The sequence below is a fragment of the Oryza glaberrima genome, chromosome 1 (assembly GCF_000147395.1).
Source record: "Oryza glaberrima chromosome 1, OglaRS2, whole genome shotgun sequence".
NCBI lineage: Eukaryota > Viridiplantae > Streptophyta > Magnoliopsida > Poales > Poaceae > Oryza > Oryza glaberrima.
In genome coordinates, this window is record NC_068326.1 from 1547936 (window position 1) to 1822189 (window position 274254).

General features: G+C 45.7%; 35 protein-coding genes, 2 long non-coding RNA genes, 1 other non-coding gene and 2 pseudogenes across 54 annotated transcripts; 21 read left to right on the top strand and 19 right to left on the bottom strand.

Moving 5' to 3' along the window:
- The first annotated feature begins 4943 nt into the window (after positions 1-4943).
- Positions 4944-9140, top strand: LOC127783146 (uncharacterized). Its single transcript, XM_052310392.1, has 3 exons — positions 4944-7442; positions 7809-7938; positions 8106-9140. The coding sequence occupies exons 1-3, from the start codon at positions 5601-5603 to the stop codon at positions 8789-8791; spliced, it is 2658 nt and encodes an 885-aa protein (XP_052166352.1). The 5' UTR covers positions 4944-5600; the 3' UTR covers positions 8792-9140.
- A 437-nt stretch (positions 9141-9577) lies between these two features.
- On the bottom strand, positions 9578-10567 carry LOC127783157 (uncharacterized). Its single transcript, XM_052310398.1, has one exon. The coding sequence runs from the start codon at positions 10487-10489 to the stop codon at positions 9902-9904; it is 588 nt and encodes a 195-aa protein (XP_052166358.1). The 5' UTR covers positions 10490-10567; the 3' UTR covers positions 9578-9901.
- A 4463-nt stretch (positions 10568-15030) lies between these two features.
- On the top strand, positions 15031-20328 carry LOC127760113 (plastidic glucose transporter 4). 3 transcript variants are annotated; one of them, XM_052284325.1, is made up of 14 exons: positions 15031-15234; positions 15377-15688; positions 16732-16843; positions 16990-17057; positions 17314-17446; positions 17553-17652; positions 17759-17871; positions 18244-18337; positions 18422-18575; positions 18746-18892; positions 18968-19041; positions 19134-19222; positions 19308-19422; positions 19716-20328. In XM_052284325.1, the coding sequence occupies exons 2-14, from the start codon at positions 15403-15405 to the stop codon at positions 19896-19898; spliced, it is 1668 nt and encodes a 555-aa protein (XP_052140285.1). In that variant the 5' UTR covers positions 15031-15234; positions 15377-15402; the 3' UTR covers positions 19899-20328. The 3 variants fall into 3 exon arrangements, with proteins under 3 accessions (XP_052140285.1, XP_052140286.1, XP_052140287.1); XM_052284326.1 differs by having other exon boundaries at positions 15399-15688; XM_052284327.1 differs by having other exon boundaries at positions 15032-15234; positions 15410-15688.
- A 688-nt stretch (positions 20329-21016) lies between these two features.
- On the top strand, positions 21017-27410 carry LOC127759883 (uncharacterized). Of its 2 annotated transcripts, XM_052284097.1 has the most exons (13): positions 21017-21392; positions 21560-21707; positions 21779-21930; positions 22287-22469; positions 22831-22906; positions 23097-23174; positions 23724-23809; positions 24821-24894; positions 25061-25106; positions 25352-25461; positions 25741-25915; positions 26720-26905; positions 27175-27410. In XM_052284097.1, exons 1-12 carry the CDS (start codon positions 21111-21113, stop codon positions 26888-26890), a joined length of 1581 nt encoding a protein of 526 aa, XP_052140057.1. In that variant the 5' UTR covers positions 21017-21110; the 3' UTR covers positions 26891-26905; positions 27175-27410. The 2 variants fall into 2 exon arrangements, with proteins under 2 accessions (XP_052140057.1, XP_052140059.1); XM_052284099.1 differs by lacking the exons at positions 26720-26905; positions 27175-27410 and adding an exon at positions 26299-26539 and having other exon boundaries at positions 21019-21392.
- A 424-nt stretch (positions 27411-27834) lies between these two features.
- Positions 27835-29757, top strand: LOC127759884 (glycosyltransferase BC10-like). The gene is made up of 2 exons (XM_052284100.1): positions 27835-28846; positions 28960-29757. The coding sequence occupies exons 1-2, from the start codon at positions 28229-28231 to the stop codon at positions 29596-29598; spliced, it is 1257 nt and encodes a 418-aa protein (XP_052140060.1). The 5' UTR covers positions 27835-28228; the 3' UTR covers positions 29599-29757.
- Positions 29758-34354: 4597 nt separating this feature from the next.
- LOC127760403 (glycosyltransferase BC10-like) lies at positions 34355-36275 on the top strand. The gene is made up of 2 exons (XM_052284657.1): positions 34355-34963; positions 35380-36275. Exons 1-2 carry the CDS (start codon positions 34355-34357, stop codon positions 36028-36030), a joined length of 1260 nt encoding a protein of 419 aa, XP_052140617.1. The 3' UTR covers positions 36031-36275.
- TRNAF-GAA (transfer RNA phenylalanine (anticodon GAA)) lies at positions 35156-35228 on the bottom strand. The gene has a single exon. It is a non-coding gene; the product is annotated as a tRNA-Phe (tRNA).
- A 1399-nt stretch (positions 36276-37674) lies between the features above and the next one.
- LOC127763555 (probable leucine-rich repeat receptor-like protein kinase At1g68400) lies at positions 37675-40331 on the top strand. The gene is made up of 2 exons (XM_052288333.1): positions 37675-39310; positions 39382-40331. Exons 1-2 carry the CDS (start codon positions 37906-37908, stop codon positions 40068-40070), a joined length of 2094 nt encoding a protein of 697 aa, XP_052144293.1. The 5' UTR covers positions 37675-37905; the 3' UTR covers positions 40071-40331.
- A 17794-nt stretch (positions 40332-58125) lies between these two features.
- Positions 58126-61898, top strand: LOC127760280 (delta(7)-sterol-C5(6)-desaturase-like). The gene is made up of 3 exons (XM_052284512.1): positions 58126-58493; positions 60613-60918; positions 61291-61898. The coding sequence occupies exons 1-3, from the start codon at positions 58265-58267 to the stop codon at positions 61578-61580; spliced, it is 825 nt and encodes a 274-aa protein (XP_052140472.1). The 5' UTR covers positions 58126-58264; the 3' UTR covers positions 61581-61898.
- A 10015-nt stretch (positions 61899-71913) lies between these two features.
- LOC127766882 (protein SAR DEFICIENT 1-like) lies at positions 71914-74497 on the top strand. Its single transcript, XM_052292050.1, has 7 exons — positions 71914-72243; positions 72339-72414; positions 72516-72568; positions 72660-73147; positions 73243-73403; positions 73494-73791; positions 73880-74497. The coding sequence occupies exons 1-7, from the start codon at positions 72158-72160 to the stop codon at positions 74032-74034; spliced, it is 1317 nt and encodes a 438-aa protein (XP_052148010.1). The 5' UTR covers positions 71914-72157; the 3' UTR covers positions 74035-74497.
- Positions 74498-77954: 3457 nt separating this feature from the next.
- On the bottom strand, positions 77955-81012 carry LOC127767074 (endo-1,4-beta-xylanase 3-like). The gene is made up of 3 exons (XM_052292293.1): positions 80884-81012; positions 79720-80301; positions 77955-79315 (listed from the first exon to the last, which is right to left on the bottom strand). Exons 1-3 carry the CDS (start codon positions 80896-80898, stop codon positions 78209-78211), a joined length of 1704 nt encoding a protein of 567 aa, XP_052148253.1. The 5' UTR covers positions 80899-81012; the 3' UTR covers positions 77955-78208.
- A 2838-nt stretch (positions 81013-83850) lies between these two features.
- Positions 83851-86470, bottom strand: LOC127764631 (endo-1,4-beta-xylanase 1-like). The gene is made up of 3 exons (XM_052289536.1): positions 86236-86470; positions 85571-86119; positions 83851-85155 (listed from the first exon to the last, which is right to left on the bottom strand). Exons 1-3 carry the CDS (start codon positions 86248-86250, stop codon positions 84046-84048), a joined length of 1674 nt encoding a protein of 557 aa, XP_052145496.1. The 5' UTR covers positions 86251-86470; the 3' UTR covers positions 83851-84045.
- A 7313-nt stretch (positions 86471-93783) lies between these two features.
- LOC127760568 (probable calcium-binding protein CML16) lies at positions 93784-94669 on the bottom strand. The gene has a single exon (XM_052284849.1). The coding sequence runs from the start codon at positions 94494-94496 to the stop codon at positions 93951-93953; it is 546 nt and encodes a 181-aa protein (XP_052140809.1). The 5' UTR covers positions 94497-94669; the 3' UTR covers positions 93784-93950.
- A 2866-nt stretch (positions 94670-97535) lies between these two features.
- On the top strand, positions 97536-98561 carry LOC127786379 (16.6 kDa heat shock protein). The gene has a single exon (XM_052313779.1). It carries the CDS (start codon positions 97830-97832, stop codon positions 98280-98282), a length of 453 nt encoding a protein of 150 aa, XP_052169739.1. The 5' UTR covers positions 97536-97829; the 3' UTR covers positions 98283-98561.
- Positions 98562-104555: 5994 nt separating this feature from the next.
- LOC127763069 (17.9 kDa heat shock protein 2) lies at positions 104556-105443 on the top strand. Its single transcript, XM_052287656.1, has one exon. It carries the CDS (start codon positions 104707-104709, stop codon positions 105205-105207), a length of 501 nt encoding a protein of 166 aa, XP_052143616.1. The 5' UTR covers positions 104556-104706; the 3' UTR covers positions 105208-105443.
- Positions 105444-107884: 2441 nt separating this feature from the next.
- Positions 107885-108695, bottom strand: LOC127764258 (16.9 kDa class I heat shock protein 3). The gene has a single exon (XM_052289115.1). The coding sequence runs from the start codon at positions 108459-108461 to the stop codon at positions 108012-108014; it is 450 nt and encodes a 149-aa protein (XP_052145075.1). The 5' UTR covers positions 108462-108695; the 3' UTR covers positions 107885-108011.
- A 6237-nt stretch (positions 108696-114932) lies between these two features.
- On the bottom strand, positions 114933-115768 carry LOC127764686 (16.9 kDa class I heat shock protein 1). The gene has a single exon (XM_052289603.1). It carries the CDS (start codon positions 115638-115640, stop codon positions 115188-115190), a length of 453 nt encoding a protein of 150 aa, XP_052145563.1. The 5' UTR covers positions 115641-115768; the 3' UTR covers positions 114933-115187.
- Positions 115769-118150: 2382 nt separating this feature from the next.
- LOC127765912 (16.9 kDa class I heat shock protein 2-like) lies at positions 118151-118873 on the top strand. Its single transcript, XM_052290886.1, has one exon. It carries the CDS (start codon positions 118253-118255, stop codon positions 118703-118705), a length of 453 nt encoding a protein of 150 aa, XP_052146846.1. The 5' UTR covers positions 118151-118252; the 3' UTR covers positions 118706-118873.
- A 2432-nt stretch (positions 118874-121305) lies between these two features.
- Positions 121306-122362, bottom strand: LOC127756422 (uncharacterized). Its single transcript, XM_052281757.1, has one exon. The coding sequence runs from the start codon at positions 122050-122052 to the stop codon at positions 121582-121584; it is 471 nt and encodes a 156-aa protein (XP_052137717.1). The 5' UTR covers positions 122053-122362; the 3' UTR covers positions 121306-121581.
- A 1804-nt stretch (positions 122363-124166) lies between these two features.
- Positions 124167-134815, bottom strand: LOC127770830 (LEAF RUST 10 DISEASE-RESISTANCE LOCUS RECEPTOR-LIKE PROTEIN KINASE-like 1.2). 5 transcript variants are annotated; one of them, XM_052296623.1, is made up of 4 exons: positions 133861-134815; positions 125742-125774; positions 125368-125622; positions 124167-125196 (listed from the first exon to the last, which is right to left on the bottom strand). In XM_052296623.1, the coding sequence occupies exons 1-4, from the start codon at positions 134633-134635 to the stop codon at positions 124259-124261; spliced, it is 2001 nt and encodes a 666-aa protein (XP_052152583.1). In that variant the 5' UTR covers positions 134636-134815; the 3' UTR covers positions 124167-124258. The 5 variants fall into 5 exon arrangements, with proteins under 5 accessions (XP_052152583.1, XP_052152578.1, XP_052152598.1 ...); XM_052296618.1 differs by lacking the exon at positions 133861-134815 and adding an exon at positions 130158-131297; XM_052296638.1 differs by lacking the exon at positions 133861-134815 and adding an exon at positions 128832-130103.
- A 916-nt stretch (positions 134816-135731) lies between these two features.
- Positions 135732-138512, bottom strand: LOC127783512 (LEAF RUST 10 DISEASE-RESISTANCE LOCUS RECEPTOR-LIKE PROTEIN KINASE-like 1.2). The gene is made up of 2 exons (XM_052310700.1): positions 138489-138512; positions 135732-136481 (listed from the first exon to the last, which is right to left on the bottom strand). Exons 1-2 carry the CDS (start codon positions 138510-138512, stop codon positions 135732-135734), a joined length of 774 nt encoding a protein of 257 aa, XP_052166660.1.
- Positions 138513-139598: 1086 nt separating this feature from the next.
- Positions 139599-145987, bottom strand: LOC127770867 (LEAF RUST 10 DISEASE-RESISTANCE LOCUS RECEPTOR-LIKE PROTEIN KINASE-like 1.2; annotated as a pseudogene).
- Positions 145988-146690: 703 nt separating this feature from the next.
- Positions 146691-147575, bottom strand: LOC127770877 (LEAF RUST 10 DISEASE-RESISTANCE LOCUS RECEPTOR-LIKE PROTEIN KINASE-like 2.1; annotated as a pseudogene).
- Positions 147576-147651: 76 nt separating this feature from the next.
- Positions 147652-155583, bottom strand: LOC127755297 (LEAF RUST 10 DISEASE-RESISTANCE LOCUS RECEPTOR-LIKE PROTEIN KINASE-like 1.2). Of its 4 annotated transcripts, XM_052280974.1 has the most exons (8): positions 155462-155583; positions 153522-153631; positions 153330-153451; positions 153192-153260; positions 151806-152998; positions 149387-149419; positions 149027-149287; positions 147652-148939 (listed from the first exon to the last, which is right to left on the bottom strand). In XM_052280974.1, exons 5-8 carry the CDS (start codon positions 152563-152565, stop codon positions 148023-148025), a joined length of 1971 nt encoding a protein of 656 aa, XP_052136934.1. In that variant the 5' UTR covers positions 152566-152998; positions 153192-153260; positions 153330-153451; positions 153522-153631; positions 155462-155583; the 3' UTR covers positions 147652-148022. The 4 variants fall into 4 exon arrangements, with proteins under 4 accessions (XP_052136934.1, XP_052136913.1, XP_052136919.1 ...); XM_052280953.1 differs by having other exon boundaries at positions 151806-153260; XM_052280959.1 differs by having other exon boundaries at positions 151806-153260; positions 155468-155582.
- On the top strand, positions 154420-156943 carry LOC127755334 (LEAF RUST 10 DISEASE-RESISTANCE LOCUS RECEPTOR-LIKE PROTEIN KINASE-like 2.5). The gene is made up of 2 exons (XM_052280993.1): positions 154420-155220; positions 155485-156943. The coding sequence occupies exons 1-2, from the start codon at positions 154479-154481 to the stop codon at positions 156597-156599; spliced, it is 1857 nt and encodes a 618-aa protein (XP_052136953.1). The 5' UTR covers positions 154420-154478; the 3' UTR covers positions 156600-156943.
- Positions 156944-158408: 1465 nt separating this feature from the next.
- LOC127783571 (LEAF RUST 10 DISEASE-RESISTANCE LOCUS RECEPTOR-LIKE PROTEIN KINASE-like 2.1) lies at positions 158409-168901 on the top strand. The gene is made up of 6 exons (XM_052310761.1): positions 158409-158442; positions 158538-159200; positions 163818-163822; positions 164522-165206; positions 167619-167657; positions 167800-168901. Exons 1-6 carry the CDS (start codon positions 158409-158411, stop codon positions 168846-168848), a joined length of 2475 nt encoding a protein of 824 aa, XP_052166721.1. The 3' UTR covers positions 168849-168901.
- Positions 168902-170263: 1362 nt separating this feature from the next.
- LOC127755325 (LEAF RUST 10 DISEASE-RESISTANCE LOCUS RECEPTOR-LIKE PROTEIN KINASE-like 2.1) lies at positions 170264-173890 on the top strand. Its single transcript, XM_052280984.1, has 4 exons — positions 170264-171345; positions 172024-172059; positions 172567-173632; positions 173721-173890. Exons 1-4 carry the CDS (start codon positions 170628-170630, stop codon positions 173857-173859), a joined length of 1959 nt encoding a protein of 652 aa, XP_052136944.1. The 5' UTR covers positions 170264-170627; the 3' UTR covers positions 173860-173890.
- Positions 173891-174012: 122 nt separating this feature from the next.
- LOC127755344 (uncharacterized) lies at positions 174013-174699 on the bottom strand. Its single transcript, XR_008013001.1, has 2 exons — positions 174366-174699; positions 174013-174210 (listed from the first exon to the last, which is right to left on the bottom strand). It is a non-coding gene; the product is annotated as an uncharacterized LOC127755344 (long non-coding RNA).
- A 1091-nt stretch (positions 174700-175790) lies between these two features.
- Positions 175791-178866, top strand: LOC127761725 (LEAF RUST 10 DISEASE-RESISTANCE LOCUS RECEPTOR-LIKE PROTEIN KINASE-like 2.4). Of its 2 annotated transcripts, XM_052286059.1 has the most exons (3): positions 175791-176628; positions 177379-177420; positions 177692-178866. In XM_052286059.1, exons 1-3 carry the CDS (start codon positions 175851-175853, stop codon positions 178771-178773), a joined length of 1902 nt encoding a protein of 633 aa, XP_052142019.1. In that variant the 5' UTR covers positions 175791-175850; the 3' UTR covers positions 178774-178866. The 2 variants fall into 2 exon arrangements, with proteins under 2 accessions (XP_052142019.1, XP_052142025.1); XM_052286065.1 differs by lacking the exon at positions 177379-177420.
- Positions 178636-179532, bottom strand: LOC127761742 (uncharacterized). Its single transcript, XR_008015283.1, has 3 exons — positions 179354-179532; positions 178880-179204; positions 178636-178738 (listed from the first exon to the last, which is right to left on the bottom strand). It is a non-coding gene; the product is annotated as an uncharacterized LOC127761742 (long non-coding RNA).
- A 2690-nt stretch (positions 179533-182222) lies between these two features.
- Positions 182223-187073, top strand: LOC127761704 (LEAF RUST 10 DISEASE-RESISTANCE LOCUS RECEPTOR-LIKE PROTEIN KINASE-like 2.4). Of its 3 annotated transcripts, none has more exons than XM_052286039.1 (4): positions 182223-184966; positions 185447-185482; positions 185664-186720; positions 186802-187073. In XM_052286039.1, exons 1-4 carry the CDS (start codon positions 184189-184191, stop codon positions 186953-186955), a joined length of 2025 nt encoding a protein of 674 aa, XP_052141999.1. In that variant the 5' UTR covers positions 182223-184188; the 3' UTR covers positions 186956-187073. The 3 variants fall into 3 exon arrangements, with proteins under 3 accessions (XP_052141999.1, XP_052142008.1, XP_052141990.1); XM_052286048.1 differs by having other exon boundaries at positions 185667-186720; XM_052286030.1 differs by having other exon boundaries at positions 182224-184966; positions 185655-186720.
- A 9894-nt stretch (positions 187074-196967) lies between these two features.
- LOC127783779 (uncharacterized) lies at positions 196968-206409 on the top strand. Its single transcript, XM_052310947.1, has 8 exons — positions 196968-197871; positions 199169-199204; positions 199376-200441; positions 200523-200675; positions 202008-202867; positions 204157-204192; positions 204391-205612; positions 205723-206409. Exons 1-8 carry the CDS (start codon positions 197103-197105, stop codon positions 205754-205756), a joined length of 4176 nt encoding a protein of 1391 aa, XP_052166907.1. The 5' UTR covers positions 196968-197102; the 3' UTR covers positions 205757-206409.
- A 1617-nt stretch (positions 206410-208026) lies between these two features.
- LOC127767824 (uncharacterized) lies at positions 208027-210877 on the top strand. 2 transcript variants are annotated; one of them, XM_052293287.1, is made up of 6 exons: positions 208027-208264; positions 208558-208775; positions 209660-209906; positions 210000-210085; positions 210196-210287; positions 210394-210877. In XM_052293287.1, exons 1-6 carry the CDS (start codon positions 208142-208144, stop codon positions 210633-210635), a joined length of 1008 nt encoding a protein of 335 aa, XP_052149247.1. In that variant the 5' UTR covers positions 208027-208141; the 3' UTR covers positions 210636-210877. The 2 variants fall into 2 exon arrangements, with proteins under 2 accessions (XP_052149247.1, XP_052149239.1); XM_052293279.1 differs by having other exon boundaries at positions 209660-210085.
- Positions 210878-212039: 1162 nt separating this feature from the next.
- Positions 212040-214760, bottom strand: LOC127768126 (uncharacterized). Its single transcript, XM_052293660.1, has 8 exons — positions 214596-214760; positions 214424-214490; positions 214215-214272; positions 214021-214082; positions 213559-213791; positions 213417-213450; positions 213224-213352; positions 212040-212763 (listed from the first exon to the last, which is right to left on the bottom strand). The coding sequence occupies exons 1-8, from the start codon at positions 214641-214643 to the stop codon at positions 212582-212584; spliced, it is 813 nt and encodes a 270-aa protein (XP_052149620.1). The 5' UTR covers positions 214644-214760; the 3' UTR covers positions 212040-212581.
- Positions 214761-220469: 5709 nt separating this feature from the next.
- Positions 220470-222369, top strand: LOC127752446 (putative glutamine amidotransferase GAT1_2.1). 3 transcript variants are annotated; one of them, XM_052277834.1, is made up of 3 exons: positions 220477-220822; positions 220927-221873; positions 221976-222369. In XM_052277834.1, the coding sequence occupies exons 1-3, from the start codon at positions 220729-220731 to the stop codon at positions 222222-222224; spliced, it is 1290 nt and encodes a 429-aa protein (XP_052133794.1). In that variant the 5' UTR covers positions 220477-220728; the 3' UTR covers positions 222225-222369. The 3 variants fall into 3 exon arrangements, with proteins under 3 accessions (XP_052133776.1, XP_052133794.1, XP_052133783.1); XM_052277823.1 differs by having other exon boundaries at positions 220482-220822; positions 221973-222369; XM_052277816.1 differs by having other exon boundaries at positions 220470-220822; positions 220927-222369.
- Positions 222370-223517: 1148 nt separating this feature from the next.
- On the bottom strand, positions 223518-226745 carry LOC127752441 (L-Ala-D/L-amino acid epimerase). Its single transcript, XM_052277802.1, has 7 exons — positions 226065-226745; positions 225335-225445; positions 225031-225247; positions 224546-224879; positions 224326-224387; positions 224143-224216; positions 223518-223854 (listed from the first exon to the last, which is right to left on the bottom strand). Exons 1-7 carry the CDS (start codon positions 226722-226724, stop codon positions 223849-223851), a joined length of 1464 nt encoding a protein of 487 aa, XP_052133762.1. The 5' UTR covers positions 226725-226745; the 3' UTR covers positions 223518-223848.
- Positions 226746-228862: 2117 nt separating this feature from the next.
- On the top strand, positions 228863-230290 carry LOC127756951 (reticulon-like protein B9). Its single transcript, XM_052282343.1, has 5 exons — positions 228863-228977; positions 229115-229295; positions 229488-229629; positions 229710-229779; positions 229904-230290. Exons 1-5 carry the CDS (start codon positions 228893-228895, stop codon positions 230065-230067), a joined length of 642 nt encoding a protein of 213 aa, XP_052138303.1. The 5' UTR covers positions 228863-228892; the 3' UTR covers positions 230068-230290.
- Positions 230291-233278: 2988 nt separating this feature from the next.
- On the bottom strand, positions 233279-235962 carry LOC127781883 (leucine-rich repeat extensin-like protein 2). The gene is made up of 2 exons (XM_052308948.1): positions 234711-235962; positions 233279-234605 (listed from the first exon to the last, which is right to left on the bottom strand). The coding sequence occupies exons 1-2, from the start codon at positions 235880-235882 to the stop codon at positions 233762-233764; spliced, it is 2016 nt and encodes a 671-aa protein (XP_052164908.1). The 5' UTR covers positions 235883-235962; the 3' UTR covers positions 233279-233761.
- A 10951-nt stretch (positions 235963-246913) lies between these two features.
- On the top strand, positions 246914-250763 carry LOC127754396 (putative lipid phosphate phosphatase 3, chloroplastic). The gene is made up of 9 exons (XM_052279915.1): positions 246914-247022; positions 247175-247343; positions 248226-248447; positions 248539-248626; positions 248730-248839; positions 248949-249042; positions 249436-249624; positions 249711-249770; positions 249881-250763. Exons 2-9 carry the CDS (start codon positions 247326-247328, stop codon positions 250039-250041), a joined length of 942 nt encoding a protein of 313 aa, XP_052135875.1. The 5' UTR covers positions 246914-247022; positions 247175-247325; the 3' UTR covers positions 250042-250763.
- An 836-nt stretch (positions 250764-251599) lies between these two features.
- LOC127760030 (uncharacterized) lies at positions 251600-252478 on the bottom strand. Its single transcript, XM_052284238.1, has one exon. It carries the CDS (start codon positions 252265-252267, stop codon positions 251968-251970), a length of 300 nt encoding a protein of 99 aa, XP_052140198.1. The 5' UTR covers positions 252268-252478; the 3' UTR covers positions 251600-251967.
- Between the last annotated feature and the right edge of the window lie 21776 nt (positions 252479-274254).

The window sequence follows — 274254 nt, forward strand, 5'->3', positions numbered from 1 at the left end:
CCTTTCCAAAGTCTTTAAATTTTCTGTCGATGTTTCGCCACTGCGAACCATCGGCGGGGTGTCTCAGCATCCCGTCCTGTTGACGCTCTTCAGCGTGCCATCGCATCATTCTAGCATTCCCCTTGTTCCTGAACAAACGCCTTAGCCGTGGTATTATAGGGAAATACCACATCACCTTAGCAGGAATTCTCTTCTTCGTTAGCTACCCGTCAACTTCTCCTGGATCATCTCGTCTAATCTTGTATCGTAGTGCTTTGCAAACAGGGCATGCTTCTAGGTTCTCGTACTCCTCACCGCGATATAGGATACAATCATTCGGACATGCGTGAATCTTCTGAACTTCCAGTCCTAGAGGGCAGACTATCTTCTTAGCCTCGTACGTTGTCTCGGGCAACTTGTTTCCCTCTGGAAGAATGTTCTTGACGAGTTTCAATAAATCGCCAAATGTCTTGTCACTAACACCATTTTTTGCCTTCCATTGCAAGAACTCCAAAGTGGTATCCAACTTTTTGTGCCCCTGCTCGCAACCTGGGTACAATGACGTTCTGTGGTCCTCTAACATCTTGTCCAATTTATGGGCCCCCTTTTCACTTTCGCAATCCTCCTTAGCGTCCTGCAACATCTGACCAAGATCATCCGCAACGTTGTTACCATCAGCATCCCTTTCCTCCTCGCCCATTTGATTTCCTTCAAATCCAGCGTACTGAGCAAAGTCCGGAATATTGTCGTCTTCCACTTCATCTTCTTCCATTTCAACACCTTGCTCTCCGTGGGATGTCCAACAATTATAGCTTGGCATGAACCCTGACTCAAACAAGTGGAAATGAATAGTCCTAGATGCAGAATACTCCTTCTGATTCTTACACTTATTGCATGGACAACAAATAAAACCCTTTTACCTGTTAGCTTCGGCCACTCTCAAAAAATAATGCACGCCGTCAATAAACTCTTTGGACCGCCGGTCAGCGTACATCCATTGCTATCCATCTATATGACATGAAAAAAATCGTACACACATAATTATTCGTACAATAATAACAGTCATACAATAATTATAAAATAATTACAAACTCTTTCAACAGTCACACAATAATGACATATCATTATTCATACAAATATTATGACATATTACACTGAATAATTATATATTTACTATTTATAAAGTTTTAAACTAATATTAATGTGTTGTACTTATTTTAATTTTTCATTTTACTTTGTTTTCTATTATTCAAGATTAACTTTCACTATATTTTCCTTCTCAACTATTTTATAAAACCTTCTTTAGCAAATAAACTAAATTTCTATATATTCTTTCTTCTCCACACAAATTTTCTCTCTCATCAACTAACAACAAAATTTTGGAGACAAAAAAGTATGCAAAACATAGCTCCAAATGTAATATAAAAAAAACATTGGAGGATGAAGTTGCTAACCTTTTAGGCACCTCCGATTTGTATATAATCACCAAAATAAATTCACTAGAAATTTCATGACCTCCCCTCTTTTTTGAAGAAATTTTGAAGCTTGCTCGGGCTGGAGGAGGAAGAAGACATATATATAGGGGTGGAACTTTAGTCCCGGTTGGTGTTATGAACCGGGGCTAAAGATCGCCGGGACCAAAGATCGCCGGGATCTTTAGTCCCGGTTAATAATATCAACCGAGACTAAAGATACGATCTTTAGTCCCGGTTGGTGTTATTAACTGGGACTAAACATCCCGGGGGAGCCTGACAGGCCCTGGCAGCATTTGAACCGAGACTATAGATGATCTTACCAACCGGGACTAAAGATCAAATATACCCGTTACCCTTTTTAACCGGGACTAAAGATCATCTTTAGTCCCGGTTTTTGTTGCAACCGGGACTATTGTGGAATTAGCCCGACCGATGAAAGATGGTTTCTCCACCAGTGTTTTCACTTTTAACAAGCCTAAACTTCATGCGATTATCAATGAAACCGGGATTAAATGACACATCTAGAAATTGCAGGCTGTGGTGCCAAACACATACTTATATTAGCCCCTAATCTTTTTACTCACCAGATCGCTATCGTCGTGTGACCGTGATCAAAGTGATGACTCGTAGATTAACTAAAGATAGGCAGACTTGTCAATCACGATGACTCACATAACGTTATTTACATATGGTTCCGTCGAGTCACCTTCAAGTATTGTCATGTTGCGCCATTCTGCTTTTAGTTCGAGCTTATATTCTACTTGTGCCGTTAATTTAGTATATACTTATTATCAACAAATTTTACTTATACAGCTAATTAAATGGGCTAGTCTAATTTAATCCTAGTAAATTCTATGAGCCCACATTTAATGTTAAGATAATAACATCATCTTGGAAACCAACGTTGAGGGACCTCCATTTAAATAGGTTGCTAATTAAGAGCATTTGTTGATCAGTTGAGGTGGTGGTGGAACTGCCGTGAAAGGCAATAAGAGAGGGTGGCAATATTTATTGAGACTTCTAATTAATTAGATAATTAGCAAGGGTAATAATTCCTCCATCCCAAACTTATCATCATGTAAGCAAAGAACACTGAGATAAAGATTACACAACTTTTATGGTTCTGAAATTAATTGTTATCGATCAAGATGCTCTATGCTTCGTGTCCCATGGATAGTATCACTCTTTAAAGTGATGTCCATTTACTCTTTACGTAAATAAATGAAGAAACACTTAGCATATGATGATTGTGTTTGAAAGAACTATGAAAAAATCTTTTATTTTTGAAAGAACTATAATTTTTTTGTGATACTCAAATTGAAATGGAGGAGTAAGGTTTTAACTAACTAGAAAAATGCTCGTGTGTTATAACGGGTGAAGACTATTTTAATAATATTATTATTATATGGTTTAGTTAATGTAAAATTCATTGTGTTAAATTCGCTTTGATATATATTTTGTTAGAAAAACATGTGTTGTAATTAGGAGTCAAATCATCTCAAGCTAGGATGCGAGTTTTTTTAAAAAAAATTCTTATACGATTTCTTCTATACTTTCAAAAGTGAACGGGTTTAAAAGCCGATCTGTGTTTACAAAAGCGAACGAACTTAAAAACAGACTCATACACGAATGACGTACCAAAGTACCGGTAAAAACATATTTAATTTTTGTAATAGTAGAGAAATGTGAAGTCATTTTGCCAGACCTGAAATGCGATGTCATGGAACTCATTTTTTTAGAGAAGAAGTCATGGAACTCATGAGTCGTGAAGGACGGATGGAAGAATTTGGGATTGTTTTTTGACTGTGTAACAAACATTAAAATTAATTGAGGATCAACTATTACCAATTTAAAAATTAATATGTTTGATTTTGTAGGAAAATTCGGTATAAAATATTTTTTTATATGAAACGCACCACTTTAACCGTTGGAGAAATATGCTCGAAAGTAGCCGAATTCCTGTTTAGAAATCATCCGAACAAAAATAAACTACTACTACAACAACTGACCCAAACTTCGATCCTTTTCCATCACATTAAGCTGTCATACACACACAACTTTTCAGTCACATCATTTTCAATTTCAACCAAAATCCAAACTTTGCGCTGAACTAAACACAGCCTACAAGTTGTCTCAATTTACCGAACAAACGTCACATCAAATTTTAAACACATGTATGTAGACATTAAATATAAATAAAAACAAAAACTAATTGCACAGTTTGCGAGGAAATCACGAGACGAATCTTTTGAGCCTAATCAGTCAATAATCAGCCATAACTGCTACAATAATCCACATGTGCTAATAACGGCTTAATTAGACTCAAAAATTCGTCTCGCGGTTTTCAGATAAGCTATGAAATTAGTTTTTTCATTCATGTCAAAAACCTCTTCCATCCGGTCAAATATTCGATGTGACACCTAGATATATTTTTTTCGCGAACTAAACAGAACCTGAGATTCCCAGCTGCTGCGACTTTCACTTCCCGATCTGAAAACACAGAATGCAGAGGAGTACTGCTCCGCTGCAAAAACACTGCAAAAACATTGCTTTGCTTGCCGAGGCAGCAAACGACGGCAATGGGCCAATAGCCAGGCCAGGGGCTCGGGTAAACCACGGCAATGGGCCAATACTAGTACTAGCGGCAGCGGGGCGGTCGTCGGTGCAAAGCAAAACCCATCGATCTGAACCGACAACGAGTCGTACTGTTCGCCCGTGTCAAGACCCTGTGCGCGGCTGTCCGCCCGGCAGGCGTGCAGCGATATGATACGGCTCGACTTTGACCAATATCCCATCCACGCGGCACAGGGAGCCCGCTAGATCCCACACCTGCACGGACGTGACAGGGCGACTAGTGAAAACGCCAGCGGGGACACCGACTCCCCCACGTACGTACTCCAGTACGATCCGCCGCCCCGGTGGGAGCCTCGGCCCGTGCACACGCGGAAGCCGGAGCCCGTCTCGTAGCGCAGTCGCCGTACTCTCTCTCGTGTCGTGTCGTCTCGCGGCCGCGCGCCTAGAGTAGATCTCGTCTCACCTACCACCAACCGGACACCTCTCGCCTCTCTCGTCTCTACTCTGTGGACGCTACGGCTTGTCGCGTTTCCCCAGCGACTAACCGTTGCTTAAGGAGTACAGTACGTAGAGTCCCCGGATCGATAACATCTATGCAGGCATATGCATGCAGCCATCTGCTGCCGATGATTAGCGATGGATTATTATATCGTGACAGTAGCAATGTGCACAGAGAGCGGACGAGTTTGCTCGTGTCGGTGATCCGACAGGTAGCTTTTTATCACTTGGTCAGTGGTTTTTTCTTTTCCATCTTTTTGTTGCTTTCCGAAAGAGAGAAATAATTTGACCGGTCACCGCACGAAGAAAAGAGAAACAGAAAATGGGGAGAGAAAAAAAAAACCGCATATTTCGCACGTACTAGGCCACACACTAACCGTGCAGCGAGCTTAAATTAGCAGCTCCAAGCGTTCCACATCTTTGATCACTTCTTCCATCCATTTTGCTTCCCCCTTGGCTCCCTCCACACCGTCCGGCGAACTCCACGGCCACCTCCGGTCAAACCGCAGTGCTCACCGGAGCTACGACCACCAGCTGCCTCACCGTCGAGTGGGCCCCAGCACCAGCCACACACCGTAGCAGCCCCTCTTGCTCAGGTCCGGTCGCCTCGCTTCCCGCGCGGAGCTTTGCGAGCGGAGGAAGGCTGGCTTCCGCGCGACGCGTTCTTCCTTTCCGCGTTCGTGTGCAGCCCCACAGTCACTGACAACCGGGGCCTGCTGCCGTCGGCCCCACCTGTCATCACCTACCCCTGGTCGACAACTTTTTAACGCTCATTGACAGGCGGGACCACCGCTCGATCCTGCTGCTCCTGCCTCCTCCTGGACTGGACCTTCCTCCTCGCCGCGCGTGCCGAGGTGGAGGAGGACGACGAAGCTCTCTATAGCTAGCTGCCGTTGCGTGCCAGCTACTACAACACCCCTCCACGCCCTCGCTTTTTACTCCCAAATCGAAGCGCAGGTCGGTAAAAACAACAAGTGGATCGATCGATCGAGTAAAAGAAGCAACGATCACTAGTGTCTCTCCACGGAGGAGGAGGAGGTTTGACAAGGTGGCAGAGACGGAGGGAGGAGGAGGATGAGTAGCCTGGCCATTGTGGAGAAGAGGCCGGCGCCGTTCGTCGGCGGCGGCGGCGGGTGCGCGGGCGGCGTGCTGCTCCACCTCCTGGACTGGCACCGCCGCCTCGCCCGCAAGCGCCGCCTCTTCTCGCCGCGCAGGCTCCTCCCCACCTCGCTCCGCTCTTCCCCGCGCAGGCTCCCGTCCCCGCCTCAGGCCTCGCATCCTCCTCCCGCGCCTCGCTTGTCCTCCGCCGCAACCGCCGCCGGTGTCGCCGCTCCGGGCGTGGGCGTCGTCGCGCGCCTCATGGGTCTCGAGTCGTGGCCCGCCACTGGCCCCGTCGGCGCGCCCCCGGCGGCGCGGAGGCCGCAGAAGCAGAGGAAGGTGGAGGTGGCATCACCGACGCCGCGGGCCGACGAGCCAGACGTGGTCCTGGTGTTGCCTCCGAGCCAGCGTCCGCCGCCGCTATCGCCTGCGGCAAGGAACCATCACGGCGCCGACCTGCCGGCGAGGAGCCCGAGGCGGAGCCGACTCGTGCATGCCGCGGCGACCAAGCTGTTGGAGCCTAGCGCTCGCGCGAGCTCGAGGGCGAGTGCCAGGTTGGCCCTCGCGTACGCCTGCTCCTCCCCGCAGCATCGCATGGATGGCCATTCCAATGCGTTGCAAAGCTCAAGTATGCCTGATGACTTCCTGTCTCGCTCTGATAGCCTGCCATTAGAGCGTTCGTCCAGATTGCAGCCGGTCGTTGCCCAGCCTCCTGTTCTTCCGGCGGAGACAGAATGGGACAATGTCATTACTTCCAGTAGGCATGAGATGCATTCCATTGACACAATAAGCAGCTCTGATGCTGCAGATGTAGTAAGTGGTGATGCAATAGTGGTGCTAAGATCGGGTTTTGATGATGCAAATGTGAGTAGAAGCAGCTCTGGTGCGGACGCCATGCCCAAGGATCACAAGGCAAGAACTGACAGACTGAGCAACTGTTCAAGAATGAGATCGAGTGGTGCTGGCGTTCGAGCTGGAGAAGAGAGGTCATTGCGCAAGCGAGGAACTCACTCTCTGCAAGATGTTGAGGGGAATATTGGATCTCGGAGCTTGGTTAGTTCCACTCATCCTGCTGCTGGTAGTGCTCGCGAACTGATGTCTGGCAGTAGGAGAGCTGCACACCATGGTTCTGGTCAAAGAAGGGAGTTGATGGGTACAATCACTCCACAAAGAAGCAGTCGCAGGGAGGTAATGGGTTCAAGCAATCCACAAAGAAACACTCGCCGAAGCTCGATTGACCGGAGTGGATTGACATCCACAACCACAAGTAGGATTGCAGTCAGTACTGTATCTGGGCAAAAAAGGGGATCACGGAAGAATGTAGGCCGTGACAATGCAGCCTGTAACAGAGAAGTTAATAATCCAGTTGCATTTGCATCTAGTTCATCTGTGAACCCAGTGACAAGGAATTCATCGCAAAGCAAAGTTTCAGAGAAGAGAGGGTGCAGAAGGACACAAGTTATTAGTACCAGTTGTAGTACAAGATTGCCGGTAGTTGAATCTTCACCTTCTGTTGTGGGTAGTTCTGAGAAAGAGGAGTTTAGCAGGCTACTGAAAGCAAAAATTAATGAGCTTGGTTTGTCTGATAGGATTGAATCAAGTGATGCTCTTTCAGGAAAATTAACTGCATCAGTGCTTCAAGAGCTCATTTCTGCCCTCACTAATGATACAAACACTTCAGATTCTCAACATAGTAACTATTCCAATGCATACAATTCTCAGCATAGCAACTACTCTGATGCAGTAGACTGTCTAAACAACAATATGAGTGCATGCAATTCCAATGATCAGTCGCATGACTTTCAGAACTGTTACCAGGTCAGTTTAAAATATCAGCATGCTGCTGCAATGTCAACTGTTAAATTTATGGTTTTTGCCATTTGCCTTTACATCATAAATGTAATCTTGTTAAATTGTAGCAACACCTCTTTCAACAATAAACATGTGATGGTTATACATAGTACCATTTTTTCAAACAGTGAACTCTGCTGCTGAATCTGTTCTATAAACCTATACCTGGTTTGCCATGAAAATCTAATGGTGAACCAAGTTGGTATCTGTCAGAAGCCATTTTTATTTTTACCACTACTTTAATGACTTGACATTCGTTGTAAGGTCGGAGTAGCTTAGTACATGCTGTTTTGTTAACCCCTGAAATTTGGACTTCTTTTGTTCTGTTTCAAGAGGGACAGAGAGGTTGAATCTTCTGCTACTTGCATGAACAATGAGCCCAACCAACCAAGTCCAACTTCAGTCCTCGAAGCATGCTTCTCGAATGATACTTCATCGTTAGGAAGTCCAACCGAAAAAAATGGTAAATTATTTGTATCATCTTGAATTCTAAACTAGAAAGTAGTTACTTATTCATACACTCAGGGATGCTTGCTGAACTTTGAAATGCATTGATCAATGGGTACTACTTTTACTTCGATAGAATGAACCATAATCGGTTCTTTATTATTGTTTTTTCTGTCCCTGCAGAGGGTAAAGAATACTTTGTGTCAATTGAAAACAAAATGGAAGATCTCTTTAATTTGGAGTCTGACATTGTGGATTTGGCAATATCTATTGACAAAACGAAGACCGATGCTGAAGAAATATTTCATGGAATTGATAAAATGTCTTCTGTACATAATTTGATGGCGCGTGATTTCAAGCTGTTAGAAGCTAGGCTCCACAGCATCGGAGAAGCCATTTCAAATGCTGAATTGCTGTTAGGCAATAGCCCCTTGTCTACCAAAACATCAAATCTATCACTCCATTGTTTTATCATTGAAATGCTTGAAGTTATTATGGATTTATTTGGTGGGTCAAAGAGCTTAGGTCTCACAGAAGAAAAGAAGTATCAACAAACCAACTTCATATTCGACTGCATTATTGAATCAGTGAATTCAAAATTCTGCGATTTCGGCAAATGCGGATACAAGGCATGGTTGAGACTGCCTCTCAGTTTGACTGAAGATCTGTTGAAGAGGGAGATATCGAAGGAGATCTGCAATTGGAGGGAAACTAGAGAAACTACACCCAATCGAGTTGCTGAGAAAGAGTTGGACCAAATGACTCCCAGGTGGGATGCATGTCAAGTGGAAGCATTTGATATCAGCATTGCAATTGAGCATGACATACTTGAGGCTCTTGTTGATGAGTTTGCATTTGACCAATGGTGAAAGGCCTGTACATGGTTCCAGTTGATCTAAAGGTCTGGACAACTTCAGAGTTCAGACTTCTGGTTCACATGATGATCACCTATAAATAATACTCTGCTGATATGTTTGTATTCCTCTCAAGGAAATTTTGTACAGACTCATGTAAGATCGTAGCGCCCCCAGACTTTCTTTTGTTGCCTAATTGAAACATGTTAAAAGTACCATCCCTATTTTCAACCCTTTGTAACCCTGCTGGACCTTGATGATGACTGAATAAAGGTGTTAGAACCTGAAGGAATTGTACGGCACAGACTTGCAACATGCAGAAAGTCACTTTTGCTGGATCTATCAAATACACATATTATACGTAGTACTTGGTACTCTAGATCGTTATGTCGTTGACATACCGAGGATTGTACTCATCCTTTGTTGTCAATGCGCGTCTTGTAGCATGTAGGTGGGTTTTCTGAATAAATTTCCTTGCGAACAACATGCAATTGTTATTTCTACATTAGCACATGTTCAACTTGTTTAAATAGTTGTACTAACTACAGCTCTGCAGGAAACATGCAAGAATTAGAGAACAAAATAGTGCCAGTTCTCGGAGCAACATTTTCCCCAAAATCCTTCCTCGATGAACTTATTTTACACTGCACGGGAGATCAGGCTCTGCACCATGGAGTGTCTCTGAACTTTTCCATGATTTGCTCCCACCTATTGTAGCTATTCCTTGTTTATCTTTTACCAAGATTCCTTGCAATTTTGAGACAAACAAATGTAGGAACAATTCTGACAGAAACCATGGTATTACTGAATGTGCCATCAGAGTAAAAAGAAAGATAGCACAGGACAAATATTCAAGCTCAACAAGGGTAGTACACAAAACACATGGAAATGTAAAGACTGAATTGAAGCAGGGAAAAGAAAGTTCTCCCCACAGACTGATAAACAGATACAGCAGCAACGGTAAAACGATGCAATGAAGTAACAAGAACATGAAGAAGCTGCAGCTAAGATAGCGACAATTTAATCCTACCAAGAAGCTACGGCAGCAGAAGAGGCAGGGAAGCGATCCAACGCAGCGAAGGCAGAGCAGAGGCCATTGAGCAGAGCAGAGCTGGATGGCTCGATTCAGAGGAGACGCTGGACCAGAGAGCGCTGCCTCTGCAGCCTCATCTCCTCGTAGAACCTCTCGATGAACCGCTCCGCCCGGCCGTCGACCCCCTCGTCGTCGTCCTCCTCCTCTTCCTCCTCCTCGTACTGATCACCCTCGCCGTACGCGCCGCCGCCGTCGCGGCGGCACTCTTCCCACTCCACGGCGGCGCGCGGCTCGTCGGCTCGAGGCAAGCCGTCGAGCACGGCGACGTCGAGGTCGCCGTCGCCGCCGCAGAGGAGGGAGGCGAGGATCATCCTGGCCTTGCTCCTCCGCTTCTTGGTGGCCCTCCGCCACGACGAGACGCCCGGAGGGTACGCGATGAGCGGGGAGCTGGAGGGGGAGAACTGGTACTCCCCGACGTAGTCGTAGTTGTAGTGGCGGTGCGGCTTGTACCCGTACGACGACAGCATCCGGCGAGCCTTCCCGGCGGCGCCGCGCTTCTTGAAGAGCAGCAGGTTCCTGGCGATGGGGCCCTTGGCCTTGGATATCGGGGTCAGCGGGAGCGCCAGGATCGCCATGGCCCTCCCGAGAATCGGCTTGGAGGAGGACGACGACCTCGGCATTGCCCTCTCCTGGTTGGGTTTCCCTCTCTTTCTCACATTCAAAAATGGCGTGTGCAGCAGCAGCAGCAGCGGCCGAGTCGGTTTGTGCTGGGGTGTGGAGGCGATGGGGTTTTATGGTGGTGGGGTTTGGGGCGCAGCGGCACGGGTTCGGTGCAGCCGCTGCCTGGCCTGCCTGACCGGCCGCTTGGATCGTGCAGGAAAGTAGCCGTAGATGGATGGAAAAAGGCGCGTGTACCTTTTCGATTTATTAACACGTTAAATCGCATGTAAATGCTGCTTGCTGGTGTTGTCTTTGGATCTGGAGTGGCTGGTCACTGTGATTTTATATGGGGTGTAATTAATTTTTGTGATTTTGTGCGTGTAGGAGCTCTAGTAGATGGGAGACCGTGTGACTCTGAAACGTTCTCAGTTTCTGGCTTGTGCGGCTTGTGCGTCGATCGAGTTGATCACCATGCTCGTATCCCGCGTAGGCTCCCTTTTTGCCGTTACTATTCAACTGCCACTTGATCGTGCCCGTAGTAACGATCGAGTCAGTATACGATTTATAGTCCATGTGATGCGGTTGATCGATCTGATGATACACAGAGAGTACTGGAGTATCAATGTATCATCATGCAAATGTAGGAGACGCGCGCGCTCTTCCCCGTCTTCCGCTCCTCCGTGGACGAGACGCTGCCGCTGGTGGGCTGGTGGTGGTGGTGGGGTAGCAGCTGGAAAGCGGTCGCCGAGGTCGGTGGTTTTGTCGCTCCGTCTGAGCTGGAAAACGCCCTTTTCCCAGCTTCAAACCCAACCTAGCCGTTGGCGACTTCGCGCCCACGCATCCGCCCGCGCCTCACATCTCAACTTCTCAACCAACCCCCACGACGCGGCCACGCTAGACTGCAGCTGTGCGCAACGCGAGCACATCACCTTGTCACCCCCTCTCCTGATCCACTGTTGGGGGGCCAGCCTGTTGACTGCAGTGAAGGCACGGCTGACGCAGCCACCTGACGCCATTAACTATTCCAGACCTCACTCTCACAGTGAGTACGAGTGATTTTACTGCTCGTGTGGTTATTTATTTCCTCGTCAGCGGCCTGGCTATCTGCTCGATCTGCATTCATTTCTTTATCCGATCCGTCGAGTACTGCAGTGCAATACGTAGGTCTTGTTTAGTTCACGAAATCAAAATTTTTAGATATCGCATCAAACGTTTGATCAGATATCGGAAGGGGTTTTTAGACACGAATTAAAATAATAATTTTATAACTCACCTAGAAACCGCGAGACAAATTTATTAAGCCTAATTAATCCATCATTAGCACATGTGTGTTACTGTAATACTTATGGCTAATCATAGATTAATTAGGCTCAAAAATTCGTCTCGCGATTTCTATGCAAACTGTGTAATTATTTTTTCTTTTTATCTATATTTAGTACTCCATGCATATATCCAAAGATTCGATGTAACGTCTTTGAGGAAAAAAAATTAGGAACTATCTGTACTTTGCATTTTTAGGCCGGGTAGCGACCTAGGCTGTGTTTAGTTCACATCAAAATTGGAAGTTTAGTTGAAATTGGAATGATGTGACGAAAAAGTTGGAAATTTATGTGTCTAGAAAAGTTTTGATGTGATGTAAAAGTTGGTAATTTAAAGAAAATTTTTGTAACTAAACACGGCCCTATACTAATGGAAACAATTGAGGCCATTCACTGCTACTAGCAGATGATGGATCCGATCAAATTTCCGGCCAGTGCTGTTCATGCACGCTCGCGTATTGCTACGAAGATACACCCCAGATTTGGCATCGACGGCTCAAGATTTGCTGCAGCTGGATACACTCACGATACGGCGTACAGTTTACATGCCTATACCAGCTTCCAGCTGCTAGTAGCTTGCATGTGCATACGACGTCTACTTGCGCCGAAATGATGTGAAGTGCCAGTCGGAACGATTCCTCTGTCGAAACTTCCTACTGGAATTTGCTGCCATTGAAACTTCGGTTGTATTTAGTTCAGCACAAAGTTTAGCGTGTGTTTGGTTTCGGGACTAGGTGGGATAGGATGAAACCATTCCTAATTTTGGGGTTGGGATGATTCCATTTACATGTTTGGTTTGTAGGATGGGACAATCCCAATTTTTTGTTTGGTTGAAGGGATGAGCTATAGATGGGATGAGCGCCGTTTGCTATCACCGTCAGCGAGAAAGAGGAGAGCGAGCAGAGGTGCGACGATGGCTGGCGGCGAGGAGGAGGAGCGGCGCAATATTGCGAGCAGGCGGACGAACAGAGGAGGAGCACGGACAGGCGAGCAGGGGTGCGGTTGGAGGAGCAGGCCGGCGGCGAGCAGGCAGAGGACGCGGAGCCCCCCACGGCCGCGGTCGCCGTCATCGAGCCTCCACGGTCGCTGTCGCCGAGCCCCCCGCGATCGCCGAGCCGAGCCCCCGCGGCCGCAGTCGCCGTCGCCGAGCCTGCCGCGGCCGCGGCCGCCATCGCTGAGCCCGCTGCGGTCGCCGTCGACGTCGCTGAGCCCGCTGCGGCCACGGTCGCTGTCGTCGAGCCCGCCGGTGTCTACCGCTGCTCCTGAGGGCGAGTAGGGCGAGCGCGCAGGCTGGCCTCGAGCTCGAGCGGGTCACGCTGTTCGCTCGTCCTAACTAGGACGAGTTCGTCCGCCAGAATTTGCCGGATCAGTTGGTCTCGGATCTGAGAGGAATATTCCTCTCCAGGGAACAACCCATCCCACTCACCTCTCAACCAAATAACCTCAAAAGTGGGTTCGTCCCATCCCATCCCATTCCATCCTTGCAACCAAACACACCTTAGATTTTGGTTGAAATTGAAGATGATGTGACTGAAAAGTTTTGTGTATGACAGGTTGATGTGATGGAAAAGGAATGAAGTTTGGATCCAAACTTTAGATCTAAAATACAGCCTTCGTGCTACTGAACTGAACTAGCTCTCGGATTTCCATCCCAATGTCTTCTTTTCTCCTGGAGTGTTTGGCTACATGCAAATAAAAAGATATACTCCAATACGGAGTGGTAGTAGTATATTGTTTTCTTTATTTTTCCTCTAAGATTTGGACCTGTGCGTGTCTCCTGGTGGTCTGTTTGACTATTGTCCATCGATGCCGCACTCTGACCACCGCCCAACGACCGTATCAGCAAACAGCATTCCGAGGCAAATGCGTCGTGCAGGGACAAGCAGAGAAGAACAGGAATTTCTAGGAGAAATACGAGGGATCACGACGTCAGGCATTCAGATTTTAAATTAGGTTGTATTTAGTTCCACGTTAAAATTATTTTTTTTAAAAAAATTAAAACGATGCGATATAAAAGTTAGAAGTTTACGTGTATAGGAAAGTTCGATGTGATAAAAAGTTAAAAGTTTAAAGAAAAAAGTTAGAATCTAAACCGGGCTTTAATAGAATCACTTATGTAATACTAGTAGGGCTCCCGTCTTCTTTCCGGCAGACGTATCTGAAGAATCATGCAAGACAATAGCGCTGCTTCAAATTAGATTGCAGCTGTCCTGCTTAAATTAGATTGTTACTGTCCCTTATTATGAACTCAGGCAGTACGTACCTCACTCTGACAGCCCCATTGAGCTGGGTAAATTTAATTTGCATGTTACTATCAACTTGAGACGGATACTATAAGCCATTTACTCTGAGTATCCGGAGAATAAGGATCCCAGAGCACTGCAGCAACACGCTGGCATTCATCTCAAAACACACACACACACACACACAGGAATACATTTTCTTTTTTCAGAGAGAATTGAAGCGAAGAGCTTCATCAGTTTCTGGCATCAAAGACATGAACAGGCCTGAGCAAAAGATCCATGGGCCGACCGTTCTAAAAGTTCCGGAATGGCCCAACAGACGTGGACAATGTTGGGCCTGGCCCATTGTTTAGTCGAAAATACCTCTCACAACTATGGGCCAGATTTCGCAGACAGAGATGGGCCAGTCATTGGGCTTGTTTGGGGAGCTTTATATTCTAAGAAGCAGCTGTTTGGTAGCCAGTTTCTAAGAATCTGAAAAAGCTCTGAAATCCAGCTTCTCCAGCTTCTGGCTTCTTAGTTCATTTTTTAGAATCTGTAACTACATATTCTCATAAGTTGTGAACTGTTTGGGGCAGCTTCTAGCAGAAACAGCTTTTGGAAAAAGCTACAGCTAAGATAAGCTCCCCAAACAGGACCATTATCTGTTTGATAACAGTGTACTCTATCAACCCGTCACCCTATCACACGTCACCGACAAAGGTGGTTCTCGCTTTTCGCCGCTTCCTATCCGAAGTGCTTTTAACTATTTGTGTTTAACAATTTGCTAATAGGCCCACATGTCATAGACACATGAGGACCCACATGTCATAGACATGGTGTGGCAAATCGTTAATTGCCATGACAAGAGCGTGGCAAATAGTTAAATTTCCCCCTATCCGATGACACGTGGTTGCCAGCACGGCAACTTCTCCCCTCGCTTGGACGCATCCGCATCCCAAACCCAAAGTGCCCAAAAGGAAAAAAAAAAGTGAAAAAAAGCGAAGAATTCCAACTAGAAATCCGATCTCATCCCGTCCCGTCATCTGCTTCCTCTTTCGGAACTATCGGATCTCGTGAAAGGCATCTTCCTCCGTACTCTTCCTCTCCTTTCCTCTTCATCTTCTTCCTCCTCCTCTCCCCCACCTGCAATAGACTAGAAGCAAAGGAGATCAAATCGAAACCTCATCCCGGAAATTTTTCAATCGAAGCTTCCACTCGAAGGTATGATGGCGAGCTCCCGGTCTCAGATTTATTATTAAACTCGTTTTCCCAATCTCCAACTGCGAGTTTATCAGTCACATAGTCAACGCCGAATTATGACGACTTTTTTCTCTCCGGGTATTTTTTTTTGGGTCTAAAAAAGCAAGTGGTTTTGTGTGGTGGAGTGCGATGGCAGGGACGGGAGCCTCCGTTAAGATGATTCGTTGCGTTGTAAAGTGCGGCGGGCAGCAGCAGCACGTCGTCGTCGCTGCGCGCGGTGATCGGAAGTCGCCGGCGATCGCGGCGCCACCACCAGCGACCGTGCGGATGCCGGGCCGCGTGCTCTGCTGCGGCATGAGGTCGCGCGGGGCGGATCTCGCCGGCGTCGAGATGGCGGCGGGGCCGCAGCCGCAGGGCGGCGTCTCGGGGCTCTTCCGCGGCCCGCGCTACTCCCGCGTGCGCGCCACCGCCACAGGTGCGTCCTCCCTCGTCACCGATTGATTGGGGGTGGCAGTGAGCTTTTGGTTGTTGGGATGGCGTGGTAGGGTGATTCGGTTTTAGGAGAGAGGATCAGTGGGGCACTGTAACTACCGGTAGATTCTGTGCAAGAGGGCGTGTTTTTGCAGGGATTATTGTGGATTTGGTCAAGGATGTTGTGTTCCATACACTGTTTTGTGAATTACATCAGGTGTTGATGGAAATTAGATAGCATTTTGTATGATCGTGCTTGGTGGTTATTGCTGGCTGCAGACTTGTCATACTTATTGTTACATTTAGCTTGCCAAAACATCTTAATATATATGAGTGTGATGTGGTTCTTGTTACATTATTTGAGCCAAAATGTAAGTAGTGGTGAGGAACTGGCTCATTTTTACCCTCGCATTATGTACTTCAACTGGCTTCTTTTTACCCTCGCAGTATGTATTTCAGAGGTGATTAGCTGTACCAGATGACCATGATGATAGTGTTCAGCTTCTCTTTTTGGGGTTATCAATTGGGTTTGTTGCTAACTAGCTTGGCCTTTGAATAATTTATTCAGTGTAAAGTTGTGTTATATTTGGTGCTTGACTGTTCAAAGTGCAGGAATTGCGAACATATGTTGTCATATAACCCCAACATATAACTGTGCATCAAGATATTTGTAGGAGTGTCTCAAACTAGCATTTTTCCTATAATACTTAACACAGACAGTGACATCAGAGTTGTTTGTTTTGTCCTTTCGTGACATTTTCATGTTAGTACTATGTTTGAGCTTCAATCGCAAGGGAGTATAGAGAAAATGCCAAAAAAGAGGGGGGAAGTGGTTAAAGAAAAAGTGAGCAGGAGTTTTGCTAGATGCAATTTTTTTTAATGCTCTACATTTTTTTTGAAACCTCTATATTAGCATTATCTATGATGCATGTTGTATAATTGTGGGCTTATAGTGCTCATGCGCTCATTCTTAGTTTTGCAAGTCAAAACTGGAATGTAGTTTAACTATATCTGCTGATCTTGATTTCTAATACTATTTATTTCCAGTTGATCCTGAGGATATTCCATTGGAGAAGGTTCAAGCTAAATCTTCTGGAAGTGTTCTGCCATATGTGGGCGTTGCTTGTTTGGGGGCTATTTTATTTGGTTATCATCTTGGGTATGTATTGTGTTGCTGTTTCCAATTTGTCATAATTGCATAGATTTTCTGTCACCACCCACACATTCCTTGTAACCTGAATTTAAATTGATGAATAACAATACCTGGTAAATCTGAATATCTCATTTTGAATTTGTGTTCTGCAGAGTGGTCAACGGCGCTCTTGAATATCTTGCAAAGGACCTTGGAATTGATGAGAATGCTGTGTTACAAGGTGGGACATCCATTTACTTGGTCTATAAAATCCATGCTTTATTTTTAGTATATATTCCTTCTTTGGTCTCTGTAAAAGGCACATCTCAAATTTTAGATCAATTACTCACAAACCGTTGCCAAGGATTATCTAAATATTATTTTTGAAGGAGTAAAGGTCTAAGAAAAACAGCTAAATCAAACATAGAAAGTTGATAGTATGATTCTATGAGATATTCGTTTGCAATATTTCACAATGCATTTTGTTTGTCTCTTAGGATGGGTGGTTAGCACAACCCTGGCTGGTGCGACAGCAGGTTCTTTTACTGGAGGTGCTTTAGCTGACAAATTTGGACGAACACGGACGTTCATCCTGGATGCAATCCCTCTCGCTGTAGGTGCATTCCTGAGGTGTGTCTATAGATTCGATTAATTGTGTTTTAACTAGGAATGTACACTTGCTTAAGAAAACCGCTATTGTCATCCAACGGAAACCTAACACATGAAAGATTTGCAGTGCAACAGCTCATGATGTTCGCACAATGATTATTGGCCGATTACTTGCTGGGATTGGTATTGGCATATCTTCTGCTCTTGTGCCCCTTTACATATCTGAGGTTGTGATAACTGATAAATTCAAATTGTTGAAATGATTGTTCAGCTACTACTGGCTAGGTTCTTGAACATGCCCAACAACTGAGCTATTTACGCTTGCGCCTGCAGATTTCACCCACTGAAATACGTGGAGCACTTGGTTCTGTTAATCAGCTTTTTATCTGCATTGGAATTCTTGCTGCTCTGGTAGCTGGATTACCTCTGGCAGGAAACCCTGCTTGGTGAGTTTTTGTCCTAGTTCTTTCCTCCTGCTTCTGCTTCATTTAGTGCCTTTTACATTCTTATCTGGTTGCACAAACAATCATTTTGGTTTATCGTCTTTGCAAACCACGATTGTACTTTGGAGCAATGGCATGCTAGATTAGAAAGGGGTAATCTGTCTCTTTGGTTATTCATGAACAAAGTTAAATTACATGAGAGGAGGATGGAGGCAACAAACATGTTTTTCCAACACGTACCGTATAGATAAGTAAAAATTCAGACATGCATACCAGAACAGCATTGTGCTGAAAAAAGATGGCAACAGACTTTGTATGACATGCAGGTTGTTATATTCACATTGTTTTCATATGTATGTGTCTGTATGTAATAAGGTGGAGGACAATGTTCGGAATTTCAATTGTTCCATCCATTTTGCTTGCTCTTGGGATGGCTGTTTCACCTGAAAGCCCTCGTTGGCTATTCCAGGTTTGTACATGGCAAATCCCTTATCTATGTTTCTACCTCAAACTTAAGCCCAACACTTACTGATTCTTCTGTGATTAACTGCAGCAAGGAAAACTTTCTCAGGCAGAAACAGCTATTAAAAAACTATATGGAAGAGAAAAGGTTGCTGAAGTTATGTATGACCTAAAAGCTGCCAGCCAAGGTTCTTCTGAGCCAGATGCTGGCTGGTTGGATCTTTTCAGCAAACGCTATTGGAAAGGTAGTTTTGTTTTCTCTGTTTCAGATCTGACTATTTTGATTCCTCAAATTGCATCATGAAATCTTCCCTGATTGTTATTTCCTACTCTTGTGTTGCTAAAATAAAAACCCAACATTTAACCAAAACATCAGTTTGGTGATTTGTTGCTGACATATTTTTTCATACCGCAGTTGTTAGTGTGGGCGCAGCTATGTTCTTGTTCCAACAGCTTGCCGGTATAAATGCTGTTGTATATTACTCTACATCGGTGTTCCGCAGTGCAGGCATTGCATCTGATGTTGCAGCGAGTGCCCTTGTTGGAGCAGCCAATGTTTTTGGTTAGTCCATGCTTAGAAAGTATTCTAGAATCAATTTTGAAATGGCCTTTCTGATGGTATATATATTTCTGATAGGTACAATGATTGCATCTTCTCTGATGGACAAGCAAGGAAGGAAGAGCCTTCTGATAACAAGCTTTTCTGGCATGGTATACCATTATCTAGGATAAACCATGTTTTTGTCTTTCACAATACTGAAACGAAAGTTTGCTTAAAAGTTCACTGCTTCTCCCTTTTGAAGGCTGCCTCAATGTTACTTCTATCATTGTCCTTCACGTGGAAGGCTTTGGCACCTTATTCAGGCCCTCTTGCTGTTGCTGGCACTGTTTTGTAAGTGGTTTGTCATACGCTTTAGTCAGGCCTTTTGCTGATTGTCATTGTTAACTGTTAATATAACTTGAATATAATTATTTAGGTATGTGCTGTCTTTTGCTCTTGGAGCTGGCCCAGTTCCAGCATTGCTCCTTCCTGAAATATTTGCCTCCAGAATAAGGGCTAAAGCTGTTGCATTATCTCTGGGCATGCACTGGGTAAGTTATGCTTGGTGTGTTGGATGAAGTCTGACAGATTTGTGATGTGGTTAGCTATAATATTAGTTTAACTGCTTTTCTATATAATTGAAAATATTTTAATTTGTGTGAAAGTGAATATAAACAATAATGGTTTAAAGATCATAGATTTGCAATTACCAAACAAATTTCTGATGTATATAAACTCCTTTCATCTAGCCAAGGCGATCATCGTTGTAGGATAAGTGCAGTGTTGTTTTATTGCCTTACCTACTGTCACCAGTGAATCATCGTCTGCTTTTTTTTTTGGGCAGGTTTCGAACTTCTTTATTGGCCTCTACTTCTTGAGCGTCGTCAACAAATTCGGAATCAGCACTGTGTATTTGGGATTTGCATCTGTTTGCGCTCTTGCTGTTGTCTACATAGCTGGAAATGTGGTTGAGACCAAGGGGCGTTCTCTGGAAGAGATTGAGCGGGCTCTAAGTTCAGCAAGCTGATCTGCAACTCCAGCAGGTGACTGGATGGGCATTCAAGAAAACATCCTCTGGCTTTCCGTCCAGTAGATGTTCATTCTAGTCTTGAAATAAACGAGTGGCTACTTGGCAAGTGAACTTCTTCTTCTTCTTCTTCTTGTTTTTTTTTTTTTTTTTGAACTGGAGTGGCAAGTAAAGTTGGTATCTGTGAATTGGTTGGAGCTTCGAGGGTTGTGAATTCTGACATTTGTCAGAATAAAAGAAGTTCATACTGTAGCAATTAGATGCCAGTATGCCACCGCTTCTAGTGTATAGAGGAACTTTTCTTCCATCTGTTGGAAATAATAAAAGCAGCTCGTCGAATTTACAGCAATCCGTTGCTGTGTTGATACTGGTATACTACCAGTGTGTTATCTGCTCTGAATCTCTGAAATCTTATTACCGCTGTTATTCCCTTTGTTGTTTTTTCCCAAGTAAATTTCATAAAACTACATATACTTTGCACGATCTATCACAAAACTATAGATTTAAGAACTTATTTCACAAAACTACAGTTCAATATCATCGTTTATCACAAAACTATAGTTATTTTGTACAATATATCGTAAAACTACAGATTTAAGAACTTGCTTCACAAAATTACAGATTTAATATCTTCATTTATCACAAAACTATAGATTTAGTGTCTCCATTATCACAAAACTATAGGTTTTAGCATTGTTAAAATCTGTAGTTTTGTGATAATGGAGACACTAAACCTGTAGTTTTGTGATAAATGAAAACACTAAATGTGTAGTTCTGTGATAAACAAATACACTAAGTCTATAGTTTTGTGAAACAAGTTCTTAAATCTATAGTTTTTTTGATAGATTGTACAAAGTACTTATAGTTTTGTGATAAACGGACATACTAAATATGTAGTTTTATAAAACAAGCTTTTAAATCTGTAGTTTTATGATAAATTGTATAAAATAACTATAGTTTTGTGAAATTTACTCTTTTTTCTCTCTTGGTCCACGTGCTGATGTTTGTTCTCCATAATCACTGCACGAATTGCCGGCCGCACAAGTAGAAATCCATTGCCCTCACAGATGGCCTGTTTCGTACTGGAAGCTACTAGAGCATAAATAGGCTGGCGGCTGGCCCCTTCTGCAGCTACCCGCCTGGCGCCTAGTGCCCTGGCCAGTATACAGCGAGGACATCGTCACCTCGCAGCGCCACAACGCCGGGGCGGAGATGGGCTCCCCCTCCTACCGTCTCGCGGCGGCGATCACGATCCCTTCCACCGACGAGTTCCTCCTCGTCCGCCAGCCGCCGCCGCCGTCCCCAGCGCCCGCACCGGAGGAGGAGGAATACCTATACCGGGGCTACGTCGACAGCGAGCTCTACGACCTCCCGTCGGCACCCCTGCGGCCCCTGGCGGGTGAGCTCCGGTCGGATGTGGCCATCCGCGGCGCGGACTCCGTCGCCGGCCGGCTCGACATCTCGCGCCTCGACGTGTCCGCCTCCCTCGACCAGGTGAAGCTTCTCCGCTGCTGCAGTTCTGCATACACTTAGGTGTTGCTTACGAGAATTGCCCTCAATTCGACTGGTAGTTTTGGGGAAATTGCTGCTTACTTGTGCTAGGCTGCTAGCATCAGTTTGGCGAACCTAATAACTCTTCTAGACGATGGATTTCTCACTAGATTTGCGATCAATTCGGTTTGCCGAGTGGAATTTGCGGGGAGTGGAGGCTCCTGAAGTATGTGGAGGAAGCGGAGTTTGGCCCAGATGCTGGGCTCAACACGGTGCTCATCATCGGTTCATTGGAGTCAAAACTGGAGGCGTTGCAAGGTCAAATTCCTAGGTTCTCAGACTTCGTGCATATAGCATTTCGCTTAACCATCCTATATTGCTCGATGCAGACTCCTGGAGGTGGATGTCCAAGGAATGTGCTTCGGGATTGCTCTCTGGAGCAAAGTCCGGTGGTACTCGCATAGGGCCCTATGCGTATATTGGACTTCTGAAGCCAGAGCTGCCATCAAACTGGACAGTTGCCCCTGCATTGCCTTGCCAGGTCTCTACATTTTTCACTTGCATAAAAATAAAGCTAGTATATACTTCCTCCGTTTCATATTATAAGATGTTTAACTTTTTTTCAAGTTGAACTTGTGTAAGTTTGACCAAGTTTATAGAAAAAACATTGCAATATTTTCGACACTAAACAAAAATACTATCAAAAATATATTCAATGCTAGATTTGATGAAACAAATTTGGTATTGTAAGAGTTGCTACATTTTCCTGTGAACTTAGTCAAACTTAGAAAAATGTCAAAGCGTTTTATAATATGAAACGGAGGGAGTACTAGATTACTATCATGCCACTATGCCAGATTGTCTCCTTTTCCTTTGCTGAAATGCATAATTTGTTAGGAGTACCCTCCTGGAATAACACTTGTGCCGATGAAGAGTAACACATTACAGCCCTTCCGTACAACTAATCTTGTGGTAGTAGTAGCAACCGATACTCCTGGTGGATCAACATGTTCTGATTGTGTTGTTTATGGGGATGCTCTACTAATAGATCCTGGATGCTGCTCACAAGTTCATGGAAAGGTATTAACTTATTCTCCAAATCGTATCATAATGTAGTGCTATAGAGTTCCATGGAAATCCTATTATCTTATTCATACATTTTTTATCTTCATCATATGTGGCTTTTTCTGGAAGGCCTCTGAACTTACCTACAAAACAGCTACATGAATAGTATTTATCTACTACTATTACAATAGAACTAGCAGGGTCTACCATAAACTGACTCTAGGGGACAAAACCATCTCAAGACTTCTTTTTAGAATTTTACTTATGCAAAAGTGTGCTTATTTTATATGCTAGTTCATACAGTAGCTATGTGTTTACATGGATTTGTTCCTCTATTCGTATGAATGACTACATCTTTAATTCTTACCATGTTCAGCTTGCAGAACTTGTCAATTCCCTTCCAAAGAAGTTAGTGGTCCTTGTTACACATCATCATCATGATCATGTTGATGGTATGGTTACAAATGTTCTTTCCAGCACTTCTTCAATTGCTATATGCTCTTACCTAGTGATTGAGATTTCATCTTGGAAGATTGAAACATGTGTTGCACTATAGTAGTTGTTTTTGGGTTAATTACTACCATTCCGATTTGTTCATCAAGGACCAGCACAAGCGCTGACTGCATTTCCTTAAATATGCAGGTCTCTCTGTTGTTCAGAGATGCAACCCTGACGCTGTTCTTTTGACACACAAAAATACAATGAGTCGCATTGGGAAAGGTAATGTTCTTTTCTTGGCAATGTAAAGCTTATCATCCACTTGGGCAAAACATATCTATCTTCCCTTTTTTAAGAAGCATTTGAATCAGTTGGGCAAATGTATACTTAGCAAGTCAAGTTTCAAATCAAGTAAAAGAAAACTGTGACCTCAGCTAAAGTTGACCTTCGGGATCACCTCTGCTAGATCTCCTTATATCCTGTTTGAATAGTGGGAAAATTTCGAGAAACTCCTAATTGCAACTTGCATCAAATCCTTCAAAAGATATGGTCCCAAAGTTTCCAAGAAAAAAAGGACCAATGCATTTAACATAGAATCTTACGCTCAGATATCTTTGACCAGAATCTCTAGATTAGTAGTTCATTTTAGTTCTGGTTGTTTTACACTATTAATTTAATTTGGACTATAACTGTCGTTTATTACCTTCAACTGCTTTACACCAAGCACATTAAATTCCTAAATTTCCTTGTATTTTAAAATATATCATTATTTGTATGTATCATTTCAGAATTGCCCACACCCACCTTACTATTTTATCCGCAACTGTTCAGGAAATTGGTCAATTGGCTATACTGCAGTAGCTGGGGGAGAAAATATATGCATAGGTGACCAACAACTGCAAGTTGTTTTTGCTCCTGTAAGACTGTCTTTCCCTAGGAAGATTCGGTAGAAAGTTTCTGAAAATTTTATTTTATTTGCTGTATCAAGCTCTATTTAATGAAAGGACAACTCTAGGAAAGGTTCTTAGTAGCAGTCCAGAATAATACATCTATAATGCTTGTTGCTTGGTGGCTACAAAACATTGTTTCTTCTAGTTCAAATGTAGATACATGATAAATAGTCCATGCTGATGTTTGTGGTAGTTCAAATTTATGTCCACCGATATTTGTGATGATTGCTTGAATAAACAGCAGTGGTGATACCTGGAGCTAAAAACAGCACTTTTAAATGGAAATACATAATGTAGCCTTCCCGACTTTATTCAGAGGCAAACCAGCAGCAACACTGTGGCATGACCACGACCTGTATACTGTCTAGAAAATACTTTCTAGGAAATCTTTAATCTCATGCTGCAATTGTAGGTCTTTCTTTGAAACAGGCTACTTCCTCCATTTCATATTATAAGACTTTCTAGCATTGCCCGTATTCATATATATGTTAATGAATCTAGACATATATGTGTATCTAGATTCATTAACATCTATATGAATATAGACAATGCTAGAAAGTCTTATAACCTGAAACGGAGGTAGTATATTTCTGCTAGTTGTGTCAAATCTTCCATGTAAAGTCATGATAGCCAAAACATGTCACTGGTATATTTCAATTTTTTTTTCTGTGTCCACTCATTTCCTGTTATGATCTTAAGGGCAGTGCTTTCTGATGTTCTATGCCATATACTGAGCGAAAACTATTTAGTTCTGTCAAATAAAAGTGCAGCAACTACATCTGTGAATTCTGTTTACCTTTTTTTTTAAAAAAAAAAAGTAGGGAGACATGTTGGTCAAATTTAGAAAAACTCTATTTGGAGAAATATAGAAAATATTTATCCCATCATAAATAGGACAAAGGTGCATCCTGTGTAATTTTAGTTTCGTTATATTCTTTCTTTAGTCCCATTTAATTTTTCTTCCTTTCTGTATCTTAGGGTCATACAGATGGTCACATGGGGGTTTTACATGTTAATACCAATGCATTAATTGTTGGAGATCACTGTGTAGGGTAAGTATTCTTCAACATATTACTGGTAGCTTATCACTTGTCAGGTACTTCATGACCTTATGTTATATAAGTTATCTGCAATTATGGGATCACACTAGTGTTAAACTGTTAGCATAATGGTACTATGTTGGCATATCTGCAATTAAGTTAGTTTTACTCTTATCAGGCAAGGAAGTGCAACATTGGACAATAGAGCTGGTGGCAACATGAAGGTAATTGTCATTCCTTTTGTTTAAAAGGCCACATAGTATTGCTCATCAAGACTCTGAAGCTCACATGGAGATTTCTCGTTTTTGGGGCTATACCTTTTTATGCGTATTTCCTCCTTTCCTCTTGTATTTCAGTCTTTAACAAGTTCTATTCTTGTTCATATGTCCAGAACAATGTTGTCTCACCTGAGTTCCATTAGCACAAGTTTGTTCTGAGTTCTGTGACTTCTGAGTTCTGACATATGCAGGACTACTTTCAAACTACATACAATTTCTTGGACATGTCACCGCACGTGCTGATTCCAATGCATGGAAGAATCAACCTATGGCCCAAACATATGCTTTGTGGATACCTCAGGTATGATACTAATTACCTCTGTAGACTTCATCTATAGATTACAATTATTAATCTGAGAAGGTGGAATCTGTACCTCAGGATTTTGTTTCTTGTCACAATTTCCTGTTCCGAAAAAAACATCTTACTACCATTTGTTTGCATTTATGCGGTCCCATCTCAAGACCATAGATGCCAACATGTGACTAAACTATACTTGTTTTTGTTCCTATATATGATTTGCCCCTTGTTTGGGGCACTGAAGACATTGATGATGCTGATTTAGTGTGTTTTACTTTTCAGGCACCGAAGGGCAAGGGAAGTGTCCATTCTACAGTCTATAGAGAATGGGGCTCGGACTCTGTTTGACATAGTTTCAAAAACTTATGCTGATGTAGATAGGAAATTATGGATTCCTGCTTCTTTCAATGTTCGCCTTCATGTTGATCATCTGAACTCCCAAAATAAACTACCTAAGGTGAGAGTTTTTTTGAATCATTTTGAGAGTATACTCCATTTGAACTTAATAGAACCTAAAGGACATATTATATGTCTGAGTGATATGTTCTCTTTAGTATTGTAGACATTTACATAAACTATCTCGGTGTATTGAAGTACTGTGGGATGAATATCAACCAAATAGCAAATCAGTATATATATAATAGATGATTTGGTTTGAATGATTGGGCTGTGGGAAGCTAGTTTGATGTCTTGGGCATATGATAAATGACATAATGACAGGACGATACTTCTTGTTATGACATTCTTGTGTAGGTTGGGGAACTACAATCATATTAGAACCAATTATTCATTATAGTGAAGATTTAGTTTAATATAAGTTTCTTGGGGATCATCTTGCAGGATTTCTCCTTACAAATGTTCAACCGAAGTTGTGATGAATTCGTTCCTAGCCTATCATGAGTTATGTCCATGAGTGGGAAAAGGCCCATCAAATGCTGCTTTGAGTTTGGATTCAGTTTAGGTGTGATTGTGATGTTTTAGCATGAAGTTAAGCAGCAGTCATGGGGTACTCATAATTGATTCGACCAAACTCCAAACATTGTAATTTATCAGATATGTGTATTAAAAGCCCTTGCCAATCTGCAATGCTTGGAATTTTTCCATCTGATGCTCAAACTGAACGCAAGTGAAATCCTTCTCGCCAGATGATTTATCATTACGTCTGGCCTTTATATATTTGTAGATTTGTTATACCAAGGGAACACTTTCTATTGCTTCATATGATATTTCTCAGATTATCGGCCTCATTTACTGTATGCAGAGCTTTTCGATGGACAAGTTTGAAGTGAGCTGTGGAACAAACTTCATGCTGTGGTGGGCGGTGGCGTATGTGCAAGCCAGGAGCTCACCAGCTATCCTTGCGGCAACTGCCCTTGCCGGTGGTTTGGCAATTGCTTACGCTCTCAAAAGGAACAGCGGCAACGAACCGTAAGGATTCTCCGATACGGTAATGTCCATCTGCGTTAACCTTTTTTTTTCCCCTAAGCTTATGTCTCCGGTATGCGGGGCCAACTTGCAACTTCCATAATTGTTACTATAGGGATTCCATTCGTGAACTTTTCCTCGTCTATACACAAGAGCGGGGGTCCAAAATAAGTAGCTTGAGTCAACGCATGATACTGGTGCAAAATTAGGACGTAATAAGTTCTTTGTTCTTGCAACTCACGCTTTCGCATAGAGTGATGATGTCTAACCTTTGCGCAATTGCTCTTGCAGACTTCAAAGCACGAAGTATCTATTTTAATGCAGAAAGGAAGCTTTTCTCAAAATAAAATAAAATAAAATTTGATCTTGTAATTAATTTTAGAGTTTCTTTGCCACTTTCAATAGGGATGAGAAGTTGTCTTTTTCCTTTTTCATGGAGGGAGTACTCCATACTGTACACTACAGTGCTACCCATTTCATTGAATATATTGACCCGGATTCTGATCCTGATGTATAAAACCAGAGGCGAGAAGTCCCCGCAAGCTATTGGTCATTGTTACTTTGTTTCTACTGTTCTCCAGTTGACTAGGACACCAGGCTTTAGCTACGTACTCCTACTGAAGTCGAATGCAGATACTTCTGCTAAACTGAAAAACCACGTTGTAACCTCGGTTTTGGCACTGCGCACTTGTATCCATATATTGGCACAGATATCAACCGCCCTAGAATGTACACACGAAATTTGTAAAATTGCTTAGTATATACTACTAGGTATTATTTGCTTCTATACCCAGAATGTATTTGCATTTCTAGGTGCGTGTTAGGTAGGACGCATCGATTTATGTTACTGCCATTACGAATTGTCGTGTTTTGTTACTTTGATGATGATATCTTCCTTTCATAAGTATGAGTAAATCATTAAGGACCTTAATGTTTAGAACACCACCTTCGTCTCTCCTCGGGAGAGCATTGATCCTTGGTCTCTTGGATCATGCTCTAATATTTTTGTAAGATCCATACGTACATGTGGGCATTAGATTCGTATTTTTTTTACCGAGAATTTTCCACGGTACACGCCCACTTGGGTAATCTTAAACGGAACAATAGAAGAACCTACGACTAATAGATTGCTTCCTAATTACAGTTCCTAGTTCTCAGTGGTGATGAAGAAATTAATCAATAGGTACAAACTTTTGCACGAACAAGCCACATCAATTTTAAGTAGAAACCAACGCGCAGAGTTGCATGCGTGGCCTTGTAGCTTGTAGCGCATGGGCTCATGTTCGAGGTAGAGGTGTAACGAACAGCTGCATATCTCCCTCTCCAGCTTGAGGCAAGCTAGGCCATGAACAGTACGAACAAGCCCATGGCTGCCTCATCTCATTCAGGTAGTAGGCTCCTCAAAGCTGTGCTTTTCCTGCTCATCTTCTCGTTAGGATTTATCATGGGCATGATCTCCATGGCCAACTTCCCTAATTTCTACGGGTCGCCTTTACTGTCACCAATGCTGCTATCAGTATCCTCCCTTGCGCCATCATCAACGCCAATGCCAACGCCAACGGCGCCATCACCATCGCCGGAGACACCGTGCGTGTGGCCACCATCGCCGCCTAGTCCTACTGATCCGTCGGCGTCACTGCCATCACCAACGGAAAGACCGGCGGCGCCGATGGGTTTGACGGCGTTTCTTGCGCCGACCAGCGTCGTGCACACCATGACCGACGAGGAGCTCCTGTGGAGGGCGTCCATGGCGCCGAAGGTGTCTCGCACGCCGTACAGCCGCGTGCCCAAGGTGGCCTTCCTGTTCCTTGTGAGGAACCAGCTGCCACTGCGGCCACTCTGGGAGAAATTCTTCGCCGGGCACAACCAGTCTCTCTACTCCATCTACGTCCACTCGTATCCCCCTTTTGCTGCCTCGCTGCCCACTGACTCCGTCTTCTACGGCCGCATGATTCCAAGCCAGGTATACCACACCACTGTATAGATAGATTGTTTGATGTTTCTGTCACCGTGTCACGTCACGATCTGACGATGGAATTGTGCGTGCGTTGCGATGTATGTCGTCCATGCATGCAGAAGACGACCTGGGGCGACTCGAACCTGGTAGAGGCGGAGCGGCGGCTGCTGGCGAACGCGCTGCTGGACATGTCGAACGAGCGGTTCGCGCTGCTGTCCGAGTCGTGCATCCCAATCTTCGACTTCCCCACCGTGTACGCGCACCTGACGGGCTCCAACGACAGCTTCGTCGACTGCTTCGACAACAACGGCGCCATGGCGCGGTACAGGCAGGACGTGTTCGCGCCCCACAACATCACGCAGGCGCAGTGGCGCAAGGGCTCCCAGTGGTTCGAGATGGACCGCGCCCTCGCCGTCGAGGTCGTCTCCGACGAGGCCTACTTCCCGGCGTTCCGGGGATGCAGGCACTGCGTCATCGACGAGCACTACATCCCGACGCTGGTGAGTCTTCTCCGGTGGCGCCGCAACGCCAACCGGACGCTCACGTACATGGAGTGGCGGCCGAGGTCGCCGCACCCGAGGAGCCACGGCGCACGGGACGTCACCGAGGAGCTTTTGAGGAAGATGAGGAGCGGCGCCGCCAACTGCACCTACAACGGCGCGCCCAGTGACATCTGCTTCGTGTTCGCGCGCAAGTTCACGCCGGACACGCTTGGCCCGCTGCTCGACCTGGCTCCCAAGGTTATGGGCTTCGGCTGAGATACAAATTTAGATCGATCGGTCGTCTGTGGATGCATATCATGCATGATGCACGCTTCATCAGGTACATGTTACCAGTCGGAATGTCGCATGGCACATTCTAAGGTCATGTTACATTAGGATGTAGGTGAAAATCCTACGGAGCAAATGAGAAATTTTACGGCCTAAAATTTTCATTGAAGATTTTGAAATCTAAAGATAACAGGTTTTACAGTAGAAAATATAGTATCTCCTGATATCTTTTCAAGTACGGTGAAATTACCCCGGAGTATACATCTCCTACCTCACCTGTACACGCTACTGTGCATGCTTGTAGCTGTGTAGTGTTCATAAGAATTTGGTACCGAATAGTTATCGATATATTTACTTTGTTCGAAAATGCTCTCCATCGAGCATCTGACTGGAAGTAAAACATTGGATGCTTCCTCGATATGATTCACCTTTTTTTTTCCAAAGGACATGCTAATTTCTCCTCCTCTCTATGTTATGCTAAGTACTCGGGCGCTATTGTGAGATACACGGTACCCAGGTATCCAAGGAGAGACCTTTAGGCCGTGCGGCATGGGGTGGGCCAAGAGCCCTAGGCCCATGCGATGCACTTGTAAATTAAGTAAGAAATATTCTCAGGATAAGATATAAATCCCGAGAATCACGTATATCTTTTATAGATATAATAATGAGATCTAGTTGCAATCAACTAGATATTTTTCTTGTAATTCTCTGTTGATGTAAAAGCACGAGGCCTGGGAGATCTGCTTAACTCCAGTGCAGGTCCAAAACTTGCCTTTGGGTGTGTGAGCGTGCTAGTTGATTTGATCCTGCAATCAACAAGAAACAAAGACAAAGAAACCACGGTTAAATCCATAAATGATAGCCGATCGGCTAGATGCCGATGACATATCATTTATCTCTGAGCCGATGTCATAAGTAGATCGATCGACGATCATGAATAAGTGATTAAAGAACTAAATCTACTCAATCGGCTGTAGATATTAACAATATGTAATCTTTATATCGATATATACTTAAATCAAGTAATTGGGATAGACAGTATAAATCACTTAGATCGAAATATATATTAACAATGAGACTATATATGTTCATAGCATAGCCAATCAGATAGATCTAGCGTGTATCGGCTAATACCCCGATACTACTCTATATTAAGATATCAAAATAAGTAGAATATACCAAACAAAAGCCTAATATACTTAAATGTGACGAGATCTTAACATAAATGGCAGATTTAACATGTCAATCAAGCATATAAGAAAAATGTAGTTAAATCAGGTAAGATCGGCTGAAACCCCGATACTACCCTAATCGGCAACCAAAGACAGGCTAGAGATTGAGATTCTAATCACGACTCATAAGATTAAACTCAACTGATGCAGTTATAAGTATGAAAAGAAGGACAATATCTAGACAATCAAGCCGTTGGATGTTTCATAGAGTGGTAGATATCCTATATAATTTAAGTCAACGTCGATATTTAACCTAATCGGCTGCTTTCTAGTAACAGACGTTAGCCGATTAGAAGTTAGATAGTGATATTGCCAGAAATTATATAAGATATATGATAACTCGACGAATTACATAAACGAGATTAGAGTATCATAAAGATGGAAGCACTAATCCTGAGAACGCAAGCCGCCATAACAAGTTTTACCTCTAGTTGAAGATCGGAACCGATGCAGCTCAACCCGAAAGCAAGAACTCGTCGAAACAAAACAAAAGTAAAAAGGTGGCGATGCGCCGAGATTGTATTGAACGTGTGTCAGTTTGATTACATGGGGTTCGGGGTCTATTTATACCCGAGATTACAAAATATGTCCATATCAGACACGACTCTTATCTCTAACAAACTCTAAGATACCATAAGTCTTTGCGGATGCCCAAACATATCTCTAAGGAAATTACATAAAATATCCTAATTAATAGATACAATTGCCTTCTCAGGACTCTATCCATGTGTGGCAATCACCATGAAGCTTATTAACTCAACCCGACAACGTATTCCTTGTCATATTGTCGGATTTGGCTCAATCGGCTAACCCTGTCCAACTCAGACTCTGCCAATCCTGATCACAGCCGATTCGGATTTCAGCCGATTCTTGTTCTGTCTCCGAAACGATCTTGGATTTAGATTCCGCTTCGATCTGATCTCTATCTTTGATACTCAGATTACCAAATTTGGTCGTTAACATTCTCCCCTTCATCTTATATAAGAGAGGGTTAGCGGTCCCGAGATTAGGGCATCTCCACAACTCGGTTAGACATTCCATTATTCATACGCGCTGTCGGCTATCTCATTGCTGACATGCGCACACCGGCATAGATCCAATCTACACCAACTGTAGTAGGCTATTACCTTATCCTAAGGGCATGAACCAGTATAAATCTATATCACCATCTCTCCTCGATCTAGTGCACCCCGTAAATAATATTGCTGATACTAGAAATCGACACTAGGAATTGACAAAAAAGTAACTAATAGAATCCAAATCATTTATAAATTGTCTCAAATTGCCATGTATTTTTAGAGAAAAACAACAATCCATTAGCTGGGCTCTAGGTTTGTTAGTGTTTAACAATTTCTGGCCGAGCTACTATCGGTTTCCTTACTATAGCTAGTAGTGTATTTACACAGATGGAGCTACTCTTAGGCCCTGTTTAGTTCATGGGTGAAAAGTTTTTGCGTGTCACATCAGATATACTGACACATATTTGAAGTATTAAACGTAGTCTAAGAACAAAACAAATTACAAATTCCGCCAGTACAAACTACGAGACAAATTTATTTAGCCTAATTAATCCATCATTAGTAAATGTTTACTGTAGCACCACATTGTCAAATCATGGTGCAATTAGGCTTAAAAGATTTGTCTTGCAATTTACACGTAATCTGTGTAATTAGTTTTTTTCTATATTTAATACTCTATGCATATATTTAAACATTAGATGTGATAGGGTGAAAAGTTTTTGTGTGGGAAGGTCTTACATAAGATTCTGATAGGTGACGCCTGCCTTCCTAGGCCCGCATGTCAGTCACGTACATCCGATGAACCTCTTCCGTATCACACCCTTTTCTTGAGTGTTTTGACCCGGATTCTTCTGATCCTGGTGTATTAAACCGGAGGCGAACAATCCTGGCAAGCTAAAACTATCTGTCATCGTCACTGTGCTTGTACTGTTCTCCAGTTCTACTCCTACGTTGTATTCTTAAGCTTCCAAAGTTGACCGGGACAGCACACGGCTTGAGCTACGTAAGCCGAATGCAGAAAGTTCTGCTAGACTGACGAAACCACACGCTAAGTCCCTAACCTGTCGGTGTTAAACATTCGATCAATTGTAGTTTGGAACAAAAATAGTTTTATCTGATACAAAATCCTAACTAAAATAGTGAGTATATTTCACAGGAAATGAAGAATCCTTCTAATAATGTTACGCAATAGGAAGAAAAAAATAAAACATCGTGGTGTGTCATCAGATCCAATGACAACAATGATCAAGATGATTATCTACAAGACTTCACTCATGTTGGAAATATTAAGAATCTCAAAAGCTCAATAACGAAGAAGCATTAACGAACAAGAGACGGGATTTTTTCTTAGAGAAGAATCACTAATAAATAGGAGGTGTAAATTTTCTAATTAAAAAGTTGGCTATAAATTACCCAGCATGAACAAGGATGGTGTGTCATCTAAAACATCACTAGAGATGTTAGTATAGATGTCAAAGCAGTAAACTGATCAAACTATAAGAAAGTGCAACAAAAATAATACAGATTTAGAAATCAACAAAAGAATAAAATGTGGATACCACATAACAAGTAATATCTACGCGAACAGAAATTATTAGACATAATAAAACAACCTACAACAAAGATTTCAAACAGAGAAAGAAGGTAATGAGGAGATGATGTTGAAATAGGAGATTGAAAAATTAATCAGAGTAAGGCAGCATTTTAGCCGATATCAACATTAAGGCCCTATCTAGTATGGCTCCAACTCCTGAATTCTTTTAGAAATTAATTTCATATAGTAAACTAAAGTAGCTTTATTAATCCCCTTATTTTGGTCCAAAATATGAACACAAATGTTTCAACCTAATAACCTTAATCTACCAGCATCTGTAACTCTAATAATTACTGAAGCTAGAAAGAAAAACCAGGCAAGAGAACATTCAAGTTTGATTTGTGCTAAACAAGACCAATGTGCTAGATCTTTTGCATTGCCCACATGTTCTCTCTTATCATATTGGTACAATTTGGTTCCAAACCAAATTTTTCCTTACCACAAGTACCCTATTAAAATTTTTGCAGTGATAAAGCTTGTAGTACATCACACCAGACTAGCCCTAATAGCACTTGGTTGTGTGTATGATCTCGTAATATTATTAAGGTATTGTTGTTATAATTAAAGACACTAAAGATAAATATTTAATCGAGTTACATAGGAAGGAATACCAATCAAGAGAAACTAAAAAAAATTAAATGTCATATTGGAGGGGGAAGAAGAAAAGTGTAGTAGACACATATCACTTGTAGTACTAGTTATTAAACAGAGCAAGAGAATTCCCTCAAAAAATAAACAGAGGAAGAGAAGAATCTACAGCTAATATATATTGCTTCCTTGGTACAGTTCCTAGTTCCCACAAATGAGGAAATTAATTAATCAATCGATGCGAACTTTTGCATCTACAAGCTACGTTAATTTTAAGTAGAGATAGATCAAAGCGGTGAGTTGCATGACTCATGTTCGACACAGATCAAATCGCCACGAACAACATGAACAAGCCTATGGCTGCCACTCACTCAGGCAGCAGCCTCCTCAAAGCAGTGCCAATGCTGCTCCTCTTCTCTTCAGGATTTATCCTGGGCATGATCTCCATCGCCAACTTCCCTAAATTCTACGAATCGCCTTTTCTATCGCCGATGTTACACTCCCTTGTACCATCATCATCACGGCCAATAATGCAGCCATCGCCATCGCCGGAGACACCGTGCGTGTGGCCACCACCATTGCCGTCGTCTACTCCAACTCCGGCGCCGTCACCGCCATCGACACCGACAGGGTTGATGGGGTTCCTTGCGCCGAGCGGCGTGACGCACAACATGACCGACGAGGAGCTCCTGTGGAGGGCGTCCATGGCGCCGAGGGTGTCTCGCGCGCCGTACAGCCGCGTGCCCAAGGTGGCGTTCCTGTTCCTGGTGAGAGCGAAGCTGCCGTTGCGGCTACTGTGGGAGAAGTTCTTCGCGGGGCACGGGAAGGAGCTCTACTCCATCTACGTCCACTCCGATCCTCCTTTTGCTGCCTCGCTGCCGACCGACTCTGTCTTCTATGGCCGCATGATTCCAAGCCAGGTTCGTAACACTGTAACAGAGCATGCAAATTGACCTCGATTATTTTGTTCTTCCAAGTTGATTTCGTTCTTTGCATGGAAACAATTCGTAATAGAGAGCAAAACTAATCCAGGTTCGTAATAACACTGTGACAGATCAAATTTTGTTTTATTTAGTTGTTTGCATGAATTTTTTTTTCAAAAAATAGAATAATGCGGTGAGCGTGGATCGAACACGCGACCTTCAGATCTTCAGTCTGACGCTCTCCCAACTGAGCTATCCCCGCTTACGTTGTTTAACGTTGATTACACCTGAATCATTAGTTAATTACTTTCACTAGCCGGTTAGTTGTGGTAGGTAAATATCGTTCTGACGATCTCAAGCTAGTAACTGTGCGTGCGTTGCGATTAAAATTTTGTGCACGCGTGCATTTGCAGAGGACGACCTGGGGCGACGCGAACCTGGTGGAAGCGGAGCGTCGGCTGCTAGCGAACGCGCTGCTGGACCTATCAAACGAGCGCTTCGCGCTGCTGTCCGAGTCGTGCATCCCCATCTTCGACTTCCCCACCGTGTACGCTCACCTCACCGGATCCAACGACAGCTTCGTCGACTGCTTCGACAACGCCGGCGCCCGCGCGCGCTACAGGCCGGCGCTGTTCGCGCCGCACAACATCACGGCGGCGCAGTGGCGCAAGGGGTCCCAGTTCTTCGAGATGGACCGCGCCCTCGCCGTCGAGGTCGTCTCCGACGAGCGCTACTTCCCGGCGTTCCGCGACTCTTGCGCCGGGCGCAGGGGCTGCCTCATCGACGAGCACTACATCCCGACGCTGGTCAGCCTGCTCCGGTGGCGCCGCAACGCCAACCGGACGCTCACGTACACGGAGTGGCGGCCGAGGAGGCCTCACCCGAGGAGCCACGGCGCACGGGACGTCACCGAGGAGCTCTTCGGGAAGATGAGGGGCGGCGCTGGCAACTGCTCGTACAACGGCAAGGCTAGCGACGTTTGCTTCGTGTTCGCGCGCAAGTTCTCGCCCGACGCGCTGGCGCCGCTGCTCGAGCTGGCTCCCAAGGTTATTGGCTTCGGCTGAGATGCAGAGATCGATCGGTTTTTTTCGTTCGTTTCTAGTACGTATTTTGTGGTGGATGCGTGCATATGTCTGCATGCTCCATCAGGCATCCGGTACATATACTTGTCAATTTCTACTGTCTTTCCAATTTTCAATTGTATCATTCTATTACAAAAAAAAAAAAAACTTTGCGACCGATACTGGCGATTCTGACCATCTCGGCAATACTTGTACTGCCCAAGAAAAGAAAAGAGAAGAAACAAGCAACGCGTCATCTTTTGTTGTCCTTTGAAGTAATAGTCTTTCCACTTGTGCATCTTCGAATACGGAATTGACCCCCGAGGTTTACTGTCACATGGTGATCACACACGTAGCTTTGGTTCGCAGTTTTGCACCGACATCATATCGAATCGTGCACGTTCGGTGATCCATGCAGCACACCCCAGCGAGCCGCGCGGCGCGGCGCCGCGCCACGGCACGGAAACCTTGCGAGGTACTCCCTCCGTACCCAAAAAAAAAAGCAAACATTGGGTTTTCGTGTCCAATTTTAACTGTCCGTCTTATATAAATTTTTTTTATAATTTGTATTTTCATTGTTGTTAGATGGTAAAACATAATTAATATTTCATGCGTGACTTGTCTTTTTACTTTTTTTTTTTTAATTTTTTTAAATAAGACGGACGGTCAAACGTTGAGCACGAAAATCAGGTTTGTAACGTACTCCGGCGCGTGTACGTGTTTGCCCGCGCCGCGCGACGCGAGGCGACGCACACGGTACGACGCGTACACCGAGGCCGGATCGTGCTTTTGGCACGTGTTAATGCTCGAGAGTCGTGTGGGCTTGGTGTCGAAACTGGACCGAAATTGGGGAGTCGATGATTAGGCCCATGGACGAACATATATAATCTCCCTTTTTCTTCCTCTCTCCTCAGAGAAACACTTTAAAAAAGGCCCAATTAGCAATCTGCTCCGTACGATCTCCTAAAAGAACTGCCACCCCGTACGATGGATTTGGCGCACTCACCTCTGCAGCTCTGCAAGGCTGCATATAGTATTCCCACTGACAACCTCTCATACTTGTCTCTCTCGCGCACTTCCACCCAAAGCTAAAAAACATCCATCCCCATATACTGTAGGAGTACTCCATAGGAGGAGTATGTACATAATGGAATCAAGACTCCAAAAGGTACTCCTAAATTGATAATCGTCGTGAACAAATAGCCACCGGTAATCCGAATGGAGGACTACATATATAGCCGCCGGTAATGCTAGAAATTTCATCCTCTCGGCAAATAAAATACACCCAGTCCCAAAGGTAAAACCCCAACACTCCGTTGTCACGTGCGCGTGCGCAGCTAGTATAGCTGCGGTGCGCGCCTATTCTTGGCGCCATAATGAAGCCCAGATTGCACATAATCGCCGCTAATCGTAAAAAAAGCTCACCTTCATCGCTCACATCCCGAGAGTCTCGCCAATCTATGCAGCAATAATTACAACGAGCAAAAGCCCACCCGAGTAAAAAGGGGCCCACTGAATTCCGACCGGACATGATGCCCCAACATTTCCGCATTTCCGCTCCTCTCTTTTTTACCCTTGACATGTCCCCATCAACCAGCATGGCCCCACCCGTCATCCACACCTTCACCTGCTCCCCAAATCCATCCATGGCGCCACACGTCACCACCTTCTCACACCCTCGTCTTCGCGAGAGCTCGTCACTGTCACTGAGTTGTGGGCCCCTTCTGTGTGTGAGTCACTGTGCGTGCGGTGGTGAAGCTGTGGAGGAGGGGGAGCGTCAGACAAGAACCCCCTTCGTCTCGCCGCTGTCACGACCGTCGCCGCACACAAGCCAAACGCGAGGTCAAGCTCGAACAAAAGAAACGCATAGGGAGCAGCATGCCTCGCAACAGCGGCGGCGGCGCCAGCGCCATTCTGCTGCCGCTCTTCTTGTCGGCACTGCTGCTTCGATGCTTCGTGTGTTATGCCGACGGCGGCGGCGGCGGCTCGCTGGACGCCGACGTCGCGGCGCTGTCGGACTTCCGGCTGGCCGCCGACCGGTCAGGCGCGCTGGCGAGCTGGGACCTGGCAGCCAACCCAGCGCCGTGCGGGACGTGGCGGGGTGTCAGCTGCGCGGGTGGGCGGGTGACGAGGCTGGTGCTCGAGGGTTTCGGCCTGTCCGGCGACGCCGCGCTCCCGGCGCTCGCGAGGCTTGACGGCCTCCGCGTGCTTAGTCTCAAGGGGAACGGCCTCACCGGCGCCATTCCCGACCTCTCGCCGCTCGCGGGGCTCAAGCTGCTGTTCCTCGCCGGCAACTCGCTGTCCGGCCCGATACCGCCGTCGATTGGGGCGCTGTACCGGCTGTATCGCCTCGACCTGTCGTTCAACAACTTGTCCGGCGTCGTGCCACCGGAGCTCAACCGGCTCGACAGGTTGCTCACGCTGCGGCTGGACTCCAACCGGCTCAGCGGCGGGATTGACGGCATTGCGCTCCCCGTGCTGCAAGACTTCAATGTCTCCAACAATCTTTTGACGGGGAGGATTCCGGTGGCGATGGCCAAGTTTCCGGTTGGGGCGTTCGGCGGGAATGCTGGTCTCTGCAGCGCGCCGCTGCCGCCGTGCAAGGACGAGGCGCAGCAGCCGAACGCGTCGGCGGCTGTCAACGCGTCCGCGACGCCGCCGTGCCCACCGGCTGCGGCCATGGTGGCGTCGTCGCCGTCAGCGAAGCCAGCGGGCGCGGCAACCAGCGGCAAGGGAAAGATGAGCTGCGCGGCCGTGGTGGCAATTGTGGCCGGGGACTTCGCCGTGGTCGGGCTCGTGGCCGGGCTGCTGTTCTGCTACTTCTGGCCACGCCTCTCCGGCCGGCGAAGCGCCAGGCGTCTCCGGGAAGGGGAGAAGATCGTGTACTCCTCCAGCCCCTATGGCGCCACCGGAGTGGTCACTGCAGCTGGCGGCACGTTTGAGCGGGGGAAAATGGTGTTTCTGGAGGACCTCAGCAGCGGCGGCGGGAAGCGGTTTGAGCTCGACGACCTGCTGCGCGCATCAGCAGAGATGCTCGGCAAGGGCGGGTGCGGCACGGCGTACAAGGCCGTGCTTGGCGACGGCAGCGTCGTGGCCGTCAAGCGGCTGCGCGACGCCACGGCGGCGGCGGCGTCCAAGAAGGATTTCGAGCACCACATGGCCGTGCTTGGCCGTCTCCGTCACCCGAACATCGTGCCACTCAACGCCTACTACTACGCCCGCGACGAGAAGCTGCTTGTCTACGAGTTCATGCCCAACGGCAGCCTCTTCTCCCTCCTGCACGGTGAGTTCTCTAATTGTTGCATCTCGACATTGATTTCGTCGAACACCTGTTGCTGAAACATGTTATTACAGGTAACCGTGGCCCTGGGCGCACGCCGCTGGACTGGGCGGCGCGGATGCGCATCGCCTCCGCCGCCGCGCGCGGCCTAGCATACATCCACCACGCGAGCCGCCGGGGCAGCGGGACGCCGAGGCTGGCGCACGGCAACATCAAGAGCACGAACATACTGCTCGACAAAGCCGGCGTGGGGCGGCTCGCGGACTGCGGCCTGGCGCAGCTGGGCTCGTCCCCGGCGGCCGCCGCGGCGCGCTCGGCGGGGTACCGCGCCCCCGAGGCGCCCCCGCCGCCGCGGCCGTGGGCGTCGCAGAAGGGCGACGTGTACGCGTTCGGCGTGGTGCTACTCGAGCTGCTGACGGGGCGGTGCCCGGGCAGCGAGCTTCCCAACGGCGGCGTGGTGGTGGAGCTGCCGCGGTGGGTGCAGTCGGTGGTGAGGGAGGAGTGGACGTCGGAGGTGTTCGACCTGGAGCTGATGAAGGACAAGGGCATCGAGGAGGAGATGGTGGCGATGCTGCAGCTCGCCCTGAGCTGCGCGTCGGCGGCGCCCGACCAGCGGCCGAAGATCGGGTACGTGGTGAAGATGATCGAGGAGATCCGCGCGTGCGGGGAGGCGTCGCCGTCGCACGAGTCGATGGACGAGTCCTCCGGCGTGTCCGTGTCCGACTCGCCCGCCGTGTCAGAAGGTGGCGCCATTAGCCAGTGATTAATTTGTCTGTGCCTTTGTGATTTGCGGTTTGGTTTACTTTGGGATTGCTTTTGGTGTGCAGCTGATCTGATTAGCGTCTGCTGTTGGATGGTGTTAAGAGTTCTTTCTGTACATGCATGATTGCTCTGGTTCTGATTCGTTTTGCTGTTTTTTTTAGTAGCACCCGTTTTAGAATGATGAAACTTAGAATTTCTGCAGAGCCGTTCCCTGTGAAAGAAAAAGTCATTCTTCGAATGAATCTTTGTCTCCATTTGGACTTTCGGTGCTAGTATATTTCTTTCTTTTTTTTTTCTGGCAGCAGCAGCATTGCTCTGATGCATGACTGATGCTCTGATGCATTGGAGTACTGTATGACTGTTGATTAGTACTGCATGACTGTTGATTAGTGGTACTTACACGTAGGAGAAGAAATGGGAGAGGTAGAGACCGTTGGGTCAGCGAGAGAGACCGGTACGAATGGGTGATGATGGCATGTACAGCACGGGAGTGGGAAGAGAGCCGACCGTTTGCGACGCGATATGGTCCTCGGCTCGTCAGTCGTCCTGTCGCGCCCGTGCCATGGCATCATGGCAACGGGATGCATGATCCCAGCTCGATCCGGCGCCCGCGCCACATGCCGATGGTTTTCAGGGCTGCATCTGCTCCGACGTTGGCTAGGGCAAGTGACTGCAGGAAGAGAGGAAGGCAAGTGAGAGAGCCTGTGCCTGTCTCGACACCGGTGTCTCGTGCTGTGTCTGTGTGGTTGTGCCAGTCCAGAGATGGAAATGCAGCGAGGCAGGCAGGCTGTGGCTCTGCACTGATCTGCATCGCCTGGGAAAAAGTTCTCCCGCCTTCATGCTGCACGACGTGGGCCTAGCGCCATTGGATTACTCGATGCTATAGCTATACTACTACTCCCCGCTGACCAACGAGTACTACCACTAGTAGTACCTTTTCTGGCTTGTCACCGTGCACGAAGCAGTTTGTCCCTTTCAGCTAGCCTCACTCGCTCTTGCGTGTAAAATTCAGATGTTTCAACTTGCTCTTTGCAGCTTTTGGAGTATCGAGATTACTGGTAAGAGTTATATACAACCGCTCTTTGCCTTTGCACCGTGTTTAGGCTGTGACCCTGTTTAGTTCACACCAAACTTCCCTCAACTCTCAATTTTCCATCACATCTAAAATTTTTCTACACACATAGTTCTTGAAAAAAGTTAGAAGTTTACAGAAAGTTAGAAGTTTGAAAAAAAAGTTAGAAGTTTATGTGTGTAGGAAAGTTTTGGATGTGATGCAATGAGATGGAAAGTTGGAAGTTTGAGGTAGTTGGGGTGAACTAAACATGACCTTTAAGATTGTGTTTAGTTCACACTGAAGATTGGAAGTTTGGTTGAAATTGGTACGATGTGATAGAAAAGTTGTGTGTATATGAAAGGTTTGATGTGATGGAAAGTTGGAAGTTTGGAAAAAAAAACTTTGGAACTAAACAAGTCTCGTTCCAAAAAAATTCTTCAAACTTCCAACTTTTCTATCACATCAAAAATTTCCCACACACATGGTTGTGTTTAGTTCACACTGAAGTTTAGAAGTTTGGTTAAAATTGGAACGATGTGATAGAAAAATTATGTGTGTATGAAAGGTTTGATGTGATGGAAAGTTGAAAATTTAGAAAAAAAAACTTTGGAACTAAACAGGGCCAAACTTCCTACTTTTCCATCTTATCGTTCCAATTTCAATCAAACACCCCGTGAACTAAACACAGCCTTGGACGAAGGAAAAAGTAATGAACCTATATAAATTACTAGGAACTTTAATATTCGTGCAAACCCCCTCCTAAAATCTATATTTTATTCTTTCCCTCATCAGCTAACACAATCCTCTTTCTCCTGCTGATCCTGGGACATGTGAAAACGGTATACTAGAGTCCATCCTTTCGAAGAGATCGGCTGTGTTCGTTAGCGGGTGTTGCTTTTTTGGATTTGTTGGGAGTGTAGCGTGGTTCTGCCCCCTCCCATTGTTTAGAGTAGTGTTACCCGTCGTATGAGTTTTTATTTTTCTTCCTTGTTTTTGGCTTTATTTTCTTCCTTGCCCTGGCATAGGCCGGTCTACCCGAGTGCGATGTGTAACGAAAACTCTATTCTCTAATATATTGATGTGCAATATTTTCGTGTTAGTATACAATTTTTTTTTTGGCCGTATCGATATCGTTCCCCTAAAACTAATATAATAATATTATCTTTACTACTTTTAAATTTTAACCTTTTTTATTTTCTGTCAATATTGTATTGAAGTTGACACTAAAAAATTAAATTTATAAATATATTTTTTTCTGACCTTTTTATAAAAGTAATAAAAAATAATATCGTTTCCGACCATTCCCAACCGTTTCCATCCCCCTTCCCAATTCACTGCCTCGCTAGCATCGGAAGACACTAGCAGCACTGATAATCCATGCAAGTGCTATACCAGTCTCCGCCGCTCCGAACGACAACAAGATTCGATCTCCCGCCCGACTGTCTTCCCTGTGTTCCAGCAGCTGGTGGCCGTAGACACCGCCGTAGATCAGATGCCCTTGCCATCGATCCTGCCCACCATTCTCCTCCAACCGACGAGGCCATGGACTTGGACGGACGACGAACGAAGGGATCATCAAGGAGCTCGTCACTGGTCCGTGATGCCGCTGTTGCCAAAGAGGAGGTGCTCAGCAGATAGTAGTAGGAATTTGACTGAAACATGTTTAAATTTTAGGTGACTGAAATCTCAATTCCCATTGGTAAAATTGAGTTTGCACTCGTGCAAACGTATCACGTGGTGATCGCTGTCCCACCGTAAAACTGGGAATAAATTGAGAAGTAGTGCCCCCCTGAAAGCCTGAACTGAACAAGCTGCGAGCCTGCACTTTACTCTGATCCAATAATAAGGTGTGTTGCCCATTAACGCATTGATGAGTTTGATGTCCCGGACTGGATTTGGCCAAATCCAATTCACCTCAGCACAATAAATGGTTCCGGTGCCCGGGCATATGTTTTGATTGAATTAGTTAAGTACTAGTCTTAATCATTACTCCATGTTTTCGATTGCATTAGTACTGCTCTTAATGATCACATTATGTTTTCGATTGCCTTAGTACTAGTCGTAATCAACTAATCATCACAATGTATCACGATGTAATCGTATAGGACTCTAATTGCTCATAATATCTCTGTAATCATCATTAGGGTAGCATATGCAACGAAAATCGCATCACAAATAGTATATAGGTATATCGCAGTTTTATCGTCATGAATCTTGATGTTGTGTACCAGAGGGTCATTCAAAAAAAAAATGTTTTGTACTCCGTACATGAATGAGGTAAGTAGATAAGACCGCCATAGACACACACAGAGTAGGAGTACAGTACGACCTACCGGCCGGTAGCCGGTAGATGGAGGGATCAGTTGTGTGGACCAAACAGTAACTGCACACTGTGGCCCGGTAGATGTAGATCAGTGTCGTACGTAATAATGTACATTGGCAACTTGGCATCGCCAGTTCGCCGGCCCCCAAGTGGTCCATCGGTAGCATGCAGCAGCGCATGCAACGGCTCCATCGCTTTCGATCAATCGATCAATGAGTTGCTGCACAATGAGTTTGCTGCAGGCCATGCTGCTGGTCTTGGTGGTGGTACACATGAACGGAAAGGCGTTACAAGATGAGGTTGTATACAGTGAAGTGGTTAGGAGGAGACGACCTGATGGCAGCTATGGCCAGGCCAACACAATGGGTTGGGTACTTGGGTTGCTCCTCGCATCTGCCAAAAGGAAAAAGACTGGCTCTCCTCTGTTCATGCTGGGCGGCATCTCCTGCGCCAGTGCATCCCTGCACTTCGTTATTGCAAGTTCAGTTCCAGATGATGCATCAGTTCAAGGTAAGTATTACTACCAGCTAGGCTATGCAGTTGCATACGCACTTTACTCCTCCCGTGTGCTACACATGTCTCTGGCTGTAGTAATGGCCAGTCTAGCTACAGCAGCAGTGAATGTTCGCAAGTACTCCGTATGCGTGTACTCCCCAACACTCGATTCGATTTCGACGCAAGTTGAGGCAAAACACCCGAGATCGATGGCTACCCTTATTCACGATAGACGAAGCATATGCACATACTATGTATGCAATCATTGAAGGCTGTGTTTAGTTTCTGAAATTGGGAAGAAGTTTAAAAAAAGTTGTTAGTTTAGAAAAAAAATTAGGAGTTTATGTGAGTAGAAAAGTTTTATATGTGACATGACGTGATGAAAAGTTGGGAGTTTAAGAAAAATTTGGTGTGAACTAAACATGGCTGAAGTATACATACGAGATTACCGATAGTAACAGTTGAGTAGGTGACGAGTATTGATGTGCGCTTCTGTTCCTCCACATGAGGCTAAGCAGATCCCTGGCGTAGGGGGCGTAGTAGCCGGTCGGTGACATTGTGTGGAGGAGTTGCGGTGATCGGTCCCCGTCCGGGAGTGTAGCAGCTGTAGGGTGTATAGAGAGTGCACGTTGTTGCTGGCAGGTGTACAGGCGCGAAAGATAGGGGTAATCTCGCTGGCCAGGAAACGTACAGTGGCCCAAAACCCAAAAGGCGTGCGCGCTGCAGAGAAAGAGAGGTTGTGCGCTTGTGCGGAGCGGAGAGACGAGAGGCGCGCGAATTCCGATTTGGCTACGTGAGGTCCGCGCAAATCTACAGCGATGACGATTGTTCAGAGTTCGGCCGCGGAGGCGCGGAGCGCCCAACTGTGTATTTCCTAAGCGAAACAGGTCAGGGCCGGAACGGAGTGATTGGAGTACAGCTGCAGGCAATCGCCGTGTTTTTGCTAAGTTGAAATGAAGATACTGTTTTGGCTATTCACAGAGATGAGCTGCAGGCAATCGCTGTTTTTCGCTAAGTTGAAATGAAGTTATTGTTTTGGCTATTCACGGAGTTTTTGTCACAACCTTGTGACCGAAATCTGTGATAGGAGGAGAATTGGTTTGTTTTTTAGGAGCGAGGGATGCACACGACTCAGACACTTGGCCCTAAACACACGTACTAAACTTTGTGAGAGAACTCTTCTGGGTGCCAAATTGTGGTCTTCTATCTCAGCCCAATAGGCCAGAGTATGACGGATTGATGGTCTGGATAGCATTTCGAGATAAAATATCAGCCCATACATGGCGATGGGCCGGAGGCTTGACAGTACTACAAGCCTAAAAAAGATGCCGATTAATTTGATGAGGAATAAGTTCACTTTGGGTCCCTCTATTTGTCGTCCAGTCTAGTTTTCGTCCCTTGATCGCAAAACCGGAAACGACAGGTCCCCCAACTTACGAAACCGTTTAAATAAGGTCCCTCAGTAGTATTTGACCTAGTTTTAGTTGAGGTGGCACCTACGTGGCTAATTTGACTCGGTATTCATCTGACGTGGCATTGACGTGGCGCTTACGTGGTAATTTGATCCAAAAATAATAAAACCTATGGGACCCAAATTTCACACACAAAATAATAAAAAATGGTGAGGCCCACGTGGACCCTACCTGTCATCCTCACTACCCTTCTCTCTATCCCCCTCCCTCTATCCTCTCTCTCCCTCTTCTCTCTCCCGCCGGACCGGCGGGCCAAGCGGTGCCGGCGGCGAAGCGGCGGGGAAGGAGAGGCGGCGGCCGGAGTGGTGCGGGACAGAGCGGGCCGGGCACCCCGACGATGAGGCCAAAGAACAGGAGGTGCGCGGCCACAGCGACAGAGGTGGCCGCCGCGGCGTCGCACGCCACGACGAGGCACGCCCGGGAGACCTTCCTGATGGCCCTCGCCACCTTCCCGTGGCTCGACTTGATGGCGTGGAGAATGGACGAGTACCTGTCGTGGATCCGCCGGAGGCTGCTCCGCGTCGCCACGTCACTGAACGGGTTGCTCCGCACGGCGGCGAGCGGCGCCGCCGCCGTCATCGCCGCGGCACCACCGGTAGCGGCGACGCTGTCGGAGTTGGTGGCGAGGAAGTTGTCCATGGACAGGTAGTTGCTCTGCGCGTTCTTGATGTTCGTCAGCAGTTGCTTGCAAATCTCCGACGCCTCGTCGCTGGCATTGAAGTAGCCCGCCATCGCCAGCTCGATCTCCGACGACGTCCTCCGGTGCATCATTCGCTGCAATTCCGTGGGGACGATGTCTTCGGTGCAGCGTGCTGATGTACTCCTCAATGCTCATGGATTCCATGGCTGTGTTCCAATACAAACCAGAATTTCTCAGCATTTGATGGCAAAATGAACTGACACACAAGAACATACAAACAGATGACGAAAAGCTCAATGTTTGTTAGGAATTGGGCCGGCTGCACTACGACCCAACACAGTGAGTAGCCCAATCCTTGGCCCAAGCAAGCCCAACAGAGAGCTAGAAAGGAAGGGATGCTACACTCTCAGGAAAAGGAACAGAACAGAGATCAAACAGGCATCGGCGGATTCGGCGGCGGCGGCGACTTGGTTCAGGCTGAACCTTGTCGATCTTCATCTCTTCCTCTACTACCTCTCTTGCTACTATCTCTACTGCAGCTACTAGGGCAATCTAGTCTCTCTATTAGCTTGTATCCCTATTCTTATTCTACCTTGTTCTAGTCAAACACTTCCAAGTTGTATTGAGAACTACCGTTGTTTGATTCTAGTGAAGAAGGTTGCTAACAATCTGGTATCAGAGCTACTCAGTTCGTGGCATTTCTCATCATGGAGGTCTTAGGAAGGCAGCGGTGCAAGGTGGAGGAAGAATTGGGCAAGGGGGGTGTTCAAGAATCTAGCGCACACAACCTGTTCGACAGAATGCCAAGCCAACAGAAGGTGTTCAAGGATGATGAAAGGATAGCAGAGCCCGTTCCCATCAAGTCCACCATGAACAAGGAGGGAATATCCATGGACGAAGCTTTAGATCGGATTCTTGAGAGGTTTGAGTTGATGGAGGCCAACCGTAGACAAGAGGAGAAGTTCAATCAAATACTACAGAAGTTGGAGGAGGTAGAGGCTCGTAGGAGCAAGGCTGCCGAGGAGACAATTGCAGCCATCAGGGCAACCACCGCTGTCCTCAAGGCTACATCACCTACAGCACCCATGGCACCACCTACTCCAGCGCTTACCAAGTGTTTGACTGAATGCCCCAACAACAACCTCACTTGGGCGACGGTGAGTTCATGTCACATTACTGAGGATACTGCTCCAACAGCTTCCTAGGAGCTAGGAAACAACAAGGACAAGGGCCACGCCTCATGCGTCGTCACCAAGGACTCACCCGAGGTCACGCCCACCATGTGTTCGACGAAATTGCTCCGGTCCTACCGTCGAGCCTGATCTCACTGTGGCTGCAGTGGTTACGTCCGCCACCACTGCCGCGGCCTCTATGGAGTTCGTAGCTGCTGGAAACGCAATCGGTGCCACTTACATCAATAATCTTGACCACCCCAAGGTGACGCATGCTAAGTGTTCGATGTTTGGCTCCGGTGTCAAACGGGGCACTGAACAAGTTGTGCTTGCATTCCCACTCATGGCTAGCCCTGTGGAGTTCACGACATCATTGGTGGAACCATCTCCACCCACGGGGCTGAAGCTTGGTGCTACCATCTGCGTGGGAGATCAGGTGCCTATGAAGTGTTCGATGAAATGTACTGAGCGTGACAACAAGCCATTGATGGAACACCCCAAGAGAAACCCATGGCCACCTGCTTGGTTAGGATGGAAGAAGTGGTATGTGTCCTGGACTGCAGTCAATTATTCTGAGATGAGATTTTATTTCATTCCACCGTGGCCACCGCCACTTAAAGTAGGTTGGCTTGCATTGGTATTTTCTAAATTTGGAGCAGCTCATACTGACATGATGGATATAATGTTGCATTGGACTGATATGAAACCATGGCCTCCACCAAATCAAAATTTGAGAAGTATCATGGTGCATCTATTTGCTTGGAAGCATTGGAAAGTTAGTGTAGAAATGAGTCTCTTTGCTTGGAACACTAAACAATACATGAATAGTGTGCTACTTATTACAGTTGGCACCAAATGGTTGATTCACTCTGCAGTCAAGGACTGTTTTCTCCAAGGCAAGCCATTCAAACTTGTGGACCCATTGGAACTCATGCAAGTAATTTTGGTGCTATTAGTGCGGGATCTAGATGTTGAGATGTTTCAGATTGGCAGCTACTCTCTACAACCAGAAAATTATCAATTAACTAACTACTTGGTGGCAAGACTATTGAAGCAAGGTAATCTGAAAAGGTACTCGATGGTGTGGATCAGAGCAAAAACATTAAGAAGAGTGATGTTGATGTTGGTGAGGACAATCCTGGTAATATTAGTACTGCAGCAAAAATGTTCATTGATGGTCTTGGTATCAAGGAAGATTCAGAGATGCTATGTCCATCAGCCCAGTACATTGATAATTGGTCTACTAAGCTGCTGGATGAGATAAGAAACGGGTGCAATATATATCTGTTAGTAGCACTAATAGATGATGAGCTTAATCCATGGTGTTTCCTCATAGATAAGAGATGGTATGATATTTTGGTGCTTCTATTTTTTACTGGGGCTACATGGAAGGTTGAAAGCTATGCACTTCCAATTAAAGATGTTATCCATATGGTTGTTTATTTTGTGCAACCTTTGCAAGGTATTCTGCTCCAAACAAGGCAAGGAAAAATAGAGAATCCTGTCATTTTGGACATAACTTCAGCAACTCAAAATGTCAAGTTTTTGCTCTGTTACAAGTCAACTATTAAGATCCACCCAAGTTGTTCTTCCATGGTACAAATTTCTGCCAGTAAATTCAGAGCTTGTGGGAAGGAGAACATATGCTACATGCTTCTATTGCTTGTATTGAATATTGGTGACTGCACTTCTCTGAGGTCCACTTCCTATATGCTACATGCTTCTATTGCTTGTGCTGAATATTGGTGCCTGCACTTCTCTGAGGTTGTCCAACATGCAATTTGTATTGGATGGATTATCAATTGGGCTATTCTTTTTTGGATGGAGCAAGCTGTATGTTCACCAAGGATTATTTTGCAAATGCCATGGGATCCAGGTGGTGGTAAGCTTTTCATAGCTTCAGGCTGCCGGCTTGGGGACAAGCCGGATTCAAAGGAAGGGGTATTGTTAGGAATTGGGCCGGCTGCACTACGACCCAACACAGTGAGTAGCCAAATCCTTGGCCCAAGCAAGCCCAACAGAGAGCTAGAAAGGAAGGGATGCTGCACTCTCAGGAAAAGGAATAGAACAGAGATCAAACAGGCATCGGCGGCTTCGGCCACAGCGGCGGCGGCGGCGACTTGGTTCAGGCTGAACCTTGTCGATCTTCCTCTCTTCCTCTACTACCTCTCTTGCTACTATCTCTACTGCAGCTACTAGGGCAATCCAGTCTCTCTATTAGCTTGTATCCCTATTCTTATTCTACCTTGTTCTAGTCAAACACTTCCAAGTTGTATTGAGAACTACCGTTGTTTGATTCTAGTGAAGAAGGTTGCTAACAATGTTCTATCTCTTTTTTTCTTCTCTCGACTGATCTCACCTTGGTGTGATGGGCACATGAATTGCCCCGATTCCAAAACTCAATTTCTTCGAGTTTCTTGATCTTTTGGGACAAGCACTGTTTCCTTTCTTGGAGTTCCTTGATCTTTTTGGGACAAGCATTGTTGAATTGCCTCTCTTATCCAGATGTGGCTTTGGGAGGCAGTCGGCGCAGATGGGTGGCTCTGGCTGCGTTGGCAGGAGCAGCGACGACGCTGGCGGCGGCAGCTAGGCATCGGCTCCGAGGTGGTCACGCGGTGCCTCGTTGGGCTTCTTGGGTCGCTACCCCATCCTGCTCGCCAGTGAGAGGCTGTCCTGGGAGAGGCTCAAGAAGGCGATATGCGACGGCGAGGCGCTGTCGTTGCCGGCGAGCGCGGAGGCATCGGCAGAGCTGTGCGGGTTCGTGAAGGTGACGATGGCGGCGGCGGCAGTCGCAAGGCCGGCGAGGCGGTGACGGTCCATGATGAGGTCGTTGCTGCGGCTGCAGGAGCAGCTCGACACGGCGGCCAAGGGGACGTATGTGCTGGAGCGTGACCTCGACACGGTGAGCCACCCGCCACCCCTCTGTTCCACTCGCCGCTTGCCGCTGCCCCTCTGCGCCACCCGCCGCCGCTCGCCATTCTCAGGGTAGAGAGAGAGGGGGGATAGAGAGAGAGAAGAGGGAGAGAGAGGATAGAGAGAGAGAGGGGATAGAGAGAAGGGTAGTGAGATGATAGGTGGGGTCCACGTGGGCCCCACCATTTTCTATTATTGTGTGGGTGAAACTGACATGTGGGCCTCATAGGTTTTATTATTTTTGGAATCAAATTGACACGTAAGCGTCACGTCAATGCCACGTCAGATGAAGACCGAGTCAACTTAGCCACATAGGCGCCACCTCAGCCAAAACCAGGGTCAAATACTGCCGAGGGATCCTATTTAAATGGTTTCGTAAGTTGGGGGACCTATCTTATCCGATTTTGCGATCGAGGGACGAAAATCAGATTGGACGACAAATTGAGGGAGCCAAAGTGAACTTATTCCATTTGATGATGGACTTAAATCCCAGTTACAGTGCTGAGCAGTGTGAGCTGCGCCGAAGCGGGCCAAGCTGCTACTGCATCAGTTTGTGTTCGGTTCGTCTCTCATCAGTCGTGACTCTCCGCCTTCAACCGGGTAGTTCTAATGGGCGATCGATCGCCCTACCTACCTGGTAGCGATCGGGTAGCCCCCCTCCTCTCCCTCCCTCCCTCCACCTAGTTTCCTTTTTTGACACCGCATTACTTTCCTATTTTAGTAAATTTATGCATCTAAAGTTTATACACCTCAAGTTTACATATCTAAAGTTTAGAGACCAAAAGTTTATAAGTCAAAAGTTTATATATCCGATTCAAATTTGAATTTGAATTCAAATATTTTTTTATATATATATAGCATTTCTATACATCTAAAGTTTATACACCTAAAGTTTATAAGTCAAAAGTTTATATATCCGATTCAAATTTAAATTTGAATTATATCCGATTTAAATTTGAATTTGAATTCAAATATCCGATTCAAATTTGAATTTGAATTCAAATATTTTTCATATATAGTATTTCTATACATCTAAAGTTTATAGACCTAAAGTTTATATACCCAATTCAAATTTGAATTTGAATTCAAATATTTTCTATATATAGTATTTCTATACATCTAAAGTTTATACACCTAAAGTTTATAGATCCAAAATTTATAAGTCAAAAGTTTACATGCCCAATTCAAATTTGAATTTGAATTCAAATTTTTTATATATAATATTTCTATACATAAATTTTTCTAACTTTTATTTTTTAAAATATTTTGTGTGGTGTACTATAGTAGAAAGAGAAGAAGGGGAGGAGGAAGGGGGAGAGGAGAGAGAGGAGTATATAGTATAGGAGAGAGGCATGGGGTGATCGCTGGGTGGATGGAGCAGCGATCACCCGCCCAATAGGAATTCCGCCTTCAACCATGCCGTTTAGAATCTTTCCTACACCTTCGCCAATTGCCAAACGAATATTAGCTGTACTCCATGTAGTCTGTAGAGATCAAGAAGAACGTGAGGGGTGGATCCGACGAACGCATCAATCATAGGATATTTACAAGTCCTTGGCCAATACTCGTTTGAAATAATATTGTAGGCGCATTTGGATTTGGGACGGACCCAAATGGTTGAGGCCTTCTTGTTTGGGGAGTACCGGAGTAGCATATCAGTTTGGTGTTCTCTGGTTCCGTTGCCGCCCTACAACGAGCTAATCCTAATGCTAGCATCAACCCAACAAGTGGATTATCGCGTACGAAGTTCTGTACTGTAAGACTAGATAAAAATAGAAGGGGCCAATTTGTCTACTAACATCACAAAAATCACGGAGTTGGAAGAACTAGATTTGGTCTTTTCATTCTATAAATATAATTTTAATTTATAAACAACATGTTTCTAAAGTTACATTGAATTTAATTTACACCTCTTAACACATATTTCCATGGTACAGTCAGGGACGAATACGGTCCGACGGATGTTCATTTATGATGTTGTACCAACCGAACCATTTGACAATGATACTCCGTACCCGTAACATAAATATGGAAATGGAAACAATTAAAAAAACAGAAACAAGAACAGAATTTTTTTTAGGAACTACTTACCGTTTCCTTATTTTATCCTAGTTTGTGATAATTATCATTTCTATATCACCCCTTTTCTAAATATTCTAGTATTTGTGGCCTGGTCGATATCTCTATTTAGTTAATAGTTTAGAGAGCCATCATCAACCAAAACCGTGCATGGCTAAAGAGAGATAAATTGTAACTTACATAGTACAACCTGAATTTATGTGGTCATATTATATTATATTATATATGGTCAAGTTAATTTACATATGTGATTTTATACTTCAATTTTTCCTTCACAAACTACCAGTTTTTTACCGATATCAGCATGTTTCCATTTGTATAGTCATGGTTTTTATATTATTTGTCCATAAATACTATCTTATTTTTTTTCATATATCTATGTCAATTGATTTATACCATTATAATTAGATATACCATGATTGAATGTTTAATGTATTTACCCTTTTTATGGATTAATATGAGACTTTGTAGTCTTCGTAGTGAATAAGATGCATTTTCTTTAAGTAAATTAGATTTGGTGTACAATTCTTAACTTTTAGTTACACAAATGATATTATATATATATAATTTTTAGATAATGGATGAAAATCTGGTTTCTATATCCGCAGTGGATATACACAATCAGAAGTTACATAAATACTTAAGACCCTGTTTGATTCAGCTTAGAATTATTATAATCTAACTTATTAGTAGTAAGCTGAAACAAACAAATAGATTATTATAATCTATAAGCCAGATTATTATAATCTAATAAGCTGTTCTAGAGAAGCTTTTTTCATATTATTGAGTGGCTAAAGACCCACTACCCTTACATACTTGAGAAAAATTACCCACCTATACCATTAACCGAACAGATAGCTGAGGGCATTATAGACTTTAGCCTTTCAAACCCAATAATCCATACCTCCAATAATCCAGACAAACAAACAACTCACAGCTTATTATATGTCAGCTTATTATAATTTAGCTTATAGTAATCTGGCTTAATCATCTAGATTATAATAATCATAAGCTGAAACAATCAAGGCCTTAGGTTCCAAATCTCATAACCGAGAAACAAAAGAAAAAGATGAGGGGGACCCCGGGGGGGGGGGGGGGCATAAAATAGAAATCTACTCCAGCTTCGAACTGCTGTTGCATCAATCCATGCCGCGTCAAAACATCTCGCATTGAGTTGATCTTGATACGCAGGCTGAACTCCTGCATCCCTGTCTCCTTTGCTACGCGGCTACTACCTCCTACCAGTAGTGGATTCAACGTGGGGTTTCTAGGGTCTCGAGACTCCACTACCCGTATTGTAACCATGAAAGACCATACTAAAATTTTCTGTCATGCATATATTAAAAAAGGGCTACAATTTAATATAGTTTGTTTAAGCCCTCTTTTTAATCTTTCCTGATCCACCCCTGCCTCCTACCATTGGCCGGATCCAACCGAACCCAAATTGGCAACTCCAACCGCTAGAGCTAGCATTCGCTCACCGATACCATCCATTACGCACAGAAGCACCTCTAACGCAACTTGCCCCAAGCTGAAAGCATTCGAGCACAAACACATCAGATGCAACAGCGGTTGGACCCTGTATCAAGTGTCGTGCCTCAGTTATCACGGTCACTGTTGTAATCTTTATACAATATTTCATCCGTCCCAAAATATGAGTATTTTTAGCATAGTTATAAGTCAAATATCTGTAACTTTAACTGTTAATAGCAAAAATATAAAAAAGATCAATCATTAAAATTGATGTTATTAGATTTTTTATTAAACAAACTATCACAATATACAACTCTTTTTATTTAAAATATCTTGTTTTTATAAATATCGTTGGTCAAAGACATCTCGAAGACTGTGCCGAAGTCTAAAAGTACTTATATTTTGGTACAGAGAGAGTAGATTGCAAAATCTAATTGAATTCAATATACAACCCTTAGCATATATAGATACAATTGTTTCTTTACTTCTAAAGGTATGACTCGATTTCTTATATGACTCTCAACGTTGAAGTGTTCTGTACGGGCCAAGCAGGGGCGGAGGTAGAGTATCTCAGGGGTACCAGTAACCCGGTTAAGAAATTTTTTTTAAGTTATACCTTACTCAATACAAACTTAGGCACCCATGTCAGTTTAAACTTGATGTAAAGTAGAGTAAATTAAGTAGTGGCACCTCTTTATATTTCTTTCTAGCTCCACCCTTGGCCATGACAGCAAATCTGTTGACAAATACTCCCTCCGTTTTTTAATAGATGATACCGTTGACTTTTTCTCACATGTTTGACCATTCGTCTTATTCAAAAAACGTAATTATAATTTATTTTGTTATGAGTTGTTTTATCACTCATAGTACTTTAAGTGTGATTTATATCTTATACATCTACATAAAATTTTTTAATAAGACGAATGGTCAAACATGTAAGAAAAAATCAACGGCGTCATTTATTAGAAAACGGAGATAGTATATATCAGCATGTTGCACGCGTAGTATGGCCATGAATATAATAGGAAATTCTTGAAACCTACAGATCAGCACGCCGGTGGACAAAACTCAGGCAATTGGCATGGCGTGCACATCAGCGCACCACTGTACCGCTGCCCGTAAGTGAACAGTACCCCAACGTGCGTGTGGTACGTGCGATCGTCTGCAGATCGATAAGCATTTGCATGTCCAATAATTGTCCATGCGCCGTCGGATTACGTACGTACGTACGTGCTTCTAGCCAGGGGCGGAATCAGGCATGGGGCAGCTAGGGCTTGGGCCCATACCTAGCTCCATAATTTTCATTATAATCTTGAAAAATTCTATGTAATTTATAAAACGATTTTGCTATATATTTATCGACAAATTTTCTCCCAAAAATTTGACAGATATAATTACAGTACAATCATAGTGTAATTATACTGTAACTTGCATATAATTACACGGTAACTATAGTGTAACTTGTATGTAACTTTCAAAAATCTCTATGTAATATGTTATTTCGGTAAAATAGAGGTTGTGGGAACAAATCCTTACACATATATGTGTGCTGTGATTTTATTTTTCTTCCTCACCAAAACAAATCTTGTAATAGATCTAAAGATTTAAAATTACATGAAACTTATATACAAGTTACATTGTAGTTACGTGCAAGTTACAGTATAATTACATATAAAAATTACACTACGATTGTACTATAATTATATCTGTCAAATTTTTAGAAGAAAATTTATCGACAAATGTATAGGTGGTCCCTTTATAAAAATATTTGATATCCCATTAGTTAGTCTTAAGCGTGAAAATTTTCTAGCTCCGTCACTGTGCTAGATCGTGCATATGCACTGTTCACGTACTATCCCAAATCCCAAGTACACAACTCCAAAGTCCAAACTTCCATATCATCCGGCAACAGAAATGGCTCTCGGGAGATGTGATGTTGACCCGTTGTGTTGTAACTTGTACGGAGTACGTACGTCTGTACATTTTCAGTATGCAAAACGTGACGAGATTTTGCTCCATGGTCTCGATCGGTCTTCTTACGGTGCTATTCGATCGATTCATTGGTGGTAAGGCATAATTTGCCCACAGTTTCGTACATACCATACCAGCTTGTTAAGGCCAGTTGGGTGATATGAGGTTAGGGGTATTTTAACGGGGTTGCTTGTATTTTAAGAGTGTTTTCTCTTTTTTTTTATTTTGTCAATGTGGTCCTAATAATATGATCTGGTAATACTATATTTACTGAGGCTGGACCGGCAATTGAACCGACGAGACCATCAGTTCACTGGTTTGACCGTCAGACCACTAGTTCAAAACGGTTCAATAATCCATAAATAAATAATTGATTCCATTCAATCAACATAGAGAGCATAGCCTATTGGTAGGTGTCTTTTCTTGTATGCAGACTATTTTGAAACCCAAAAAGATCCATGTGGACTGAATTAGGCTGTGTTTAATTCCTGAAAAAGTTGGAAGTTTGGGGAAAGTTAGAAATTTATGTGTGTAGGAAAGTTTTGGATGTGATGTGATGGAAAGCTAGAAGTTTAGGGTAGTTGGGGGTGAACTAAACACGGCCTTACTATTTTTCATGTACCTTTGAAAAGGAATAGATAACTTTGGTAAACAAGAGTTATACTACTTAACTATTTAATTTTTGGTGCCAAATTAAAATTTAAACGAATGAGTACTTGAGTAGAGCCGTACGTTCATGGATATATCAATACGGCAACACGCCAACGTACTTCCCTAGTATAGTGCTCCATATCGGAAAAAAATGGATCATCGGGCGTTTTGATCAGGTGGAAATGTGCGATCGGATCCATGCTCGGTACTTTTCTTTTCTCAAACAGGCTGTGGCCTGTGGGGCACATACCGAAACGATGCCACTCGCATGTTGTCGCACTGAAACACTGCCCGGTTATTAGTAGAGTATACATACTTGTGCTTTTTTTTGTAGCAGGCGCAGGGCACAACTTGCCTATACACAGGTAAAATACGGAATGTTTGGACGTGCACGTGTTCAGTCCGTCCCAGTAATACCTACGGCGCACAACGTTTTCCCGTGTATTTTCTATATAGTCAATGGGGTCCACATGCCAGTGGGCAGAAAAAAACAGGGGTCCACGGGACCGGTAGTCAGACGTACGTACGGTCCGAGTGTAAAACTCTACTCTTTTCATCCCATAATAAACAACTATAGTAAGTAAAACGTCTATTCTTTTAATTACATAAAAAAATCTAGTACGAAATAAATATTCGTAATACTGTGGACTACAATATATCACCATCTAGTATTGTATTTGTTTTTAAGAGACGGAGGAGGTAGCGATGAGTTTTTATGGTGCGTGTGAGAAGTGATTATGCACCAATTATTTAAGGCCATAAACAAATATCTTTTTTTTTGAAAATTGGACTACTTATAAAAGTATCCTAAGAAACTTAGTTTTATTTTTTCAAAACTACTCGAGTTAATAGTTTAGAAAACGTGTACTCAGTAATGTAGTAGCTGAAAAGAACGCAGCTGAGGAGTATAAGCATAAAAAAAATCCCGTCCTAAAATTATTTTTTCCCTTGGCTACTTGCAACGATAACCTTGTTTGGAGATTGTCTGGTAGCTGCAACTTGATTTTCTAGCTTCTCTGAAAAGCACAGGTTCTCACTTATGTGCTGAGAATATATACTCGTAGAATTAAAAAAAATAAACTATAAATCAGAAACCGATAAATCTAACTTCTCTATATTCTCCTGTGCTTACAGCTCATACAATATGCTCCTCAGAACACAAAGCCAATATCTCGGCCAAGCAGATCCCTCCCGCCAAGATGAATACACTTGTGGCTGGCTGAGCCAAAGGACCTGGTTGAAGGAACTTACGATTGTAAAAAGCTATTGGTTTGTAGCCAGTTTCTGTGAATCTTTTAAAAAAATATTTCGTAGCTTCTGACATTTAATTGATTTTCTGAATTCTACAACTGCATCTTTTCTAAATCTGATTAAAACCGAATTATTCAGCACTCCCTCTGTCAAAAAAAAACCAATCTAGTATTAGATGGGTTATTTTCTAGTACAGTAAATCTGAATAAGGGTAAATATCTAATCCAATACTAAGTTATTTTTTTTTGGTACGAGTGGAGTAAGCTTTTAATTCTTAGAGAAGATACATCTACCAGAAGCTCCCCTGGGCTGTGTTTAGTTCCTAAAATTAAGGAGAAGTTTGGGAAAAGTTGGTAGTTTTAAAAAAAGTTAAGAGTTTATATGTGTAGAAAAGTTTTGGATGTTGAGGGAAGTTTGGTGTGAACTAACCATGACCTTGAATAGGCCCAAAGTAACTACAGCCCACTGGCCCCCACCCAAAGGCTTAAACCGGCCCGTGAATCGGTGGGTTTTAGCCCTATATATTTCCACCTGGCAGGCTGGCATTACCTGCAACTCCCCACGCACTACTGTCTGTCTCTCCTTTAAAACCCACAAACGAAGGTTGGGTCTCCCTACTCTCTCTCTCCACGCTTTACAACTCAACCCCCGCACCACCACCAGTCCACCACCACAATCCCAGGGCGGCGCCGCGGCCGGCAATGGCGGGCGGCGGCGGCGAGTACCTGCGCCAGTTCGTCGAGGAGACGGCCTGGTACAACGAGATCTTCCTCAGCCATGTGGTCCCGGGCGACTGGTGGCGCGCCCTCCCCCACCCGCTCCAGTCGTGGCTCCGCAACGGCCTCGGCGGCTACCTCATCTACTTCGCCTGCGGCTTCCTCTGGTGCTTCGTCATCTACTACTGGAAGCGCCACGCCTACATCCCCAAAGGTCCGCGCTTCTCCTATCCTCTCCTCTGCTACTGCTTCTTGATTTTGATTTGTGGATTTTTACAGGGAGGGTTTTTCCCCCCTATGTTTAACAGGGAGGAGTTGTTGTTCCTCTCTTTTTGAGAATTTATTAGTGGAACATGCCTGATGCCATTAGAGGGAAAAGGGCATTCCAAAAAAATTGATATTTTTGGGTGTGTCTGTGTGTGACGTGAGGTTGGCCACACGGCCGCTTTCATTAATGAGGTGTAAGGGATTTGGACTTGAAGATTTTCAGTGGTTTCGGCGCTTCAGAGGGATAACGATGGCGATAGATTTGTAGCTAGTGCTGAGAACGAACGAAAGATTCCAGCTTTGCTTCCAACTGTCCGTCCTCCCTTCGGATTTTGTTTGGTGGGTTGGGGAGAAATTGCTGTACATGACACATGATCTACAATGTTTTACTGCAGCTGTGGGTATCATTCACTTCGTACTATCCGTGGGCTCGTCTACGCCTTCTATTTTGGTTGAGAATTGATTTCCCTTTGGGGATTGCCTCTCTCTTTGGATCATAGATAGTGAAGATAGATATCTGGAAATATATGCTAAGTGGGAGACTGTGGTTTATACTCCATTCTTGTGTAGATGTTTGCGGCATTCTGCTTGTTAAAATAAAATCTGCATAACCGTCTAGTGATTCTTTTCGTAAGGATTTTAGGTTTCTGCTATCACATTGGTTGAAGCATTGAGAGTTACAAACTTGGTATGACGGTTCAGTAGAAGCATATCAAGACCTTAGCGATCCCACCGAAGAGCTTTAGTAACCAAACATGACCTATTATGGGCCAACAAAAGAGAAGAAAAATAGCTAGATGAACTGACATTCTGAAAAATAAAAACATTAGATGCGCTAACAGATAAATGGAAGTGCGCATGACTGCATGTTACTCATGTATTAGATCTGTTCCAATGTCTTGTAAGGGTAGGTGCATAGTTAATTGACTAGTTTGGCTGGCTTCTGACCCCAGTCACATGTTACTAGTTAGACGTTGTTGTCAAGTTTTTTAAGAGCCAGGGGGAGATCACATGGTTCACTAAACAAACCATGATAACAAAGTTAAAACCTTAATTTGTTTTTTGGGAGCATATCATCCCACAAACGGACACATTCTCAGAGATAAGCCTGAAATCATAAGTAATCAGCCAGCATCCTGCATCCCAGAAAGAGCTTTTTTACAAAACACATTGTTTAAAATCCAGAAATCAGACTTGGATGGCCTTCTTGTTGTCATCCTTCCATTTACCTTCTTGTTCTGTTCAAGTGGTCATTATTCATTTTGCTTATGCATAAATAGTTCACACATTTCTTGTTCTTTCTATGATGTTAGGCATGCTTTCTACAACTTCAGGTACTAGATATTTAGGCAGCTTGTTCCAAAACGCACACCACACAGACACCTGTGTAGTAAATATCAAGGCCATGCAGCAAGATGCGCATGATTGTGTTTTCTTTTGAGTTCATCACTTTCTGGATTTCTTGGCACAAAGCCTGAAATGGTGTCTAGCCTGTCTTCTTATGAACTGTGAACCAGTGATTTTTGACTAACCTCTCCTGTGGGACCAAGATACCTTTAGTTTGTTCCTTGTGGCTCAGGCTCAGCACAGTTGGACAAGTGGGATGGAACCTTTTGAGCTGGTTTTTTCCCCCTTGTTTTGGGATCAAGTTCCATTTTGCTGTATGACAGCTATTACATGCAAATGATGTTAGCCCAGTTTGTCACCATCATTCATGTATTCGATATGATTTGGTGTGCTGTAGCCTGAGCAGGCATTGTTTCAGCTCTAGGCCATTTGTTGAAACTAACCTGGCAGTATAGAAACTATAGCTAGATCATTGTTTTTTCATGCAAACCATTTTATACCCATTAATCATGTATCGAATATTGCATATCCATACATACTAGCAGTGGAGACTCTGACCTTCCCAATAGATGTCTCTTGTTTCTTAATATAGCAATGTTGCTTATAATGGTTATTGAAATGAGTTAGTCCACGATGATGAGCGCATTAAACAATGTGTATGTAATATGTGATAAGGTTTGATGGAAGCTGATGCTGAAATCTTATGACACTTGATGCAGATTCTATACCTACAATCGAAGCTATGAAGAAGCAAATAATTGTTGCATCAAAGGCTATGCCTCTCTATTGTGCCCTTCCAACCTTATCTGAGTACATGGTTGAGAATGGATGGACACAGTGTTATGTTAATATCAGTGAAGTTGGTTGGCCAATGTACCTGGTTTATCTGGCTTTATATCTTATCTTTGTTGAGTTTGGAATTTACTGGATGCACAGAGAGTTGCATGACATAAAGCCATTGTACAAGTACCTGCACACATACCACCATATTTACAACAAGGAGAATACCCTATCACCATTTGCAGGTAAGTTTTTTATGGAGCCGTTTAATATTGCAAATTCACTTTTTATGTTTCGCTGTGCATAGATATATAATGAGAACAGATTCCATATTCCGAATGCTTATTTTTACCATGCTTCCAGCTTTTTTAGTATAATTCTGTGTATTAGTTATATATATTTTCCTGCTAATTAAATGTGCTTAAACACTAGGATACCTTATTTAAGGCTCCTAAACCTGTTACCTGTAGGCCATACCATAATAAAAAAAAAAATGCCATGGCGCTCCAATGTGTTACATTTTTAAACAATACAATTTTCTTTAGTTAACTCCTTTGGTGCTGAGAATTGTGTATTCTTCCACCAAGCTTCTGATTTATGCCTTGCATGCTTTCCAGGACTAGCATTCCATCCACTGGATGGGATTTTGCAAGCCATACCGCATGTGTTTGCGCTCTACCTTATCCCAACACACTTCAGGACACACATTGCTCTCTTGTTCATAGAGGCCGTGTGGACAACTAACATCCATGACTGCATTCACGGCAAGGTTTGGCCGGTCATGGGTGCTGGCTATCACACCATTCACCATACAACATACCGTCACAACTATGGCCACTACACCGTGTGGATGGACTGGATGTTCGGCACCCTTCGAGAGCCAGAAGATATCTTGAAGAAGGATTAGGATCGAATTGTTAAGCACGGCGCGACGTTCGCCTCTCGTCTTTGTAGCAGTCGGAAGAAGGGGGTTCTATGTATTTATCCTGCTCGATGCTATCTGTTATCTTTCATGTACCAATGTGCTGTTTCAGTATGCTAGGTGAACATAAAAGTGAACTTTAGTGAGTTCATCATCCCTGGAATGCAATGGAATCGAGAGATATATCCTGGGTAGGTTCCAGGTGTTTGTACCATTCCTGAATTTCTCTGTACTTCTTTGTGTCAAAGAACATGATGAACAGTTGTGGCCAGCTTTTGTACAGCAATAACTGTTTTATTGTAACTGCTGCCATCCTTTTGTATCATGAATTTTTCTCCGTTTGTTAGTCTGGTAGTAAAATTTCTTGAAAGCTTATATTGGGCTTTAGCCTTTAGAGAGTTAGAGATGAATTTTTGTGATGGGTTTAAATTAGGGCCCAATACGAACTGGCCCTGAAATTGAAGCCTTGAGGCCCAAACAGTCTGCTGGATTGCCGGCCTGTTTAAGGCAGGGAAAGAACTCAAGCAGTGCAAAATGAAAAAAGGAGCCAGAAAATCATCTCCCAGTCAAAAATTCACCTTCTCATGACTCATGAACTGTGAAATTTCCGATCGAAACGTGTGAAACTTTCTCCAATTTAGAACTCCAAACCATTAATCCTAGGTAACCTTGTTCAGCTGTTCAAAATAAACAGCAGCCATATAATCACGTCGAGTCGCACTGCTCGTGTAAGTCGCGTTATATTACGGGAGGGAAATTTGGGCAAAGATATTGCTGTCTCGATTGATGTCTATCACTCACAATCTTTCTCTGTCGTACTAGCACGACGGTGGAGTGACATGCTTTTTCCCAGTTGCTGCTGCTTGGTCGGTCCAGTAACGTGCACACCAAAACCTCGTTAATTAGGTTGTTACACCCGACAGTCAAAATTAAATACAGGTTAATGAGTCATCAGGTCATGCAGTATGTTTGGTAAAAGTCTAGCTTTCCTGTAATTGCACGCTCGAAAGTGGCATGCCATGATTCAAGTGAATTCGTCTTTTTTGTTAATTCAGTACTACTCCCAGGAATATAATTGCTGCCGAATCCGTTGAATCAGGAAATGCTAAATATGATTAAATTGTTGTAGATTACTAGATTTGAGAGGAGTTTGTATGTTGCATCTGAATGCAAGATAATTACCGGTGGACAAACTTCATATAGGTCTAGGTCGGTCTCGTGCAAGTGACAAAATCAACGCGTTTTGTAGCGTGTCATGCATATATGATAGGATTAGGATGGGTCTGCTTGCTCGTCCTGACGAAAGAAATGAAAGAGATACATATCCAATGGCTACTGGCTAGTATTATCTCTTTTTCAAAATGCATGACGATACTATTCATTTTTCACGCAATGTTTGATTATTATCTTTTCAAAAATTTAGTTAAAGATATAAAAATGTAAGTTAAGATTATATTTTATTTGATAATAAAACAAGGCACAACAAAATAAATAATATTGATATATTTTTTAGTAAGACGAATGGTTAAATGTTATAGAACAACTTTATAAATTTTAAAATGGAGGGAGTATATATTTTCAGTCTAAGAGTTAACCTCTTTTGTTTCCTCTGCTTGTATCCAAAAGGAAGTTTGGCATGAACTGGTGATCATTGGTTGCTAAAGAAGCTGTAGCTTTGTTCCAAGCTATTAGTATACAAAAGTAGCGTCCTTTTCTCCTCCTGTTTTGTTGGTTACCACCAACAGTATATTCCATGCACCTTTGTTCATGCTAACCCCTCGATCGATCCGACGTGGTTGATTTGGTAGGTCTCATAAAAGAATTAACGCTAGCTTTTGATTTGTCTACATGTATGTGTCGCTGTTAATCTCAGTATTAGCAAGATCAATGGCAAGTCTACACGCGGAGATGGAGCGAATGACACCGACGTCGGCGAAGAATTAACGCTGCATGCCTTGATTTCTTCGCCTGCGTGTGACAGGGACATGAACACGATGTGCATATCCTTTTCTGAACTTTTACGCTGAGAAATACTGTAGTAAACAAGACCTGATTCGATCGGAGATATTTAACCATTTACCACATTTAAATGTGATAATTAACTTTTTATCAATAGAATCATATATTATAGATATATGTGGATCCACATGTCATTATGATAGGGGTGACAAATGGTTATTTGCTAAATTTAAAAGTGACAAATAGTTAAAAGCCCGATCCGATCGATCGATGGAAACGACCTACTGCATCGTCGCCGTGAGCTTTTTGCTGCGACATGTTTGGGGAAAAACTTGTCCCATCGATCAACACAAGACGACGCGTTTGTGGTTTGGTTTTTTGTATGGTTCGGTGGAATCTCGTAACACGGATTGTTCCGGTAATATTCCACTGCTAATTACAGTACAGCCGAATACACGCTTTTGAGTGTTTCTGAAAGGCCACCGTGATGCTAACAGAACATTATCTTCAGTGTTTGCCTATTTTCTTTAGATAATGAAATAAATTTCGGCTTTTCTTGTAACGGAGCTATAATCACTTATTACACAATTCGTCCGAGAGCATATATAATCTAGTAACTCACGATGTAAAGACTAATACTCCCTTCTTCCCTAAATGTTTGACGCCGTTGACTTTTTTAAACATGTTTGACCGTTCGTTTTATTCAAAAACTTTTGTGAATATTATTCAAAAACTTAGAGTAGTAGTATATTTAACAATGAATTAAATGATAAAAAAGAATTAATAATTGCTTAAATTTTTTGAATAAGACGAACGGTCAAATGTATTTTAAAAAGTCAACAGTGTCAAATATTTAGGGGCGGAGGGAGTACTTCATCATTTAATGAGACTAGCATTTATTCGGTGTTTGCTTATGGATCGGCGATAATTTTGTTAAGTTTGCACACTATCGCACTATGATTTGGTTCGATCTTCTTTTAGCGCCGCTATTTTTGGGCTTGTTGGGAGTGTAGTGGGGCTCCGCCACCACTTTCCCTCTTTAGTGGTGTAGCTTTTTTAAGTAATAGTTTCTTTACCTTAGCAGTCTTTTTGTTTTTCTCCTTTTTTTTTTCTCCTAGACAATTATGTTTTCTTCTAATATATTGACGTGTAGTTTTATTTACGTGTTCACAAAAGAAATGAGAATGTTCTATATATGTATCAGGCCGACTTTAGTTCCAAACTTTTTCTTTAAACTTCCAACTTTTCCATCACATCGAAACTTTTCTACATACAAACTTCTAACTTTTCCGTAACATCGTTTCAATTTTAGTGTGAACTAAACACATCCTCAATCATTTACTGTCTTCAAGTAGGAATAGTAATAAGCCTCCAATGGTCCAATATTCCAAGCTAGCTAGGCACATCGGCCGTATCGCGGTCGGAGAATTTGCGAGCCAGCGAAGAGAACTTTTTCTTCGTGCGATGCGATGAACTGCTGCTGCATCGTACGTTCCGGGCCGGACAAGTACGCCTCAAGTGGATGACCAAACTGGTTAATTAGTCTTTGGACTCTAGATCCGTCCGCTCAATTTCATTTCGCCGTACAAGTCACCGCACCTTCCATGTGCAAAGTTTGATTTGAATTACGAAAAGTCGGGAGAAAACAGACCGTGGTACGTTGAATGCCGAATGAAAAAAAAAAACCTATACTTTAATGGTTGATATGATATGAAGTTTTTCTTGATCTGTTTTACAATCAAGAAGCATGCCTATTTTCACCGTTGAAAGAAAAAATAATTCCTTTTACCTTTGCGTAAGGTGAGGCTTTAGTCATCTGGACTTTGTTTGTTCGGTCTGTGTGGAGGCCAGGTTTTTAATTATTTTTTTAAAAAAATACTCCCTTCATTAATAAAAATAACTCCTTTGTGGAAGCTCATTGAAACTATATCAAGACAAACATTTCTAAATGCTACTTTACTCACATTAACCATCCATCATTTTTCTTCTCTCATCTTACCTTCCACTCTAACCCTCTCTAAATGAGGTGCATGATAGTCTTCTAGTTTGATCTTTATTTTTGCAGAAACCCATGAAAGTGCTTATATTTTTAACGAAGGGGAGTAGGAAGGAAGTCTACCTGTTGCATATGTGGACACCTTGTTTACCGTTTCATGAAATTTCATTACCTTTAAATATGTAAATTTTATTTATAAAGGGTGATATTTTATAATTTTTATTTATTTGATTCTCTTTCTTTGCTCGGCCCTACTCCCTCCGTCCCAAAAAGACTCAATTCCTGAGTTTCCGTATCCAACGTTTAACCGTCCGTCCTATTTAAAAAAATATGAAAAAATTTAAAAAGATAAGTCACACATAAAGTATTATTTATGTTTTATCATCTAACAACAATGAAAATATTAATTATAAAAAAATTCATATAAGACGGATAGTCAAACGTTGGACACGGAAACCTATGAATTGAGTCTTTTTGGGACGGAGGGAGTAATTGGCACCTCGTCGGCTCCTTTTGAATTGATACAAACAATAGAAATATATAAAAATATATAAGTCATGTACTAAAATTATTTTTTTCGGTGCTTTGATCACGTGTCTCGGCTTGAAGGTATGTGCGGATTGTTTGACTCGATGAGTAAAAGCCTTAGGATTGCTTGAAGGAACTTCATGAGTAAAATCCTCAATGTGTGCTCTCCATTTCTAGAGATTACCATGTTATTAGTGGGATAAAAAGAGAGATAAGTAGGCATAAAACTTATCCAATGTAGGAAATAATAAAAAAAAACAAAGCTATAGAAAAAGGCACAATACACATCCATACTAACTTTCATGTTTTTATATTATGTATGTTTATAGTACACTATATGTATATGTTAGTTTTCACTACTACATAAATTTTAATAGGAAACACCCTTAAATGTGCCAGTTTAACTAAAACCGGCACGCATATAAGGCTTTCCCTGTCCTTTTAATTCATCATATGGATCTAGAATTTAAAACCGACACATATAACCCACTATAAGTGTGTTTTTTTTTAGAAAAACGACACCAATAGTATTTCTAACATCTAGGGGATATAAGTGTCGGTTTTTTTTAAAAAAAAAAACAACTGACACTTTAGAGTGCTGAGCCGAGCCAAGAGCCAGTTGGGCCAGGTGTGGAGCACGAAAAAGAAGAGAAAAACAAATCTCTTTAAGTCTCGTGACTCTCATCCTTATCCTCTTTGTCCTCCCGCCTCGTTTTCTTCCCTCTGCACTTCTCTCTCCGCACCTCTCTCCCATCTTTCAACACAGCGGTGGTAGATGTGGCTCCTCGACATGGCGGCAGCACGGTGGCCATGCAGTGGCGGGCACGTCTCCTCAGCATTGTGGCGGCCACTAGCACAACAACGCAGCGGAGGCCGAGTCTCCCTGGCGCGGCGGCGGATGCCATATCCGAAGCAGTAGATTTTGATTGGATTAATCTGGGCATCTCATGTACTTGATTATTTTGTGATGATTTTAATTGGATTGGGATTTAGTTTTGTGTTAGATTTGTGATGCATCGAGTCTTATTTTTTTTCATTCCTATAACCTTAAAGGTGCTAGTTTCTAAACAAACACTCTTAATTCTTCACATCAACATGTAAGGTGTCGATTGAGAAATGCGATAACTATGTCAGGTTCTCAATCGACATCTATGTTTATGTCGTAGTGTTTTGATGGAGAATTAAGTCAAGTGACCACTAACCAATAAACAGCAAAAACATTTTAAGATAAAAATACATATCAGTTCAAGTGGGCTGTGCTTGTACCTAAGCGTATCTGGTCAAACCCAAGAAACAAAATTTAATCGGTTACACGTAGACCATACGTAGCAGGCGTATCTTGCTTGTACAGCACGCCGAGCCATCCACCAGACGTGCCGAGTGTTTGGTTACACATGTCGCCGTCGATCCTACACATGATTTGGACAATCTGAGATAGGTTAAATTCACGCACTTTACGGTCGCAAAAGCTCCCAACTTTATATCTTTGTTTCGCTGTCATTAGAGTACAGGTGTAGCACTGAAAGTACCTGCAGCCACATGTTGCTCACACTGCCGTGGCTGCTCGGCAGTTATTTCTCCCCAATTGAAAAATGGTGTACTTCTGAGTTGCTTGCCAATGGCATCATATCATATGGACTAACCTATCTGTATATTGAAAGCGACAACTAATTTGGAAGATAGTATTAAGCAGACATGGCCTATTGCCCTGCTTTATAACTTGCCATGTTTACCTTCCGTTTTCGAAGTTAAAACCGCTCCCGACCAAAATCCAACAAAACCGATCAAAATTTCATACATAAACAAGCTAAAAACAATATATTTTCATAAACCTCCAACCATCATCTGTGAACCCTGGAACTTACTAGCATTTTGGGGACGGTGATCTATATATAAGTTGATCATGCCACTTGACCGAAGTAATGAAAAATAATTTTAATGGACATAATTAAAAAACCTCCCCAAATTAGTTTCAAATTAGGTTTTAAAATTCAAAATTACGCAGTAAAATTAACTGGTGGATCACAGCGTTGAAGTTAAATGCTCCCGGTGCCTGCATTGCATCTGAATGTTTCGGTACTTGCGTGGGACTGAGGTGGTGGTTGCTGCATGGACAGCAATGGCGGCTTGCTGATTTTGTTCGCCGCAGGTGAGTCTCTATCGCTTAGTACTGCGTTTGGAGTGAGTGCGAGAAACTTCTTTGCAGTATTCACCATGAGTCATTAAAAAAAGTTTAACCCTTTAGTAGCAAGTCCTAATCATAGATTAGTAACCGAGCAAAGTAGTGTTTGCTTTACTACTGTACTGGCTACTGAATATTGAGCTTAAGCATACCGGGGGAATCAAGCCGTACTAACAGTACATCAAAATATGGCTGGCTACCTGTAAAGTTCAGAAAACAGGCATCAGAAAAATGGTTGTGAAATAGTACTTTGTTAGTTTAGAGGAGTATAATCAATAGTACTAGAGGATATGATTGTACTTCTCTGTATTTTTCAGTAGTGAAAACTTTACCTATATCTGAAGTGGCACATAAGTATTCAAGAACTACTCATTTCAAAATTTTGTATTTTAGAACGGAGGAAGTAATATTCATCGGTTCATCTTCGCCCTAATAGTATTAATGAAGACGGTCTTGGGCTCTTGGCAAACAGAAGGGTCACTGAATTACTGAACACTAGCTTCAGACCAAGACCGCTGTACCCTGCTTAGGCTTCATAATTTAATCCTACCAAATTTGCGTCCTTGCCAAATTGTTAAATGTTATCTTAAGATGACCTTAGCGTTCTCTGAAGTATCCAGATTCCTGAATTCCTCTTCTTGTTTAAATTGACCAAAAAGCATGAGAGTTTGAATGCCTTTTTCTTGTCCTTTTTGTTGGATGGATGCGCACCTTTGAGAAACCTACTTCACTAGTTTGTTTGTTTTTAATGGTGTTAGCCAAATGGTCATATTTGAGACACGAATTTCCCCTGATTAGTTCTTGAGAGAAAAGCTCAAACGTCTAATGAACCTTAAATCTAGAAATTCTCCTAACAACATATAATTTGTGGATAATACTTCTATACCTGTGTTATTCATGATTAAAAAGACATTGCTAACAAATAAACTAGGATGAAAAAACTCTAAAAGTAATTTAAAAATTAAGTTTTAAAATTAAAATTTTTACAGCGGCTTGTGAGCTGAAAGACAGACGATAGGAAGCATTCCATGTCGCTTTTTTTGCTGTTAAGTCATTTTGGATATATATTTTTTGGACAATCATTTTGGATTTATGAATCTAACAAAACAAACTGATAGATGAAAATGATAGATGCCCATCAAGTCTACACGCGTCGTAAGACTGACATGGAGATTCTGAGCAAGACAGCGATCGGCATATGAGAATGGCTGCAAGTTCAACTACCCCCAACGATGAAAACGACTTTGTCACATGAATAAATCCAAACCGCAGATATGTTCACTATATGCATCCATGTATTAATTTAAGAAATAAATTGTTTAAAACTTTGGCACGATGCATTTATATATGTGATCATTTTTCAGATCTTGACTAGAGGGATATTACAAGTCTCGGTACGCGTTTTCATGACAGGAGCACCTTGGCTCTTAGATCTTCTGTTCGTTAAGAAAATATGGTTTGCTCAACAATGCCATTAACACAGACAAAATCCAAAGTTTCAGCTTTGTCACATTGGTATAACATACCAATTGCTCCCTCCGTCACTCCATAAAACTTCAAATTTAAACTCGATTTACAAATTTAGAAGCCTAAATGATAAATTTCATCGGATAATTCCAACCTAAACATAGCTCACATTCGTTGGCTTCGGTTAATAGACCGTAGAAAAATAAACGAGACAACTAAAATAATTCTATGGTATGATTTTTTATATTTTCACTCTTAACGATTGAAAAGCCAAGTCTGTAAAAAAGATAATGACAAAAAAACAACTAGAATAATTTAAAATTTATAATTTTAGCCGTGGATCATAAACCAGCAAGCAAACAAATGATGGTTTCATAATCAAATTGATCAAGTGAAGGGCAGCACAACTGATGGCCAGCCACACAGCGGGCTACAAAGTGGGGGGATCTCTAATTTCACAGCGTTAGTACGTGACTACGTGCTAACTGTCTTGAGATTTGGAGCATTTGGCCCAAGTCAAGGTCTTTTCCTACGTGTAACGCGTACTCCCATTTCAATACTCTCCCCCTTGTGCCAATCAGCCGCCGATGCGCCGTGGCAAGTAACCGCGTGGCCCACCATGCAGGTTACTACTTGTACTGATTTCATTTTTATTCTGGTCTTTCTCGAGGACTTGTATTTTATACTGGCAGCAAACTGATATTAAAATCGTTGTTGTTTAAGTTAAATCCATCTTGAGAGAGAGAGAGAGAGAGGTCCATCTCTGCGATTCTCATGGCTACAGGTCTAGTCATGCTTCCAAGTTCCAACTGTAGCGTAGACTGGAGTGTTATGTTTTTTTTATTAAATGATGAAGTGTTGTTTGGGGTTGTACTTGCAATGGGCTAGTTGCATTAACAAAAGACATTTCAAAGATCAAAGAGTGATCGAGATACTAAAATGGCGGTTAAAACGCGTCTTTCATGCGCCACTTGCATCACCAGAATATGAGGAAGATGCCTACCACGACATGCTTGTTCTAGATTTCAGAAATTTAAACCAAATCTCAGTATTTGATCACTACCCCTCTTTAGCACAAATTGACACAACCACACAGCAATGATGATGGATTATGGAATATTCAGATTGTAGAGTTAGTACTCCAAATGAGTACTAACATGCTTTATGGAATATTCAGATTGTAGAGTTAGTACTCCAAATGAGTACTAACATGCTTCACTAGATCATGTTATTGCTTAAAACATGCTTGATTTTTAATGGTCATTTGTGATTCAACGGTTCAGGCATATCATACCGCCGGTAGTAGTTGCATGTAGATGGAGCAGACTTTTGTGAGGCTGTCAGTTACTCCATCTTTGTCTGTTGACAAGACCATCAGTTAGTTTAGTTAAATCGGTAGCAGATCCAGAATATGCCATAATGAACCTTCTAATTGAAAACACTTGTTAATTTACCAGGAAATGGGTCCTGCTTCAGGAGCAGCATTTTTTGTCAACTGCTCTAGCCGAAATTCCACCTCCAAATTCAAAAGTTTTCTTGCTTGGACACCTTCTTGACAATTTACCAGTTTTGGTGTTTGTGTGCTTGGACTCATGTTTGTTATTGTCCATTTTAAATGTCGACTACATCACCCCTGTAATCTCCAAATTTTCAACTCTGTTTAGTGAGACAGACAGTCTGCTTCTCTGTATCACTGAAATGAGGTTCATATATATGCAGATGTACAAATGTAGGAGTACAATGCAAGTAGCGAACAGTTTACACAAAGAGAAACATTTTTTTTTTACCAATCATCACGGTGGTTTCTGATCATATTCAACACCCAAATCCCATCGTTCTTGTATTCTCCACTAGTCTTGGGTCATCCATTCTTCAGACAGTTTTGTCAGAAAAGCAACAGAGCTAAGAACAAATACTAATGCAATCCAGAGACAAATTTAATTTTCCTAGAATCATCAATAAAAGTACATTAGGAATCCTGTTCTTTCTGTACTGTCTACATGACGGCGGACGGCCGCCTGTCACATAATCTTTCGGCGCCGGAGAGGAGCGAGACGACGACGCGACGACGGGAGAGAGACGTTGACCTCTGCGAGCCCATGACATGGCACCATTACATCTCTCTCTCTCGCTCGCTCGCTACTCCAGACTGAAGCAACCTCCTTCGTCTCGCCTTCCCGGAATCTTCCTCCCAACTTCCATCCTCTCACTGTTCGAACCGCCATTGCGGCTGCAGTATAAATCGGAGCCGTCCGCACACTGCAACTCCTCCTACGCAAACCACCCCAACCTGCACAACCTCTCCTCACCGAACCAAAATCTCACAGCTTCGCTTCTCTCTCGCCTCCCGAAGAAAATAGCTAGAGAAAACATTCGCGGATCAAGAAGGAAAAAGAAAAGGAACACTTGAGCTTGTTTGGACTGACAACAATGGCGGCGAAGCGGCTTCACGACGGCTACGGACAGGAGGACCAGCCCGACGACAAGCGTGTGCGCCGCATGCCGTCCTTCTCGACGTGAGCTAGCTTTCTTCTCCTTCGCTATTGCTCTGCTTGTGATCGTTCAAGGGGAGATTGGTTCTAATTAACATGTGTTTGCTTTTCGATTCCAGGGTGATCCGTGAGGCCTTGATGGTGAAGCAGATGCAGACTCTGTTCGTCGCACTGGAGCCACTTCTCCGTAGAGTGGTAAGCAGGCAGGAGATGATCGATTTGCAGTTGCACAGAGCTTTTTCCAACTGTTCTTGGATTGCAGTGTGCTAATTGCTCTGTTTCTTGGTTACTTGCAGGTGCAGGAGGAGCTCCAGGCAGGTCTCGTGCGCAGCCCGCGTTACATCGAGAGGTGAGAATTCACAACGAAATCCGCAAGAACAGCGTCGAACAGCAGCAAGAAATCCGAATGATGTATAACATTGTTTGATCTGTATTGTCAGGATGTCGCCTGAGACGCCGCCGGCTCAGCCGCCGATGTGGAAGCTGGCGTTCCGGTTCAAGCCGCAGCTCCCGATCTTCACCGGGAGCAAGATCGAGGACGTGAATGGCAACCCACTGGAGATCATCCTCGTCGACGTCGACACCGGCGCGCCGGCGACGATCTCGCAGCCTCTGCGCGTCGAGGTCGTCCCGGTCCTGGGCGACTTCCCGACGGACGACCGCGAGCACTGGACGGCGGAGGAGTTCCAGCAGAGGGGCATCGTGAAGGAGCGCTCCGGCAAGCGCCCGCTCCTCACCGGCGACGTCAGCCTCACCATGCGCGACGGCTGCGTCGCCGTGAACGAGCTCCAGTTCACGGACAACTCCTCCTGGGTTCGCTGCCGCAGGTTCCGCATCGGCGTCCGCGTCGTGCCGGGCAGCTACGACGGCCCAAGAATCGGCGAGGCCATGACCGAGCCCTTCGTCGTCAGAGACCACCGCGGCGAACGTACGTTTCGTCAGAGACCATCACGAGTTCACCACACTACATCTTTCTCCTCTTCTCTGAATTGTTTCCCTGACGATTTGGCGTGTGATTTGCAGTGTACAGGAAGCACTACCCTCCCGTTCTTGGCGACGATGTCTGGAGGCTTGAGAAGATTGGCAAGGAGGGTGCCTTCCACAGGAAGCTGACGCAGCACAACGTCAGGAACGTGCAGGAGTTCTTGCGGCTGCTCACGGTTAAGCCGGACGAGCTGCGCGCTGTAAGCTTCCACCGCATTTGATCTCGCAAATCACAATGCTTCTCCAACGCATGGGTGGATTCTGAACATTGCTCTGTTCTTTGTGTTCAGATCATGGGCGACGGCATGACCGATCGCATGTGGGAGGTGACGACGAGCCACGCCAAGAAGTGCGTCCCCGGCGACAAGGTGTACATGTACAGCACGCCGCACGGCACCGTCTACGTCAACTCCATCTTCGAGCTCGTGAAGGTCGAGCTCGCCGGCGTGGAGTACCAGCTGCACCAGCTGAACAGGGCTCAGAAGGTGTTCGTCCAGCAGCTGCTGCTGGCGGCGTACGAGCAGCGGAACAACCTCCAAGAGGCCGACGCCATGGCGCTCCACTGCAACGACGTTCCTCTGCTGCAGAGTAAGTATTCAGTTACTACAGATTTGCTCAACATCAAGCGTTAGTTTCGCAGTGTTCTCATCTGTTCTTGTGCTTGAACAATCTGCAGATGCAGCAGAGATAACTATCCCGGCGCTTGGAGACACGCAGCTGTGGATTCAGAACAGTCTCAACAGCCAAGAAATCGACTTCCAGGTCGACGAGATCCCACAAGCTAACTTTGCGCTTCAGTGGACTGGCCAAATGTACAACATTTCAGGCTAAGGCAGGGGACTTCAAAAGGTTTCAGAAATAGGGTGTACATTATCCAACTCTACTACTATGTCCATTATGTCTTTTCAAGTTCGCGTCTGTGTAACTGTGTTCAAGTGACACGAAGGTTAAGGGTAGGTGAACAACAGCTTGAGCGGCCCTCACTGTCTCGCAGAGAATGTGGCCAATTTGGCCAGCATCGGCGAGAGCAAGAAGAGGCGAGCAAGTTAATTCTTTGGTTTAATTGGTATCCTTTGTTGCAGTTTTTCTTCGTGTTTAGTCAAGTAGTAGTGTTCTTCTCCCAAAGGTTGCATTGTTAATGTTGGGGTGTCGCAACATGGAGAAGGAGAACATGTATGATGATAATGCAGAACCTGTAAGAGCAAACCGGTCGTTCTGCGATGTTAACATTTTGCTGAAGTTTTTGTGTCTGTAACATCAAGTCCCAGTAAATAAATAACTCTTTTTTTTTGTACACAGAGTCCACTTTGTCTTCAGATTTCTTTAGAAGTGGTGCCTGAAGCCTGAAACTGAAACACAAGCTTGACTTGCATTGCATATCTGAATCTCTTTATTTCCCCCTTTCTGAACTTGCTTGGCATGCACATGCATAGTTTCAGTGGGTGATATATGGGGAAAAATGAACGAAACGTCTAAAACCAAAATTAATGTATCAATAAAAAAAATATACCAGTATTATTAACGGTTCAAAATCTAATACTGTAAAATAGACTTACGATGAAAGAAACCGCAACTCCAACTAGTTTCAAAATTTAAACTGTAACTCTAAAATTAAGTTTCAAATTTTAAAGATTGATTACAATTGACAGGTCTTTGTTTTTTTTTAAAAAAAAGTTCACAATTGACAAGTGAAAAAGGTAACAGGGCCATCCTCTATTCATCACCCGCCCAAAGCCCCAAACAACAAACAATTTGGAGCAAGAAGTCAAGTCAAGAGAGAGAGAGAGAGAGAGAGAGAGAGAGTTTGCGCGTTAAACATCAGACGTGGGCGAAAACTGTACTGCGACAAGCAACCCTAGGAAACGAAAGCAGAGCAAACTCCGGGATCTCTTCCCAACTCCGGGATTCAACAAAGCAAACCGCGTTGCACTCTTTTTTTTTTTCTTCTTTTGTTTTTTTGGCGATTGACTATACACTAAAGGACGAGGAGGAGCATAAGTAAGTCAATTGTTGTTACCTAAAATACATATTCCAATTATCTTCACAATGTATCGTAGTCGATTTTTGACCGTCGGATATTTGGATCTATATCCGGCTCCTCCTTATCCTACAATTAATTAGGTAGCAAAACAAAATTAAAAAAATGATTAATATGCTTTTTTAAAACAACTTTTATATAGAATTTTTTAAAAAAAATGTAGAAGTGCACGTATGGAAAACAATAGGGTAGACGCTGGGAAAGTGTACCATAGAACACACCCGAATCCTCGATCTTCAGTTCATCAGATCACCCACTGCCAATAATCCAGCAGTTTCCTACTTTCCTGGGCTTTATCTAAACCTGATTGTTATCCCTAACAAAAAAAACCCTAACCTCGAAACCGTAATCAGAAAACCTAGACAATAATATCCCGTTGAAACGGGATACCCTTTATGAGACAGTACCTGATACCTGATACCTGATACCTGTTGTCGAACCAACTGCATGGTACCAAATACATGTAATACCTGTTACCTGGTACCTATGATACCTAGGATCTGATACCTGTGATACTTATACAAAAGAATAGTTAATATGTCTATCCCGTTACAATAGTTAATATGTCTATCCCGTTGTAACGGGATCCCGTTTTGCAGCAGCCCTCAACCGTAATTGTTTTTTGTTGTGATTATAGGGCCTTTGGTGTGTGGGGATTACGCTCAAAGCCTCAAAGTGATAAGTATGCATTATCTTTAGCAATTTTGTTATGCCTAATGAATGGGCCGGCTCTACCAGGTCAGTTCAGATTGAAGGGACGTGCAGGCCCAGAACTCAAGGCTGAACTTCCGACCTCAAGGCCTAAACTTCCGATATCTCCACTGCACTGGGCCGCTCACAGCCCAGTTGAATTTAGCGCATGAAAGCCCACAAAAGTAACAACAGAACGGGCCGAAATCGGTATGCTCATGCACGATCATATACACACGAGACATGGTACTATAAGGGAAAAAGTCCACTTTGACTCTCTTAAAAGTTCGCCGAATCTAATTCATACCTCTCAACCAGAAAACCAGATAAGATGACTCCTCCAACTATTAAAACCAGTGCAATTTGACTCCCTCAGCGGTTTTAAAGGGTGGTTCTGCTGACGTGGTGATTGTTGACCTAGTCTTCATCCACGTGGCACTTAGGTGGCGTTAAAACTAAAATATATATATATGTGGGACCCACTTGGCATTCACACAAAAATATCATGAGGCCCACATGTCATCCTTTTCTCTCTCCAACCCTTCTTCCTCCTCTGTCTCTCCCTTATCTCTCTCTTTTCTTTCCCCTTCGGCCCTGTGGCGGCTGTCCTGCGCCGTCTCCGGCGAGCCGCCCACCACGCTGGCCGAGTACACGCTCGGGCGACCCGGCGTCGGTGACGACTTCCGCGACCTATCGCTTATCAACGGGTTCAACGTGCCGGTGAGCTTACAGCCGAACAACGGCGGCGGCGCCGGGTGTAGCAAGAGACGCGGCCCGAGCTGCGCCGTGGACATCACGGCGAGGTGCCTCCCCGAGCTTCGTGTCCCCAGCGGATGCGCCAGCGCGTGCGGCAAGTTCGGTGGTGACACCTACTGCTCCAGGGGCCAGTTCGAGCACGTCCCCACACGCGCACGCGCGCACGGCCGTGCGGCGCGCCTCGACGGGGATGGGCTCCTGGTAGGAGATGGAGAAGCGGCAGTTGGCGCCGAAGCAAATGCAGATGAGGATGCTGCAGTGGATCTTGGCGCGGCGGACGAGCACGTAGCATGCGTCGAGCAGCTGGCGGAGCAGGAAGCCATGAACTCATTGTAGCTCGGGATATGAAACAACTGCTTAGACCATCTCCTCACGCAGTTCGTCCCTCCCTGCACAATGCCATCCGCCATGTTCTCCTCCTCCTCAGGTCGGCGCCTCACGACGTCGCCGAAGCGGATGAGGATGTAGCAGTCATCGAGCAGCGCACCTCATCGACGCCGAGGGGGAGGTCAACGAGGCCGGCCGCCACCTACTCCAACTCAAGTGGGAGTCCCCGGCCAGCAAGATCTCCCATGAGTTCAAGGGACAACCTCCATGCTCCTCGCCGATGACAATGGGGTCCCCGGCACGTCAGTCGTGGCCGTGCTAGGCCTCGACGGCATGTCCATCGAAGCGCTCTACCCCAAGTTCTTGCACAACGACGATGGCACCACGTGCGCCGGCGCCGTGGGGGGCGTCGTGCACCATCTGCCTTGGGGAGTTCGCGGCCGACGACGCGCTCTCCGGCGCGGGCTCGGATGCGTGCACCAGTTCTAGGCGGAATGCGCGGAGCGATGGCCAGGCTGCTGCCGCTCCCTACCACCGTCCCCACCACCGCTCCCGACCGCCGCCGCCGCCGCTCCAGCCAAGGTGAAGAGAGGCCGGTGGAGAGAAAGAGAGATAAAGGGAGAGAGAGAGAGAGGGGGGGAGGGAGGAGGAAGAAGGGAAGGGCCCATATGTCGGTGGGTCCCACTTTTTTTTTAATGACATATTGGTCCTACAAATTTTTGTTTTTTTTTACTCTAATTCCACGTAAGTTACACGTCGACGACACGTGGGACGAAAATCGGGTCAACACCGCCACGTAGACGCCACATCAGCCAAAACCATTTGCAAAACCACCCAGGAAGTCAAATTGCACTGTTTTTAACAGTTTAGGGAGTCATCTTATCCGGTTTTATTGTTAAGGGATACGAATTAGATTCGGCCGATATTTAAGGGAGTCAAAGTGGACTTTTTCCTACTATAAATTGGTCGTTTATTTACTGCAAATCCGTAGGTAGCAAATACAAATCCAATACCCCTTTTTACGGTACCACACACCAAAGGCCCTATAATCACAACATAAAACAACATCACATCTCTGATCGATCTAAAAAATAGTCCCAATCCCAATATAATCCGTATATATATATGCAATGCACTTCGCCGTTCTATGTACTACGTACAAATCACCGGTATGATGATGGAGTTGGCTGGCAACTAGAGATCCATGTCGAGCACGAGCGGGCCGTCCCCCTTGCCGACGTCGAACTGCTGGTGCTTCATCTCGCCGGCGCCGGTGGTGAGCTGCACGACGTACTTGCCGTGGAACCCCCTGAACTTGAAGTGGCCGCTGCCGTCGACCTGCCCCCGCGCGTGCGACGTCCACTCCTGCCGGAGGCCCACGTAGCGGTGGCCGGCCTCGTTGAGCTTCCCGTCGGCGTCGACGAGGTGCGCGTGGGAGCGCCACATGTTGCCCTGCATGAACCCCCACAGCATGATCCCCTCCACCGCCGGGTGCGCGAACGCCTCCCGGAGCACGATCTCCAGGTCGTCGGCGCGCACCGCCTCGTCCGCCGCCGACACGTCCAGCTCCGTGATCCACACGGGGAGGCCCGTGACGGCGAGCTTGTCCAGCGCGTCGCAGATCACGTCGCCCACCGGGTGCGTCACGTGGCCCTGCACGCCGATGCCGCCCACCGCCGCGCCGCGCTTCTGCAGGTCGGTGACCAGCTCCACGTACCGCTCCGGCGTCGCGTTCGGGTCGTTGGCGCTCTCCACGTTGTAGTCGTTGACGAACAGCGCCGGCGACGGGTCCATCCGCGCCGTCTCCCGGAACATGCGCGCGTTGATGTCGTCGCCCAGCCTCTGCTGGAAGAAGGCGCCGTGGAGCATCTCGTTGTTCACCTCGTAGTGCGGGAACCTGCCGCCGTAGCGTGTCACGAGGCTGCGGAGGCGGCCCTCCACGGCGGCGCGGAGATGGTCGCCGTTGAGCGCGCGGACCCACGGCTGCACGGCGTTCTCGACGGCCCAGAAGATGCAGTGGCCGCGCACGGGCTTGCCGTGGCGGTCGCAGAAGGCGATGAGCTCGTCGGCGTCGGAGTAGCTGACCTGACCCTGCACCGCCTCGGTGTAGTACCACTTGAGCTCGTTCTCGAGCACGGCCCAGTCGAAGTGCTTGGTGAAGAAGTCCACGAACGCCGGGTTCTGGATCGCCGTCTTGTTGATGCACGCGCCGATGGGGAAGCTGTTCTCCACCTGCACCACGCGGATCGCCGTGCCGCCCGTTCGCCGCCCCAGCTTGAGCACCACATCACGCTTGCGCACCTATGTAGTAGTTTTTTTTTGCAGAAATTTCGAGTGTTATGATATTTTGCTACTGTATTGGGAGAAAGAAATTCATGTATGATTGGGTGGATCTTTGATTAGATGGGGTGAAAAAATTTGTGCTTGAGTGAGTGTGAAGCAAATGAAGCAAAGTGTAATGTTTTTTTTTTACAATGTTCATATGCAAATTTTATGGTCATTTGCTCAACGCAATGATCATGTACGTGAATTGTCATGTGGGCCATTGCTTTTGCATGCGCTTGAGTGCAACGTACTACTCACTTTTTGTTGAGGCAGTTTATAGCTCGTCATGTTGCTTATGTCATTCATGTGATCACGTTGCGTAGTGCTAGATTTTTTTTTTATGTAAAAAGTGCTATAGATTATAGTTATGTTTTTCATACCTTGTCAGTTTTCTTCCTGAGGTGCCTGAGCCTCGCGATCTTGTTCACGGCGAATACCTGCAGGTCCATCACCTTGAGATCCACCCCGGCCGGCGGTCCATGGACGAACACCTTGGCGCAGCGCGGCGGCTCGTCGTCGTCCACCCGGAAAGAGCCCATGATCTCGCCCCATTTCCCCGCTTCCGCCACGACCACGCCGCCGCCGACCGGGCGACCGTCGTCCGTGCAAACCTCGACGCGCACGGCGTGGCAGCACCCGTCCGCCGCCCCCGCGCCCTGCAGGCCGACCCACCCGGCCACGCGGTACGTGACTTTGGCCGCCGGCGCGCGCGAGAGCTCCCGGCAGAGGCCGTCCCTCTCGCCGGCACGGTGCGCCGCCAGCACGTACCGCCCGCTGGGCCTCGGCCTGGGCTCGTCGGCGTCGTCTTCCGTAGCGGACAGAGGATGCGGCGGTGGCGTCTCCGGCGCCGGGTCGTCGTGCACGGACAGTGTGCAGGAGCCAGACGGGGTCCAGCCGGCCACTGCCAGGCCGCCGCCATCCTCGCAGTGCTCGACATGGTTCATGACCAAGTGCGTTGTCTCCTGCGGGCGCCAACAACACATGGTGTACACTAGTGTCAGAGAAAGACACATGTCGCGGAACACCATTCAGAGATTGCTGGCGCGAAATGGGTGTGGTTGAAGAAGAAATCCTATAGCAGTTCGATATGGGTGACGCACTGGCTAGCTTATTGTCACTTGTCAGGATCAGACAGCTAATTTATGTGAGACATCTGTAACGAGCTACTCCAGCTCGTGTAGTTTTGCTTGGCTTTAAAGCAGAGAATTGGAATGCACCTACAAGGGCATAACTACTCTGAATTCTCAAGAGAATTGGAATGCACCTACAATGCACCTACTTTTGTGCCATGAATTCACAAGACCATTGAAGTTGCAATAAAGTTTTAATTTTCAGGTTGCCAGAGTCCCAGAGAAGAACTAAACAACAAGCAGGTTTGCCAGTGAGCTCTCAGCTCTGGCAGTAATATTGCAAACTTTGCCACCAACCACTGTAAGAATTGGTGTGTTACAATCTAGTAGAGAGCAGTCAGACATGGTAATTAAGCTCTAATTAAGCTGAGTAGCTGACAGTTGAGAACTTGCAAAGCTGAGAGCATCACATACCTCGGTGAACGCCATATGGACCGAAGGAGTGCGAGGGGAAAACTCTGAATCTGCAGCAAGTCTCAGCTAGCGTTTGTGCTTTTGGCTGCTGGGTTCCGGTGGCAAGTGAGACCGACTGTGTGAGAGATGAGACGCACGCAGGCGGGCAATTTATAAGGCTGCGTAGCTGCCGGTTTGGTCGGCAATCACATCCATCGCGACACAGCGGAAAGGCAGAGTCACTAGCCAAAAACCGGTGTTTCATACAGCAGAGACTACTAAAACCAAGCTTAGCTACCTAACTCATATCTTTCTCCTATCTTTTGTACAAAACTGAAGATTGGGCAATGCAGATTAGTCGTCACACTGGACCGTACAAGTCGCTGACGAGTGGGGCCCGATTGTCTCGGATGATTAGTCGAGAAGCTACCGTAGGTAATTCGGTCACTCTGATAAATTAGCTTCTTATTAATCTGTCATGGTAATGATCACTAGCAACATCCAAGCGTCTCCGGATCCTGACACTTTTCTTGGCTTTGGGAGGAGTAAAAGTGGATCAATCCTTCGGTCGTTGGTGGGACAATTGCATTTTATTATATTTTGCATGGATCGTTAACCTAAAGCTAAAAATGAAAGCCTGTCCATGGAAGAAAAAAAAAACAGAGATGTCCTCCTGATGGGCATGTACTTTCAACAGACAATCTTCTCGTCTCTGCTAGTACGACTCGTACTAGACAAACGTCGATGTGAACTGCAAAAGATTTCTACTAGCTTTTTTGTGAAAAAAAATGTGAACTGCATGTTTCACCATTGGAGTAGTGCTACTTGCAGCCGTCCCAACTGGATCTGTCTAGCTTTTCGGTGAACGAAGTTACAAGCCATAGCCATGGCGTCAAGCTACGAGAATCGGCCGACGCAAGATCGTGACACGTCTAGAAGAGCAGATCAGAATACAGCATATGCATATGGTTGCATCTCGTGTTCCAGACTTGCACACTTGAGCTTGCATAGCCTCATGTCTGAAGTCTGAACATCGAACGAATGGAACGAATTCAACGGATGAATCTTGACGGCACAAACAAGCCGCCGACCGGAGCAAACATTGTGAATCGTGATGCATTTTTACATGCAAATCCTTGCTTAGAAAGCATCGAAGCACGTCCACGAATTGATCACAAAAAATTATAGAAGTTAATGCGTAATGAACTTGCATATGCATGGAGATCGCACGATCTGTATATCTAGCTTTAATAAATATTTTCCTTGCAACATCCAACACATATCTTCATATCTCAAAAGACACTTAAACAGTACCTACTATTGCATTGGATAATCTAGAAGACCAATAGATCTAGAGGGATGAACTAATCTAGCAAAATACAGCGTGTGACGAAAATACGGTGATAGTAATGAATGCTATAATACTTTTTTGCAAGAACACCAGTAGGAGTATTTGTTTGGCAACAAATTTTACTCCATTTAATCGTCGCAAAGAAAAAGGTTTTGTTAAATTTCGTTGAGGGCCTTAATATATGTTGGGCCAATGCAATTTGGGCCTTTTAAGCCTTCGATCCAGAAGGCGGTGGACGCTGGTCATGTTTTCATTTGGAAGTGCCTCTGTTCAACGGTCAACCGCCATAACAATTTGTGGTTTGAATTATTTTCGAAGAGTTTTTATACCTTTTTTAAGAGATGCCATGTTTTTTTTACTCCTTTTAGGAAGTACCGTCAACCTCTCATCTCCAATCATTGACAGCGGCGGAAACAACCCCCGGACATGTTGGGGCTTCCAGAGACCTAGACAAATTGGGTGGCCACTCACGCTCTATTGTTGTCACTTTTACTATTGAGTGCTATCTATGTAAGTAAAATATTGGTCGATCATCGTGAAACGCTATTAATCGTTTAAACTTGCCGTTGGGAATTAACTGAACAAGCTCTAAATGAACCGTGTTTTAACTTTTAAGCTCTATAAAACAACAATTGAGACCATGTTTAGTACAACTCTTTGTCGCCTCCTCTAACCTCTAAACTTTACTATACGCCTGCCCGGACTATCTTTTTATCGGTTCAACACACCTAAAAGGAATATAAATGGCTGGAAATTGAGGGGGAAAAACATTTTCTGAACCTAACCAAATGTGGTAGTACAAAACATCGCATATTCGTTATATTATATTTAAAAAAAGAAAATCATGTTCTATAAAACGAGGATTAGCCCGTTTTTACCTTATTTCTTGATTAACTTTAACCAGTACAATACCTTACTTTTCTCATACAATACCCAAATGTTGAAAATGTAAAATTGTAGTTGTTGTATGTGAGGTACAAGTTGCTTTGCCCTCTGTCCGAAGTGGCCGTGCAATCTGTTCTCTGCTCTCACACAGCCAAGAGTGGAAGGAGGACTCATTCACCAGTAGACAATTAGGATGCCCAATGGTGGAGAAGCATCCACCACAGCTTCCTGGATTAGGGGCAGGCGACCAGGATATGATCAATTCTCTCCTCATATTGCTCGTAGAGAACACAGAGATCCGGATGCGGTAAGCCTCTGGGGCACAATCTGTCAGCCGTCCAACAACGCTTTAGGGCAACTAGCCAGAGGAAGTAATGACATCAAGGGGGTGCAAGAGACCTCCAGATAGGCTCTTGACTGAAAGGGGATTCGACCGAAGAAGAAAGCATTGTAGGCCGAGCTGGAAGAGTAGTGGCCAGAACTCTCCTACTTCCAGATAAAGCGATCAGGTCGATCCTCGAGCTGGATCGATTGCAACTATTTAAACTTTTAAGGTCTATTAAACAACGATTGAGACCCTGTTTAGCACAGCTCCTTGTCACCTCAGAAATATAAATAGCTGGAAACTGAAAGGAAAAAAAACATTTTCTGAACCTAATGAAATGTGGTAGTACAAAACATCGTATATATAGCACAGATAATCCCGTTATATTATATATATATTTTTTAAAAAAGATAATCATGTACTAAAAACGAGGAATAGCCCGTTTTTACTTTATTTCTTAATTAACTTTAACCAGTACAATACCTTACTTTTCTCATACAATAGTTGAAAATGTAAAATTGTAGTTGTTGTATGTGATCGAGGTAAAAGTTGCTTTGCCCTCTGTTCGATCAAATAATCATCAGTATAAACTGTATGGAGTATAAAATAATGGAAGTAATCGTCAGACGTCCATATCCAGCACAAGAGGGGTGTCCCCCTTCTCCACGGTGAACGTCTTGTGCATCTTCCCCGTCGCCGTCGCGAGCTGCACGACGTACGTGCCGTGGAAGCCCCTGAACTTGAAGTGGCCGTCGCCGTCGATGTGGCCGCGCGCGTGCGACGTCCACTCCCGCCGGAGATCTATGAACCTCTCGCCGGCGTCGTTGACGGTGCCGTCGGAGTTGACGAGGCAGGCGTCCTGGCGCCACATGTGGCCCTGCATGAAACCCCAGAACATGACGCCCTCGACGGCCGGGTGCGCGTACGCCTCCCGGAGCACCACCTCGAGGTCGTCGGCGCGGAGGTCGACGTCGGACTCGCAGACGTCGAGCTCGGTGAGCCAGACGGGGAGGTCGGTGGTGGCGAGCTTGTCGAGCGCGTCGCAGATGACCTCCCCGACGGGGTTGGTGACGTGGCCCTGGAGGCCGATGCCGCCGACGGCCGCGCCCTTCTGCTGCAGCGCGGTGATCTGCTCGATGTACTTCTCCGGCGTGGCGTTGGGGTCGTTGCCGCCCTCGACGTTGTAGTCGTTGACGAAGAGCGTGGCGCCCGGGTCGAGGCGCGCCGTCTCCCGGAACATGAAGGCGTTGATGTCGTCGCCGAGGCGGTCCTGGTAGAAGCTGCCGTGGAGCATCTCGTTGTTGACGTCGTAGTGCGGGAACCTGCCGGCGTAGCGGGTGAGGAGGCCGGTGAGGCGGCCCTGCACCGCGGCCGTCAGCTGGTCGTGATCGAGCCCCTTGATCCACTGCTGCACCACGTTGTCGACGGCCCAGAAGATGCAGTGCCCGCGCACCGGCTTGCCGTAGCGGTCGCAGAAGTCGAGCAGCGCGTCGGCGTCGGCGTAGTTGAGCTGCCCCTGCTGCGCCTCCGTCCAGTACCACTTGAGCTCGTTCTCGAACACCGCCCAGTCGAAGTGCTTCGTGAAGAAGTCCACGAACGCCGGGTTCTGGATCACCCCGCCATTGATGCACGCCCCGAACGGGAAGCTGCTGTCCATCTGCATCACCCGTACGGACGCCCCCGATATGCTCCCCGCCCCACCGAACTTGAGAACGACGTCCCGCTTCCGCACCTGCAATTAACTCACCATCATCTCAATTAATTCACGTACGACGCATTGCATGGACTAACTAATCTTGCGTTAATTTGGCATACGTGGCCGCGAGAGTGACTTCTCGTTACGTGTCAATGATGCTCATCGATGTCACTATCTAAACAACGAATTATCCATTGTAGCCGTTTATCTACTCACTTGAAAATTCGATCATTTCGTACTGTACGTGGCACATCATGTGTCATGTGCCACGTCGAAAGTATGTTGGTCCCGCCTAATCATATATGGTATAGTAGGTGCTGATGCAATGGTGAATGGTGATTGCTCTTGAAACGTAAAAATGGAGATGAAACCAATCGCCTAGCTACTGATCGTTCTCACCAATAATAAACTGTTTTAAATTTGGTGCACATCGGGTGATGTGAGTGCTCACCTTGTCAGTCTTCTTCCTGAGTTTCCTGAACCGTGCCCTGCGATCCGTGGCGAAGATTTGGAGATCCATCACCTTCACGTCGACGCCGTCGGGCGCGCCCTGGACGAACACCGTCGCGCCGCACGGGCTCGCCTTGAGCCGGAACGCGCCCTTAATCTCCGTCCACCTGCCGGCCTGGGCGCACACCGCGCCGCCCTCGACGACGCACTCGTCGTCGTCGTCGAGGCGGAGGTTGACGCGCACCGGGTGGCTCCCCTCGGCGCCGTCGCCGAGGCTGATCCACCCGGCCACGCGGTACGTGACGCGGGGCTTGAGCGCGCCGGCCACCGCCCGGCGCAGCCCGTCCTCCTCGCCGGCGCGGCCCGCCGCGAGGATGTACCGGCCGCTGGGCTTGTAGTCGTCGGCCACCGTGTTGATGGTCTCGGTCGGCACCTTCTCCGGCTCCTCATTGTGCACGGACAGCGCCGTGCACTCGCCGACCGCCGCCCAGCCGGCGAGCCCGTCCTCCAGCGTGCTGTTCTCGAGCAGGTTCACGTCGAAAACCACCCCCTGCAAACAAAAAGCTCAACCATAATCGATCACCGTAAATAATGCTGCTTTTGAAAAGGAGTGAGTACATAGCTGGCAAAGTGATCAATCAACCAATTTTGTTGATTGTGCCGTACCTTGGTGCAGGCCATGATCGTGGCAGCAGGAGCAGGTGATCGCCGGAGTCTGGAACGACTTGTTCGCCGTGGATTGGTGATTTGCGGTGGTGAGTCACGGCGATCGGACGAGACCGTATATAAAGGTCCGATCGGTCGGCCGTCAAAATCATTGCGACATAGTTCTAAAGCGTACCGACCGCCAAAAATATTGTGCAAACTCGAAGCAACCACCACCACAGCGAGAGACGACGACCTCTGCTTCTCCTTCTCTCTCTGGCTTTGCTGCGTTTGAGTAACAGTAAAGCTTGGGCAAGCAAGGCTGCAATTGCATGCGTGGCCGTCTCGTTGGGTCCAGGGAGCTGTGTGACTGGCAAAGTGGGACCCACATGAGACGTGCCCCACATGTCAGAGGGGGGTGCTTTGAGATAAGGTGTTCTTTTTAGTAAGCATCATTACCGGCACATCCAAGCATGTGTCAAGGCCGGGTCCGTGCTTTTCTTGGCTTTGGGAAGAGACAACTAAAAGCGATTTGTTTAGTCGCCGGTAACGCCAAACGTGGAATCATTAGGGCACAAACCAATCGGAGATTAGATTCGACATGGACTTTTTCTGTCCACGATAATCTCTCGTTTTTTTAGCACTGTTCGTTAGGAGGACTGAACTCGTCATGTACTGCTAATCTCATCATGCTACTGTGTTTGCTAATTAATTTACCGGTAATTAAGCAGAGGGCGCCTAGAGCTAGCCGGAATTGAGAACTTGGGATAAGAGGAGAGGAGAGTGCGACGGCGGCGTATCCAAGTTGCAGGCAGGCAGCCGCCCCACGACATGACTACGACGACGACGACGATAATGGAGGATCAATTAGGCGTAGGGAGTGGAAGTACGAAGCTTCAAGACACAAACATCGGCTACTAAAACGTGAGGTTTGGTGACGGATCGTGTGGCTGGCAATCCAATGAAGGAACTTTGTACTTCATAGCCGCAGGTCCATATGAACATGGATCCTTCTCGAATCTTTGTTTGAATCGATCGCATGATACTCTCTTTGCTACGAAAATACGCAATGGAAATGTACATGTTTACAACATTGAAAAAGTCCACTTTGACTCCCTTAATTATCGGCAGAATCTAATTCGTAACCCTCAACCGCAAAACCGGATAAGATGACTCCCCGAACTATTGAAACCGGTGCAATTTGACTCCCTCAGCGGTTTTGGAGGGCGGTTTTGCTGATGTGGCACTGACGTGTTGATGTTGACCTAGTCTCCGTCTCACGTGACGCTTACGTGGCATTCAAATTAAGAATATATATGTGGGACCCATTTGTCATTCACACAAAGAAATATATTATGGGACCCACTGACATGTGGAGCCCACATGTCATCCTCTCTCTCTTCTTTTCACCGGTCTGCAAGGGCGAGAGCTGGACAAGCGGCGGCGGCCGACGGGAGGCAAGCGACACTAGGGGTCTAGGACGGCGACAGCGGCGGTCGAGGGAGTGGTCGGCAGCGGCGGCGGCGGGGCTAGATCTTCCTCCTCCTTCTCTCTCCCTCATCTCTTTCTCTCCTGTTTGTGTGGTCGGCAGGAGTGGTCGGCGGCGGCGGGATGACGACGGGACGGCCGGCGGCTGACGCCTCCACCCTGCCGCGCAGCAGCCGGGCCGCCTCGTTGCGGCGCACCGGCAAGAAAGCCCTCGCCGCGCACGGCGACGACGCCGCTGGTGCCCATCTTGAGGTACATGATGGGCCCGTACTTGCGCGCTAGCGACGCCAGGTCGGCGTGCGGGGCCGGGCCGACGAGCGGGAGCGCGCCGAGGACAGGGACGCCCGGGGGTCCGGGGGGAGGCGGCAGCCGCCGCCGGGGGAGGGCGGGCGGTAGGAGCGGAGGGAGAGGTGGAGGAGGAGGCAGAGGAAGGGGCCGGAGAGCACGACGGGGTCGGTGCAGAGCGCAGCGAGCTCCATGGCATTTGGAGCGACGAGGCGAGGTGGCAACGTCGCCATGGGGGAGGGATGGGCGAGGACGTCGACGACTCGCGGGGGGAGAGAAAGAGAGGCGGCGAGGGGGACTCCGCTCCGGGCTGGGTGAACTCTGGCCGGGATGGGGTTGGAGGAGGCGCCGGCCACCGCCGCTCCGGCCCCCGTCCGCCGCCGCCGACGATCTGGCCCCTGCTCCGGCCTTCGCCCGCCCGCCCTCCCGCCGCCGCTAGCCCCCATCCCACGCTCGCAAACAGAAAGAGAGAGAAAGAGAGGGGGAGGTTGAAGAAAGTAGATAAGAGAGGATGACACGTGGGCCCCACATGTCAGTGGGTCCCACAATATATTTTTGGCTGTGAATGACAGATGGGTCCCACATATTTTTTTAATTCGAATGCCACGTAAACGCCACGTGAGATGAAGACTAGGTCAACATCGACACGTCAGCGCCACGTCAGCGAAACCGCCCTCCAAAACCGCTGAGGGAGTCAAATTTCACCGGTTTCAATAGTTCGGGGAGTCGTCTTATCGGGTTTTGCGGTTGAGGGTTACGAATTAGATTCTGTCGATAATTAAGGGAGTCAAAGTGGACTTTTTCCTTACAACATCACGTATATGGAAACGATGGAATTAAAATGTAAGCCCAACCCAGCCCATCTCACACACAGAATGGAAGGGCTTTATGGGCCTGCTAATTAACTTGAGGAATAAGTTTACTACAGGTCCCTCCGCTGTCAAAACCGTTGAGGATGTAAAATGAACTTGTATTGACAATTAAGGGATGTTGTATACCCGGTTTTGTTGTTGAAGGAAGTGAACCAAATTCGTCAACAAGTTGAGGGACGTAATATGGATTTTCCTTCACTTGATCGTCTGCTCTATTGGGCTAGGTCTACGTTTTACCTTGCGTTGGAAAAAGTACACCAAAGGTCCCTCAACTTGTCATCGAGTTACAAAATCGTCCTCCCCGTCGTCTCTCAACTAATCAAAACCGGTCACAGTAGGTCCGACCCCGGTTTTTTACTACGTGGCGGCTGAGTCAGCATGGAACCAACGTGGACCTCACATGTCAGGATGCCACATCATCTCTCTCTTCTCTTCATCGGTTCTTTTTCTGGCGAGAGAATGCCGGGGAAGCGGAGCACGAGCACCACGCCGGTGGCCGGATCTGGACCCCCCCCCCCCCCCCCCAACCAAACAAAAGCTGCGATGAACATTGCTACGCAAGGACATGCCGGGAAAAGGACTCATTGACCTCTAGTGAAGATGGAAAATGGTGATGAGAAATTGGAGATTGACGCTGTCTAGACATGAACTTAGTACGGGGCTACGGCGACAGTGGGCAGCCAGTACACCCGTGCAGAGGAGTAAACTGTTGCAACTCAACTTGGGTTTTTTTCGACAACAAACATCTCGTGGATTGAGAGTTCAGATTGGTTTCTTCCACAGATTAATTGTAGAGCAACAAGAAGATTGGGGGAGAACATGGCACTATAATCGAATTAAAATATACCAAAAGATCAAATTAAAGAAAAGAACAGTCAAACCCACTAGATCCCTGAAAAAAAACTGAATCTCACCTAGCTGTCAGAATCTTCAGAGCCCCCTTGATTCTTCAGCTCGGCTTCTCAGACACGAGATAACTGAATCGAACCATGGAAGAAACAGGAGGAAATACGGAGAGGAAGAAAGAGTCTTGAGAGAGGAGTGGCGACGCGGAGAGAGGAAATACGGTGAGAGAGGAGTGGCGGCTGCTGAGGCAAGCCACCGCCGTCCTCGCCCGCCTCGGGACGTCGCCGAAGTCCAACTGCCTCCACGCTGAGTGCGCAAGCGCTGCTCTTCCAGCCCCCAGGACAGGAGCAAGCGAGCGGCGGCCCCGAGTCATCGTCGTGCTCCTCGTCGCCAACCGCCGCCCGTCGCGCCAGCCCTCCTCTCAGCCGCGCTCCTCCCCTGCCGGCCGCCGGCACTCCTCCCCTGCCGAGTGCTGCTCGAGAGGAGAAAGAGAAAGAAAAGGAAGGGAAAGGAGGGGAAAGAGAGAGGATGCCGACGTGGCATCCTGACATGTGGGATATACGTGGGTTCCACGCTGACTTGGCCGTCACGTTGAATAAAATCGGTGTCAAAACCACCAAAGGATCTATTGTGACCGGTTTTGATTAGTTGAAGGATGTGGGATATCTGGTTTTACGGTTGGAGGATGATTTTGTAACTCGATAACAAGTTGAGGGACCTTCGGTGTACTTTTTCTCCTTGCGTTTGGTCTATTTTTACTAGGCCCAACTTGAGAGAGGCCCACTCAGAGTGAAGGCTAGTCTGGGCTGGGCAACCGAGTAGACAGATCATCATTTCAGTCCGGAATAAGTCCACTTTCCTTCCCTCAACTCATGCGCTTGGTTGAATCACATCCCTCAACCACAAAACCGGATATAACCCATCCCTAAACTCCGAAAACCGTTGCAAATCGACTCCTCGAACGGTTTTGGAGGCGGTTTTGTCCTACGTGACAGTTGACTTGCTGAGTCATCAAGCGGGACCCACATGTCAGCAGTCTGAGTGCCCCTTGCAAGAGCCAATGATAAAAAAATAAAAAAAAGGTAGGACCCACCAGTCAACCTCCTCCTCCTTCTCATTCTCCCTACCTTATCTCTCTCTCTCTCTCTCTCGCAGGCAACGGCTGGCGAGCAGGCGGAGCCGCCGGAGTAGAAGGCTACCCGCGCGCGGCTGCCGCTGGCGACCTCCTCCCTGTTCCCGCGCACGGCCGGTGACCCCCTCCACCCACACACGGCCGTGGCCGGCGACCTCATCCCCACGCCTGCACCGAGGCCCGTGACAGCGGCGGTGGCCGGAGACCTCGTCCCCGCGAGCGTGCCGCGGCCGGCTACCCATTCCCCCGAGCGCGTCGTTGCTGGTGAGCTCCTAACCATGCCCGTGCGAGGCGACCTCTTCCCCGCACCTGTGCCGAGGCCAGCGACCCCTCACCCATGCACGGTCGCGGCCAGCGACCTCCTCCCCGCGCACGTGCCGCAGCCGGCTATCCCTTTCCCCGAGCATGCCGATGCCGATAAGCTCCTAACCATGCTGGCGATGATCTCGTCCCCACGGCGGCGCCCATCAAGCGGAGGATGCCGGCGGAGCGGTGGCGACGGCAGGCTGCGGGCGGAGCAAAGGGGCGGGCGGAGCGGCGGCGGTGGAGGTGGCCAGAGGAGGAGGAGGTCGCCGGCGAGCACGGCAGCTGTGGCAAGTGCGACAGCGGTTGACGACGACGGTCTACTCCACTCCGTCGGCATGCTCCGTCCACCGCCACTTGGCCTGCCCCGCTCTTCCCTGCCGCGGTGGGGTTCCAGACTGTGGCGAGGAGCGCGGAAGCGTGGTCGGGGAGGCCCATGGAGGAGAGGGAAAAGCTGCCGCTGCCCACAGTTCCTCTCCTCCCACCGGCTGCCGGCGACCGCGCGCCGCTTCTGTCCCTTCTAATGCTTCCCGCGGTTCCTGTTCCACCGGCCGCCGCTCGCATCTCCTCTCCCACCCGTCTCCGCCGCTCCTCTCCCGTCCCGGTGAGGTCAACGGGTGCGGCGACATCCTTCTTATCTGCCCACCCTGCTCTGCCCTTCTACTTCCTCTCTCGCCGCCGCCGAAGACGACGACGGCGACGGGTTCAACAACGACCGCCCGCTGCCCTCTCCCGGCGGCAACCCGCCACTGCCCAGCTCCGCCCCTCTGCTCCGGCCACCGTCGCTCCGCCCGCCCCGCTCAGCCCCTCTGCTCCGCTCCGCCCGTGGGCCGCTGCTCAGCCCCTCTACTCCACTCCGCTCATGGCATGCTGCTCCGTCCCTCTGCTCTGCTCCGCGCTTACTCAGCACCGATGAGTTCATACTGCATAGACACTTACATGTGGGTCCCACCGTGCTAAGTCACGTCGTCAACCGAGTCAACGACGCCACGTCGGACGAAACCACCAGCCAAACCACCGAGGGAGGGGATTTGCTCTGGTTTTCAAAGCTGAAGGAGCCGATATACCTGGTATTACGGTTGAGGGACGTGATTTAACTAGGCACGAGAGTTGAGGGAGGTAAAGTGGACTTATCTCTTTCAGTCCAACGCAGAACAAACATTTCGGCCCAACGACAAGAGCTCAAGAAGCATTTCGGCGAACGGAAAATCATATTCCAAATTTAATCGGCACATCCGCACATGAAAGCATCTCACAACGAGGTGGTGCATTTCCCTCGTCAGCCACAGCATCTGACAGATAAGCAGATCACTTACCTGCATCACTGCATGTACATTGACAATCTGGGCAAACTGAATAAAATGTACTGGTAGTAGCTACAGATTACACTGCATCTTGAGATCAATATCTAACCAGAGAGGTTAATGACAGAAGTTATGCTGACAAGATTGCATACTACTTACTGCAGATAATTGACCAGGTACAAAACTATGTGGTTAAATGAGTGGACGTGAAGAACCAAAATTCAGTAGTGATGGCCAGTCAAGTAGATGTAGCAGCCTTTTTTGGCCGGTGCCTGCATGCATATGCAATTGACTTTGCTGCCTGAGATAGACTGAAGGTTTCAGAGAGCTAATGGATTTTGAGGCATAACAAATTGGACTCTGCTTTTTATGGTAGCCTTCTTCTAGATCATGGAAGCTGGTTGCTTTGAAAATTGTCGGATGGCGGTGATCCAACAGAGATGCAGAGTAACAGAAAATCTACTCTGCCGTAGACTGTATAATCTCCCGTGTTTGTTGAACTAACTACCATATCTCAAATCTGAATGTATAATCTGCCAGTGTCAACTGCGTGCTTCCATTTCAACCCGAGGTGTAACATGTGCACACAAAAGCTCTTCTCTGAATTCCGCAAATAAACTCTGCTTAATTTGCAGATGAGTTCGTAGTTGTCACTGTTACCGCTATGAACCCCGTGTGGATGGTGGGGGAAATTGACAGGCGTCGTCACTCGTCAGTGCCGTGAAGAAGAATTAACCAAAACTCAATCTGCATGCAAGTGTCCATGGTTGCCTATTTGTTGCTCTTCTAGAAGTAGTGGCACTTGTTGCTCTTGCTTGCCAGTTGCCACCTCGATCCTCTAGTACAATGTTACTAGCATTGGTGCTTTGCTTACTTTTGAATCTTTTGTGGCTTCACAATGGCCGTCAAGATCATAAAAATAGAGGGCCGTTTTGGATTGAAGCCAAAACGGTGCCTACCAAAATTTTAGTAATTTAAATAGTAAATATGTTAGTTTGGTTTGAAGCCAAACCCATACACAATTTAGCCATATTCTAAAATCTTCTTCACCATACTACTAAATTTGGCTCCATGTTGGTATCAAACCAAAAGTAGGCTAATTAACTTTACCATACCACCAAAATTTACCTAAATTTTGGCACTACCAATAAATAGTTAGGGTAGAGAACCAAATAGGCCCAGAATCCACAAACGACACAAAGGAAATACTCAAACACAAAAACTGAAGTATGACGAGATGAGCTTTGTGAAAGAGAAGATGACCAGCAATTCTGTCATTAAAAATTCGGCCAAATCTTAGCTGGTCCAGATCAAAGTAGCATACATCAGCAGATCGGTGTACACATAATCACATATAATATTATACACGGCGCTGCTAATTACACATGGAAGCATCAGTCATGGTCTCATGGATTCAGATCGATATTACTACCCTTTTATTACATCATTTCTAGGTCAAAATAATGACAAACAGAAGCGAGCACATCTAGATGACCTGACACTGTTTTACTCCGTCTTGGCCTTGTCAGCGCCGCCGGTTGCAGCGGCATCACGGCACATCATCTCCTTGAACTCCTCGAACCCGACGCAGCCATCGCCGTCGACGTCGACGGAGGCGATCATCCTCTCGCACTCCTCGGCGCTGCAGCCCTCGCCGATCCGGCCGAGGACCTTGCCGAGCTCGGCCGCCGTGATGCGGCCGTCGCCGTCGACGTCGTACACGTCGAACGCGGCGCGCAGCTCGGCCTCGTGCTCGGCGTCCCCGCGCCCGCGGCCGTGGAACGCCGCGAACTCGCCGAGGTCGACGAAGCCGTCGCGGTCGGTGTCGAGCTCGTTCATCATGGCGGCCACCTCGCGGCCGCCGGCGGACTCGCTGGGCGGCGGCGCGATGGCGCGCGTCACCGCGGCCAGCTCCGAGGGGGAGATCCTGCCGTCCCCGTCCGCGTCGAAGCGGGTGAAGACCCTCTCGATCTCCGCGTCCGCCGGCGCCAACGCCGTCGGCCTCTCAACCTGCTGCTGCTGCGGCATCTTCTTCTCGGTGGTGTTCGACATGGTTGCAAGACTTGCCGTAAGCAAAAGCTTGAGCTTAATTAGCTGAGTGAGCAGTGATCAGAAGTGTGGCTGTGGTGAGCTAGAGCTCGCAACAATGCAGAGGGGAGCTATTAATAGGGGTAGGTGCACGGCGCACGCGCCATTGACGCGCACAGACTTTTCATCTCTTTGGATAAAGAAATGCATAGTCGTACAGGAGAGAGTCTTTTTGTGGCCTTTCCCTGCTGCATAGGCCGGCGTGGCAAGCGCGTCTGCCACGAGTCGCCGTCGTGAACATGACACGTTGTCGGCTGATGGAAGTGGTGCGAATCTCGGGAGAATTGATGCAAATTTTTCGACCTATTGCAGGCAGTTTCTTCGAAGGGGGTGCACATGTATGGAGAGTACGAATCACCGGCCACGTCTTCCGTGTGACCGTGCTGAAGTATGTATACTACGGAGTAGTATAGTCGGGCAACAGTTTGCTGTAGCTTTCATGGCCTATCAGTCCAGAAGAGCTGTGTACTTGGTGGATAGACTACACGTGTCCACGGAGGGAAGAAAAATGAGAGATCATAGTAGTATATAGCTAACTTTGCCATTTCAACTCAAAATGAAAAGTAAACTCATTCTCTTTTTGAATAAGTCCATTTTACCTCCCTCATCTCTTGTCCTTCGTCGAATAACATCCCTCAACCATAAAACCGGGTATAACGACTCCCTCATCTCCGAAAACCAGTGCAAATCGACTCCCAAGACAGTATTGAGTCCAGTTTTAGCTTACGTGGCATCTAAATGGCATTCAAAGTAAAAAATTAGGTGGGACCCATGTGGGGCTCACCTATCACCCTTCCCCTCACTCTTTCATCTCCTCCTCTCTCACAATCTCATGCCTTCAATCGGCTCGAGCAGCGGCGGCGGGTGTGGGGGAGGAGGTCGCCGGGAGGCCACGGCCGGCCGGGCGCAGGGGAGGAGGTCGCCGCCGGGTGGACGCGGGGGAGGAGGTCGCCGGGAGGTCACGGCCGGCGGAGCCCGGGGGAGGAGGTCGCCGGGAGGTCACGGCCGGCGGAGCCCGGGGGAGGAGGTCGCCGGGAGGCCGCGGCCGGCCGGATGCGGGGGAGGAGGTCGCCGGGAGGCCGTGGCCAGCCGGGAGCAGGGGAGGAGGTCGCCGGGTGGTCGCGGCCGGCCGGACGCGGGGGAGGAGCTCGGCGGGTGACCGCGGCTGGTCGGGAGTGCGGGACGAGGTCGCCGAGTGGCCACGGCCGGCCGGGAGCGGGGGAGGAGGTCGCCGGGTGGTCGCGGCCGGCCGGACGCGGGGGAGGAGCTCGCCGGGTGGCCGCGGCTGGTCGGGAGTGGGGGAGGAGCTCGCCGGGAGGCCATGGCCGGCTGAGCGCCGGGGAGGAGCTCGCCGGGTGGTCGCGGCCGGGGGGGCGCAGGTGAGGAGCTCGCCGGGAGGTCGCAGCTGGCCGGGCGTGGGGGAGAAGCTCGCCGGGTGGTCGCGGCGGGCCGAGCGCGTGGGAGGAGCTCGTCGGGAGGTCGCGGCCCGCCGGGCGCGGGGGAGGAGCTCGCCGGGTGGTCTTGGCCAGCCGGTCGCGAGGGGAGGACCTCGACGGGTGGTTGCGGCCGGTTGGGAGCGAGGGAGGACCTCTCCGGGAGTAGGAGTAGATGAGTCGTGTCTTCAAGCCCTCCGAGGCCCGCCCCCGACCGACGTTCGTCGCCACCGGCCGGCCGAATCAGCCTCTTGCATGTGCGGTTGCGAGAAAGAGATTGAAAGGAGGAAGAAGATAAGAAAAGGGGCTGACAAGTAGGCCCCACCATTTTTTTATTTTAGCATTTGTCACTTCCATGTGGGACCCACTTCTATTTTGGTGATATGGCCGCCACATCAGCATATTTAGACCAAGTCAACCTGCCACATCAACATAAACCGCTTACAAAACCACCCGAGGAGTCGATTTGCACCGGTTTTCGGAGATGAGGGAGTCGTTATACCTTTTGTGTGGTTGAGGGATGTTATTCGACGAAGGGCAAAAGATGAGTGAGGTAAAATGGACTTATTCCTTCTCTTTTTATACGAAGAAGAAGAGCCTGTTTGGTTGGTGACCTGAGCACCATGCCTGAGAAAAATCCGTGCCTGAGTGTTGCATGAGGTGGGAGTGGTTCATGCCTGAGAGACATGCCTGAAAGAAACCTGTTTGGTTGGTGACCTGTGCCTGAGAACACTTAAAACTAATATTATCTATTATCTTTATCTTTTTAAGCTTGGAGTTTAATAGTATTACCTCCGCTTTATATTATAAGTTGTTTTGATTTTTTTAGTTAAACCTTTTTAAGTTTACCAAATTTGTAGAAAAATTTAGCAACATTTATAACACAAAATTAGTTTTATTGAACCTAGCTAACGTTGAATATGTTTTAATAATATGTTTATTTTGTGTTGAAAATATTACTATTTTTTTTTTACAAAATTGGTTAACCTTAAATATGTTTGATTAGGAAAAAAGTCAAAGCAACTTATAATATGAATATAGGGAGAATTTTTTTTTACATAATCTCTTATCATATCTTTAGCAAATCAAGTGGAGAGCAGTTCGACTCATTTTCCAATCAAAAGATAGTGCATGCAAAAGAAGCAACCAGCTGCAGCGTGAGAGAATTAGTACAGAAGTATTTCAGCTAATCAAGAGGCCTGGCACTGCATGCAACTCAGGCCACCAATTTTGGTCGCCTGACTGAGGCTGATTGAGCTGGCGGAGAGCTCAGGCCAGGGAAGGTATGGATTGCCTCAGGCACCAACCAAACAAGATATATTTTTTCTCCGGCTTGTCTCTGGCCAGGCATATTTGTCTCAGGGTGGCAACCAAACAGCCAGGAAATTCTAAGGTACTCCTTCACAAATAGTTCCAGCCCAGCAAAAGTCCAATCCAGCTCCGTGAATTGAATCCATTATCCATCTCGTATAGATTGTCAGCCCATTGTGCAATCCTAACAGGCCCATTTAATTTTGAAGCCTGGTCCAGTCCACGCCACCAACGGACGCGCCGTCGATCAGCTCTAGAGATCTCGCGCCACACCCAGCACCCGCTGCTTGCCATGCCGGTGACCTCCAGAACAAGCAGGAAACCTCATCACTCACCCACTCCTCGACCCTTCACGACGCATCCAACCCATCCTCACTTCTCAACTGATTCTCGTATAAATCCACCCCCCTCGAACACCGGATCATCGGTCGCCAAAAATCACACAAACCTGCGTGCAAAGCCATCTTGATCCAGCGAGCAAAACAAAACAAACGTTGGAATTAAACCGCGAAACCGAGAGCAACAAACTAACCAAGCAGTAACCAACAGCACAATGTCGCTAGTGCGGAGCGGCAACGTGTTGGACCCGATGTCGGTGGACTTCTGGGCGGACGCCGACCCGTTCGGCGCCGTGCGCTCCCTCGCGGAGCGGTGCCCCGTGCTCACCAACGTCCGCGTCGACTGGAAGGAGACGCCGACGGCGCACGTCTTCACGGCCGACCTCCCCGGCGTCCGGAAGGATCAGGCCAAGGTGGAGGTGGAGGACGGCGGCGTGCTCGTCATCAGCGGCGAGCGCGCCAGGGAGGAGGACGTCGACGGGAAGAACGACGAGCGGTGGCACCACGTGGAGCGCAGCAGCGGCAAGTTCCAGAGGCGGTTCCGCCTGCCGCGCGGCGCGCGGGTGGACCAGGTGAGCGCGTCCATGGACAATGGGGTGCTCACGGTCACCGTGCCCAAGGAGGAGACCAAGAAGCCGCAGCTGAAGGCTATCCCCATCTCGGGCTGATCATATCACCGTCCGTGTTCGGCTGTTTGCTGCGTGCATTTGGCATGATCACAAGGATATGCCAATAATAAACTGTGTTTCAAGCAAGGGAAAATAATATAACTGTCGTATGTAGCCCGTACGTACGTGTCGCTCGTGTGTATGCATGTGTGTACTAGTAGTACGCACTACGTGTGTTACAGTATTGAACTGTCTTAATTTGTCGTTGATGATCAGTTCTTCGTCAGATATGCGATCATGTACCTGTCTACCGCGGATATGGGAATAAATCTGTATTGCTAGTCGTACAAGCTAGTTGATCGATTCATTTCACTAGTTAAAGAAATGGAGGACATGCGTGTATGGGTCAGGGGAGCGTAATGGTATTGGGACTAGCTATCCATCACGCGACAGATTTTTAGGTCTAAATCACATAGATATCACATAGATTTTAGATAGTTGGATTAGGCTCATTTAATCACTTGATTAGAAGAGTCTATGCATGTATCAACATATATTAATTATATATATTACATATATTTTATTTATTAGATCTTTACATCGTAAAAAAAATATCACCAACTCATCTACTAAAAGTTAAAGTGTAATTACACTAACTATAGTGTAATTACACTTACATGTTATATTAACTGAATTTACAAATGTAATTTTAGTTATATAGGACTGTAATTTTATATTTTAAAGGAAATAACAAATCACATTTACTTACACATCATTTTTTTTATCAAAATTACAGTGCACTTACATATCGTATCAACTGAAATTACAAATGTAATTTTAGTTATATAGGATTGTATTTTTTTTTGCACTAATCAGCGAAATGAAAAACCACGTGTTTAGCTAAATCGAATAGGGAGGAGGAAGCGGAATAAGTGAGAAAACGGTTCCGGACACGGCGCACTAATCAAAAAATTCGCACGGAAACATGGGCCCACGCGGCCTCAACTCCCCCTTGCGCCCTAATCAGCACAAATCGTGGCGTAGATCATACGGTCGAAAAAACATCAAATACGAAGGAAAAAATCACGCGACAAATTAATATATAGCAAATTCATAATTTAAATATTTCAATTTTAGCATCACAGCGTTGGCCCGTAATGCATGCATGTTAATTTTCCTCACCCATCATCTGTGGGCCCATGTGCGAAGGGTCAGCTGGCCCATGAAAACACACAGATCTCAAAGCATATCGAACCGTCAAAAATTCTAGTGATATCTCACAAGAAATCTGTCGACAGACGTTTAGCAAAATCGAATGGTATTTTGTTTTTCTTCCTCAATTTCGCTTCGGCCCACGGGCCATGGCGAGAGAAGGCCGATCTCATACGAGGTGGTCTCCTTGTGGGAAGGCCCCAGAGTGGCTTGCATGAAGCCTTGGGTGGTCTTCGGAAAAAGTACATTGAAGATCTATCTCAACTTGTCATCGAATTACAAAATCGTCCCCCAATCGTAAAACTAGATATATGACATCCCTCAACTTACAAAATCGTTCACTTTAGATCTTTTGGTGGTTTTGACTCCGATTTTATCCGGCGTGACGGCTAAGTCAGCATAGGACCCACATAGGCCCCACATGTTAGGAAAGAGAGAGGGTGATGGCATGCCCTCCTAACATGTGGGGTCCACGTGGGTTCTACGCTGAGTCAGCCACCACGTTAGATAAAATCGGGGTCAAAACCATCGAAGGACATAAAGTGAACGATTTTATAAGTTGAGAGATGTCATATATCTGGTTTTGCGGTTGGGGGGACGATTTTGTAACTCGATGACAAGTTGAGACCTTCGTTGAACTTTTTCCGTAACGGAATTGTCAGTAACATGCTAGGTCAAAACCTCTCCTCCGGTAATAGTCCAAAGATAGAGACAACACCAACTAATTAGATTAGGTTTTAAGGTTAGGGTGGGTTTGGGAGGCGCTTAGGGGAAGACGGGGTTTCCCCGAACTTAATTAGAGGGATGGTTGGAGTGACGGTGGCCCATCGACAGGCAATGAAAAGGCAACGACGACAGCACCACTTGAACCATGGGCGAGGAGAGCCAGTGGTAGGCGGGGGTCAAGTAGTTGACTAGTTAAAAGGAGAAGGAAGATGTCAACATATCCGATGACGTATGTTGTTGGAGCCGAGAAAGGCAAGACGGGGCTAGGAATGTCGCGGCTAGGGTAGGGTGGAGGAGGAAGGGAGGGGTGTAAGGAAGCTCCGGCAATGGTAGATCAGGTGAGGGATCGGGAGAAGGAAAGAGGGCTTGTGGCAGTGGCGGCGGGAGCGGGAGTGTAAGGAAGAAGCGAATGATATATCGCACAAAACTTAACCCGATCTTTGCCATTCAACATTTTATTCACTTTTTTTAAGACAATTGAGAAAAAGGTAATGAACATAAACATTGGTAAATAAGATTTGAGCCGAGTTTGAATCAGTCTTTTTGTTTGGCATTTCGAAGTACTGAATGATGTTTTTTTTAAAAAAAAAGTTATATGTAGAAATTTCTTTTTATAAATCAAATATTTTTTTCAAGTTTATTATGGTTAGCACTTAGTAATTATTAATGTGCTATTCCCTTATTGTGTGGTGCGAAAAAGCCCCGCCAGTCAGCCTTGTTTAATGAAGCCTCGGTTCTAAAAGATACTAAATCTATGTACTTTGAATCATCGTCAAATGAAACGTACGAACGAGTACTTAAAAAGGTGGTCGACCAATTGCTAAAAGCAAGTTCACAAACGAAAATTATGACCTTAACATCAGGTACGGCCGTATCCGCGTATATGGCCACTTTTAACGTCTGGTACGGCCGTTTTATTTCCTCGCACTGAACCGGTCCGGTGTTTCAAGTTTCAACACCACCCTGTCGATCTACAGTATACTGTAAGTGTGAAGATATTAACGACTTTCGATAAAATTTATGGTTAAACAACTTTTAATAAAACTTATAGACTGTGTTTAGTTCACACTGAAGTTTGAAAGTTTGGTTAAAATTGAAACGATGTGACTAAGTTGTTTGTGTATGAAAGGTTTAATGTGATGGAAAGTTGAAAGTTTGGAAAAAAGACTTTAGAACTAAACATGACCATAGTTAGACCCTGTTTAGTTCCTATCACATCGAATGTTTGGACACTAATTATAAATATTAAAAGTAGACTATTAAAAAAACCCATCCATAATCTTGGACTAATTCACGAGACGAATCAGCCTAATTAATCCATGATTAGACTATGTGATGCTACAGTAAATATTCTCTAATTATGGATTAATTAGGCTTAAAAAATTTGTCTCGCAAATTAGCTTTCATTTATGTAATTAGTTTTGTAAGTAGTTTATATTTAATACTCTAAATTAGTGTCTAAATATAGAGACTAAAGTTAATTCCCTGGATCCAAACACCACCTTAAACTGTTTGTTCATAACTATAATCCGAGTACAATGCTGACTGTAGACACATGGAACGAACCAAATTTCTGAATCATCCGTCACTGACTGCTGCGTGCCACCTTCTCACTGGGTGGAGCCACCATCCACCGGTTTACTTTCACCATGCTAGCCTGATGCCCCCTAGTGCCCCGCCGCTCCACAAGTCAAACCGAAACGCCAACGCGTCTGTTTGCCGTACTGCGCGCCGACGACGTTCTCCCCTCGGTATGTTGATGGATCAAAGCACCAATGCCACGTTCGTTAGTTGCGGCCCAGTGTCGACGAAGATCGTCTATCAGCCATGCAGATGGCATCTGTTGCCGCGCGCAATTGTCATCGCAAATGGCTGTCAATCAAATCTATCAACTGACCACTCGTCGTCTTTTCTTTTTCTTCTTTTTTTCCGTTCTGAAACTTTCACATTTTCGTGCAATGAGGTAATAACATTGATGCTTTGTCCGGACCGTGAGGCGTCGAGGTTCAATTTTCTACTGATGATTTCCACGACTAGTATGCCGGCGCCGAAGCTAGAGTGCTAGACATCACTACACCAACCTTTTTTTTTCTCTGATCTGGTACTCACTTGTGGTGCAAAATCTGATAATTTTAGCATTGAAGTTGACATCTAGGAGAGGATATTTTGTGGATTTAAAGGTAAAGAGAGGCTCTTGGCTACTTGAGTGCTAATTATCCTGTTGTCATGTTCCGCTGTTCGCTACTTCCAGAAGGAGCAGCACTATTGTCACGATAATACATCCACTTGCCCAAGAGCCTACCAAGCAGCCTCGCCAGATTGATATGCTTCCAATTGTCTGAAGTCTGAATCTTGGCCAAACAATCTTTTTCAATCGTTTTACCGCAACTCTTTCCAACCAAAGTTACAGTCACCGTATTCAATAGAGTTGTTTTCTCCGGGCAAAGCTTCTGAATTATGTCATGACTACATCATTAAGCGATGGCAAGTGATGTGACGAATTTCTTGGATAAGGCTCCATAAACCTACATCTCATCTCTTAAGTGCTAAGAAACCAACATAAAGCGCAATGAAATGGATTGACATGTGGTGGTGATAATTATTCCTTCGCGTGGCTGCTAAGTGACTTGTATGAACTAATCCGGTTTTTGCTAAGCACTGCAAAGAAGTCGAATATGGAAGTACGTTTCCTACTATCAAACTTAAATTCAGGATGTCACATTTGATCTGTCTGGCTAATGGCCACCAAGCATTCCTGAGGGCAAACCCCAACCAGAGGACTGAAAGCAAAGTCTTCACCTGCAAAACTCTAGAGTGCATTAATTAAGGAAGAAATTGAGGTCTCGACGTGCTGTCGATCGGTACCCGTCAGTGAGGAATGGTCTATTCTGCACATATTTTCATCGGAGTTTTTTTCGTGGCCCAAAACGTTTCCCCGGCACGGGGAATCTGTGATCTTTGTACCGACTTTTGTGTCCATTACAAACTTTGGTGAATCAGGGACGTACTAAACGTACGTGCCATCTGATCAAAGAATGGACAATTCGGACCGGGCACGGTGGAAAAACATGGCTGTCTGAAACCTACCGTTTTGGCTGAATTATTGGCTCTGTCTCCCTGTTTCTTTCTTGGACTCTCTAGGGGCCTTCTACTACGGCTGTATTTAGTTCAAGCTAAAGTTTAAAATTTGGTTGATATTAAAGATGATGTGACCGAAAAGTTATGTGTATAAGGTTGATGTGATGAAAAAAGAGTAAAGTTTGGATCTAGACACAACCTATTACTCAGCTGCTTCCTGAGAGGGCCAGGAAGGTTCATGAATGAAAAACACATGCTACTTGCCTTACTTGCAGCTTGGACCAGCGTCGTCTTCTTTCTTCTACGAAGTATTCTCTTCTGAAAATTGTTGTTTGATTCGCATCATCTGAGTGTACTGAGTCCCTCCGATTCACCGAACAAGTCGCAATTTGCACATATCAGTCAAAACTTTGCAGCTGAACATATATTTTGCAGCGGTTTAGTACGTAACCGCAAGAGCAAGCTACTGAAACGGGGAGTTTGAAAACGATAAAGCAAGCAAGTGACGCAGATGATTACAAGACATTTACTGCTTTTCTGCCTAACACAAAATTGATGATGCACCTACCGGTCCGGTAACAATACTTTTCTGAAATGAAAGCTCCGGTAATACTACTACTCAAACAAGATAAGCTCAGAGACCAATAGCCCTAGAAATCTTCTGCAATAGTAACAAGGGAGATGTGATTGACGACGCAGGATTCAGACGCGCACGTGGTGACCGGAGCTTGCACAAGACGCCGGAGAGAAAGTGTGAACGAATTCGACATCACCCCCATCAAAACCCTTAACTGACGGAGAGCGACGCCGCAACACCACATCCATCACTTGCCTGCAGATTTGCATCTCATACTGTCCGGGGACACGAGGGGGGCACACCTATCAAATGTAGGGTAGTACTACCTTGCAGCTGAGCTACAGTACAGCGGAGATCGATATATCGCGACGTGTACGGCCACGTCACGACCGATCGATTCATCGAGAGGGCTAGATGACGCAGAAATGTGAACAAAAAACTTAATTAAACGTCGTCTTCGCGAGGGTCCAAAAGGCAGTATTTAGGTGCCGTACAGTGACTGCACGACTGTGGGGGCCTTGCTGTTTCGATCGTTTCACACGCTGGAGAAGAAGAAGGAAACGACGTGGCGCCGATCGCCGCCGTCGATCGGTGGGAGGAAGGTGAAGCCGTGCCCGAGCTTTCGTCGTCTCTCGTTGGAAAGCTACTGTTTTGACCCGTTCACACCACTACGCTTCCAGCTATAGGCAGTATGTACGGTGCCACGCACGGCTCTCGTCCTTTATATAAACCAACTGCCTCGCCATTGCCACCACCAGCAGCAGCTCGCCATCCAAGCATCAAAGCTTCTAAACTGAAGCTTAATCTATATATAAGGAGAGTTCATTTTGATTTTGGTGAGGAAGAAGTAAGTAGAAGTGAATTAGTGATATCGATCAGAGTGTGAAGAAGATGTCTCTGGTGAAGCTGTTTGATACGCTGGCGTTCGACGCCTGGAACCCGTTCAGCATCTTCGGGACGACGGTGGCGGCGGACGCGTGGCTGGCGAGCGACACGTCGGCGTTCGCCAACACGTACATCGAGAGCCGGGAGACGGCGGAGGCGTACGTGTTCCGGGCGGACCTGCCGGCGGGGGTGAAGAAGGAGGAGGTGCGGGTGGAGGTGGACGAGGGGAACGTGCTGGTGATCACCGGCGAGCGCAGCGTCCGGCGGGAGGAGAAGGGCCAGCGGTCGCACCACATCGAGCGCAGCTGCGCCACCTTCTTCGGCAGGTTCCACCTCCCCGACGACGCCGTCGTCGACCTCGTCAGGGCGTCCATGGACGGCGGCATGCTCACCGTCACCGTGCCCAAGGTGGTCACTGACAAGCAGCCCGCCATCGCCGCCGCCGCACCCGTCCCCGCCGTCGTCGCACCCGCTGCCGAGGCGAAGGCAATCGAAGCCAGCCCGTAGTGATGCGATGAACACACACACACACAAAGTCAGTCAATCCAACGATCCGTACGTATACGTTGTCGTCGATGATAAGTTCAAAGTGCTTGCGAGTAAGGTGCTTGCTGTACTTTTGGTTTAATTACCTCTGGTGTGATGAAACGCTTTCTCGATGTAAGACAAGAAAGCTAGTAGTAGCAAAATCATACTATTTGCTTGATGCAATACATGTTCCATCTTAGTTCCCTCTTCTGAAATCTGTGTGCTCCCCATATGAACATTACCGATCATTCTTTTTTTTTTCACGAACCCATAAAAAAGATTACACGTTAATGTATTAAAAGAAAAGAGTTATAGTTATACAACACAATCAGCCAGCCCCCGACTTATGTTTGGCAAAGAGAGAAAATGCAAAATGAAGCTTCTTACCAATCAGGCTGCGTGGTGATCGATCATAGTCCCAGGTCCCCATTCTTTTCGTCTTACGGTATTATTTTTTCAGAAAGTTTTTTAAATGAACTTTCTATACTCCGGTATTTGGGGCATTTTCATGTGCCCACGATAATATTCTAAGCTCAGTTTGATCCACGTCGGCTGTAAAGACTAAAGGAACGTGCCCGTGGGCCGTGGCTGTATAACAGTGCATGTTAGGCTGTTACTACTACCACTAATCTACTGGGGGTCAGCAATTCGGAACAGATACATCACGATTCACGAGCCCCAAAAAAATCTGAAGCTGCATCAGACAGACTGTTTGATGAAAAGCACTAGAGGTAGTTGGGTCGGGTCCCGTGAGGACTTGAGGTTGATGAATGGCCTCGCAACAAGTAGCACGACAATTGACAGGCGAAGGTCTGGAATTAATGGGTGAGGTAGCGACGCACAGTTGCAGACAGCAGACCATTTACACCACCAACTAGGAAGAGAGAAGCACGGATTGCCGGGGTAGCCAGCGTTGCTCCCACGAAATCTATCTATCGCACGAAACGGATTCCAGTGGCGGCAGAGACGTTTTGCCGATCGTGGGGTCACTCAATCAATCCGAACAAGTTGGGAACGAGTTGAAACACACAAGATGGGAAGAGGGGATAGAGCCATAGAGGGGATCGTGGGTTGACCGACTGGATGCCGGCGTACTCTCCGTGGTGGCGCACCAACTTTTTGCACGCCTTGCCGGCTGTGCTCTGGCTGCAGGCGCACGGGGAGGGGGACTCGTCATCTGGCACGTCGGGGAATCATTTGGGCTGAAACTTTGATGGGCTGAATTTTGGGCCTTATTCTGGCGTAGTATTGGGTCGGGATCGCTTCGCTTAAGAATGGTTACGTCATAACCGGGCTGAAGATTTTTCGAAATTGCTAATCGGTGCAGACGCGCTAGATAAATAACTAGCGCGCGTTTCCGTTTTGGCCCATCATTAGCCAGGCCTAAGGCCCAACCACACTTTTGACTTTTTTGTTTTTCTTCCTGAAAGCGCCGACGCATGCATGTGCTAATATAGATAGGAATTACCGCGAAGGGGCAGTCGGGCAAGTGAGACAAATCAATCTACAGCTTAATTAACGCTATAATTCTTCATTATTAGTTCTAATTTTTGATTAGGTGCCGTGATTAACATGAGCACTCATATATGAAAACTTTCAACCCGTTTTTTAAAACTTTCAACTCGTTCTATTAAAAAAAAAACTTTCAACTCAAATTTGAAAATTTCAACCTAAATTTTGAAACTTTCAACTCAAATTTTCGAAAACTTTCAATTAAAAATTCGAAACTTTCATCTAAAATTTTAAAACTTTCAAATCAACTATTTGAAACTTTCAACCTAAATTTGAAAACTTTCAATTCAAATTTTCAAAAACTTTCAACTAAAAATTAAAAACTTTCATCCGAATTTTCAAAACTTTCAAATCCAAAATTGAAAACTTTCAACTCCAATTTTTTTAAAAAAAAATCAATTCCTATTCTAGAACTTTCAAGTCCAAAATTCAAAACTTTTAGTTTCAAATTTCAAAAGTTTCAACTCCGAATCTAAAATTTAAATCTTCATGTTAGCTAGTATTGTATTTATTAGAGTTAATCATGCGATTAACTCTAATCACATTATTAGTATCAGTAGGAGGGGAGCACTTGCATGGGTTGAACGTAGCAAAAGGGAAACGACTCCTAGTCACCTCAACGCGCTCGCGACTTGATCTTCTGGCGCAAGCGCGCACTAGGAGCCCCCAAGATTTTTTGCTGGGCCGATGATTTGGAAAACAAACAGGATGACGTACGGAGCACACACACCTCTAAAAAATTTAGCATTGTCAAACTTTGGGTATATTTTGGCGATAAACCAAGCATACCCCATAATGAAACGGAAGTGAGGGCCTGTTCACTTTGATGCCATTTTCAACATTACCAAATTTTGGTAAAGTTGCTAAAAAAAAGTGGCTACATTTAGTTTGCTGCCAAATTTTAGTAACTATATAAGAAATCCTACCAAAATTTTGGCAAGTTGCCAAAACTAAAATTTTGGTATTGCTAAAATTTGGTAAGGTTTTTTTTATGAAAGTAAACATGCCCTGAATGAAACATGCACGTCTCAGCGAAGGGAACGGAAGTGAATGACACTTGTGCAAATCGGTCGGACACTTTATTTACTCATTCATTCAGACGCCATGGGACAATTCCAAGGACCAAACCAATGTTGTGCTCCGGTCTAACCAGAATACATTACATTGGCGGAGGCCACGACACAACTGCCACACAGACACGAGACTCGCCACACATGGACCTGACACGACCGAACTCGAGCACAGCACGACGTATATAGCTTCTCTCCTTCTCAGCCAGAGATCTCAATTGCCTTCACCTCGGCCTTCTTGACCTCAGCCTTGGGCACGGTGACGGTGAGCACGCCGTTCTCCATGCTGGCCTTCACCTGGTCCACCTTGGCGTTCTCCGGCAGCCTGAACCGCCGCATGAACTGCCCGCTGCTGCGCTCCACGCGGTGCCACTTGTCGTTCTTGTCCTCCTTCTCCTTGCTGCGCTGCCCGCTGATCACCAGCACGTTGCCCTCCTCCACCTCCACCTTCACCTCCTCCTTCTTCACGCCGGGGAGGTCGGCCTTGAAGACGTGCGACTCCGGCGTCTCCTTCCAGTCGACGCGGGCGTTGGCGAAAGCGGCGGTGTCGCGGTCGGAGGTCGCCGGGACGAGGGAGCGGAGGACGCCGTCGAAGGGGTCCCAGAAGTCGGCGAAGGGGTCGAACACGTTGCTGCGCCTCACGAGCGACATTGTTGGTTTGTCGTGGATCGCTAGCTGCTTAGGTTTCTTTGTATGAAGTGGATTGGAGGAAGTTTGGAACGAGTGTTTGTTTGGAGCTCGATCAAATGCTTCAGTCTTGGCTCGATGGATGGAGGTTGGGGAATGAGGCAGGATATTTATAGGTTCACAACCAATCTGTCCTGAAATCTCTGGACTTCTCTGGTTCTTGCTCGTTTCGCTTTACAGCACACTCGATCTGCTTCGCTTCCGTCACTCCAGTACTCCATCAGCCTCTACAAAGCGGGGCTCACCTTAATTTGCTCTAGAGTATTCATTTTTTCCCCCACATATCTCTTGCTTCTTTGATGTAGGTTACTTTGATTGCGATCAAATCTTATCGTGTACTCCCTCAGTCCCAAAACAAAAGCAGCCATAAATTTCAGTATTCAATTTTGATCGTCCATCTTATTTGAATTTTTTTTACAATTAGTATTTATATTGTTATTAGATTATAAAACATGAATAGTACTTTATGCGTGACTTATAATTAGTTTTTTTAAAAATATTTTAAATAAGACGAACGATCAAATTTGTACACGGAAACTTATAGTTGCATTTATTCTGGACGGAGGGGATAGCTAGTATGGAATGATTGATTGAGAACGAGAAACTACGAGAACCAATTGCCCGCTAGTGTGGGCCCCAGGCAGATGGGCAGTACTGATCCTGAACCGTTTGGAAATATGTCGTGAAACTACGGAGTCCTTTTGGCATACCAAATTACACCAGTTTTGAAGTATTACTTCACTGTACATCGTAGAGTGAGTACTAGATCATTCCAGTGGGTTTCGGGAATGCTTCAATTCACTGCTTTCACTGGGAGCAGTGAGTCTCTTGCGAAACATATTTTTAACGGCAACTTGTGAAAGAAAAACACATTTGAGTTTGAATTCACAACCACGTTATTTTACAATGCAGGTCATGCCCATGACTGAAAGGTAAAAATCACTGCCAAAGCATTGCCTCGTTGATAAGTTTTTCTTTTTTAGTGAACTACACTTTTTGGGTCACGTCTATTACACTTTGGATCACCCCGATATTTTTTCTACCCATGTTCATCCTATACCGCGGCAAAGACATAGGTGGATGACTTCGCCAGCGTGTCAGAGTTGACATCCTCGAGGTCGTTTACATGTTAAAGAAGAGGTTTTGGGTGGTTCAAAGTACAACGGACGTAAATTTAGCTAGTCCAAAGTGATAAGACTGAACTAGTGATGATCCAATATAAAACTACAACAGTAAAAGGTGGTTCAAAGTGTAATTCACTCTAAATTTTATATGTACTACCTTTCTTATTAGGGTTGTTTTTGGTTTGGTGCCATGAATTATATTGGTAGGGCCAATGTAATTGATGCATTTTTCTTCCTTTTCCTAACTTCTTTTTTTTTTGAAACACAATACAATGCAGACGTCTACAATACGTACACACTGACCCGTATGAACATACACGCGAACACCCTACTCTAGGAGCACCTTCAAAAGACTGACCCTACATAAAGTCACCGTAGACACCTACGGGTATGTCGTCTACCACTGAAAGAATAATTAGCCATAAATGTGAGCACCCGTATCAAATCTAGAATTTGAACCCGGGTTCCATCACAAGAAACCTAACCTAACCTGTCATGCTACGCTTATTTCACATTTCTCTTATAAATTTACAAAAATTGGTTGCTAAATATTCATGCATTGGTCAGAAGTGATAAAGGCCATATTTTTTTTATCCAACAATGTTTATACCGATACTAAAATTTGAATTTGAGGTTATATCGCTGTAGTTCTTTTTTCTAACATCGATATTTAAGTCATGAAGAACATATATGTATATAACGATACTAAAATTTGAATTTGAGGTTTTATCATTGTAGTTCTGTTCTAACATCGATATTTAAGTCATGAAGAACATAGTTTAACCATAAATTATTTAATCGCTAATATATCGTTTGATGAATTATAAGTAAATGTAAACGGGTAAACATTTACCGCGTATCTACTAAACGTTTTTTTTAAAAGGAGGGCAAAAGCTTTGCCTCGTATATTGATAGAGATGGAGAAAATACAGGGCGATAGAATTATGTACAGGGCTAGTCTAAAAAAGAACTAAGCCCGCAAAAGGTGATGGTTAAGTGATATCTCCCAAGATTCCGAACTCTTGAAGCTTAGAGGCTCCTGCTTTAACCCATGCCCGACCTTCCTCTTTTATCTTGGCGAGGATGGATGCCGGTGGCGATGCAGTGTTTCGAAAAATTCTTGCATTTCGCTCACACCATATTTCCCAGGAGACCAAGATCACCAGAGTACGCAGGGGAATGCGGGGGTTGTTGAGAGAATCTACCACAAGGTTCCACCATTGTTCTACCGAGTCGCAATCGCTCCATTTGATCATTTGGAGGTCGGTTTGAGTCCACCTTTGTATTTCTGTCCAGACCCGCTTTGTAACTCTACAGTGTGCCAGCAGGTGGACTGCTGACTCGTCAATTATGCAGCACAACGGGCAAATCTTCTGGTTTTACCATCCTCTTTTCTCAAGTCTGTCAGCTGTTCAGAGCCTATTTTGGGTAGCGAGTCAGGAGAAGAATTTGCATTTTGGAGGGGCCCACGCTTTCCAGATAGTTTGATTGAAGGCAGACCTCGTGGCCCCCAGGAATTGGAGCCTGTAGGCAGACTTTGCTGAGTATTGACCATTGGCTGTCAAATCCCAGTGGATGCTATCTTGGTCTTCAGTCAGGGGGTTCATTCTTCTAATCATAGTCCATAGGCGGACGGATTGCTGAACGTGATCCGCCTCAGTGATGCGGAGGATGTCGATGTCTCTGACCCAGTTGCTTTCCTGCAGGGCATCATGGACAGATCTGTTCTTTCGTTTTGAGGCCACATAGATGTCTGGGGCGATTTTCTAAGGAGTTTGGTTCTCTAGCCACTTGGAGTCCCAAAAGCGAGCAGTTCTACCGTTGCTGATTGTTGTCACGCCTGGAATTTCTATCCAAAATTCCAAACGCTTACATGTGTGTTAAATCCTTGTCCAGGAATCAGCCGAGGCACACAATAACAAATTGATAATAGAGTACTCTTAAACAACTAATTAATATTCGCAAAATAGCAAATTATTACAGAGGTGGATAGTTCCTCTCAAAAAAAATAAAATTCTACGCAGCGGAAAATAAAACAAACTACGGAACAGCTATGGCGACTCCACTCCACAGGCAACTTAACCCGGACCAAGCCTAGTCCTCCAGATCATCACCTTCACTGAAGTACTCCTCCTCTGATGAATGAATATTGCAAGAATGAGCATATGACATACTCAACAAGCCACACAGCAAATATGCAAGTGCACAGGATAACAAAGGATGGCATAATATAGCTCATTTGTATAAACAGCATTTAATAAATATTTAAGAGAATAGTAAAACAGTTGAATAATTAATCAGTATTAAATAAACACTACACAACACACCCGTGTTGCATAGACCCAACCTCATCTGAACAACCAACCCCGGTTGTACAAATCAAACCTCCATACCAGGAATATGCCATTCCAAACCAGGAGTCAAATTAATTATCACATTATTATCACCAATGAATAGTGTGAGACTAATCACGAAAAACATTGTTAGACCCGCCCATAACCGCGGGCACGGTTATTCGAATAGTTTTACTCTGGCCAGAGATGTACCACTTTACCCACAAGACACAGTTCCACAACATGTTACCATGCGCCTCAATACCACCACGGTACCTCGGAAAGGAACTGTGACAATACCCCTCGCACAACACAACTCACCACAGTGCACCATACCTGGATCATAATCACCCCCTCTACAACCAGAGGCATGGACTCCCCAGCGACCCCCACGGACTTCTCGCCGCTTCTCAGTCTGGCACCCCATAATGAACCATGCTATACAAAAGGTAAAGCCGTTGCCCACGCTGGCTTGTGGTTGGCACGGTAAATGTTTCACAACAGTAGGTTGCGAACCGGTCCTTAATTGTCATGAGCACAACCATCAAAACCACATGCTCACAACCCACCTTTATCAAGTTTTAATTATCAATTAATTACCATCACACAATTAACCATCGTGAGCTACCATTAAATAATTAATAACAATGTGATATAATTTATATTTAGTCCCCTTTAATTAGCTAATGTTTCTAAGCATGGCTAAGCAATTATACATATAGCATTTAGCTGAACCAATCCAATATATAAGGTTCATGCTAATCAAATTATAGCCCATAGGAAAATAAAGTCATCTTCGGCCATTAATTATTCGGGAAAAGGTTCACCACCCGATGACATTCGAAAATAATGCATATGTTGAAATAAAATAATAGCTTTAAACGGGTTCAACATGCTCAAAGGGTTGTTTGGGATCTGTGTGACTTGCCTTGGGCTTCCACAAAAACCTCTGAACCTTCCTCAACTGAAACGCTCTCCTCCGGAACGTCGGAAACTAAAGCAAATAAACAAAAATCAACAAAACAGTAAAAAACAAGCATAAACAGTATATGTGGATATTTTTAACATGTAGATCTCGATTTTAGATGAATTTAGCAACTTGAACCACTTGAATCGGAGCTACGGTTAATTAGTTATGATTTTCCGAAGTTTTAATCTATTTAATCTATTAAAAAAAACTGAAAAAAGAGGAGATGATGACGTCAGCATGACGTCATCAATGGCGGCCGGCTCGGATGGCGACCTCGCCGGAGCTAGGGTGGTCGGCCGGGGTTTTGGAGGACACCTACACGTAGAGGGCGACGACGGGAACCCAATGGTGCTCACCTATGCGTCAAACAACGACCGACGACGGCCGGCGACGAGAGGTGGCGGCGGCGGCGGCGGCTAGGGCGTCGCGGCGGCTGCGCTACAAGCGACGGCGGGGCTCGGGACTTGGGGCAAACGGAAAAGGATGACTAGGGGATGCTTTATATAGGCATGGGTGAGAGAGATCGAACTCCAAACGAGAGGAATCGAAACCGGAAAATCTTCGGGTTAGTTTGGAGAGATAAAATCAAAACGAGTTTGATTCGGATAAAATACAAGGAATTAAGTTCCGATTCTTGGGGGAAATGAAAGAGGGAGATAAGGGAAATATTTCCCCTCAACAAATTTTAGGAAAACACAAGAGAAAAGGTTGGATTTGGAGGGGAAAAACCGAGCCAATTCGGTCTCAGTTCGGCTGCTAGAGGTAGAAGATGAACAGTGCCGAGGGAGGCAAATTAGACTTTCGGATGGGCTGAGAAGGGGAAGAGCAGCTCGGCTTGGGCTGCACAGCACGCACACGAGGGGGAGAGATGTTGGCTGAAATCAGCCCAACGGCTTAGGAGAGGATTTTAAAAACTTTTCCAATTAAAATAATTCGTGAAATGATGTTTCATTATTTAAAAATACTTTCCTTGCTCAAATAATTCCCAGAAAAATCTAGAAAATAGATAAACAAGCAAAGTATTTAACGAGATTTTATCTAACTCAGTTTTATGTTACAATTTCTCCTAGATTATTAGAGTTTAACTTGAAGGCTTTTTAAAATAATTTCTAGAAATGATTTAAAATATGGATTATTAATTTAGGCGATTTTTAGGGTGTGACAATTGTTATGTTGTTGCGGCCGAAAAAAGCTCCCTATCTTCCTGACTGCACGGAACTGCCGTTCCCACCCAAGACTTCTCCGGGGCCGTCCATTCGTACCATAGCCACCTAAGCCGCAAGGCGGAGGCGAAGCGCTGAAGATCCATTACTCCTAGTCCTCCCAGGTCTTTGGGCCTGCAGACTCTTTTCCAGTTGACCTTGCATTTCCCCCCAGAAATGTTTTCCCCTCTTGCCCAGAGAAATTTCCTTCTTATTTTATCAATGTCCTCTAAGGTTCCATCCGGAAGCTTCAGGGAGGTTAAGTGGTAAATGGGCTGCGCTGTGAGAACTGTTTTGGTTAAACAGATCCTTGCGGCCGCTGACATCATTTTCCCTTGCCAGGGGGCCAGGCACGATCGACATTTGTCTAGCAGCGGTTGGAGATGGACTTTCTTTAGCCTTCCTACCACCAGTGGTAGTCCAAGATATTTCATGGGGAAATTTGTTAGCCCTGCCGGGAAGATGCTCGTGATGGTGCTAAAGGTTGATGGTGCTGCATCGGATTGGGATCTACTAAACGTTTCAAAATGTACTAAACGATAAGGTGTCAAAACTGATCTCTTAAAAGTTTTATGGTTGAAGTTGCATTCTAGGTATAATATGATGTTGTTTTTTGTAACTTAAACCTTATATAAATCGTGAGTTTTATTAAATTTACTTAAAAATATAAAATATAGTGACCTGAAACTTATCGACTCTTATCACATTCCATTTCTTCGGCTGAAGTTTCAAATCAGACCACCGCACACCTAGGAGTATAACTGTTGTCAAAAGCTAGTATAACACAGTATATATAACATCGGAATTCAAAAACGTTTGCATGATGTTTGCAACCTGAAAAGCTCTTTATTTATTCCTCAACGAGCAAGAACTAAGAAGGCGATTACACAAGTACTCACAAAGGAATACATGAAACCGGCCGACTCAGCCACTCGGACTCCCAACGCGTACGACACACCAGCAGCAGACCATACTTGCACGACCAAACAAACACACACTGAAATACTGAATTACTGACACCAAACATGACTTCTTCCCTCACCGATCACATCTTCAGGAGCTTAACCGGAGATCTCAATGGCCTTCACCTCAGGCTTCTTGACCTCGGCCTTGGGCACGGTGACAGTGAGCACGCCGTTCTCCAGTCCGGCCTTCACCTGGTCCACCTTGGCGTTCTCCGGCAGCCTGAACCGCCGCATGAACTGCCCGCTGCTGCGCTCCACGCGGTGCCACTTGTCGTTCTTGTCCTCCTTCTCCTTGCTGCGCTGCCCGCTGATCACCAGCACGTTGCCTTCCTCCACCTCCACCTTCACCTCCTCCTTCTTGACGCCGGGGAGGTCGGCCTTGAAGACGTGCGACTCCGGCGTCTCCTTCCAGTCGATGCGGGCGTTGGCGAAGGCGGCGGTGTCGTTGTCGGAGGTGGCCGGGACGACGGAGCGGAACACGCTGTCGAAGGGGTCCCAGAGGTCGAGGGAGAATGGGTCGAACACGTTGCTGCGCCTCACCAGCGACATGGTTGCTCTAGCTTTCGCTTTCTGATGCGAAGTTGTGGGCTACTGAAATGGAACGGAAGAAGTGATTGCAAAGAGGGCGATTTGGGAGTTTGGGACGTATGCAAGTCTTGTTTGTTGTGTGTTCCTCGGTGGGTTTCAGCTCAAGAGCGGTGCACATATTTATAGGATTTGTCCGGGAACTGCGCAATGGACGTTCTTGAGGCGTCTCGAGTCATCTACTTTTGTTTCGGTGCTCCTGATTTGATCTGCTCCCTTCTAGAAAAGGCTTTGCTTCCCAGTCCAGACTAGTCTCCACACTCCCAAGTGCTGGTCTGGATGAAATCAATGATTGCCTACTTAGATTTGATGTGTACTGTATTAAACTGGAGTATTTAGAAAGACCAGCCGGATTTAATTTTTGTTCCAGATTTGTCCAGTGTTAATCACATATACTTAATCAGGTAGCTGCAAGACGAGATGCTTCTGCACAACGACGAATGATTAATCAGCGACCCACTGCTTGCCAACCTATTTTTTTTTAAAACACTTGCCAACCTATTCATTCAGCATGATAAATACGGACGTTTAAAGGATTTTGTATCACACCCCGTTACTACAAGCCTATAACACATTTGCAAACAGCATATTTGCCAAAAAAGAATAATTTATAAATAAAACTTGTATATACGTGTTTTTAGTGATCTTAAAGCAAAAACTGAAAAATGAATTTTGATCAAAACCCCCAAAATCAACTTCAAATTTAAAGTTGAAATTTTAAATTTTGGTTGATAAATATAAGTATAAGTAAAATGATGAGATTGTTAGTTTAATAACAGATATTCAACCGTGAATCGCGGAATAAGTTACTCCTGTAGTATAAAATTTATTCCTCAAAAGAAAGGATAAAATTATGGCTCTGGCATAAAATAATTAGAGCAAGTTTAATAGTATAGTCCACTACTAACTTAAAATCATCTATAGCCAATATAATAGTCAATTTATACAATAATTGCTTACTATACTATTAATAACTGGTCCTACCTATCATACATACATTACGTATTGGAGTCCGTGCTGCAGCTGGCTACAGATCTGTAGCCCGCTGCTTTTCTCTATCTTCTTTTATCTCTTTAAAATATGTTTGTAGCTGGCTTATAGCTTGCTATTATACCTGCTCTTAAAGGCAAAACCATCTTTTCACCCCATAATAACGTTAGGGGTGGGCAACTGGGCATACATTCGGTTCGGTCTCGGGTCAATGATCAAAATTTGAGGATACTAAAAGAAATGCAATCAACAATAAATCTTGTTTTAGGACATATTTCAAAAGTGAACAATCACAACAACAAATTATATATAACACCAAGTAACCAATATAGTGGTTTTAATTTTATTTTTTCAAGCATGATACTTCCTTCGTCTCATACATATATACCATCCCGTACTATATTTTTTTTTTGGGACGAAAAAATATTTATCTGAGTTTTAGCTAATGTTAATTCGGTTAAGAGACTCATGGTTAAATTCACCGTATTAAATTCAGTTAGTAAGAAGGGTTAGAAAACGATAGGCAAATAAACGATAAATAGCAATAGATCAATCACATAAGATATAAGATTTAACGTGGAAAATCCTCTCAAAGCAAGAGAGAAAAAGCCACGGGTGCCAGGCAGCAAATATCTTCACTATAACGGGTTGAGGTTAAAACGCCGAACGGCGGCTTACAAGAAGAAGTATATATGAAGGTGAAATACTAAAGTGATAACAATCCGTCCGAAGCTAGCCTTTATACATGTGCAAATGAATCCTTGAGACGAATTCCTTTTTTAGCATAAATAAATCCTTCAACCTAAACACAATAAAGAAAAACACTTTCGGTGCCAAATAACCTCTTGGGCTAAATCACTATACCAACTAAGTTTGAGCAAAAGCAACAAGAAACTAGCTTTGTCATCATTTCTGCTTCGTTCCGGCTGAAGCCTCCGGCGACGGGCCTCCGCTTCGCTCCGTTGGAAGCTAGACTTTATACGTGTGCAAATGAATTTAGCTCACAACTTAACAAGAAAGAGACCGGAAATTTCGGTCTCATTTCTGTTAGTTCGGTTGGTTTTAATTTATTTTGTCCACCCCTAACTAACGTTAAATCGACGAAAACCTACTAAAACAACAAATAAATGATAAAAACAGTTCGAATGAGAGGCATTACAGCCTTACAGGAGAGTGAATTTTACAAGGGTAAATGTCTAGCTCGGTTAACTTTAGAGGATAAATAAATAATTTTCTTAAAAAGGAAAAAAGAGCACATACTAATTAATGAAAATCATAAAACAAGGAGCTCCACGCTCCAGTAAGCGGGAGACTAGTCTAGAAAAGAGTGGGTCCTGCTGGACAGAGACAAGGGAAATAAGCTGATCTGGAAAGAAAAGAGTACATCAGAGAGTGGAGATCACTCGAGATGCTTCAAGACCAAGTTCTGAAGAACCTATAAATACGCCCACCTTGCATCGCATCTCCGCATTCAAGGCAGAGCTAGTAGTGATCACATCGCCAATTCACAGTCGAATCAAGCAAACCATCCAAATCACACCGAACTCTTCTTCTTCCCATCCTCCAGAGATCCAAGCAGCTTAGCCATGTCGCTGGTGAGGCGCAGCAACGTGTTCGACCCCTTCTCCCTCGACCTCTGGGACCCCTTCGACAGCGTGTTCCGCTCCGTCGTCCCGGCCACCTCCGACAACGACACCGCCGCCTTCGCCAACGCCCGCATCGACTGGAAGGAGACGCCGGAGTCGCACGTCTTCAAGGCCGACCTCCCCGGCGTCAAGAAGGAGGAGGTGAAGGTGGAGGTGGAGGAAGGCAACGTGCTGGTGATCAGCGGGCAGCGAAGCAAGGAGAAGGAGGACAAGAACGACAAGTGGCACCGCGTGGAGCGCAGCAGCGGGCAGTTCATGCGGCGGTTCCGGCTGCCGGAGAACGCCAAGGTGGACCAGGTGAAGGCCGGCATGGAGAACGGCGTGCTCACCGTCACCGTGCCCAAGGCCGAGGTCAAGAAGCCCGACGTGAAGGCCATTGAGATCTCTGGCTAAAATGGTGAAAACGGGAGTTTGTCAAGGTCAAGGCGTGTCATGCATGTTCACTCTGAACTGTTTGCGGTGTTTCACTCGGGTTTGATGGTTTTTACTAGTCCTATGAACTGTGTATTCTTTTGTACTCTGTTGTGAGCGCGTTTGCACGAAGCAATAAATAAAAATAAAATCAGCTTGTTTGTATATTGATCATGCATGTGTGCTCATGTCGATCGCGGCAGCCACGCAATGCGTGTGCACAGCTGCACAGGTCGAATAATTAGAGCGTACACGTTGCCGGCGATAACTAGCTAAACTCCAGTGGTGCGGTTATCTTCTCTGCTTGCGGTTTTATTGATCGTTGTTCTAGTGCCCTTGAAGCGGAACTGCTTGCTTGTAAGGAGGGTATTAATATGGCGCTCCAATGGACCTTACTCCCCATTATTGTTGTGGCGGATTGCTTGGTGGCTGTCTCTATGATCAGGATGCAAAGGAGGAGGCGCCAGAGGCGGAGCCAGGATTTTAGATCGATGGAGGATGCAAAGGAGGTGTCAACCAGGGGCAGAGCCAGGATATTAGATCGATGGTGTCACTATCAATGATAACAATTTAAGTAAAATAAAATTAGTGCTAATTGATAAAGTAAAATAGAAATTTCTTTTCAAAAATAATTCGACTTGTATTCATGCCAACTATCTAATTGGTGAAATTAAATTATAAAAGACTAAATTAAAATTGCTAGATATACATGTGCAAGTGAATAATAATATTCCTTCTAGGTTAATAATACTTGCCGTTTTAGATAAGGATATTGTCTCAGAAAACAACTCTGACCACTAACTGTGAGTTTTAGGCTATCAAACAACTTTGACCACGAGTCAAATATTGTGAGTTTTGGGCTATCAATAGTTAATTAACCTGCTAGCTACTGTCTGGCTGTCCATGCTCACATAGGATGGTGTCACAAAGCAAGTTAATTTGGTGTCACTCATTGCAAAGTAAAAGGAATAATGAAGACAAGACACAAGCCATTGGTGTCATGTGACACCAATGGTTGTACACTGGCTCCGCCCCTGGCGTCAGCGTTGGCTCATCTTGTCAGAGACATCAATACTCTGTTGAGAGGAAGTAGGGAGATCATACTGAAGAAAATTCATCGTTCTCAGAATTCTGTCAGTCATGTTTTAGCAAATAAAGCCCGTACTGAATATCTCACTAAGTTCTAGGCTGATGATAGTTGTAATCTTATTTTGCAACTTGTTTGTTCTGATTGCTAAACGCTGATGGGTTCAAAAAATAATTCTCCAACTCCCACTAGGTAAAGAAAACCGTTAGATGGAAGCCTGTGGCTAGGCTTCAAGGTTCTTCACGTAGCATACGGCGGTACGGGCCAGGGTCCATGGCCGCGGCCCGTAGAGCCACGTCAATTTAAATCTTAGCCGCACAATCGTCTCCATCCAGCGGTTGTATTTGTCTGATTGGGGTTCGGAGAATTCTTTGCCGAACCCCTACGAGCCACTGTTTCCCAATTACCGGATAACACTACCGATCGGTGTGACTACATGTACTACTCCCTCTCTACTCTATCCACAAATACATGTATGAATCTCTAATATATTTTTTTCTCCTAAACTAATTATCCCTAAAATATTTTTTCTCCTAAACTAATTATCTGATCTACGATTCAATTACATTATTTTAATTGTTGATTTTTTTCTGTCCGATTTTCTTGAGGACTCTCGATTTGGAGTTCCCTTCAAGTTTACCGGCTGCCTGGCAAATGTTCCACCTTTCCCCGCAATCTTCGACCATTTTTTTTGTTTTGTAGCTCATATATTTGAGGCTGGAGTTGGTGGGGAGAGCTCAGAGCTCCCACGAAAGCCCATGAAAATGGGCATTTGTCTTGCATGTTAGCCTGTTAAGGCGACTCGGGTTCGGAAAAGAATTCCCCGAACCCCACTTGGTCCAAAGCAACCGTTGGATGGAGGCGCGTTTGCGGCTACGATTCAAGCTGACGCCGTAGGGTCTATGGATCGTGGGCGAGGCCCAGTTACGTGAGCCCAGTTTCCGTTTAGGCCCAATAATGTCAGCCCAACGAAACGAGGGCTGGCCATTCCAATGGTATCGTTTGTGTCACTGAAACGAACCTGGATTTGGTCCAAACGAAATCATCAGGTGAAACTGGCATTTTGTGCTAGCTGCTGCCTAATAGCTCAGTCAAGGTCCAGCCGAAAGCAGCTGGAGCATGCAGGCAAATCCAAACAGACATGACCCAGATTTCCTGCCATCCTTGGCAGTTCTCGTGCTAAAAGCAAAGCTAGCCAGCATAGCTTTTGGTTGTATAGCACATTGCCAAGGTGCCAAGGTGCTACGTCACATCATTTTGAAAATTTTAAATTCAATCTAAGAATATCTCGAGAGTATCAAAAGCTCCCAATGATCAATTGGATTTGTCAAAGACCGAGCAGCAGATCGCTTCACTGTACTTCGTTTCCTTTTTCTACGAATCTGTGCCGCGAAAAATTTTAAAATTTAGCTTCCTTTTACTTTAAAACTATCCGTAGATTTTTTTTAAAAAAAATATTTTTTAGATTTATTTCTAGAGATGCTTTCATAATTTCAACGATAAGTGAAAAACAGAGTAGCAGGGTTGCAATTTTGCTTCACAGCAAAGACACTGGACATGTTCAAGTATGCTGTTATGCACCGACATCGTTGATGATTACAGAACAGTGATAGAAGCATCAATAGCTAGTATAGTCACATACTGCAGCAAGCAACGAACAAAGAAAGAAACCGAGCAACACGCAAAGCTACACTAGAGTATATGCATACTGCAATCGATCGATTCAATTCCAACGGATTTTACCGGAATGTCATTTCTGGTTTGTCCATGCTCACTCCGGGATGGCGACGAGCACCGGCCGCCACGGTCTCCTCATCATCAGCCGCCGCCGGAGCCCGCCGAACATGAACCGCCGCCGGCACTGCACGGCCGCACCATCACGGCCGCCGCCCGACGACGTCGTCACCATGCCGTGCGCCGGCCGAGCCATCACTGGGTGATGCAGCCCCGGTGGTGGTAGCACGACCACCGGCGCCTGACCATCTTTCTTGGCGCACAGCGACGCGTTCCGGCAGGTCACGGCGGCGTCGTCGATGGCGCCATCGTCGTCGGCGTCGTCCGACACCAGGAGCTCCTCCAAAGAGCTTCTGCTGGTCAAGAGGAGGCTGCTCTTCTCGCCGTCGTCCTCCTCCCCGGCAGCCGCATAATCCGGCCTGTAACTCTTGCGGCGGCAGCAGAGAAGGCGGCGCACGAGCACCCAGAAGCTCTTCACCCTTGGCCTGTAGAGCGTCGTCCTGGCCATCTATCCTCCAGCCTCCAGGTCGCTCCTGCTGCCGATCTCAGCTAGGACAGTACAGTTATATACTACTCCTAGCAGCTAGCTAGTAGTACTGGTATTCTCTCTCACTTAATTTTTCAGCTGGTTGGTAGCCCTGAGATACTGTTGCTCACTTGGAGATGATCTGGGATTCTGGAGCTAATCCTCGAATTGTGCTTTACCGTCTTTAAAATTTGCCATATGGAATTCTTTTATTATTCCTATGTCATCTGTTCGTGCTAGACCTCAACTTCAGGAATAATGTTATCACACTTTCTTAGACACCTTTCTTATGCCAAGGTGAAATCTGTAAAATCAGCCATGAAATATACTGTATTCTACGTGACGATTTCATAGTTTAGGAGTGGCTTGTGAGAGCCGCAATACGCAGCAGGCTGCCATATGGAGGCTACGAGAGGAAGACGCGGGAGTTGTCTGCTGATCCAGCGTCCAAAAAGAAAGAAAGAAAAATGCGCGGGAGAGTACGTCGCATCAGCATCACCGTCAGGCGCTAACTGCCCGGGCGCTAAAAGACGCGCGAAATTTGGTGCGATACTGTTCGAATCATCGGGGGAGTCTCCCCCTCTGCTTATCACACCAGTGTATGCATGTCATCTTCGGATCCCAGTGAGATTTGGACGAAACAAAAGCATCGATTTATGCGTTGGGGGGTGATGGGGTGATTTGACGCGTTCATTCGAGCAAGTCGCTCTGTGACTTTGTTCCCATGTGACATGGGAATGGTGTGTCGTCTTAATGAAAGAACTTGTCTGATAATGTTGAAGTGGGGACCATGGAAGATGTGCTTAGTACTATTATCATTATCTACATGGATAAAATCACTGATATCTAGAGATAGAGATAATTGTACAATATCATAGTCCACTATACGTGAACAAAATCGAAAAAAGCAAGCTCGCAAGTTAGCGAAATAGTGAAAACTTTATCCTGTAATTAAGGCCCACCAATACCTCTTCTCCCATTCCCGTTCAACGTCGACGAAGTGGCTAGCCGTCACCCATCCTTGTCCCTGACCACCCTCCATCCCTCCCTTAAATCTTCTTTTTTACTCATGCAGCGCTACCCTTAGCTCCGTCGAAGCTCCGGTATCAATAGTCGGGAGATATTCCCGTTGCAGGGACTCCGCCTCTCTGTTATTGTTGCTCCAACCACCGCGCACCGCATTGGGCTCATGCTGACCTTTCTAGAGCAGGAGCAGTGGCCAGTGGCACGGCATACACGATGTCATTGTGCCTATGGTGGTGATAGTTGATGTCGAAGGAGAAGAGAGGATTTGAGTATATAGCTAAAAGTTTTTGTAATTTTGAATTGGGAACTTTTATATTTGAATTGAAAGTTTTCGTAATCTTGAGGTAGAGTTCTAGATCTTCAGTTAAAAATTTTGTGATTTTGAGAAGAAAGTTTTAGACTTGAATTGAAAGTCTAACTAACATCTAGCCAACTTCGTCTATGATATGCCGGCCCAGTGAAAAGGCCATAATGTTGACAGCACCTGGCCCACTTAATCGAAGGCGTTGTAATGGGCCTAGAAGTAAGTCCATCCAGCCCACGGATTACAGCAAGCGCTTCAAAGCGCCGCCGCGTCGTCTCCACGCCTCGGGCCTAGGGCACGCGCCGACTCGCCGCCGGGGAGACCGGGCGGCCGGCGAATCCCCCACCCCAAAACGGAGGCGAAATTTAGCACGGGCTGTGCGCGGTCGAGCGTCCCCGGAGGCCCGGACTCGTCGGCGTGGACGCCGCGCGCGGCGCGGCAGGTTAGATTTGGATCCGCGCCTCGCCGGGGGATCAGACGAGAATCAGTTGCGTCTGCCACTGCATTCTTGCAGCCGGGTACGCTTTGCCCGCAATTCCAAATGTTTCTGTTGCAAATTCGTACATGTAGTTCATAGGAAAAAGGGGACGAATGCTTGCAAAATTGCAACCTCTAGTTAGGGTAACAATGGGATGTGCTCTCCCTGATAACACTCACTCGCTAACCTGAAATCATGAACAACCTGGACACTAGATTACACGAGATTGTTTGAACCCTGTATTTCTCCTACCGCATTCACCAATTGTCTGAATTTCTGCCAAGCTCATACTCAAACACTTGTAGTATTAATTAGTCCATCAACCAAGAGGGGACAACTTAGTTATCCTTATTTCATCAGAATCAATACAAAGTTTCTCATCATCCGCTAGAGTTTGATGCTACCGAGTGGTTAGTAGATTGGCTATGAAATCTATGGATTACTGAGTCAGGCGAATACTGTAGGTTGTCCTTCAGCAGATGCGAATCTTCCTTTGGAGACGCATTCTTGTTCATCTTTTCCGCTGGACATTCCCCGTTCTTGATACAATTCAGGACCTCCACTACCTCCTTAATTGGTGGCCTGCTATCTCTGTCCATCTGCAAGCACTGAAAGGCCAGCTCGGCCACCAGATCTACCATCCTCTTTGTTTCACTGTCAGTCTCATAGCCGATCTCTGGATCAACCAACTGATCAACTTCATGGTTCTGAATTCTGTTGAGAGCCATGTTAGCCAAGTTAATGTCACTGTGGCTCCTGGACATGTCCACAGCTGGTTTTGAGGAAATTAGCTCTATCAACACAACACCAAAGCTATACACATCACTCTTATCGGTTAGCTTGTAGCACTGGTGGTACACTGGGTCAACATACCCTGGTGTGCCCTGTGGAACAGTTGATACATGGGTGACTTCAAGCGGGAACAGGCGCGATAGTCCAAAGTCCGCAACTTTGACATGGAAGTTGTTGTCCAGCAATATGTTGTTGGTCTTGACATCACGGTGTATGATTTCAACTGCATGAAGGTATGCCAGTGCCTCAGCCGTTTCTATCGCAATTGTCATTCTTACAGGCCATGTGAGGCCTCGTTCTCCTGCACGAGGTCCATGTAGATGGTCTGCAACTGTCCCATTTGGGATGTACTCATAGACCAAGAGAAGGTCACGGCTAGAACGAGACGTGCAGCCATATAGGATAACAAGGTTCTGGTGCAGTAGGCGGGACAAGATGTCTACCTCATTTAGGAATTGCTCTACTCGTCTGTAGTTGTTCTTGTAAAGGCGCTTCACTGCAACTACTCTCCCATCCCGGAGCTTTCCTGAATGGCAGAAAGGAAGAATTGTAATTGCTAAGTTAATAGGGGAAGTTATCTATTATGGAACAAAGTTCAATGGAGCCTCTGTCGCATGCAATTAGGCATGCTAATGAGGAAGTGATTAGATGAGAAATCTATTGACAACAAGGGAGTTGTGCAAACATATTCTCCTACCTTTGTAAACAGTTCCAAAACCACCATCACCAAGTTCCCTGGAGGCACTAAATCCAGCAGTAGCCTCTTCAAGTTCCTCGTAAGTGAAGATATGGGGAGAACCACCCAACTCAAGGTCTTTGCTGTATGATTGCATTGAAGATGAACTATGCATGAGATCTTTCAAATCTCGGGTTTGTTTCCTCTTCTTGCGTTTGTGCCAAGCAAAAATGAATATAGATACAATCAATAATATTCCGCCGCCTGATCCACATGCTGCAATAACAGAGACAGAGCACTATCAATATGTGAGAACCAAGGATCTGAAGCATATCTTCATAATTACATTTTGAATGGTTGGGGAAGTCCAAGAAACAAGAATGAATTATACTCACCTATTCTTATTATGTGACTCTTGCTTCTTGAACCTGCAGAAGAACACAGACTTTTAATACCTTGCACAAATATGCCATGAACAAATAGAATGATCATTCATAATCACATTGTTAGGGTATCATTGCTCCCCTAACCCCCTGTTGAAACGAAGGACAGTGCTTATACAACTTTTCAGCCTAATTCAACAGAAATACAGATGCAATTTATGCTTTCCACATGTTTGGAACACACTAATTAAGGATTAGAAAATTAAAGGGTATTTGCTGTCAATCAGATGAGGGATTTCTTCGTCAGTCAGCAATCAGCAGAAGAAAATATAGGAACATTGATATTGGTATGATATCTTTATCAGATAGTGTAGTTGAATACTTCAAACTACACGTAACACGTTTGACTAGGATTCCATAAGCTGCCAGATGCCAATGTTCCCATCAGTGAAATAATTGTTTGATGAGGAACTAACAACCAAAACAGCAGGAACTTGAAGCAAACACTCATAATTCAAAACAAAAATATCAATATCCACTTTGCATTTTATATTCTTATGAACATTGCTGTGACAATGCCGTGTTTAATTTCTTTCCTCGATAGCAAAACTAGATGTCACGCGCATTATTATAATAAGAGTTTATCTAGTGGACATTAGGCCACAGTAGCATGGAAATCTTCCTGTATAACGAAATGATGTGTCATTCTTTTCTATATATATAAAGAAAACTATCAACTAGATGAACACACTTTGGATGCATTGAATCGGTTAGGATGGCCTAGGCTGCATGTTCACAGAACTATGTTAAAATTTTTATTCTAATTGATAATTGACTGGACAAATTTACCGTGCTCTTCCGATTTTCTGAACTCTCTACACTTGTCAGGGTGCATCCCGTCGGGGCAATTGCAGGCGAACTCCAGGTCGTCGCTGTACGTGCAATTCCCGCCGCTTACTTGACATTTGGGACAATCCCCTGAAACCACCGCCCACTCTAGTAGAAACCCACTCCTCATGTTGGCAATATAGCCGGCCATACTCCCATTGTGACGCTGAACGATCGGCACAACCGTGAAGTTACAGCCCGGTGGAATCCCATCCTCGTGTAAATGGTCGCTGACGAGCCGGACGGAGGAGTTTTGGTCATCACAAGGCAGTCTGTGGAAGCCGGGAGGAGCAGCCGCCGCCGGAAGTGACTTGTTACACGAGAGGAAGCGCAGCTCTGCGTTGGCTTCGCTGATGACGAACGGCGCCTGCCAGATGCCATCGGAGATGTTGAACGGCGGCGCCGGGCAGCCAGTGGCGAGCGGGAGATTCTCGTCCACCACATGGACGGTGTTGTTTCCGGTGAAGATATCAACAACGCGATACGCCTCGTAGATGGTGTGCGTGAGGTAGGCGCCGCTGGCGTTGCACTTGAGCTGGAACGGCGGCGACCCGCACGGCGGCCGGCCGGGCTCCTCCAGCCAGAACGGGTAGGAGATGGTCAGGTTGCCGCATGGCGTGGGCAAGCAGCCAGGACTAGACGAGTTCGACGAGCTCGCCGGTGCCGGCAACTTGAGGAAGCAAGCTACCAGCAGTAGCAGTATGAGCGGAGGCATATCTGGTGGACTTGGGCACGCATATCAACTACGGAATGCAGTGGTGAAATGGATTATATGAGAGAAGAAGGGGACGAGAGATAGAGGGATGGGATATGAGGCGTGGGGCAAAAGGACGGTGGCGAAGCGGTTTTGACCGGTCAAAGTCGATGGATTAGCGATGACGACTGCCTTATCAACCAATAAACAAGTCACTGATTGATTAACGGATTCGATAAAGTTGACACCATAAATTTTACGCATTTCCTCCTCCGGAAAGTGATGATTAAATGGATAATTTCGCGAACGAACTTACCAGATGACGGCGGCCCTTGCCATGTCAAGAGGAAGCCGTCGCGGATGAGCTGCTCATAGCTCCCCGCGTCCGTGCCCATCACCGGCACGACGGTAGCGTTGCAGCCTTCCATGTAAAACGCCGCGTAATCGCCCGAAACACTGTAATTCCCTCCTACGCGAGCAAACGTCTTGTTGCCGCACCTCGTCTCCACGAGGTCGTCGTCTCCGTCCCGCGGCACAAGCGTCTTATTGCAATTGTACAGGAAGAGGTTGAGATTGGTGGTGCTGATGGAGAACGGGAGGGCGACCTTGGAGGAGGTGTTGCTCGTCGGAACATGGCAGGGGTATTCTTTGCTGACGCCGGAGAAGACATCGAAGTCACCGAGCTTGTGGATGTCAGAGACGAGCAATGAATTGTTGCCGTAGAAGATGTCGAGGACCTGGATCCGATAACCGAGCTTGTAGTAGCCGAGGTATGGAGTGTCGTTGCGGCAGATAACCTGGAATCCAAGCCAGCCGCATTTGCTCTCCGTTGCCTGCTCCGGCACGACGGCGAACGGCGACGAGATGGTCACCTTGCCACATACAGTACTGGCCGCGCAGCCTTCTTGTGGACGATTGTCTGCCGCCGTATTCGCTGCTTGACTCGCCCAGGCGAGGCAGGCGAACAAGAGGAACAAGGAAGGAGAGGGCATCGAAAACAAAGAGGATGAATTGGTGATGTGTTGTTGATGAGGATTGAGGAAGACATGAGAGAATTAATACTGCTACTTCTTCTTCTAGTACGACACATTTAACTTTGGGAATTCTCTGTAGTGGCCGAAAAAATTGACTGGATAATGGCTGTCTACGGCCTCATCGTCTTGCCGTATCGGTTCCAATTCCAACAGATGTGCATGGTCTTCTCAGTCATGTACCAGAACAGGATCGAAGATTGGAAGGAATGGCACCGGAGTGAGATGGAATGCGAAAGGACGGTCATGGTCCACTGCTTTGATCACTTTAATTTTAGTTTAATTCTTGCTCATCCCTGTTGCCCAGCCGCCACGATTGGGCAAGATGACGACCTTATCAGCCAACCGATAGATTCCCTGTCCTACACGCTGATGAGCGAGAACTGTATTCTCCTAGTACTCGCTTGGAGATCGGAAGTATCAGGATATACAGTGGATTTTCCATACGAACTTGATCCTAATAGAGTAGTTTCAGGAGGGTGAACTTACCTGGCAGGTCCCATGTTATGAGGAAGCCTCCACGCACGAGCTCCTCATACCTGCTGGCGTTCGCCTTGCCACCAGGCGGCTCCAGCGCCGGCAAGAACGTGGCTCTGCAGCCTTCCAAGTAGTAGGCGTCGTAGTTGCTCCGGTCGTCGTAACGCTCTCCTAGGCGAGCAAACGAGTTGTTACGGCATCTCGTCTCCACGAGCCCCAGTTGTTCATGCCGCTCCGCCGGCGGCGCCTTGGTGCAGTTGTAGAAGACGAGGTCGAGATTGGCAGCAGAGCTGATCCTAAACGGGACGGCTAGCTTGGCGGAGGTGTTCCAGCTCGGGATTTGGCAGCGGTTCAAGCTTGTCAGGTCATCCAGCTTGCGACGGTCTAAGGCGAGCAGAGTACGTTCCCCGTAAGATATGTTGATGATCTGAAACCCGAAAATTGAAGAGGTCCGAAGAGTCCCGACACCGGTGGATTGGTTGCAGTCGACCTGGAAATCCAGAGAACCACACGGCCTATCCATCTGGCTTTGGGTGATCCAGAACGGCGAGGAGATATTCAGGTTGCCGCATTTGGCCGGGCAGCCGCTTCCTCTCTCCTCAGCTTCCCTCGCCGCCACGGCGAGCATGAACGCTGTCCACCAAGCCGAGACGACGACCAAGGCGAAGAAGAAGCTCGGGGCCATCGACACAGAAGGGGAAAATAGGGGGATTTCTGAATTGGTGATGGCCTGACTGGTTTGTGGGAGGATGGAAGGGATAATATGGTTGAACGATTCCGGAACATGTCGATGAGGAGACGAAATGTTTGACCGCGGATACGCGAACGATCGTCGTCCACGCGTGCGAGTTTTCGGGGTGCCTATGGCTGGAAAAAATTGTGTAAGCTACTACCAAGCTGCCGTGACATGTGACTGGACCAGTTTGTCTGTCTGGCCTCATCGTCGTATAGTCGTATTGGTTCCTATTCCAGCTAGTGCACGCTGCTATCGAGCATCTAGTCCACCATTGTTTTTTCCCTTTTGTCTAACACCTTGGCAGGTGCCGACGCCCTTTGCTACACACCTACTGTAAACCGGTAGGCACCAAGCTGAGACTAGTCAACTTTCCAGCCGGTCAACGCTTACCTGTACGGATGTAACTAAAACAAAAAAAAAACAGACTACTGTCTGAACCCAGGGAGTATACCAAGAAATCTAGTTGTAGTTATTATTCAGTAAAGCGTGTTAATATATCCATCTTCTCTCTAACCAAAAACCTATAAACGCATGCGCTGCTAATTCCTCCCATACCGCTAACTACTGCTAGACCAAATGGATAAGCTCACGAGTGAACTTACCAGACTGCTGCTGCGGCGGCTGCCATGTCAAGAGGAAACCATCACTGATGAGCTGCTCGTAGTTGCTCGCGTTTGCGTCGCCATATCTGCCCCTCACCGGCACGATCACAGCGTCGCAGCCCTCCAGAAAGCGTACAGGCTCGTTGTAACGCTCCTCGAGGCGAGCATAAGTGTTGTTGCGGCATTTCGTCCCGACGAGACCCAGGACACGCCGCTCCCCCGCCGTCGGAGGCTCAGTGCAGTTGTAGAAGACGAGTTTCTTATTGACGGGGCTGATCGAGAATGGCAAACCGAGCTTGGAGGAGGTGTTGGACCTCGGGACATGGCAGCCACTGGGGTTGTCGAAGTCGTCCATCTTTTGGACATCGGTGACAAGCAAGGAGCTGTTGCTGTAGAAGATGTCGATGATCTGGAACTTGAACTGCCGGTTCTTCCGAGGGTAACCGAGGTAAGGAATGCTGTCGTTGCAGGTGACCTGGAAGCCGAACCATCGACAGCTCGTCTCCTCGTCCTGCTCCGTGACGAGCCCGAATGGCTGCAAGATGCTCACGTTGCCGCATCTCCCGGCCTTGCAGCCTTCTCCTCCTCCCTGTGCATCTGCTGCTGCTGCTGAGAGTATGAGAGGCAACGAACAGGCCACCCAGATGGAAGGTGCCAAGAACATGAACATGGCAGGAGGATGCGTGGGAAACCAAGAGAAGATTTGGAAGATTGCAGCAATGGGGCGAATTGGAGATTGGAATTGTGAGGTGAATATAATGGTAAGGGAATAGTGAGAATGCATTGGAGCGTGGCCGCTAATTTTGACTTAGATATTTCTTGAGGCCCCCCCGGATAATTGGGATAAGCTGCAACCACCATCGTGATGTGACTGTACCACCAATCCACCATGGTCGTCTTGGTTCTTTCGGATTGCGCACTCTGCATCGATCGTTCTTTGCAAGGAGGGACATGGCAACTTTTCCATCTGGTGAACGCATATGCGTACAAGTGTACGTATGTGATTATTTTGTGAGGCAGAATATACCGTGATTTTTCCTATAGAGTATAATTAGTATCTTGTACTAGTATATATTATGCTCATACTACCTCGGGGGCATCATATGCCCGAATCAGCAAGCTGAGCACCCATCAAACATGCAATTATACAGTAGTATTTCTTGGATTGACGAACACTAACGTGGAATTTAGTTCTAGGTAGTCTATGGTCAGCTTCTAGGATAACTTGGAATTTTAGTTGCAGCTAGTACTGCACGCAACTATCGGTACCTCCATATTTCGTCCCTTTTTGTCAAAGCACCTTGCCAGGTAGCAACGGCCTTTCATACATAATTTCAGACAGATATTAGTCAAAATTCTTGCTGGTCAACGCTTACATGTACGGCTGTGAGTTGTAAGTTAAGCAAAACAAAAACAGAGTACTTTATGAACCAACGAGTATTTAGGCTGCGTTCTGCAGCAGCGAACTGGGGAAAAAAAACTCTCTCATTCTTCACGCGCATAATTTTTCGAACTGCTAAAAAAATATAGAAAAATTGCTTTTAAAAAATCATATTAATATATTTTCAAATTTAAAACACTTAATACTCAATTCATATAAGCTAATGACTCATCTTGTTTGTTGTATCTTCTTAATTTTCTCATTTCATCTCTCAAACACAATCTAAGGATTATTAAGTGGATTGTTGTACAGATTATCTACTTAATTGTAGGTATAAATTAAATATTTAATAAATGAACTTAAAATAAGTGTGCAATACAATAGAATATTTTTTTGAGAAAATATATTTTAGGAGCGTAGAGCACAAAATTCATTTCAACAATTTGGAAAGTAATTTTGAAAAAAAAGTAAGCCTAAAAATTATGTAGGTATCTATCAACTCCTAGAATCAGAATCTTTGCAGGAAAGGCATTAGCATTTGGTACCATATTTTGCCGAAATCTATGTCATTATCAGCAAAGCTCACAATGCTCTTTTATGTAAAAGCACTTGGATAGACTCATAGACCGGAATTAGCTTAGTGGTGGCAATCTCTAGTACTATCGTTAATGGGGGCACCAAGGTAGTATATTGTTTTGCATTTTCTATATATTTTTTATTTTTATATAAGCTTTCATTCCCCATTGTATTAAAATGTCAATACAAACTACACTGATTAAAGCTCATAATTTCATATCTCTAGCACTACCGCATTTCCTGTTTTGAATTTTCATATATTTTTTTAGGGAACAATTTTTCATATTTGTTTATTGCATTTTAAAGTTCTTTTTGAAAATAGTAGCATTTAAAAGTTGAGAGGGGCAGTGGGTACTCCTTCCAGTTTCAAAATTATCGACGTTTTAAACATGATCTCACATACTAAGAAGTGATTTATTATAGTATCAATTTACAATTTTACCATATTAAATATATATATTGTACTCATGGTAATCACTACACTACTGCCGTTGGTTTGAATCAATCACCTGTATCGGTGCGAGCTAAAGGTCCAATTCCCTAGCTTTTTTTACTTGGTTTTTACTTCCAATCATGTAGGGCAAAGCGGTCCAATATAACATGCTAAGATAAAAGCATTAACAATTAGCAATCACCATTTACAAAGGTTAAAACATTAAGATATTTGTACCGGAGGGAGTAGTAACTAAGGTTAAGAAGCCAATAGATCGCACCATTATGATGTCTCTATATGTTGAGCTTTCCATTGTATTTCTAATTATGTCTGCGTATACGTTGGGCTTCAAAAATTCGAGAAACGTCCAGAGATTTTCCGGCTAGCTCCACAAGATAGTGGGCTAGACGATATGGATTCGAAGCCTTACCCATGCTAATTATTTGATATTAGATTTTTCCCTAATATTCGAGTCTTTAGGCTCCAAAAATTCCTGGCCCGCCACTTCCTAACAACTCCGATTGACCGCTTTCGAAAGATATAAAGCGCAACTTATCCCGTTAGCCTTATCAGTTCAAAGAAAAGCCCCTGGTAGCGGCTGGTGCGCCGTGCACGATGCCAAATTTAGCCCGTGCCCATCTGTCCCCCCTATTTTGGTACTTATACGCAAAATGCCACTTGCTCATTGTCACCTACTGTGAGCAATTAGTTTATGGGCCAGCTCAACACACTCGAAGCTTCAGGCAACTACTGCTAACGTCTTATTTGTCCTAATAATGAACCAGTTCACTAATGAGAATGGTGAATTTTCGGGGGAAAAAGAAGAGGGGGAAGCAGAAGGATCAGAAGGATCTCTGCCCTGGGAAGTTGGGAGACAGAGACAAAGGAAAGGACGGAATTCATGCGTTTACCCAAGAATCAATCACGCTGGGTGGTCAATGGAAGAACCAGTGACTAGCCGCCCATGTCAACTCCTGCCTGCAGCCTGCTTGATAAGTCGTCGTCAACGTCACCACCGAGGCAAACCCTCCCAAAATTTACCACCATCTCTGCAGCTGACTAGCCAGCCGCCCATGTAACTACCCGAGACCGCGAGCGAGCGAGAGGTTGAGTAAAATCCAAGGACATTGGCGTGGGCCAGTAATTCAACTCCAAATCCGCATGGGACCTACGGGAGATTGCAACCTTGGAAGTATTTGGCTATGGATCGCAACGCGCCAATTTGGCCGTTCACTTAACCGTACACCGAGCCAAAATCTTCAACTAGCTAACACATGCGTCAGATTGGGCGATAGGCAAGTGTGTGTACTCACCGGCGCATGTCGAGCGGCGCAGCTTGCCGTCGGAGCAGAGGCACGCGAACGCCGCCGCGGAATCGTTGTTGTACCGGCACTGCCCGCCGCTCGCGTTACAGGCGTCGCAGTCGCCGAACCCGTTCTTCTGCCACTCCAACACGAACCCCTTCTTGAACCGCGGGCTGTAGTTGGTCCCCGCCGTCAAGTTCACCGGCGGCTCCGGCCACAGCACCGGCAGGTACGAGTACGTGCAGTTCCCTGCTTGGATCGCCGGTGGCTTGTCACGGTCGTAGCTCCCGCCGAGGTACGCGTAGATAGGCTTACTGCAGCTGGGGATGGTGGCGTTCACAAGGCCGTCGATCTCCGGTGGCTCCGTGCCGTTGCAGCTGTAGAGGAAGCAGATGGCCAGGTTGCTGCTGCTGATCGTGAACGGGCTGAGGGCTAGGCTGGACGATATGTTGAAGTCGGTGCGGCACACGCCGTCGCCGCCGTCGGCGACCCTTTTGTGTGCCGCGACGAATGAGCTGCTGGTGTAGTCGATGCTGAGGACGAGGATTTGCGAGCCCCTCAACGACGCCACGCCGTCGGGGCTACACCACACCTCGAAGGCCGGGTGGCCACAGGAGGCCGCAGCTGACGACGGCGACGACTGGTTGGGGTTGGGGCCGCCTAGCCAGAATGGGTACCTGACGGTGAGGTTGCCGCATGTCGCCGGCTCGCACACAGCGCGCGCGCGGTGGCACAGGAGGAACAAGGAGGCCAAGAGTGGCAAGCACAACAAGGTCGAGTGCATCTTGCCACTCGTGGAGCTAGCTGCTACACAATGGAGGCCGGATTGGAGAGCAGCAGAATGCTGGAAAGGGAGGGGAAGGTCTAATGCCCGAGAAATGCTATTGCCATTGCCTTGTTTTTCTTGACCAGTCTTTCCGATTTGTTAGACTTTTTTTTTATCAGCAGAAATAATGGGGAAGTCAGCATCGTCTCTGACTTGTGAGGAGGGAGATAAGGACAGTTTTAATCTTCTAATTGCGATGTAAATAAACTAGTGGTGCAGGTCAATTGTCGATAGCGTTATGTCATTCATGCCGTATGAATCGCTAGTGACTATTCCTTCTTTTTCTCCGGGGTAAGTGAAAACTTGGTGATGGGTCACTCATGTCGTAGTGACTAGATGGAATTATCTGAGCACCGACCTGGAAATCAATTTAGACCTTACAACTTGCAAACTACTCGTGTGCTAATTAAACTTCGGTATTTTAAAGAAACGGATGAACAACTCTGAAGACTTCAGCTGCAAAATATTTGCACCTAACATAGCGTGTTATATATCTGTTTGAATACGACTGGAATTCCCCGAAAAAAGAAGAATACGACTAGATTTTCCAGGGGATGAAAGATAAGTTAGTAGGTTAGTAATTTTAGACCAACCGTTTCTCCTGATTTTGACTTTTGCAGGGAGTAAAAAGGCCGTGATGGTAAGTAACTCTGATTAACGGACATTGGTTCGGATCAACGGTCAAGATCGGCTGGTGGAATCACCTGTCACGATTCTGTCCTCTTGTGTGGGTTGGTTCTCCCGGCCTACAAGTAACCTACCACTAAAAAAGAGTTTTCGAGGAATATATAATCTGAATCCATCACTAACACGTCGATTATTTTTAGTTCCTTTTTGAATTTATACTAATGACACGTGTGTGCGTACTATTGGCACTCCCCAGTTGACAATGCTAGTCAAACTGATTCGGTATGTTTTATCAACGGTTGAGCTGAAATGGTCAAACTGAATAACTGATCATAGTCTACTCATTTCGGCTGCTACGAGCAGATGATTTTTCGGCTGCATGCGCGGCGAAAAGAAATGCAGAGGCTTCAACGAGTCGCGGGACAAATCACTCACCGCATGTCGCCGGCTGCAGGCGGCCGCCGGGGCAGAAGCACCCGAACTCCATGGCGCCGGCGTCGTAGCGGCACTCCCCGCCGCTGGCGTTGCACGCCGCGCAGTCGCCCGGCACCGCCGTCCACTCGAGCAGAAACCCGCGCCTCACGAGCCCCGCGTAGTCACGCGCCGATCTCAGCTCCGACCATGGCAACACGGGCACCACCGAGTACTGGCAACCCACCGTGTCCACCGCCCGCGCGGGGCCGCCGGGATCGTACATCCGGTCCAGGGACAGGAACCACTCGCCGCCGCCGCTGAAACCGGTGCAGTTCACCGGGAGCGATCCCGTCGGCGGCGTCCGCGAGCAGTTCGCGGAGAAGAGGAGCCCCGCGTTGGCGCCGCTGACGGCGAGCAGCGAGAGCGCGAGGCTGCTGGACATGTTGAACCGGGTGGCGCGGCAGGCGGAGCTCTCGACCAGGTTGGCATGGTAGGCCACGACGGAGCTATTGCCGTAGTGGATGGCGAGGACGCGGAGGTAGGAACCGTTCAGGCTGGGCGGCGACGCGGTCGCGCCGGTGGGGTCGTCGTCGTCGTCGCAGGTGACGGCGAAGGTAGGGTGGCCGCAGTAGGCAGGCTGCCGGCCGCGCAGCCAGAACGGGTACTTGATGGTCAGGTTGCCGCATGCCGCCGGCGCGCAGCTCTCGCCGACCAGCTGCGCGTGCGTCGCGGTGGCGAATACAGCCAGGAGCACCAGTACTAGCTAGGTGTTTTGAAACATTTTCTTTTACGGTGTATGTGTATCGATACCCAAAAAGAAGTATAAATGTTTATTTATGGGATTTTATCATCTTAAGGTTGGACTCGGAATCAAGTTGAATGCAGGGATGAATATGATCGATGAGGTAGCGGTCCAAGAAAAGTGCCGATTTTCTGACATTTGACACTTTCTATCACGTTCCACTTACACACTACGTGGTCACTGGTCAGCAGGCAAGAATCTAGTTTTGATCCTTTTTGTTTTCAACAAAATGATTTCGATCAATTCAGCCAGCATCTTTTACAAGCATTGCTCAGCTGACAATTGATGCTTGCCGACCAAGGGGAATGTGTAAAAAAAATGCAGAGAGTATTCAGAGAATCAGAGGTCTAATTAAACTCATGGAGGTGGCGACTGGCGACGGCTTTGGCAGGAGCAAAATGGGTAATTGTGGGAAGATCCGTAGAGTTTTCCCCTTTTCTTTTTTTATTTTAGCTCTATAGGGTTTTTTATGAAGTCTTAAAAAATTAAACTCGAAACATTTGTCTAGGAGTAACATGATGTATTCTACCAACAACGTAACTACTCCCTCCATCCCAAAATATTTGACGCCGTTGACTTTTTTAAAAAATGTTTTACCGTCCGTCTTATTAAAAAAATTTAAGTAATTATTAATTCTTTTCCTATCATTTGATTTATTGATAAATATACTTTTATGTATATATATAGTTTTACACATTTCATAAAAGTTTTTGAATAAGACGAACGGTCAAACATGTTTAAAAAAGTCAACAGCGTCAAACATTTAGGGAAAGAGGGAGTACTACATCTGCGTACCATAATAAGTGCATTTCTAGCATTTAGAAATCAAAATATCTGGAAGAAAATTGACCTTTATGTTCATCATTAAGGCTGAGTTCTTTCCCCAAATTTCCCAACTCAACTCCTTCGTGTTCCACACGCATGCTTTCCAAACTGCTAAATAGTGTGTTTTTTTTTTAAAAAAAGTTTCTATACGAAAGTTGCTTAAATCATATTGTTCCATTTTTGAAAAAAATAACTAGTTAATACTTAAATAATCACGCGCTAATGGACCGCACCATTTTCCGTATGCTGGAAATGTGTTCCCAACACACAACAACGAAAACAACCTAAATAGGGGAGTGATTGGGAGTTGAGGGTGTTGGGGTTAAAATAGGAAGAAATCCGAACAAGATGTGATTGATAAGACAACTAATAATCTAGAACAACACTATTTTATGAGACGTTTGAATTCTAAAAATCAATGCTTTAAATAGCGGGCTAAGGTATTTAGCGGTTAGCTTCTCAAATAGCTATAGCGGGCTAAATGGAGCTATAGTGGGAGATAGCGGCAGTTTAGCAGGAGATTTAAAACCCTGAAAAATGCACTTATTATGGAGCGAAGGTGGTACAAAAATAATATACTAGTGCGAAAGCACTTTTTTGAAGTATTTGTAACGTCCCGCCTTCTCCCAGACCGGGCGGGCTAAATGGAGCTATAGTGGGAGATAGCGGCAGTTTAGCAGGAGATTTAAAACCCTGAAAAATGCACTTATTATGGAGCGAAGGCGGTACAAAAATAATATACTAGTGCGAAAGCACTTTTTTGAAGTATCTATAACGTCCCGCCTTCCCCCAGACCGGGCTCACTTACATCTGATAGCTTTCATAGGTCATAGATTGCCCTCACCCCCTGCCAAGCACGCTTAATGCTGGAGTTCTTTGGAAATCGGCTTCCGGAAAAGAAGTTACAACTTGTTGATATGAGTATTCTATTAATCCTATTAAGCCCTGGGCCGGGATGTTGCACCCTCACCCCCTTAAGAGAGATCGACGCCCCCGTCGATCAACCCCAGGCCAGGAACGTCCCCTCTTGGCCACGTCCGTGCGTCCAGTGCCAGCGCATGTGCCATGCTGTGTGACCACTTCGGGTCCACACCAGCCATGCACATCATGCCTGCGCAACTGCGATACACGCGCCCGTCAAACCGCGAGAGTTGGCTCTGATACCATCTCTGTCACACCCCAATCCGGCACCGCCGTACAACGACACCTGACTGGAACGTGTCGTAGGAAAAACGGCATGAACCGCTTCCTACGAAACCGCGATCTCAGTACCAGTCCCAGGACATAGCGCTGGTACCCACGGTGACAAATATGAATCATTGCAATCCTTAAAATAAATAGATGACTTATTTACCTTAACTTAGGTTGCAGCTCAGAACAACCCGAGAATGCAACAGACAACATGGATGAGGAAACACTAACAGCAGCAGCAGCAGCGGAACCAACGAACTAACACCCAACACCACAGGCAACGGCTGGGAACCAGGACGAAACCCTAATCTTCACTTTACTTCATCTTCAACTTCAGGGCAGAGGAACTATATATATATTTATATAGAGCAAGGGTAACTACTTTCGTACTCAGCAAGTCATGGGAATTTAGGTGCTTAATGAGAGCTTGGAAGAGAGGCAAGGTTGTTTTGCAAATCCTTTGTTTGAAATCATTTTGAAATCACTAAGTGATTTGTTTCTTTTTAACTTTGAGTCAAAAGGAGACTTGCGTCTCAATTCGACTTAAGAGATGCTTTTCAACAACTCAAATGGTAATATACCGACCTCCCGGATCAGATCATTACTTATCGGCTCCCAGAGCCATTTCACTTGATTAGGCGGCTCCCATAGCCTTTTTCATTTTTGCGGACTCCCAGAGTCCAGCTGCCCTGCAGCAAAGCAATCCACTTCCACTCGGGAAGCCTAGTCTATGATGCCCGCAGACATCCCGAATCACACATATTCGTTTCTGACCACCCAGGTCATCCATCTGCCACATAGGCTGATTCTGGTTACGATTCCCAATCCACAACAACTTTTCACAAAGCACAGGCAAACAAATCTATGCAACGGGAACCACCTCACATCCGCCCATGACCGTGGGCACGGTTGTTCGAACAGATAGTTAACCTCTGTAGAGGGGTACACTTTACCCACAAGACACGAACTTGCTCCCATTGCCTGACCCGTGTTCATGACGCACGGCGGAAAAAGGGAGATTCGCTACAAGGCCTTTCCGAAGCCAACCCAGGGATACCTCATGCCACATAGAAGGATCAAATACTCACATAAATATAGGCCATTTTAGTTTTCACAAATCAAACTCCAACCACCTCGATCGGTAATTTAGCAAACTTCTCGTTCTTGCTTACCAGGAACCCGGTTTGGCTCCAACCGACCCCGCCCCGGCGTTCTCCGACTATTGGCATGCGAGGTTTCCCTGAACCGACTAATTACTTAGCCAGGGTGTCCCATTCCACCTTGTGGTTGCACTTTGATTATGTTCGATGAGTTTCCCATAGGAATCGGTCCTTATATGCGAATACGGGATAGTGCCACATAGGCACTACCCCTGCATCGCGAGTTTTCACAATTCATTTTATTTTCAAACACCCCGACACCACATGTCGGGTTTTCAAGGCTTCTCAAACCCATTTCCCAAATTATCGACAATCAACGGTGTATGTGGGATATTTGGTATACGCGCTCAGAGAGCACGGATACCGAAGTACCACAAGGGTGGAGCGATAAGGAATCAGGGTAGTACAACCTACAGGAAAATAGTGCGACTATTGGGTAGGTCCGTCGGTTTGGCACGCAAACTGAGGCCAAGCAAGTTAAGTGTGTGATTCTAACAATGCAAGTTGCAAACAAAATAATAATGATTTTCCAATTATAGGAGCAGTTGGTCAAAGAGTGACTTGCCTTGCTCAAGGTCTTCGCGAAGCTTCACGAATCTTCGAGAAAACCTTGATTGATGAAATCCGCAACCCAACCATCAAAACCTAAACAAAAGACCAAATAAAGATCCTATTTAGACTAATAAATAGTGCCATTAAATAGATCTCAATTTTACGGAATCACTGGAGGTTGAACGGGGGTGATCGGATGAACGGTTGAGAAGATATGAATTTCGGAAGCTTAATTGGAATTTCTGGGATAGGAGAAATGGTTTATGGAATTTATAGAAATTATATTCTCAAGAATATTATTGGCAGTCACTGATGTGCGGGACCAAAGGAAATGGTTTATGGAATTTTGAAATAAGGAATTGATTTATGGAACATAGGAAAAAGGATTTATCAAATCCCTTGGAAGAGAAAATGAAGGAGGGATGTCATTTAGACTTCCTCGGGCGGCTAGGGCGCAGCCCGAAGGCTATTGCGGCTCGGCCGAACCAAATGGGCCGGCGCGGGCGGGAGGAGGCGGTGAAAAGGGGCGCGCGGGAGAGAGGGAGCGGTCCGGTGGACCGAGTGCACCTCGCGGGGTCCCGGGTGGGGCCCGCTTGTCGGTGACGCGGCTCACGGAGGGATGGGCGCACGCAAGGCGGCGCTAGGGTTCGGGGGGGGGGAATGGCGCATGGGCGGTGCGCCGGTGTGGATGGGAGTGCGGCGGGCCCACTTGTAGTCGCTCGGCTTGCTATGGACCGCACGCACAGGAGGGAGGACGGAGGGAGGGGCCGACCGGGTCGGTTGACTCGGTCGTGCCGAGGTGGTGCCGACGTGGTGTCTTCGTGGCATGCCACGCGGGCTGGCAGAAGGAGGAAGAAAGGGGAGGCCGAGATGGACGGCGGACGGCGGCGACATTCGCGGGGGCAGCACACGGGAATTCAAGGAAAGGGGAGGACACCGGAGTGAAGAGGGGCGCGAGAGGAGGCGAGCCAACGGCTCGGATTCACCGTGAGGAGGCCGGCGACGAAGAATCGCGGCGGCGCTTGCCGGCGGCGGCAAAAGAGGGAAACGGCGACGATGCGACGAGAGTTCGATTCCTCCGGACTAGAGCATCTACGCGGCCACCGGAGTCCATTTCAAACGCCGGATTAGGCGGAGCAACAACAAGGGAGGCCGGCGATGGCGGCGAGCTTTCTGTGAGCAGCGGCGAGGCTCGGGGCGGCGCCAGCTAGCTACGAGGAGGCTACACAAGCTTCTACCGAAAGATAAGGGGAGAAGGAAGAGCGAGGAGGGAGAACGGGGAGCGCACTACCGTGCGGTGAAGGGGCGCAGTGACGGTGGCCAACTGCGCGGGGCGTGATCGCTCCGGCCTCGGGTCGGGGAAGAGGAAGGATGAGGATGCCCGAAGTCCTCATCTCGTGTCCTCGCACACACCAGTCTCCCAGGTGCTTTGGCGATGGACGACGAGGGCGACTGCAGGGCGGGGCGGCAACAAAGACACGGCGGCGGTGGAAGAGAGAACCAGAGAGAGAATGAGATGGGGAGGCTCAGCTTGGGCTTTATAGAGGGGGCGAAGTCGGTTTGGGGAGGCTTTGAGGAGAAGGAAGCCGCGGTGAGTGGATGCCGAGCTGGCGCGGCATGGGGGGGTGCGGTCAAGGTGAGGGCGGCGAGCTGGCGCACGGCGTCAGCGGCGCTCTGCCTCTGCGCGTAGAGAGGCAAGGGGTGGAGAGAGGAGGTCGAGCCCGGGAGGGAAAAAGGGAGGAAGAGGCGGTGAAAATGGGTTTTGTTCCATGCCGTTTTGGGAGGATGCGGTAGACAGGCGAGCTTTTTCTGCCTCCAAGCTTTGGCGGCTAGTGGCGTGGAGCGGCAGCGCGCGCCAGGGTTTGACGCGGCGGCGACCGAGCGGTCGGGCATGCGCGAGCGCGCGGAAACGAGCGAAGGCGGTGCGGATTTGAGCGGCGATGGCGGTGGCGCTGGCGCGGTGAGGAGCGAGAGCGAGCGAGCGAGTGAGAGAGAGAGAGAGAGAGAGAGCCGCTCTCTCTCGGCTCGGCTGGGGCGCGTGCAACGCACGCGCGAAGAGGAGGGGGACACAGCTGAGAGGAGGGATGGGCCGAGGGAGAGGAATTCGGCCCACAAAAAATAGAGGGAGGCATAACGGAATTTGATAGAGAAGTTGAATTGGAGGGAATTTGAATTTGGAATTTGACTTGGACTTCGGATGAGAGGGAGGAGTCGACGAAGGGATTCAAAATGGGGATTTGGTATTCTCGGAACCGAGAGGAATATTGGCAAGGGATTCAAGGACGGAATTGGATTTCGGAGACTTGAATCGGAAGATGAATTTGAGGTGGAGGATTTTGATTTCGATGAGAGGGAACAGCAGGATTTGAATTGAGATCCTTGGCATAACTTAGACTCGCACACAAAGAACGAAAGTTTTCACAATTAGGATTTTACCGAATTAGTTTTTAACGTCTCACGAAAAGCGGAGCGTTATAGTATTATTGTACTTGTAAAATACTTACTAAACATCTTATGATTTGAACGACAGCTGAAAAAGATGGAGTTTTTATATATTATTGTTGGATAGAGAGAACATTTTGATTGCGTTAATTTGTAGTCCGTCAAGTTTCTAGGGATATTATTGGTTGGTAAAATTAAATTGGTCGGATACATATTATAAAATGTTAATGATATGTAAAATAAAATATAGAACCACATGTGTGATAAGATTCTTACTTTAGCCCGCTCCCAACCACATGAAGTTCGGGGCACTAATAAAACAACCATAGTGATGTTCTTTATATGTGGACTATAGACACATGTTAAGTTCTTTTCAAATTCATTTGCAAAAAATTCAGGTACCAAAATGTTTCTATATATGCAAAAAAATTTCATTTATAAAGTTCTATATGAATAAAAAAATTATGTATAAACTTTTCATGTACATTTCTTTCTAGGCCGAAACATTGCTCGTTGGACCGAAAGCAATATATTTGTGTTGGTGACACGCACTGCTGTCCATGCATTAGACCTATCTGGGAAAATTTGAACCATGCCACATAAATTTTACAAAATTTGTGATATACCACCCTCACCCACATGTCATTGACTCATGTGGGTCCCACATGTCATTGAGATACAGGTGTCATATCTTAAATTTTGCAAAATTAGGGTGGCATGGTTCCAACAAACCCATGAATATAGGGAAAATATACCATATTTTAGCATCCAAACTAAGCTATACCATATTTATGGATGTATGTATTATAAAATGTTAACAATACTTTAACTAAATAAAATATTGAGACATATTTAATTTGTAGTAATTTTTGTGTCAAGATTTATTCTTGTCCTAACCAAAGGTTTGGTGCTGGTATATATAGAAACCATGGTGATAGTTACTTTTTATGGGCTAAAGTGTGTCAATGATTTAGGCTACTTAACCCCTAGGAGTGTTAGACAAGAATAGCAATCTTTGTCATTGACTCAACGTTGCCACATGAACTCCCTCAATGGTAAAAAGTGCCATCAGTCCTACTGACATTTTTTCTCGATAAAAAAAAAGTAGAGCTGATAAAATCATTTGGCTAATGAGTACTCTAACGTCCCTCCAGAATTTTAGCATCTCAAATTGAGTTCTACCACGTTGATGGATGACATAAAGGTGAACACTATAATAATGCTTCCCATTGACTGTAGAATTGCACGTGGTTATTATTCACTTATTCAGAAAACCGAGTTAGGTTCCGAGAATAAGGATAGCTTTTCCTGAACACTAACCGATGCAACACCACTGATAATATTGATTGAGCTAAGTGTATTGACAAGAGGGATGGAGAAAATTGAGAAGATAAGTAAAACAAGGTAAACTATTAATACATAATTAATTAAATATGCTTATTTTAAACTTGAAAAATCCATTAATATGGTTTTTTAAAACAACTTTTTTATATAAAGTTTTTTTAAAAATACAACGTCTAATAGTTCAGGAAACTTGTGCGTGAAAAATGATGCTCTTTCTTTCTCTCTGTATATGATTTGTTGAGTTATGATCCAAATTCATTTGTACTTAATAAAGGCCAGCTTCTGCAAGAGTGAAGCTCCGGCCTAGTAGAAACCGGAGCGAAGCGGAGGCTGAAGCTGGCCCATTAGGTTGTGCACCTAGGGACGCCTAGGGGTGCGGGGGCGGAGTCCCCGCGGTACGGATCGTCATACCTTTTAGGGTTCCACTTCATATATATACCTCTTGTAAGCCGTCATGCGGTGTTGTAACCTCACCCGGTCACCCCGATATAGTGAAGATATTTTGTTGGCTGGCGCCCGTGGTTTTTTCTCTCCTGTTTTGGGAGGGTTTTCCACATTAAATCTCGTGTCTTCTGTTATTGATCTATTGTTTTTTATCGTTTATTTGTCTATCGTTTTCTAATATGATTCGCTGGCCAAGTCGATGTTTTGTTAGTCTTGGATAGCCTATGTAACTGTAGATGGTCAGCTAATTGGGTTGGTAAATCATGACTCTTCGCCCGTGAACAACCATTTTTCTCCCAACAAGGGTACGATTTGTCGATATGATCATCTATCATTCCATCTCGTTAGGGCTAGCGAATCGAAATCACCGCAAAACAAAAACGAAGGGAATGCTGATGAAAAAAAACGGAACGGGGAAGAAATGGGATCGTAAGCGGAAACGAACTTACCACACGTGAATCCGGAGGACGTCAGGCCTTCGGGGCATTGGCACTCCATCTCATCGTAGGTGACATTCACCCGACACCAGCCGCCGCTCCTCGAGCAATCTTCGCAGTCGTCCGGCCCCGCCGCGGCCGTGTAGTCGAGAAGAAACCCACCCTTGATGAGCCGCTCGTAGTTCTTCGCCACCGCACCGTCGTACCCCAGCACCGGGATCATTGACACCGTGCAGTTCCCCGGCAGTTGTCTGAAATCGTCGTCAGGCTTGTACTTCCCCGCAAGCCAGGCATACGAGTTGGACGAATCATTTTTCGCACAACTCACGGGCGCCCAAGAGATTGGAAGCTGCAATAATCGACTCTGGCTGCAGTTGTAGAGGAAGACGAGCTCCCGGTTTATGGGGCTAATCTTGAACTGCGTGAGGCCGAGGTCGGAGGAGGCGTTGACAAAACTCTCGATGACGCACTGGCCGTCCGTCAGCTGCTCGTTGGTGACCATGAAGGAGCTGTTGTGGTAGAAGATGCGCTGGATTTGGTACGTCCAGATGCCGTTCTTGAGGGAAGCATTTCTATGGTCGCACGTGACCTGAAAAGCTCGGTAGCCACACTCCGGCGGATGCTTGCCGGCGAGCCAGAATGGATAGCCGATGGTAAGGTTCCCGCACCTCGCCGGCTCGCAGAACGGCGATATGGTGGTGGTCTTGTTTATGGCATCAACGGTGGAGCTAGCTATTGGGAGAGTGATCAGCAGTAGCATGGCTAAACAGATCATGGCAGTTGCAGGAGCACGAAACGGATGCATGCTGCAGTGGAAGCGATCGAGAGACTACGGTGTACTAGTGCTCGATCGACACGCAGCAGATTTGGGCGAGACGAAGAAGGCGAGGAACAGATCATGCATCGGGGAAGAAGATAACGGATTGGTCAGGCAGGCAGCGCGAAACATGTTGCTTGCCGAATGTGTTGACCATTCCTCAGTCTCCTTGTTGGACCATTCTTCTCCGGTAGCTGATGCTGCTTATTGGTCACTGATGTGGACATCAGCGAGTGCCGCCCAGTGGCACAGTGGCAGCTCACCAACATGTGGGGTCCTCGCTAAATCGGGCCCACCTTCCAGTGACCGCAGAGGATTAGGACTACCAACGGTGGAGACCTATTCGATTCAGACTTGGTTTTGGAAAATTCGGGGGTACCCATCCGACGCGAGAAAAATAACGGTCCTTCAATTCGTTCTAACTGAAATGATGATGACTAAGCAGTAGCAGACTAGCAGTCTCACGTCGCTGGAGAAAATATGGTCTCAAGAACTCTCAGCTGGATTATTCTACGTGTTACTACGTAGTATGTGCGTGTGGATTTTTGTTACGCATTCTGAATTGTGTCCTTTTTTTTTTCTTTGAGAATCACGCCAGACGAGAGTATGAGACCGCGTAGTAGTGTACGTACTTGGCTGCTAAGTTTCTGCACATCCGCGTTGCGATTTGGGTTGAGCGCACTACTCCACTAGAGAAGCGCACATCGGTAGAAACGACGGTACGACGCGTACTATTTTTCTTCTTCCAACAAATCCAGTCCATCCAGAATAAGTTTTACCGATCCATGTCGGCTTACCAAATCAGGTTATGGTTAACTGCACCTGGTCCCCTGATCGCGTCACTTTACGCGTGAAATTTCGTAATAAAGGTTGGGCGACAGAGGAGTATACTACGTCACGGGATTTATCATTTATGGGCTGGGGAAAACCCTGGCCGTTCTTGGGCCGGCCCAAAACATCACGAAACGGAACAAACAATGCATACGTGTACTCGAGTTGCGTACCTGGAGATTTCGTATCAGCCCGCGCGGTGGTTGTCACGGTCCGGAAGCACGCGAAGGTCCAGGGCTCGTGCGCCGCGCGCCGGCGGTGGCCGCACCAGCCGCCGGCCTTCTCGCAGTCGCCGCACTCGCGGCCCTCCCGTGGCCTCCAGCCGAGCTCGAACCCCATGTTGAGCGCCGGCACGACGGCGGCGTCGAGCGGGCTGCTGTAATTCCCTCCGAGGAGGGACCGCCTGAGCACCGGCATGCCGACGACGTCCTGGCACAGCGCCGCGTACCCGTACGGCGTGCGGTCGTCGCCGTCGCGGAAGACGTAGGAGTGGTGGCGGCCGTCGCCCTCCAGGCAGGCCACCAGGTGGGCCGGCATGCCCATGAAGGAGCAGTGGATGAAGAAGGTGAGGTTGGCGTCCCTGTCCGTCAGCGACAGCGGCGACCCCGCCGGGAGGGACAGGTTGCGGCCGACGAGCGGGCAGGTGTTCGACCGGGAGAACACGCCGAGGTCGAACAGGGACACCGTCCTGTCGCCGTACAGGATGTGCTTCACGGCGTACTCCCCCGACGGGAGCGCCAGCACCGGCGTGTCGCGGCGGCACTCCAGGCGCAGGCTCGGGTACCCGCAGTAGTAGGCGCCGCCGCCGCTCGTGTTGTCGTCGATCCAGAACGGATACCGGATGTCGACGGCGTGGCCGCACCGGTACGACGGGCACGACGGCGTGGTGGTGTTCGGGATCATCTCTGCGGCTGCAGGGGTGGTGCCGATGAGGTTGCATAGGAACAGGAAGAGCCATAGAGGAGGAGAGCTTGGTGTTGGCATTGTTGCATTCTGCGAGATTACACGCTCTGCTGTACGATTTTGGTGAGACAAATCTTCAGTTGGTGAAACCACGCACAATTGCACATTTCAATTTTGCGTGAGTTATCCTTACGTGAATGACGGTTCATGCAAGATGTGTGAACCGTGAAGGTTGTTACTAGTTACAGAATTCTGTCAGGGACATGCACAAAAAACTTGTTCTGTGACTGAATATGTTACACGTAGGCAAATTTTAACTTCTCTAACAGATCATCGAATTGCTTTTCTGAATGTGCCAAAGTAGCCAAACCACTGGCCAACAACTTACTCAGTTACAGCCTTACAGGAGGTGACAAGACACACAAACCTCTGTGTCTTTCTTTTTTTTGGATGCATGGGAAACCTCTCTTTCTCTGACAAACAATAGCACACAACTCTGAATATTTACGGTGTCTGTAGTCAGTATCCAGTATTTTCTGAACTTTGTCAAGTTTCATCAACTGCTGTTATTGGAAGTGGTGGATGGGCTAATCCACTGGTACATGACGCAGTCCGGCGAGCCGTATCTGCTCTTCTTGATCAGCCCGGCGTCGTCCTTGACGTACCCTACCTTGTCCATCCGCTGAGCTTCTCTCAGCGCGTCCAAGACCTCCCCGATCGGCGGCCTCACGTCCTGCTCCGGCTGCAAGCACCGGAACGCCACCTCGGCGACGAGATCGACCGTCCTCCTCGTCTCGCCGTCCGACCCGTACCCGAGCTGCGGGTCCACCAGCTGCTCCATCTCGTAGCTCTGGATCATGTGCACGGCCATGTTGGCCAGGTTGACGTCGCCGCCGCGCCGGTTCATGTCCACCGCCGGCTTGGAGGAGATGAGCTCGACGAGCACCACGCCGAAGCTGTACACGTCGCTCTTGTCCGTCAGCTGGTAGCACTGGTGGTACATCGGGTCGAGGTACCCCGGCGTGCCCTGCGGCGCCGTGGAGACGTGCGTGGCGTCCGCCGGGAACAGCCGGGAGAGGCCGAAGTCGGCCACCTTCACGTGGAACCCTTCGTCGAGGAGGATGTTGTTCGTCTTCACGTCGCGGTGCACCACCTGCGGCTCCACCGTGTGGAGGTACTCCAGCGCGCTGGCCGTCTCGACGGCGATGCCGAGCCGCGTCGGCCAGTCGAGGGAGGACGACCGTGCCGCCGCGCCGCCGTGCAGGTGGTCGGCGAGCGTGCCGTTGGGGACGAACTCGTAGACGAGGAGCAGGTCGCGGCTGTTGGTCTGCGACGTGCAGCCGAAGAGCGTGACGAGGTTTGGGTGGCGCAGCCGCGACAGGATGCCCACCTCGTTCTGGAATTGCTCCACGCTCTTGTAGCTGTTCTTGTACAGCCGCTTCACCGCCACCGTGTCCCCATTCGGGAGTATCCCTGTAACAAGACATGTTAATGTTTTACTCTCAACTGATCAAGTCCGACATGGACAATGGGACACTGGCTTTGTGTATGATCTTGTACCTTTGTACACTGTGCCGAAGCCGCCGACGCCGAGCTCTCGGGCGTCGCTGAAGCCGTCGGTGGCCTCGTCGAGCTCCTCGTAGGTGAAGATGTGGGTATATGCCAAGCCGGCGAGGCTGAATTCTTTCGTGAGTGATGGCAATGGCGTCCCTCCATGGATGAGACCTTCAAAGGATGCAGATCTTTTCCTCTTCCTCCGGGTGTACAACACAGTGGAGCCAACGCCAAGTATACCGAGACATACAACAGCCGCTGCGGTTCCTGGTTGTGACAGTGGTTGAATCACAAGAACAAATCAGTAGACGTGTCATATACCATACTGGCCTATCTTGGTAAATGTTTAATTGAAATCAGCCTTACCTACTGCAATCTTGATTCCTCGATTAACCTTGCCTGCATGTAAAGAGTGCAGAGGAGGAGAATTAGAATATTATGAGAGGGAACAAAAAAAAAAAAGGGGGCTAGCTGGTTTGCTGCCCTACTAAAATTTATACTTTATAAAAAATTTTGAGGTTGCACACAAATTGTTTCTTATAGGACACTATTGGCTTTATTTTGTACCTTTTCTAACTCTACCCGCCAATATGTTGGTAGTGGACATCAAACCAAACGGACCATAAAATTTGCCCATGACGAAGAAACCAGAAATGACAAATTAGCAACCAGATCGATGGTGTATCTTTTCTTTTGGAGGGGAACCAGATGATGTATCTTATCACTAAAAATATTGACTATTTATTGCTTCACTGAAATATATTTATCAGTCACCCAAACATGCGTGCATAACGTAAAGCTTTATCGCGACATTTAGTTTTTTAATTATAATTTTGTATTAGTTTATCTGGATATTTTCTTTTTGGGCTCGTCTAGATTAGAGTTTGCTTGTTTTATACTTTAAAATTCGTAGAAAAAGGTCCAATTTACTTCCCCGAACTAATTCATTGTTGGTTCACTTAACCCACAAAACTTTTTTTTACTCATTTTACCCCTTAAACTACTAAAAGTGGTTCAATTTATTGCTTAATAGCATTTCTCTTTATACGAGTCGTACTTTAAGCTGAAATTTTATAGAGCCATTGATAACACCATTATCAAAGTTTCAAAAATACTTTCAAAAAAAATTCATGACTATCTGTTTAAAATTTAAAACCTCGATATTTAAATCAAGCATAGTGCTTTAAATATATGTATACAATGATAATAGAAATTCTAAAAAATGTTGGGAGATAGGTTATGATATATCTATCAATCCTACCCAATTTCACTGCAAAATACGATTTATTTGGAGAGAAACAAATAAGAGAAATACCATTAGAGAGCAAGGTGATCTGTTTTCAATAATTCGGGGTGTAAAACAGTGGCATAGCCATGTCAAAACTGTGTGGTCAGCTGACCCCACAGGTATTTGCAAGATATATATTGATAATATGAAAAATAGTGAAAAAGTACATGAAACAATGAAAATTTGTATAGATTGACCCTCACATAGTTATATATTTATGCATTTTGACCCTCACAGGGTTGAGAATCTAGCTCCGCCACTGGTGTAAAATGAGTCAAAAAAAATAATTTAGGGGGTTAAGTGTACCAACGAAATAATCCGTAGGGAGTAAAATGGACCTTTTTCATTTTATTTTGAGCTATACAATTTTTGTTTTACCGCTAAAGAAGTAAATATGTGAGCAGATAGATCTAATGGTTTAAAAAATGGATTATAGATGGGCCCAAACGATTGGTTAGGTAATAATTAGCATAATCTATCTTATGATATGGATTAACCGAACTAATGAAAGCATAAAGTTTCACAGTAACAGTAGTATGAACATTACAGGACTAACACACATCATTTTCTTCTTTTAAACAAAGAAGACTTCTAGGTCGTCCTAGTCCTTTTCACCTTTCCCCTGGATTTCATTTGTTCCTTGCCGGGTCTTAGTTCATGTGCCAGCCCCTATCAGCTGATTAATTTACCCTATTCCCTAACATCAAAGGCATCATTTTCCATTTACCTACAGACGTGATGCATGCATATTCTACAATTCGATGTGGATGACATGACATGACACATCACACATATGGATGAACGGAAGTAGTACTTGACAGTTGACACAAGGTTTGCACAGTCATATATGAAAACGATATGCCGTCACAACTGACTGCACAACTTGATAGAGCGACTAACTGCTACGGTGCTACCCGCTGCCCTTTTGTTGATACCATTGCTAATGTTTGTTCTGTACAGTACTACAGTGCAGTAGGCGCTATGAATGAAAGAAAAAGAAAAGGAGGTTTAATGGAACAATTTGCCATTCGAGATAAGACTGAAGCAATTCAAGGAAATTTTCCGTCAAAAACAAAATGAAAGGAAGTTAAAAGAAATCAAATACACGAATTGACCATTTCAAATGGTGAAAGTCTGCATTGTGATATTATAGCCAAGGGGAAGTGCCATTCATAGTTTCAGACCAGAGGCGGCGTCTTAACGTAGCAGCCTTGAATTTCTATTACCCCTAGTCTTTATGAAAACGAACAGCCTGCAATCCGTCGGCACTGAGAAATAATGACTACTAAAATTTGTAGACTTGCAGTTTCCTGAGCTTGTTTGGAGTTCTTGCGAATTCCAACCTCAAGTTATATACAAAAAGCACAAGAGGCAACAAAAAAAAAATCAGGCACTGTCAAAGTGGAACATGCATTTCAATGTATGATTCCCATTCATTTCAAGTGGAGTAATATGCCTAGTGTATGCTAATGCAAAGGTAGCAAACGGTCTTCTTACCTTGATGACTTGTTGAATTGGAGCAGAGCAACCCGTCGGGGCAGATGCACTGGAACGAAAGCTGTGCGAACCAGCACTCCCCGCCTCTCCTTCTGCACCCATCGCAGTCTTGATCTCCCATTACCGACCTCATCCATTCCAAGACGAACCCATCTCTGATCAATTGCTCGTAGTGTCCACTCACCGGCTTCATTCCATCACGCACCGGCACGCTGACAGAGTTGCAGTTCCCTCGAACCCCGGACGGTGGTGTGCTGTTCCACTTGTCGGAGATGTAAGCTCCCATTGTCCGGTTTCCGCATGGCCGTTGCAGCTGCTCAACGTGTTCAGGAATCGAGCAGTTATAGATGAATGCGAGATACTTGTTGGTGTTGCTGATGATGAACGGGTAGGGACTGAGGCTGGATGTCACGTTGAAATCCGGGATGGGGCAGTCGGCGTCGCCGGCGAAGGTGGTCTCTACGGCCGCCACCAGCGAGTTATTCTCGTAGAAAATACTGTCCACGCGAAACAGGTGGTCCCTGAACGTCCTGCTGAGGAACGCGCGGCCGGTTCGGTTGTCGCAGGTGAGGTCCAACACCGGGTAGCCGCAGGACACCGGCTGCACGCCGCTGAGCGAGAAGGGGTAACTGATGGTCAGGTTCCCGCATCTCGCCGGCGTGCAGCTTGTGTTGCCACTGGTGCTGGTCTCGTTGTGGCCAATTGCTGCCGCGGCATGCAGCAAGGAGGCGAGGGGGAGCAGTAGCAAAGCAGGATGCATCGCATCGGAGGAGAGAAGAAGATATCAACGAGACAACAAGGAAGGAGAGGGCTGGTTAAGGTTGCCGGCAGATTCTTGTTTGCATCCGTGCAAGCGGAGGGTGGAGTGGACTTTGGAGAGATGAAGAGAGCGAACCACCGCTGCTGCTGCTTCGGTCACAACTCGCGGCCATATACTTTGACCGTGAATTCATTCGCTCCCTGTTTTTGTTCGCACCTACGCTAGCTCTCTCCATCCTCTGTGGTCAGTTTGCCTGAAACGATAGGTAAAGGGAGAAGTTAATGGGCCATATTATCATTGACCGACCCTTACCTTAGAACATGGCTCGACAAATTCTAGCCAGGCACTCCAAGCTCCAAAAGAAAGTCCGGCGCAAGTTCCACGGTATCAATTCTTGGTCTTCTGGTTTCCATTTCAGCATTCAACACACAGGCTGTATATGTGACCACTTTTTGAATGGATGAGTATTTGAATATGATTGATGAAAATTCTTTGCTGCTACCAGTAAGTTAGACGTAAAAAATTTCGATCATCTCCTTTTTGCAAAAGCAAAGGTACTGCTTTGAAACTAATCATTGTGAAAAACTGAAGATGCTCACAAGGCATAACTATTGTGTTCTCCTCACCAAACTAGTCTGGAGAATTTGGTGTCGTCGGCGTCAACAGAGAAAAATGATGCACCGGAATTTTTCTTTCTGCAGATAAAATGGCTATCTGAAACTGAAAAAGGTTCAGAGGCTGAAAATTATGTACGCGAAGCTTACGTCGGAGGATGCAGTCTCCATCACTTCTTCCGTAGCTACGACGGCGCCATGGCATCGAAGTCCTTGTCCATCCATTCGCATGGCTCCATCCGCTCCAGCGAAAAATCTCTTCGCCGTGATCTCTGCAAGCGTGCATTATCCTAACTGCTACATGGAAATAATACAATAGTGTTGGATCGACTTTTTGTTTACCTGTGGAAAATCGTGCTTCGTTACAGAGAAAACTGGCATTTAGGAAGTAACTTGCATATGAGGTCACCTTCCGGCTCTGGCTTTCTTTCATGAAAGGTATACGCGTTGACCTGCTAGGCAGTGTAGTAAATAAATACCTGTATTTTCTTATTGAGCTCTTACAGGAGAGTGACACGTAAGAAGGCCTACATAAACTAAAAAGGAAGTACACTTGTTAATTACATAAATATTTGCCAAGCAAATAGGATAAAAACTATGCAGCAATAGGGCACACTTCGGTTACAAGTCTGGAAAGGAAGACAGATTGCCACTGAAAATACAGGCAAGTAGTGTCACAGAGTATTGAGTTGGCCACCAACCATTTCAGCTAAAAGATTGTTATTGATGAAAGGTGGAAACGGAAAATATTTCAACATAGCAAAAGGTTCATCTTTGAACTTGGTAGACTCTTACCATTAAACTACATCTAGAGCAGGCTTGAATTGTTAGAAAACGACAGGTAAACAACAAAGCTTTTTCAAGAACTAAACAAGCAGATTTTATTGTACAGAACCATTGTAAGGGGAAAAAAAAAGGTGCACCAACTATTCTAGTGTGGATTACATGAAGTATGCTATACATAAAGGTCTAAAACAACTAGAAGCACAGTAGGACAGTAAATTCAGGATTCCGAAGATGTGGCAAAACTAGTATCTGTATCTTAGGCAAGAACAGTCTCACATGACGTCTCACTGTATGAAAACCTTGCTCAGCTATTCCCGTGTTAGAAACAAACATGTTAACGACGTATTTGTCATCAAATGCTAGAGTCCAATACGCATGCGGCAAGACAAGTCCAAGCAGCATCACATAAATTGCTAACCTTAACTTTCAAGCAGAACCAATTCACTTTCTTGTCTCAGATTTTTACAAGAAGCGTCAATTGCACAGAAGAAAAAAAGAATCCAACATTTTGCAATGCATATCAAGTTGCTCCTGTTGCCAATCTTGGCCTCTTTGCAGCTACTACCAGGCGCTGCCAATGGCGCCACCGTGGACCCAAGCTGCCCACTGGCGACATGCGGGAACCTGACCATCACCTACCCATTCTGGCTGGGCAGCCAGGACCAGTCGTCTTGCGGCCCACCGTCGTTCCGGCTCACGTGCAATGACAGAGCATCAGGTCCCTTCCTAAGAAACTCCTACATCAAGGTCCTTGGCTTCGATTATGGCCGCCGCTCCCTCGTGGCCGTGCACGCCCTCCTCGCTGCCGATGCTGCGTGCACCGTCATGTTCAACGTGTCCTCTGCTTTCGCGATCGCTGACAGGTTCAGTATCAGCCAGAGCAACCGGGAGCTCTATGTGCTGTCCAGGTGCAGAGAGAGACTGCCGCCGCCAGACGCTGTCCCGGTGACCAACTGCAGAGCCAACAGTAGTGGCATGTACGCCTACCTTGGGGGAAGCTATGGCACGGGCCAGACACCGGTGAACAATGGTGGTTGCGAGCTTTCAGTGTTCGTGGTGCTTGGGTCCAGCAATGCCGCTGACATGACAGCGGCAAATTACAGACGGCTTATAGCGGGCGGGTTTCTGTTGGAGTGGGAACCTGTTGGTGACTGCAACGCCTGCACAACAAGCGGTGGGAGGTGCCGGTACGATGCCAGCACATCGGCGTTCGCGTGCCTTTGCTCGGATGGTGGCATGAGACAATCGATTTGCGGTGAGTTAAGCATGCAGAAATGATAGTCTTGTGAAGCTGCATATATTCAGATTTCTGTTTTTTTTCTTTCAGAACTAGCTAGTGACATATGTTGTGTGTGTGTGTGTGTTTTATAATCTTTTTGTCATGCAGATGGTAAGAACAGGGGCAAGTTGGCTTTGATAGGTAAACATTCTGCTTCATTTGTAACCTGGTTAAATTGTAGAACATAATGCATTAACCAGAAGTTTAAGTTGCTCACCTGTACCTCTTCTTTACTTTCAGTATCTCTGTCTGCTGCTTCTGGCTTGGTTTTCACCTTTCTTGCTTGGCTTATGTACCGTCAGAGGCAAAAGCTCAGATCAGCAATCTGCGGAGTTTACTCTGGCAATACGAAAAATGAAGAAGAAATGTTGAAAAAATGTGAATCTCTCGCTCTCAAAAGGTACAAGTACTCAGAGTTGAAGAAAATAACTAAATCATTTGAAGATAATTTAGGGGAAGGTGGCTATGGCGTAGTATTCAAGGGAAGACTACAAAATGGCAGAATGGTTGCAGTGAAGATCTTGACAGTATCAAAAGGCAATGGAGAGGATTTCCTAAATGAAGTTATGAGCATCAGCCGGACATCTCATGTTAACATTGTCACTTTACTCGGTTTTTGTTTAGAGGGACCAAAGCGAGCGCTTGTCTATGAGTACATGCCTAATGGTTCTTTGAAGAATTACATTCATTCAGAAAGTTCAAATCTAGCTACAGGATGGGAGATGCTGCTAAAAATTGCGATCGGCATCGCACGAGGACTGGAGTATCTGCACCAGGGCTGCAACACCCGCATCATCCATTTCGATATCAAGCCTCGCAACATACTTCTTGATCATGAGTTTTCTCCAAAAATTGCAGATTTTGGATTAGCCAAGCTATGCCACCTCAACGAGAGCATCCTTTCGATGGCGGAAGCGAGAGGAACCATTGGTTTTATTGCTCCAGAAGTATTCTCCAGAGGATTCGGAGTCGTGTCAACCAAATCAGATGTCTATAGCTACGGGATGCTGCTTTTGGAAATAGTCAAAGTAAGAAAAAACATAAAAGGAATTGCAGATAATTTCAGTGAAACATTTTTCCCACATTGGGTTTATGACCATCTGGTGAGTGAGATGCAATGTTGTGAAACGGCATATGGAACCGAAGAGATTGCAAGAAAGATGACCATAGTTGGATTGTGGTGCATACAAATGACACCTGAAACTCGTCCTTCGATGAGCAGGGTCATAGAGATGTTGGAAAGGAGTATCAGTGAACTAGAAATGCCGCCCAAACCATTCCTCTGCTCCCCCATCCACTCAACGAATGTTTCGTCTTATAAATCAGTCAATTTTACGATGTCTGCATCATCATGATATGTTGATGCGCTGCATTATGCTACTATATTTGTAGTTCTTTTTTTTTTAGCTGAGAAAAAAGAAGTCGAATATTAGGGAAGGAACTAATATCAAATAATTAGAAGGGGTGATGCTTCGAACCCAGATCATCTAGCCCACCATCTTGTGGAGCTAGCCAGAAGACCCCTGGGCGTTTCTCTCTCTCTCTCTTTTAGCTGAGCACTTGTAATTATTTCCAGAATAGTACCATATTAACATCATTGTATATATACTCGGTACATTCTATTTGAAAATCTAAGGATGTAATTAAGGATTCATGGTTATGAATCATGACTAGCACATAAAGGCGTTATACTGAAGAATTATCAGAGTTCAGATACTTCACTATCTCGACATCGTCAGAGGGCTTCTCTGTATCTGAACCATACAGCTGGCCAAACGAACTTCACATGCAGTTTCTATGAGGAACTAATTCAGTCAATACAACTATCTTAGAGGACCAAAAAAAAAAAAGCAAAGAAGAGTTTGCTTAAAAAGGGAACAGGGAATTCATGGCATGATAAAGCAGCAGAACTTACTGGTAGTGGGCTAATCTGCGAGGCCGTCGGAGGAACACGCGCTTTCATCAGCACCCCTGCCTGCCTGGGTGGATGCTAATGCTCGTCCAGTTCCCCCGCCCCGCCGGCCACGGCCGTTCCCTTGCCAGGGCATGACCGCATCGCCGCCACCCCAGTGCTGTTGACTTGACCAGTTTCCGCCGGGCACTCCGATGGCATAGCGCTGGAATCCGCTCAGGATTGGTCCTGCTGGTTACCGCACTACCACCGCCGAGCCGTCAGGCCGTCACGGCGGCGGCCGCCGGCCGGGGCTGTGGCGGCGGCTTGAGGGGAATGGATGCGAGAGAGAGAGAGAGAGAGAGAGAGAGAGAGTTGAGGCCCCGAAGAGTAGCATGACATGATACGGGCCCATGGGCCGTGGATAACCTGTAATGACGGGCCCAAACACCAAACTGAGATGGAAGAGAGGACGCTGTGCAGAGATTTTTTTTTTCTAGTTTTAGACATTTTTAATTTAAAAAACAACTCTCCCAAAAAAGTTGATTCTAATTTTGAACCACGCCAGTCTAATTGACGGCGTCAGAAAAAACTGTCACGCCACATGATGCCGTTAACATATTTTAAAAATAAGTCTTGGGAGGGTCCGTTTTAAAATTAAAAATTAAAAAATATTAATAAAATAATAAAAATCCTTGTGCAGAAGACTTGAACGAGTGCAGTGTAAAAAAAAAGGTCAAAAAGCTACTACGGGTGTGTTTAGCTCTTTGGGTGTAAAAGCTTTGAAGTATACGAACATACATTTGAAATATTAAACGTAGACTAATAACAAAACAAATTGTAGATTCCGCCTGTAAACTGCGAGACGAATTTATTAAGCTTAATTAATCCGTCATTAGCAAATGTTTACGGTAGCATCACATTGTTAAATCATGACGTAATTAGGCTCAAAAGATTCGTCTCACAATTTACATGCATAAATTATGTAATTGTTTTTTTTCACATTTAATGCTTCATGTATGTGTCCAAACATTTGATGTAATGTTTTTTATTAAAATTTTTTTTGATCTAAGCGAGGCCTACAACGATTATTCTGAAGACATCCAAACACCAATCCAACATAGTACTCCGTACGAGATGTTGACAGTTACAGAGACTGGAGTAAGCTGGACGGCATAATCATGTCCTTTTTGACAACCTACTTCTTCAGTTACACCGAACCTCGATGGTCAAGACTCAAGACTTGTCCTTCGGGCACTGCGACACTGAATGAATGGCCAATGTTGTTGAGACCATTTTGCCTGATTGTTTTCTATTCAGTTTTTTTTCTTTTTTGCCTCATTGTATTCATCTCTGTGCTCCACGCAGCTCATCACCTAGCTGCATCCTCCATGTCCCCCAGCCAGCTTGCTGCTGCTGTTCTCATCCCTCACCCTGGTAGCAGCAGCTATTTCAGCAGACGAGCAAGGCGGCGGATCATGCTCGCCGAGGACATGCGGCAACGTGACAATCTCACACCCGTTCGGGTTCGTCCCGGAGCAGGAGACGGACACGAAATGCGGCCGGCTGGGCTTCGAGGTTCACTGCAGCAACAACACCCCATACCTCGGCTACTACCGGCGGAAGTACCGGTTCCAGGTGCTCGACATCTTCTACGGCAACAGCTCCCTGCTCGTCGCCGACGTCCACAAGCTCGACGACTTCCGGAACTCCAGCTCCAAGGGCTGCCATGTCATGACAGCCAACACCTCCTCCAAGGTCGGGCAACCTTTCTCGGTCAGCTCCGCCAACCTGAACCTCATCTTCTACAACTGCACGGCGGAGACGGCGGCGGCGGCGGTGCGGCGAGACGGCGGGCTTGTGGAGACGAAATGCAGCGGCGGTGGCACGCTTGTTCGCGTCGGAGGGCATTACAGCGATTCTGGTAGCTATGAGGAGTACTCGGTGGAGGGATGCGGCGCCACCCTCGTGCCGGTGCTGGGGAGATCATCTGGTGAGGCGAATGCGAGCAGCTATGAGGAACTGATCAGTGATGGATTCCTCTTGACATGGCAGCCGCCGTCCGGTAAGTTAGCTCACTCCTGACGTTACTGAATGCTGGGTGATTGCTTTCATTCCTTGGGACAAGACCTGAGCAATATGGAATATGGAAGTGATCGGCCAAATTAACCGAGTTACCGCGTGTCATCTACCAAAACACAGTCCGATACAAATGCAACCACTACCTCGGTCCCCATAATATAAAAAGTTTTAGAGCTGAGCATGGTTATTAAAAAAGTACTCCCTCCGTACTCGTAAAGGAAATCGTTTAGTAAAATGTTTAAGTCAAACATTGGAAATATAAATTATGAATAACTCTAAAGTTGTTGAGTTTGAAAATGTAAAACTTATATGAATAGATTTGTCTTGAAAAATACTTTCACAAAAGTATACATATATCACTTTTTAATAAATATTTTTATAGAAACAGAGGGAGTATATAGAATTAAATAGGGGAGATTGTGATTGGTTGAAAAGCAATGAAGTACCAACCTAAGCTAATTATACCATGTTAATTAGTATATTAGTTAATAACTATTCAATTAAACGAATTATACCATATTGCTTAGTATATTAGTCAATAATTAGATAATTAGTATGTATTGGACACTGATATTTTTTATTCTGGGTTCGTCACGGAAGGAGCTAGGGTGACTAGTTGGGAAGAAATTGTTGGTGAAAAGTTGTTATATTTAAAGACAAATTATAGGTGCTAAAAGTTATTATATTTTAGAACGGACGGAGTGGTATTTTTTTTTTGTTCAGTTTGCTATTTTCTTTCTTGTCAAATTAGATGCGGCATATTTGTAGAGAAATTTTTATCCATACAACACTTACACACCCGTAATCGAGTTCATCTCCTAACGCCAACTAGCTCCTTGATGTCACCTAAAATCGCATTAAAATTGTACTACGTGTAATATTTATGAGCGCCAATATTTGAACTACGATGAATACAGTCATGTACTCACGTACCACAACTCTGTTATTACGCCACCGGTACTTCTTATATATAAGAGATTTGTGAGACAATATTATAGCATGTTGTTTATTTTTTTTTCCCATAACTTTCCATAGCTATTTAAGTAACATATAATAAACAAAGGATACATGCCTTAGAAGATTTAAACTACACTCTCAATCAGGTGCTACAACGATCTCAACTTATAAATTTTATTCAAAATTTATCATAATTATTTCAGTCTCATACAAACATATAAGAGCATATACTACATCCATCTCAAAATATAAGCATTTCTAAAGATTTTCAGGGGAATTAAAGTAGGTTAAATTTGGAAGATTGTGATCGGTTCAAAAGAAAAATACGAAAAAATTTAATAGGAGATGATAGAGATGAGAACATAGATAGAAGAGAAATAGCTATGCTTTAGAACATATTTGAATTCTAGAAATAGCTACATTTCAAAATAGATAGAATATATCGTCCGAATTGATATTCACTCCCGCTAGCCCTGTTACCACTATAAAGTGCAAATAAAAAAAATAACACCTACAAATGAAACGCTACACAAGAGCGGAATGGATCAGGAGTGGTCTGCCGGACACGGCAATGGCTTCCATAAGAGCAGGTACAATAGCAGGCTATAAGCCAACTGTAAACATATTTTAAAGAGATAAATGAGAAGAGAGAATAGCATCGGGCTACAGATTTGTAGCTAGCTCTAGCACAGACTCCAAAACACAGTGTGTGTATGACAGGTGGGACCAGATATTAATAGTGTAGTATGTAACTATTGTATGAATGAGCTATTAGATTGGCTATAATTGAATTGGAGCCAGTAGTTGGCTATACTATTAAACTTGCTCTAATGCACCTACATGATCCCCCAATCTGTAACGTCCCGCCTCTCCTAGGTCAGGCCCGCTTACATCCGATAGCTTTCATAGGTCATAGACTGCCCTCACAAACCAACACATGTCTTTTCTGCACACTTTGTCCTCACTCGTGTGCACCCGGGAAGAATCAAGAATTTCTCGATTCTTCCCGGTCGGTTACCCACTTTGTCCTCACTCGTGTGCACCCGGGAAGAATTTCTCGGTCGGTCACCCATCCCAAATTGCTCCAGGCCAAGCACGCTTAACCCTGGAGTTCTTTGGAGATTGACTTCCGGAAAAGAAGTTGCAACTTGTTGATATGAGTATCCTATTAATCCTATTAAGCCCTAGGCCGGGATGTTACGCCCCCGTCGATCAACCTTAGGCCAGGAATATCCTCTCTTGGCCACGTCCATGTGTCCAGTGCCAGCGCATGTGCCATGCTGTGTAACCACTCCCTGCCTGCGCAACTGCGACACACGCGCCCGTGAAACCGCGAGAGTCGGCTCTGATACCATCTTGTAACGTCCCGCCTCTCCCAGGCCGGGCCCGCTTACATCTGATAGCTTTCATCGACGCCCCCGTCGATCAACCCTAGGCCAGGAATGTCCTCTCTTGGCCACGTCCATGTGTCCAGTGCCAGCGCATGTGCCATGCTGTGTAACCACTCCCGGTCTACACCAGCCATGCGCACCATGCCTGCGCAACGGCGACACACACGCCCGTGAAACCGCGAGAGTCGGCTCTGATACCATCTTGTAACGTCCCGCCTCTCCTAGGCCGGGCCCGCTTACATCTGATAGCTTTCATAGGTCATAGACTGCCCTCACAGACCAACACATGTCTTTTCTGCACACTTTGTCCTCACTCGTGTGCACCCGGGAAGAATTTCCCGGTCAGTCACCCATCCCAAATTGCTCCAGGTCAAGCACGCTTAACCCTGGAGTTCTTTGGAGATTGGTTTCCGGAAAAGAAGTTACAACTTGTTGATATGAGTATTCTATTAATCCTATTAAGCCCTAGGCCGGGATGTTACACAATCCCATCAGCAATTTAATTAGCACCCCACGCGCAGCACCGAATTCTACTACTTGTCAAACTAAAGTCAACGCGTCAGGCATCCCTATGCAGATTACAGCCACACTGGCTCTGTTCGAATGTCAAAGGTTACCAACTCTCCCTCCTCGCTTTTCACGCATACACTTTTCAAACTGTTAAATGGTGTGTTTTTTTAAAAAAATTTATATACGAAAGTTGTTTTAAAAATCATATTGATCCATTTTTTTAAAAAAATAGTAAATAATTAATTAATTATGCACTAATGGATTGCTTCATTTTCCATGCCAGATGGATAGGTTCCCAACCCAAGCAAATGAAGAGAGGGTCCTTTTCTACTTAGTCATACAGATCATTTCAGAAAATTATATAAAAATCAAACAAGAAAACGTATGTGCTTTAACAATAAAGCGCTCATCCCTTTTTTTTTCACTTGGAATCCCGTCGCTTCTTCTTTCGCTTCTACGGTCGTGCTTTCAGCAAGTTCATACCAATCGTCAGGAGCTCCAACCTCTGCGTCTAGCTGCAAGGAACCTAAACGCTGGTTCTATCCCGGCCAAGCAAACAACGGTGCAAAAGAAAGACCAGAGAAAAAAGTAGGGTAGATGAATTGGTCAACTCATCAGGTTCATGACCTAAAGACTGCAGGTTCGAATCCTGTTCCAGTCTAATCACATCAGATACTTTTACGAGTCCTAATTATCTGGATGAAAGAATACATGTTCAAGTCGTTTGCCTAACAAATAGATAACTACGTGTTTTAGGTGCTATGTTCTATTGGTCCTTATGAAAAGTGTTATTGTGTCAAATCAATATTGTGTGGGGTTCAATCTACCACTCATGTTCACGTTCTCAAAATCATTCTTTCGTTGGAAAAACGAACACCGACCCCACTTTGTAGTATATCATTGACTCAGTAGTCAAGAGTGAAGACGTACCCTTCGAGGCACTGCAGAATGACGGGCAGCTCAAGTAATTCGGGCTGGGGTTCATGGTTCACCCCGTCTCTGCATCCTCGACAATTCGTCGCGACTTCCGAGTCGGTCATCACTCACCACGTTTTCTACCGTTCAAATGTCCAGATTCCTGTGTTTATTCCTTATATTCTGAATGACCCTTTCAGAACCTTTTTTTCACAAAGGAACCCTCAAGAAAACTAATTACTCTCCGTTCATTTCATATTATAAGTCGTTTGATTTTTTCTAGTCAAATTTTATTATGTTTGACTAAGTTTATAGAAAAATTTAGCAACATCTAAAATAATAAATTAGTTACATTAAATCTAACATTAAATATGTTTGAAAATACTATTATATTTTTCTATAAATTTGATCAAACTTAAATAAATTTGATTAGAAAAAAAAGTTAAATAACTTATAATATTAAACAGGGGAGTACATAAATGAAACTTTCGCTCCGTATGATTTTAACGGTAAGATATAACACCTCAAGCAAGTAACATGGGTTTTTGTCCAAGGTGGCACGATTTTATGTTATTAGTATCTTAGTTACGGATACGGTGGTGCTGACTATATTTGTTCTAAAATATAAATATAAAAACCTAAAACTGAATTGGATATTTTCAATAATATGGTTATGTTGGTGATGACGGGGAGTCTATGTTATGGCTTGCGGGAGGGGCGAGACCGCGAGATGGAGGTCCGCGGTCGATGTTTTTCTAGAACCAGGTTTGCCCTCCTTGCATTACTTTCGGTTGGTCGATGCTATGTTCGTTCACATTCCATGCCAGTCCAGGTCCGTTTTTCATACCCCGCTCCGCACTGCCCACCGTAGTTTCATCCCCAACCAAAATGCCAGAATGCACCCGCTCCTGTTGAGTTTGTGAGTGAGGGTTAGGAACCATCGCTCTTAGCACCTAAAACAAAACGATAAATTAACACATGAATAATTAATTATAAACTAAAGTAAATTTAAAAGTAAATTAATATAATTTAAATAAACTTTTCTATAGATTTTTTTAAAAAAAGACACACCATTTAACTATTTAGAAATTGTGCGTCCAAAAAAGCAAGAGGTAAAAGTTAAAGTTCTTTAGTTGAGGTTTCCTAATCACCTTCTTTTTCTATGCACACGCGTCCTAAACTGCTAAACGGTATATTTTAAAAAAATATACGAAAATTACTTTAAAAATCATATTAATTATTTTTTATAAAATAACTAATATTTAATTAATCATACACTAACGAATTGTTCAGTTTTAAATACACTAGTGAATAGTTCCCAGCTCAGAAAGCCGAACACAGCGAGTAGAAGTTGAGAAGGAAGAGTTTAGAACATAGCAGTAACCGGCGAACTCGCTCAGTTAGATGTTTCGGCCAATGCATAGGGAGATGTCGCCTCGCTCACTAGTACTAGTCCAAATGTACCGTAGTACAAGTAGTAGTAGTGCTAAAATTATCTCATGTCTTCCTCCACAACATATCCTATAGTTAGTTTTCGATGCCGCCTCCTACCTTGTTGCTGTTATTCATCACCTACCTCGCTTGGGAGAGCCAAGCAGTGAGGACGTCGGCAGATGCACATCCAGAAGAAGGCTGCGCGGCCAGTACTGTATGTGGCAAGGTGAACATCTCGTCGCCGTTCGCCGTCGTGCCGGAGCAGGCAACGGAGAGCAAATGCGGCTGGCTTGGGTTCCAGGTTATCTGCCGCAACGACACTCCATACCTCGGCTACTACAAGCTCGGTTACCGGATCCAGGTCCTCAACATCTTCTACGACAACAATTCATTGCTCGTCTCTGACATCCACAAGCTCAGGGGCTTCGATGGCTTCTCCGGCGTCAGCAAAGAATACTCCTGCCATGTTCCGAGGACCAACACCTCCTCCAAGGTTGCCCTCCCGTTCTCCATCAGCACCACCAATCTCAACCTCTTCCTGTACAGTTGCAGTAAGGCGCTTGTGCCGCGGGACGGAGACGGCGACCTCGTGGAGACGAGGTGCGACAACAAGACGTTTGCTCGCGTAGGAGGGAATTACAGTGACTCGGGCGACTACCCGGCGTTTTACATGGAAGGCTGCAATGCTACCGTCGTGCCGGTGCTGGGCACGGACGCGAGGAGCTATGAGCAGCTCATCCGCGACGGCTTCCTCTTGACATGGCAAGGGCCGCCGTCATCTGGTAAGTTCACCATCTACCTGATCACGTTCCTAGGAGGAACAATGCGTAAATATTTCTGGTGTCAGCTTCTCAAAGATCCAACCTGTTAATCAATCCCGACTAGTTTATCTGTTGATAAGGCCGTCGTCATCAGTTCATCACTAGTCCACGCTAGTCCAGGTCTGCCATTGGCCAACTGAAAAACCGATGGGTATCGATATTAAGGATAAATAAATTGGAGGTGCAAAACTACTAAGAAAGTGAAACAAAGAGAGAAAAAGGAGCAGTCCGTTCAATCCGTGGACCTCCGGTCAAAACCGGTTCCTCGGTCATTTTCCACTGCGCGCGTCATTAGTCATATCCCGTTCACCGTTCCCTTTCTTCCATCCTAATGAAAACTATTTGCTTCATATTTCCGCTTATGCTTATACTTATCAGCTAAAATTAAAATTCTTAATTTTAAATTTAAAGTTAATTTTAAGGTTTTTTCATCGAAGTTTATTTTTCACTCTTTGTTTTAGATCGCTATAAGAACACGTATTCACAAATTATTTTTCGTTTGTAAATATGCCGTTTCGCAGCCGTATTTTACCGTTCTTTTCTGATCTCTCAAACTCTGCACACCTCCAAGGATGCAGCTCGTCGGAGCAGTTGCATGAGAACCCCAGGTCGTTGCCGTACGTGACATATGGGTGACACCACAAGCATAAGGCCTTGCTTAGCTGGGGAAAGATTTTGTATTTGGTTGTCACATCGGATATACGGGCACACATTTAAAGTATTAAATGTAGTTCAATAACAAAACAAATATAAATTACAGATTCTACCACTGCGAGACGAATTTATTAAACCTAATTAATTCATCATTAGCAAATGTTTACTGTAGCACCACATTGTCAAATCATGGTGCAATTAGACTTAAAAGATTTGTCTCGCAATTTACACGCAATCTGTGTAATTATATTTTTTTTCTATATTTAATACTTCATGCATGTATCCAAACATTCGATGTGACAGTGTGAAAATTTTTGTTTTGGAAACTAAACGGACCTAATACAGCATACTTGTCAAACTACGCGTCAGGCATCACCGTGCAGATTACACTACACTAGTCAAGAGTCAAGACGTACCCTTCGGGGGCATTGAACGATTGGCGCATTGCGGAATGATTGCCGCTCAAAGTTCTTCAGAAATCAGTGTTCGTACTGAGTCCTGACTGCACTGCTGTGTTCCCCATTCATTCAGCATGATTCCGCTCCAGCTGCTGCTGCTGCTGGCGGTCACTACCATCCTCAAGTTGACGTCGCCAGCCAGCTCGGTGAACTCGCCTAGGCCTGCGTGCTAGCCCACGTCATGCGGCAACGTGACCATCTCCTACCCGTTCTGGCTGGAGGAGGCCGGCCAGCCGCCGTGCGGGTCCCCGTCCTTCCAGCTCAAGTGCAACACCAGCGGCGCATACCTCACCCGTTCCGTCCATGGCGCCTATCGGGTTGTCGATATCGTCGTCGACAACAACACCTTCCGTGTGGTGGACGAAAATCTCCCGCTCGCCACCGGCTGCCCGGCGCCGTTGTTCAATGTATCTGACCGCATCGCGCAGACGCCGTTCATCATCAGCAGAGCCAACGCCGAGCTGCGCTTCCTCTCGTGTAATCAGTCACTTTCAGTGGCACCTCCCGGCTTTCGTGGCCTGCCTTGTGACAACAAGGCCACCTCCGTCAGGCTCGCTGGCTACGGGGAGCACGCCGTCGCCAGCTACCGACTCCCGCCGGGTTGCAACTCCATGGTTGTGCCGATCCTTGAGAGACCTGATGGGAGTAGTGCCGGCTATGTTGCCAGCATGAGGGATGGGTTTCTACTAGAGTGGACGGTGGTTTCAGGGGATTGTCCCCAATGCATAGCAAGCGGCGGGGAATGCACGTACGGCGAAGACCTGCAGTTCGACTGCAATTGCTCCGACGGGATGCACCCTCAGAAGTGTGGAGAGTTTGGGAAGTCAGAAGAGCACGGTAAATTTTCCCAGCCAATTCGTATGTACAACTGTTCTCTGAACATGCAAAGAAGATGCTACTAGCGGATTCAGTACATCCGAAGTGCCCATTTAGTAGATTTTTTTCTCTCTCTAGAGAATGTGCACCAGTTCATTAGAGTTTGCATTATAGAACCGGAATGGACGTCCTCTCCGTTCTGCACACAAGCATTCCATGTTAGTTGCATTCTCCACCAACCGTGCCAGGATGCAAACTTGCCAATGTCATTCTTCACCACCGTCTGGAAAGCAAAAAATACAATTTTCCAATCTGCGTGCTACCTTTTCAGTTGTTATGTTTTTTTTTTAAAAAAAGGTCATGTTTTGTACACAAATTTGTTATATGGGCATATCTTTATCTTTCAGTACGAAGGTTTTCATTAATACAACATTACATTTTGCAGGAAAGAGTAGGAGGTCAAGGCTCAAGTTGATTTTGATTGGTATGTTCTGTGCTGTACATATTTTTGCTTAGTCATCTGTAAGAATATAGCTAAAATTTCAAAATGCATAATTGCATTTTTCTTTACATTGCCAAGGCATATCGATCAGTATCTAAGCTAAACCTCTAATTTTTTATTCCAGTTTCGCTGTCTGCTACAGCCAGTTTGATTCTTACATGTCTTATTTGGATTACATACCGCCAAAAGGAAAAAGGCAGTTTATTCACCCTCCAGAAGTATGTGGCCAATGAATCAAAAATAGAGGAAGTACTTAAAGGATATGATTCTCTCAGTCCAAAGAGGTATAACTACTCAGAGTTGAAGAAAATAACAAGATCTTTCAAGGATAAACTTGGACAAGGTGGCTATGGTATGGTATTCAAAGGTGTCCTACAAGATGGCCGGATGGTAGCAGTGAAGCTCTTGACAGGAACAAAAGGCAATGGGGAAGAGTTTCTGAATGAGGTAATCAGTATTGGTAGGACATCTCATGTGAATATTGTCAGTCTGCTTGGTTTTTGTTTACAAGGATCTAAGCGAGCACTTGTTTATGAACACATGGCCAATGGTTCGTTGGATAAGTATATCTATTCAGAAGAACCGAAAGTTGCCATCGGATGGGAAAAATTGCAACAAATAGCAATTGGCATCGCGCATGGTTTGGAGTATTTGCATTGCAGGTGTAATACCCGTATAATCCATTTTGATATCAAGCCTCATAACATACTTCTAGATGAAGACTTCTGCCCTAAAGTTGCGGATTTTGGATTGGCAAAACTGTGTCGCCTCAAGGATAGTGCCCTCTCAATGGCTGAAGCAAGAGGTACAGTTGGATTTATTGCTCCAGAAGTATTTTCTAGAGGTTTTGGAGTTGTGTCCACTAAATCAGATGTATACAGCTATGGTATGCTACTTCTAGAATTGGTAGGAGGAAGGAGCCATGTTAATGAAACTACCAGCCATTCCAGTGAAACTCATTTTCCCAACAGGATTTATGATTGTTTAGTGAAAGATTTGCAAACTCATGTAGTCATGACTGAGGCTGAAGAGATTGCCAAACTGTTCACAATAGTTGGCTTGTGGTGTATACAAACTAACCCAGGGAATCGCCCTTCCATTAGTAGGGTCATAGAAATGTTGGAGAAGAACATCAATGAATTGGAAGTGCCACCCAAACCATTCCTGTCATGACTCATGTCCCTACCATGTATCATTCTTTTTTTTTTGTCTTAACAATATATATGTGCGGATTATACATTCCATGTGTTCCATAACTGAAGTACTGAACGCATGAAGTATATTGTTGGTGGACAGAGTTTACTTCTAACAATCTTGTTGCTTCACAAGTCAATACTGCAGGTGAATGCTGCTTCACTTTTTACACGCAACATTAGGCAGCACTTTTCCACTATAAAATTCTTTTATGTGACACTAGTTTGCATTTACTAACATCCCTCTAGTTTTGTTTTTGTCCGTCTATGAAGAGCACGTTTATGGTGCATCTTGGCATGTTATTGATGTCTTATATTGGGAGTTAAGAATACTCAATAATGTTCAAGCTGAAACGCAGTTCTATAGGGAACAAAAAAATACCCCTTACTATGTTCATTCAAATCATTGGTTTTCATTATGGCTTTAGCACCTAACAGGCCGAATACTGTGTGAAGTTTGTAACACACCTAGGTATAAACAATAATCTTTGTTTGTGACAATGGAGTTGCATTTTCTATAGCGCTTACTTATTGCTGAAAAAACATCGTATTTCTGCAACTACTAGTGGAGATAATCAACCAAATGTATGTGTATGTTCCCTTATTCCGGCATAGCAACCGGACCCGGGTGTGGATCAGCCCCGTAAAAAACCAAACCCAAACGCATGAAAGAACCTAGTAATTACTCAGTATTAAGTAGCCACTAGCTAACATCTAGTATCAAGCATCTTAGTTTAGCACTTAGCCACTAGGCATTCATCGCGTAATAAAAAAGATGCAGAACTTACTGGGATCCTCGTGCTGTGCTGAACTGCTGATCGATCTACAGCCTGAAGGGCCGTCGGGAAGGCGAGCTCCTCTTGCGCGGATGCTAGCGCACGTACTGTTTCCATGCCGCGCCTGCCTCCGGTGGGGGTGACCTGCCAGCGACGAGGAGTCACGGCGGCGGGGCGACGGCGGCTTGGGGAGGGGATCCCTGAGAGGAGAGAGCAGACAGTACAGAGGCCCTCAAGACTGACATGGCATGGCATGGGCTGATGGGCCATGAGGGCTTACGTTATGGGCCAATAAAGTCAACTCTGCTGGACCACACGTTGAAGAAACGGCCCATACGAACAATAGGGCCCAGTTTGGACGGTCCATGGCGAATCCCGCTGACCTGACCATGACGCCCGCTGGAGCTCAGTTCTCCGTTGCCTCGTCGTCAGTCACACTAGTTCCACTTCCCTCGCCAACGACCGTAACCGGCGCCTCATCCACAGTCCTCGCATAAAAGGCTAATCAACGAAACCATGGTCCAATATGTTGAGACTTTTCTCTGGGATGGATAAGATGAGTCGTATCCATGGTCGAAAACTCGCTTTGGTATCATCGGTATCTCACCAGATCGTGCTATCTCAGAGCTCCTGTTCAAATAGACCAAAAATTTTGGATGAATTTCTTTAAATTGTTTGAATTCTGTTCAAACTGCTTCAAATTCAGTGAAAAGATATTTAGATTTGGATTTCTCGTGGTGTAATTTTGCCCGAGATGGTGAGATGAGAGGTCTCGCTAAAGCCGGGTCTACAGTGATTCCCCATCGACGACAAAATGAACCCTGGTCAAAAGAGTACCAATCAGCCCCCACAAAAAAAAAAAAAAGAGTACCAATCAGCGTGTCAGACTCGATCGATCGTCGGCTATATTGGAGTACAGTCCTACATCGTGTTTTTTTTCCAGTTGTCCTTCAGAATTTCGTCAGCTAATCTGCAGATTGATCATGCATCAAACCTCACCGCAGCTAGTCTTGGCCTCGTTGCTGCTCCTTCTCTGCCACCACGCGCACGCCGACTGCGAGCCGGCGACATGCGGCAACCTCACCGTCAATCCCCCGTTCTGGCTGGACGAGCCAGGCCGGCCGCCGTGCGGGCCGCCGTCGTTCCAGCTCCAGTGCAGGGGCGGCGAAGCGTTCGTGGCACACAGCTTCTTCCAGACCTACCAGGTGGTCCGCATCTTCACCGGCAACTCCTCCGTGGTCGTCGTCGACAGGAGCCTCCCGCTGGAGAGCGGCTGCCCGGTGCCGTGGTTCAACATCTCCATCGGCTTCGTCATGGGGCCATTCCTCATCAGCAGGGCCAACAAGGAGCTCGTGTTCGTCCACAACTGCACCACCACGAAGCGGCGGCCGCCGCCTCCGCCGCAGGGGTTCCGCCGTATGCCCTGCAGCCCCGACGAGTCGTTCGTCTTCCTCGGCGACGGCCGCCCTCGCCTCTTGCTGCCGGAATGCTCCATGTCCGTCGTGCCGGTTCTTGGGTTGCAGGACGGGGACTACGTCGCGAGCATGAGGCGAGGGCTTCTGCTCGAGTGGATGCTGGCGCCGGGTGATTGCCAGAAGTGCTCGGCGAGTGGCGGGCAATGCGAGTACAGCAGCGACGGCATGGGGTTCTCGTGCAAATGTCCCAACGGCGTCCACAACCCCATGAGCTGCGTTGCAGGCGGTGAGTACTTCGCATCTCGCATGCCTTTGGCCCTCGGCCACGAAACCACTTTAATGGTACATACGTATGTATAAAGTACTCCTACGTACATATATGTTACAGGAGTATATAGAGAGAGAGACGAGTAGACAATACGGCCGTAAAAATCTTGTGAATAGTCAAGATTTTACAGTCACAGTTAGCCATTTCGCACGCTGTTTTCTGTCACTACCTTAACAAATCAAGTCAAGTAATGTTTTTAATGTCACAATCAGCACCGAAGAAATCAGTGCCCTTTGAAATCAACCGAAGACACGGAAGATTCAAACGACAAACAATAAAGCTGTCAACTGGACCATATAGAAGTTGGATTCGTTGAACAATGATCGTCTCCTTTATGTCATCTGCTTGCTATCACTCCATCTGTTTTTAATAAATAACGTTGTTGATTTTTTTTTTAAATAAGATGAGGTACCACTTTTTTTTATTATAAATTTGGTATAAAAAAGGTGGTACCTCATTGTACCTCCTAAAAAACTGTAAAATTGCTCATCTTGCAACATATTTCCCATCATTCATCTTCAAAATATTAAAGTTTCTCACACATTCTTCGTTTATTCTTCATTTATTTCTTTAACGAAATCATAAATATAGTTTTACTCAAAATGTGTTGACGATTAATATTCTGTTCCATTCCAGATAGCAAGAGGAATGGCAGGAAGAAAACGCTAATAGGTATGTAAAATTGTATTCTTCTTTCATATCTAACCATCCCTGTTTCCCCTTAAAAATTGCAGTCACTAATGTATACAGTTACTCACATGAAAATGACACCAGTGGACTGGCCACAATTTTTATTTTCATATCAGTGTAGTTCAGTATTTCGTACTAGCATATAACTACAAATGTAGTGGTCATATGTGTGAATTGAAGACTATGTTGATGTCCAAAGTGACAACTAAAGTAGAACAAACGGAGTAGTTATTTTATATAACAAAAAACTTTTTAAAATCTACCCTGCTATAATCATTTATGTTTTATTTCAATTGATGAATGTTAAAAACAAGCAACCCTCAAAATTGTGTCAGATATGGAGCAAAATTTATGGCCTACCGTAGTCCTACTTTTGCCGCCCTTATGCTTTTTAATTAGTTCTTTATTAAAAAAAATCAAACTATTGATTTCAATAATACGACTTATGATTTTGAAAAAGAATATAACTTCTCTCTTTTTTTTTCTCAGTTTTGATTTCAGTAGCTGTAAGCCTGCTCTTTCCATGTGCTTATGTGCTGATATGGCATAGAAAGGGGCAAATATTGTGCTATCTCCTATGCAACAAGACTCGCAGCAGAAATGAAAGGAACATTGAGAAATTAATAGTATCATACGGATCCCTAGCTCCAAAAAGATACAAGTATTCAGAGGTAGCAAAGATAACATCATTACTGAGTAATAAGCTTGGAGAAGGTGGTTATGGTGTGGTTTTCAAAGGAAAACTACAAGATGGTCGTCTGGTTGCTGTGAAATTCTTGCATGATTCCAAAGGAAATGGGGAAGAATTCGTAAACGAGGTAATGAGCATTGGCAGGACATCACATGTTAATATTGTTAGCTTATTTGGATTTTGTTTGGAGGGCTCAAAACGAGCTCTTATATATGACTACATGCCCAACAGTTCTCTGGATAATTACATTTACTCAGAAAATCCCAAAGAAACTTTAGGATGGGAAAAGCTCTATGATATAGCAATTGGGATTGCTCGTGGGCTAGAATACTTACACCATGGTTGTAATACACGAATCGTGCATTTTGATATCAAGCCTCAAAATATCCTTCTAGACCAGGATTTTTGCCCAAAGATTGCCGATTTTGGTTTAGCTAAATTGTGTTGTACCAAGGAGAGCAAGCTTTCAATGACTGGTGCTAGAGGAACAATTGGATTCATTGCTCCTGAAGTTTTGTATCGGTCTTTTGGGGTTGTTTCAATAAAGTCAGATGTTTATAGTTACGGAATGATGTTGCTTGAGATGATTGGAGGCCGGAAAAATGTGAAATCAATGGTTCAAAACTCTAGTGAAAAATATTTCCCAGATTGGATTTATGACCATTTTTATCAAGGTGATGGATTGCAAGCTTGTGAAGTCACAAGTGAGGTTGAGGAAATCGCCAAAAAGATGACTTTAATTGGCTTGTGGTGTGTACAAGTATTACCTATGTATCGCCCAACAATAACCCAGGTTTTAGATATGTTTGAGAAAGCTTTAGACGAACTGGACATGCCTCCAAAGCAAAGCTTCTGTGAATCACTGTAAGACACCTCATTATCTTCCCACTTTTTTGTGCTGTTTGGTACAAGCATTCTCCATGAAATTCACCGATGCCATTTCTTTTTGCAGAGAACATCCGGTTCACAAGTTAAATGCAGAAAGCACAAGCTCTGCTACTGACAAAGCACATGCTGTTAGTGAAATACTGAATGTTGAAGAGATTAGCCTTGTGAATTCAGAATTCCTACAACGACTACCAACTCTGTGAAAAAGATGACCTTCAGTATTCAGAAATTAACACAAAACCATCGAAATTTGGCGTTTTGGCTTAACATCTCTTAGCTGTAGTCTTGTTGTTGAAGGCAGCTAAACAAGAAGGCTGAAGCTACTCTGGTTTCCTTATTATTTTAGAAAGACAAGGTTATGAATATCTTGAATTGCAGTCAGTCTTACTCTTACATACTAAGACTCCAAAAGGAATAAGAAAATATGCTCCAAATTTCATCAAAGTATGTTTGAAACGAAGAACTTCAATCTCAACTTATTTAATTTTCTATGGATCTATCCGGAAATTCAAGCCCCCGGGGTCCAATCGCTTCTGAAGTATGCCCATTATTTCCTTCAGAAATTGACATATTGGAAACAATTCAATGGATAAATTAACATATGCTACATTGCCCCAATTAGATCTATGAGTGTCCAAACTAGCGAAATCACAGCAATTTGTGAGAGAATCTAGCACTCGAGCAAAGGCCAAAGGGGTAGGTTACTTACTGTCTCCTCTGGAGATGAAGCGGGCACCTCTCTTCGACCTCGATAAGCTTCGGCCCAGCGTGCCGGGGCTACTCGTGTATGTACAACAGTAGCAGCCTCCCCTGCCGGCGCTGCCGCTGCCGCAATTCCCCATCCGCCGATCTAACTGCCGCCATCACCGAGCCGGCCAGGGTGGGGACTATCCTTTGTTCGGCGACTCCCTTCGTGGCTAAGGCCGCGAGATCGGCGTTTACACCTGCGACTGCACTGCGGCCGGTCATGGCCACGGCGGCCGCCCGCCGCCGCTCGCCGGGCGCATCTATACGGCTTCTGTGGGTCACTACGCATTGGCTGTGAAGGCCGTTGTGCCCAAGCTCCCAAGAGGTGGGCTAGGCCCATCATGAAAGGCGTCCAGTATCGAAATACGAAAATGTTAATGGGCCTGGAAGTTCACTTGATAGGCCGGCCATTTTGACCCAATGGAACACAAGTTAGGTAGGGACCGTAAATCCAAAAGCTATTGAGCGAAAAAAAAAAGTAAATTTCATAAAACTAAAGGTATTTTAACTAATATCACAATACTACAATTTAACATGATATATCACAAAACTATAGATTTAGCACTAAATTTATTACATAAATTCAGGTTTAAGGCTAAGTATCACAAAACTACTAATTTACTAATGAAATTATTACAAAACTATAGGTTTAATATCAATTTAATCACAAAACTTAGTCTTATATAACTCAAACATAGCATTAGTGCTAAGAATTTAAACCTCAAAATATATAGTTTTTGTGATAATTTCATCAGTAAATCTATAGTTTTGTGATAAATTTATTGTTAAATATGTAATTTTATGATACATCACCTTAAATCAGTAGTTTTACGATAATTTAATCAAAGTATATGTAGATTTGTGAAATTTACTTTAAAAAAAAATCCAAGCTATTATGTCTTCCTGGCTCAAAAAGAAGCTACTAGTATGTTGTCTTATCCTCTCTGCAGCCGTGCATTTGTAATTATTTTTTTTTTCAGAATTACCGCCTCAACCACTTGTATAATGTTTATATAGTTAAGGAAGTAATGACGAGTAGTCTGGATTGCGAAATGATGATTTTCTAATCAGTTAAGGCTTCATTCTTCTTTGGAGAATTAGACTAGAGTACTAGACCTTACAAGTACGTTGCCCTCTTCCGAGGGCGTTTCTCTTAAGTCTGAACCATACATCGGTCAGCAAATTCCACGCGCAGGACAGTTAATTCGTCCAAAGATGGGCCAGTATGCGTTGGTAATAAAATGACATGATACATCATTACATCAGCTACTAGTATTTGGTGATCAAAAGTTCCAGCAAAACCGGACTTGAAAATCAATTCCATGGAATGAATAACACGACGCATTCGGATCCGCATTGGAGAGATCAGAATGTAAAACCGATCCTCTTCTCATCCAGCCAGAAAGAAACAAATCACTCCAATCTCTAGTCCTTACCAAACCTTGAGATGGCCTGCCAGTTGTTACCAGCCATGATCGTAGCAGCTTCCTTGCTGCACGTCGCAACAGCCACCGGCAACGTGATCAGCAGCAACAACAACACAAGCTGCACGCCGGCGAGATGCGGGAACCTGACCATCAATTACCCCTTCTCGCTCAGCGGCGTGCAGCCGGTGTCCTGCGGCTACCCGGTGTTGGACCTCACCTGCGACAACCGAACCGGCCGCGCGTACCTCAGCAGGACGTTCCGGGATCACCTGTACCGCGTCGAGAGTATATTCTACGAGAATAACTCGCTGGTGGCGGCCGTAGAGACCACCTTCGCCGGCGACGCCGACTGCCCCGTCCCGGATTTCAACGTGACATCCAGCCTCAGTCCCTACCCGTTCATCATCAGCAACACCAACAAGTATCTCGCATTCATCTATAACTGCTCGATTCCTGAACACGTTGAGCAGCTGCAACGGCCATGCGGAAACCGGACGATGGGAGCTTACATCTCCGACAAGTGGAACATCACACCACCGTCCGGGGTTCCAGGTAACTGCAACTCTTTCAGCTTGCCGGTGCGTGGGTACTATGATGGAATAAAGCCGGTGAGTGGACACTACGAGCAATTGATCAGAGATGGGTTCGTCTTGGAATGGATGAGGTCGGTAATGGGAGATCAAGACTGCGATGAGTGCAGAAGGAGAGGCGGGGAGTGCAGGTTCGTACAGCTTTCGTTCCAGTGCTTCTGCCCCGACGGGTTGCTCTGCTCCAATTCGACCTCAACTCATCCATCTGGTAAGAAGCGCTACCTTTGCATTGGCGTGATAATGAATACTACTATGCATTTTACATGTCCATTGAGATGCATGTTCATACTTTATCACTTAGGCAGTGCCCGAATTTCAGATGTCCCCATAACCCCATCGGCTAGTAGGGGATGATGCTCATATATATTCCTAATATCAGACACGTTGGCTTCTTCCCTGAGGCCTGAGCTGATTAGCTTTCTTGCAATTACCCTTGCACCTTGGTTTTTTTTTTTTTTTTTTTGCTGGAAGTTCAAATTACAAAACTGCACCTCTACGTTTACTGAAGACAGGATGGTGCTTAATTTCTCCAAAGAGACGCCCCTCCTCATTAGGTTTCAGAATTTAGAGTTCAGAACCTCCAATTCATTTCTTTTTCCACTTCCAGACGATTCTCTTTTACGTGATATACTGTGATGTCCCCAGCCAGCTTGTTGTTGCTGCGTTTATCTCTGCCAGAAAGTAGCCATCGTTGATTTTGATGCGGTTATATATACTGTTCACGATCCTTTTAAGTTATAGGTGCTTTTATACATGAATAAGATCTGAGCACGGCATACATCAATAATAACTGTAACTACGTTCCCTTCCAAAAAAAAAAAAAAACTATTAACTACACAAAAACGTGAACCATCAAACATTACAGATAAAAAGAATGTGAGCACCTATTGTTTCCTTCAATTGGTATCCTTTGCATTCTTTTTCACATTTCAATTGATTAAACTGTAATTTGTTGCAGATAAGAGTGATAGGAAGCTCCATAGGAGGTTAATTTTCATAGGTATGCCTTTCGTTGGTGAATAAATTATGTAAACATTACATAATAACATGATTCAGCTGTTGGTACCTCAATTCATTTTCCAAGCTCTATCATGATTATGAAATGACTTTTCTAATGCCATTGCTTTAGTCTCAGATTGATAAATCTCGTATCTTAGGACACTTTGCTCAATTAATATGTTGGTGTCACAACATTTTCAAGATTTTTTTTTCACTCACAATTAGATATCTTACAGTACAAGCATTCACTTATTTTTTGTAAAACTTTCCAGCTTCCACGTCTGCTACAGCTGGTTTATTTTTTACATGCCTTGTTTGGATAATGCACCGACGGAAGCAAAGGCTCGGTTTTAACATTCGCGGCAAGTACGCTGGAAATGAATCAAATGCAGAAGAAGTATTAAAAAGATATCAGTCTCTGACTCCCAAAAGGTACAGGTACTCAGATCTGAAGAAAATAACGAAATGTTTCAAGGAAAAAATAGGAGAAGGTGGGTTTGGTACTGTATTCAAGGGTAATCTAAAAGATGGGCGCATGGTTGCGGTGAAACTTCTAAAAGGGACTAAAGGCAATGGAGAGGAATTCCTAAATGAGGTTACTAGTATTGGTAGGACATCTCATGTCAACATTGTCAATGTACTTGGATTTTGTTTAGAAGGATCGAAGCGAGCCCTCGTTTATGAGTACATGGCTAATGGTTCATTGGGGAAGTATATCTATTCTGAAATTTTGAAGTCAGCTATTGCATTGGAAAGTTTACAGAAAATAGCAATTGGCGTTGCACGAGGATTGGAATATTTGCATCGGGGTTGTAGCACCCGCATCATCCATTTTGACATCAAGCCTAACAACATCCTTCTTAATGAAGACTTCTGTCCTAAAATTGCAGATTTTGGATTGGCGAAACTGTGTCTCCTCAAGGACAGTGTCCTCTCAATGGCTGAAGCAAGAGGTACCATCGGTTTCATTGCGCCAAAAGTATTTTCGAGAGGTTTTGGGGTTGTGTCAACTAAGTCAGATGTTTACAGCTACGGAATGATGCTGTTAGAAATGGTAGAAGGAAGGAAAAATGTTAAAGCAAACACTGATAATTCTAGTGCATATTTCCCCAACTGGATTTATGATGATTTAGTGAAAGACTTACAAAGGAATGAAGTCATGTGTGAGAATGAAGAGATTGCAAGAAAGATCACACTAGTTGGCCTGTGGTGCATACAAACGGCCCCAGAAATCCGTCCTTCAATGAGTAAGGTCATAGAAATGCTGGAGAAGAACATCAACGAATTGGAGATGCCCCCTAAGCCAATCCTTTCATGTCCTACAGCGCCATCATATTTTTCATCTTATTCTTAACAAAGAATTTTCGTTTGGGATGATGCATTCTATATATGTTCCGCCACTCAACTAAAGCAAATGAATGGAAGTATGTTTTTGTTAAGCCATAGAATTTATTACTCACCCCAATCGAATTGCACCAGTGCATTATCATCAACCAAAATCTTAGTACAGTGTGTTCAATCCTTCAACCAACTATATGCAACAACTAAACTCACCCTGAAAAGCTTAACAGCCTGTGTGGCAACTTTGGAAAAGTTATTTTCAGCAGAGGTGCACAATTCAGTTCAACAGATAGGTCTCCTCAACTCCTCACCAAGAACCAATTACGTACCTGGGTTCATCTGTAGCCAGCCCAATCTGGAAGTTTGTTGCAGAAGCACACCACCTTCGTCCGCCCCTTCTTGTCACACGAGGAGACGGCGGTTGTCCTGCTTCCCTCACAACCCCTACCTGCAAAAGCATTACACTATCGGTATTGGTCTCATCGGCGAGGTCGATCTGGCCAACGCTGCTGAAATCCGATTCCCTGATTCCCTCGACGACAGCAGCAGTGTCGCGCTGAAGAGACGGAGGCGGCAGATGGGTAAAGTAAAACCTACCCGCCGGCGGCCGCCGTCTCGTTGCAACAATACACCCTTAAGAGCGTGTAAACCAAGCAAGAGGCGAGACGAGAGCCACCAAAACCTCGAGGGAGTTCGCCGACGGGAGAGGCCGCCGGCGGCGGCGGCGGCGGCGAGGCAGGAATCAGCCGCCATCCATCGAGAGGAATTGGCTGTGTTATGTTCCTCTCCGCCGTCCGATTAAATACAGCTGGCCCAGATAACGAGTGATAAGCAGAAGGCCGGCATTCTTGCACCGTCGGCCTACAGAGAGCTTGGCCCGCATGTGGAAATTTTTTAGACGGAAAAAGTCCATTTTAAGTCTCTCAACTATTTTCCAACGCATGCACTAAGCATAGCGATATTCCTCACGTAGTCAAATGGTATATTATATTTCACATGAATCTAATATATCTTTGAATTATAGGATCTACACTAGTAGATAGTTAAACGTCTTCGTTGATTTTGGAAGTACAGTCTAAAGGGTTTTATGTCCAAATTTTAGTTAGTTTTAAATTGACTCTATACTTTACTTCTAATATTCCTTATTTTTAATTCCGAATTCCTATTATTTCTTAATTGTATTTCTATATGGACTCTATACTATTCTTCCAATATTCTTTATTTTTTAATTCTAAAATTCAGTTATTTATAAATTATATTTCTATATTGACTCTACTCTCCTCTTTTAATACTCCTTATTTTTTTTAATTCCGTATTTCAACTATTTCTAAATTGTGTTTCTAATGGACTCCTTTTTCTTTTTCTCCGATTAATATGAGAATTTCTAGGCCGTGAGAGTGAACGTGGAGAATTCGGAATAAACATAATAAAATTAAAAGTAGAGTTTAGAGTCCGTATAAAAATACAATTTAGAAATAACTAAAATTCTAAATTAATAAAAAAACATGGGAATAAGAGTCTAAAGTCAATATAGAAATACAATTTAGAAGTAACTAAAATTCAAAATAACACATTAAAGAATATTGAAATAAGAGCCTAAAGTCTATATAGAAATACAATTTACAGATAACGAAAATTCTGAATTAAAAAAATATTGAAAAACAAGTCTAGACTCTAGAGTCCATATAGGAATATAATTTAGAAATAACTAAAATTTGATATTAAAAATAATTAATAACTAACACGTATATAAAATACAATATGAATATTACACATTAATAGTTTCGTAAAGTTAGTACAAAATTTAAAATTATGTTGTCATTTTAATATATTTTAATAATAATTTGAGAAAACATATATGCTATTATATGAGAGAAAATACAACGATGCTAGCCGCGTAATCTGCGGGCCACCATGCTAATTCCTTTAATAAGTTAATAGATTTTGAGACATCGTAAATAAACTAAAATTACATATGTAATTTAGGAGCTTACAATGTAAATACATGCCGACCATTTTTTGGTGAAAAATATGACGCCATAAATATAGCTACTCCCTTAAACGATTGAGATTATTGTTTGTAAGAGTTTTGTAAAAAAAAAAGATTAGTACATGGAGTGATCTTGTTTAAATTCAGGCACCCCATCTCAAGGTCTCCGTTTCTCGTTTCGAAGACAGGTGAGATTTCCTTAAAAAAAAGAAAGAAAACATGAGATATTTCCAATTCCCATGGCGCAAATATTTAGTTCTCACGAAGAAACTTTTCACCCTGACACATCGAATGTTTGGACACATGTATGGAGTATTAAATATAGATAAAAAAACTAATTACACAGATTGCGTGTAAATTGCGAGACGAATCTTTTAAGCTTAATTGCTCCATGATTTGGCAATATGGTGCTACAGTAACCATTTGCTAATAACAGATTAATTAGGTTTAATAAATTCGTCTCACAGTTTACAGGTAGAATCTGTAATTTGTTTTGTTATTAGTCTATGTTTAATACTTCAAAGTATCTGTATATCCGATGTTCCGATGTGACATACCAAAACTTTTTGCCCCTGCATCTAAACACGGCCTAAACCAACGTGATCGAAGAAAAGGTCAGACTTGCGTCACCAGTACACAACGCGTCATCGATCGTGATTCAATAATTTATGAACTCCCTGTTCGTTATTAGTACAGATCTTCCGAATCTCATCTCATGCTCCAACCTCCAATAGTCCAATGGCCCCTACCTGCTTTTTCGCCTTGTACTGGTTACCGCTGATGCTCGCCGCGGCGGCGAGGGGAGCCGAGGAGGAAGGAGGAGGAGGCTGCCTGGGCAGCCAGAAATGCGGCGACCTGAATATCTCCTCTCCGTTCTGGATCACCCAGGGCCAGGCGGATAAGCCGTGTGGTCCTCTGGATTTCCAGGTATCTTGCAATAGCTCCAACGGCGTCGCAACTCTTCGAAGCTCTGTGGACAGCGGGGGTTTGATATCATCAACATATCATATGGGGACCGTACTCTGCTCGTCTTTGATGTCCATAGATTCGCTCGCCTGAATAGCTCCACCGACTGCAGTCTCCCAGTATTTAACACCTTCGCCAAGCTTCCCCTCACGTTTACAATCAGCCCTTCCAATCTCAACTTCGTCTTCTACAACTGCACCAAGGCGCCGCCGGCGGAGCAGCAGCAACAACTGGGGCTCGTGGAGACGAGATGCGGTAACAACACGTTTGCTCGCCTGGGAGGGCGTTTCGACGGGGAGAGCGACTACGACAAGTACTATTTGGAAGGCTGCAGCAGCAACAGCACCGTCTTCGTGCCGGTGCTGGTGCCGCCTGATGGCAAGGCGAACGCCAGCAGGTATGAGGAGCTCGTGCGTGGAGGCTTCCTCGTAACATGGGACCTGCCAGTGACATCTTCTGGTAAGTTCACCCTCCCAGCCTCCCTGAAACTATTATTAGAACTATTACGAACACGTTTATTGGCATCTCTTTGATTCTTTCCTCCTGCCATTTCAAACAAGAAAACCACAGCGGTTGGAGACCAGCTAACCATGTCCTATAGACGAGCGAATAGATAGTAACAAGTCACAATAAGATGAGTTAGCTTCTTTAAGCACATGATATTAATTCATTATTATATACTCTTTCACAATCCCGTCCCTCTTCGCCGCCCTTATCTCGGTTACCCTCAGAAGAACCGGCAGTTCAGTTCCAGATCATCGACATCTTCTACAGCAACAGCTCCTTGCTTGTCACCGATGTCCGAAAGATGGACGACTTCGACAACTCCAGTGGCTGCCATGTCCCGAGGTCCAATACCTCCTCCAAGCTTCGGTTGGCCATTCTCGATTAGCCGTGTCAACCATAATCTTATCTTCTACAACTGCACCAAGCCTCCGACGGCGGCGGTGCGGCGTCTCCTCGGTCTCGTCGAGACGAAATGAAGCAACAACACGTTCGCTCGCCTCGAGGAGAGTTACAACGAGTCTGTACACTTACTAGAGGGCTGCGACGCCGTGATCGTGCCGGTGAGGGGTAGAGATGGCGAGGCAAACGCGAGCAGCTACGAGCAGCTCATCAGTGATGGTTTCCTCTTGACATGGCCGCCGCCGGCCGCCGCCGCAGAAGTCTGGTAAGTTCGTTCGTGAGCTTATCCATTTGATCAAGTATCTTCATTCATGAGCTCATCCATTTAAGCAAGTATCCAACAGTGCACGCGCTTAGTCTACATGAACCTCCAAAATATGGTGGCAACTTGGAACCAAGTGGTAAACCAGTCAGTACTAATAATGAAAATCGAAGCATCTATTAAAAAAGTTTGAAACAAATATGGGAAAAAAAAGTTTTACCCACCAACACCGGACTTTGGCAGCTCGCCTTTCTCCACGTCGGAACTTCTAAGGTACTTTCTTCGTCTCATAAAAAATCAACCTAGTATCGAATGCGACATATTTTAGTAGAATGATGTACTAGAATATGTCATATTCAGTTCTAGATTTATTTTTTATGGGACGGAGGGAGTATATGCAGCACAGTCAAGCACGATAAGGTAATGGAAGACAGGAAGAGAAAATAGTAGTATTACGCCCTAGTGAATTGTTTTTTGTCTTTCCTAAAAGGCAGAGCTGCTAACGTCTTGATCTGAGCTAGTGCGTGACTTGCCGTAGCTCTAAGGGCAAGTTTTATAAAAGAGGAGGATGTTTCATCTAATCTTGACCACATCATCAACTAATAAATATAGAGGTAACATGTACAATATATCACATCTATACTAATTCTAATACACTAGCCCCAATGTTTGTTTGCCCAATCTTCCTCTCTCTCCTTTTGTCTTGAATTTTGTGTAGTGGTTGTCTCTTGCATGAGAGGTGGCTGCTTATCTCTCTCATCTCTTCTCTCCTCCACCTCACTATTTTAGTTTATGTGGCACCTAGTAGATTGTGCTTGGATGCTCATAGTACTTGCCTTGAATGCGGTCACCGCTTGTGGACCAGTGTGTTGGCGGCCTCCTTCCAAGTGGTGTCAAACTGTCAATACTGCTATAGTCTACAGACGACACGGTCTACTCTAGTTTTATTCATGGCCTGAACACACAAATTTAGAGACCAAATTCCGAGTTTTTTTCAGGCGGTGCAAGTTGAGCCATAAGTGGCAATCCACACGCGCAATAGTGTCATTTCGCTAAAATGAACCGATATGCACGCGGAAGTTTCCACACGTCAAACAATAACAAAGCCTTCAACTCGGACTAGCTGTTCTACTGCATAAGGCACCATCTCCGCATATAGTACTAGCCAGTAGCAGCCACGCTCAATCAGCTGCACATCTTCAGTATACTCGTGGCATCAATTATCTTCTCGACTAGCGTCGCCCAAATCTGCTCCGCGTCGATCGAGTAGTACACCGTGGTCTTGATCACTTGCACTACAGGAGATGCATCTGTTTCCTGCCCCTGCATCTGTCGTGCTCTGCTTAGCCATGCTACTGCTCAATCTCCCAATAGCTAGCTCCACTGTTGATGCCATAAACACGACCACCACCACGTCGCCGTTCTGCGAGCCGGCGAAGTGTGGGAACCTTACCATCGGCTACCCGTTCTGGCTCGCCGGCACGCATCCGCCGGAGTGCGGGTTCCGAGCCTTTCAGGTCACGTGTGACCATAGAAATGCTTCCCTCAAGAACGGGTTCTGGACGTACCAAATCCAGCGCATCTTCTACCACAACAGCTCCTTCATGGTCACAAACGAGCAGCTGACGGACGGCCAGTGCGTCATCGAGAGTTTTGTCAACACCTCCTCCGACCTCGGCCTCACGCAGTTCAAGATTAGCCCCATAAACCGGGAGCTCGTCTTCCGATACAACTGCAGCCAGAGTCGATTGCAGCTTCCAATCTCTTGGGCGTCCGTGAGTTGTGCGAAAAATGAATCGTCCAACTCGTATGCCTGGCTTGCGGGGAAGTACAAGCCTGACGACGATTTCAGACAACTGCCGGGGAGCTGCACGGTGTCAATGATCCCAGTGCTGGGGTACGACGGTGCGGCGGCCAAGGACTACGAGCGGCTCATCAAGGGTGGTTTTCTTCTGGAGTACACGGCGGGGCCGGACGACTGCAAGACTTGCACGGAGAGCGGTGGCCAGTGCCGGGTCAATGTCACCAACGATAGGCTGGACTGCCAATGCTCCAACGGCGTGTCTCCGGGGATGATTTGTGGTAAGATCGTTTATAAGCTGCCGTTTCCTTGCAGAAACCCATTCCAAATAGTAGGGTCGTATCCATTTCCTCATCACACCAGCTGCTTAGCCTCTGCTTGCAAGCTTCGTTTGGAATACAGATTTTTTTTTTCTCAGTTACCCCGGGCCTAAACATCTCGTCCAATAAGTTTTGATATACGCAAGCAATGAATGATATAGAGTAGTAGTTTAACACATATATGTTCATCCAGAGAACATGACCTATAACAATTCTTAAATTATTTCTTGTATCAGACCTGGTTAGTTTAAGGATAATCACTTCATCAATAGAAGAATTTGTTATTTGATGATTATTTTTCTACTATGCGCGTGATTGGTTATAGAATACATCATCTAAAGAATATTGAACTTCAAACGTGATACTTCATTTGTTTTGGGACAACATCAAATATTCTACTCTTTGACACTACTTTTGCTGATTAAATCTGTGTTGTTTCAGGCAGCAAGATAACTGGCAGGAGAACCATTCTAATAGGTATGTCAAAAACATTTACCATAATACCACTGAACCATAAACCATAATAACCAAAAAAAAAACTTTAAGCAATAATATCCTTAATAGGAAAAGCCAATGATATCGGAAATTAAATGGTCGTAGTATACCATTATGGTTTTGTAGAAGGAAATAACATGTGTTTTAATCTCAGTTTTGACAGCAGCAGCTGCAGGCTTGCTCTTGCCATGTATATATGTGCTAATATGGCATAAGCAGGGGAAAAAACTACGCTATTTCCTTTGCACAAAGACTAGCAGCACCAACGAAAGGAACATTGAGGCCCTCATAGTATCTTATGGATCCATAGCTCCAACAAGATACAAGTATTCAGAGGTAACAAAGATAACATCATTTCTTAATTACAAGCTTGGAGAAGGTGGTTATGGTGTTGTATTCAAAGGAAGGTTGCAAGATGGTTGTCTGGTTGCGGTGAAATTCTTGCATGACTCAAAAGGAAATGGAGAGGAATTTGTGAATGAGGTTATGAGCATTGGCAGGACCTCTCATATTAATATTGTTAGCTTATTTGGGTTTTGTTTGGAGGGGTCAAAACGAGCTCTTCTTTACGAGTACATGCCCAATGGTTCTCTAGACAATTATATCTATTCAGAAAATCCCAAAGAAATTCTAGGGTGGGAAAAACTTTATGAAATTGCAATCGGGATTGCCCGTGGGCTAGAATACTTGCACCATAGGTGTAACACACGAATCATCCATTTCGATATAAAGCCTCAGAATATCCTTCTAGACCAGGATTTTTGCCCAAAGATTGCTGATTTTGGTTTAGCCAAACTGTGCCACACCAAGGAGAGCAAGCTTTCAATGACAGGTGCTAGAGGAACAATTGGATTTATCGCTCCTGAAGTTATCTATCGATCCATTGGAATTGTTTCAACAAAGTCAGATGTTTATAGTTACGGAATGATGTTGCTAGAGATGGTTGGAGGCCGGAAGAATGCTAAGTCAATGGTTGAAAATTCAAGTGCAAGGTATTTTCCAGATTGGATTTATGACCACTTTGCTCTGGATGACGGATTACAAGCTTGTGAAGTCACAAGTGAGGTTGAGCAAATTTCCAAAAAGATGACTTTAATTGGTTTGTGGTGTGTACAAGTATTACCTATGCATCGGCCAACAATAACCCAGGTTTTAGATATGTTTGAGAGAAGTTTGGATGAACTGGAAATGCCACCAAATCAAAATTTCAGTGAATTACTGTAAGATACTTCCTCTACACTCTTTGATGTGGACTGGTAATATTTTCACTGAAATTCATCTATGCTATTTCTGTTTTTCAGAGATCATCCTGTTCACGAGCTGAATACAGAAAGTACAAATTATACTAGAAATACCAAATCTGCACAAGGTCTTAGTGAAGTGCTAAGGGTTGAGGAGACAAGCCTCGTGAATTCAAACGATCCTACAGTGACTACCAACCATGCAAAAAGATGATCTGCAGTATACAGAAAGTAAGACACAAGCCAAATTTTGGTATTGTATCATTACACATTCATGGCATTGCCTAGTGTAGTAGTGTCTTTAAGGAAGCTGAATCGAAGATATTTCTGAATTCCGTTTATCCCCCCTAATTGCTTCATAAGCAATTCAACAATTTGATCAATCCATGGCTACGATTTAAAGTTAAGTGCCAAAATTATCACATTTTCCTCGTTTGATATAGGAGCTCGACAACTACCATCGTCACAGGCTCACAGCACCAAACTTTTCCAGGGAAAATAGTACACAATCAAAGAGCAATTTATTTACTTTTACCTTAAGGTCTTCTCTGATTCTCTGAAGAAACAAAGTAGCGGGAGCCCCTCTTCAATCTTCGAACTCTTGATAAGCTTCTGGCCAAATCAAGATCTCCTCTATCGCTCACAACCTCTCTTCAGCGACACCATCCCCAATCCGCCATCCTAACCAGTAACCAGTAACCACCGCCACCATCGCGGCTTGGGGCGGAAGCTGGGCTTTGTTCACCGACTCCCTCCATTCCTACTGGCGGCCGGCGTTTACTGCTGCCGCTCACGAGGCGAGACGGCAGGACTGCAGCAGCCGCAATCCTAGCGACACGCCGCGCCGCCGTGGTGACCAAGGGCACTAGGCAGCACGGCTCGGTCCAAATCTACAGAAAATAGGGTGCGACCCCATCATAGAAATTGAGGCCCATAAGATAGAGTGGGCCAGAATTTACGCCTTGACAAAAGAGACCGAAAAGAAAAGGAATAAGTTCACTTTGTGACCCTCAAAACTGATCGAAATTTAATCCGTGGCCCTAAACTACAAAACCGGATATTTTGAAACCCCCCCCCCCCAACTCTTAAAACTGGAGCAATTTGACTCCCTCGACGGTTTTGGAGGGCGGTTTCGCTGACGTGACGCCTACGTGGCAGTATTGACCCAGTCTTCTTTCCACGTGACGTTAACGTGGCGCTTAGTTGGCGTTAGAAATAAAAAAATATGTGTGGGACCCATTTGTCATCCACCAAAAGTGTGGGTGGGACCCACCGACATGTGGGGCCCACATAAATCATGCTCTCTTCATCCTCCCCCTCTCTTTCTCTTCCCTTCGGCGAGCGGCGGCCGTGTGACGGCTGACGGGGGCTAGTGGCGGCGGCAGCGACATGCGGGAGCCGGCGGCGGCAGGAGGGCGGGCAAGCGAGGGCGGGTGGAGGCGCAGGAGGGGACCCTGGTGATGACGCCGTCGGCGTTGCGCTAGTCGTCGGCGACGGGGTAGTAGACGAGGCTCATCTGCTCGGCGAGGCAGGGGGCTTGGTCGGGGTCGCTCGCCACCACGTCGTTCAGCCACAGCTAGAACCACTCATCCTTCCCCTCTCGCGTGCCGCAGCGACACGCCGCCGGTTTCCCCCCGCCGCCGTTCCCCTCGAGGACGTCCTCGCCGCACTACCCGGTGCCGACCTACGCAAGGGAAGGGCTACTTTGCCTTTCTCGAGCTCAAGGGCGGTGCCATGTTCGTGCGGGGAGCCGGAGCGACGGAGGCGAAGATGGGCGGCGCGGCGAGCGACGGTGATAAGGGGCTCCATCACCACCGCCACAACCAGGCCGTGTAGAGCACAACGGCGACGGCGGGCGCGGCGGCGGAAGGGAGGCGGCGACGGCGGGCAAGCGGAACGAAGGCGGGCAAGCGGAGACGGCGGCGGGCTACGGAGACGCGGGAGTGGCGGGGAGCGAAGATGGTGGCTTCCGACGGTGGCCGCCATGGATAGGGTGACGTGGGGGATCTTCCCGACAATGTCTGCCGCCACGCTGCTGTCGCGGCTGCCATCGCCGCCGCTCCGGCCCCCATCCGCCGCCGCCGCCAAACCCGATCCTCGTCCATCGCCGCTGCTCCCGTCAGGGGCGGATCTAGAACAAAAAAATAGTAGTGGGGACTGAATAAAGTACATCAGCATAAATCGAACCTCTAGTCCCCACATCCTATGGATCTATAGAAAAAAATTAGTGGGGCCTTAGGGGGTCTCCACTGTCCCAGGGGCGGTACTGGAGCCTCAAGACCCCCCCCTCCCGCCCCGTCCCCATTGTGAATCTGTCCCTAGCTCCCGTGAAGAGAAACAGGGGAGAAAGAGATGAGGGAGGGAGAAAGGGAGGAGGAAGATCTGGCCCCGCCGACCACCGCCCCGACCGCCGCCGCCGCCGCCTGCTCTAATGTACCGGCCTCCCTCGACCGCCGCCGCTTGTGAAGGGAAGAGAACACTTGTGAAGGGAAGAGAAAGAGATAGAGTATGACATGTGGGCCCCACATGTCAGTGGGTCCCACAATATATTTTTGTGCGAGAATAACAAATAGGTCCCACACACATTTTTTATTTCTAATGTCACGTAAGCGCCACGTCAACGCCACATGGAAAGAAGACCGAGTCAATACTGCCACATAGGCGCCACGTCAGCGAAACCTCCCTCCAAAACCGCCTAGGGAGTCAAATTGCACCGATTTTAAAAGTTGGGGGGTCGAGATATACGGTTTTGTGGTTTAGGGCCGTGGATTAGATTTCGATCACTTTTTGAGGGTCACGAAGTGAACTTGTTCCAAAAGAAAACGACGCGGAAAAGGCCTAGTTGATGAACGGCCCAAATTGCAATGGAAGTTCATTGCACTGGTAGGAGCCGAATCTCTTGCTGGATGTAGTCATCACTCATCACGTAACAAACAAGGCCTTTTTTTTTCCTTTCAAAAAGAAATCAAGTAAGCTGGTATCTACTACTACCTCTTTCTTTAAAAGACCGGCCGTCTGTATGGGAAGACACGTTTCCCCCACCAGCGAAAATGCTTTTTCCAGTAGTGTAATATGCTAGTATATTGTAACGGATGAAGGCCGTATTATTAGAGATGAACTAAAAGTATTACAGAGAATAATATATTGGATCTGGTGGTTACACACCGGAGATACAAATGTGTTGCGCGTGGTGGGATAAGAGAATGTAAGGAGAATTTATAGTAGTAGAGATAATAAAAGAAAAGGAGGGAAATTAACAGGCAAAATCGAAAATGCACGTATTAGGCCCTGTTGTTCGATCGGTGGTTTGGTCAGGCCGGCAGCAAAGCATACAATTCAACGTGAATTGGCGATTTGAGACTTTCAGGCGTTCCGGCGACGCAGCAGTCGCAGCCAGCTGGTACTGCTGCGGATGCTATATTTTTCGTCGGTCAACGCTAATGTAGATTGAAAAAATACGGTCGTAGAAGACCTATCCCTCCGGATTGTATTTGTACACAGTACACTCTCCATGAAAATATATAGTCTACTCAAGCTTTTGGTATTTGCTCCAATCTCATACGAACTACGGAGCAATAAGATATGCTACTAGTGGTGGTAGCGCTCTTCACTTTGCTTGCCACCGCGACACGCGCGCAGCCGGTGGTCGGCGAGAGCTGCGCGCCGGCGGCATAGGGCGGCCTGACCATCAAGTACCCGTTCTGGCTGCGCGGCCGGCAGCCTGCATACTGTGGCCACCCTACCTTCGCCGTCACCTGCGACGACGACCCCACCGGCGCGACCGCGACGCCGCCCAGCCTGAACGGCTCCTACCTCCGCGTCCTCGCCATCCACTACGGCAACAGCTCCGTCGTGGCCTTCCATGCCAACCTGGTCGACAGCTCAGCATGCGCCGCCACCCGGTTCAACATGTCCAGCATCCTCGTGCTCTCGCTGCTCGCCGTCAGCCGCGCCAACTCGGAGCTCCTCTTCTCCGCGAACTGCTCGCGGACGCCGCCGACGGGGTCGCTCCCGGTGAACTGCACCGGTTTCAGCGGCGGCGGCGAGTGGTTCATGTCCCTGAACCGGATGTATGATCCCGGTGGCCCCAAGCGGGCGGTGGACACGGTGGGTTGCCTGTACTCGGTGGTGCCCGTGCTGCCATGGTCGGAGCTGAGATCGGCGGGAGACTACGCGGGGTTCGTGAGGCGCGGGTTTCTGCTCGAGTGGGCGGCGGTGCCGGGCGACTGCGCGGCGTGCAACGGCAGCGGCGGGGAGTGCCGCTACGACGCCGGCGCCATGGCGTTCGGGTGCTTCTGCCCCGGTGGCCGCCTGCAGCCGGCGACATGCGGTGAGTAATTTGTCCCGCGACTCGTTGAAACCTCTGCATTTCTTTTACCGCGCATAAGCAGCCGAAATGAATATACTATCAGTTTGACCATTTCGTACTCATTTGGGCTGAACCGTAGATAAAACATACCGATCGGTATTCGCGAATCAGTTTAACCAGCATTGTCAACTGGTGAGTGCCGATAGTACTCACACAACACCAAGTGTCATCTCTAAAAGGGTCCATCAACTACATACAAATTCATTATACTGCGTTCAAAAGGAACTTAAAAATAATGGACGTGTTAGTGATGGATTCAGATAATATTCCTCTAGTAGTTTTTAGTGGTAAGATCGCTTGATACTTGTAGGGCGGAAGAACCAGAAACACAAGATGACAGAATGGTGAGAGGTGAGTAGGTGACTCCACCAGGCTGGACCATTGATCGCAACCGATATCCGTTAATCAGAATCATTTACCGACATTGCCTTTTTTCTCCATGTAAAAGTCAAAATCAAGGAAAAGGAATGATCAATATTTAACCCACCTGCTAATCTTTCCTCCCCTTCTCTGGTTTGAATGACTTCATCCCGTGGCAATTCCTTTGCGTGTTCAAACTCAAATAACAGAATATCTTAGGTGCAAATACAGTATTTTGCAGCAAAGGTCTTTAGCGTTGCTCATCTGTTTCAAATTGAAGTTTAAGGGAGCACATTAGAGCTCCGCGTTGTCCTCACGTGGGCGGCTCGGGGCGAAACCCTAGCCGTCCGACGCCGCCCTTCTTCCCCCTCTCCTTTGCCTCACCGCCGCCGGAGCACGTCGCCCGGAAAGCCGGGCGGCGAGTCATGATGGTGGCAGCGGGGCTAAGCTCCAGCGACGCTCCGCCTCTTGCGCGAGAAGGAGGAGCTCCGTGAAGACGGCGGCAGCGCCGGCGAGTCTCCGGCTTGGAGATGCAAATCTGGTGCCGCCGCGACCGGATCCGGCGTCCCCACGACCGGATCTAGCGCCGCCTCGACGGATTCAGTCGGGGGCACACAGCTGACGCGACGAGGGGCGACGGGAGGCTGTAGCGGGAGACGGCGCGAGCAGTGGCGGGCGACGGGCCGGATGCGTCGTCGTTTGGCGCGACTGAGGGAGGCCGGCGCCGACAGCAGCTGGAGGTGGTGTCCACGACTTCGGCATGCACGAGCGACGGGCCGGACGGCGACCGTGGACGGGAGGAGGAGGACGATGACGACCGGCGACCGTGGACCGTGGGCGACTGGCAGTCACGACAGCCCACGACAGGAGGATGCGTGCTACGGTGGTAGGTGCGGGAGCTGTGCGTGTGGTGCCAGGCGCGGCAGCCACATGGGAGTAGGCGTGGGAGCGGCTGGCGGAGGAGGAGGGCGTTGTGGGAGATGACAGGGAGGTCGTCGCGTCCTGCAAGAGGCCGGCACGCCCGGCGGCAGGGAGAGGGAGGCCGGCGCGTCCCGGCAGGTTGATGGCAGCGGGTGCTGCTGATGGCGGCATGCGGCGACTGGCCGGCGAGGGGCATCGATGCAGTGATGCGCGCGCGCCGGCAGAGGATTTGATGGCGGTGGAGCAGCGGGGCGTCAACGGTGGATAGGTAGGTGTGGATGGTGGGTGAAAACCCAGCCAGGCCGGCAACGATGGCGCTCGAGCGTCACTACCCTCCTAAGGGCATTGTCGTGCCGTCTCACCTCCTCTAGTGGGGTTGTCGGGCGAAAGCCCAGTCAAGATTCTTCTAACCTCGACGGTCGGCAGCGGCGGTACTTTCGTCGTTTCTCTCCCTGGAGACGTCGTCTAGGCAACGCCCTTGCCGAAACCACCCAAACAACTGTTGCAAGCTCGTTCTAGAGTCTCTTCCTCTTTTATTGACGTCCTAGTTTGTACAAGTTGGTCACATCGGAGGGCCTACGGGGAGAGCGGTTCCATTCTTCTCTCTCACCCTCTCTCCCTGAATCCCTGAGATGTGGATAGAGTGAGGTTTTGTGTCGGTTGTAAGGGTTGGGTTTTAGGCGATCCCTTTTGTAGCTCCTTTGTTGGCCTTGCGGCGATTGATCACGCTTAGCGACGGCCAGTCCGGTGCTGGCTTTTTCCTGGGTTTGTGTTTGGTGCTGTCGGTGTGTGAGAGGCGGTATACTTTTTTCTTTTCCTGGTTACGGTCTCCTAGGGTTGTAATCTTGTATTTTTTTTCTGCTCTATCAATATGAACTTTGCACTGTCTTGTGTGAGTCATTAAAAAAAATTGAAGTTTAATCGGTTTAAGAGCAGTTGGAAGGCCTGAAACAGTTGTGATGATTTGCCGAGAGATGGCTAATATCTGAACTGTGTGTGTAAAGCTGGTTATACCAAAGTTAATCTGTACTTATTTGTTTTCTATGAAAATTTGCAAGTCGGTGCCAAGATAATTCCATCTACCACGCGCTCCTGCTCAGAACCATCACCGACTTTTCGCTTAGCCTGGAGGAGACAAAAAAATTGAAAGGAGGGCACACTGCTGCACAAACCTTTTTTTAAGTCCCGGTTTACAACCCTCTATAGTCCCGAGTAGCAAACCTGAACTACGAATCTGGAACTAAAGATCGCTATTAGTTCCGGTTAAAATACCCGGAGTAAAGATGCATCCTTAGTCCTTAGTCTCAATTGATACCAACCGGAACTATTTTTTTTCCTCCGTTTTTTTTCCTCCTTTCATATTGATTCACAACACATATCACAAATTCATCCACAACATCACAAATTCATTCACACAGATCATGACAAGTTCATTCACAACATCACAAATTCATTCACAACACATCATCACAAATTTATTCACATAAACATTCACAAACACATTCACATATATATTCACAAATCAACAACATCCACAAATCATCAAAAAATCAAGAGAAACTCAAACAAATCAAACCGGGCCGGCCTCCCATCCCGCCGCCGGCCGGCCACCCATCCCGCCGCCTCCCCTTAGGCCGGGCGAGGCCCCACGCCCGGCTGCCGACGGCCGGCCTCTATCCCACCGTCCCACATCCGGCCGTCGCCGGCCGGTCTCCCATCCCGCCGCCCCGCGTCGGGCCGCCGTCGGCCGGCCTCCATCTCGCCGCCCCCACCCCCGGCCGGCCGCCTACCCTCCCAGCTCCGCCGACCTCGCTCGCTCACTCTGAGAAAGAGGATAAGGATAAGAGAGAGGAGTTTGGGAGGATAAGTCATAAGGATTATATACTGTATAGCCTCGGACAAAAAATGAACCGAGACTAAAGATCATCTAGGGCCTATAAAGTTTAAAACCGGGACAAAAAATCATCTTTAGTCCCGGTTTCTATTCAAACCGGGGCCATTGTAGTTTTTGGCCAACCCAGCAAAGATGATTTCTCCAGTAGTGGCAAAAGCTTTGCCTCCTATCAATATAGAGTAGGAGAAAAATATACAAAGATATATACAGAGCTTGTAAAGAATGATAGACCCAGAAAAAGAAACCTTAGATGATATCTCCTAAAATTCCAAACTCTTAGAGTCTAGTTGCTTCTACTTTCGCCTAAAATTCCAAACTCTTAGAGTCTAGTTGCTTCTACTTTCGCCTATGCTCCAGCTTCCTCCTTAATCTCTTGGCTAGGATTGAGGCCGGCGTTGAGGCTTTGTGGCGGAAGATTGTTGCATTACGCTTGCACCATACTTCCCAAGATACTAGGATCACCGGAGTTCGAAATGGTAGACGGGGTTATTAGGGGACTCAAGCACTAGGTTCCACCAGTGTTTGACTGAGTAACGGTCATCCCACTTATCCAATTGTATGTCAGTGTGGCCCTATATTTCGCCAGTAGATGATCCGCATACTCGTCGGCCGTATAGCATAACGGGCAAACCTTCTAATTTTGCCACCCTCTTCGTTCCAATCTGTCCGTCGTCCACACTGTATTTTGAATGACGAGTCATGAGAAGAACTTGCACTTCGGAGGCGCCAACAATTTCCATATTGACTAGGTGAAACCCTGCGCGTTGTTGTGGGAGTTTACTATGATGATAATAAGTAAAAAAAATAATGTGTAAGATACCTTAAACAATATAAACATTAAAAAATGATGGAGATATATACTGAAATATTATGTGAATTATGTGGGATGATTTAACATGCTTGTATTTTAAATCTCTAAAATTTAATAAATTATAAAATTATAGATAATATAGCATGCTTGTATGATGCTTAAATAATAATTGTTAATGGATAATAATGTGATATTTTACCTGTTAAGATTTAGAATTTAGTGGGTTATAATAAGAGATGATTGGTTGAGGGCGGTTCTATCGGCCTACAGACTACACTAGAGAAGAAAATAGTTTGCTAGTAACTGATTACGGCATGTACCATAAATTAATCAGGAATCGCGATTAGGCCATTCACAATGCTCCCATGTGGAATTCAGCCTCACCCCTAGAAACCGAATATTCGTCCCCCACGTCGGCAATCCGCGTGGCTTGCCCAAGACCGCGAAGCCAACTTTGGCTCTCCGTTCCTCCTTTGTTTCGAAGGTGGGGCCCACACTCGTGGGCCGCGTCGTCCTGCCGCCCCCAACCCTGCCTCGCTTCCACCGCCCGATGCCGCCGGGGAGAGGAGAGCATCGCCGGAGAGGGCATGGCCCCGTGCAAGGGGGCGGCGGTCGTCGCCGGCGAGGCCACCACCCGAGCTCGCCGGAGAGAAGGGAGGAAGGAAAGATGGACCACTACCATCGTCGTCGTCGCTGCCGACCGAGGACGGATCTGGCGAGCTCGGTGCCGTCACTGTCCGAGGACGGATCTGGCGAGCTCGGCGGCGCCGCCATCGTCGTCCGCCGCGGAGAGGAGAGGGTGACGCCCGTGCCCAGCGCCGCCGGAGGGGACGGGGAGGGGAGGGAGCCGAGGGAGGTGGCCGGAGCGGGGATGGAGGAAGTGGTTGTGGTGGGCGGCGGCTCGATCTGCGCCGCGCTGCCGTGCCACCGGGGGCTCCTAGACCGCCGCCCGGTGCCGCGTAGCTCAGGCCGCCGCTCGACCACCCCGCCGCCGCTGCCGCCGCTCGACGCCACAACTCGGTGGCGCGGCACCGCCGCCGCGCCGGAGGAGGAAGGGGAGGCGCGCGGGCGGAGATGGAGAAGCGCTCGAACAGCCCCGCCGTCGGCCGAGCCGCCCCTCGATCTAGGGTGGCCGGAAGAGGAGGAGGAGGGGAGGCGCTCGAGCCGCCCTGCTGACCAGCGTCGACGTCGCCGCTCGGGCCGTTCGTGCTGCCACCCGTCCGCCGCGCCGCTCCACGCCACCGCCGTCGTCCGCCGCGCCGCTCCACGCCGCAGCTGGGTGGCTCGACGCCGCCGCCGCGCCGGAGGAGGAAGGGGAGGCGCGGCGAGAGGAGAAGGGGCGAGGCGCGTGGGCGGAGATGGTTGGGAGCGGACTGAGGATAAGGGAGAGAGAAACGATTTTTTTTATTTGTGTGGCTACTCTTTAAGACTACATAGCTGTGAGACTTGTGGTAAGTATTATTATTCTTCTTGTGTCTTGGTAGCCCCAAGCTGAGTAAAATGGGTGGCGCGCTATTAATGCCCTTAGAAGATTGAAATTGTCATTTCCCCCCTCCTCAGAAGTTAAGAGGCGATGGTGACTTTTCCACAACTGCATTCAGGATGATAGGCTCTGGGTTAATCGTTTCAACCCATGTGACCACTTTGTTCTGCCTATCTGGCTTTCGATCCTCTCCTCCCCCCTCCAACTGCTGTAACTCTGTATCTCCTCTTGCTGTTCTTGTACTTGTACAGTTTGGATTGTGGTTTTATTTAATTTAATTCAGGTGTGGAGTCCCCACCGGTGTTCCCTCAAAAAAAAAAAAAAAGAGGCGACGGCGACTTTTCCACTTGTGTTGATTAAAATGACGTCTAACTGATCGGAAAAAGGTCAAGCAAAACAAGGCAATGGCAATGTTATTTCTCAAGCTAGACCTTTTCCTCCCCTTCCAGTTTTCTGCTTCTCTCCACTCCTCCATGTGTAGTAGCCTGCAGGCAGCTGCTAGCTCCACCATTTGAGTGGCTAGATGAACCCGAAGTTGCTGTTCTTCCCGCTCTTGGCTACGTTGCTCCTCCTGTGCCACCACGCACACGCCGTCTGCGAGCCGGCAACATGCGGCGACCTCACCATCAAGTACCCATTCTGGCTAAGCGGTCCCGACCTCAACCGGTCGTCGTTGGCCATTGCCGCCTGTGGCCACCCGGCCTTCGAGTTGTGGTGTAGCCGCGATGGCGTGGCGTCGTTGAGGGGCTCGCAAATCCTCGTCCTCGGCATCGACTACACCAACAGTTCATTCGTTGCTGGACACAAAAGGGTCGCCGACGGCGGCGACGGCGTGTGCCGCACCGACTTCAACATATCGTCCAGCCTAGCTCTCAGCCCGTTCACGATTAGCAGCAGCAACCGGGCCATCTGCTTCCTCTACAGCTGCAACGGCACGGAGCCACCGGAGATCGACGGCCTTGTGAACGCCACCATCTCCAACTGCAGTAAGCCTATCTACGCGTACCTCGGCGGGAGCTACGACCGTGACAAGCCACCGGCGATCAAAGCCGGGAACTGCACGTACTCGTACCTGCCGGTGCTGTGGCCGGAGTCGCCGGTGAACTTGACGGCGGGGACCAACTACAGCCCGCTGTTCAAGAAGGGGTTCGTGTTGGAGTGGCAGAAGAATGGGTTCGGCGACTGCGACGCCTGTAACGCGAGCGGCGGGCAGTGCCGGTACAACAACGATTCCGCGGCGGCGTTCGCGTGCCTCTGCTCCGACGGAGAGCTGCGAGGGACGATATGCGCCGGTGAGCTCCTATTCCAGTTTCCACTACTTTCGAAAACATAAAATGATCTTTAAACATTGTTACACGTTCGTCCGTATGGCTTACTCCCTCCGTCCCAAAAAAAACGCAATTCTGAGTTTGAACCTGGACACATAAGATTAGGTTTTTTTTTTGGGACGGATGGAGTAATTCGTAGTACCCAAGTATGATATTGAGAGGAGTAATTTTACAGTGTCTCCTAATTTTGATACTTCTACCTCCTAATTCGTAGTACGAATAATAATTTTAGTGCAATTTTTGGTATCTCCTAATTGATATCTCCTAGTACTACAGGTACCTAGAGATACCAAATTTTTCAATAGAAAATATGATACCTCCCGGTAACTTATCAATGACTATAAATTTACTCATATATATGCTAATGGCATAATATTTTCTCAATCTTCTCTTTTCCTCCCATTTCAAATACACATGTGTTTAAAGTCTCTCAATCGAGTATGTTTGAGATGAGAGAAAAAAAGATTGAGAAAATACGTAAAACGATATGCTATTAGCGTATAGTTAATTCAATATGAATTATTTTAAGTTTAAAAAATAAATTAATACAATTTTAAAACAATTTTGCTATAGAATTTTTCTAGAGAAACATATCACGTCCCGGTCAATATATGCTATAATCTACATAGAGACGACTGCAAAGTGCGAGAGGACTTTGAACGTAGTCACGTAGACGACCCAGTCATAGAAGTTTGTCCTTCTCCGTAGCCAGAAATCGCGCAAATTTACACATAAGTCAATATTTTACAGATGCCAGCCGGCAAATTAGGCCAGAAATCTTGAAGTGGCAATCAATACCAAGGAAACGCACCCCACTGTTGCTGAGGAAAATATACTAATATACTACTTTTTTTTTGTGGGAAAAGAGAGGTATATTACTCAGCTATAGAGTCAGTACCAACAAGGTGAGTCACGAAATTACAAGAATCATCTGGCCAGAAGGGTTCAGATCCCCTGAAGCTGGGGCCAACTCCACCGAGTGGATTTGGCCGAATCTGAGCCGTTCTTTTACTTCTACGGCTGGGATCATGGCACATACCTTTCTTCTAATTAACTATCTTTATCATATAGATTTGAAGGAAAAAAAATACTTGGTATTCTAGCTAACCGTAACTGTGATTATTCTCCAGCCAACACAATCAACAAATCAGGCATCATCTAAAGAATATTGAACTTCAAACGTGATGCTTCATTTGTTTTGAGACAACATCAAATATTCTACTCTTGACATTACTTTTGCTGATAAAATCTGTTGTTTCAGGCAGCAAGAAAACTGGCAGGAGAACCATATTAATAGGTATGTCAAAAACATTTACCACAATACCATTGAATCATAAACCATAATAACAAAATAAAAACTTAAGGAAATAATATCCTTAATAGGAAAAGCCAATGATATCGCAAAATAAATGGTCGTAGTATACCATTATGATTTTGTAAAAGGAAATAACATGTGTTTTAATCTCAGTTTTGACAGCAGCAGCTGCAGGCTTGCTCTTGCCATGTATATATGTGCTAATATGGCATGGGAAGGGGAAACAACTACGGTATTTCCTTTACACAAAGACTAGCAGCACCAGTGAAAGGAACATTGAGGCCCTCATAATATCTTATGGATCAATAGCTCCAACAAGATACAAGTATTCAGAAGTAACAAAGATAACATCATTTCTTAATTATAAGCTTGGAGAAGGAGGTTATGGTGTTGTATTCAAAGGAAGGTTACAAGATGGTCGTCTGGTTGCGGTGAAATTCTTACATGACTCAAAAGGAAATGGAGAGGAATTTGTGAATGAGGTTATGAGCATTGGCAGGACCTCTCATATTAATATTGTTAGCTTATTTGGGTTTTGTTTGGAGGGGTCAAAACGAGCTCTTCTTTACGAGTACATGCCCAATGGTTCACTAGACAATTATATCTATTCAGAAAATCCCAAAGAAATTCTAGGGTGGGAAAAACTTTACGGAATCGCAATCGGGATTGCTCGTGGGCTAGAATACTTGCACCATAGTTGTAACACACGAATCATCCATTTCGATATAAAGCCTCAGAATATCCTTCTAGACCAGGATTTTTGCCCAAAGATTGCTGATTTTGGTTTAGCCAAACTGTGCCGCACCAAGGAGAGCAAGCTTTCAATGACAGGTGCTAGAGGAACAATTGGATTTATCGCTCCTGAAGTGATCTATCGATCCTTTGGAATTGTTTCAACAAAGTCAGATGTTTATAGTTACGGAATGATGTTGCTAGAGATGGTCGGAGGCCGGAAGAATGCTAAGTCAATGGTTGAAAATTCAAGTGAAAAGTATTTTCCAGATTGGATTTATGACCACTTTGCTCTGGATGATGGATTACAAGCTTGTGAAGTCACAAGTGAGGTTGAGCAAATAGCCAAAAAGATGACTTTAATTGGTTTGTGGTGTGTACAAGTATTGCCTATGCATCGGCCGACAATAACCCAGGTTTTAGATATGTTCGAGAGAAGTTTGGATGAACTGGAAATGCCACCAAAACAAAATTTCAGTGAATTACTGTAAGATACTTTCTCTACACATTATGATTTGGACTGGTAATATTTTCAGTGAATTTCATCTATGCTATTTCTGTTTTTCAGAGAACATCCAGCTCAGGAGATTAACACAGAAAGTACGAGTTCTACTATAAATACCAAAGCTGCACAAGCTCTAAGTGAAGTGCTAAGGGTTGAGGAGACAAGCCTCGTTAATTCAAACGATCCTACAGTGACTACCAACTATGCAAAAAGATGATCTGCAGTCAAATTTTGGCATAGTATCATCACACATTCATGGGTCATGGCATTGACTAGTGTGTTTAAGGTAGCTGAATCGAAGATATTTCTGAATTCTGTCCATCCCCCTAACTTGTTTCATAATTTCATTCAACAATTTGATCTACCAGAAGCTACGATTTACGATTCCGTGCCAATAATTATCACATTTTCCCACTTCCCTAGTTTGATCTATGGGCTCAAAAACTAGCATCATCATAGTGCCAAAATTTTCACGGAAAAGTAGTACGCAAAAGAGCAAAGGGCAAGTTACTTACTGGATTCCTCCACGGTTCCTCTGAAGAAACGAAGAAGCAGCGGGCACCTCTACTCAGCCTTCGAACTTTTGATGAGTTCATCTGCTCGATCTATGCCTCGCCCAACGCAGAAAGTACAGGACAGGATGCCCATCTCCCCGGCTCCCCGTTGCTTGTGTTTGTAATCCATCCCCAATCCGCCGCCCTAACCAGTCACCACCGCCACCAACGCAGCGGAGGAGAACACTAGCGTTGTTCGGCGACTCCCTCAATGCCTACGGCCGAGCAGCCGGCGTTTACTGCTGCGGCTCACGAGGCGAGACGGCAGCGGCCAATCCTGCACGGCTGCACCGCCGCCGACGCCGCGGCGGCGCCGGGGAGAAGAGAACAAGGGCTGCACCTGCACGGACGCATCACAAAATTCTGGCCCGTACTATGTGATGGGTCAGAATTTAGGCCCATACTTTGGACTGTAAAGCCTATTCTGGCCCTCTTCAGCTAACGGTCCAGTGAGACAAGTACCTGCATTCCTCTGAGCTTTTCTTTATCCAACTTGCATTTGAAATATTTTGAAGTTCCGTACGCTGGTATCAACGAAGGTGCGCACTCACCAAACACTGCGTGCTGACGTAATCGTCACGTATATAATACTCCCTCCGTATTTTAAAGTATAACGCCGTTGACTTTTTATCAATGTTTGACCATTCGTTTTATTTAAAATTTATGTGAAAATATAAAAATATTTATGTCATGTTTAAAGAACATTTGATGATGAATCAAGTCACAATAAAATAAATAATAATTACATAATTTTTTTAATAAAATAAATGGTCAAACGTTAAATGAAAAGTCAACGGCGTCAGATAAAGGTAGTATGCACCAATCGCTGTTTAACTTTAACTCGCATGCAGATTAATATGAGCAGTGGCAACTGCCAACCCCAACGAACCCTCCTTACCGATCTCCCGTTTCGTTTCATACTGTACTACAGAAGAAGAGAGAATGGTCCAAGAAAGTGACCAAGCAAATGACGCAAGTGGTGCACGAAACCAAGTCAACTACACACATGTAAAATTCCTCGTCTCCTCGATCCATCCATCGATCGCTTCGCCTATAATACAACGCCTCTTCCTCGCCGCATCGCGCCACCAACCGTCGTCGCGATGGACACGCCATTGCTGCTGCTGCTTCCCTTCCTGGCGGCATGTCTGCTCGCGCCGCGGCACGCGGCGGCGGCCGTCGTCACGAGCTGCGCGCCGAGGCGGTGCGGGAACGTGACCATCGCCTACCCGTTCTGGCTGCCGGACTCGCCGTCGTCGTCGTCCGCGCCGTGCGGCCCCGCGGCGTTCCAGGTGAACTGCGACAACGGCAGCCGCGCGTCGCTGGCCCGCTCCTTCCGCAGCGGGTACAAGATCCTCGGCGTGTCGTACGCCAACCGCACCGTCGTCGTCGCCAACGACAACGTCCAGACCGACGCCAGCGGCTGCCCGGTGCCCAAGATCGACGTCTCCGCCAGCCTCAGCCTCGCGCCGTTCACCGCCAGCCCGGCCAACAGCCAGCTCGTCTTCCTCTTCAACTGCACCAGCAGCAGCAGGCCGCCGCCGGCAGGGTTCGTCAACGTCACGTGCCCGGGAGCGAAGGCCGTGGTCCGGCTCGACACGAGCTACAACAACACCGCCGCCAGAGTGGTCGCCGGCGGCTGCGACTACGCGGCCGTTCCGGTGGTCGGCGTGCCGGGGGCGAGCCCGACGGACTACCCGCAGCTGCTCCGGGGAGGCTACATGCTGGAGTGGAGGGCGCCCGCCGGCGACTGCATGGCGTGCAATGCCAGCGGCGGCCAGTGCGGCTACGACGCCGACACGGAGGCGTTCGCCTGCATCTGCTCCGACGGCTCATCGCGCCCGGGGATATGTGGTAAGTGTAAATCTATCTGTTCTTTGTGCTAAATTCGTTCAGTTTTTTTCCCTGAATTTGATTATTGGGAAATACATAACTATTACTCAAATTAAATTAGTTAGAGACTTGAGAGTATTAAAATTCAAATTAACTATTTATTGATTGATCAGCACAAGCAGTAGTTAGGATCAACGAACATGTAGTAGTAGTTCGTATTTGCGTGGTCGTGCCAAAAACCAAGGTGGTTAGAACTGACAGAAAGATTTAGCTAGTTTGACTTTTGAACGTGATTTATTTGGAGGGTAACAAGCTAACAATGGTTGTCAATCGGTGACCGTTCACGGTATCTAAAATTCTTTAAAAATTCCTAATGATGCTCCCTTTTTCTGATAACGAAAAAAAAAGTGTAGATTGTGATTCTGGAACTGAAAAAAGGTGATCTCTTTATGCATGTTTTAATTAGGTGAGGTGTACTTTCAGGACAAGGCTCTTGATAGGACTAGCAATAGTGGAAGTACAATAGAACTGGAATGACTTTTTGCACGGGATTGGACTAATTAATTAAATTACTGAATCAACATATAGTGGCTGCCACGATCTCATCGTATGAAACAATCTTTTGCCGAGAACCAATAATGGACTCCACATAAGCCCCAGTGTGATCTGTGAAGCTATACTTTAGCTACAAGTAGCCGGAATTTCACGTTCTCCGATCTCAACAACGTTTACATGTAGAATACGTATACAGCCAGCACGTGTGGTTGGTTAGCTGTTAGTGCTTACTTATCGACTTTGACTTTGAAATCACAATGATAGGAGCAAAATGGTCAACTAAAACTAACTTTTGTGTCCGAAAAGATACGATTTTGTTTGATTTCATCTGATTATTTTGATCATTTTGTTCATCATGTCTGAATCGAACGAGATATGTTGCTGCTCGCGGCGGCTGTTGCTGCACTCTCCTGAAGCTGGTTAGGTCAGATACATGTTGTTGGTCTCTGTCCACTGTCCAAATACTTCGAATAAAGCGACGTCGTACATATGTACAAATATACGATGATATCTGTTGTCTGAATTGTTCCAAAGTAATAGTTCAGACACCTTAATTGGTCCAACCAGTTTCAATTAGTCGTCAGGAAATCAATGACGCAACTGTGTGTGGAACAATTAGTCTTTGATCAGGAACTGTTTCTTTGATTAATCTCGGAAATAAATTAATGCTCGTTCAATGTAATTCAATTGGTTGGAATAGACTGGCGATATTTTGTACATGTATTGACTAAAATGAAATGATTTTTCCCTTTCAGATGCAAAGAAGTCCGGGAACAAGGTCATCCTGATAGGTATGCATCCGCTTGAGTCTTCAATTCTTGCTTAACTAGTCCAACAAAATAATATAATTCAACTTGTTTAAATTCTTCGTATATGTCATGATGATCAATTGTGTCTTCAATAATGATGTCATGATCAATTATCTAGATAAATTTACCACTTGGTAGTAATTACTAATCTATACTAATTGTTTGCTTCGTCGCTTTCAGTGTCACTGTCGATCTGTGCGACTGGGTTGGTGCTATTGGCATGCATCGCCATCGTCTACAAGTGTCGCCGACGTATGCAAAATCGTTTCAGCTTTCTGAACGCCATGGACGGTGCAAGCAGAACGGATACTGCAAAGGTGGAGAAGCTGCTGCAGAGTTACGGATCCCTAGCTCCCCGGAGGTTCAGGTACTCGGAGCTGAAGAAGATAACGAAATCCTTCAGCCAGCGGCTCGGCGAGGGTGGCTACGGCACGGTGTTCAGCGGCGCACTCGCCGACGGCCGCGCCGTCGCCGTCAAGTTCCTCCACCACTCCAAGCCCAACGGCGAGGAGTTCCTCAACGAGGTGGTCAGCATTGGCCGGACGAGCCATGTCAACATCGTCTCCCTGCTCGGCTTCTGCCTCGAGGGCTCCAAGCGAGCCCTCGTCTACGAGTACATGCCCAATGGCTCGCTGGACAAGTACATCTACTCGACGTCGGCAGCGGCGGCGGAGGCGGAGGAGGCGGAGGCGACGGCGAGCCCTGACAGGGATGTTCTGGAGTGGAAGGTGCTGCAGGAGATCGCCGTCGGCGTGGCGCGGGGGCTGGAATACCTGCACGACGGGTGCAACACGCGGATCATCCACTTCGACATCAAGCCGCACAACGTGCTCCTCGACGAGGGATTCCGGCCCAAGATCGCCGACTTCGGCATGGCGAAGCTGTGCAACCCGAAGGAGAGCATCCTGTCGATGGCGGACACGAGGGGGACGATAGGGTTCATCGCGCCGGAGGTGTTCTCCCGCGGGTTCGGCGACATCTCGACCAAGTCCGACGTGTACAGCTACGGGATGCTGCTGCTGGAGATGGTCGGCGGCGGGAGCAACGTCAAGGCCTACGCCGAGAAGGGCGCCAGCGGCGCGTTCTTCCCGCTCTGGGTCTACGACCACCTGCTCGAGGACGGCGGCGTGCTGCAGAGCGTCGCCGCCGCCGCCGCCGCTGCCACGGCCGGCGGCGGGGCCGGAACACCGGGAGGCGAGGAGATCGCGAGGAAGATGGCGCTGATCGGGCTGTGGTGCATACAGACCGTGCCGGCGAACAGGCCGTCGATGGGCAAGGTGCTGGAGATGCTGGAGAGAAGCGTCCACGAGCTCGCCATGCCGCCGCGGCCGTACCACTCGAACTCGTCGTCCCCGTCGCGGCCGTCGAGCTACCCCTCCTCTGCCTCGGATTTCACGCAGCGGTCAGTGTCGTGTTGATCAGTTGCTGATCACTCTGTTTTTTTTTTCTGATAACGCTGAATTCCATATGATCAATCGCTGACGAAGATCGATATGCGTTTTTGTCGAGCAGATCAAGGTTATCAACACCGGGAAGCACAGCGTGAAAAGTGGCGATGGAATGACTATACTTGAAGCAGACAACTGGCTAGTAGACTGTAAATTAAAGAAAACCAGAGTGGGAACTTTGGTTTTGTATGTAGAGCAGATTAGCAAGAACAACAAAATTAGACGTTATTACTGTTTGAATCATTAATTCGTTCTCTTATGGTTTTCTGTGGAAATCATGTACTACTATTCAGTTTTAGTTTAACTTGTGCTTGACGAATGTTCCACCGGGTTGATTATAGATAGAGTAGAAGGAAGAAGCCCAGTGCAAGAAGCACGGCCTGCCAGACGGACAATAGTTGGGCCTCCGTTTTTGGATAGAGAAAGACCCATCTTTAGAGGCAGGCAGGCCGTTGTTTTCGGCTTGGGCTATCATGGACTGTACGGAGGATGCTATACGTCAGATGTCCGATTTTTCGTGAATATCGGACGCCCGACCGCTGATTGTCGCACGTCTACGCATGCATGCACAATCTCTACCGTTTCTACTCTAGTTGATTAGCACATGTAAAAAGTCTATATGCTTGCGCATGCATGACTGCATGGTTCAGCATTTATCTCAACCCCACTTTTTATTTCTTTAAATTAAATTTCCTTCTAAATTAATTATCCGATTTATGATTCGATTTCACCATTAAACTCCTTGCAATTAAATCTTCACAACAAGCACGGTTATATTTTGATGAGAAAAATCGAACGTTGTTTCACCACTTATAAAAAAATGTTTCACCACTAGGTCAAAATGTTCCAACTCACTCTAAAAAATGTTTCAGAGAAATGCAACATTCAAGTAATACTAAATGCAACACCGATAATATCGGTATGAAACATTGACTCTCAATGAGTGAGACATAAAAATCTTGCTCAAATGTTCCAACTCAGTCTATAAAAATATTTCAGAGAAATGTAACATTCAAGAAATACTAACTGCAACACCGATAATCACAATTAAATCTTTATGACAAGATCTCACATGATTATTTTTATAATTTAATCACAAGGTATTAACAATTGAAACATCATATAATATTTGCTGAAACATGATACCGTGTGCAATATTTTTAATTAATTAATGAATACTTATTGAAACACTCAATCAACACATATGCAACATTTATAAATAAACTAGTGAAACATAATAAACTACTTACTGAAACATACAAATAGCACCATGTGATGCATTAAAGAAAGATATATACATTGCGACGATAATTAAATATGTGCAACATAATAGAATTTCAGTTGAAACATCTTATTCTCACATGCGAAACATTAAATTTAATTGGTTGAGACATATATGTGTTTTTATTATAATATAGTCATGTGAGATCATGTTGTAAAGATTTTAATTGTAACGAATACAATGGTGTAAACATATCGTAGATTGGATGAGTAATCTGGAAGAAAAATCATTTTCAAGTTTGCTAAAAGGGGGTTATGTACATGCAAATAATCTCGTATCCTCTCTCCTCCATGCATGCCAATGCTAAGTAAGGGAGCATATGTAACCGGTGTGAAAAGAAAGTATCTGACAAAAAAAAATACGAGGCTGCATGTAGCAAAACCACAGTGAGACGCGTCCGATTTTTTTCAGGAGATCAGACGACTGGGTGGAAGCATTTTCCGGACTGTACGGTCCAAATACATCCACTAATCCATGGATCAACTGGTTCAGCACTCTACTGCTCCATGACAGCAAAGCATGCGTTTCTTCGACATTGCCCGACGTGTTGACTGTGTTGCTACCAGGCTGGTACCATCACAGGGCGAGGTCAAACGGAGACGAAAGCGAGAAAGCAAGACGAGCAGATCGTCGACAAAGTCCGGTTCGCATGGACATTTCGCATGTAGGAGTACTATCTTTGTCCTGCAGCAATCTCAAATGCTTGTGGTTGCTGCTCCCCGGCCATAAAATCTACTACTACTCCTAGGTGAAGTCGTCTCGTCTCGTGACGAAGTTGTACGAGGTGACGTAGCTAGTGGCGCCGGCCGGCCAAGGACTCCGCTGATGGAGCATCACCGGCTTAATTAATTACGCGTCACTTGCCCCATAAACGACACCGTCCATGGCTGCCCAGCCAGCTCCCACCGCCCAAATTAAGGCCGGTCCACCCATCGTCCTCATGACCTGCCAACCCCATCCCAGCCCTACACGTGTCCACCCTCAACCACGCGTCGGTACCTCCACCGCACTTCTGGAAGGAAGCCAAAACGGCAGCTTATTAATAGCGTAGCCGTTACCTGCTTTATATGGTCTTCTCAATTAAACTCCACTAAACCTCCCTATGGCCTATGCCATCCACCAAACAAGCAACTGAATCGGAATCGCATATTGCTTTCGACCTCCAATTCAACAGATTAGCAGAACACAGGGCGCTGAGCTGATGGCGAATTGTGGCCGGAGGTTTGCCGCCGGCGGCGCTCCGGCGACGGCGAGACGGTGTAATCTGGAGCTGTTCCTCGAGGCCACCACGCCGGTTGTCCCGACGACAACCTGCTCCTCCAAGGTACTATAAACTTTTCATCCCATGCATCGATCTGTTGCATTTCCTGATTTCCCCCATTTCCTGATATCCAAGATGATCTTTCAAGAGCTGTCGGATTAGTTGCCTCACAGCTAATACGGAATTATGTATGTTCCAAAACAGATGTTTTTTCTTTTTTGTTTCTATAACTCAATTTCTGACTAAGAAGAAACAGAAAACAACTGCCTTAATTCATTTCTGTAACAATTTCTGACCAAGTAGAGGTTCTTTTCAGCTTCTGTGACATGAAAAAATTCGTATGGTTATCTTTGCAGAAGAGCATGAATGGTTGGAAGCAATCTGATGAAGAAAATGCGCTGCCACTCTTCAGTTTGGGCGACCTCTGGGATGGGTTCAGAGAGAGCAGCGCATATGGTATTGCTGTGCCAATTGTTCTGAATGGTTGCAGTGACGGCGTGGTGCAGTATTACGTCCCTTACTTATCTGCAATCCAGCTTTACGGAAGATTAAGGAGGCATTTCTACCATTCCAGGTAATACATCCTCAAATCACCATGTCTATTTTGTCTACCGTTGAATCACTTCTTGTAGATGTTCTTAAGACAAATGGTTTATTAGCAATGGTGGCATTGCGTTGATAGTTACTTCAGCACAATGCTCAACCTTCGAAATAGAACGACACTTCAGGTTGTAATGTAGTTCATAATTACAGAATAAGTACATTTGGCAATACATTCCTTGAGAAGTACATCTTGCGTCTCCTATGAGAGGACAGGAAAATAAAATGAATTTTAGGTGCTTAAGTGACCATTGCATCAGGAGAAAGGAACATAAAGAATTCTCAAAAAAAAAAAAAGAAAAAAGAAAGGAACATAAAGACAAAACAAGTCTTGTAAAGCCATCTGAACTCTGAAGAGTGAGTTTGCGAGCATTGACTTAAAGTGTAAGGGCCAATCAGTATTCAGTAGTACGAGTTACTATAGGTCCCTATCTCTGTTTCTACACTTCTCCATTGAGGCTGCACTATCTTCAGTAACAATTTGGACTTCTCATACGCAAAGTTTGCATTCTGAATGCACTTAAGAAACTTCATTAGGAAGGCAAAACCCATAGTGATTATAATAAGTCCCCAATTCATCGTATACAAATGTAATCCAATGAGCGGTTACTGTTAGTATATGCAATTTTTTTCCCACTGGATCCAAGGCAACCGTTGGATGGAGGCGCGCGTGCGGCTACGATTCAAGCTGACGCAGTCACGCAACTGCTGGGAGCACCGTACGGGTACAGATAACTAACAGAACACAGATAGGAGACTAGGAGAGAGAGTTAACTTGATGAGATCACTAAAACGGAATCAGCTAATGTTAATCCCTAGTGTTGTTTCTGATATGGTGTTTGTTCAATCCAATCGTAGGCCAAGTGGAGAAGACAGCGACGGCGACTACTGTCAAGACACAGGCAGTGAAGAGATGAGCGACCTTGAGCACGACTCATGTCCCAGCAGCACGGATGCGTTCTCAGTCCAAGATACCACCTGCGAAAGCTCCACCAGCGAAGCATCGAGCGACGAAAGCGAATCAACGAGAGTTTCCCACGAGCAGCTCATCTTCGAGTTTCTGGAATCTGAGCCTCCCTACCAGCGTGAACCGCTAGCTGACAAGGCATGCCAACAATTACTCCAAGAACTCTTATCGTTTCTCCCTGATGAAAATGACTGTGTTTTTGTCACTCCTCTGAATCAAAAAACTCTGCAGATTTGTAGTCTTGCCAGGGGATTTCCGGAGCTGAATACTCTCAGGAGCTGTGATTTGTCGCCAACAAGTTGGATGTCCGTCGCATGGTACTAGCAGAATACTGTCCTTGTGTTGAATAATGTTTACCATTCAGAGTTCAGACTAACTGGAGTAAAATATTTGACTCTGAATTCTTCGTTCCTGATGATCGCTGCAGGTATCCAATATACCGAATTCCGACGGGACCAACACTACGCGATCTGGACGCCTGCTTCCTCACATATCATCCCCTCTCCACGCAGCTCACAGGTGCACAAACACTTCACAGAAAAAACACCGAACAACTGGACCATCTTTCCTTGGGTTGCTGTACGCTTTGAGCCTGTGACACATGACGTTGAAACTGATCTTTCAGGCGGCATCTGCCCGGAGCCAAAAGGCAACAACAGCGGCGTCCCCGTGACGACGGCGATGTGCCTCCCGACGTTCGCCATGGCGTCGTACAGACTCAAGGTCGCGGCGTGGGCACCGGGCGGGCGAGACAGGCAGCTGGTCGCCTCCCTCTCGCACGCCGCCGACGCCTGGCTCGGCCTCCTCGGAGTTCACCACCCGGATCACCGCTTCTTCGCCGCTCGCCGCGTCGTGTCCAGAAGATGATGAGTCGATGGAGATCGCCTGCCAACCTGAGAGTGCAGAGAAGTTCTCTGTGTTCTTTTTTTTTTTGTGTGTGTGTCTCATTCAGTTCGTAGATTGTCAGGGACCTCAGGGTTCAGAATGTACTCGGATAGTTGGATCACAAAGCGTGCATCCTGTTTTTGTTTTCCAGTAATGGTTTCAGAGAAAGATTAACCAAGAATGTATATAGAATTAGAAGACAATTAAAAATGTGTTTTCTTTTATGCCAGCTGGTCTAGTGTTTATGTTTAAACGTGATATTTTGTTGTACCAAAACTCAGATACGAGTAACACTCAAGCAGCTGTGTACTTCTGTTGTACTGCTTCTATCTTGTGAGTGACAGACAACAACGAAGTCCATCGTAGCATTTGGAATACAAGTGTACGAAGATCAGTGTGATTCTGTGAACTCGTGATAATTAATCCTTTCCATGATGGTTGTGTTGTGCACAGTTGCATGATGGTTAAAGAAGTTGAAGCAAAGTTTTGTTTGTTGAGAAATTTGACTGAACTCTGTACCGCTTGCTTCCCTTCTTAATATAAAAAAAAAAGAGAGACAGAACTCATGCCTTTCTACTAAAAAAACAACAGATATGGTTGGCATTGTGTTCATGGTTACTTCAGCAAAATACTGAACCTTCAGCAAAATACGCTGATAAGCCCTTTTTGTTTTGTTTCCTCCGGGAGGCTTGTCCCTTGTAGTCACCAATCCAACAGTCTATGCTGGTGTTCCACCTCAGGATGATGTGCCCTTGTCGTAGCCATTTTAGGATGCCAAACCATATTTACTTCGAGATTGGACATTCAAACAACAAATGGTCAATTGTTCTGAAGCAAAGCTGAAAAAAAAATAGTTATTTGGCCATCCCCTGAGTTGCAACCGGTCTGTTGTCCACACCCGGTTTTGCAGTGCGAGCTAGCTGAAGATCTTACATTTTGCTGGAGCCCACACCTCCCACCTCCCAAGTCAGCTTTGCTGTGGAAATGGTAGGCGGATTTTCCGTTATATTCCATATTGGGTGTCCATTTCCGGACAATTGAGTCCTTCACACCCTCCGTTAGTTTGGGGGGAGGGGGGGGGGGGTTCACGTGCTAGGACCACCCAAATTCGCAGATACTATGTAAAAAGGGTCACGGTGAGGGTGTGGCAGATGTCATTGATCCATCTTCCTTGTTGCATTGCATCTTGGACAATGTAGTTCTTCCTCTTGGAGTGCCGATAGAGGTTTGACGCTAGGCTCTTTAGGCTTTGGCCACCAATCCAATTTGATTCCCATAATCTCGCCTTTCGCCCATCACCAATAAGGAATTTAGTCGACACCACAAACAAGTCCTTATCCAATTCATCATAGGGTGTTTCAGTTCCGATCCAAGGTTTGTTTGGTGCTCTTTATTCAAACCCTAGCCATCTCAGACGTAAGGCTCTAATAAATTATTCTTAAGTCGGGAACTCCAAGGCCACCATACCGAACCGAATGGGGGACCAGACCTTAGGCCAGTTGACCTGGCACTTGCCTACGTGAAATCCTCATTACCTGCCCAAACGACTCCTTGCTTTGTTAAATTCTTGAAGGGTTCAGTAACAATTTGGACGTCTTACTCTCATACGCAAAGTTTGTATTCCGAATCATTTTCCACAGGCACCCATTCAAAATTCACACCGAGTATGATATATTGGACAGCAATGTCGAAGCTCTTATTTTCAGAACCATCAGAGTTCAAATCAGGGGCTATACATAAAGACATACGGCAACCAGGCGACCAACATCTCGAATCACTTGCTAATTGTTATGTTCACAACAGGAACAACAAAGGCCAAACGAAAGGATACATAAAGCCTCGTGTCACTCCTAAAACAAGTCAGTTTCAGTCCACTGTCTAGCAGAAGTCAGGACCTCTAAAATCCAAACTAAGCTTCCCAGTTGAGCTTAGCCTTGTCTGAGGATGCGCGATATCTGCTGAAAGAATACAGGACACATGGCCCTGCTGAATTTTATGTCCTCCTTCATCCAGCCCATAGCAATCCTGTCCAGGGTGCCCAACGACGAGTACTGATATGACCATTCACCGCCACCAGGTTGGTCTACCCATGTCAGGGTGAAACTGTAGCCTACAACAGTTTAAAAAATTCAGTTAGAAATGTAATTCGTTCCTTACACTTGATTATGATCTTTACAAATCAAATGTTCTAACATTGGTGACATGATCCTCAGGTTCTGCACCCAACATGTAACTACACTGTATGCTGGTATACAAGTTCTGCTACAAACGGCTGAGCTCCAAAGAGATGTATACATGCTTGACAAAGATATTAAAGCATTAAAATATGTATTCACACAACTCTTCTGGTGGTTTAAAGGACATTTTTCAGGTTGAAGATTGTTCTTTGCATAACTGTTTGCTTGAATACTCAGCTAGCTTGACAAACATGGAGGTGGCTATATGCAAAATCAAATGAATGTGAAAGAGAAATGAACACAAGTAAAACATGATGAATAATAACTATGATGAGATATTCCAGTACTATGCTGTGGCTAAAATAATAGCATAAAATTTGATGTTCCAAATACCACTAGCTTCATGGGAGACTGAAAGTGAAAATCCTTCTGTTTGGTTCTTCACTGAAAATTTCATCCCAACTACTGATTCAGCCAGCATATGAAACATACAGGTACTGGAGCTTTCTTCTGTCGCACTCCCTGCAAACAACATACTTTTAAGTTCAAACAATTCACTACTGCATGTGTGTATATTACCACTAACCTGAGATGCTCATATGCCTTCTACAGGAATCAAGCTACAAAACCAATCCAAATCATAAAAAGAAATTAGAAGAGCTCAACACACTCATTCTATTGCATACTTGTACTTCACTAATAAGTAGTTCCTGTTACGGAAAACTTACATCTCTTCCTTCCTCCTGAAAGCCATTACAAGGAACAGTCGCTTTTTCAATGGAGTGGATATTTCTCTCCCTGCTCTTTGACTTTGGTGTCTTCTTTGCAGGTGGAATTGGAGTTTGATTTTCTATAATCATTTCGGCGGTTGTGTCAGGAGACCCTGTAGCTATATGGTTTGCATCATTCTTCTCAGCCAGGAGACACTGAAGCTTCAATATTTCACTATTGAGCTCCTTTGCTGCATGTTTTGTAAACAAAATTGAATTAAGTCAACTTCATTAATACCAAAGTAAATGGAAGACAGAACTCAGACCAAATAGTGCTTTCAATCAGCAACAGATTGTTTCCCTCCATTTCCAAAGACGCACATCAGTTCCACCTCCACCCAATCATGGTTTATACTTTATACTTGCATACTACCAACCATTTCCTTATAAAATTATAATCTTAGCAAAAAGAATTCTTACTCTTCCTAGTCTCATCGAGCAAAAGTGTCTGGACCTCCACAAGCTGCTGCTCCTTTTGGGTCCTGGCATCATCAAGAAATTAACAAAAGAAGAGAAAGCAACGGATCAGGCATCATTTCCCCGAAACAGCGGAAGCCCAAAACAGCACGAACGCGTGAAACCCTATCGCCGCAGGAGCAGCATTTGAATCTTACAGCTTGGCAATGAGGCGCTCGTTCTCGCCCTGGAGGTCGGCGACCCAATCTTTCATGGCTGCATCATCAGAAACAACAAAACGGAGCGAAGTCAACAACCTAACAGAAATTCCTCCCAATTCCAAAAGATGTGCATTTCTCTCCCTCCCAGGTCTTAAACCCTCCTCCCTTCGAAAAACCGACGAAATACATCCGCCTCCTCGGTTTACCTTGCTGGAGCTCCTTGATGTCGGCAGCCCGCTTCTGGTCCAGCCCCTCGTCGAGCAGCTTCCGCTTCTACGCGCATCAAGAGCGGCAGTGCGAAACGTATTGAGAAGAAATCAAATCCGTGTCCATGGGTAGGGTTACAGAATGGGGGAAGAGACGAGGCGGTATGTATACCTTGAGGGCGGTGTACTTGTCGTAGAGCTTGGCGTTGAGCTGCTCCATCGGCGCGGGCGAGGTGGGAGGAGAAGGATCGGCGGCGGCGGCGGCAGCTCGACGAAGGGTCGACGACGAGCGGCGGAGACGGAGACGAGACGGTGACGGTGACGGTGACGGGGAGGAGGGGGACGAGCAGTTTGGGGAAATTCTCCGACCCCTGCTGGGTCCAAGGCAACCGTTGGATGGTGGCGCGCGTGCGGCTACGATTCAGAAGGTGACGCAGGCGGCTGGGATTACCGTATGGGCCGCAGCCATGGGCCATGTGGCGGCCCAATATCGTTCATCTGCACTGGTGTCTTTACTGCTCACTGTTAGAGATATTGTAATGTATCGGTTCGGTTTAATCATATCCCAATTCTGTTTTTATAAGTTGGTTATAGATATAAGAATGTACCGTTCCTATATGTGGTTATGTCCGTTATCAATCTAATTATCGGGCTTACTCACCTACGCTTTCATGGTATCAGATTAATCTCGCTTCCGCCTATTCTCCACCGCGTCGCCCTAAGCCACGCGCTTCCCACGTCAAGAAAATCTTCGGAATCATATAATTAAAATGGAATCGGCTATGTTTTTTTTAAGAAAAAAAAAGAATAAGCTAACCTCTACTGTTGGAGGTACTTGTGTTGAATGATGTTTAGGAGTCGTCTTCTTCAGATAATGATCACTGAGACTAGCTCAAAAGTTTAAAGCTTCTGATGCTGAATTGCAGAACTGTAAACGTCTGATGATGATTTGCAGGTACTATCCAATATACAGGATTTCGACAGGACCAACACTGCGCGATCTGGACGGCTGCAGGCTGCTTCCTCACACATCATCCTCTCTCCACGCAGCTCGCACGTGCACAAAAACTTCAGAAAATCTCTGAAGAAGCTACACTTGCTTTCTTCAGTTGCTTTCCTGCTGATGCTTGAGCCGTGACGCGTGACGTGACGTTGAAACTGATCTTTCTCAGGCGGCGAAACCCAGGAGCCAAAAAGGCAACAGCGGCGATCCGCGATAGCGCGGCGTCCCCGTGACGACGGCGATGTGCCTCCCATCGTACAGGCTCAAGGTTGCAGCGTCGTGTCCAGAAGATGACTCAACTGTGATCACCTGCTTCAGTTTAGTGATCTCCGTTGAGACCCGGTCTAGTTCCTAAAATCTTTTTCCCAAAAACGTCACATCGAATTTTTGACACATGCATGAAATATTAAATATAGGTAAAAACGAAAACTAATCACGAGATGAATCTTTGAGACTAATCATTTTATGATTAACCATAAATGCTACAGTAACCCATATATACTAATGACGGCTTAATTAGGTTAAAAAAAATTCATCTTGCGGTTTCCAGGTGAGTTATGAAATTAGTTTTTTCATTTGTGTCTGAAAACCCTTTCCAATATCTGTTTAAACATCCGATGTGACACCGAAAAATTTTAAATTCGCGGAATAAACACACCCCATCGACGCAGCCCGAGAATGCGGAGCAGTTCTCTGCTTTTTTTTTCTTTCTGTCTCGTTCAGTTTGTAGATTGTCAGGGTTCAGAATGTACTTGGATAGTTGGATCACATAGGGTGCATGTCTGCATGATGTTTTTGTTTTGTTCCTGCAATGGTTTCAGCAAAAGCTTAAGATGGTGTTTGAATCTATGGACTTAATTTAGTCTCTGTATTTAGACACTAATTTAGAGTATTAAATATAGACTACTTATAAAACTAATTACATAAATAAAAGCTAATTCGCGAGACAAATTTTTTAAGCCTAATTAATCCATAATTAGAAACTGTTTACTGTAGCATCACATAGGCTAATCATGGATTAATTAGGCTCAATAGATTCGTCTCGCGAGTTAGTCCAAGATTATGGATGAGTTTTATTAATAGTCTACGTTTAATATTTATAATTAGTGTCCAAACCGATGTGATAGGGACTTAAAAGTTTTAGTTCCATCTAAACAGGGTCAGCCAATAATGTACTGTATATATAAGAAAATTTTTTTACCAGAATTCAGAAAACACACAAGCAGCTGTGTACTTCTGTGCTGCTTCGAACTTGCGAGTGACAGAGCGAAATCGGCCGTAGCATTTAGAAATAAAGCGTACAACGATTAGTGTGATTCTGTGAACACGTGAAGGTACTCTAAAAAAAAAACTCGATAATTAACCCTTTCCAGGACGGTTGTTGTTGTGCGCAGTTGCATGATGGTTACAGAAGTTGAAGCAAAGCTTTTGTTTGTTGAGAAATGGCGTCACCGGTGACGCCCAATGGGCTCTTCAGACTCCAACGCGCTGCACGATGTGCACATTGCTACTAGCTCTGTTCCTGTGGATCCATGATTCAGCACAGTCTTCATTACTACTTGTTCGTAGACTCGAACTTAAAGAAACTGAAACGAGGATCATATATACATTGTTGTGTTTTGTTTGATTAGGAAATGCTGGGATTCTCAAAATCGACCGACATATCACAGCTGATTTTGAGAACAAATACAATTAGGACGAAATGTTTTTTTTCTTTTTTGGGGGGTTCACTTCTTCCGTTCTCCGGCTTCTCAGGTGCATCAGAGTTGATGGCCCCTTTGGGCTGTGTTAACTCTGAATTTTGCAGGTGGTAAAAACTGGTCCATGAACCATGATCAATCCTAGAATATTCAGCATTAGGTAGTGATCTTGCTAGAAAAAGAATGGCTCTTCTGGTAGAAGAAGAGGAGGTAGGTAGGTGACTTCTTCGGTGAGTAGTGACTAGTGAGCCACTGTCTGCACTGCACAAATTATGACAATTCAACCATTTCCGAAAACTAATTTTATAAATAAACCGTAGCCAAAACTTATTTCAGAGGCGGTGAATTTAGACACCTCAGCGCTACGTCAACTGGTGCTGAATATCATGTCATCGCGGATGAGAAGCTGAGTCGGCGTGCCAACGTGCATTCAGCGCCGGCTATTTGGCGCTGAGGTGTCTAAGTTCAGCGCTATATGATTTGGCGCTGAACAAAATGGTTATTTTTAAAATAAGTTTTGGTCACGGTTTATTTGTAAAATTAGTTTTCGGAAAAGATCGCATGGTTAAAATTTGTGGTCTGCAGTTCTGCACTGAGCAAGTGAGGATTCAGGCAAGCAGACAGAGACAGGAGTGCGTGCTTGGAGCATCCAAGTCCAGGAGTCACCTCCCCTGGATGGCAACCGGTCGGCTCGCGACGCGGCAAGCCAAGCCGCCGGCAGGCGGCAGTTCAGAGCACCCCAGATACCACCTGCATCTGCATCTATCGTGTACGTGACCGATCTGCCCGTAGTTCGTCGTTGGATTCGCACTTTGCAGCACCCGATGCTTCCATGCATGCATTCACCCTCCTAGCTCCTTCCAGCTGCCCGCCTCCCCATAGATCACCTGACACACCCCCACTCTGTAACACTGCATCCATCCGCACTGATTTTCTCTCCCGTTTCAAAATAAACAAACATTAATGCTACAATTCTATACGTAGATTTTTTTTATTATGATACGCTATAGATTTGTTTATTTTAAAATAGAATACTCCACTCATACGTGCGATCTCCGAATGAAGCCACAAACACAATGTATGGGCAGCGCGAGTCTCAAGCGTGCATCGCATGGGCTGGCCGAAATCGCGTTCCCTATGCACTGTGTACACAGCTGCTAGTCTCTGTACTCTACTGGACCTAACCAATCAGCTACTATAAAAGACAAGTCAATTTAACACGAGTATCTTTCCGAGCTTAATATGAGTTTGGCGTGCCCCATGCTTGCATATGTTTACAAATGCTCTTCAATTTCTTTAGTTTATCCTAGAAGAGAAGGTTTAACCTGATAGAAAGATTTAGTCTTTATTTAATTATAAGCCGTGCACGCCGTTCATTCCTGTAGAACAAAATGACCGGTCACTCGAGTCTATTCTCCCATAGTCTTGCAGATAGACGAATAATATATTTATAATCACGTCACTAGTGATCACTATTGTCCGTGTAAATTAACGTGGCAAAATAAATAAACGTGTATGAAATGGTTCTAATTTTATTAGGGCTATTTAAACGCACACGCACTCAGACCGACACATCAGACGCTTGTCACTGGCCGCATCAGCCTCCCTTGGATAACCACCAAACACGTCGGCACTGAGTACTCCATTCCCATTCCTAGAGGTCAAACCTACTGGAGTAGTACTAGTAATCATATCGCAGAATTTGTCAAATTTTACATAAACAACGCAACTAATTGTCACAATCAAACCCAAGACACAGTAGTACATGCTTCTTGCTAATAGGCATATGCTGATCTTCTACTTAGAGATGAGTATGCTTATCAAGTACATACACGTTGTATATCCGAATTTTGGTCCAACAGTTATCCGGCCACTTACTACTGAAATTTTAAATCGGCAAATTGCATGGACCAGCTGTACGGCTTCATCCATATATTGCTGACGCCATACTCCATGCACAATTTAATTTGTTTTGTTTAACAAGAGGTTGTATATTAGTTTACAATATTTAAATTTGAGCTCTAGCAATTTCTTCCTTAAATATCTTCTTACCCATATTTTCGGTTATGTGGCACACTTAAAAGTTCCCTCCATAAATTTGTTGTCAATCGGTTGAGATATAGTTCACTAGTGCATATATTAATATTTAACTTCGCTTAAAATACATTGATAACGGGTCAAAACAAGAGGTGTACCTAGAAATTTTTCTAGTGCCAAGATAAAACACATATAAGCTAGCAATGCAGACTATAAAACCCTTGGGACAAAGAGCTAGCATTTGAATCTATCAAAGGTGAGCCAATAAGCCTAATAGAATGTCAAGGGTCACCGAGCAGTAGATCTATAAATGAACCAAATCATAGAGAACTCAATGAATTAACGCCCACATAAAAACCATCATGTATTTGTGTTCAGCGTAGTACAGAATAACTAGGATAATCAACCAAAGCAAAGAGATAGTTGCCACATCAATAGACAAGCATCGGGGCATATGATATGGGTTGTTACTTCTATTGTTGTGAATTGTGGACCTAAAAAAATCCATAATATCCACAGAGATAAAATGATGCAGCATATTTATTAAAAACCATATGGTTCCTTTTATTCTTTTGTTAGCTTGTATGTCCTAGCACACGTTTATCTTGTTTCCATGATGGCATCTAGCACTAATTTAACATGTCCCTTTCAGGGTTGTCACGGATTGCAAACGATTTAATCACTTAATCTCCTCGACCATTTTTTTCCCTCATAGTTGTGATGATTAGTTCAACTTTGATTTATGCAATATTCACCGTTTATCCTAGAACTAAAGAAATTATTGTGTGTATTTTGTATATATATCCCAACTAATAACATCCTCACAAGTTGTTTGCTTGTTTTTCAACATTTTAGTGAAATTTAGTCAGATTTTAGTATATGTATCAATTTGATATGGGAGATTCATGTCCCGGCCATCTTCTTCTCAAAGTCTCTAACTCTAATAAGTTCATCCTCTTTTCCGGTGAGCGACTACTGGAGCAAAGTTTGTAATGAAGTTAGACTTATACAATATTAAAAGGAGACGCCAAACCAGCTATAAGTACTTGTAATATTAAACGGAGCAATTATATTTATGGATTATAGCTACAAAAAGATAATCCGAATTATATAGTTTCATCACAATTAAATAGAAATTTAATAGTACTGCTGGATTAGCATAGCCAGTACTAGTACTGATGAAATCAGTCCGACAAGGCATAGACATCTCTTGGGGACATGTAGCAATTTCCAGTCATTTGCCCCTTTGACCTTGGTAGCTGTAACGCGGCGCCCAGACATAGTCGCACTAGCTCTCGCACTCACATGCGCCTCCGCTTCATCAAAGCAAAAAAGATTAAATTAATTCGGTGATAAGATCGATTCCGTCTAGTAATCCAAGCTGCAATTCCGATTGATTACCTTCTATAAATACCTCACCCCACCCCTGAGCCCTCCCAAATCCGAGCAAATCAACAACACACGATCAATCGATCGATTAATCCTCTCGAGTAATCGCCTTGAAATCATCGGTTGATTTCTTGCAGAGATTAAGTAGCAGCAGGTGTTCGTCGAGCCGAGCGGCGATGTCTCCCTCCCCTGATCTCGCCCGGATCCTCCCCCGCGTGCTCATCGTCTCCCGCCGCACCGTCCGCAAGAACAAGTTCGTCGACTTCGTCGGTGAGCTCTCGTCATCTCCTCCTCCTCCTCCTCCATGGATTTTTCTTTTTTTGTTGGTTAGGACGTTGGCTGAAATGCGCTGCATGGCGCATGCATGTTCGCAGGGGAGTACCACCTCGACCTCATCGTGGGATACGGCGCAGTGCCGGTGATCGTGCCGCGGGTCGCCGGCGTGCACACGCTGCTCGACTCGTTCGAGCCCATCCATGGCGTGCTGCTGTGCGAGGGCGAGGACGTCGACCCGTCGCTGTACGGCGGCGGCGGTGCGGGGTCGGGGGGGCTCTCGGCGGAGCAGCTCGACGCCGTGCGGAGCCTCCACCCGAGCGACGCCGCCATCGACCACGAGAAGGACTCCATCGAGCTCCGCCTCGCGCGCCGCTGCCTCGAGCGCAACATCCCCTTCCTCGGCATCTGCCGCGGCTCGCAGGTGCTCAACGTCGCCTGCGGCGGCACGCTCTACCAGGACGTCGACCACGAGCTCCCCGCCGCCGCCGCCGCCGTTCGCCACATCAACTACGACAACTACGACGGGCACCGCCACCCGGTGCGCGTCCTCCCCGGCACGCCGCTGCACGAGTGGTTCGCGGAGTCGCTCGACGGCGAGGACAGCCGGCTGACGGTGAACAGCTACCACCACCAGGGCGTGCGGCGGCTGGCGGAGCGGTTCGTGCCCATGGCGTTCGCGCCGGACGGCCTCGTCGAGGGGTTCTACGACCCCGACGCGTACAACCCCGGCGAGGGCAAGTTCATCATGGGGCTCCAGTTCCACCCGGAGCGCATGCGGAAGGCCGGGTCCGACGAGTTCGACTACCCGGGCTGCCCCATGGCCTACCAGGCGTTCGTCCGCGCCGTCGTCGCGTACCAGGAGAAGCTGGCCGCCGCCGCCGCCATGCCCGCCTCGCCGAAGCTGAACCAGGAGATGGAGAAGCAGCGCAAGGTGCTCGTCCGGAGCTTCTCGCTCGCCAAGAACCTGTACGTCTCCGGCGCCGAAGCTGGCACGCCGCGGCCGGCCGAGCAGCGCGACCTCGACGCCGGCGCCGAGTTCCTCGAGGTAAAAACCCAGCCCAACCACCGCACCTCCACCGGCGCGCACGGATGCCAGCCGCCGGACTTCAAAGCTAACCGCCGTGGCGTGGTGTGTGTGGTGCAGCAGTCGAACACGGCGGCGCTGAGCGTGCAGCAGGAGAAGCGGCTGAAGCAGATGGGCGCGACGGTGAGGAACGCGTCGGGGTACATCAACCGGCTGAAGCTGAACGAGGAGCGGGAGGCGGCGGCGAGGGCGCTCATGGCGAAGATGTCCATCGACCAGCTCTCCGACCTCGCCTCCTTCTACCACATCATGGGGACCATCTGCTCCGAGGTGCTCGACAGGAAGCTGCACTCCGCTGCTCCCGCTCCATGAATCTCTCTTGCCTCGCTCTCCATCACACCATGCTGTGTGCTCCTGCTTGTTTGTTTGTTTGATCATTCTCATGACGACATGATTGATATTATCAAATGTTAATGCAAATGTTTACGAGATAATATTATCGTGTTTCTGTTCTTCATTTGCTCATGCTTGTTTGACTTCGCGTCTGTCTAAGTGCAATGCATCTGCAGGAGCAGCTCACTGACTTAACGTCATCTTCCTGAACTGAAAGGGAAGATGATAATAAGAACTGGATATATGTTGGTCGTTTTCGTTATTGAGGTGTCAATGTGCCATTCTGATCCACAGATTTTTATGGTCCAAACAAACAAGAGACGAGTAGAGGAGTACAGCAAAAGCAAAAACGAATACAAGAACTAGACAAAAAAACAAATCAAATCTCGGCCGTGGACACCTTCTTGGTCAATCGGGAAGTGGCAAAAGAAACAAAGGTGTAAGAGGAGAACCGCTTCTAGCACCCAGGTTTTCTGGAGGAAGCACACAGTGGGTGACACCACGGCCGCAATACCTGTCCAAATGAACCACTTCAGGCTGATCTTCCCAGCTGCCTCAGTAGACAGGAGGAAGAAGAAGAATTGCTCCTCTGCTATGTAAGAACAAATTTGAGATCAAACTGCTGTGTCCGGGGCTCCGGGCTAATTGGATTCATGTACATCAGTACAGACCTAAGGTCAAAGTTTAATCGCATAAAACTGAGGCTGTCTCGTGCAATGTCCAGCCGGATTATGAATAATTGATTGGGCCGCTCCCCGGAGGCTCGCCGTCAGTTGGGCCCAACATTATAGGCCGGAGTGCCAAACGTACTCCGCTTCCCCTTTCCCGCCCAACTGTATATGGAGAGAGATCGGATGACATGACGGGCCGTTTGAGCTCTCTTTCGGAGAGATGGCGCAGGCCTAATCAGGTCACATAAACATGGATGGCTGTCAATTGTGGAAAATAAGTCCACTCTTAGTCCCTTAAATTATAGGTCTCATCTGATTCGTATCTGTCAACCACGATACCGGATATTTTGACTGTCCAATTCGCTAACGTGATGCCCATGTGTCATCTCAGTCATAAAAAAAATTAAAAAAATAAAGTGAGGCCCACTTGTCATACTCTCCTCGGTCTCTTCCTTCTTTACCATTCTCTCCTCCCATGTCTTCTTGACGGCAGCAGGGGGCGCACGGCGACGAGCGGCAGCAGGGCGACGGTGGCAAGGGAGCTAGGCGGCGGCAGCAACTTGTCAAGTATGAGTAGCACTGAAGCAGGTAACACCAAAAGTAAGCATAATACACTGTACTTGAGCATATTTGAGGCTGCATAGATAAGGTCTTTTACACCATATTTAGTAATTTATTTATCGTACAGAACAACAAGGCCAGCTGAAAATGCCTCATTATTTTATCCATCTACAGCCTGATCAAATATTTCAGGCCTAACTGGACTGGCAACAATAATTAGCCTCTTCAAGGTCATATAGGATTACAAGTTTACAACTGCTCCTTTGGTTTCAACTCCAATTGATTATTGTTGAAGGTAAATAATGAACAATTAATTGTTCATTGAACGTGTCACCGTTGTTTGTGAAGCTCCCAAAGGGCTAGGGCATTCCTTATTTCTGTAAAATAAAATGATATACCAATCAGTTATACATCTTTTTAGTCACTGAGGAGACCATTTGCATTAAAATAAGAACACCATTTTATACTGGTCAATCTGAATAGGTGCCTCTGGTTGTTACCATGTTTGATAGGTAAATTTGATTATAATTTGGTTCCAAACTGTTTCGTTCATGCTTTTGAAGGAAAAACTGTTTTCTTCATTTTATTACATTTGGATACTAGAAACAATGCTATTGCAGGACATGAAGATTTAACTTAAACAGCAAGAGTGAAATGCTTCTTACCAAGCCGTTGTTGTCTAAGTGAAGGAAACCACCATGGCCTCGAGCATTTGTAAACTTGTATACAGGTCCAGAAACTGATGAAAGAAGTTTAGTTGAGTAAGTCATATGAACTACATTCAACAGTTTTTTTCACTTAACCATCGAACATTGTACAAAGGAGATTGAAATAAAATGTTTTTGTACCTTCATAGCCACCGAACACTGGATCTTCAGACAGTAAAAGAGGTGTGTCCAGGTCAACAAAACTGAATTCACAAGAGGGGGGAAAACATCAGTGGCTATTTTGACAGAAGTAAGGTCTAGAAACCCAGGAAAATGTGACATTTTTTTTTTCATTTTAATCATACTGGTGGCAATGTCTTTGGCTGGAAAAAAAAATTGATTCTATAATTATCACACAAACCTGAAACAACCAAGACCAGCTGCAAGATGACCAGCAAAGCCCATAGCGATCCTAGTCTCAACCATACCGCCTATCATCAGCGCAATGCGGGCTTTTCTTGCAGCATCAATTACTTCAAGGGCTCCAAGAATCCCTAGCTTTGCTAGCTTGATGTTAATAACATGAGCAAGATTTCCATCTATTATTTTCTGAGCATCAAGCAAACTACGACAACTTTCATCAGCTGCAACAGCAACTCTGTATTTCTCCTTGGCAACAATGCTAACATCGCGTAGACCTTCCCAGTCATCTCGATGAACTGGTTGCTCAAACAATACTGGAGTCACTCCCATTTCTGAAACCAATGGCAGTAACAAAAAAATAGCTTAATAGGAGAAGATTGGACGGCTCAGATATTAAATAGCTAAGATTTTTTCCCCGCAAAAAAAAAAAAAAGCAAAGATTTTCAGAATATAGGAAGCTTTACAATTTACAGGGGTACAAACCGTTTAGTCTATCAAGAGCTTCAATTGCTTGATTAGCTGTGTATCCTTCATTTGCATCCAAGATAAATGAACAATCTGGATGGACAAGCCGTATAGCCTTCAAAACTTCTATATCTGAGTTTAAGTTCTTCCCGACTTTGAGCTTCAGAGTCTGAAATCCCTGTCCTCGATATTTTGCGGCTAACTGAGCAGCTTCATTTGGTGTCACGATTGGAATCTAAATTCAAAAGTAGAAGAAATTAACGATTTTCATAAGAAAGAATGCTTTCTGTAATCAATGCAGAGGATGCTGAGATGGCCATACCGTGATATCTGTTGTGACACTGTCTGACGCCCCTCCAAATAATCTCCACAAAGGGATGCGGATACTGTTAGCAATTGCATCAATCAAAGCCATCTCCACTCCTGCTCTAGCCTTCATTGGAGAAGAGCACAATTGAATAGACATCAATGGATAAATCTTGTACCAAACAAACAACGAAATAGTGTAGTCCTAAAAGAAAGGCCAGAACCATTTGATGATGCCTTACATTATTGCACTTGTATGTGAATTAAAAAAGAACAGGTGAACCTGATTTTGGATGTGAAACCTCTGTTATTGCAGGCTTGTAATTCATGGTTCTTTACAGGTAACTTTTTTTTTTCCCAAAAGGGTCTTTACAGGAGTAACTTGGATTGTTCATCTAGGATTTATCTCATGTGCGATTATGAATTACGAGTCGTGTTGCCATATGATGGGCATGAGCCTGTATTATCACTTAGCAACCACATATTTGTAGCAAAACTATCTTTTGCTTTCAAGGAAATATCGGCAGTATCCAACACTCCAATTACCAGAGAGAATGACCTCTCACAAAATTCCAGCACACAAATTAGGCAGCTACTGCAGAGAAAACGCCAAGAAAGAAAGGCACAGTTGTGACTCATCAACGTGAATCCCGTGACACAAATTATCTTAGATCAGAGTATCAGACTACGACGATTAAGGTGAAATTGGAGTCAGGTGTTCGACGGGATTGCGTGAAATGTCTCACCGAGGCGAAGTCGTGTCCCGGGAGGGCACTGGCGACGTCCTGGAGCACGGCGCCGAGGGGCGCGGCGGGCGCGCCGGCCAGAGCGCCGCACGCCCGGGTGGCCGCGGCGAGCGCGCCGGGCTGGTCCTCGGCGGTGACGGAGGGGAGCACGGGCGCCTCCCCCCACCCGACCGCGCCGCTCCGGAGCTCCACCCGGACGGCGACGTTGGACACGGCGTCCAGCCGCGACGACGCGATGGTGAAGGGCGCGGCCAGGGGCACGTTGAGCGGCCGCGCCTCGGCCGCCACCACGTCGACGGAGAAGGCCTCCTTGAGGGCATCGAACCCGAACGTCTCCGCCGGCTGCGGCGCGGGCGGTGTCGGCGACGGCGACGGCGAGACGGCGCGGAGGCGGGTGGCGCCGCCGGCGGGTGGCTGCTGCTGCTGCCTGCCCACCGGGAGCACCTGAGCCCTGGTGCTACCGCTCATGATGCTCCCATGATTCTGAGACAACCTGAGAGGCGAGAAGGACGAGGAGGTGGAGATGGCGGAGTCCATGGCCACTGCCACTGCCACTGACTGGAGCACTGGATTTTGCCGAATTTTGTGGAGTGGCTCGAGGAGGAAGACGACCACGAGTTTTTCCTTTATAGAGTAGGAGTTGGTGCGCAGGTTTGACATGGTACACTGACATGTGGGCCCACGTGATCTGTCCCCGTCACTGCTACTGGGCCCCACATGCCAGGACAAGATGCCCGCTACAGCCAAGTACTGTATACTGTTCGTGAACGGGTGTGTTCGCATGAACATGTTCCCAACCCAAAAATGAAAAGGAGCGGTACATTAATAATTAAGTATTTGCTATAATTATTTTTAAAATAAATTAATATGATTTTTAAATAATTTTCGTATAAAAACTTATTAAAAAATTATTATATTTATTAATTTTAAAAGCGTACGTGCGAAAAATAAAATTAGAGAGCTGGCAACAATGTCTTGCAAACAGTGCCATGGGACCTCCTGCGGGTCCCACCTGTAATTGTGGTGGGCCCCGATCGATGCCGTCGAGGACACGAGGGCCACGCGGATGACAGGTGGGCCCGCGCTGCCTGTGACCTACAGGGCCATCTGACGTGGCCTTTGTCCGTCGCGCGTTTCGTCGTGGAGCGAGCCGAAACTGACGTCCGGGTTACCGTCGAAACGTGGCGATTAGCCCTGAACAGCTCGATGACAGGTGGGCCCTCCCGTGATACTCCCGCCAAAACGTCCGTCTCAGTTGACGGCAAGTCGGCAACCACCTCCTCCTCCGCGGCCAGTCGCCGTCGGCCGAAACAAATAATTAGCAGTTTAGCACTAACAAAGTGTAATTAAGTACTCGGGAGAGAAAAAACAGTGTGATTAAGTCGTTAATTACGCTGTCACTGGCACTGTGCCTGTGTAAAACCTGCCCCTTGCAAACGCCCAAGGCCAGATTAAGGGATAAGCAGATAAGAACGCACTGATCAACGATATACTAGTAGTACTGCAACTATACAATGCAAATGACCCATTAGACTTACTAAACAACATGATTTACAAAGCAAAAAAGCATCGTTTTCTCCACGACGCAACAACCGCACCCTACACCTTAATGTGGGACCAAAGAGACGAACTATTTCTGCTACTACTACTGCTATACAGTGAGTGATTATGAGGTTAGATGCGGATATTTGACGCTGCGGCCGTCTTCTCTAATGTGTATCATGTGATTGGCACCATAGTATACTCCTACTTTTGCTAATGGGGAAAGGCATTGTGTCTTTGTCAATTTGTCATGGTGGTTTAATAATTTAAGCAGGCCAAAAGCCACCATATAAGCATCTTGGCCAGGTCATGTCACTCCAAAGAATATCATTCTGGATCTAATCTCTTGCAAATTGCTTGTGAGTTGACATGTTAAATAGTATGTAAGGACAGACGCGGTAGATGAAAACGCTTACTGTCCGTTGTTTGAAGATCTGAATGTTCAATCAGGCTGTTGTCAGATTTGATCATTCGAACGACACTATGTAGTACTCCAGTGGAACTTTTGTTTCATTGGGATGAACGATAGGACGATAGCAAAACATAAAGGTGTGCTTGGTTTCAACAAAAATATAAAATCGTTTGAAATGATTCAAATCATCAACAACAGGTCCCAGTCACAGTACAAAAAGAGTGAAATTCTGTTCAGTTCTTACTTGAATCATGCAAGTATTCTGAATTTCTGATCACCCCACTGAAGAGTAGTAGTACAGTAGTAACAGTATTTCTGAATCAATAGTTCTACACAAGTATACTGTATATGTTTACAAACGTACCTGCTGAAAGAACCTTGTACTTTTTTTAGTTGTTTAAAGGTTTAAGGTTTAGTGCCGAATCTTTCTCACTTGCACAAACTTTATTCTCAAGTTTTCAAGTTGGTCGCTAAGAATTTTCAAGCACCAAATCTGAAATCCAGAGGTTGCATTTGTAAGAAGTCTTTGAGAGATGCTCGTACAGAAGCTCCCAAGTTTGCTCATTTTACTCCACAGAATTTCAACTGAAAAGTCTCATTCTCCAATACAAGTAACGCACATTTCAACAACCAAACAAAAGAAACGCGATCATACAGAATCCAAAATCACAAGAATTGGATCAGATCCCAACCCCAAACAATCACACTTGGACACCAAAGGATCAATACCGATAACAGAAGCCAGGAGCCAAAGTTATGCCTTGCTTTTCCCAGGCAATGGACGCCTTGTTCATTGACAATGCAATGGCGAAGCCGATTATAAGAACAAATCCTGGGCAGTTGTATTGCCACATCAAATTCGGATATCAACAGAATGGCTATAACTGTACGAACTCACAGGACAACCAAGCTCTTCGGCAGGGAAAGGCCACTGCATGACGCCCTAGGTGGACACAAAGGTGACTAATTTTGATAATTCTGATCAGTTCTTGCGAGCTAGTACATTATTCATGGATTTGCTTAAACGAGCTCATTGCAATCGATGTGAATCACTCGAAGTGTATCTGTTCTGAATTTGCATTGGTGATGAATGCAGCTGCAGACATCGTCCTGTGGAGGGAGAGGAGGGTGTCGGCGTCCATCGTCGCCGGAGCGACGGTGGCATGGTATCTGTTCGAGGTGGCGGAGTACCATTTCCTGTCGCTGGCATGCTACCTCGCCATGCTCGGCATGCTCGTCGTCTTCATATGGGCCAATGCTTCTGCTTTCTTCAACCTGTAAGCCACTCACTCTTCCTCTCTCTGTTCTTCCATTTTATCTGAAAATCTGGGCCTCATCAAGGATAAAGCCCATTTAATTTACACAAAGCACGGCCATTTGATACTACCAAATTAGCCCAAGATTTCGTTTTTCATGGGCTGTACGTTCTCAATCCTGGAAAGTTCTAAGTTTTGAGATGGTAACTGCAGGCCGGCTCCAAGAATCCCTGAAATTTTTGTGTCGGAGAGAACCACCAGGCAAGTGATCCTGGCCTTGCACAGCAGGCTAACTTGGTTCGTGCACAGGCTCTACGACATTGCTTGTGGAAAGGACATCAAAATGTTCATCTTGGTGAGTGTCTGCTACTGCACACAAAGATTGATACTTCCTGTATCAATATGATACGTTATCTGCTCCTGTGCATGTTTCAGACGGTGTTCTCCCTGTTCATAGCGTCAGTGATCGCAAGCTGCTTCAGCTCCCTGACTCTCCTGTACCTAGGTAACTGCTACCCATTTCTTCAGAAACTCCCCGTTAATTCTTCAGAGAACTCCATTTCTGATCTCTTGATCATGCGTCAAAGATATATAAGCTCATGGTAGTTTTCTGATCATTGTGTTCGCAGTTGTGCTAGGCACCATGACGCTGCCTGTGATGTACGAGAATTACGAGAGCGAGGTTGATCACCTGGTCTCCACGGCGGTGCACGATCTCCGGAGCCACGTCGGCGACATGGATTCAGGTGTTTTCAAGAAGATCCCAAGAGGGAGAGGAGCCACTGCAAATTGAATCAATTGATCAGCAACTAATCAATCAAGGAGATCGATCGATCGAGACCAATTAAGATTGCAGCATCGATCGACCGTGCATGACCTAACATCACATGCATGTGATGTGTACATATAACTCTCTTTAAACCGGATTAAGAATATGATCCGTGCATGTACATCCGAAAGGAAAGAAAAGGCTGTTACAAAGCTGTTCTTCCATTAATATTGTTCATAGTAACATACACAGCTTTCGTTCTCCGTTCTTTTCGCTTTCACGATCGCCTTTGATCTTGTCTGATCTGATCACCATGGGAAGAAGATCAAGAGGACAGTACTACTAGGCATGGCAATATTGACCGACTGCGAAACACATGGGCTCCACCCATTAATGGCGAGGCTGGACAGGACAGAGACACACACCTATCCGGTAAAAGATTATATTCCCTCTGCCTGAGGGTAATGACCAACAGCCATGATCTTCCCTTGGACGATCATCTCATATCCATCTCTCTCATTCTCCCCTAGGGGTTAAGATATTTGGATGTGATCTCGCAAAACTCCAATGTATATATATACATGTACCTAATACCTACTCATTCCTTAACTATCTCCATATATCGATCACGCCAAGAAGAACAAGATGCAGACACATCATGATGCACCATGACATAGGCCACAAAGTGTATATGTGATGAAGGACAGCACCATGTGTGTTTCTTTATGACTAGCTCGCTCACCCGTCTATCTGCTATCTACCGGTACTACCAGAGTCGGCTACAGTATATATATAGAAACTGATCTATGGATATCAGCAGTTTTCAGCAAGGATTAGATCAACCAAACCATATGCGTAGTACTCTACTGGTAGTAGCAATTAAGGCCAGGTATGGAGTATGTGATGCGTGGTCCGTCCAGCTGAAAGCCTGAAGAACAGGAAGCAGGATTAGGTAGGCCGATCGCACGACGGTCTGCCTGTCAGAATTGAGATGAGAGGTAGGTCGCCGAAACCGCCGGTCAAAATGTACATACACGTAGTACAGTACGTCGTAGTGGGTGATGATCAATGATGATTATTGATTGATTAAGCTGATGGATGGATCCCCTAGCTCCAGCTTGATGTCACTCGCATCCGATGGCGGCAGCACAGCAGCTGGTAATACTTGGCGCAGGCACACAGTATGTATATCTCTCCTCCGACATATGGAGCCAGCCAGCCAGCCAGCCAGGTTTTTGGCCTTTGGGCAGGCAGTCAAAAGAGGAGAGATGCAATGGTGGCAATGTACCCATCTAAAGCCATGTATGATTGCTGCTGTTGCTGCGCCGGGGAGGAGAGGAGAGGAAAACCATGCACACGCATCTGGGCTTTTGGGAGGCACGCTTGCCTGGCTTTCCCCTTGCATCGCAGTACTGCACTACTGGTCTCTCTGCCTGCCAATCTGCCATGTCGAGTAGCAGCAGTAGTAGTAGTACCCCCCATGTGGGCAAAGGCACGGCACGCAGCGGCAGCGTGGCGTTGGCCCCTACCTCACCTGCGTGTACTGGAGTTCTCGGACACGGCGAGAAGCCGGAGAATGGATACGGCGCACCGTCCAAAACTCCATGTTTCCCGACTCACGATGCGATGGTGGCGCAGCAGGAGAATCACCCGATCCACCGTCCACACACACATGCGCTTGTTCACTTGCTCCTCGTCGTCGGCGTCGGCGTCGGCTCCGCCCGAGACGCGCGCACCTCTCGTCGATCTGCTCAGGTGGGCATCAGTTTGACGCAGCAGTAGCAGCAGGGGAGGGAGGGTGTGGGAGGGCGCAGACGCCACGTGCAAGTGTGTGGCGCCCATCTCCAGCTTGGATTGCGTACCCGGGCCTCGTGCCGCGTCCTCCTGGATTCCCCGGATCCAACGCCTCCTCCCACGGTTCGATCGTGCGCCTCACCCAAAACAACTCGCGCAGTTTTGTAGGAACCACCATACACACAGCGGTAATCCCATGTCAAGAACACTGCACACCCAAACAAGTTTCTGAAACGAGAACTGAGAGGAGAGGAAGGAATTGCAAGTGGAAAGGAGAGGTGAGTTTCTGAAACGAGAACCAGAAAGAGGAAGGGATTGCGAGTTTGCAAGTGGAGAGATTGATTAATGGGCATAGATCTCCCTTTGGATTGAATATACTGTACTCAAGAGTAGAAAGATAGCCGTAAAGTGGTGTTCGTGAGATCATTTTATCGTACCAAACTAATTGCGCATGGGCAGAGCTGTGCTTCGACTTGGCCACCGAGAGATACACATATAATCATATACTACACACAACGCTTAAATTATTTAGCAGACAAGCCGTAAAGGCAAGGGCGAGATCAATGATCATCCCATCGATCAACCACCTAGCATTACCCTATATCTTAAGCTAGCGTGGCTCCAAAAGAAAGAAAAGAAAGTGTTGCCTCTTTAGTCCAAGCAATCGATTACAACCATCGCTTCGAGATCGCAAAGCGGCACTGGGATCTCGCTACCGAAAAAGAATATGATCCCCGGCAAATCACACCACATTAGAAACGCATAATTATGTGCTAAAATAACAGGCCAGGTGCAACCTAGGAGTACCATGGTGGCGTATCAACAGATTATCTCGTGCCAAATATATGCGCGGCTTCAGCGGATGCGAAAATCAACTGAGAAAGACCTAGCAACTCTTACAAATACCCCCCACTGAATTAGTGCATCCATCATATTGGCAAATCATAGCAGGGTGAATCCCTCCTTGCAAGAAAATCAGGAGTACTTATACAAATTTTGCAAGAAAATCAGGATTACTTATACAAATTAGAAATCCACAGTAAAAAAAAGTAATGAATTAGCAGCTAAGCAAATATGCTCATTTTTGCGTCAAAAAAATATATATGCTCATTTGATAACCTAGTAATACATGGGACTGATACTGAAGGCTCGCAGTCCATATAAATGCACAATCTTCTGTCTCCGTGCCCGTAACATTACGTTATAGAATGAACAGGATAGATGTTCATGCTGACTTGATTTGCAAGCGGGCAGTCCACAGAAAGCGATATACATTGAAAAGAAACAAATCACCTGGACTTGCGAGCCAATAAGTTCCAATTCAAAAGCAACTGGCCCAAAGGAAAAACACACACGGAACTGTGATGACCCAATAGCAGCAAGATTCAAGTCAATGTAATAAACCATAAGAAACATATCAACATCAATGGCAAAATACAGAGACAGGAATGATGTATATATATGATATTTAACTCAAATGAAGTTTCTACAAGCAAAGTAATGACACTTTTATCTGACATTTCAACCTCAATAACTTCCAGGTTCAAATATACAAAGGGCTACACAAATGATGAGTTCTTGATTCAGAATTTGTACCGAGTTCTTTAGACACTATATATTTATTTTTTTAAAAAATAAGAAGACGGCAATTGGAATTGGAAGCCACTCCCCGCCACTTGCTCCAGCATTGGCGATTGGCATCTCCAGAACCAATCACAAACACCCTCTTGAGTTTCACCCAACACAAGAACCACCATCCCATTTTCATCTTATTTTGATCCCAAATGCACAGCTGCCTAATGCCATCATCCATCCACTGGTTGCCAACTGACTCATGTAACATGTAATAACAATAATGATAATTAACGGCAGGATAACTACACTTCTAGGATTCTCAACATACCAGAGTTCACAAATCCTTGAGCTATGAAGCCCGGGCCTGTTTCAGGTCAGCCTGGCCAGCATCGGGCGAGCCCATGGGCTGATACTGAGGTGGCAATGTTGGTGGTGCCGCTGCCTGCGAGTAGAAGACCTGTGCTCGCGTGGGATCACCATAGTCATATCCAAAATTGCCTGCCACAGTTGCTGCAGGCTGTGGCGCTGGATGATGGTGTGTTTGAATAACATGGTGGTAGCCCATCCCAGCATACGCAGGAGCATTAGACGCTGGTACAGGGGTAGGTGCTGCGGTAGTTCGGTACAAACCAGGTTGCTGCAGTTCAGGCTGCTTCACGGCCATCTGAGGAATTGGCACGGTTGGTTTTGGTGTAGTGTCAACAAGGGTGGGAGGCGGCACAGCAGCGGCACCAGGAGGCATGCTATATGCCTGAGGCGCATTCGTGCGCATGGGAATGTAATACATGCCAGTATTTGGGTCGAAAGCGTGTGATTGTTGTGGCTGTGGCACAGGCTGCGGCATGGGCGGCTGTGGTGCTTGCTGAGGGACCGGATGGTGGTAATAGGATTGGATTGGGATGAATGTGCCAGTAGCTGGATTGTGAATGAAATGCTGATTTTGTGCAGTGACATATTGCTGTGGGACTGGCTGTTGCTGCTGTGGTGGTGGGGGTTGCTGCTGCGGTGGCGGCGCATGCATCTGTGCATACACATACCCAGCTGGGGGTTGCTGGGCAGCAGCAGCCGCAGCGGCAGCGGCGGCAGCAGCATCTTGGGCTGGCACAGGCACACGATAGCTGGCAGCATCAGTTCCAACCGGCATGTCACGCTTCAATTCAGCAGGAGGCGATCGATCGTTGTAGTACATGGCTCTGAAACATTTGATCGAACACATAGCCAGCATAAGGTTTCCTTCCATACAGCCAATCCAAGCATATTACTAATCCAGTATAAGAATCGAAAAACAAATGGCTTACCTGTTGGTGGGGTCAGCGACAGGTGGAACCTCCGGCTTGGGTGGCTGCGGCTTCCGACCTCCGCCGCTGCCGTGATCGGACTTGTCATCGTCGGAGAACACTCGGCTGGACGCATCCGAGGGGGAGATGCTGGGGACAGCCATGTTGGGGATCGGCACCTGTGGCGGCGGCTGCATGTATCCCCCAATTACAGGCTGCACCGGCTGATCGGAGATCCCCATCTGGGCGAAGTGATCCTCAACGGGAACCTGCGGGGCGAGTCGGCTATCCGGCGGGCGATCCTCGGGCCGCACCCGTATCGGCGGTAGATTCGACAGCGATGGCGCAGAGGACGTTGATCCGAACGAGGAGTTCTTGTCAATCATCGGCGAGTCCGGCACGGACTGCACGTCGTGCGGGTGCCTCGCCGCAGCAACGGCCGCGGCCGCGGCGAGCTTCTGCTGGTTGGCGCGCTGTTCCTCGGCGGGAGCAGAGTTAGGCGGGCCGCCGCGGGAGTGCGTGGAGGAGTCGTCCTCGAGGCCGAGGAGGCAGTTGACTGAGGCGGAGTCGGTGGAGATCCCGCGCGGGATGCCGTCGAGGGAGCCGGAGATGGCGCTGTTGAGGGCGTCGACGAACCATGACTCGGACTTGGAGGAGTCGTCGAGGAGGGAGCCGAGGGAGGAGGATGACTCGGGCTTGGCCGGGAAGAGGAAGAGGCGGATCCGCGACGTGCGGGAGGAGCCGCCGCCGGAGGAGGTGGCGGCGATGCGGTCGTACTCGTCGACGAGGTTGTCGAGGTCCTCGTCGGTGGAGACCGAGATGAGCGAGTCGAGGTCCTCGTTGGGAAGCTGGTACTTGAGAGTAAACGGCTGGCCGCCGAGGAGCGAGCGGGAGAGCCGCGCGTGGACGTCGGCCAGCGAGGCGTTCCGCTCGACGGCCACGATCCGGGTCTCCCCGCCGAGGTAGCACAGCGACTTGTCCGTGGGGCGCGGCACGATCCGCCCGCCGAAGCTGCACATGAGGCGGAGCCGCCCTCCCCCAGCCGCCGCGGCCGCCGCCGCGGCGGAGGAAGGGAAGGGCTCGTCCCACGAGTCGCCGCCTCGGCTGCGTGGGGATGACTCCGTGGACTCCGGGTAGCCCGCGCCCGCGCCGCCGCCGCCGACGCCGACTCCGGCGGCCGGCACCGAGTCCATGAGGAAATTCGGGTGAGAGGGGTTTTTGGGGGAGGGGATTTTAATTAGATTTTTGGGGGAAGAAGAAGAAGATCGGAAGAGGGGCTTTTGGCGGAGTGGACGGGGAATATAAACGCGGAGGAGGCTGAGGAAAGGGGGAAGACGAAGGTGGTGGGGCCCACTTGAAGGAAATATCGCGAATTATTGTTTGCGGCCCTGTGATCTAGCTGCCGCACGGCGGCTCACCTGGAGCGGTTTTCTTTCCCTATTCCTCCGTTAACCAAAAGGAAAGGCTCAACCATTTCTGTTTTATTTTAGATGACAGACCTTCTAGGTTCTAGCAGCGAAATGAATCTTTTAGATTTAGGAGGATCTAAGATTTATTTTGGCTTCGAATTTTAGGGTTTAGTTACAATGATAATGGTTGTTTTTTTTTCTCATTGATAACTCTTGATATAAAATACATTATAATTCGGATGAGAGATAGACTCGAAGAAAATTTTCTAAGAGCTTTAAGCTCTTGCTAAATTTTTTTCCAAAATCTCTATAGAATTATCTATTCTATAAAATAGGATTGGATATGGTTTAAAGTCATTTATATGAATTTTTCATGTAAGATTAAAATTCTTCAAAATTCATATATTTTTCCTCCAAATCAAAGAAGCCCTTAATATTAATTGAGATACCATCAAATTATACTTGTAAGGGAAAAATGAGACTGAGCTATTTAACCTGTTTTAAAATAGTCGAATTACTTAGTGACAGTCCCTAAACAAGACAGCATTTTTTTTTTTTGCAAATTCGAGCTTCAGTATGTATTTGTTACTTGTCATCACAAAATTGAAAGAATAGCACTGTAAGTATGTATTTGTTACTTGTCATCACAAATTGAAAGAATAGCACTGTAAAGGATGCCCTTTGCCAATGGTATTAGTCTGATTTCCACGGCAACGACTTTATTTTCTCTCTGAGAATATAAATCTATAAGCAATAAGATGTTGAGAAAACAACAAAGCACAGAATTTTATTCCTTTCTTCTTACTAAGATCATCGGATGACTTAATATATTCGTGACAGCTTGAAACAACAAATCAGCAAGGTTCATTGCATTTGACACCGATGGAACAGTAGAATCGTACTGGTACAATTTTTTTAAAAAGGAACTGAGCAATGGAAACCTGCCGAAGAATTACAAAAGTAATGCTACAAATGCAAGATCCAAGATTTGTGATTGGCCGTTGGACAAGCAGAAACGTTAGCCTTCTTGGGAATTGAACAACCGGGCTGACAGCCAGGCTGATCACATCAACAGATCAAATCGACTTTACTGTATCAGTAAAAGAAAAAAATGTTTTTCGAGTATGGATTAATCAGAAATATTTTTACATATACAGATATACTCAGTACATGTCGTAGAGGATATCAAACGAAAAATGATGGAGACATTGAGAGCAACTAATTTCTGTCGAGATAAATGAAATAGACTCCAAGCTTACGTACAGTGCAGGCCAGCTGATCGAAACGCCTAATTTCCGATCGAGCAGCATTCTTATATAAATTGCGTACTTTTAAAATCTTTTGATATTGATATAATTTGACGTATAAGTTAGGTATCGCGTATAGAGTAATAGCAAGCACCAGCTGGAGAAAAAGCTAAGGTAGTTCTTGCGTGGCAAAAGGGTACGCACCAGAAGAACTGAACTAACTTAGTTAATTAACAACGGATGTGCTTTTGTTGGAGAAGGGTATCTTAACGGGTTAATTAATCATGTGTTGGTGCTGCTATATGTTGAGACATAGTAACAGATAGTAGGTACAATCGATAGATCATCATGATGGATCAATGCAATGGGTTGCAGATTAGAGCAACCTAAAACGCTAGCAATCGATTGGTCAACGAGAGCTTGGGTGATGTACGTATGTACGTGCTGGAGCAGGAGAGGAAAATAACAATATCATGTGTCGCGCTGTTTCAGGATGATTACATCAGATGGAAATATTGGACTACATGAATGCATGACTGATGACGAATTAATAAAATGGAACTGAATATTTTTTTTTGAACGACTCGCTCAAAGACGGTGCGAAGTTATATTGATAGAGTAGGAAAAAATTATAAGATTACAACCCTGGAGGGTCGTAACCAGGAAAAAAGAAAATAATACCACCACACACCGACAGCACCAACACATAAGCCGGGAGAAGGTTAGCACCGGACCGGCCGCCGCTAAGCGCGACCGACCGCCGCTAAACCAATAAAGGAACATAAACGGGATCGCCCAAGCCCTCACAACCAACATAAAGCCCAACTCCTAGAGCGAGCTTGGACCAATCGATCTAGAGGTTTCAGCTAGGGGATGCCAAAACGACATCTTCAAGAAGAGAAACGACGGAAAACCGCCGCCGCTGTCCGTCGGGGCTCAAAGGAGCCCCGACTGGGCTTTCACCCGGCAAACACCCTTGAGGGGGTGAGACAGCACGACAACGCCCTCAGGAGGGGGAATTAACCATCGTTGCCGATCCGGCCAAGGCCGGGCTAGGTTTTCACCCGCCGTTCACCACCTGCAAATCCACGGCTAACGCACCGATGCTCCTCCACCACTCAACCTCTACCGACATGTGGGACTACTACACCGACGCCCCCCGCCGACTAGCCTTCGTGCGCCGAAGACCGCGCCACACCCACCGGCAGCTCCTCCTCATACCGAGGTCGCCTCCTCCACCACCGGCCGCGCCTCTCGCACCAAGCCGGCCTCCATCTCCGCCACCCGCGCCTCTCGCGCCGAGCCGGCCTCCGCTGCTATCGGCTGCGCCACTCTGCGCCAAGCCGGATCCGACCCCTTCTCTAAACGCTGCCGTGCCGGCCAAATGCAACCGTCTGCCACGCCCTCGGCTAACCGTCCAAGGCCACCATGCCTCGCCCCACCTTAGCCACGGTCGTGTAGCCACGGTCGCCACGACCGTGCCTCCTCCCACCGCACCACGGTCGCCACCACACCAGCAAGCCGCCCGAGGCCATCAGGGCCACGCGCCGTGCATCTCACCGGTAGACTCCTTCCCTGCCTCCACTTGCTGCCGCCCACACCCACGCCAACTATTTCCACAACAGCCGCGACGGCCGCCGCCCCAGCCACAGCCACGCCAGCCGCCATAGACGCCGTTGCCGTCGCCACACGGGAGTCGGCCTCCCCGTTCCCTCCATGCAGCCGCACCCCACCGCCTGACCACCGCTGCTACAACCGCCGCCGTGCACTGAGCCTGGGTAGGGAGGCGGATCTAGCCACCTCGCCCCCCAACCCCCACGCCACCGCCGCCTCCTCCGCCAGCTGAGGTCGCCAGCAGTATGCATGCCGCCGCCGCGAAACCTTGTCCACGCCGCCGCCTCGTCCGGCTCGCCACCGAACGCCTCGTGTACAACCCCGCCAGCAGCATGCATGCCACCGGCCGCCAACCACGCCGCCGACACCGCCCACGCGCTGGCTTGGCTCCCCGCCGCCCGGAGCAACAAATCCAGCCATGGGGGGCCCGGATCCGTGTTTCCCAGTGCCGGATCCGAACGCCGCCGGCGGCTTCCCTCGGCGCCGGCGTCTTGCTGTCCGCTCCGATTTTGCCGGCGCCCCGACCGTGAAGACCGCGAGCGAGGGAGGGAGTGCCCCGCCGCTGCCGTCCTTGCGGGCCGGCGACGGCTCGGACAGCGGCGAGGCGGGAGGGGGGAGGAGAGGGGCGGGAGCGGCACGGCTTGTTTCGCCGCCCGTGTCGCCCCCGGGGCAGGGCGACCGAGCGGTGTGGAGGCTCCTATAGAACTGAATATTTTTCGGCAGGCAATAAAATGATGAGATGGATATTGTTAAAGATGACTCGTGATACAGATAGCGTGTTGTTCATATCTCTTTTTTTGTTTCTCTCTATCGATCCTATGTCATCATGTATAATCGATCCATTGATGGATGAACAGCTAGCACGGACGCACTGATCGATCACGTATGTAGAGTAGTACAGTAGAGAGTGTTCCTTTTCCGTGACTGGGCCGACACGATGAATCGATGGGCGGATTTTGCTTGAAGCGAACGCCTCGCCCAATCCAATCCAATAATCCAACCCATCACCCGGCTGCCGGGTCCTACATGTGCGGATCAGAGTCGGACGCGGGGGCGAGGCGAGTGCCCCTCGTCCGCCCGGAGAGGCAGCGCACACGGCGTCTGCCACGACATCCGACGACTGACGCAGCGGATGGAAAAGGAGAACGTCGCGTCAAACGGCCGATCTATCCAGCGAATTCCCCCGTACTCCGCGCTTGGAAGCCGCACGTCTCGCTCGACTCCCCCGCGCGCGCATCCACGGCGTCCCCGCCCGCGTGCCGAGCCGTGGAGCGGCCGCGCGCGAGGGCCTCTCCGCGCTCGTGACGCTGCGTGCGTGCGTGCGTGGTCGTGTCTCTCTCTCGCGAGTACGTGCTGCCGCGCTGTGTGTCCAGCTGCTACCTGGCAACGTACGACTTCGTGCTGGCCGGCCGGCCAGCTTCGATTCTTCACTCCTCACACAACTGATGCACTAACCGGTGAGAGACGTACGCCGCGATACTAGTTAATACTAGTGCATTAGCTAGCTGCTTTTATGCTCTTCTGCACTAGTAGTGTGTAGTAGTTCCCCGTCTTGACAGACTTGACTGAATAATTGGTCTCCGTGAACATGGCTGCGATCAGGTCTTGACTGAATACTTTGGATCGATCGATCGAATCGACGATTATGCATGCGCAGGCCGGTCGTCGCATGGATTCACCGTCTTTTTTCTCACTTTCCACCGATCGGCGTGTGTGTTCGTTGAACAAATCAATACGGATTGTCCCCCCTAGTGCTGGATGATGATGGTGCGCTCGTACGTAGTATGCCTTACTACGTTGCTGACGAATTTACTTACTGACAAGCGCAACAAATTACTAATTAATTTAATTAATTCGCAGTTAGGGATAACCCTAACACGTACTACTATACTAGTACGCTAGATAGTACTGGTACGAGTACTTGTGAAGAACTGTCGACGATTGAAGATTGATAGATTTATCTATCTGCTTTGTTTTTCTGGCATAGATCGAGCCATGACCTTTTTAATTTGGAGCTAGCAATCAGCGATTGCTGATGCAACAACCCCTCTCCTCTTGTCGCTTGAATGCGTAGGCAACTCGTATATTTATCAAGTTGTCGTTCATGTACGCATAAAGCGAAAAAAACATCGTCAGAAAGCAACTCTATAACTGAATAAGAATTAAGGAAACTAGCAAGCGTTAGTATATATCAAGGAGGACAAACCCATCGCCATCCGAGTTACCTCATGTCCATGAAAGAACACATTTCATATCCACAAGCAAATTAAAGATGAAAGATAATTAATCATCTACTCATGCCCCATTTCAGTGAAATCTTGTTTCATGCATAACTAGTGCTGCATCAGTATATAGCATAACCCCAATAAGAAGATATGAGCAAAACACTCACCAATTCGACATGGACATCCACAAGTCCCCAATGGCGGCTGAATTCAAGCACGATGGGAATTGTCCAACACCATAGTCGATCGGTCATGTTCACAACTTCACATCCGATGCGCATGCAAGTGATCATTGAACAGCAACAACAGTAACAGACAAATAAACAGATGGAAATATAGTCTCGTGTGAAATTTCTTGCGACGTGAGAGATATATGCATGTGACAGTGTTACCGTGCCGTCCGATCGTTATCCAACGGCGACAAATTAGTGTGAGTTTGTGTATGCCTCGGTCAAAAGTCGCTAGCTGCCGATTAAATAGTCCGGCAATTGCAGAGGTGGTTGGTGTTGATCCTATGATAGAAAAGACTCAGCATTTTGATGGTGAATGGCGATTATGACCAGCCACCTGCTTTCTCCTACACGTCCCAGTTTCTCTCTCGAGCTGAAAGCTACCTCTGCTTTTTTTTTTTCTAAAAAAAAAATCTGGTGCAGATATCTGATTGCTTGATCTCTTATAGGGAAAGGTCATATCATGATGCCCTTTGTGCAAGAACTTTGATCGTGTAAAAAAGAAGCCATTTATCTCGTATTTCATTTGTTAGGTACTCCAATTAGCAGAACCTACATGTGCTTAGTGAATGTTTTTACCAGCAGCAAAATTAGGTAAAGAGACATACAGGTTGCTCTGCTGATGCACACAAGAGCTGATCGATCTCCTGGTGCAGCTAACACTTCCATCCAACTGTTTTAACTGTCGAGGTAATTGGCCTCAGTAATACATGACTCCTCTGTCCAATATAAATGCAGCATAATACAAATTCATAGTCATAATCAATACTATGTAGAATTGTTTTTCTGATCTTTAGTATTACGTGGAGATGGTCAGTCCACGCTCTTCTGGACTAACCGGTGGATCGATGGTCGCTCGATAGCTTCTATAGCTCCTGACCTCCTCCATGTCGTGCCTCCACGCTTCCGGGGATCGCGCACAGTTGCTGCTGGGTTAGCGAACAACTCCTGGGTTGGTGATATACGTGGCGCCCTCACTGTCCCGGTCATCTCTCAGTTCCTGTTAGTCTGGGACGCGGTGCTTCCTACCCAGCTCTCGCTGAGTGTTGAGGATCACCTCGTCTGGCGTTGGACGGGGGACCAGTGCTACTCAACGCGATCGGCGTATCGGGCGTTCTTCCTTGGTCAGCACTCTTTTGCCTGTGCCGACTTACTCTGGCACGTGAAGGGCCCTGCTAAATGCAAGTTCTTCCTTTGGTTTGCATTTCAGCAACGCTGTTGGACTGCCGATCTTCTCCAAAAGCGTGGTATCGATAGCCACTCTGTTTGCCCCTTTTGCGCTCAGGAGCTTGAGACAGCGAACCACATCTTCATCGATTGCGTGTTCCCTCGGCAGGTTTGGCTCCGTGTGTTGTCCCCTCCTGGCTGGGCTGCCCTCTCTCCCCCTCGTGGCAGCTGGCTCCAAGATTGGTGGTCATCCTCTAGGGTATGTTTACCTGAGCACCTCCGCAGCGGCTTCGACTCCTTGGTACTCCTAGTCTCCTGGCAGCTGTGGAAGGAACGAAACTCTAGGGTTTTCGACTCTGCGCTCGCTTCGGTCGCAGTGGTTCTAGAGTCCATCCGCTCGGAGGGCCAGCTGTGGTCTTTAGCTAGCATTGCTTTTTTTGGGGATTTCTTGGGAGTGTAGCGTGGCTCTGCCCCCTTCCGCTGTTTGGAGTTGCGCTTTTAACCGTCGTAGTAGTTCCTAACTTCAAGTCCCCCCCTTTTAGACATAAGCCAGTATGGTTGATTGCTTTGTGTAACAAAAACTCTTTTCCTGCTAATATATTGACGTGCAATTTTTTTGCGCGTTCGCTAAATCTTTAGTATTACGTGATTTATATAAAATATATACTATTTGTATAAATTAAAGTGTACATATTGATTTTGATAAATTTAATTGGTTTTTATGTAAATTTGAGCATATTTATTCACATTATTTTCAATCCACCTTATTTTAAATAATATTTAGTAGGATCATAGTATCAGGGTACTATCTAAGATTTCGTAAGATCGTGTGGAAATAAATAGTTAGATCGAGATACTATAAAAATTAGGATACTAGGGGTCAGTATCATTTCTACTTCGTGGATTGTAGTATCATAAGATTAAGATACTAGAATACTAATCGAGATACTGATAATTTTGATTTTAGATATATCACATCTTCATTAGGTTGAACTGATATTAGAACGGAAGGAGTATTATTTACAATGCACATTTATTGTGAAGTTGATGAGATGCATGTGGGGCCCACCATCCGACATGGGCCAATAGGATTGGGTGACCGGGCCATCATGGTATCAGCTGATCAGGGTGATGGACCAAATGGATTAGTCAGGGTGGGCCATAAACAACGGGAGGGCCCCACCCCAATGTTCCTTCTCCAATCTCCAGCATTATCCATGGCGACAATTGCTACACCTCCCCATCTCCATGAGTGCCAATTCGACCACATCGAAGTCTCTCAAGTATGAAACGGAGAAGACGACGTATACGTGCATGCAGGATTGGGCTCATTCTAGGCAACACAACGCAGGATTGTCGATTGCTCTGTGACAACGACGCATTCCTGTTGTTTTTTCATGCAACTGTTCTGTAGCATATTTCTCTTCACTACTGCCTATCCAATTTCTGAAATATTATCGTTTCAATCATTTGAACCAAGGTGATGTTTGGTCTGCACCCCACCTTGTCTGGTTCAAATTAGAAAGAGCATAACTGGAGCAAAAGAAGGTCATCTCATATTCTCGTTTTCAGTCTATATTCAGCAACAGCAACAATAATAATCTGAAGATGCTTAATTAGCACTTTTCAGAGTTTCGCTTTGATTTTACGCGCAAGAATGAATGCCGCTTAGTAAAACAGCTTACCTGCGTGCTAGACAAAGGTTTTGTTGATAAACTGCTGTGCACATGGCTAAACAGTGCACCATACTTTATCTGCACCCTGTGTAATGCAAATTTGTACTTCTTTTTTGAAAAGACACTCCAAATTCGTACTCCTGGTGCCATCTAATGAACATAAACTCCTAGTTTAAAAAGAAGCTCAGTGTCAATAATTAATGGATGCTCATCATAATGGGAATCTTACCAGAACATGGGTGATGAGAGGCCCTTTGGTTTAGTAATTAGAAAAACAATTATATGAGGACATGTTTGGTGTACCAGCAAAAACTTATTTTTGGCAAGTGGGCTTAATGGACATCAGGTCATGCATGCATCTATGCTAATTTCTTAAGAACAAAGGGTAAAGCACCCATATATCATTTTCTTTCATGTTTTGTACTCCTTGCAAATCTGTTAGTACATTGTAATTAGATACCTGGAGGATATATATTAGGATGAGTATACAGTAACCATTAAATTTCCTTTGATTTAAGTAATGAAGCGATAGTATCAGGCACATGAGAAGAATTGTTCAGCTAAAAAGATTGTTCCTTTGTGATTCTTTTGGTGTCTAGTAGGCTCAACATAGGCTTTGTATGCACGACAGCCTTAGTCGTTGACTTAGTTTTCCATGTTAGTTCATACGACGTTGACATGGATTGGATAACATGATAAACTAATTAATCTTCTCCCTCACCATCTTCAGGAAACTGAGTGGAGTTCAATGTGCAGCTACCGTTTCTTCTCTCATCATTGCAGCACTCCATAAACCTACTTCTGAACCTTGTAGATCACTTAATCTATGTGTGTTAACTTGTGTGCAGAGTTGTATAATGGTGCTGAAAGTGACCGGTGTATATGGATGTGTGTAGAGAGCAATCAGGATAGCACAATAGGCTCTACTAGTTTTCTTGTCAACTGGATTAGAGTAGTCTTATGGACCCATCGATCTCTCAAGGAGAAACTCATGCATCCATGTGATGTCTCTGGCTGCATATACTCCATCAGGGCCCATGCCTTTTGCTGCTGAAACTGGTTAAGAAGCAGTTGATTTATCTCTACCGTCTGATCTGAGTTATGTGAAATTAACCCAGCTAATATGATCTGAGCCCATGGATATAAAACATTTTTATTATTTTCTTTTAAAAATGTAAGTTTGAGGTTTTATATATGTCCAAATTGGACAAAGGAAGGACCGTTTTGAATAGTAGGAATGAAAAAAAAAGAAGAAATTAAAAAAACACAGAATTCTAACATGAATGAAAGTGTAAAACAGAATTGCAAAACACAAGAAAACATAGAGGAATGACCGTTTAATTGGACCGTAAGAAAAACATAGAAATCGAATGAGAGAGATAGACTCAAATGAAATTTTCCAATTGCTTTGAGCTCTTGTTAAGTTTCCTCTAAAATCTCTATAGAATTGTCCATTCCATAGGGATATACTTTGATTCAAATGCATTCATAGCAATTTTTCCTATATAATTGAAATTCTCTAAAATTCCTATGTTTTTCTTCCAAAACGAAGGGACCTAAAGCTATAGGTAAAATTTACAGGATACACACCATCCCAAAATAAATTTATTTTTCACCCATCCTATACATATCCATGTAAAGTTAGAGTACCTCGTTTTCTTTAATTCATAATATAGTTATTCTTTTTAAATATATTTTAATGTATTTATTCTCGTTTTGAAAAAAAAAACTTATTTTGAGATAGTCGGGGGAGAAGAAAATGAACTATTCTGAGGAGTGAGGATGTGATTCCAAGATGCAAACGTGCAAGCGACGGACTCTTGTTGTCTCAGCGAATCATGCAATGTCAAATTGATCCAACGATGAGGTGGATCCTACGAGGAGGAGCATATATTATGCGGGCCCCACATCCTGACAGGGCAACGAGCAGCTTAAAGAGAATCGAATCTCTCTTTGCTCCCCTGCAAAATTAGGCCGCGTCCTCTTCTCCATTTTCCAGCTAGACCTCGTCGTGATTTTGGATTTGGAAAAACCCCTTTCTTTTAAACAGATAAAATCAACAGTTCTATGACGAAGAAGAAACAGGATTAGTACGTATACTACAGTACTAAGGCTGTACTGTGTTTGCTGCAGTCTTGCACATGAAACGGCAGGCTGCCACGTCATAGGCGTACGTGTGACGCTGTTCCGGCGTGTACGAAGCACGTGGCATCCTGCAGGAGCATCACCGCCGCAAGCCAATCCAAATCGGTTGATTTTTCTCTTTTTTTATATAAAGGATTTATTCTTTTCTTTTTTTCTTTGCGGGGATTTCATATAGGATTTTCTTTTGAGTGCAGCCGTCATTGTTGAAAGAACCAGTATGATTTTCTTTGCATTGCCATGTCAAAAAAGAAAAAGAAAAAGAAAGATAAGAGAGAGACTCTTTGCATTGGTAGGCTTAGTTGGCCCAGATTGTAAGCAGACCTAGTTATATTGTGGGCTTGGTTTCAGCCCATACGAAAGGAGAAGGCCATGATGATGCGGAATTCCCAGCCCATGTCGCCACCGCTTTAGGCGCAGCCGACCGGAATTCACTCTCTCACGATTCCCGATGCTCGCGAAGTTTCTTTTCTCCGTTTCTCGCCTCGTCCCCTTCCACACGACTCTACTAAAAAAACTCGATCGTCTCTCTAAAAAAAAAAAGACTCGATCGAATGAAAAGAGGATTTTCTTCTTCTTCTTCCCCAATGAGCTCGTTGAGTTCTCGCTTCCATCGCTACTAGGTACGCACCACAACCATTGCATTCTTTTTTCGGTTTTTACAGTCCTGGTTATTCAGCTCGTATGCTAGGCAGTTAGGGTTTTGGAGCGGTTTAAACATTAAAGCTGTCAATAAAAGTTTTTTTTCTCTATCTAATTGTGCTTTTGGATTTAGGGATTTGGATTACGCTGCGAATGCAATACTGATGTCTTGAAGAAAATTCTGAGGAAGTTGGTTGCTTGGTTCAGTGGAAACCCGGGGAATTTGTACTGCCTTGGGGCACAGGTTCGCATCCATCTGCGGTGATTTTGTTCTGCAGTCCTCAATGCGTGGAGAGAATACGGTGAGACCAATGAGCTCTTTGCATTCTGTTCAACTCTTGACTGCTCTGATGTGCTTTGCAAAAGGATGTTCGATTTGACAGATGTATAGTACTCTTTACATCTGAAATTCCTCGCACCATTGAGACGCATGAAATTCCTAAATCCTAATGCGCTTTACATTGATTGATCGGATACTTAGTTTGGCGATGCTTGTGATTTCAGTGTTGCTTTTTGCCCCTAATGTGTAATCTGTATCTGACCTTCCTCTTGCATAGGGTGTTAGGCAATTAGTCTAATGCTGCTTCCTGTAAGAGCAAGGATAATAGTGGGCTATAAGCAAGCTATATGTTTATGTAGAAGAGAGAGATAAACAAAAGTGGGGAGTGTTGGCTCTCATGCAAGAGCTAACTGCACACAAACTCCAAGAAATATGCATTAAATTCATGGTGAGAGAAAGAGAGAGGATGAAGAAAATAAAGATAACCTTATAGCCAACCTACTATACATGTTAGCTTTAACATTGACTAATAGTAATTAGTGAGCTGTACTATTAAACTTGCTCTAATCTGTGGAATGCAATTTTCCCCTTCGTCGTAAGTCTTGAGTAACGTGTTGGAATATTTATGATGCGATTATTACATGAAACCAAGTATCGTTAGGATTTGCCTCAGAATCAAAATTGGGGCCAATACTCAATAGGACTCATGTTCAGATATGATGTTCACATTTAGATGTGAAGCAATATATTCTAATTAACATCCTAGTTGAACTTATCTGATGTTGCAATAATGCAAGTTATGTTTACCTCCTGAAACTCAAATGCTGGTCATATCTAGGCTTAATTATGGTACGCCTGCTTGTAGAATACTGATGTTCTTGGTATAAGTATTAATTTTCAACAGGATGGGAGGAGGGAGGTTCAGCTGGGCCCTCACACGATTCAGACACATGGAGTTAGATTGGCCAGAAATCACCTGCATGATTGGGTCGTTCTTATTTTACTTGCTGCAGTTGTGATTGCCCTGCATTTCGCTCCTCCATTTAGCCGGTTTGTTGGGAAGGATATGATGACTTATGTTAGTTACCCGGTGAAACAAAGCACTGTACCAGCATGGGGTGTTCCTGTATGTATCCGAACCTCTGCAATTCCATTTCCTTATACAAACTCAATACACGCATTCATCGCTGATATTGGATACCCGGTCCTCTTGGCAGATAATATCCATAGTTTGCCCTGTAATTATCTTTCTATCCGTTTATATCGCTAGAAGAGATGTCTATGATCTTCATCACGCAACATTAGGTGATTGTCGATGTCTCCATTTTCTTCTGATGGTTCACTACTTCTGAATACAAAGTTCTGAATTTCATATACCGAGAAACTCATCAGAATGTTAATTCTGCAGGTGTGCTTTACTCGGTGCTGATAACTGCAGTTGTAACTACTGTGGTAAAGAATGCAGTAGGAAGACCTAGGCCAGACTTCTTTTGGCGGTGTTTTCCTGATGGAAAGCAGGTAGAGTTTTCCTCAAATGTTTATGCACAAATAGTTCTACCATTTTATGTTGCTTGTTATTTGTCAATTTTGAAACTGACAAGGCACTGTTCTGGTAATTTTATCTCAGTTATATGATCAAGTGACAGGTGATGTGATTTGTCATGGAGAGAAAAGCTTCTTAAAGGATGGACGCAAGAGTTTTCCTAGTGGACACACGTCGTGTAAGTTTGTAACTTTAGTGCGTATCTACACTGGATGTGATTTTTGATGGATAAGTTTGCATTTCCTAGTAGCTGGTAGTTTGAGGTATCAAGTATCAATCACTGGTTAAAGGTTGTCAACAAGTGCTGCGTATCCTACCCGTAGCTCAGTTATTATAATGTTTTGTACCATTGTTTCAAAAATAATGTTTTGTACCTGGACGGCTGGACCTTGACTCGATAGTCTGGATCCTCGTGTTGTATGTCTTATTGTCTGTCTGGCATGATCATAGTTATGTCAGGTGAATACCATGTGAATACCACTTCCATTGTTACATGAAAAACTGTGAAGTAATTTGTACACTGATTTTCTAAATCCATGACTAGATTATTTTACACAAATAATGCTTCCAGGGTCTTTTGCTGGACTTGGATTTCTGTCACTCTACCTATCTGGCAAAATTAAGGTGTTTGATCGCCAAGGTCATGTTGCCAAACTCTGCATTATGATTCTTCCCCTTCTTATTGCTTCACTCGTCGGGATTTCTAGAATAGATGACTATCGACACCACTGGGAGGATGTGTTTGCTGGCGGCCTACTAGGTCTGTTCTTCTCCCCCTGTCCTTCTCCACATACGTATTGCACACTTTCATACTCATAATGATCACATTGAATTGATATGTTTCAGGATTTATCATGGCGATGCTCTGTTACTTGCACTTCTTTCCACCTCCATACCATCATCAAGGTTTTTCAGCTTTCTTAAGCAAATTCGTTCACCAAGGAATGGTTTCTCTCTTCCTTAAGCAAATTTGAATATTCCTTTTTGAAAGTGGCTCTCTTCCTTTTCATCTTAAGGTTGGGGACCGTATGCATACTTCCATATGCTTGAGGAGCTTCAAGTGGCCAACTCCCACAATGCAGAAAGCCAGCAGTCAGTGTGTGGGCATCATGTTGAGCTATCTAGACAACACAATAGCAGGACATCAAGAAATGATCTGGAAGCTGGCCGTGTGTAACATCCCTAGCATGTTGAAAACCGAGGAAGCGGCATGTACAGTAAGCATGACTAAACCTTCTATGCTTGTAATCAACAAATATTAGCAACTAGAGCTCAAGCCTCATACTGAATTATCCAACTATCATGTGTGAAATCATAAAGTTAGCATATGCTAGCGTAGTCGTCCCCAGGTCTACGTCTACCTGTTGCGTCCAAATCGTTTCCATGTCTTAGTGTGTTTTAGTTGCTAGTGGAAGTACTGATTGGGAACTTATTCCTGAGTTAAAAAACGAAACATAATGGAGGTCCGAAAATGACTGTCACATGGGCCTTCAACATGTCTTCCAGGTTGCACCGTCCAACGGTGTAGTGTTCCTAACTCTGTCAGTTCTTAGGCAAGAGCGCAATCTCCATCGAATAATCGCTTGATTCTCCATTCTTGGTCTTATTCCAAGCTAAAGAGAATAGATCAAGATCTTAATTGCTAAGTTAGAGGCTAAAGCACTAGGCTGAATTCTCTACTTTACACCATGAGTGCAAATGCGGTCTGTTGTATGTTTTGTTAATCTTGTCGAAAAAGCATGATTGGCATTATTAAATACACTTACCACATAAGAAATGTCGCATACTTTGGTGGTTTATTATGGATGGGATAGTAAACATGCGCCGTCTTTGCCTTTCTGGTAGAATCGCACCGAATTCTCTGTTTAGGTGTTCAGCCAGAAAGCAGTCTTTACTCTTTACCACTTCATGAACCTATGTTTGGAATATAATATACTAACTCTTAATGATTTAGGGTATAACAGCTGTTAAAAAAAACTTACAGAAAGCAACTAATTCACTTTCACTGTTCCACAAACACAAATAAAAGGAGGAAAGAAGCACTCCTTTTCCATTTCCTGCACACGCAGACAAGTTGATGTGATGAATATGGATGATAGATTTTTACCTCAGTATCTATATCTGTATTCCGATGCTCTTCGGAAATGGTTAAACACAAGGCATAACAAATGGAATAAGTTGAAAAGGAGAAAAGGAACGAGTGGCTTAAAGGAGCTGCTATTGGACGAGCACAAGTATATGCACATAGGAAAATCTTCTTAGGATTTCATCAATAAAACTGCAGCTGTCCACATGTCAAGAACCCTGAACAGAGAAACAGAAGAACCGTAAAGAGAAAAGGAGGTATCCATCTTCTTATGTGTAAATACAGTGTCAGTTGTTATCTCCATGTCCCTTTTTTATTTGCCGGCATAAACTTTTGTCTTCCTGTAGCCTTGTACCCTCGCTTTTAATGTCCAACATCCAATAGTGAGTACTTTATGCACAGAACAATTGATGTTCTTGCTGGGTAGTATATGCTAGTTCAAGTGAATACACAGAACAATTGATAATTTATCAACTTTAAAGCACTTCCAATAAACAGTTTGCCCATCCTATTCCAATCACAATGTTTGTGCAAACGATGAAAGAGTCATAATTAATTGGAATTTAAACAGGAATTCCCAATGTCATCTGGTAGTACTCATTATCAGGTTGTTCTGAACAACACTGCACTAGCACAATACACAAGTCTGTAAAGTAAGAAGAGGTTCCACATAGCAAAAGCTGACATTAGCACTGAATGTACACAAGATCGATCCACTTGATTATATGATACAAGGAGGAGGAGGAGGCAGCTACAAGAACAAGCAACTACACAAGCCAACAAAACTGACAAATACCTGTACTAAGTACTAACAAAAGTTCTCTGAACCTTTTGTCACACACAAGACTCCAAGACAGAACTAACTCTGCTCCCATGTGTGCCTTCCATTTCTCAGCAGATGGGAGGACCAAACAGAACAGAAAAACTCTTTGCACTAAACTATCTCTCGATCGTCTGCAAATTAACCTGTAAAAATCTTGTAGCTAATCCAAGTGCGTTACCATGTAGTAAATGCAACTAGTAGACATGACCCGGATACCTCGAGATGACCGGAGCAGCAGCAGCTGGCTGCTTTACCCCCGTGTCATCAGCGACCTTGCTGTTCCTCGCAGCGGCCGGCGGCTTCGGCGACGGCTGGTCGGCGGCGCGGCCGTAGACATCCCTTGTTGCGGCGGCGGCGGCGGTGACGGGTTTTCTTGCGACGTCGTTGTTGGCTTTGCGGCCTGTCTCGTCGGTGGCCACGGTGGTGTAGCCTCGGTAGTAGTCGTCGCCGCCGCCAACGCCAACGCCAAAGCAGGTGCCCAGCTTGAAGCACATGCTCGACTGCTGCTGCTAGCCAAGCCGATGATCTAGTTACTAGGTTGGTGTTGGCGATGCCTTGACACGAATGATAGTGGCGCGGTGAGCGTTATGTGTATATATAGACCGAGCTGACCTAAGTTGGGGAGAAGAGTCTTGGCATCTCGCGGGGTCCGGTTCAGACGGCTAGTTGCGTTGCGTTGCTTTGCGGTTGCGCGGCGTACGTGGAACCGAGGCTGCCTTAACCCAACCCAACGTAGGCGCGTCGAGCGTGCGTGCGTGCGTTCATGGGACTATTCGCGGGTGCGTTGCTGTGGTGGGCGGTGTCGCGTGCGTACGTACGTGCGCGCGCGCGGGGCGGCATCGTTATTGGCATCGGCATCGGCGCGTCGTGGTGGATTGGAGGGGAACGAGAGAGAGACAGGCGGATTGGGCAGGCAGGGGCGGCGGGCGGCCTCGCATGCTGCTCGACAAGAATCTACCGGAGCGGCGGGGGACGGTGGTGGGGTACGTTTGGTTGCAATCATATTATGCACCGGGCTGACCTTACCGTTGTTTGCTCGCTTGGGGACAGAGTCGATCCTCGCTTACCAGCTTGACAAGTTTGACACCGGGGAGAAAATGAACGGAGTAGGAACTTATTCTCTTATTATTATACGGAGAATTTATATTAGAATTTTTTTTTAAGACGATGGAACCGTAACTTCTGACCTCTGTACCTATAGTTATGCAGTTAGCACACATTGGCATCGGATGTCAAAATAAACAAAAGCATTCGATCCAAAGCTATAATGGAAGACGATTTTCAATTTATAACCACTTTGCATAATCTGGTGTGACCAAACTTTAGGTAGCCAAAACTCAGACAAACCTTTGGCTTCATCCGGGTACTTTTGCACAGTAATTGATCAAGGCCACGGATAAGCAATTAATTGTTCCCATTAGAGTTGTTTGTATGCCATATTTTTCACTCATTTCACACGTACCAATACAAAGTTAAAAAGAATTAGAATACCCTTAGCTCCATCAAATCCCATTAGTATTATCCTCACTTTATTTACTTCCAATAAATTTGTATTAAAAATGAACTTACTTTAGAACAAACAGGAGGAGAAAAAAATGAACTCATTTTAGGACCGAAGGAGTATTTCTTAAGTGGATTTAGGACGGATGCAGTGCAGATTGTTTCGGATGTCAGAAATATTTGCAAAGTCAGTATGAACTTGGCTCATAAACAAACTAAAATTGTCATACGTTACGTGTATATACGATCAATACATCTAAAATTGTCAGACGTTACGTGTATATACGATCAATACAACGTCATGTCAGCGGTACAACTGGAAATAATACTCAATCAAAAGATCATCATAATAATAAATGTATGCTTAAATACTTAACAAGAATGATCTCCATAACAATATGAAGAGGATGGTGGGGCGCCATCTCAAAAAATTTTAACATAATTTTTACTTCTCATAATAAAACAAGCCAAAAAAAATGTGATTACATATTTTTTAGATAAGACAGATGGTCAAACGTTATGTCCAAAGTTAACTGTGTCAAATATTTATCCTAGATGTAAGTGGGGCAGGTAAGTGGTGTTCTTACCTGCTTATCACAATTCTAACTATTTTTTCTTCCAAGTATTGTACAAGCAAGTGGGAAACGAACCGTTAAGATAGTGAGATTGTTCACTTGTATCCTATCTTTCTTTAAAGTTATCCCCCACTAACTCCTTAAGCTTAACATGCAAAGATACAATATCATTATCCACTAACAAGATGTCACATCATCATCCACTAATTAACAAGATGCCACATCATCATCCACTAACAATCATCACATTTAAACATCATGCAAACATGCTATATCTTTATAGTTTTTATAATTTAAGAGCTTTTTAAATACAAACATGTTAAATTATCATCCAACATAATTCACATAATGTTTCAATGTATATTTTTATTATGTTTTATGATATCCTATATACTTATATAGTTCATCTTCACTTAGTTAGTGCTTAAATGATTAATCTATGGTCCAAATTATATTTCTCCTTTTTTTCCTCTAATTAAGTCGTATCACATCAATTGCTTTTAGTCTTTATATGATTAATCTACGGTCCAAACTATCTCCCTACTTTTCTTCTTTCATAAAGTCATACCACCTTACTTTTTTTACGTTTGAATCACCATTCTACAATTTAAGTTTAAATTATCATAAACCACATTAATTTACTTAATTTGATGTTATCTAGCTATCTTACACGTTATATTTTTTATCATACTAAATTCTTACAGCAATGCGCGGGGTTTCATCTAGTTTTTATTGTTTATATGACCAGATAGAGTAGCTTAGGATGAGTGATCCAATCAATACCGTTAAATAAGTTTTTCAGGAAGAAAACGTGTTTTTATAAAACCTTCAAGTAAATAATTCATGACGATAATTGGACGAGGTACTCCATTATTGCTCGTTTTTTTTCCCCTCCTCAGGGGATCTCGTCTGTTCCAGCGAAGTTCCGGTTCAGACGGCTAGTTCCGCTACGTTGCGTCGCGCGACCTTTGAGACGTGAGCCCGTGACCCCAAACCGCAGCTTAACCGAAGGCGCCTGACGCCTCGCGCGCGTCCGCGGCCTCGCGCTGCCTGCTGTACTGTACATATGTGCGTGTCGCGCGCGCGGGGGCGGCCGGCAGCATCAGCATCGCGTGACGTGGTGTGGACTGTGGAGCTGATGCCGCGGGGAACCACCCAGGCCAACTTTGGCAGGCAGGGGCGGCGACCAGGTGCTCCCACGAGAATCTGTATCAGAGCAGACGGCCGCGGCGGCGATGCCGTGCTGGTGTCTCGTTGCAATCACCAGGGCCTCGACCGTCGTATGCTCGGCTCGCACGACTGGAAACTGAGCTGATCCGTCCCTTACTATACTAGTTACTGGCAGCTTGACAAGTTTGACACCAGCGAAATAATCTTGCCTTGGATATGCCTGTCCATGCACAGGAAAAATGAACGGAGTAGGGATTTATTCCCTCACCATAACTAGTGTGTTCTTTTAAGACGATGGAAGTGGAAGAGCATCCCTTAGTGTATAATTCATGTGAGATACTAGTAAAGATGGGACCCATATCAACCATAGTAGATCCTTAGCAGCCTGAGAAAATTGTTCCATCGTACAAAAGGTCCCATCGTTTGGCTTATTCGTCAAACGATATATTTGCAAACAAAAAGTAATTTATGAATAAAACTTATATACGCGTTCTTAGCGACCTAAAAGCAAAGGCTAAAAAGTAAACTTCGATGAAAAAACCCTAAAATCAACATCAAATTTAAGGTTGAAAATTCAGATTTTAGCTAATAAGTATAAGCATAAGTGAAAAGATAAAAATAGCTTTAGGAATTATTATAGGACCCACCACATTAAAAATAGAGCGAAGGGAAAATTGCAGCTGGTAGGTGGCTAGGTGCTACTAGTAGACACAATGTATGTGCCAATGTATGTGATATATGCTCTAACATTGTGGAACAATGTATGTGACATACTCTCTCTACTAAGCACATTCTCTCTCTGCTAGAATCAGGCGTACTATCTCTCTACTCTTAGGCTGAGACATGCTTTAAAAAAATCCACAATGTATAGGGTCGGCACCATGACCTTCTCTCTGATACACCTTTCAATTTAACACTGCATTTGATCTAACTTTCGACCTCTATCCTAACATTATGCAACACACATATCACTGTAGATGAAAGTATCGAAACTATTAAACTAATAATGCATTGGGATGTCGAAATGAACAAAAAGTATTTAAACAAAAATAATAATGTAAAGCTAAAAGGAAACATTCATGTGATTTTCCAACTTAGCGGGGCGTTCAACCCTAGTTAAATCGGTGCTTACCTCGCAGCCAGTATTCCTCCTGACGGGCCTGAAAACATACAAGGAGTCCCTAGAAGCTTTGGACAAACAAAGGAGAAGGTTCCTATGGGCAGGAGGTGAAGCATTGATGGGGGGAAGTGCAAAATCAACTGGTCACGAACCTGCCTCCCAACTGCCTCAGGAGGTCTGGGCATCCTAAACTTGGAGAAATTCCCAAGAGCCTTAAGGCTGCGGTGGCTATGGCACGAGTGGAGATCACCGGAAAAGGCGTGGGTTGGTTCAGGAACGCCATGTGACGACATCGACAAGCTACTTTTTGCAGCCGCAACATCTATAACGGTTGGAGACGGCACAAAAGTTAGCTTCTGGGACTCGGGTTGGCTGCAAGGGAGAAGACTGAAGGACGTAGCCCCTCTAGTCTACGCGGCCTCCAAGAAAAAGACCAGCACGCTCCAACAGGCTTCGCTCTCAGATCAATGGATGCAAGATCTTGACCTACCGGAGAACACTGGCTGGTCGATAGAGCTAATTGACCAGCTCATTGAAGTCTGGAGCGCAGTGCAGAATCTGCACCTGATTGAGCATGAAGAGGACAAAATAACCTGGAAGCTCACCAGCCACGGCGAATACACGACGACATCGGCTTACAAAGCACAACTCCTAGGCACCACAGCTACAAACTTCAATAACCTAATCTGGAAGCCGTGGGCGCCGCATAAGTGCAAAACCTTCGCATGGCTGATCATCCAAAACAGAGTCTGGACATCCGACAGACTGGCCACCAGGGGTTGGCCGAATAGATCCATCTGTCCCTTATGTCGCCATCGCCAATAGACAGCCATCCACCTCCTCGCGGAGTGTAGATACACCCGGAGAATCTAGGAGGCGATAGCAGAGTGGACAGCATGCGAACAATTAAACCCTAGCCTGTGGCACCAAGCTTCAACGGTATCGGAGTGGTGGGAGGCTACCGCAAACACAAAAGACGCTCCAAAGAAAGCTCTGCGCACGCTAACGCTCCTGGTAGCCTGGGAAATCTGGAATGAAAGGAACCGCAGAACCTTTCAGCAAAAGGAGCTTTCGATGGGTAGCCTTCTGGCCAAAATCAAAGAGGAGGCCAAATCGTGGTCCTTAGCAGGCGCGAGAGATCTTTTTTGTTTTTCACTTGTAAAGTTTACTCCTCCTCTATTCAATGAAATTGGCGGCTTGCCAATTCGTTCAAAAAAAAATTTTCCAACTTAGAACCATTTTTGCAGAATCTGGCGTGACCAAACTTAGGCAGCCAAAAACTCCGCAAATTTTACAGCTTAATCGTTTGGCCTACGTCTAGCAACAAAATACAAATTTTATATGCCAAACGGTTATATATGTATATCCTTAATGATTTAAAAGCCAATATAAAAAATAAACCACGAAACATAATCAACTTTGATATTAAGTTTGGAATTTTAAAACTTTGAAAGTGCAGTTGATAAGCAAATGATGCAGTTGTTAATCTTCTGCATAGTAATCGACGAAGGCCAGATAAAGGCTTCACTGACAGGATAGTGTGTGTACCAGCTGTTTCTCTCTAATGGCCGGGGAATATTGTCTTTTCCCTCAAAGTTAAGGGGACACGCTGATAGACTCCAAAGTCATTAGGTAGAAACATTTCAAATTTCTACACTTTGATAGCTCATTTGACCGTGTTTATTTTTTCAGGGAAGACTATTTGACCACTGACCAGTTCTGAGAGGCATCTGAGCTCAGGGATGCACAGGGAAAGGGTGCAATTAGGTCTTTGCTATTCCTATCTCGATTATTTTTAAACCTCAATTATAACCATTCTACTGGCATGGCATCCTGGTGAAATATGACGTAATCGACATGCACGAAAAATGACGTCAACACTGAGAAGAGATATTCATGACATTGATTTTCTTGTGTGTAGGATTTTAGTTCAGGTGAATGCGATTTAGTTAGGCTGAATTAATCCTGGCAATTGTCATGACCTTTAAGCACTGTCAATAAACAGTTTCCTCGATGCTCTTCCGGATCAATGTTTGTGACAACGACGAGATAGCGAGAATTCGTCCGAGTTTAAACAGGAATTCACAGTGTTGTCTGTTGTATGGTTGCTCTCAACGAGACTGGCATTTGGCATTTGCATGCAAGTCTGTAAAGTTAAAATTGACTGAAGAAAAGATCCACAATTCCAAATAGCAACTAAAGCTGAAATTAGGACTGAATGTACACAAGATCCACTTCGATTATATCATACAAGAAGAAGGGAGCTACAAGCCTACAAGCACAAAGCCAACAAAACTGACAAAGACCTCTGCTAACAAAAGTTGCCTGGACCTTGTGTGGAGTACCACATGAGTGATGAACTCTGCTCCCAGGTGCCTTCCATTTTCAGCAGATGGGAGGACCAATAGAACAAAACGGCAGCTAATATAATTCCAGTCGCCTTCCATTTTCATCAGATGGAAGAACCAGCATGCAGAAGAAAAACAAAAGGGCAGCTAATTTAAACGACTGGTTAACTGCCAAAGCTTGTACTATACATAACTGAAGCAGGCGAAGCTAATCCAGCTGCTACCATGTAAATACCTGAATCAAGATCGCAGGAGCGGCTAGCGATTGTGTTTCTGCCATTGGCGGTGCCTAAGCGTGATGAGCGACCTTGTTGTTGCTCCACCCAGCGGCAGCGAGAGGCGGCGGCTTCGCCGACCCGTCGGTGGACGGTGCGGCGGCGGGCTTCCGTTGCTGCTGGTAGGCATACCTCGTTTCGGTGGCGTCACCACCTTGGTAGCTGTTGCCGCTGGGCGTGGTTGAGAGGGGATGGTAGTCGGGGTCCCTGCTGGTTTCGCCGAAGTCCAGCTCGTTCTTGCCGCCAAAGCAGGACGAGAACGGCAAGCACATGCTCTCGTATAGCAGCTAGCCTACAAGGAGAGACGATCGATCGATCGATCTAGCTAGCTACTGCTATGTTAGCTCTGGTTGGTGGTGATGCTGGCTCACCGAGCTTGGAGTATATATATAGCTGACATCTTAAGCGATCGATCGCAGTGGACGCAGGTGAGTAGTTTAGTTGGGCGAATTAATTAGCGGAGGAAAGGGAAAGGAGTGTGCGGTTCACACACGCGTGGTTAACCGGGGTCTCGTGCGTGGCCGGCGGGTGGGTATGTGCGTCGCGGTGTGCACTGTGCACTACTTGGAATATTTGGCGCGCGGCAGACAGGTGAGGTGGAGGCAGGCAGCGAGGGGACGGTGGTGTGGTGATGTCTCGTCGCGATCACCGAGACGCTTGACCACCAGGGGCCAGGGGGACTCGCTTCCATACTGCGTCAATAGTCGTTGCCTCGTGGCTACCAGTTCGTAGTACGAGCTAATTTGGCCCCGGCGAAATCCTGCCGTGTCGTCAATATGTTCGTGTACCTTTTTTTCTTCCTCAATATACATTTGGAGGATTTAAATTTTGTATACAATATAAGATCTCCATTTGTTTCAAAATTTAAGCATTCGTAGGATTCAAAATGTATACTACGACGAAAATATTTCTTGAGCACTAATTTAATGCACGAACAAATTCCATACATTCTCTAGCCAATCGGATACTTAAGAAGTCTAAGCAAATCAATATTTAAAATTTGACCAATAAGGTGACTGCAGGGGCGGATCCAACGTGGGTGCAGGGGGGACTCCACAAGACCCATGGATACCCCCCGGAGCACCCCCTTCATTTTTTTAACCATGAATGATAAACTACAGGTCCCTAAATGGCTGGAGGTTGAAGAAACTGTGTAATTGAGCCCCTCCCCCCTCCAATTTTTTGTTTCTGGATCCGCCCCTAGGTGACTGAAAGGGAATATTTCATTTTTTACCTTGAAATCTTTACTAAATAAAAGAGGGAATAGAAGTCATTCAAATGAAATGATTTGATATGCTACTTAGAGCAAGGCTAATAGTATAGCCCGCTGCTGGCTAATAGCCCACTCCTAAAGCCAACTATAGGTACAATAGCTTGTTCATTGGATGACTACATCTTATAATCAAATAATTAATTATAACATGCACATGTCAATGTGTAGGATTAAGAGTGAATTATATCCCTGTAGCCATTTGTGCTGTGACATGAATTTTATTCATCAAACACTACCACTACCATATAAACCAAGTTCTATGTAGTATGGAAACTACAAGCAATACCATAGCAACTAACTAGATTAACCCATAATATTATTATCCCAGGCAGGGACCGGACCGTCGCTGACTTAGGAGCTTCTCTCGCTTCGTCTACGTCAGGGACGTGGGTGCCATGCTGCTGCACCTAGCTCCAGCGCTCCAGGCAGGGCCGCCTGGCATGCGTGCACCTGCTGTTTGACAAGGACGACGTCTCCGTGCCCACCGCTTCCCGGCCTGGGAGCACACCGCTGCACCTGGCCGCCCACGCCGGTAGCCTGACTGCATCCAGAGATGGCGCGCTGGAGGGAAGCGGAGATCGAGCGGGAGCCGAGGAGGCAGAGATCGCGCGCCGCATATGCGTCGAGGGGGAAGCGGAGGGAGCGTTGCGGGATCGACTGTGGTGTGCGGGCCCCACAAACCGCGTTTTTTATCGCCAGGGCCGGCTGCAATCGAGCGGTAGCGCGTCGAGAAAAGTGTATCGCCCGGCGACAGATTAGTCGCCCGCTTCCTTCTCTCTCATCTATTCTCTTTCCTAGCCCGCCTAGTCAGCTTATCGTACCTGCTCTTAAGACATCCCTGCCACCAATCCCCCAGCACGACCCCCGTGAACTATGCTGGGGGCACATCGGCCCTCGAGCGGGACTGCTCAAAGTACCTCTATCCTCGGGCACAGCTCCTCGTGATATATGCTTGAGACACATCTCCCCCGCGCTCGGCCCCCTAGTGCTCGGGGGACACGAGGAATACAAAGTATAACGTATAAGAGCATATCCAACAGCCTCTCTAAAATAGACTCTCCAAACACGCATATAGCCAACTCTCCATCTGATTTGGCTAGTCAGAGTCATTGATTGCTCCAACAGCCTATCTATCTACCCTCTCCATTACAAGTCTATGACAAATTGGAACCATATGTCAGTCTCCTATTAACCTTCTTCCTCCTCTTCCACCCCATTTTCCTCACTCATACATCTCCCTTCCTTCTACTACTACTGCTGCCTCCTCCCCACACCCTTTCCTCCGATGCGGCGACGGCGAGCGTGCGGGGTGACGGAGGGGCGGGCGGAGCCGGCACAGCGAGGCGGAGGCCGGCGGCCGCGGCGGCAGGGCGGCGGGCCGCAGCGAGGCGGAGGCCGGCGACCGCGGGGCGGGGCGGCGGTCCACAGCGAGGCGGAGGCCGACGGCGGGGCGGCGGGGCGGCGGTCCGCAGCGAGGCGGAGGCCGGCGGCGGGGCGGCTGGGCGGCGGGCCGCAGCGAGGCGAAGGCCGGCGGCCGCGGCGGCGGGGCGGCAGGCCACAGCGAGGCGGAGGCCGACGGATGCGGGACGAGCGAAGGCCAACGGCTGCGGCGGGCCGCGGCGAGCGGCGGGCGGGCGTCGTCTTCGCCTCCCGTAGATGCTCCTCCCCGTGCCTCCTCGTCTGGTTGTTGTGCTCGAGCTTGCCGCCTCCCGTAGAAGTACGCCGGCGTCCAGAGGTTGGGTGGGAAAGAGACGGATGAGAGAGAGGGGGATGGAGGAGATTGGCAGTGTGGGACTCACCATTGGCCAGCCAAATAGACTGGCCAAATGTAGCCTGTGATGAGGAGGATTTGGCCAGCCAAATAGCTTGGCTAGTGAGTTGGAGAAGCCGTTGGAGTATGTTTTTTTAGTAGAATGGCTAAATTTTAACTTGGAGAGTTAATTGAAGAGGCTGTTGGAGATGCTCTAAGATCTAAAACTGAGCAATCTTTTTAGCTAAATTAGAAATTTGTCCCTGACCAGAAGTAGTTTAGATTCTTTTTAATTAAGATAACGGCCGGGAGTCTAATTTCTGACCTCTGGGCCTACCATTTTGCATGGTGGTGCATATTGTCGTATATATGCCAAATGAAAGTACCGAAACTAATTGGCCCTGGAATGTCAAGAAAGTAGAAACGGTATTTAAACGTTGTACGTGCGAAGCGATCATACAGTTTGAAGAAAAGTAAAAAAGGAAGCCTTGCCCCAAGTTTGGTCCGTCTCGCAAGTTCAAACTCAGAACCACTTTTGATCCTTTGCACGATCTGCCGTTACCAGACTATTAGGTAGGCAAAACTCCGTAAACCTGAGCTACATCTGCGTAAATTTCCAAGTACGCCGTGTTTAGTACCAAATAATTCTTCAAACTTCCAACTTTTCTATCACATTAAAACTTTTTTACACACATAAACTTTCAAATTTTCTATCACATTGTTCTAATTTAAATTAAATTTTTAATTTTAGTGTGAACTAAACACAACTGTAATCGAGTGAGGCCTGAGAATGTCTGCGTGATAATGCTCAGACTGGAGTACTGGACAGTGTGTGTACCGGATGATCATTTTTTCATATAATTTTTTACTTCTTCTGTTCCTCGGGGAATATTATTGTCTGTTCCCGTAAAGTTAAGGGGACACGCTAAATAAACTCCAAACTTTAGATGTCTACATTTTGATAGCTAATTTGACCGGATTTTTTTATGGAGGACTGTTTGACCATTGACCATACCAGTGAGTGGCATATCTGAGTGAGTTCTAGGTTATCTTCTCTATGGGCGTCAATGCAATTAGGTCCTGCCATCTTTTCCATATTCTTTTCAAACCTCAATTACACCCCCAAAAAAAAATTTACCGGCATTCAACCGAAAAATGACGTAATTAACATCCGATAAAAACAATTAAAATGACGTCAAATCTAGCTGCCGGACGCAGCAAATAAAAAAGAAACCTCATGATCTGCCACGAGGGCATAAATTTAGCATAAAATTTATCTATTATACAAGAACAAGTAGATAATGACCAATCCTAGCTAGCTGCGGCTTGCACCTTTATACCCCCACAAGCTTGGAATCTGCTCACTGAGTCACTATGGTTGAAATGATTGAGGTTGCTCTCTTAAACAAGAAGAAACTAAAGGTCGGCAGGAGTACATTCTTTAGGCAGAAAGGGATGAACAACATATGGATTAGTAGCAAATTGTAGGATGCCAACAAGGATTGGATATGCACTGGAAATAGATCTAAATCTATGGAGAAGGTGATTGTCCACCGAAAGTTTTGTAATTATTGTAGATGCTCTTATAGTTTAATTATTAGGACTTATACGAGAGCCTTGCGCGTAGATCTTCCAAGAATAACGAGAGATCTCTCGTTGAGAGATGAATATTATTCGTGCCACTGAAATTCAGTCATGTTGATAGAGAATTACTCTCCCCCGTGGCAGCTGGTTACAGAACTGGTGGCTATCCTCCAGGGCCTGCTTACCTGAGCATCTTCGCGCTGGCTTCGACTCCCTGGTGCTCCTGGTCTCTTGGTAGCTGTGGAATGAACGGAACTCTAGGATTTTCGACTCTACGCTCTCTTCAGTCTCAGTGGTCTGGAGTCCATCCACTCGGAGGGCCATCTGTAGTCTTTAGCTGGCGTTGCCGCTTTTGTGGGCTTGTTGGGAGTGTAGAGTGGCTCGGCCCCTTCCCGCTGCTTGGAGTTTGTGTTTAGCCGTGTAGTTTTCTAAGCTTCAGCTTTTTATTTTGCTTTTTCTCCCTTCCCTTGGCATAAGCTGTTGTTGATTGCGTTGTGTAACTATAACTTTTTTTCTTCTAATATATTGACGTGTAATCCTTTTACACGTTCGTGAAAAAATGATACAGATTTACTCTTGTTATTTTCACGTATTAACTGGTGGCTGCACTGGTTGGAATATTGTATAGAGATCAGTTCAGATCGCCCAAGGGCGAAATGAGAAAAAAGCTGTAATATTCTAAAAGGAGGTGCTGGCTTCATTAAATTTATAGTTTTAACACTTTTCGAGTTGTTCATTAAATAACTTTTTATTCTTCGAATTGAAGTACAAGTTCTGATTGTGTTAACTATGCATGATCGATCCATCCACCTAGAAAAGAAATGCAAGCTCTCTTTCATTTATTCTCGAATTTATTTTTGTTTATGCCAGCATAAAGAGCACTTTGTGGATACGCATATAAGTAGTATCACCTAACTAAAACATTCTAACGGAGTAACGATCGATGGTCCAATATTGAAAGACTGCAAGCCATATCTCAATGATCTGTACGTACTATAGTATAAATGATAAACAGCATATCACCACTTGTGTTATGAAAATAGATGCACAACGGAGACATGAATTTTACGTGGAAAACCCTTGCGGGAAAAAACCACGGACGCCGACCGGCAATGATCACTATATAGGAGATGATTACAAACGTAGGGGAATCGTAATGGGAACGTCACCCCTTCCCGTACGGCTTACAAGAGTATATATAGGGGATAAAAGAAAGACACCTAATAGGACTCCTACTAGGAAACTAATCCCAATATATTGTGGGCCCAAAATTCGGATCACATATTTAACAATCTCCACCTTGAGACGAATTTCCTCTTGTAGCATAAAAACATCAATCACCAAAAATACCTCATGTAGGTAAAATCACCGCGCGCCAAATAGTCTCTAGGACTATACTGTAACACCCACCAAGCTTGAGCAAAGCTCAAACTTAATAGCAGGAACTGGCTTTGTCATCATATCAGCTGGGTTATCATGAGTACTTATCTTGCATACTTTGACATCACCTTCAGCAATCACACCTCGAATAAAGTGATATCTCACATCAATGTGCTTTGTTCTCTCATGGAACATTTGATCCTTTGTAAGGCATATTGCACTTTGACTATCACAAAATATATTAATGCAAGACGTAACTCCACAAAGCTCAGTGTATAAACCTCTAAGCCAAATAGCTTCTTTACAAGCTTCAGAAATAGCCATATACTCTGCTTCAGTAGTAGATAAGGCAACAGTTGCTTACAAACTTGCCTTCCAACTAACAGCACATCCTCCAATAGTGAAAATATAACCTGTGAGCGATCTTCTCCTATCCAAATCTCCAGCAAAATCTAAATCCACATCCATCTCTAGATCTCCCAAACTGCAAACAAGCACTAGATGTACCACGTAGGTATCTGAAAATCCATTGAACAGCTTTTCAATGCTCTTTGCCAGGATTAGCCATGTATCTACTGACAACACTCAATGCATGTGATAAATCAGGACGGGAACATACCATGGCATACATAAGTGAACCAACTGCACTTGAATAAGGAACTCTAGACATGTACTCAATATCATAATCTGACTGTGGACATAAATCTGAAGATAATCTGAAATGTGCAGCTAAAGGAGTACTCACTGGTTTTGCATCATGCATATTGAAACGACGAAGAACTTTTTCAATATAACCTTTCTGACTAAGATATAACTTGTCAGAATGTCTTTCTCTAGTGACTAAGATATAACTTGTCAGAATGTCTTTCTCTAGTAATTTCCATACCGAGAATTTTCTTCGCTGCACCCAAATCCTTCATCTCAAATTCACTACTCAATTGTGCCTTCAACTTTGCTATCTCTGATTTGTCTTTTGCAGCAATCAACATATCATCGACATAAAGAAGCAAATATATAGCTGAACCATCAACAACTTTGAGATAAACACAGTTATCATAATTGGATCTTCTAAACTTTTGAGAAAGCATGAAAGAGTCAAATCTCTTATACCATTGTCTAAGTGACTGCTTCAACCCATAAAGAGATTTCTTTAACCTACAAACTAGGTTCTCTTTTCCAGGAACAACAAAACCTTCAGGTTGCTCCATATAAATGTCCTCTTCTAACTCCCCATGTAAAAATGCAGTCTTAACATCCATTTGCTCTAGTTCATAATCATGCATTGCAACAATACTGAGTAAAGTGCGAATTGAACTATGCTTTACAACAGGGTAAAAGACATCATTGAAATCAATACCTGGAATCTGGCTATAACCTTTAGCAACTAACCTTGCTTTGTACCTTGCCTCATCACTTGGAGACATACCTTCCTTTCTTTTGAAGATCCACTTACAACGGATAGGTTTCTTCTCCTTTGGCAACTTCACCAATTCCCAAGTATGATTCTTTTCAAGTTCTTCTGCCACACTCAAAGCATAAGCAACTATGTTCGCTTCTTCAATATATCTTTGAGGAGGTTTAGTATTTCTTTTGGGCTTATCTTTTGCAATAGAACGTTTTGAAGACTACTGAACAGTAGAAGAATCTGAATCTTCAATAACAGGTGCATCTTGGTTAATAGCAACATCTTCTTTTTCTGGTACATGCCCTGAACTGATCAAGTGCTCCACCTGCACACTTGCTTTCTCCTGACTCTCAACAGGAACATTAGTAGAAGGTTTGTCATGTAACATAACTAATTCATGGAAGACAACATTTCTACTAATCACAACCTTTTTGGTTTCAGGACACCATAACTTATAGCCTTTCACACCAGACGGATAACCAAGAAAAATGCACTTAATAGCTCTAGGCTCCAATTTACCATTATCAACATGAGCATAAGCAGTACAACCAAATACTCTTAAGTCTGAATAATTTGCTGGGGAACCAGACCATACCTCAATTGGAGTCTTCTTATCAATGGCATAACTGGGTGATCGATTGATAAGATAACAAGCAGTGGAAATAGCTTCCGCCCAAAACTGTTTAGGCAAACCTGCATTAGACAACATACAACGGGCCTTTGATATAATTGTCCTGTTCATACGCTCAGCTACGTCGTTTTGTTGAGGTGTGTGAGGAACGGTGTAGTGACGCACAATGCCTTCAGACTTGCAATATGATTTAAATATCTTAGAACAGAACTCCATCCCATTGTCAGTACGAAGAATTTTCACCTTCCTTTCAGTTTGTCTTTCAACCATAGTTTTCCACTCTTTAAACACATCAAAAGCTTGATATTTGTGCTTCAAGAAATAAGGCCAAACTTTTCACGAATAATCATAAACGATAGTCATCATGTAACGAGCACCTCCAAAAGATGTCTTACGAGCAGGCCCCCATAAATCAAAATGCACATAATCAAGAATACCTTCAGTAGTATGTGTAGATGTGTTGAACTTCACCCTCTTATGCTTGCCAAAGATGCAATGCTCACAAAATTTGAGCTTCCCGATGCTTTGTCCATCTAGCAATCCTCGCTTGCTCAATTCTGCCAAACCAATTTCACTCATATGCCCAAGACACATATGCCAAAGATTAGTAGCATCGGAATTAGATAATGAATCAGAAACTGTTGCAACATTACCTAATATAGTTGTACCTTGTAGATGGTACAGGTTGGCAGATTTAATATCAGCTTTCATCACAACAAGAGAGCCTTTAGTTACCTTCAAAATTCCGTCTCCACCAGAATATTTGTACCCTTTGCGATCAAGAGTACATAAAGAGATGAGACTTCTCTTCAAATTCGGAATATGCCGCACATCTGACAATGTTCTGATACAACCATCAAACATCTTGATCTGAACTGTTCCAATACCTGCAACCTTGCATGGTGTATCATCACCCATCAAAACAGTACCACCTTGGACAGCTTCATAGGTGGCAAACCAATCCTTATTCGGGCACATATGATAGGTGCATGCAGTATTAAGAATCCACTGGTCACTAGTTTGTGCACAACCAGCATAAGCAACAAGCAGTTCTGCATCAGACTTCTCATCAGTAACAACTGCGGCTTTACCTTCCTCTTCTTTCTTACCTTTTAGTATATACTTTCCAGTTCTCTTGTCTTTGTCCTGTAGCTTCCAACACTCAGAGATATCATGTCCATCTCTCTTGCAGTATTTGCATGACTTATACCTGCCTCTGGACTTTGATCTCCCACGGTGGCTACTTGAGCTTTTATCTCTTGATTTGTTGTTTGTGTTCTTCTCCTGTTGCCTGCCCCGAACAACCAAGCCTTCTGCTTGTGAATTTGAACCTTCAGAGGGTACCATCTTCTTCATCTTTTCTTTGGCATGCAAAGCATTATAAACTTCTTTCAAAGTTAGAGTATCACGACTATAAAGAATAGTATCCCTGAAGTTTGCATATGAGCTAGGCAATGAACACAATAGAATAAGGCCTAAATCCTCTTCATCATACTTTACCTCCATAGACTCAAGGTCAGCAACAATTTCCTTGAAAGCGGAGAGATGGTCCATCACGGACTCATCATCTTGCAACTTGTGCAAAAATAACTTTTGCTTTGGGTGCATCTTACTGGTCAGATCCTTAGTCATGCATATCTGTTCCAGCTTCAACCACAGCCCAGCGGCTGTCTCCTCCTTAAGCACCTCCTACAAAATATTATTAGATAGATGAAGATGAATATATGACATAGCCTTACGATCCCTTTTCTTCTCATCAACAGACAAATCCTGTGTCCTCTTATTAAATCCAGAAAGCGCATCATCGAGGTCTTGTTGTGCAAGAACGGCTCGCATCTTCACTTGCCAAAATGAGAATCTTGTGTCTCGGTCCAGGAGCGGTAGATCATACTTCAAACTCGTCATGGGAATTAATCCTGAAATTTGCTAGTAAGAAATTAGGGTAAACTAGCAAAAACACGAACTATGGTACACCTCCTGTGTGCACCAAGCGAAGTACTGTAAATCTCCTGGTAGATTGGCTGTGTGCGCGTAGAAATTCAACGTGAGTTTGGACTTCACGTGAACAGGGCCAACAGGTGGCTGCTACCCTAATTTCCCTCGGTATGCGTGCGCTTTGTGATGGACGGATTTTCCTGTGCCGCTCGGCTGCTTGCTGCCAATGGCTTCTGCTGCTCCTGGGCTGCTCCTCTGACACGCGCGCGGCAGGAAGGACGACGTCGACTCGAAGTTGACGGCGACTCCGCTTTGGATTGGATTTCGCCCAACAGAATTTCGACGGAACGACGAACACGACGACGCGTACCGCCGATTAGATCGATTTCTTCGATCGGAAAAAAATCGCCGGTGATCGGGACTGCAGTAGATCGATCTCCAATACTCTGATACCACTTGTTATGAAAATAGATGCACAACGGAGACACGAATTTTACGTGGAAAACCTTTGCGGGAAAAAATCACGGGCGCCGACCGACAATGATCACTATAGAGGAGATGATTACAAACGTAGGGGAATCGTAATGGGAACGTCACCCCTTCTCGTACGGCTTACAAGAGTATATATAGGGGATAAAAGAAAGACATCTAATAGGACTCCTACTAGGAAACTAATCCGAATATATTGTGGGCCCAAAATTCGGATCACATATTTAACAACTTGAAAGACGTGGAACCATGCAAGAGAGATGATTAATTTATAAAATTGTAAAGATCTATCTGTCGCTAAAATCGGGCTGTATGCATCCAAGTTGGATGTAGCTGCCGAGTTTTTAATCTATTTTCTAAAATAAAATATGTCGCTAAAATGGTGCAACATGAGGTGCAAGAAAGTAAAAGGTGGCAAATCCATTAAAAAATCATCATACGTAGGGATATGTTGTTATACAAACATAACCAAGTTTTTCAGATATGTGGAAAGAAACAAAGCAACTAAAAATAGATTATGAGTTAAAATTTGGTATGTAGGTATTTGACAAAGCAGTTAAGGTTAGTGACCATTTATAAGAAAAAAAAAAAAGGCCCAAAACGAAAATAATTTTTAACGCACAGGATGTTGTTCAAGTGCATCTATGCTTTACACTTTCTTGAGCACTTCGCTTGTAAGATTCTTGTCCGGGCTGGTTGTTGCCGATTAATTAATTCCCATATGGCCATATGTGACATGTGGGTGTAATTAACTTTCATGCGTTTAGCTTAAAGAGCACTACAGTAGTATGTGGTAAAGAGATTATAGTACCTTTGAAAATTATTATCATGACACAAAAGCTATTCTGTATATTCATTCAGTGCGAGGTGCATTGGAGTAGCTATATAATGTTCTCATAAAGAAGAAAAGGTTCTTTTTTACTTAGTACTGTCTCCATCCGAGAATACAAAAAGATTCATTCTATGTAACTGGGCAAATTAAATCACTTAGATCTCATTCGGTACAAAGGATTTTTAAAAGATTATTGCAGGAATTGAAATTATAGGATTTTTTTTCTCTATGCATCATTCATTTCACACAAATAGATCATACCAATTTACTAAGAATTGTAATTTTATAACCATATTCCTTATAATCTTTAGCACGAGGTAAGACCTCTTGAAAAAATTTCTATGGATCAGAGTGTATGTAACATTCCAATTATTTACTTTTTATATTCCTGTGATTTGAAAATCCTTCTAATCGAATAAGCTCATGTATTCTCGAACGGAGGTAGTACTAGTTATCAGTACACTTATTACAGAGTTGTTAGTGGATTTAGGCCTGTTTGGACAGCCCACTATCTCTGGCCCATCCCTGTGGATGGAACGGATGGCACTGGATTTTACTACCAAACATGGTAGCTCTTGGAGATTACAGGACCAAACAACAACTAGCCACACTGAAACAGAGATGCCGCAGAGGAAAAGGATACCACCACTAGATGATGCATCATCTGCTGTGTTCCACTAAGACCAAGCACACATGATGGCAAGGTAGTTGCTTGCCTGTTAGAGCATCTCAAACAGTCTCTTCAAATCTAACTCTCCAAATGTCTATTTGGCTAACTCTCCATTTAATTAGCAAGTTAAATTTGTTATTTACTCCAACAACCTCTCTATCTGTTCTCTCTATTATGAGTGTATGACAGTGGAACCCGCATGTCAGCATCACCTCTTTCTTCTTCCTCATTTTCTCTCTCTTTTTCCCGGAAGGACTACATGGAGCCTCCATCGCCGCACGCAGGGCCTTCGGCGAGGGCTCCCCGGCCGTGGCCGCCGCATGGAAGCCACTTCACCAACCCTGTCCCTCCCTCCCGCCACCGCCGCATGCAAGCCATCCTCACCGTTGGTCCCGAGGGCGCCGCCGCTGCCAGGGCGCTCGTCGTCGCCGATGCCACCAAGAAGGCCGTCGCCGTGCTCAAGGCACCTCCCTTGAATTCTGTTTTGTTCTGTACAAACGACTGAATTCTGTTTCAATTATCAATTTGCAGTGTATCTAGCTATAATTTATTAACTGTTACCACCTCAATTACATACATACGCAAAAGTTTATTCACTTCAAAATTCACACACTAGAATCTATTAGTATCTGACTTCCGGCTAAAATGTTAAAATATCAGCATCAGTGTACATAACTACATTCACCATCCATCAAAAGAATCCTGATTTTGTCTCACTCTACTTGCTTTTTTATATCAGGTCCTACAACAGTGAATGGCCGCCGTCGCCACCCCCGACGCCTGGCGCACCCATGACTGGCCGAAGGCCGTCGACTACCACGCCACCCTCCTCGCCAACGGCATCCTTTCCCCGACCTCCCGCGCCATTTGCCTCGGCGCCGTGCAGGAGGCCCTCACCATGCGGGAGCTCAGCGTCTCCACCGCCGTCGCCGTCGCCAGGAAGCGCTCCCCGCCGCTCGCTATCGCTGGGAACGACCGCCGCCTCCCCTTCCCGGACTCCTCCGTCGACTTCATCTAAACGGCGGCGCACTCGTGGCCGGCGTGCCCTCCGATTCTCCCCCGGCCGATGCAGCTGAGAGAGAGGAAGGATGGCTGGCTGAGGCTGGGAGGAGAGCTAGGAGTGATGGTGGAACCCACATTTGGCTAGTGGAGGTGGCTGGCTACATTTGGCTAGCCGGTGGAGCAATTTGGCTATTCGAATGGCTTGGCCATCCGGTTGGAGAGTCTGTTGGAGTTTGTTTTTTCTCTGTGATAGCTAAATTTTAACTTGCATAGTCAAATAGAGATTCTGTTGGAGATGCTCTTAGGTGCTACTCCTACTGATACTTCAGTACCTCTGGACAACCAGCAAGCAGGCTTTGGAACACACTCCCTATCTCTACAAAGTTAAACCTTTTTAACTTAAAATGTTAATAGCAAAAAAATACTCCTAAAGATTGACAGCGTAAGGATAAAGTTACTAGATTTATCATGAAATAAAACTATAATACTCCCTTCTTCCGTAAATGTTTGACGCCATTGATTCTTTTAAACATGTTTGACCATTCGTCTTATTCAAAAAATTTTGTGAAATGTGTAAAACTATATGTATATATAAAAGTATATTTAACAATAAAACAAATGATAGGAAAAGAATTAATAATTACTTAAATTTTTTAAATAAGATGAACGGTCAAATATTATTTAAAAAAGTCAACAGCGTCAAATATTTTGGGATGGAAGGAGTAGTATGTAACTATTTTTATTTATACATATATTATTATTTAAAGTAATATATTAGAGTCTATGTAAATGTTATAGTCCCTATTCTACGACGGGGTTTGGGCCGATCAATCCACGCCTTTAAGGGAGAAGGTTTGTAATTAACGAATGAATAATTAAATATTGACTATTACTCAAACTTAAGAAATGGATTTGTTCGAAATTTTGAAAGACTTCAATATTTTTTTCTCAAAATTATACCGTTTAGCAATTAAAAAAACTCATGTAGCCAAAATTTAAAAAGAATGAGGCCTTTGCTGTGCCTATATTTGTGGACGAGGGAGTAGAAGGAAATACATGAGTACAGTGGCATGGCAAAATTGATAGACATGGTGATATATGCCGTGTTTATAGTTGGTTTGGAAAAAAAAATTGATGTATACGGACACACATTTAAAGTATTAAACGTAGACTAATAATAAAACAAATTACAGATTCCACCTGTAAACTGTGAGACGAATCTATTAAGCTTAATTAATCCGTCATTAGCAAATATTTACTGTAGCACCACATTGTCAAATCATGGCGTAATTAGGATCAAAAGATTCGTCTCGCAATTTGCATGCAAACTGTGCAATTGGTTTTTTTTGTCCATATTTAATGCTCCATACAGATGTCCAAATATTTAATGTGATGGAAAATTTTGAAGTCTGAAGTGAACTAAACACAGAGACATAGATGGACAAGCAATAAGCAGACTAGGTGGGTCAGTGGGTGAAAGAAACACAGGAGACTGGACGTCTCCACCATCCATGATCCATGTCTGAATTTCATCCTAAATCGGCGGCTTTCATTGTTCCCTCTGCAGATCGAGAGGGGGTGGTATAGTCGCATGCAGATTGCAGATGCTGCCATTCAAGCCTTCTCCTTCCTTCCCTGTGCGCTGTGGTCCTCCCGGTTTCTGTTTTTCTGGGCATTTTACTACTGCGACTTAAGCAGAAGGTAATAGGTGAGTAAGTGACTGAGATAACGGAAAAATAAGCTTAGAAAGAAGAGAAGCGATGAAGAAGCCCCTAAATCAATTCGCATCTAAAATTCTGAATTGGGTAGAGTAGTATAGTATCTTTGATTTCAAATTTACAAGTTGCAATTTCGTTTCTTAAAGCCAGCTAATTAAACAACCTGTCTTTACAATATGTTGCATAAATATACCAAAATGTTTAGGGGACGACATCCTATCCACGCATCCGAGCGCGGTATCATCTGTACGATGAACCCGAGTGCACATTGTCATTGACTGCACTATCCTCCACAACGTCACAGCGTCACCTGTTTTTCTACTGCCCTGCTGTAGAGGCAAAGGCGGCTCCATGGACGTTGGCCGCTTCTTAATTTGCGCTCGTCGAGGTGCACGATAGTGTCGACGCGTTCGTGTTCGATGACTTGTTAGAGCTAGTATAGCCCAATTCTAGCTTTAATTTATCTATAGCCAGTCTAATAGTCAATTTATATAATATTCCCTCCATTTCAAAATGTTTGACACCATTGACTTTTTAGCACATGTTTGACCGTTCGTCTTATTCAAAAAATTTAAGTAATTATTTATTATTTTCATATCATTTGATTCATTGTTAAATATACTTTCATCTACACATATAGTTTTACATATTTCACAAAATTTTTTGAATAAGACAAATGGTCAAACATGTGCTTAAAAAGTCAACGGTGTCAAACATTTTGAAACAGAGAGAGTAGTTGCTTACTATACTATTAATATATGGTCTCATCTGTCATACATGTCCTGTGTCTTGGAGTCCGTGCTGCAGCTGGCTACAGATCTGTA

Bases quoted from the DNA above. Each gene is read 5' to 3' on its own strand.
- LOC127783146 (XM_052310392.1), top strand. From the start codon at position 5,601: ATGAGTAGCCTGGCCATTGTGGAGAAGAGGCCGGCGCCGTTCGTCGGC. The intron at 7,443-7,808 runs GTCAGTTTAAAA...TTCTGTTTCAAG, and splicing joins ACTTTCAGAACTGTTACCAG to AGGGACAGAGAGGTTGAATC. The intron at 7,939-8,105 runs GTAAATTATTTG...CTGTCCCTGCAG, and splicing joins AAGTCCAACCGAAAAAAATG to AGGGTAAAGAATACTTTGTG.
- LOC127783157 (XM_052310398.1), bottom strand. From the start codon at position 10,489: ATGCCGAGGTCGTCGTCCTCCTCCAAGCCGATTCTCGGGAGGGCCATG.
- LOC127760113 (XM_052284325.1), top strand. From the start codon at position 15,403: ATGGCAGGGACGGGAGCCTCCGTTAAGATGATTCGTTGCGTTGTAAAG. The intron at 17,447-17,552 runs GTGTGTCTATAG...AAAGATTTGCAG, and splicing joins GCTGTAGGTGCATTCCTGAG to TGCAACAGCTCATGATGTTC. The intron at 17,653-17,758 runs GTTGTGATAACT...TTGCGCCTGCAG, and splicing joins TGCCCCTTTACATATCTGAG to ATTTCACCCACTGAAATACG.
- LOC127759883 (XM_052284097.1), top strand. From the start codon at position 21,111: ATGGGCTCCCCCTCCTACCGTCTCGCGGCGGCGATCACGATCCCTTCC. The intron at 21,393-21,559 runs GTGAAGCTTCTC...ATTTCTCACTAG, and splicing joins TGTCCGCCTCCCTCGACCAG to ATTTGCGATCAATTCGGTTT. The intron at 23,175-23,723 runs GTAATGTTCTTT...GCAACTGTTCAG, and splicing joins AATGAGTCGCATTGGGAAAG to GAAATTGGTCAATTGGCTAT.
- LOC127759884 (XM_052284100.1), top strand. From the start codon at position 28,229: ATGAACAGTACGAACAAGCCCATGGCTGCCTCATCTCATTCAGGTAGT. The intron at 28,847-28,959 runs GTATACCACACC...CCATGCATGCAG, and splicing joins GCCGCATGATTCCAAGCCAG to AAGACGACCTGGGGCGACTC.
- LOC127760403 (XM_052284657.1), top strand. From the start codon at position 34,355: ATGTTCGACACAGATCAAATCGCCACGAACAACATGAACAAGCCTATG. The intron at 34,964-35,379 runs GTTCGTAACACT...GTGCATTTGCAG, and splicing joins GCCGCATGATTCCAAGCCAG to AGGACGACCTGGGGCGACGC.
- LOC127763555 (XM_052288333.1), top strand. From the start codon at position 37,906: ATGCCTCGCAACAGCGGCGGCGGCGCCAGCGCCATTCTGCTGCCGCTC. The intron at 39,311-39,381 runs GTGAGTTCTCTA...ATGTTATTACAG, and splicing joins CCTCTTCTCCCTCCTGCACG to GTAACCGTGGCCCTGGGCGC.
- LOC127760280 (XM_052284512.1), top strand. From the start codon at position 58,265: ATGGCGGGCGGCGGCGGCGAGTACCTGCGCCAGTTCGTCGAGGAGACG. The intron at 58,494-60,612 runs GTCCGCGCTTCT...CACTTGATGCAG, and splicing joins CCACGCCTACATCCCCAAAG to ATTCTATACCTACAATCGAA. The intron at 60,919-61,290 runs GTAAGTTTTTTA...CATGCTTTCCAG, and splicing joins TACCCTATCACCATTTGCAG to GACTAGCATTCCATCCACTG.
- LOC127766882 (XM_052292050.1), top strand. From the start codon at position 72,158: ATGGCGGCGAAGCGGCTTCACGACGGCTACGGACAGGAGGACCAGCCC. The intron at 72,244-72,338 runs GTGAGCTAGCTT...TTTCGATTCCAG, and splicing joins CGCATGCCGTCCTTCTCGAC to GGTGATCCGTGAGGCCTTGA. The intron at 73,792-73,879 runs GTAAGTATTCAG...AACAATCTGCAG, and splicing joins CGACGTTCCTCTGCTGCAGA to ATGCAGCAGAGATAACTATC.
- LOC127767074 (XM_052292293.1), bottom strand. The intron at 79,316-79,719 runs GTATGAAAAACA...ACTACTACATAG, and splicing joins TCAGGAAGAAAACTGACAAG to GTGCGCAAGCGTGATGTGGT.
- LOC127764631 (XM_052289536.1), bottom strand. The intron at 85,156-85,570 runs GTGAGCACTCAC...AGTTAATTGCAG, and splicing joins TCAGGAAGAAGACTGACAAG to GTGCGGAAGCGGGACGTCGT.
- LOC127760568 (XM_052284849.1), bottom strand. From the start codon at position 94,496: ATGTCGAACACCACCGAGAAGAAGATGCCGCAGCAGCAGCAGGTTGAG.
- LOC127786379 (XM_052313779.1), top strand. From the start codon at position 97,830: ATGTCGCTAGTGCGGAGCGGCAACGTGTTGGACCCGATGTCGGTGGAC.
- LOC127763069 (XM_052287656.1), top strand. From the start codon at position 104,707: ATGTCTCTGGTGAAGCTGTTTGATACGCTGGCGTTCGACGCCTGGAAC.
- LOC127764258 (XM_052289115.1), bottom strand. From the start codon at position 108,461: ATGTCGCTCGTGAGGCGCAGCAACGTGTTCGACCCCTTCGCCGACTTC.
- LOC127764686 (XM_052289603.1), bottom strand. From the start codon at position 115,640: ATGTCGCTGGTGAGGCGCAGCAACGTGTTCGACCCATTCTCCCTCGAC.
- LOC127765912 (XM_052290886.1), top strand. From the start codon at position 118,253: ATGTCGCTGGTGAGGCGCAGCAACGTGTTCGACCCCTTCTCCCTCGAC.
- LOC127756422 (XM_052281757.1), bottom strand. From the start codon at position 122,052: ATGGCCAGGACGACGCTCTACAGGCCAAGGGTGAAGAGCTTCTGGGTG.
- LOC127770830 (XM_052296618.1), bottom strand. From the start codon at position 130,941: ATGCATTCTCACTATTCCCTTACCATTATATTCACCTCACAATTCCAA. The intron at 125,775-130,157 runs GTAAGTTCACTC...GTTCTTCTGCAG, and splicing joins GCCGCCGCAGCAGCAGTCTG to GTTCAAGAAGCAAGAGTCAC. The intron at 125,197-125,367 runs GTAGGAGAATAT...TCTGCCATTCAG, and splicing joins TTTTGGAACTGTTTACAAAG to GAAAGCTCCGGGATGGGAGA.
- LOC127783512 (XM_052310700.1), bottom strand. From the start codon at position 138,512: ATGGTATCAGAGCCAACTCTCGCG. The intron at 136,482-138,488 runs GTTTGACGGGCG...CAAAACACCTAG, and splicing joins TATCAGAGCCAACTCTCGCG to CTAGTACTGGTGCTCCTGGC.
- LOC127755297 (XM_052280974.1), bottom strand. From the start codon at position 152,565: ATGCATCCTGCTTTGCTACTGCTCCCCCTCGCCTCCTTGCTGCATGCC. The intron at 149,288-149,386 runs GTAAGGCTGATT...TGTCACAACCAG, and splicing joins AGGAATCAAGATTGCAGTAG to GAACCGCAGCGGCTGTTGTA. The intron at 148,940-149,026 runs GTACAAGATCAT...GTCTTGTTACAG, and splicing joins CTTCGGCACAGTGTACAAAG to GGATACTCCCGAATGGGGAC.
- LOC127755334 (XM_052280993.1), top strand. From the start codon at position 154,479: ATGCATATCAAGTTGCTCCTGTTGCCAATCTTGGCCTCTTTGCAGCTA. The intron at 155,221-155,484 runs GTGAGTTAAGCA...CTTTACTTTCAG, and splicing joins CATGAGACAATCGATTTGCG to TATCTCTGTCTGCTGCTTCT.
- LOC127783571 (XM_052310761.1), top strand. From the start codon at position 158,409: ATGGCCAATGTTGTTGAGACCATTTTGCCTGATT. The intron at 158,443-158,537 runs GTTTTCTATTCA...CATGTCCCCCAG, and splicing joins TGAGACCATTTTGCCTGATT to CCAGCTTGCTGCTGCTGTTC. The intron at 165,207-167,618 runs GTAAGTTCACCA...TACATTTTGCAG, and splicing joins GCAAGGGCCGCCGTCATCTG to GAAAGAGTAGGAGGTCAAGG.
- LOC127755325 (XM_052280984.1), top strand. From the start codon at position 170,628: ATGCATCAAACCTCACCGCAGCTAGTCTTGGCCTCGTTGCTGCTCCTT. The intron at 171,346-172,023 runs GTGAGTACTTCG...GTTCCATTCCAG, and splicing joins CATGAGCTGCGTTGCAGGCG to ATAGCAAGAGGAATGGCAGG. The intron at 172,060-172,566 runs GTATGTAAAATT...TTTTTTTCTCAG, and splicing joins CAGGAAGAAAACGCTAATAG to TTTTGATTTCAGTAGCTGTA.
- LOC127761725 (XM_052286059.1), top strand. From the start codon at position 175,851: ATGGCCTGCCAGTTGTTACCAGCCATGATCGTAGCAGCTTCCTTGCTG. The intron at 176,629-177,378 runs GTAAGAAGCGCT...AATTTGTTGCAG, and splicing joins GACCTCAACTCATCCATCTG to ATAAGAGTGATAGGAAGCTC. The intron at 177,421-177,691 runs GTATGCCTTTCG...AAAACTTTCCAG, and splicing joins TAGGAGGTTAATTTTCATAG to CTTCCACGTCTGCTACAGCT.
- LOC127761704 (XM_052286030.1), top strand. From the start codon at position 184,189: ATGCATCTGTTTCCTGCCCCTGCATCTGTCGTGCTCTGCTTAGCCATG. The intron at 184,967-185,446 runs GTAAGATCGTTT...GTGTTGTTTCAG, and splicing joins GTCTCCGGGGATGATTTGTG to GCAGCAAGATAACTGGCAGG. The intron at 185,483-185,654 runs GTATGTCAAAAA...TTTTAATCTCAG, and splicing joins CAGGAGAACCATTCTAATAG to TTTTGACAGCAGCAGCTGCA.
- LOC127783779 (XM_052310947.1), top strand. From the start codon at position 197,103: ATGAACCCGAAGTTGCTGTTCTTCCCGCTCTTGGCTACGTTGCTCCTC. The intron at 199,205-199,375 runs GTATGTCAAAAA...TTTTAATCTCAG, and splicing joins CAGGAGAACCATATTAATAG to TTTTGACAGCAGCAGCTGCA. The intron at 202,868-204,156 runs GTAAGTGTAAAT...TTTCCCTTTCAG, and splicing joins ATCGCGCCCGGGGATATGTG to ATGCAAAGAAGTCCGGGAAC.
- LOC127767824 (XM_052293279.1), top strand. From the start codon at position 208,142: ATGGCGAATTGTGGCCGGAGGTTTGCCGCCGGCGGCGCTCCGGCGACG. The intron at 208,265-208,557 runs GTACTATAAACT...TTATCTTTGCAG, and splicing joins CGACAACCTGCTCCTCCAAG to AAGAGCATGAATGGTTGGAA. The intron at 210,086-210,195 runs GTACTAGCAGAA...TGATCGCTGCAG, and splicing joins AGTTGGATGTCCGTCGCATG to GTATCCAATATACCGAATTC.
- LOC127768126 (XM_052293660.1), bottom strand. From the start codon at position 214,643: ATGGAGCAGCTCAACGCCAAGCTCTACGACAAGTACACCGCCCTCAAG. The intron at 214,273-214,423 runs GTAAACCGAGGA...CTGATGATGCAG, and splicing joins CATCAAGGAGCTCCAGCAAG to CCATGAAAGATTGGGTCGCC. The intron at 212,764-213,223 runs GTATTTGGAACA...AAACTGTTGTAG, and splicing joins AGTCTCCCATGAAGCTAGTG to GCTACAGTTTCACCCTGACA.
- LOC127752446 (XM_052277816.1), top strand. From the start codon at position 220,729: ATGTCTCCCTCCCCTGATCTCGCCCGGATCCTCCCCCGCGTGCTCATC. The intron at 220,823-220,926 runs GTGAGCTCTCGT...GCATGTTCGCAG, and splicing joins CAAGTTCGTCGACTTCGTCG to GGGAGTACCACCTCGACCTC.
- LOC127752441 (XM_052277802.1), bottom strand. From the start codon at position 226,724: ATGTCAAACCTGCGCACCAACTCCTACTCTATAAAGGAAAAACTCGTG. The intron at 225,248-225,334 runs GTATGGCCATCT...TTTTGAATTTAG, and splicing joins GTGTCACAACAGATATCACG to ATTCCAATCGTGACACCAAA. The intron at 224,217-224,325 runs GTACAAAAACAT...TTCTTTCATCAG, and splicing joins AGTGTTCGGTGGCTATGAAG to TTTCTGGACCTGTATACAAG.
- LOC127756951 (XM_052282343.1), top strand. From the start codon at position 228,893: ATGGCTATAACTGTACGAACTCACAGGACAACCAAGCTCTTCGGCAGG. The intron at 229,296-229,487 runs GTAAGCCACTCA...TGGTAACTGCAG, and splicing joins GCTTCTGCTTTCTTCAACCT to GCCGGCTCCAAGAATCCCTG. The intron at 229,780-229,903 runs GTAACTGCTACC...TTGTGTTCGCAG, and splicing joins CCTGACTCTCCTGTACCTAG to TTGTGCTAGGCACCATGACG.
- LOC127781883 (XM_052308948.1), bottom strand. From the start codon at position 235,882: ATGGACTCGGTGCCGGCCGCCGGAGTCGGCGTCGGCGGCGGCGGCGCG. The intron at 234,606-234,710 runs GTAAGCCATTTG...CAAATGTTTCAG, and splicing joins GTCGCTGACCCCACCAACAG to AGCCATGTACTACAACGATC.
- LOC127754396 (XM_052279915.1), top strand. The intron at 248,448-248,538 runs GTATGTATCCGA...TCCTCTTGGCAG, and splicing joins TACCAGCATGGGGTGTTCCT to ATAATATCCATAGTTTGCCC. The intron at 249,625-249,710 runs GTCTGTTCTTCT...GATATGTTTCAG, and splicing joins GTTTGCTGGCGGCCTACTAG to GATTTATCATGGCGATGCTC.
- LOC127760030 (XM_052284238.1), bottom strand. From the start codon at position 252,267: ATGTGCTTCAAGCTGGGCACCTGCTTTGGCGTTGGCGTTGGCGGCGGC.